Source organism: Spinacia oleracea, chromosome 2 (genome assembly GCF_020520425.1).
Source record: "Spinacia oleracea cultivar Varoflay chromosome 2, BTI_SOV_V1, whole genome shotgun sequence".
NCBI classification, from domain to species: Eukaryota; Viridiplantae; Streptophyta; class Magnoliopsida; order Caryophyllales; family Amaranthaceae; genus Spinacia; species Spinacia oleracea.
In genome coordinates this window covers 104,578,038-104,780,116 of record NC_079488.1, presented here as the reverse complement: position 1 = coordinate 104,780,116, position 202,079 = coordinate 104,578,038, and the positions used below count along the sequence as shown (strand labels likewise).

Sequence of the window (202,079 nt, the reverse complement as noted above, 5' to 3'; positions counted from 1 at the left end):
GAAGTAATAAAGCTTCCAAGAAATAGACCACTTGCCCTTGATTGCATTGATAACCAGAAGGTTATCTCCTTCTAATTAGAATTATGTATGACTTTTAAGCCACATATTTACTTATGTAGTGTTATGTCATGTTGTGAAACATACATCATATGATCATATGACGGTATGGTATGCATAAATTATACGGACTATATCAAATGCAAGTATCAAGCAATATTTTGGCCAAAAGAATATATAAAATGCATGTGCTTATCAAATACCAGTCTACTCCCTTAATCATTATAATGGCTACAATTTTCTAGTCCCAAATTGTAAACAATCAATAAACTTTAATTTGACTCTCTGAGTGCAAAATATATATATAAAACAAAAAGAGTAATCCCATATCCTGTATTTGTTTTTAATTTTTCTAATTAGGTAAGAAAAATGGACCCTAACAAACCAATATCGATTATATGTTAGTCAATCCAACTACGCAGGTCATCGTTTGAGTCACTCTCAAACATTTTGCAGTTGATGGGGTCAACCATATGACCTCCAAGTCACAATGTGAGTTCCCCGCCTAACTTGTACTCCCTCCATTCCTTTTTGATGTTCTTATTTGGAGTTTGGGGTGGAAAATAAGAAAATAGAATCTTGTATGATTGAGTGTAAGAGTAATGATTGGGGGTAAAAGAAATTAATAAAGAAATGACAGGAATTAATAAAGAAATGAAGGAGAGAAAAGATATTTTTATTAAAGTAATAAAAAATCATAAAAGTGGAGTTGGGTGAGTAAATGGGAAAATGTGAATGAATTAAATAAGGGATGGTGGAGAAATTTATAGTAAAAAGTTATGTCCAAAAATAGAAACAAGAAGATCAAATAGAAACGACATTTATAGAAACATAAAGATAAAAAAGAAATGGAGGGAGTAGTATTAATTTCCTCTATCTTATATTGACAACACATCCGAGTATTAAAATATTCCACGTGTACATTTGAGTAATTAAACCTCTCTTTTACTACTCCGTAGTATCGAGTATACAAATTTAAACACTAGAAAAAAAATCTTAAGATCGAGTAGGTATATGCATGGTTACGTTAGCCATTTAATGGCATACATTAAAACTCAGAAACTACATGCACCTTGTGGTCCTAAAAAATGCAAAATTGCTCTAGTTAATTTACAACTAATCCACACCCAAACATATTGAAGAAGAAGAAGAAGAAGAAGAACACATGTTCTGCATTTCACAATCGAGAGAAGAACCAATCTCAAACTTCAATTAATAAATAAATAAATAAATTAAGGACAATGAGGTATATATCTCAATCAAAGGATCCCAACCACTTGAAAAGGATTGGAGAAGATTTAACCAACATTGCAAAGTACTGCACAATACGGATTATTCAATTTAATTCCATTAAATTAGATTGGGTGCACATATAATAATATAGTGCATGCATAGTATAATAATTACATATGTATAAACCAAAACATACATACAATAACAAAAAAGAGACAAGATTTTTGAGAGGACCACCCCCAAGGTTATTAGCTGGAGCCTCATATCATTGTTCATTAATCTTTGTAGGGTTCTAAGGGACATACTCCAAGTATATTAAACGTCAATGCAAATTAGTACTTCGTATGAATCTTCTATCTCGCAATTTGTTATACTTATATGCAGTTTCTACTATTGATTGATATTTATAGTTAATTGACTACCTTTTATTTTCTAATTAAAACAATATATTTATCGGTCGATAAAAAAAAGTGAAACGCAGGTAATACATAAATAAATTAATATGGAGTAAGATTTCCAAAGAGAACCGTGAACAACAAATTATAAAAGCTCGATCTAGTTCGGTAATTAAAGTGTGATGCAACTTGGTAGTGGAGATCTGATTTGCTACCCCATTCTTAACAGTAACAAGACAATGTTTCCCCTTTTTGAGTTTTTATATAGTTTGACCAGAATTTCTGTTTGTTTTTTCCTAGGTATTACGGATTACTCCAGTAGATTTTGCACACAACGGGTAGTATACTGTACTCCCTCTGTCCCTTAATACTCGCACCGCTTTTCTTTTCGGACCGTCCCTTAATACTTGCACCGTTTCTATAAATGGAAATTTATACCAATATTATATTATTTCTCACACTTACTTACTAACCCCATCTACACCTCTATTCCCTACAAAAAAATCATTTAAAAATTTACACCCTCACTCACCACTCTCCACCTCTTACCCATTTCCCACTAACTATATTAAAAAAATACATCACTATCAACTAACACCCATTAAATTAATAAGTCAATTTAAATGTCTTAAACTCCGCACCGGTCAAACCGGTGCGAGTATTAAGGGACGGAGGAAGTATACAATAAAAATTACTCCGTATATGATTTTTTACATGATTTTTAGGCAAAATAAAAATCTTTATAAGTCGGTTTTTTTATAGGTGTAGAGTTGTGGACGCATGCATACTCTTATTGATGTGTTGTAAAGTACTGGTACTTGAATTGCTTCCATTTACAAAGAAGTTGCCGGGTTTGGTTGGTGTACACTGTATACTGTATAGTACAATTAGTTGGTTCAGGGCCCAACTTGGAAGTCACAAATTCAATTCCTTCTAAATTCTAACTACAATTGTACGTCCATGAGTATCCCCTTATCATGTCCTACCCTGCTCCTATGTAAATTGAGTTGGGTCACCATAGAATCATGGATAGTACGTACTATTACGGAGTCCTTTGTAATTTGTACTGCGTATGAAACTATCAAACATTGTATTGTCGAGTGGTTAAAGCTTGATAACCATGACCTCAAAGTCATGAGATAAACCCTTAATATTTTACTTTGAAATATTATTATCCACCCTAAACATGATTTAGTGGATCTGCACTACTTTCATGCGAAGTGCTAGAATCCAACATTTATTTACTTGGATTTTGTTTATCTGATGTTTTCTATGACTTTTCTTATAGGTTTTAGGTTTTAGATAAAATTATTATGTTACTGTCAATCCAGTGTTCATTGGTAGTTTGTAGCTAATTCAAAATAAACTTCTATGAGTGGTACGAATGAATAAAGTCATACTTCTCACCAATTGTTGTCATTGCTTTATTGCTTGTGTTTTTTGAAGGCCTTTATAAATATTGTAACACTAATCACCCTAAACCACTCCAAATAAATAGAAATACTCGAGACTGCGGTCGACGAGGATCATGCAAGAAAGATATGTGCTTCGTGAATAGCTTAGATTTGTTCAAGGGAAAACAAATGAAGCACTAAAAAAGTGTGCGACGCTGATGCGCATTGTGGGAAGAGACAACGGTGTAGGAGGTGCAATGAAGATCAAACTTCCAAAGCCTCGAGATTACAGTGGCGCGAGAGTGTAAAAGGAAGTCGATAACTTCCTCTTCGACATGGAGCATTATTTCAGAATTGGTGAGTTAAGTGACGATCTAAAGGTGGATATTGCGACTATGCACTTGTCGAGCGATGCCGAGCTATAATGGAATAGAAAGCACGCCGACATTGAAAATGGAATGCCAAGATAAACACTTGAGAAGAGTTCAAGAAGGAACTCAAAGATGAGCTTTACCCCGAGAACACCAAGTTAATTGCAAGAGTGAAGCTACAGGAGATCTGCCACAAGCTAGGGATCCATACGCGGCTATGTGAAAGAATATTCGGCTTACATGTTGGATATCTAAGACATGAATGGAAAATACTCCCTCCGTTCCTAAATACGTGTCTAGTTCCCATAAATAGCGTTCCCTTATGAGTGTCCAGTTTCCATTTTTGGACATACACCTTTCCCACTCTTCCATACACTTTTCCCACTTTTCCACACACTTTTCCCACTTTTCTATAAATCATTACTCCCTCCGTCCCTTAATACTCGCACCGTTTCTACTTGACACGCTTGCCGATGCACAACTTTGACCACCAATATCTTTAACTACATATTATAAAAACTTGTAAAAATATTAATATTTTGAAAATATATATTAAGACGAAGCCAACAATATATTATATACTAACATTTATTTTCATATACTAGAAATAAATTAGGGTCAAAGTGAATTATGTGAATAGTGCAAAAAGTCAAAACGGTGCGAGTATTAAGGGACATAGGGAATATTACTTTTTCTTACACATTCTACACTTTTACCACTTTTCAATCACCACATCCACTTTTATATATATACTTTATTAATAAACAATTATCTACTTTTTCCTTTCCCCAAAAAAAACATTCCCAATCATTACCTCTTACACACCATTCAATTTTATTAATTACCGTATAAATGTCCAAAGTGGACACGTATTTAGGAACGGAGGAAGTATCATTTTTTCAACTTTGTTCACGGACTGCAAGAATGAGCCCAACGTGAAGTTTTGAAGGAGAAAGTTGAAACATTTCTGGTGCAACGACTCGGAATAGCGGCTAATTGACTACTCCAATGGGAGGAACCATCGCTTAGAAGAAAAAACTAGGGGGACGCCCAAGGTTGAAGGGACCGACTCCAAGCTCACATAAGATCGCAACAAGTGGCTCGAAGGTGTCGTCCAACTATGTCGGGGGATTCAAGCCAAGAAGTGGAGAAACAATTTTCATAAGTCATGGTCGTCTCTATCCCAATCAACAAGAGAATCCAAGTTGGCACGATCGACCCTCGTCCCTCGCTCTTGTCGCCGGTCCCATTTGTGTCTGTTGTGTGCACACAAGCACCCGATCGACCCTCGTCCCTCGCTCTTGTCGCCAATAGGCAAGAGTCCCCGTTCTGAATCAAATGTTTGCTCGTGCCTCTACGAGGTACTTCCGCACAAGGTCTATACCCTTGTTGCCAAAAGGCAAGAGCAGTGTCGCATGAACCCGATGTCAAATATTCGGACCTTGACATGATCGAAGAGTCACACTATTCAGACAATCAGACTCTCTTGGGGGAACTGGGAGATGGGAACTCCAACCACAAGAATCACAACGTACTAGTAGAGAATGATCCAACCAACTATAACAATTACTACGAGTTCTTGTATTTGCTAATTTATTCTACATGTACAATTACAATAATTACCTAATTTATTCACACAAAAAAACAATAATGACCTAATTTGACGAGGTTGTTTTTTCGCATATCAGATATGTGTGGAAACACACATATCAGCTAAAAGACAAATAGCTAAAAGACAAAATAAGAAGTACCATTCTGTAAAAAAAAAAGTACCATTCTGTAAAAAATAGTATTATTCTGTAAAAAAAAGTATCATTTTTATTTTAAAAAGTACTATTTAATTTCTTTTTTGTCCTTTTCCCTATTTTGTCTTTTGCTATGATATGTATTTGCAAGCACATATCTGATATCCGAAAATACTTCCTCTAATTTGACTCCTTGATAATGGTACAAGAATTAGCGTGATGAAAAAGCATGGGATGAGAGTCTCGTAGCTTGAGAAGCAAGATGATTGGTAATCCGTAAATGCTAAATACAGTTGAGATGGAAATGAGTAAGTTGTGATACGGATTAAATAAGAACAGCGATCATGTCTTGGAATTTCTGGAAAAGAGAGACTTACTTAGGCTAGTCTACTTGGCTATATACCCCTGCTCTGATTTTACCTGGCCAGCACCAATTCCAAGGTTAAAATTTCCTGATTGTTGTATACTTTTCAATAGCTGTTATTCATAGGTTTGTGCCAGATAGTAGGGACTAGGCTCCGTCCACTACAGTACAAGATACGGAGTAAATACTCTCACCTTTCTATGTAACTACCCTTTAAATATTTCCTTTAAGTCCGAAAATATCGCACCATTTGATTTTTAATATTATGACTTTGATCGTTTTTATAATTCATACGTAAGAAAATTATAGGCATGACTCATGTGAGGTTATGTTAAATTCATACTGATATACTTCCTTCGTTCCACAATAGATGCATCATTTCTCATTTATGCACTATTCATCAATCAACTTTGACTACCTTTCTTTCACTGTTGTGTAAGAAAAAACATAGTCAAATGAGATCTTGTTAAATTCGTATTAATGCAAGGATTCCAAATATCAATTTTTTATAATTATTACTTATACGCATTTAGAGATATTAATGTTCAAATAAGAGTGTTGGCATACGTGCAATGAGAAATGATGCATCTATTGTGAAACGGAGGAAGTATATTTTTTATATATTATTTTTTATAATTTTTACTTACACACGGTTTGTGATATTAATTTTTTACACTATGATTTTGATCATTTTTATAATTCATACGTAAGAAAATTGTAACTCATGTGGGGTTATGTTTTTACTTACACACGATTTGAGATATTAAGAGTCAAAATAATGTATTAGAGGAGTAAAAGTCAACCACAGTGCGATATTTATGGAACGCAGGAAGTATGTGTTTTTTTTCTCTATTCACCTCTAGTTTACTCCATTTCTTATAATTATTTTTAACATCTTACTCTGTGTTTTTTTTAAGATCGGAGGAAGTACTGAGTAGAATTATAACAGTGAGGTACTGATAAGGTTTTGACGTACAAGTTAAAATTTAAAATTAAGGGCTTGCGTACGATATATCTCATGTTTAAATCTGTCTGCCTCCATTTGTAATTTATATTGATTCTTTATAGCTCATTCACATCGACGAAAAATAAATAAATAAAAAATTAACGGTCAAGTAAAATTCGAGAGATGATACACATACCCCAGGGGTATGTAGGACCCACATACCCTGGTCTTTTATTGGTCCAAATTAGATTAAAGAAAATTTATTTTGGAGCTTATTTATGGGTGGGACCAATAATAAACCAATCAAAGAATAAGGTATGTAAGGGCCCACATACCTCCGGAATATGTGTACCCTTTGCGGTAAAATTCTCCATTGCTCCGTATTTAACAGTGCTGTAAAAATTTGGTCAAAGACAGCGAGCTGAAAACAGTTACTCCTATGCTGCCTTGTTAGCTGAGTGGTGAAGTGAGCTCTACTCCCAAAGTGGCACCACAGAAAAGGCGGGAGGGAGGGAAATTGCCCATTTTACCCTTTCACAGTTTCACACCACTGTTTCAAACTCTTTTTTTTTTCAATTTTTAAATATCATCAGGACTTGTATTTTTCTTTTTCTTTTTAAATTTATTACGTATTCAAATGCTTGGCTGTCAAGTACGGAACTACGGACTATTTACTTCTAAGAAGTTGAAGGAATGAGAGAAATGTTAGGCTATGTTAATGGGATACTAACTTACTAAGTATTTCACATTAATCTTTTTTGAAAGTGTCAAACTTCATATATGAGATTGGTTTAGCGGTGATATCTGAAATCTAGAATCAAATCTTGTATATATCATTATCTGTCTTTGACATTTGTACCGTTCATGATCTTTAAATGTCGTTAAATTGCTATTAAAATTATACTCCGTGTTATAAAAGTGTCCGATATTTAATTAATTTAGCGTTAAAATAGTTGTTATTTTCGAAACCTTCGATTGTGATTTGACTTGATACAACGAAGATTTCGAAAGTTGTGATTTTGTTCTTTGTAAGTTTGGCCAGACAATCAAAATGTACGATTTTCTACCAAATAAGAAATGGTTTAAAACTTATTTCCATAAACACTATAATTTGTATTTTTTTCAAAAGATTTACTCATATGTGTATTTAACTCAATCACCAAATATAGAAAGAATTCCGCGAAACACATAATACTATATACTCGTATGACATTTTGCTTTTTCACTAAAATGAAAGTCACGATCTTCAATTGCATCACAACAATCTATACTAATACTTTAAAAGGATGTTATGCAAATTATAATGGCACGTGACACTCTTTATTATTATTATATATTTTTATTTTTTTTGGTATAACCAACATTTATTTCTCGTGCACATTTCACTGGTAGCGTACTAGTGTGTGTTATGCTTTAATGCATACAATTTTTAATATTTAAAGTGCGAGTAATATTTTTAGGTAGCACGGAGAATGAATATTGATATATCCATATAAACTATATTTTTTGTGGAAGTGAATTCTAAAGGAAATACAAATAAAACGATCTATACCCTAGGCAAGCATTCACATGAACTATTTCTGCATAATTATAATTTTCAGTAAACAATTAATGTAGTCAAAACCCTGTTTAGTATTGTTAATTGTGTTGTGTCCCATGTAAACATCAAGGACCCCCAACTCCAAAAGGAAAAGAGACTCCAACAAAGAAATAATCTGCTCTTGACCTTTTGTGCTAGTAGACTAAACGAGTGGGTCCAAAGAAGAATTTTTAGTCTAATTAACACACTTATTCCAACCAGTTTAATTAGAATAATACCAAGTATTTCTTATAGTTTTTCTGTAGTTTGCCCTTAAAAACTAGACTCACATTTGACTTGTCTACATGTTTTTTTGGGGGTTTTCAATAACCCGTTTACTTGTTCAGTTAAACGTAAAAACATCCTTCCTCAGTCTTTTAATACTCGCAACGTTTGTTAGTTTTACGCATGCTAATGCACAACTTTGATCATTTATATCTTCAATTCTCTTTATGCAAAAATTATAAAAAGTTATATTTTGAAAATACACATTGAGATGAATCTAACAAGATCCCACATAACCTATGTTTTATCAGTATTAAAAGACGGAGGAAGTATAATGGTAATGTTATTATTGTACGTGTTTTATACTCCACCCTTATGTGAAAAAACAACGAACCGACTTAGATATTTTCGCCATTTTGAATTGTTTGCTAGTTCTATTGCTTTTGAAATTTGAAGTAGATTGAATTGGGGATTGAATATTATTTCACGTGAACTGGCTTGTCGAGTTCATAAAGATGCAATGTAAAGGAAATGTAATTGTTGCAAATTGCTAAAGAAAATTAACACTAATAATATGAAAATACCATACTTAAATATATATATAGATATATACTTAATTAATACCAAAATGGACAGCAATGAAAGAATAGTTTCTTCCAAGCTACAAACCAAAAGTCCAATATTCATCACTAATCGCATAAAATGATCCTAATTAGTTATTAGTACTAGCTTAATCCTATGCACACTTAGAATTTAGAAAAGCTAGGGAGAGAACACTCTCCTATGTACTAGCAAACATAGTTTAGCTAATTTAACTTCCTTTCCTTAATTACCCACTAATATTAGTTTAGGGAAAATCTTTTGGCCAAAACCCCTCTAATTACTTTAAATAGTGATAATTAATAAATAGAGAAAAATCCGTCCTTCCTCAATCTCTGACTTTTTTTTACCAATTTCACAAAAGAAGATAATCATCTGCTTCGCATCCCGCCGAGAGAAGGAAATCATCACCGTTGAAATCTAAATCAAGGGCAGAGAAATCCTCGAGATCACCATGATCAAGCGGAGGGAAATCAGCGAGAAGACCCCATCCATCGTCAACCGAAAATATGGATTTAGGCGCGTCGTCGTCGTAACTAAATAACCCATTCAAAAAACATGGTATATCCAACTCCATCAAATCACCACCCGGTAAACTCATAACCTGATCTTCCGGTTTCCGGCTACCAACCAAATCGGAACTGCTACTGCTTGTTGTTAAGCTGCTACTACTACTACTGGGCCCACCTCTTTTTCCGGTTGTTTTCAACTTCTCAGTTTCTCTCTCCTCCACGTCATTCCCGTCCCCTCCCTGATGGTACTGTAGAACAGAGGTAGGCGAGCACAACCTCTGGCCCATTTCGTAGTCCTCCTCGGAAAGTGAAGGCACGGTGACTTCCACCGGTTGCGGCCGGGGGAAGTTGGTCAGAGCGAGGGGCCCACGATATTGGATGGCTGCTGCATCATAGACAACGGCAGCTTCTTCGGCGGTCTCAAAAGTTCCCAACCATTTCCTGGACTTAGTAGCCGGATCTCGAATCTCGGCAGCGTATTTTCCCCAAGGACGTTGACGGACCCCTCGGTATTTCCGGGGAGCGCCGGTTTGTCTCCGGTCATTTCCCGTTTTAGCGGTCTTCTCCGTTTTCTTAGGGAGTTCCGGGTCACCCAATTGGAAACGGATCTCGGAAACATGTTTCACAACTCGAGTACGGCACGTAGGTTCATCTTCGTCACCGGAAGAATCAGTTGCCTCGTCATCCCGAACAGAAATCCTGACGATTTTCGGATACGGAAAACTCAAATCGAAAATCTTATTGGTGACACTCCGGTGTTCGGAATACTTAACGGTCGGCAAAGATCTCATCTTTTTGTTTGATAGATTGTTCACATGAAAAAAATGGAGGATTATAGAGTGATTAAGAAAGGGGAAATGAGAGAAATGATGACGATAAACCCAAAGGCAAAGGGGTTTAAGAAAAGATTTAAAAGAATTAAAGAGAGAGGAGAGAGAGAGTGTGGGGAGTGAGGAGAGAGAAAGGAATTAGGTAGGGAGAAGGAGAAAAATGAGGAAGAATAAGGTGTTAAATAGGAATAGACGCCGTTTACAAATAAACAATCTACACGTGCCAACAGATTAATCTTTTGTTTTTGGGCACCAAGTAAATCTCTCTTGTTTTTTTTCGTTACTCTCTTCTCCTATAATTACTCGTTTCGTTTACCCCTTCTTTTTCATCTCTAGATATTTTCTAAAGCTCATGAGCTGGAATCGATTTTTACGATTATTGTTTTTATCTTTTACGTGGTACATTAACAAAAAAAAATTAATAAAAAAATCAAGTTAACGACTATACGAGTATAAAAATATAATATAACGCAGGAGATATTATTTTTATTCACAAAGATTTTTTCTTTTAAAAAAGAGTTACTTACTCTATATAACAACTTAGCAACTCAAAAAAAAAAAAAAAACTTAGCAACTTAGGAAATAATTTGAACAATTATACAACAAAAATATTGTTTCCTACTTTGCATAATATATTCCTAGTAATATTTTAATTTCCAAGTTTTTGTAAAGTATAATTTTCAAGAGCCTACTTTCCCTCGGAAAAAAAAATTAACAAATCAGAATGGTACTCGTATTTTAGTAAGAACATACAACATAGAGCGCTCAACAATATGATCATTCCTGATCTATTTTATTTAAATTAGTTGTAATTTAGAAAATGAATGTTCAATTGTTCTTTACCATTATCATATCAGCATGCTTTGTATTACCTTCTCTATATTTTTTTGCTATTATTTAATAGAGAAAGTGAACATTGAATTTTTTTTATGTTACAATTTTTCACCTTCTTAATTAATTACCATCAATCACTTAATAATTAATCAAACTAAACATTAAATTTGCAATTATAATTACCATCAATTACAAAAATAATTAATCAAACTAAACATTTAAATTTACAATCATTTTTAACTTCTAATCCCCTTTATTTAGCTAATGATCCGTCACAATTCTTCAAAATAATAATAATAGAAAAAAAACTAATGAGTCACCTTCCCGCGCGCAGAAGAAAAACAAAACAAAATCTTAGTCACCCCAAATCCACCATCTTCTTGAAAAACCTAAAGTCACATTTTAAAACAAAAATTAACCAATTAATTGCCAGCATGCAAAATATGGTTTATGCACGGGTGCACAATGTTTTTTGTGCACCCTATTTTTAAATAAACATCTAGCTCAAGTACAAAGAACATATTGTTCATACCCAAAGAATATATAGCGAATGAACATAGAGTTCAAATCCAAAGAACATATATTCCAAATATTTCACTAGTTACAAGTAGTAGTGATTTGGCGTGGTTTGATAATTTGTAGCAGGTTGTCTTCTGTTGGTTGTTTTTTCTTCTTTGTTTCTGGTTCTGATGTAAAAATGGTATTTAAAGAACTTGTCTATTTGGGCTAAGCCTCGTACACTAGTTCTTGTTTTGCGCTTCAAGTCAATAAAAGTTATTACCTTTAGCAAAAAATATTTCACTGGTACGTGTACATTGAAATCATTCTCCATGTTCAATAGATTCTGAATGAATGTTCATCAGGATGCACAATGAGCATTGTGCACCAGGGTATATAATCATGATAAAATCATATATCACTATTACTTTATCATGATAAGAAAACAATAAACGATTTCTACATAAGATACATATTAGATCTATAATTCATTGGTTATCTCATTCTTAATCTCTCTATATAGGTATGTTAAACCATGTATCCCACTCCCGATGTATATTCTCGAATGAATTGAATGACACTAGGATTTGAGTTTAGTGCTACAAGCCTACAAGAGTGATTTTGCATTTGTTTTTCCACATTCAACGTACTTTTTAAAATTTTATCTTTTATTGGTTATAATTTGTAAACTTGCACCAATTTATCATGTTCAAGAATGAGCATGCAGTAAGTTTTATATCAAACAAAACAACCTAACCTAAAGCACGAAAAACCGAGGAAAACTAAAATCAACCACACGAACTCCATGCCTAGCTCACATTATACCACATTAAAAGTAATGTTACGTGGTGCAATCATGCAGAGTTTCAAATTTTCAATACTTTTGACAAATGTGTTGATCATCTGATTATTAAAGTTGTTTAGCTTAGTTAGGATTAATATAATTAAGATCACGCAAAAAAATAAGAGTCGTTCCTACCTTTTTTATGATTTGCTCGATCTATTGGTATTTGGATACAAATATGAGACTGAATCTCTACTACTCATCATCAAAAGAGTTTAGCATAACAACAAGTATAGATATATGACAAAAAGTACTTTCGTGATACGATATACTTATCTTATTTAGTATAGAGTTGAAGTTTTAAACACAAGATGTTAACATAAAACCGTGCATCGCATCAGCTTAAAACTAGTCGATAATTTAAACTTGATGTTGAGTGTAAAATTAAACTAGTAATCACTTGATCTACGCACTGATGGTTGAATCACAATGTATATATGAAATCATAGGTAGGTTCGATCTAAACTTAATAAATATTCCTCAAAGAGTACAAATATTGATTTCAAAACCCTTGCTAAATCATGGTCATTGTATGACATATATATTGTTATGTGCTTGCCAAGTAGAGAGAGACACATGACACAACTTTGTCAATTGTTTTGATGGTTGAATCATAACATGTGCTATGGAGTTCAACATTTGTTTAAATTCTCTTGCACTAAGCTAGTTGAGTTTTACAAGTTTGGCATGTGTTTCAATTACGATTAGAATACGAGTGCATGCAATCTCTTGCCCATAAATGCATGCTTTAGAAATTTCACAAAATTGTAGGTGTACATTTCAAAAATGTCTTCACACTTGCACATGTATGTTGCTTGACTTTCAATAAATGGTATAATGCCTTTATTTTTGTAGTATATATACAAGTATTAGGTTTGTTTCAGACGACATTATATTTTCTTGTTGATTAAAAAGAAAAAGCTATAGGGACTCAAAATCTCTCAGGGTAAAATAACTATCTATTGAGGTCGATCAATTATATCCTTATGGGACGTTTGGTATGTGAGAATGAGAATGTGAGGAATAGAGTGTAATATTTACATGAGAATATGTGGCTGAGAATTCCTTGATATTTTTTCTATTGACTTATTTGGATAATGATGACAATAGATTGAGAATACATTTTAAAATTACTCAAATACCCTTATAATACAACTTATCTTTCTTATTCTTTGATGACATTTTGGACATTTTACTCCTTTTAAAATTCCCACCCGGAAGAAAATAAAGGAATTGAAGTTGAATCCACATTTCCCTTTCCCTTTCCCTTTCCCATTCCCATTCCCATTCCCATGTTTATTTCCCATTCTCCCACTTTAATAAACATCAAACATGGAAAATGGACTAAATTGAGAAATAAATTCTCATTCCCATCCACATTTCCCACTAAAAAACAAACACTCCCTTAGAATTTGTTGGAGTAGGGTAAAAAAAAAGCCACACCCATAAAAATCGCGATGCCCATCATTTTAAGGTTATAAGGTGAAAGTCGGTTCCTACAGACTACACCAACATAGACGGTTCTTGGGGTGTACGGGGTGAACGACGACACATGGCCCCAAATTTCAGAAAATATAATTAATATCCTAGCTATATAGGTAGTAAGTATTAAGAAAAACAAAATTGAAATAGTGATTAAGGTGCTATTACCTTATACCAAAGGTCATGGATTTGATTCTTAAGTCCATATATTAGCTTCATAGAATCAATTCATGATTCATGCACAAATTGTCAAATTGACCCACCATTGAATTAGTTTCATGGTGTCTTCTATGTAAAGCAACCACTTATTTTTTAATTATTTAACAGAACAGAATGATATCATCGTACTTTCTTAAGAAATTCTTTATTAATTACTCCGTAATCAACAAAAAAAATAAAGAATGTTGACGCATGTTTAATTTGATGAATGATATCTTCAGGATAATAGTGCTGCTGGGCCAATGTTTTACTATATGGATTATATTTTATCAATTTTAAATTTGATGCATGCAGAACATTAAGATCAGTCTGTTCCCAAAATGTCTCCACCACACTTTTTTTTAAAATATTATTTATGTATTTATAATTAGAGCAACTCTATTGATTAGAAAATAGATCTGTTCACAAAAAAAAATAAACATGTAAGCATGTAGCCTACCATTGGTACAACAATGACATAAATAACTGTTAAAATCTTGTACTTCGTAGCTATTTTAGGCAGATAGCTCAAAAAAAAGGGGCTAAAATAAATAAATTATTTAAATTAAATATTATAGGGAGCTACAAGTTACTGTAGCCCACCAATGTGAAAATGTGCCACTTAAATTAATTGTAGTTAAAAATTTAATATGGCAAAATTAGCAACAATACCTTGTAGCTTACCATTGGAGTTGCTTTTAGCACTAAATCACTAATTTCTCAGATTGACATTATTTTTTAAAACACTGAAGTACGAAGTAATAGTATTAGTCATAACTCACAACCGCCAATATCCTAAAGAACGGTTTTGCGCTATCAAATGCAGATTGAAACAAGAGCGAACTACAATTAGCTCGAAAATGAAAGAAAAAAAGTGATTAATTTTGAGTTTCATATTGATGCCTAAGAAGTAGAACAAACAACCACTTAGACATTATGTATTGCAAAAAGACCTAGGATAGAATTGCGACAATCGACCAATTAGTAACGAGCACAACATCATGTTGGTTTATTTCCACTAGAGAAAAATAATTACTCTCAATTTTTACAACAATAATTTAAAAAGTTTCAACAATATATATATATACCAATTAGAAAAATGTTTACTCATACTCTTCTATGGTCAAATAGGGTTTTGGATACTCTAGAGTTATAAAATAACTCTACAATGTAGAGTTTGAGCATATCAACCATTAAATGAAAAATCAATGGTTCAGATATTATCTTTCCAAAATTTCCCCTATTTTTTCTCATCAATATGAGCCATTAATTTTAAAATGTATGGTTTAGATACAACTCTACCTTGTAGAGTTTTATTAAAACTCTAGAGGATCTGGACTCGTCAAATAGGTAATCTATTCACTGTACATGTACTCGCTATAAAGAGGATTGGGAAATCCCAACAAACACTAGATTTGCCAAATGTCAATACTCCTCCATATTATTAGGCAGTAATTAACTCATGTCATTTAACACTCCCTTGCATGTTCTTATAATGTTTTTTTTGCAGACTAAGCATTAAAGTAAGCATAGTAATTAAAAACTTCCAAAAAGTGTTATTGATTATAAATGAAAACATGTGCATCTTGTGAACTTACCATCTACCACATCAAATAAAAAAATAAGTAGATGTAAACTTGCTCAAAATAGTAAAGACAAAGCACTTTGTATTGGATCCATTAAAGATAAGAAAAGTTGGAAGGCAAGTACAAACCATGTCTCAAGTGAAGATATTACCTCCCAATTTGCACATACCAATTTCATAGTGTACAATAAAAGTGTGGCCATTTAGCTATGAGTGGAGTAACAACAACTAGCTCCATGTCAACTCATCGATCTCAAACCTTAAGTAATGTCAAGGTCCCTATATGAAGCCAAGGACACCGCCTTTTTAAGAGTCTAGGTCACTACAATCTTACTTTCTTTTTTTAACACAACATTGATGGTGTGTGGCTCAACGATATGTTATAATTTCTTCTACTTTCTTGCAATACTTGCATTCAATTAGTTATCTCATAGTATTAGCTTGCGCGATAAAAAAAATACACTGAAAAATAAGTCGTATGTACTTAAAAAGAGAAGCATGGGCCTGTAAAATGATGTAGATTCATGGATATGAGACTCTACTTATGAAAGAGAGCACCTAGCTAGTACAATCAATTTAGGGTATTGTCTAGTGTCATTACGATTTACTCCCTCCGTCCCTTAATACTCGCACTATTTTGACTGGACACGCTTGCCAATAAATAACTTTGATCACCAATATCTTTAACTACATATTATAAAAATTTATAAAAATATTAATATTTTGATAATATATATTAAGATGAAGCCAACATTATATTATATACTAATATTTATTTATATATAATAGAAATAAAATAGTGTCAAAGTGAATTATGTGAATAGTATAAAAAGTCAAAACAGTGCGAGTATTAAGGGACAGAGGGAGTACTCCGTACCATGTTGGAAGATCACATAAGGCATTGATATTTATAGCTTGTTTGATGGGTAGTGTTACTTCCTATATTGGTTATAAAGAGGGATTAGCTTAATTAAGACTGGTCCATTGTCATATCATATACTATAACATTCATTAAAGCATCAATGAAATGTTGTTTAATTTGTCAATTAGTATGCATAAACTTGAAAATAGGGTGTATTTTATAGATAAATAATTAATTAATTAAAGACAAATTGAATTGATATAGAGTGTCTTATAAACTCGTGGTTCCCGGCTTTAGTAGTGTCTTTTATGAAACCTACTAATCTAACACAAGCAGCCCATAATGAGTGACACAACCGATGTTTCATTCCTTGTTCTTGTTCTTGTTGTTGTTGTTGTTAGTGACACAACATGAAAAACAATCAGACCATCTAACTTTTATGTCACATGCATCATATTATTCATACGTTGGTTGTTTCTTGTATGATGCCTTTCCCCCACTCACGGTAGGCTCCTCCTTTTCATTAGACAAAAGGGTAGAAATATTTTATCCATAACCCATAGAAGTTAGAACTATCAACTATGTACTTATAAGTTGTAATGTTGTACCTTGTACGTTGTTAAATTTCTAAGAAATATGAAATGGACCTGAGCAATCCAATAAGTAGTATATGAGGAGAGTTTAGTCCACTTATAAGCTCAAAAGACGCAAATTTTTGGCTATACCCGGGTACAGCCAAAGCTGGCTGTACCCCCATCCAAAGCAATGTCGTTTTGTCTTGTTTAAAATGAACATTAATATACAGGTACAAAAATGAACATTTACTATTTCGAAAATGAACATTTATTTATTTATTTGGAATGACCATTTACTATTTTGGAAATGAACATTTATTTATTTATTTGGAAATAAACTACAAAAATGAACATTTACTATTTCGAAAATGAACATTTATTTATTTATTTGGAATGAACATTTACTATTTTGGAAATGAACATTTATTTATTTATTTGGAAATAAACAATATAGGCGCTTATAAAAACATAAAAGACCAATGAAGTGAACAATTTCATTATGAACATTAACCATATATTTATTGTGAACAAACAAATAAACAAAAAAGAACAAATAATTCAACAAAAAAGAACAAACAATATAAAAAAGAACATAAAATTCCAGAAAAAAGAATAAACAATACAACAATTATGAACAATTTTATGATGAATTTTAAAGCCAACATGAAAGAACAAATAATACAACGAGAAAGAACAAACAATAAAGCAGATAATTATTATGAACAAACAAATAAACAAGAAATAACAAATAATTCAACAAAAAAGAACAAACAATATATAAAAGAACATAAAATTCCAGAATAAAGAACAAACAATACAACAATTATGAACAATTTTATGATGAATTTTAAAGCCAACATGAAAGAACAAACAATACAACAATAAGTTTGATGAATGAATTTTAAAAACAACAAGAAAGAACAAACAGTACAACAAGAAAGAACAAACAATACAAAAAGAAAGAATAAAAGATTAATGAAGAGTTTAATTATGAACATTAACCATATGATTATTATAAACAAACAAATAAAGAACAAAGAACAAACAATATAAAAAAGAACATAAAATTCCAAAAGAAATAACAAAAAATACAACAATTATGAAAATTTGATGATGAATTTTAAAAACAACATGAAAGAACAAACAGTACAACAAGAAAGAACAAACAGTACAACAAGAAAGAACAAAAAATACAATAAAAATGAACAAACAGTACAATAAAAAAAGAACAAACAGTCGACAAGAATGAACAAACAATATGAGCGCGTCATTTTTGGGGGGTATAGCCAGAACTGGCTGTACCCGGGTACATCAGTTAGCGATTGCTCAAAAGAGGTTCCACACTAAACAATTTACAATAGTGAGACTGACCCACAAGTTCATAAGGTGGTGTTTTCGCCCCTCTTTCTCTCATATGGGACAACTCACATGTGGCACCATAATGTTTCAACATACGTAGTACTTCCTCTGTTTTTTTTAATAATTTGTAACACTTTACTTTTCACGTTTGTCAATATAACTTGAACAATTAAGATCTTTGAAAAATATATATTAAGACGAATCTAACAAGATCCCACATGAATCATCCGTATATTTTTCCTTACGTATATATCATACAAAAAAGAGCAAAGTACAATATGTGAATAGTGCAAAAATTAAAATATTACCACTAAAAAGAAACAAAAAAAAATACAGAGTATAAGATTTTTTTTTTTATTTTTTTTTATTACCATTCATCATTTTTAGTCCGAATAAATGTTTTTTCAATTTGTTTTTAACAATCCCCCTTCTGTGTAACTTTTATCATCTGTTTTCTACCATAACACCGTCACTAAAATCTTGAAAAAATAGGATTGAAGAGTCAACTTTTGTTTGGATGGGCTAAAGACTAAAGAGGTTTGGAAAGCCATAATCCAATTATATTATGTAGTTAATAATTAATGTACAACAAATTGGGCAATTCCTTGTAGAAATTGTCTATGTTGGAGGCTTGGGGTCCAAGCAAGTAGGAGTGATGTACACATAGATACCTTGGCACTTATTGGTTCATGCATGTCACTTTCTTTCACTTGTCATTTGTTTAATTTTTTTACTTCATCTACTTTTTTTTTAACTTCTTCTTCTATAAATCTACCAAAATTAGTGAAATGTGGGAAGACTTTTGTGCAAAGAGATTTACTTTGTATAGGTTCTACCATTTACCCTGAGTTGAATCTTGACTTGACCATTTTCTTATGATTGATTTATGACTATATATTCAAGTCGATTGAGACATGGAGTTTTATTATACATTGTTACTTCAACTATATCTTGGGTCATACTATGTGATGTTTACATTTGTATCGATTAGTTTGACCACTAAATATGAATTATTTTGTACTTCGTCATAATAAATCATTGAAAGTGATTATTCATAATATCCTTGTCACTTCAAATATATCGGTCATACTAATGAGTGTGTTATGTTTCATTTACCTGTTTTATTTGACAGTTTTTTGTGAGAACTATTTCGATAAAATAGGACATATAAGTAAACTATAAGGAGGGTCCGAGGGAGTAATCGAGTAGAAGATTGGCGGCGGATAAGGAAAACCAATCCAATCATTCATAATATCAACTAGAGGTAAAACGCACAAAGGTGGAAGTGTACCAAACAAAGAACGACATAAAAAACTTGCCTAAGGTCATTCATTATTGGAGCTCATGGAGTCAAAAGCCTCTTTCACTTTGATTTAAATTTGGTCTCTTATTTTCTTTGTGCTTGTCCTTCTTATAAAGTTTAAAGTATACATCACTCCAAATACTTCCATTCTCCAAACTAGATTTCCACCTAGACGAAGTTAATAAAATATGTGAACAATCTTAAATACTTAAAAGAAAAATGTTTTTTTTAGTTGAAACAAACTTAGTTAGCGGTAGCGGATAGCGGGCAGCGGTTGAGTAGCGGGTAACGGTTGGAGTAGCGGGTAGCGGTCAATAGTAGCGGGTAACTGATATGGGTGTTCGGTAAAAGTAGCGGTTGATATTATAAAATAAAATAAAAGCTGAAATATTATTTAAAACTTTAATATAACTTTGTCAAACGCTACCCGCTACCTTAAACGCTACTAATTTTAACGTTTGATAAACATTACTCAACCGCTACCTCTACCGCTAAATATCCAAACCACTACCTCGCCAAACACTTACAAATTTTTACAAGTAGTGTCTTGACTCGGTCAAAATGCTACGCTACCGTAGTATCTAGAAAAACCATGATTCTTGGAACATGATAAAATCGAGATATTGGTAGTCTCGGTACCTTAATACGAGTTCCTAACTAACTATGAGATCCTGCTGCAATGGAAATCTTGTGTTAGATTATCGAAATTAATCAGTCTGATTAGTCAATAAGCAGAGCACAAATTCATATTTACAAGTGATGTATAATAAATATTATATACCGGAGTAAAAGTTAACTCAAAATGCTTAAAATTTACTTTTATATATGTAAAAAATATTATTTTTAGTGATAAATTTTTCATTTTTCATTTTAATATTTAAATAATGTATATTAATCATTTAACCCTTTAAAATGTTTATTTATCATTTTTTTTATAATATAAAAGTTAATCAAACATATTAAAAATTACAAAAAGCTCGATAAAAGTTTATCTTCGTGTACAATAAATTTATTGTATATGTGTGTGCGTGCAAGACCTTTAACAAGTAGAAATTATTGGGTTATGCCGTTATGGGTATAATTTCTGTTGATAGATACACATACACCCCACTGATAACTCAGTACGGAGTAGTAATGATGCCAAAATGTATTGAAGAAAGTGTCGTGCCTTGTGATTGAAACAAACACCAAACTTTGATCAACATTAAAAGCGACAATGTCGATTATTGACCATTTAAATTTAGTGTGTTTGTTTTTTGAGTGGTAGAGTTTTAGAGTGGAGATTTCTATGTACCCACATTACCCATTTTTTGAAATATTTGTCTTCTTAAATGTAGCAACCATTTCAAAATTTAAAGGGTTGGAAACTTCTTATAGGTTTCCTATTTGTATTATCCTAATAATATTAGAAAAAACAAGATGTTGATTGATTCAAATACAACCAAGTTGCTTCTGTTTCCACCCCTCAAGTCTCAACCAACACCATCGCCGAGGCCCCCACCTTCAGGAGCAATTAGAAAATTGATGATAACCACATTTGAGCAAAGATGGTACAATTGGACACTAGAAATATAGAAATGTCATCCTTTAGCATTAACACATTCGGCAACCAATATTGACGAGAATTTACTAGGCCTACACCGTCACATCACGAGGTTGGCGAGGCGGCAATACGTTATGTATTGCAAATACATAACACCCCACAGAACGTCAAAATAGGAAACAGGGTTAAGTATAAGTTCTGTAAAAAAAACAGTATCATTTCTGTTAAAAAAAAGTATTATTCAATTTTGTTTTTGTCTTTTTCCTATCTTGTTTTTTAGTGTGATATGCATGAGTAAGCACATATCAGATATGCATTTGGACTTCCTCGTCACATCATAAGCTCTTGTAGTTTCATACCGAGACTTGATCGAGAGCATTATAACATTTGAGCCTTTTATCAACTATTTTAACTTTCAACGTACCATCTCCGTCCCTAGATGTAAAACATATACGGAATACTCTGTATCTAACTAGTAGTTCGCATTTGAAAAGTCATTTACCAAAACCATAATTGTCCTTTCACTTGTTATAAGTTTTCACATTATAACAAAGTGGTCTACTGGTCTTTCTCCAAAATAATTGTGATAAGGTTCAATAACTTACCAAATGTGGAAAATGACCCATTGTTTTAAAAAACAAAACACTTAAACGTAGCAGTGTATGAACTATGAACCATTTATTAAAAGCACTTGTCATTTTGGTGAGGTGAGATTGTACTCCAAAACTTTGAAAGAGATACAGCAAAGAACCAACCTGGGCCTTAAGATGTGAAGGATATCCATTATCTGATAAATGATATTTGTTGCCTTTTTTTTGTTTGTTAAATATCCAATACATAAAAAACTCCGGCCCCTATTGCCGGGTAGAAATTTTCTGATCAATACGCGATAAGAAAAACAAATTATTAGCGGAATAATATGCAAATTAGAAAGGTGTATCGCTATTCGACGCCCGCCCACGCTAAAATCGCCCTACTATTCATAGCGAAAGTACAGAACTACCCTTATATTTTTTTACCCCTCCCTTTCATTTTTTTTACCCTTCTCACCTCACCTTTCCCTCACCTCTCTCTCATCCCCCCCTCCCCACCAATCTGGCTGCCGGAAAATCGCCGGAAAAATAAAATTCCGGCGAGAATTTTTTTTACCCCTTTTATAATTCGCCGGAAAACTGATATTCATACCTATTTCTTCATAATTCGCCGGAAAACTGAAATTCTGGAAAACGTTAGTATCTTCATAATTCGTGTGAGAGTTGCGGCGGTGTTTATAGTCGAGGAAGTTGTCCCGGAAAATCGCTCCCAGAAAGCTCGTAAGCTTCAATGGAGGAGGTAAAAATGGTGTTTTTTTTTTTATTCATTTCTGGCGCACAAGATTTGCACCGTTCACATGTACCTGCCGCACGGAATTTGCGCTAGTTCCATGGACCTGGCGCACAGATTTTGTGCCAGGTTCATGGAACTGGTGCAAATTCCGTGCGCCAGGTCCATGGAACATATGCAAATTTCGTGCGCCAGGTAAGGATCGGAGATAGGGCGGCGAAGATGGGGCGGCGTTGAGGGCGGCGGAGATGTTTATAGCCGGCAGGAGGAAGGGAGGGAGAGAGCAGAGAAGGCTCATGAAGGAGGGGGGGGTGAATTTGAATTTAAAGGGTAGAATCGTACTTTAACGTAATAAATTAGGGCGTTATTAACGGAACAGGGCGTCGAATAAAAATCCCCTTAGAAAGTGCCCCTGGTTATATGCAATTCTACGTACAACCAGATTAAAAACACACTTTTTACGATTTAAAAGCATATTTTCCAATTTAAAAACACATCTTTGCAGTTAAAAGCACACCTTTTAAATTTAAAAGCACATTTTTACAATTTAAGCACATACATTTTTTTCCATTTTTTTTTCCAGTGAATATGTTGTACTTAACAATATGTTCTTTTAAAGCGGATGTAATTTTGCTTGTAAAAATGTGTTTTTAATCGGTTATTACGTGCTTTTAACAATGAAAATGTGATGTTTGAAGGAATAAAAATACAAAACGACCCAATTACATGTAGAGCTACATACAACCAAGTGTACCAACTACAACACAAAAGAAAAAAAAAAAGGAAACAAAAGATATAGATAGGATTACAGGAAACAACACAAGAAATCATACTACCAAAAAAAACTAGTAAACCGTAAGTTCTTATTACTCCCTCATTAGAGAAGCACAAAAACTAAGATAAATTCAACAGATTCAAATTAACACAATACTCAGTTCCAACAGACAAATGTAAAGCGTTTGCTTTTGACCTCAAGTAGTAGTAGCAAGAATTCCAATTTTAAATGTCTGCTGCAACAGTTTTTTAACATTGAAGAATGAGTTGCCATTTTATACACAATGGAGGGAGGGTGGTCCTTATCTTATCCCCCACCTACAAGGCAGACTAACCCATAGCATACTTCTGCGTCCAGCTCCTTGCAGTTGCTTCGTACTTTGATCGGTCTGTCTTGTACATGTGAGCGATCTCTGGCACAAGTGGGTCATCTGGGTTTGGATCCGTCAACAACGAGCAAATTGACAGCAATACCTGATAACAGAAAGAAAATACGCTCAGCCTGATGGAACCAAAAACAACTGGTGTACTCAGCCTGACAAGTAAGCAAAGCAAATCTGATGGAACCAAAAGCAACTGGTGTACTCATTCTACAAACTCGACTGCTATCAAGTTATTATGAGGAGCTAAAAGATACGAAGAAAAAGATCTTAAAAACTGAGCTCAATCGAGGATTGGTGTTTGTCTACACTCAACAGACAAGGGGGGAAAAATAACTGATAACAGAACAAGCCCAACTTAGCTGCTCCAATCAAGCGTATGAACTCTACCACAACACAAGTTTTAGACCTTGTCATGTACCTATGTTGTCCACAAGGACCACGACCAAGTGAAAATTTCCATGATTGAAACAAGTATTTACTACTCGCTAAGTCTTGAAACCTCCAAACAGCCACATATTTACGCATAAAGTTTATTGTTTCTATCCAGGGAATGGAAAATTGGAAAGTCCAATGATTAGAAATGGAAATGGATCTACTACCATGTCTAGCTATTGGAGACATTTCAAGGTAATGCCAATCATCTTTTAAGCAAAATATCAGTCAGAGTGATCTAAACAGCTACTAAAAACACTAGAATTTGAGATATTCTAAATCAGAACCTTCGATATGGTCAATGCAGGACTCCACTGCTCCTTTAGGATGTCAAGACAAATACTACCATTGCTGTTGATATTTGGGTGGAAAACTTTTGTCCTGAAGGCAACCTGCGCAGGTAAAAGGGAACAAAACAGTTCAAGAACATATCAACAAAATTATAATCACAGATAAATGGCAAACAGGCAAGACTAAGTGTGTCGACAGAAATATAATTTAATCCTGACAAAATGATCACCAGCGTTTCTTCGTGTAACCAAACAACACGAGAACAGAACTGTTGCTGGCTAGGTAGGAACAACTTTTACAGCCTAATATCAAACAAGATAAAGTATCACTTAGTAAGCTCTACGACCAGACAAGCGCATGATTTAAACCTTAGGTTAAAGCATCATGAATCTCAGGTGAAAAGACTACATTGTAGCAAAAAGGTTGTCCAAGAATAAGCAAGGTCAAAAGTTCAAAATGGGTCCTATTGGCTGTTGCATAGCAGTTGCTAAAAAAAAAAGCCTAAACGCAATATGAACCAAAGTCACAGCCCGACAACACTACCTTGGGTGGTTTAAATGGATAGTCAGGAGGGAAATGGATTGTCACTAGAAACACTCCCCCAGCATATGGGCTATCTGCAGGACCCATTATTGTTGCTTGCCAATGGAACATATCTTCAGCAACAGGACCTGCGACATAACAAGAAAAATTACATGAGTTTCTGGAGGACATTTCTGAAAAATAAATGTAACCACTCTAACCAGCTCCTTCCACCTCATCCAATAAGTATCCCTTTAACACTGAATCATAAAAAATCACATCCCAACAAAATGCAACATAAAGAAGTGTAAAGTTCCCATAAATATAATGCTAAGCCTACACCAAATAACAAGGTGTCCAATTGTCGATCTAGAGGATAATCAAATAGCTTACACTGAGCAACAATAAAAATTTTAAACTATGATCACTCAAATGACTATCAAAAGCAGAAAAGGTATAGGATATGTACAAACACCTGTTAAGAATTAATTATTTCCCAGAGTGGCCACCTGAAAACCACAAATTAACTTCCAACGTAAATACATTTATCTATGACAAGTAGAGCCAGATATTCTAGCTTCTACCAGTAAAGTCGTAGCAAAAACAACCTTAAGGAAGACATTGAATCCCATCAACTAACCTTAATAATTAAAATGGTCTCACAAGTAACATACATACTTCCACTCTTTTCAATTTTCACCCTGTTCCAAAGTAAAATTATGGGATCCAAATTTGCATCTAAACCAGCCAAGGTGTTTCTTCTATAGCCTCCCTTTGAGGGAAGACACTGGAGAACATCTTATCAATAACTTGTTTGATTCAGTCAAAAAGTGAATAGTTATCAATATGTCATTATTTCCGGTTCGAAGAGAAAGCGAAAGAAAACCATGCCTCCTTAGACAGAGATCCTATCCTTCAATTCTTTATCTCACTTCCTTACCTCCTCCACGGCTCCAATCCCTCCACACACACACACACACACACACACACACCAGACACAAGCATCTGCAAACAAAGTCCCTATGCTTTGCCAAATCATTATCGGGATAAGGAAAAATATCACTACACTGAAATCTATCAATAAAATAAGCTCTATCTCTTGCGGCATAAGCCCTTATTTCATCCAATTATAAAAGAAAATAACCAAAATGTTCCAAATAGGATGATACTCTATGAATATCATAAACATGCCATAAACAAGAAACTGTAGCATTGTAGCATCTACAGATACTACTTGACAATAACGAGTCATTTTAAAAAGGTTCTTCAAAAAAATTAGCTACTTGTGTGCAAAAATTATGTGTTCTTCCTGCACCCAAGGTGCTAGCTCACCTCAATTAAGCCACCCATCCACTCAATATCAATCTTATAAAGTACTTCCCAAACTTGCCTAAACTTCCTCTATATCAAAATATTAATTAGGATAATACTTTGGGATATTATAATGCCATAAACAAGCAATTGTCGCCTCTAATGATAATACTTGAGAAAACACACAAGAACATGAGATCTGATAGGGGAAAAAGTAGATTCTAAGAAAGGTTCTTCCAAAGTTTTAGCAAAGCTTGAAATGCAGTGTTCTCTAAATTCCTGCTACCCAGGGCGTAGCCCTGGCACCGGCACACCATTCCCCTAACATTTTGTCCATTCAATTTGAATCTCGCAAACTAGTAAACTTCTTCAATTTCATAACTCCATTCAATTTCAATCTCGCAAACTAGTAAACTTCTTCTCTTACTTGATCCTACCATTTAACTTTCCCATGCCTTGGCTCAAAACTTTCTCTAATTTAATTACTAATTGCGATGTTCTTCGAAACAACTAACCTATGTTTATTAATCAATCTAAGTTTTACAAGAAATAGAAAGTATATACTATAAGATTCCCACCACATCTTAAAAATGGAGGTCTGAGGTTACTGAACCTCTGAATACTTTTTTTGTCATTTCTTTCCTCTTATGGAAAAAAACCAAACCAGAGTAATTCCTACATGCTCGTAAACAGATAAAACACGCTGAAAATAGATAAATCCAATTTCCGCCAAAAATGAATAAAAAATTCCAACAGATCTTGCGCAAAAACAAAAACTCTCTGCATCCAATCATCCAATGACTAATTTACATAAACAGAAAACAAATTACGTAAAAAAATTATACAATAACTATGATTAAGTCAGCAATAAATTACAGAAAGAGGAAAGGGAAAAAGTAAAAGTACCGGCGCTGCAAGAAGTAGGAGGATCTTTCTGGAGATCCTTGAGCTCCTTCAAGATCCGCTTGGAAGCCATGGCCAGAGAGAGAAACCCTAAATTTCAGTCCGACGGCGGAAATTGCAGGAGACGGAGGTTGAAGAAGGAGGAAGAGAGAGAAAATGAGGATGAGAGTTGAATGAAGGTTGAAAATTATGGGGGAGATTGGCTTAGGCTTTTTATCGTGAGGAGGCTGCTTCTTCTTCACGCGGACCTGATTTTGGGGCCCTACTTTTCTGATTCCATATTCTCCCTTTCCATTTGCGGTTCTATTTACTTTTATTTTAATTAATCCAATTTTATATTTCTACTTTGGAATCTTATTTCTTTCGTATCCTATTTGCTTATGGGGTGGTTTCGTTACAAGTTTTTAAGCAACTACCGACTATTATGCGGTCCAAATTAATCTCATTTTACGCGTTCGAAAAAAGTAGACCTGATCAAACGGGGGTCGGGTCGTACCTAGGCATAAAAAATCAGCCCGGTATGCTGGGCCAGGATTCGGGCCAAAAAATTGTGTCCAAACCCGCTATTTGGGCCATTCGGGTCGGAAAATTCTCCCCAAACTCGCAAAAAATTCGGGTGGGTCGGGCCGGGCTCGTCTTGACCGGGTCTAGAAAAAAGCATTATCGGTGCTTTGAGAATTGAGATAACATCAAATTTGGATCCAATTCGAGAACTCAAAATCAATTAAACAAGTCATAGAGCATGAACACCTTATAGAATACATTAACATTGCCGAATTGATTTTTCATTTTTCGTTTGAACAACGACTATGTAACCAGTTATAACTTTTAATTCACGCGCGCGGTTTTTACTATTGTATTATTACGTGTTTAATATACCTTCGCGATGATTAGTTGGATAAAAGTTGTTGATCGAGGAGACTAGATATTAGCTTATATAGTATGTAGACACGTAGTAGTAGAGAAATGAACGTGTTATCTCGTATTCATTATCAAATCGGAATTTATAAGATGGAATAATTTGATAATAGTAGTTGTTGTATCCATATCTTATTATGGTCAATAAAGAGAGATGTAGATGCCATTTCATTTGCGTGGTTAAGACTTTTTGATAAATGTTGACTGTAAAGTCAACATTGGTACTCTGGATCCAAATGTTTGAAACGGTTTTAAGGATTAGCTTTCTCTAATTAATGTTACATAATTGACCTAGCTTGTGAACTGTGATCCTATCTTACTCCGTACATAATGTTACTAAAGTCATTGTGGGCTGAATTGGGATGGCCGATGGAATAACATAATAGAAAGACATAAATCCACTTGGTGAACAAGTAGCTAGCCCATGCAATTCATCATGGTGTTCAATATAATTCACATTTTAAAAGACAAGTATCAGCTCTTAATTAAACAATACTATACGTATGTGATTATAAAGTTGATTAAAATTTACTCATTTTTTCCCGTCATGATGAATCATGGTATAAAATTGGCCAACATAGATGAATTAATAGAAACTAAACCTTGATTAATTATGGCAATTAACAAACAAAAAATAGCTTCTTGTCCAAACATAAAATTTTTGGTCATGACATCCCTTTCTGCTCCTTGTCCAAAGGTTTTCATTTTGATACTAAACATGCCTACAATATAATTTGGAATTCCAAGTTCCCTGACCTTAAACCTGATAAGAAATGGACCACTGTGTGGAAAGCCACATGCCCTCCTAAAATTAGCTTCTTTCTTTGGCTTGTCATGTGGCATAGACTACCCACTGTAGGCCATTTGGCCAGCAGACAGGTTATTCCTAACAGCCACTACCATATTTGCCCTAATGACCAAGAAAACAGTAATCACATCTTTCTGGCTTGCCCAAGAGCTCAGGAGTTTTGGAAGGAAATTCTATTTAAACCCAAAATTAATTATGTCTATGAGTTTGATAAATGGTTTTTGGATAACTTAGGTTATACTGATGCTGACCCTACCACTAGAATTCCCAATAATACACTGTTCTCCTTTTGTTTGTGGAGACTTTGGATTAGAAGGAACATCCGGATATTCCACTAGTAGAAAAAACCCCTGTTGCAACCCCCTTATTGCAGCGTACATGTATTCATACGCTTCAACAACCAGTCGGTCAACGCGGGTCAAACCCTTTAAAGGGTTATTGCAGCGTACAATTTAATTGTTCCCTGCAAAAAAGTTTGTTGCAGCGTACGTTTTAAAAGCCCCCTGCAATACACCATGTTAGTTGCAGCGTACATTTTAAAGCCCCCTGCAACAGCTCGGGTGAAAATTTATTCGCTGCATTTATTCGCTGCAATATTGGTTGAATAACTAATTCGAACAAATTAATCCCGGCGCTCAACTCCCTTCTTCTTCCCTAAGCTTTCCTACGTCGTCCCCTAAAAAAAAAAATCCCTGGGTCGTCAATCTAGCTTCCTCGTCGGTGGTTCTGGCCTCCTCGCCAGTCGCCGGTGGCTCTTTTCTCACCTCATCTCCAGTCGCCGGTAGCTCTTTTCTCGCCTCCTCTCCAGTCGCCGGTAGCTCTTTTCTGGCCTCCTCTTCAATTCGTTTTTAGGGTTTTTTTTAATTCGTTTCTTCAATTCGTTGTTAGGGTCAATTCATTTTTAGGGTCAGTTCGTTTGTTCAATTCGTTTTTAGGGTTTGTTCAATTCGTTTTTAGGGTTTGTTGATTGGCCCAAATTGTGTTATTTAATAAACATGTTTAATATTGTGTTATTTCTCTAATTTTTCGGACTTTTATTGTTTATTCTTAACCATCCTTTACAGTTTGAAGATGAACGAGATGCTGAAGATGCTTTGCACGGTCGATATTGTTCAAACTGCTCTTGTGGATTGTTATACCAGTTTTTGTTCGGATGTTGGGACTCCACGTCAACTGTTTGATGAAATGTCTGAGAGAAATGTTGTTTCTTGGACAGCTATGATATCTGGGTATGCAAGATTGGGGGAGATGGGGAATGCCATTCTTTTGTTTGATTAAATGCCTGAAAGGGATGTACCTTCCTGGAATTCTATAATTGCTGGATGCAATCAGAATGGGTTGTTTTCAGAAGCGATCTTGTACCTTAGAAGAATTTTGGGCTCATTCGGGTTGCAGCTTAGACCAAATGAAGTAACTTTAACAATGAGAATAAGTGAATTGTAAGTACTTATTCTGGTCCAACCTTCCTGGACATTTGTCTTGATAGGGTCAATTTATCATGCTAAATATTTTTGTGTGCTTTTTATGAGATTATCAGAATGTTGTCATAGCTTCCTTCGACATATATTCCTGCATTTCATGCTCCTTATAGTTAATATCATCTCTCAAAATCTATACCATGACAGAAAAAACAGTCAAGATTGAGTAGGCAGTTGACTTAGCTTTGTGTATGGTAATACTTATTTCACGAAAACCAACTCCTATCAATATTGAATATACTTGTTTTTTCCTCTCCTTTCGCTGTTCTAAGAATAAGAAAATTTGAAGCAAGGTGCTATTGTCTTTTTCGGTTACTTAGCGATAATATAAGATTCTTTCCACCTTGTAGTTTTCAGTTAGTGGTTCAATGACTCCCTTTCTATCACTGTCACTATTTGCATCTTCAGTTCATTCTGCTTGATGGCAGACAGAGATGGTTTCTTCTCAGATGTGATGATGACTTCTCGATCTTTTTCTTTACAGTCAACATTTCTTTGATGTTGAAGTGTATGGGAAAGCTTTATACAACCAAATTGCCTTCCCTATTAACTTGTGCAACTTAGGCTATGGGGTAGTTCTTCATAAACTAGCTAATTAACTCTTTAAGAAAGTACAACGATAATTTAGGCGAAATTCAAGGAATAGTTACACTAGTTCAATTGTTATTATGATCATTTTGTCAAATGTAGAATGGATGTTGTTTGTAGATTGTGATATTGGTGCTGATTGAGAATTTGATGGATGTACTATTTAGCCATGAGAAGATATGAAGCAGCTAGTTGGCTTAGGAAAAATGTGGGGTTGTCGCCGCTAGAGACCTGCCGGCGGAGCCCTCTGAAGAAGAGTTTAAGCTTGGTTTTAGAAGTGGATTGATCCTTTGCAATGTCCTTAACAAGGTCCAACCTGGAGCTGTGCCAAAGGTTGTTGCTAATTATTTTTAGCTTTTACTTTTCTGGGTATTTCTGAAATGTTGCTGATGTTAAATGGATGATACAATTTTAGGTGGTGGAGAGCCCTACAGATTCTACTCTTCTTCCTGATGGAGCATCTTTATTAGCTTATCAGTACTTTGAAAATGTGAGGAACTTTCTTGTAGCAGCAGAAAATATGGGGCTTCCTACATTTGAGGCATCTGATCTCGAGCAAGTAAGGATTTAGTATTTTACTGCTGCTAAGATGTCTTACAGTGTTTTAAACCGCGGTGTGGTGATCATAATAACTAATACTGTAGTGTGTAAAATGGATTTGTCCTGGTTCCGCTCATTGTTCAGTTATTTTTTTTACTCTTTGGAAGTGTTATGTATTGATGATGTCTCTTGAGGAAATCTTAAACTTTACCAGATTCATAAACTTTTCCATTCGAGGTGCACACGAGGAAAAAAAATTTGTGGAGAGGGTTACATTATTTTCATTTTGTATGATTATAGTATATGTAGTTAACCCAAGGTGGAAAATGTCCACATTGTGATACATATACTTCATAATAAATCAACTACACTGTCACAGGGTCACGAGCTCAACTAGTGAGTTTCCTTGAAGTTGGTCCTTTCTTCAATGCAGTTAGTGGAATCAGTTCTCAGTTCTTAATTCGAGCAACGCATGGGCTCCCAAAGTGATATGGTATGTGGTTATAGATTTTGAAAGTAGGGTTTTTGTTACAGAGTAAACTAATATTTCCCAGACTAATTAAGCTTAATGACTTTCCATCACTGTTTGTGTTACTCAGGCTAATCAACTAAGGCAAGCAACAGCAAAAGATTTTTCTGCATCACATGGGAAGAAGTCTTTTTCAAAGATGTCTTCTGATAACTCTAAGGCGAGTGATCATATCTCCTTTATGAGTATATAAATATAAATATAAATTCAGGCAAACTGTGACTTTAGGTGAGAAAGTCTTGGCATCTTTTAATATCGTACTGAAGGTAGGAGATAGAAGCTTTGCCTTAACCAAGAAGCAGGAGAGCACTAATGGCAATCATGTTAGTGCTGAACAACTGAGAAGTCAGATGATGAAACAACAAGAAATCTTTGATCGGCAAGGAAGAGATGTCCAGGTTAGCAGTTTATGTAATATCTATTGTAAAGAATCGATGATTATTTAGTTCATTACATCTATCTCTAGCTACCATAAACTCTGTTGTATCTTGAGGATACTTACTGGTGATCGCGCGACTTTGTAGGAAATGAATTGAGAGTTATGATTTATGAAACTTGTTGATGTTGTCCTTTTCAGGTACACATAAGTATGGCCTAGCTAAAGCAGCAAGTGGATATCACAAGGTTCTCGATGAGAATCGTAGGTTGTACAATGATTTGTTGGGTGACAACGATAACGATGACCCATCGCAGCTCATCGAGTCTGTTGTTCAGCTGCAAAAGGTTGATGCTGCTGCTGCGACTCAGAAAACACCAGCTCAGGCTGCTGCTCAAACCCAGCAAAAAGCTGCGAAATTGCCCTCAAAACCCCTGCCCCCATCTCAAGCTGGTGAAGTTTTGATTGATTTTATAACTATTTTTTTTATATTAGGCTTCACTAATTCCTTCGCTATTTTACTTAAGTTTATTATTTGACATAATGATTAACCTTTTATTTATTTGAATGTTTGTTTGCAGTCTGGACCGAAAGACCTCACGGAGCAGAGTCGAAGTGTAAACTACAGGTCTTTCGGTGACCTATTTTATCTCGTGGAGCAAAGGAAAGACACTTTTCTTAATGATGTTGCTGTCCAGATGATCGAGATTTACAATGAGCCGTGTCAACATTAAAAATAGGGTTTGGGACTTGCTCAATAAAATATTTTTCCTAATGCCTTCCTTACTTGAAATTTCAAATTGGTCACAGTAGAAAAAATACATATAAATAATTCTGATCATCTTTAATTACTTTAATCTTCGGTCCAGGAAATTCTATAAGCATCTGGCACTGATAAAGCAAGGAGGCACCGGTACGATAGAAATTTTTCCTAGAGGGAAAATCGAAACACACGATTCCACGGTAGTTTTCTCACTCTTATAAATATTGATGACAACTAAGTACTAATTGTTATATTAATTAGGAGAAGGTTGCAGACTTACAGTAGAATTGCGAATGGTGTATGGCTGTAATGAACTTTCGTGTAGGGATGGGTAAAGGGGTTAAAGGTGTGCAGACTTACAGTAGAATTGCGAAGAGACTATGTTAGCCTTAGTATTAAGAGTTTTCCTTGTTATGAAAGGTAAAGGACCTCTAATAATTAAGTTAAAACTGTTTCAGGGTAGAATTGGGGAATTAAAATTCAAGAGAGGGAAGGGAATGGAAAACCGAAGACGTCTTTCTTAACAGAATGCTAGAATGAGACTCCGAGAAGGACAAGTTTGGAGGATAAACCATTGGTAAATTGTTTAAAGAACAGTTAAGACAATGCTATCACGCAGAATATGAGGGAAAGAGGGGGGTTAAGGGAAAACTAAGAAACTAAGATATTCTAAATTTCTAATATGAGGATGGGGTATGATTTGTGCAAAAAGTAGCTTAGTGCCTTTATTTGTTTGCTTGTTGGATAGCTTTATGTAACTGTGATAGGTAAAATTTTGTCAGTCCTGCAGATCTAATGTTAAATTGTAAAAGGAAATAGCAAAAATGATTTAGTACCTAATGAACAAGCTCAATGCTTTCCAGTCTAATACAATCAAACTGTGAGCATAATAGGATGTTGTAGCTAGACGTCAGAGGTCTGATGAGGAACCTAACTTTGTTTCAACAGTTCTGAAATGGATTCTACACAACATAACGCTTACAGTTTTGGTGAAGAAACTACAGCTGTCTTTGGTGCTACAGAGTTGACGGATGATCCTACATGGATTGTTGACCCACTTGATGGGACAACTAACTTTGTGCACGGGTAAATAGTTATAACCTTTCTCCTTGTTAAATTTTCCCTTCTGATTTTAAGTTGTATCCCTAACAAAAATACAACTCTCAGGTTCCCGTTTGTTTGTGTTTCTATTGGTCTCACCATTGGAAAAGTCCCAACTGTCGGTGTCGTGTATAATCCAATTATGAATGAGGTAAGAACCGCCAATGCTTGAACTTTATGGTGGGAATATTGTTGTGAGTCGATTGACCTTTTTAAAAAATCACAACTGACCTCTCTACGCTCAAGAAGTTTTTTTTGTGATATATTAGGCTAAAATGATATTTTCGTTCCCAACTTTGAACTAAAGAACCTAATGACTCATTTCAAACTTATTACATGATTAATATGCTTAATTTTAAGTTTCCAAGACTCATTCCAATCTATTTATGCACATTTAAGGCTTATTGGGGCAACATTTTCGCTCCCAACTTTGAACTAAAGAACCTAGGGACTCCATTTAAACCTTTTACATGATTAATATGCTTAGTTTTAAGTTTCAAAGACTTATTCAAATATATGTATGCACATTTAAGGCTCATTGGGTCGTTATAGGTCATATTTAGACTAAAATGACATTTTCTCTCCCAACTTTGAACTAAAGAACCTAAGGACTCATTTTATACTTATTACATGTTTAATATGCATAGTTTTAACTTTCTAAGACTCATTCCAATCTATTTATGCACATTTAAGGCTTATTGGGGCTTTATAGGTCTTATTTATGCTAAAATTACATTTTCGCTCCCAACTTTGAACTAAAGAACCTAGGGACTCCCTTTAAACCTTTTACATGATTAATATGCTTAGTTTTAAGTTTCCAAGACTCATTCCAATATATGTATGCACATTTAAGGCTCATTGGGTCGTTATAGCTAGGTCATATTTAGGCTAAAATGACATTTTCTCTCCCAACTTTGAACTAAAGAACCTAAGGAATCATTTTATACTTATTACATGTTTAATATGCATAGTTTTAACTTTCTAAGACTCATTCCAATCTATTATGCACATTTAAGGCTTATTGGGGCTTTATAGGTCTTATTTATGCTAAAATTACATTTTCGCTCCCAACTTTGAACTAAAGAACCTAGGGACTCCTTTTAAACCTTTTACATGACTAATATGCTTAGTTTTAAGTTTCCAAGACTCATTCCAATATATGTATGCACATTTAATGCTCATTGGGTCGTTATAGGTCATATTTAGACTAAAATGACATTTTCGCTCCCAACTTTGGACTAACGAACTTAAGAACTCATTTCAAACTTATTCTATGATTCATATGATTAGTTTTAACTTTTCAAGACTCAATCCAATCTATTTATGCACATTTGAGACTTGTTTGGTCGTTATAGGTCATATTTAGGCTAAAATGATATTTAATCTAATGCTCCCATCAAATTTTTGTTTTTGAAGGTATATACTCCGAGGAATGTGCCTTATGCTAGTGAGGAATTGATGTGGTTCGTGAGCAGTTGGCTAAGATTTTTATTAGCAAGTATTTATTACTGGCCTGAGCGCGCTTGGTCGAGTTTTTTGATATTAAAATGTATGCGTACATTGAAATTGGAACGAACAAATATTTTAATGTAGTACCTGCACTTTGGTTTTGGGATATATTAATATACAAAACGACAATTATTGTTTTTATATTTTCTATACAGGTTGCGATATTCCATTATTGTTGTGACAGGTTTCTATTTGGTGCAAAGCACTCTAGGTATCACTAACAAAACTAAAATTTTCCCGCCAAAAGTGCTTTGTTGCAGCGTACATATATATGTGTACGCTGCAACAAGGGTGTAAAATTTGGCAAAATTCTAGACTTGTTGCAGCGTACAAATAGGTGTACCCTGCAATAGGTGGGGTCTTTTGCAGCGTACACAAATTTGTACGCTGCAACAAGTCAAGATTTTAGCCAAATTTTTGACACTTGTTGCAGCGTACATGCATATGTACGCTGCAAAAAAATACTTTTCGCAGCGAACATTGTACGCTGCAACAAGTCTGGACTTGTTGCAGGCCCCCCAGTTGCAGCATACGATGTACGCTGCAACAGGGGTCTAAAAGCCCGCTGCAATAAGGGTTTTTTCTACTAGTGTTCCAAAAAGAGTCAAAACCCACCACCTACTGGTCTATTCAAACTGTAAAACTAGCCTCTAAATTCAACTCCAATCAACCAATCACTTTGAATGAGAAACAATCCTTGCATATTGAACCTAAAATTTATGCTGCCCACATTATTAACGTAGATGCTACTTTCTGTAACAACTCCCTTCTTGCTAGTTTAGTTATGCTGATGTCTGCAGGGATAAAAACAACATATTTGTAGCAGGAATTGCGGGTTCCTTCACCACCATCACTGCCACTGTTGCTGAAACACAAGGAATCTTGTTTTCTACTGCTTGGATAATTGAGAAGGGCTGGACAGATGCAATCATTGTGTTCTGATTGCAAATCTGTTGTGGACAATATCCTTGATGCAAGTGCTACTACAACTTGGTTCTCTAACATGTATGAAAAATGCAGGGATCTACTGGGAAGGCTAAGAAGAGGATGCTAGAAGTCGAGGTTATTATGCCAAAGAAGAACAGAGCTAGTGGAAGTAGAATATGTGGCAAGGAAAGCGAGGGGCCGGGCCGGCTGATTCTGTTGCATCCAAGGCTTGACATCACCCCCCCTCTTTTGGATAGTGTTATTTCTAATGATAATGACATTAGTTTCGTGGAAGTTAATTTTTTGGGCTCTTTTGGTGCCATGAATGGCTATGTTTTGCCAAGTGATATGGGAGCAAATGTGCTCGTCTCTAACTCTCTAAACTATCTAGACAATGGTTTAACGTAGTAATGTGAAATACTCATTTTTAGCACCCAAAAAAAAACAAGATTTTTTAATTTTATAGAAAAACTAAACAAATTATTCAATCAAGAACCCATATCGTTAACTACTCTGAAATTCTATCTGTTATGCAACAAATTACAAATACAATGTATTGTCCAAGCAAATAAATAATAAAAAAGAATAGTTCAAAAATGTAATAAACTTTTCCTGAATTCTGATACATGCAATTAGTTTATGTTGATCCAACAATGTGAAATATCTCAATAATCTGTATTATGACTTCATCTCGAGATAAACCGTTACTTTATGTTGATCCTGCAATAACCACAATAAATCAATTACAATTCCTCTTAATCAATCATCAAAAAATAGTACTCCGTAACAAACATTTACAAAATTGGTTATTTAGCTAGTGCATCCAAATGAGCAAATCAGGAAAAAAAATTAAAAAAAAATCTTTGTTGTAACCGGATATATGGTAAACCAATAACGTTGAAACCCAAGAAGAGAGAAAATAATAACTTATAAGCTTGAGGAGTTACTTCAACTCCCAGTATTGCCAATGATTTTAGTGTGAAACTTTCGTTGGGCTTATATAAGTGGACCGAACTTTCGATCTCATTCTTGTGGGGTTGCTTAGACCAATTTTCACAAGCGAGGAAAGTGTTGGAACCCAATGTTACAATGTTGGAAACCATGTACTCCATCAGAGTAACTTTTAAAAGGGTTATGTATTTACTTTTATACACTGTGAATGGATAATTTTATTTAAAATTGAAAATTGGTTTGTCACTAAAACATAAACAACTTTTACATTATATCGAGCCAATGTAACTTTTAAACATTTAGGGTTAATTTACATCCCTTTTACAATATTTATGGTACATTGATTGGATGTAATTGAGAATTTGTGTATAAACCTCCTAAAAGTCACAACCAAATTAAAAATGTTCAAATTTTGTGAAAGAATTTGTGTATAAACCTCCTAAGAATCACAACCAAATTAAAAATGTTAGAAATTTTGTGCTTTCACATCTTCATTTTCCCATTACAATTAAGTCCCGAATTCTAGCTTATGACACAAAGTTTTATTATAGACTTCTTTCAAGAAAACATACCCGAATTATAAACTTTATGAAAATTCATTTTTGCAAATAAATCAAAACATACAAGTTACAATATCTTTTTCAAAAACATTGTTGAACTCGGTAAGTTAAAGTTTTTCATTGCCTATAAAAAGACTCGCCTAAAAAATAATCTTAACTTTTCCTACTAACTTGTACTCTCTCCGTCCCTTAATACTCGATCTATTTTAACTTTTTAAACCATTTACATAATTTACTTTGATTCTATTTTATTTTTAATATATGAAAACAAATGTTAGTATATACTTCGTAGTATATGGTTGGCTTCATCATAATATATAATTCCTCTATTCTTTTTTAAATGACACAATTATTTAGGCACGTTTGCCAATGCACGATTTCAAACGTTAATATATTTTATTATGGATAAGTAAAAATTAATAAAAATTGATATTTAAAAAATATTTATTGAGACGAATCTAATAAGATCCCACACGACTATGTTTTTTCTTATGTATAAATCACAAAAGTAAGTCAAAGGAACATGTGTGAATAGTGTCGAAAGTACAATTGTGTCATGTAAATAAGAATGGAAGAATTATATTTTAAAAATATTACATAGTAATATTTTTATAAGTTTTTATAATATGTAGTGAAAGAAATTGGTGGTCAAAGTTGTACACTGACAAGCATGTCCGGTCAAAACAAGTTGAGTATTAAGAATGGAGGGAGTACATTGAATTCATCTACTAGTGAGTACAATTAAACCTGTATAATTATGAAATTAAGAAAGAGTAGCAATAATGTAATATTGATAAAACCACAAAATGTGAAATTGTAAAATTATGATGCAGCCAAATTGTAAAAACCACAATAACCCAAACTATTACGGAGTACTCCCTCATCCGTCCCTTAATACTCGACCTGTTTTGACTTTTTGCACTGTTCATATAATTAACTTTGACCCTATTTTATTTCTAGTATATGAAAACAAATGCTAGTATATAATATATTGTTGGCTCCATCTTAATATATATTTTCAAAATATTAATTTTTTTAAAAGATTTATAATATGTAGTTAAAGAAATTGGTGGTCAAAGTTGTGCATCGGCAAGCGTGTCCGGTCAAAACAGGTCGAGTACTAAGGGACAGATGGAGTATAAGTTTGCATTTTTACATATCTATACTACTCCCTCCGTCCCGGAATACTTGACCTGTTTTCCTTATCGTGCCGTCCCTTAATACTTGACCTGTTTCTAAAAATGGAAATATTCTAACAATATTATATTATTTCTCACTTCACCCCTATTAACCCACCTACCCCTTACTCTATACAAAAAATAATTAAAAATTCAACCCCTACTCTCCACCAACCCCACCTCTTAACCCACCTCTCACTAACTACATTAAAATAATACTCCACTATCAACTACTACCTATTAAATTAAATAAGTAAATTCAAGTTCCTTAAACTATGTGCCGGTCAAACCGGGTCGAGTATTCCGGGACGGAGGGAGTAATATAGATTCACATGTTATTTTTACTCAGGGATTTTAGTAACATTTTACCGTAAATAGACCGTCAATTAATTAGTTTAATTTCATCACCGATACATAAAAGAATAACATTTGTAAATTTTTTTTAAAAAAAAAAAGTAATGATGAGTTATCTTACCATCTCAAGGTATTGAAGGAGCACTTAGGATAAGTTTTGCCATCATTAAGTTGCTTCAACGTAATACCACCACAATTTACATTAACCGGAAGCATCCCAAATCTGGTCTTAAACACCCCAACACCAACCTTAGTTTTTACAGCCGCCGTTACCACCACCTCCGCATTTTTCACCCTATCTTTTAACCTCTTCCCCGTCGTCGAATCCATCGCCCCTTTCTGCACCGCCGCCGTAAATTTCAACAGCGTTACATTATTCGTACCCTGAACAAACGCCGGTACGGTGGAGGATCCCAACCCAGTCTCTTGATCCCCCGTCAAACTCACCTTAGTTTCACCGTAATAAACTTTCATTTTACTGTTAGGGTTTCTCGCTTCCACCCGGATAATCATGAGGGAGTCTAACAACGCCGTGCCGTCCGGGTTAACGGTGACGTTAAACCGTTCTAAGTCGATCGGTCTGAACCGAAAAATGGGGAGTTTTGGTTGGTACCATATGTAGAAAATGCCGAAGAATGCGAGGAGGAAGAGGAGGAGGAGAAGGAGGAGGCAAAGGAAACAGCAGAAGCAACGACAACAGCAACCACGTCGTTTTCTTTTGGGTTGGTAATAGGATGGTACCGACGGCTTTCTTGGTGGAGGAGGTCGAGAAGGCGGCTTCGACGACGGCGCTGTTGATGATGAATCTCTGAATCCTGGTGGTTTCTTTAATGCACCACCATCTGCCATTTTATTGCTGGAATTGAGTTTCTATTCTTTTTTTATTTTCTGTAATAATTAAGGGATCACAACAAAATACTGATGAAATTGGAAATTGGGAGAAGAGGATATTCCGGGGAAGGTAGGAGGGAGGAGAGAGATTTGTGGGATTGTAGAGAGAGAAACAGAGGGAGAAAATAGTGGGGGGACTATAAATTGATCGAGAGAATGGAAATCTGTAGCTGGATGGACGAGTTGGCGGGCATGCATCAGCAAATGTATTTCATTCAATATTTCATTCATGGAAAATATTTTTGTAATCTTTTTTAAATGACAATATATTTATTGATTGTAATCTTGTTTCTATTTTTGTTGATCTCGTTTATTTTTCCTTTTGAGGATATTACAAAAGGTATCGTACATATTTAGTGTACATTAAATTTATTGTACTTTTACTTAATTTTTCGAACATTTAACATATTTTGATTAACCTTTATTATTTGTAGAGTAGTATGAAAAAATACATTGATAAATAAACATTATAAATGATTACCTTAATCACTAAAAACATACTCCCTAAACATAATAACTTTTACATTATACGTAGTATCAAATACTCCGTAATTTTCAAGCATTTTGAATTTACTTTTTCTTTGTTGTATACCAGTTTTGAATAAGAATTTGTGTAATTCTATATTTAACACAGGGGAAATATTTTGTGTATAAATGGACAACTTGTTGTACGTGATTTTCAAAATTCATTTCTATTTAGGTGTGATTCTTCCCATATTAATTAAGTAGCTTATCTCTATTTTTGAAATGTGAATGTATTTCTTCTTAATAAATATAAGTAGTACTAGTATAGTAAGTTCTTTTAGACCGTATGACAGTTGACAAACTTCATATCGCACTACAAGAAATTATATTATTAACGACGGGAAATCCCGTCGCGAAAGGCCAATAATCGTTGATTAACGACGGGATTTCCTGTCGCGAACTCGTCATAAAAGGGGGTCGTCGTTAATAGAAAATCCCGTCGTAAATCCGTCCTAAATCCGTCGTAAAAGACATTTGCAACGGTTATTCCCGTCATTGTTTGGTTGTTAGCTTTTAACCCGTCGTAATTAGGTTGTCGTTAAAGATACAAATTCTTGTAGTGTCGCATAACACGTCAATACGTCACTCATCTCCTACGTAGCTACCTGACCAAGGTAACACTAATTCTTAAATGGACTTAGTCCACACTAAATTTATTATGGACCTATGTCTTAAAATAAAGTCAACAACTTGTTCCTAATTTATTTTAGCATTTTACTAGGATTATTATGAAAAAACATCAAATTAGTGTCGTTGATGCATGTTGTGCTTGAATAATGTGATTTTAAATCACAATTCGCTTTTAAAAACATATGGTTACTATGCTTCAAAAAATGGTTACTATGTCTAAGAATTTTAGTGTTTAATTTATTATAGTTAATATATGAATAATAAAGGTCACTATTGATTTTGGGTCCACACTAATATTATTGTGGATCAGGACTACGCAAAAAAAATCCACATAGTAATCGATGTATAGAATTGCAATACGAAAAAAAAAATAGAGCTATGTGGCCATCCTTGACTCGACATGAGATCACACAACAACACAATATGAAGTTAGTAATTTAAGCAAAATTTATGAATTTATCATTACTCCGTAGTTGAGTAAAAATTAAGTGAAGAATGCAAGACCTAAAAAACCTGGATATCGTGATTGAGAAAAAGTAGTAATTGAAAGGTGACACTTCAACGTCGATATGCCGTCCTCCTCATCATACACTATTAGGCTCCGTTTGGTAGGGCGTAAAACGTTTTCATTGTAAAATGATTTTTCATGGAAAACATTTTTCAAGTGAAAACACAATTTCAAACTAGTTTTCCTTTGTTTGGTAACTTAAAAGAAAATGGTAGACGATGGTGAAGATTGAGGGGAAGAAAGGAGAGGGAGGTAAGGAGGAAAGAAGGAAAAGTGGTTTCCCTACATTTCAAATGGAAAATGGTTTTCCACCTTTGAGGGAGTCATGGAAAATTGTTTTCCATCCCTTATACAACCAAACAACGTAAAATGATTGAAAAGGAGAAAATCGTTTTCCATAAAAACGTTTTACGCCCTACCAAACGGAGCCTTACAGTACTGATCAAATAATCCATTAATTAAAATCCCATATTTACAAGAATAATAATCTATTTTAGCAAGACTGCAATTAAGCCTTTCAATTACAGTTGTCTAAATTATCAAAATAAATAAAAATATAGGAACAAAGAAAGAAAATCAATTTAATACGTGGTTGGCATATATTCTTGCAGGCCACATTATAACTTATTTATAGATATTACAGTTTCTCTAAGTTAATGGGAGACCACATTTTAGATCATCACAATCAAGAGTGTGATTATTTTATACAACAACCGTTTTAAATTGATCCAAATATTAAGATAAGAGTAAGAGTGTGTAAAAAGACGGATGAATGTAATAAACTATAGATAAAGTAAGAGAAATTTATCAAAAATGTTAGTGGTAAGAAAAAAAAGAAATAAAGTAAGAGAAATTGAGTGAAATGTTATAATGTTATGGGGTAAGAATGGAAAGATAGTAAATTTTTATGTGCATACAAAGAAAATGACTAAAACAAAAGTGTAAAGATCATTTTGAAACAGAACGAGGTAGTATATGATTTTTTATCCATTACTAACTATGTTAGAATTAGCACCCCTCTCCCTTTTCTCTCTTTTCTCTCTCTTCCTCCTTCAAAACCATAATTTTTTTTTTATCTTTTCTTATTTCTTTCTAGCTTTAGATTTCATATTCAGAATAAAAACTCCATCAATTCTCTCTCTATTGGAGAGTTTTTTTTACCATTTATTGGGTTATTTCTACCCATTTATTGGGTTCTATCTCTCTCCTTGTGAGAGTTTGAAGCTATGTTTTTAATTTCACAGGAGAAGTTGATTTATTGATGAAAATTTGTGCGGTGTTACAATGGATGTCAGTTCTACGTCTACAATCAATTAAATCGAATTCACTAAGATAGCACGGAGATATAGAATTGTGATTTTCACTAAGTACAAACCATTGTTAGTTTAGTCTTTGTTAGAACAACCAAGTCGGTAATTTTTAACATTGATTTTTCTTACCAGTTTACATACAAATTCACTTAATTAATTAACAACATTATTACCGGCTTGTTAGTTATTCCCAGCTACCAAACAGACTGATAAAGTTATTCTTTCTCTAGAAGGTTATCCTTTCTTGATCATTGGTAATTATCCTGATATACAATGACAGTGATTTTGCAACTTTAATTACGAATTATAAATCGTTGTCGATAGGGTGGAATGGTGGATCAATGCTTGTAATTTGGTTTGGATGAAAGCTTCTTCCCAACTTTTGGTGTGGTGTTAGTGTATTATCCTGCACATGTGAATTGTGGAGTGTTTGCCCAAAAGAGCATTACTATTCGACGCTCATTTTTATGCAAAACTTCCATCTTTGTTTAGGGAAATGTCCCTCTTGTCCCTCTCACCCCACTCCACTCTCACTCACCCCCACTTCCTCACTCACTTACCCCACTTATCCCACTTTCTCTCACTAGACCCACCACCAAATTTCGCAACCACTATTTTTGTCGGCCCCACCTTAGTCACCGCCATCATTGTCCCGTCCACCACCACCTCAATTCATATCATTGTCACTCCCTCCACTCCTTAAACTCAACCACCAGCACCTCCACCGTCGCCGCCACCACCACCTTTTATCGTCATCATCGTGATTGAAGTGGAATTTTGGCCGAGAACATAAATGAATTTTATTAAAATACATACACGAAATCTAAAATACACGTGTTCCTTTTGTTCCATATTATGCATAAACAATATTAAAATACTTACATGAAATCTAAACATAAACTCATATGTTGTAGCTTTCATGTTGGCATCTCTTCGCTTGACGCTTCTGCATTGTTCCTTCTCCGGAACATCGAGGATCCTCATAATATATGAAGAACTTGCTTAGGATCTCGCTTAGGATCTTCACCGAGGATCTCCGTTGAGGATCTTCGCTAAGGATCTCCAGTTCCAACTTTTGCAAATTGATTGATTCTTCACGGTAGTTCCTTATATTGCTTGTTATTTGTTCCACACGCTTAGTTTGTCCAACTCAGACACTCCCTAACCTAGCATTGTCCATCAAAGGATCTTGGGTCCTTACAACAACACACTTAAATAATAATCAGGAAGTTTGCGTTGTCATCATCAAAAATAAGGATCAACAAATTTTAATCCTGAACATTCGTATACAGTTACTTATATGTTGCACATTGACTGGGCAGAGGAGTGCATGTGGTCAAGCAAGTATATTACGAGCAAAAGAAGAAAGTGAAACCTACTATTTTATAGTTTTAATAACTTTACTTAAGTACTATTTTTTTTTTAATTTTTCAATGAGATATGTTAGTTATAACAAAGTAATGTTAAGTTTTTAATAGCTTTAATTGGTCTTAAGATTCGATTTTTCGTCATGTTCAACTACGAGTATTTTATCAGTGATGGTCGCAAAATATGAACTTTACGAATGATTTTAGGTGTCTAATATTGGTAAATGCCGCACTCATCGCGTGCATATAATACCCGTAATATAAAAGTTAACCAAAATGGAGGGAGAATAGTCATTGGGCTTTTTAAAAGCCGGGCCAGTGTAGTTATGACTTATGAATGCAGTGATGTTAGACCAAATAAAACCCCCAAACTTCCAAAATCGCTCTCTAATCCAGTCGTCTGCAAACCTCTGCAAGTAAGAGCAGTGTGTTAGAGAGAGAAAGAGTAGAGAGGAGCAGCAATGGAGTTTGTCAGCCCAGAAGGCCTCCGCCTAGACGGTCGTCGTCCCTTGGAGATGAGACAGCTTCGCGCTGAAATTGGCGCCGTCTCTAAAGCTGACGGGTAATTTCCTCTTCGTCTTTTTCCAATTTTATTTTAATTGTGTATGCGAATGGTAGAAATTATAAGGTTGAATTTGGTAATTGGGTGTAGTTCAGCTGTTTTCGAGATGGGTAACACCAAAGTCATTGCCGCCGTTTATGGTCCTAGAGAGGTACTGCAATCTTCCCCACCCTTTTTTAATTAATTATCTGTCGACATAAAGTTGATGTTCAGTTTTTAATTTCTTATTGATTGTAGCTGTAACTGTGTAAGTTGTGATGAATCTGCTGCTTAATTTTACGAGAAAAAATCAAATTAGGAAAAATAGGTTCAGATTAGGTCTGCCAAGTTCATTTTTCAACTGAAATAAGTTCATACATATGCTATGTGATTATTTTGTTTATGGAGAGGTTGTAATTAATACTATGAGTGATCATATTATCGATCATTGAAGGTCGGAAGTTATTCGGTTTCTGGTCTAATTCATTTATGCCTTTGTTTAGGTTGAAAATAGAGCACAACAGATGAATGACCAGGCATTGGTAATAATCTTTCTACATTTCGGCTTTGTGTTTTTTCTAATTTTGTTGGATTAGAGATTTTTATTTATTTTAATGTCTGTTATGTTATTAGGTGCGATGTGAGTACACCATGGCTAATTTTAGTACCGGGGATCGTGTGAGGAAACCAAAGGGAGACAGGTTAGTGCATATTTAGGAGCACCTAATACATTTTTGTAACCTGTTAATCCTAGATGTATCATGAGCTTTATATCCATGATCATTTGTGATTCGTGTTGTTGGTCTGCTGTTGCTAGTCTCATAGTTAAGGTTGTTGGTCTGCTGTTGCTAGTCTCATAGTTAAGGTCGTTGCTCCCTCCTTCCCCCAAATTGATTCTCCGCAATCCGCACTGAGGCATGACCCATCAGGCAAAGTTTCCTTAGAAGTCTTATCTGTTAGATTGTGAAATTAGCTAATTATCAATGGGTGGCAATTGGCAAATTTATCCACAAATGGAGCTATGTTTAAGTGATTGGCGCTGAATGAGAGCTAAATAAAGTGGTCACTTAATAGGTGACCCTATAATCTAGGGAAGTTCACTCTGCTATTTTTTTCGAGCTCTATTGTTACATGGCTCAACATATTCCTGTTCACTAGTTCCTAGAAACTTTATATTGCCAAATTCTAGGGTATCCTTGCTCCTTGTCTGAATCTCACCATAATTTGGTTTCAAAAAAAATCCCCCTGCTGTTTTCTGTTGTTACACCAGTTACTCTACTGCAGGTCAATAAACTATATCTTTCCTAAGTGAAACATCATACCCTTTTGTCTTCTTCCCCTTCTCTAACATTTTCCATGGCTGTACTTAAGTGTTTGAAGGAGTGGGGACGCAGGTCAATAAACTGACCGGACTGTTTCTTTTGCATTCTTAACTCATCCCTTGTACTACGTAGTAAACATTGTCCATTCACTCTTTCAGTGCAGCTTCTTCATGGATCCTATGAAAGTTGTATTTCTTTCTTATTAGCTCAGTTATAGCTACTCAAGTTTACCTGTGAGTTTGTTATTGTTCTTGGCCTCTTGGGCTCCTATCACATTAGCAAGAAGTAGGAATGTGAGCTATTGAATTGAACAAAACTAGTTTTCACTGCAATGAATCTGACCACTGACCACAACACTAGTCAGGTGAACATTTTGGAGTTGGGATCAAGTTGGATCAACTATCAATTTTCAGCATTACAAGAAGTGCTAGATTTCTGATATGATTATTCAAATCTATTTCTCATGTGACCTTCAGGAGTGCTAGATAATTCTCTAGTAGACATCCATATATTCTTGTAACGCTGTATGTTATTGGTAAATTGCTTATTTCCTACTTGTCAGGCGGTCCACAGAAATATCAATGGTTATTCGGCAAACTATGGAGGCCTGCATAATGACACACCTAATGCCTCGGTCACAGGTCGTATTTTGCAATGGCTAATAAGCTTGTATGAGCTTGCTTCTTATTACTTATTAGTAAGATTTTTTTTATTTTTTTTGAGCTTGCTACTGCTTTTGTTACTGATGATTAAGTTGAACTGTTTTGCAGATTGATATTTTTGTCCAAGTTCTCCAAGCTGATGGAGGTAACTATAATTCTAGCTTCTTGTGTTTTGTTTTGTTCTTTTTGTTTTTAGGATTTCTATTACATACTCAGTATTATTTTGCCATTTCATAATCTTGACGTAGGAGATATAATAAAGGCATTTCTATACGTTGCTTCTCACTTCCCCGGCTCCCCCTCTTTCTCTCAGATGCTTTTCCTCTTTCTACCTTCCTTTATCAATAGCAAAGGGGACTTTCTATAGTCTGTAGCTGAAAAGCCCTTAAAGTTGAAATGTTAATAGCAGATATGAATATGATTATCTGTGTGCCTTCACAATTTGACATATGCTTATATGATGTATTAGAAATTTTAATTTAATGTACTTGTGTTGGGTTTTGTTCTTCAGGAACTAGATCTGCATGCATAAATGCAGCTACTTTGGCTCTAGCAGATGCTGGCATTCCAATGCGTGATTTAGTTACATCATGCAGTGCTGGATATCTTAATACCACACCACTCCTTGGTACTCCCCATCACTAGTTTAATTCCCAAGATGAATCTGCTTTCACATTCATTTGATATTATGCTAACTTAATGAGTTTCTGTTGGCAGATCTTAACTATGTAGAAGATAGTGCTGGAGGTCCAGATGTTACCGTAGGGTATCTTCCTAAATTGGACAAAGTTACTCTTCTTCAGGTTCTACCCATACTCTATGTTTTCTATCAAGATTACTCACCAGGAGCTTGTACTTAATTGATGTGTCCTTGTTTTTTGAAAGTTATCCTCCAAAATCTCAAACATCCTGTACTGGTTCTTGCTATTGCTGCAGATGGACTCAAAGTTGCCATTGGATACATTTGAAAGTGTAATGCAGCTTGCGATAGAAGGTTGCAAGGCAGTTGCCAACTACCTCCGAGAAGTAAGACCGTTTATAGTTGTAGGCTTATTATTGCCTTGTTCTGATCTAAATTTGGTCATTACAATTTATAGTTTGTGCTGGGAAATTGTTAACATGTTATGTGCCAAACTAAGTATCTTTCCACTGTTTATCGACAGGTATTGCTTGAGAACACTAAGCAACTGGAGTATCGAAGGGGTTCATAGCCGCTGGAGGTAGTTGGGGCTTCAAGATTTGGTCTGGGCTGTTAGTGTAGTTCATAGGCAATTAGAGTGATGTGAATTCAAAGCACAATATTGATTCACGAGCGTGATTCATAGGCACAGCACAATATTGTTTCAATGGTTTTAGTGATTCACGAGCGTGTTTAGTTGTCTACTAGCTCTGAGATTGTTCATGATATTTTGTTCAAGAAGCTCTTATTGTTCCAAAATGTTGGTAGAAAAAATATACTTATAATCTCTATCTTAAAACTTGCCTAAGGTGACCTGATAATTCATGGTATAACGGTTGCATTGTGTATTATTATTTTCTCTGGTTCTTCAATAACGAAGACTTGATAAAACCTATGAACTTTTCCCTCAAAAAAAACAAAACCTATGAATTTTTGGGTGGGCCCAAAACCTATGAACTTGGGTGGGCTGGGTATTAGGGAAATGAAATAATGAAATTTGGCTTTTATGGCAAAATTGGTTTAACCATGCTTACTAAACTTGATAAACTGTGGATTCGTCTTTTTATTGAGGTTATAAATTCTGCTTTTTTTTAATTTTTTTTTATTATTGTAATCCAAACTCGACTCACTCTCCATTATGGAGAGATGTTTTGAAAGGAAGACAACTTTTACACAAGCGTTTAATTGTGGGTATCAGGAATGAAAAATTAAGCTCTTTTTGGCATCATCATTGGGTGGGAGATGGACCTCTTTATACTCTTATAGATATGGATGTGCCAAAATTGAAAACTCGTTGGTTTGTGTCTCATATTTTACGCAATGGGAAGTGGCATATTAACGATATAGATCATCTCATCACGTACAAATTAAAACTCAAATTTTTGTCACTCCTCTTTCTCGGGATTTGGATAAATAACATTTATTCGTTAGAATATCATTAAGGATGGAAATTTTAATGTTAAATTTGCTTATCATTCTCTCACCCAATTACCTCAAATCCTAATCCTAATCTTATCCCACGAAAATCTCTTTGGAATAACGATATAGATCATCTTATCACGTACCAAATTAAAACTTAAACTAAGGATGAAAATTAATATTAAATCTGCTTATCATTTTTCTTAGACAGAATAATATGTATATTATTTGTCCACAGTTAGGTTTGTAATTATAGTAATGTGTAAACCTAGTTGACTATATAAACTATATATATGTGAATATCAATGCATAGCCTCCTCAAGGGAGAATTCATCTAAATCTTACATTGTATCAGGCCTAAACCCTAGGCTCTACCATGGGCCACTTTCTTCCGCAACACCGCTAAAGTCTACACGATGTTGGATCACATTGATCCAACTGTCACGAGACCAAAGGACGTGGATGATGATTTATGGGATCGTGTTTGACGATTTCGTCTATGGATACAAACAGAATTTACCAACTCGGCTCTGATACTAGTTGTTAGGAAAGTATGCAACTTTCCTAATGAATCAGATTAGTAGGAATAACAATAATATTTAAAATAACACACACAGATAAATTGATTATCCGACAAGTGTTATAATATCTAAATACGCTACAAAACTTTTACTGAAAAGATAAATAATACACGAGTGTTCACAACACTTATTGTAACTCACATCCCATAGGCACCCCAATTACACCTAAGAATTTTTCTCTAAAAAAATTCTCTTAAAGCTTCTCTCTCTCTGCTTTTGTGTTTTTCTTTTTGTTTTGGGATGATTATTACAAACAATAACATACGTTTATATAGTTTTTAGTTTGCTAAATATGGGTTGTTTAAATTAGCAAACTATTTTGTTTCCTATCAAATTTAAGACAATGCATGCATGTATTCTAAAAAATTTCTAAGGATTACATTGCTTCCTATTTTTTATTTTAACAAAAATTATAGTGGTCGTTAATTATCCAACAAATTGATAATAACACATATGGTTTTGTCACCAATGAATTGAAGTTCAGGGAAGTGCAAATGGGGATTCTCAAGGCCGAACTTAGATGGTGGATGTTGATGTTGCTCCCTTTCGGCTAGATGTATAACGGTTCAAGGTTGAACCATGATTGAAGTTTTTGCTCATTTTGGTTTATAGGAGTTTGTTTGAGCTTAAAGTTAGCAGCAAACGGTTTGCACTGCAAACCAACTACTTTTCTTTTTTCTTTTGTACTTGTAAAGCGATTTGGGATGTACCAAATTTTATTGGCGAAGGCCTTGAAGCATTTTTAGCAAACACCCAAAATTGGTGTTCAAGAGAAAGAATGAAATAATAAAACTACTCTAAAATAGGTAGAGAGATGAAAGCGAAAGAAAACAAGGGAGTGAAACCATGCGACATTTGGTGTTCATGAACACAATGAAAAACCAATTTGATACATATAATATTTTTGTACATATACGGAGTATATAATTAATTGCAAAAGAGATGATGGAAAAGTTATGCATACCTATAAATTTCGGTATGTGCTAAACATATTACTTCATACAAATTTTAATGGATCGTTGACTCGTTTCCTTTGTGTTAAAAGAAAGAAGCAAATCCATTGTTAAAGGTACAAAATCAAGAATTTTGGTAAGATTCTGATTAGTTTGTCTCGAAATTATGAGATTCTAGTCTTACTATGTCCAGATCTGAAATTAAATCGTTAAATAATGAAGTATTTTTCTAACTTTTGAGATTTGAGCTTTATTTATGTAGTTGAAAGTTTTTGACAATAATCATCAGAGATTCGGTGTAGCATGTTGTCTGAAGGGTAAATTTAAAAATAAAATAACGGATATATATAAAATTATTCGTCAAATCAAGCACAAGAATCAGAGTGGCGCAGCGGAAGCGTGGTGGGCCCATAACCCACAGGTCCCAGGATCGAAACTTGGCTCTGATATTCCTAGAGAAAGCTTCCTGCCCAATTCTTTTTTTTATACAACAAAGACTGAAACCTTAAATTCATCATATATTTTTCCAAACATACATTTTCTGCTGAAAATTAAAAATGATTTCAGCATACATACTTTCTCTATTATCTTATCTATTTCGTTGTTGACATCAAAATTCCATACAATATAAACCGAAACATTAAACTACTGAACTACAATTGTTGAGTCGGAATCACCATATCGAACTGCATCCATTTGCACTTCCAAAGTGTTTTATTTATGTGTATATAGGTATTAATTCAGCTTTCTTAGAAACGTACTTTTTGCAGATCAAGATGGTCACTACAAAAGCTTGAAGCCACAACCAAAATCTCAAGCCGCCCCATCCATTCTTCCCCCGGCTTGAGCGTGATGGGATTCTCGACAACTGCTCCGTCAACGCATAGCATGTGCTTGTACTCCTCGTCCCCAAGGTCAACTATTGCCTTTGACTTCTTATCCCAAGGATTCCATACAACTGTTGCAGTAATCGTATATCACAAAAACAATAATAAAAAATATACAGTACTAATCATTGAAAATAAGCTCTTCTTACCAACATCTGGTAAGCCATCCTTTCGGATCACAAACGTCCTCTTCTTTCCATGATCAATGACAGCAACAGGGTTTGGACAACTCAGGTATACCCGATCCACCTGAAAAGTCACAAGAACCATACACACTCATTTACTTGTACAGCATCTTTTCTGCTCAAACACCAGTAAAATCAAGGAAACACACATATCACTCACAGATAGTCTCGCAACTACCATGAAAAACACACCATAATTCGCTTATTGCTGAATAAAATTTATGAATTTATCAATAGAAATCCCAGTAAATAAGCCATCATATGATTCAAGAAAAAAGCATGTGGATAGCTCGTAGCAGGGCCTATAGATTCAAGAAGGCCACCGTGTATTATGGGCTTTGTGCTGCTGTGTATCAAGTGTGGATGGCTAGAAATGAAGCATTTTGGGAGAAGAGATTGCCTACTGTTAGCAGTTCTTGTTTGAAGATTAAAGCTGTTGTAAAGGGGCGAATTCGTGCTGTTTTGCCAAAGAATATGAGAAATTCTGATGTAAACTGGTTTGAAGCCTTGTAATTTTTTACAGCTTTGTTTTTGGCAGTTTTCTGCTGTTTGGTTTTGGTTGTAAAACGTTGTTAAGATCGTGTTTATTTGGGTTGGCCTCGTAGACATGATCTTGTTTTGCGCTTATTTGTTTAATTCAACTATTACCTTTAGCAACAAAAAAAAAGCGTGCACAATACCTCCGATTCAAATGTCAAAGCATCTCCTTGTTCAGTATAGCGTTCTCTTTGAAAAAGGTTGTCAAGATAGTCAAGCGTTTCCAATCCTTCTACCCTGACTTCACTGCAGAGAAAGGTAAGATATTACAAGAAATCAATATGACATACAAAGAAACCAGCAGGACAAATGAGAGTAATGAGGAGAAGTTATCAAAGATATCACAGTTAATTAGAGAACACGTGTCAGTTCATTCCATGTTAGAATTTCAATAAAAGAAATAAAGAATGAAGAGATTTCGTTACCTGATATCAGAAACTGACATATAAGTGTGGTAGGCGAATGAGAAAGTAAATGGCTTTCCGTTCACGTTCCTTATGCGAGATATTAATGACAATTGCCCGTTGGACCCAAGAGAAGCCCTCAGACGATACTCGAAGCTGGAATAAGCCGTTTAATTCAATTATTAATATGAAAACTGTCCTGAGACGCGTAACGGCTAATGACAAAACTAAGATACAGAAATCAGATCAGTAACATAAGGTAAAAACTGATTAGTAACCATCGAATGCTCATTAATTGTTAGCTTTCATGTAAATAAAAAAGCACAAATTCATACACATGTCAAATTACCTGTGAGGCCAGAATTTGAGTTCTTCTGAAGATGGTTTAAGAATCAAATCAACAAAGGATTTCCCATTAGAATCATTTGGTGGCAGAGGAGGGGGAATTTCATCAATTGTCCAGACTTTGTTCCTGGCAAACCCATGTTGTTCAAGCAATCCACAGTTTCCGAACTTCAATGACATTCAAAAATCAAAACGAAATCAGAAACCGAGTGAGAACCACACTGAAAACTTGTAAAATATCATGGATGAAAAATCAATATACCTGAGGGAAACAGATTGGAATTCCTCCTCTCATAGCTTTTGGTGGCTTAAAGATGGCCTATTATTAATCACCAAGAAAGTGAAATAAGACGACTATTGACTAGAGAGGACTCATAGCAGAAACTTTCGCATATGGTATGGTTCAGATTTTCCTTGAGACTTTTATTTGAAGTTCATAGGATCATTTTTAGAGCCATTTTCAGACAGTAAGACGCACTTATAATCAAAAAATAACAAGGGGGTTAATTTAGGCCCGGACAAGTTCCGATTGTTGTGAATCAATGCTGGACAAGCTAGTGGGTAAAATAAATTTCACCTCAATTCACGAAAAAAGACGGAAATGATCAAGCAGATAATCACAGATTATGTGCAAAAATTAATACTCCGTAATCCGTATCATAGGTTATATACCCATATAACTATATCCAATTGTTTGCAACAGGAAAATCCTATGCATAGATTTAACCATGTGGAAAGATCAAAACACAAAATGAATCAAATTCTGTAGTATACCTTGCTGCTGGTAAACAAGAGTTCTTCCCCATGTTGATTTTTCCATGACATAACTTGTCCACCATGCAAACTTATCTGGAAAATTGGTAAGCAAATCAATCAACAACCCCATTTTCTTGCACTAGAAAAGAACGGGGGGAAAAGAAAAGGATGAAACAGAAACGTTAAGATTGGACAAAACCAAAGATTTCCTTACAAAAATCTAACAACTTCTGATTTTTTTAATCGATACTTCAAAAAAAAAAAAAAACAGTATATGACAAGATTTCGTAAACATCAACATCAACCAAGATTGCACAAATTAAATTCAAGATTAGCAATTATTAAAACCAAATAAATTTAAAAAAAAAAGGGGGGGGGGGATGAAATTATTACCCTGGCAGAAGCTCCTTGAGGATTCCTAAGAACAACAAGAGGATTACCATTCCAGTCAGTAGTAAGTTCATGAGCAGCTCTGTAATCCCAAACTGCTGCAGAGTGTCCCATTTTCAGACAGACAACAATGGTGTTCTTTTGCCTTTCTCTCTCTAAGGCTTAATTCCTCTCACTATTTTCTCTCTCTGCTTTTTCCCCCTTTTATAGACCCAAAAACTGGATAAAATTAGTGGATTAAGCAAACAACCCAGTTGGTGACTCAGGACTCTAAGCACCTTTCTTGTGATTAAAACTTATGAATTTTGTGACTTCTTATCAAATAATCCCAACTACCAATCCCCACTTTCCTAAAATAAAAACAACCCAGATCCAGGTATTAATTATAACCCACCTCAAAAATTGCTGCAAAATTATAACCCTAAAATTTAAAAGGTCCTCAAAAATATGAACCCAGAAAATTTAAAACCCATAAAAAGGACAACATTTGGCACCCATAAAACTAATTTCCAGCACTTATCTTCAAATTTCTGCTATTAATTTGCCAGATGTTGGCAAACATGCATGAATATATGTAACTCACAACAAGACAATCGAGATTTAATTTAGTATTAATAATGATAATTCAATAAAACTGTACTCCGTACTATTTATCTATTAATGGGCTCTTAACTTTTACTACTACTGTATGAAACTTCCACGCCACAATACCCAGTTCCAATTTGGGATCTAAATCTCCCAATTTTGGAAGATTAATATCAACAGAATTCCCAACAACCCACTTTAATTTTTGATTTTTAAAAAAAAATACCTTTTGAATTTCCACAACAATAATGACAATCCACCCAGGAAAGAAACTGAAGTCTTCAACAAAAATTATGTGTCAAAGTTGAAAAAAAAAATACAATGTGTATGAAATTATTATTTATTATGTATAAAAAAAAAAAAAAAATGAAGCTAAAATCTAGAAAATTAGACCCAGAAGAAATGCCAATCTCAAGTAAGAAAAAACAAGTACAACGCACCGAAAGATAACAGAAGTGTAAATCCAGCAACTATCGCAATATTTGAAGGTGCTGAAACTTAAAGCTGCATTTAAGATTAGTAAGAGATTAATGTAATTAACTCCTTAACTATTCACTAATGCAGCTGGATTAAGCGTACTGAAGGAGAGAGAGAAAGAGTATGTCATTAATTAAATAATAAATTAATTAAATAAAAGGGGGTTCATTATTTGCTTGAAAGATTGAGGAAGAAGAAGTTGTAGTGACTAAATTTTGCAGAAAATGGTCAAAATTATTAAACATAAATCTTGATTAGGACGTATGGTGGGTCAATCTTGTCTTCTTTGGCCTAGATTCACTTCAAACGGTGTCGTTTGTTACAAATTTAAAGAATATTCATTTTTTTTTAATGTATGGCGAGATCTATTTGTAGTACTATTGCTTTTTTTTAATTCATACGTTAGCTTCATCAATTTAATTTATTTAATGAGGATTTTGATTATTAGTTCAAGAGTTTACCTCTTGTCTTCAACTTAATTACCTAGTTCTGGGTTTAAATTTTAAACAAAGTTAGGATAATCATAAAATAGGACTTTGTTAAAAGGTGTTGTTCCTTGTAACAACAATTAAATGAATAAAAGATGTCATGCTTTGTTGTATTTTTTATAACGTAGTTTTTGAATATGTGACAAATTCTAGTAGGTATGGAGTAGCATTATGCTAATAGTTAAATTTATATTTATACATTATTGAAGATCGAAATTAGTAAGAAGAGTTAATAATATTTGTTCTTGTAAATGGTTTTCTAGCGGATTGAAACATATTTTAGAACAACGGAGTTAACGAATAAGAAAGTATTACATTGTGAGATTATGTTGTCAATCTTAATAAGGCAACCATAATTATAATGTCATTAGAGTTATTACAAATAATGGCATGTAAGTAAGAGATACGACTATACGAGGCATCTCAAATTCCTAAATCGATGATATAATAAGAGGCATGTGTGGAGCAATAATATGTGTTGCATTATGCAAATTGCTTCTTCCACGGGGCTACCCTTCGTAGCCCTCACAAACTACTTTGCTTGTAATCATATGCTTAGGAGTTAGGTCATGTGAGTCAATCAGTGGTGATTGGGGCTGAACTTGGTAGGGAGAACCCGTGTTCGATCCCCCGCAACAACAATTGGGAGGGGAATGGAACCTAACCACTCAGAACTTGCCCCGAATCCGGATTAGCCCTAAGGGTGAACCGGATGCTAACACCAAAAAAAAAAATCAAGCAATATTTCATTTGGAAGGGTGAGTTTGTGTGTAGGTGTGTGGGCTTGGCGGTAAACATAATTCAGTTTATTTTAGCAATTACTATCTTGTCCATATTAGTTTTTACACTTTGTATTTTCATCCGTCTCAATTTAGTTTTTACTCTTCTATTTTGGGAAATACCCCACAATTATTTTTATACCTTCCTCTTTCCATTACCAAGAAATGAAGGCTCATGTTCTATCACATTCAATTAAAAAACACTTTATTATCTTCTATCACGTATACTTTTTCAATAAAATAATATTTGATAACCAAACAACAATTTCTCTCCTAAAATTTTGTGTATACTTTGAAAATAGCATTGGTTGTACCTTGTGTATACTTTGCACAATGTACAAGGTACAACTTGCACGGTTAAGATTTCCGATAGAATATATTATGACATACGTAACCAACATAAGTTGGTGGAGTTGGTGGGGAACTCACCTTGTGACTTGGAGGTCACAAGTTCGAGCCCCATCAACTGCGAAATGCTTGGGAGTGACTCAAGCGATGACCTGCGGAGCTGGGCTGGTTAACCTGTGCTAGGTGCTGGTTCAGTTAGGGTCCCTTCTTCTTACCTATTTTTAAAAAGTAAAAAAAATATTATGACATACGTAGATGTAGCCATGTACGAAGTAGGAAAGAAGCGTAGGTTTAATTTTTTTTTTTTTAATAGGTAAGAAGAAGGGACCCTAACTGAACCAGCATCTAGCACAGGTTAACCAGCCCAGCTCCGCAGGTCATCGCTTGAGCCACTCCCAAGCATTTTTGCAGTTGATGGGGCTCGAAATTGTGACCTCCAAGTCACAAGGTGAGTTCCCCACCAACTCTACCAACTTATGTTGGTTAACAGAAGCGTAGTTTTGATAACAAAAGCATTACATATGGGAGATTTGAATACGTAATTATCGTATATACTCCCTACGTCTCGAAATACTTGCACCGCTTTCCTTATAAAGTCGTCCCAGGTTACTTGTACCGTTTCTATAAATGGTACTCCGTAAAATTTTATTAATATTTCATAAACTACCTTTTCACATGTCACTTTGTGGTCCCATGCACCCTCCCCCCTACCCCTTACCCCCTTTAAAAAGTTGACACATATCCATATCTATATTAAAAAATACTCCACTATCAACTATCATCTAATTAAATAATAAGTCAATTACTTTGTATTAAACTCTGTATCGGTCAAATCGGTTCAAGTATTCCGGGATGGAGAGAGTAGTTGAGCATTTTACCACTTGATGAAAACTTCAATAGTATGGAAGGAAGCATGGTGGGCCGGTGGCTCGTTTTGTTCTATACTTTAGAGTTTTGTAGGAGCTTTTTTCCTCCTTGGTTGATTTGAATCGTTAGAAGAATGGGCTTTTGTCTTTATAAAGTAAGATGAGGTGACACAGGTGGTGGGCCCATTATTCAGAAGGATTTTGTCACTTTTTTTTAAAGGCCGAACTGATTAGTTTTTTTGGTTCTACTACGAGGAGTTCCCACCGCCTTAGGCGAGTGGAATAATCTCCCGCGGGAGTTTGCATGGGTATCTCGATGGGCAGCATCCCTCCCAGTTGAGATTTTTTTCCATTCCCAAGGCTCGAACCCGAGACCTTGGTTAAGGAGCAAGAGGCCCTTAACCACTCATGCCAACCTCAATTGGTAGGCCGAACTGATTAGTGGGCCTGGTGCATATTTGGTCCTTTCCAATATGCCACAACGTTTATATATTTATAATTAAATTTTTTGTAGAAGTGAGAAAAGTTACTACAAGTGCTATTACGGTATTACCATAAGAAAAGATAATGAATTGCAAATTTCTCGTTTGACTCTAGCATATGAAATGTGGATCTGAGTATTTCGAATGAACTAGAGTTGCACTCAAAAGACGAAATAAGATTCAACAGACATTTATATAGTGACAAGCCGATAAAGGAAGAAGCCGACTTATAATGTGAAACGTCCTCCTCCCTTTTTTTTACTGGACGCTCACATGTGATGCTTTTTTACAGCCCTAGGTCTTACTCCGTACCAACGAATATGTATCCATCTTAGTTCATCTTTTTTCCCTTACAATTTCTAACGTGATGACAATGATTGACATCTTAATGTTATTAGGTAAAGTGTCATAAGAATAAGAAGAAATTAAAACGTTCAAACAACTTGTCATAAATAATGTGTATAGGTGGTCATGATGAAGACTTTCAAATTTCAAAGTTTTGAACTTCAAATGAATAAAAACGACATGCAATTTTTAATGCAAAACAAATTCAATTTCTTTATATGTGAAGTTTATCATCATTTTAAGGCAAAATTTTCAAAATTATCTTATAAAATTGAGTCTTTGTAAAAAACTACCTCATAAAAAAATGTTGATTAACTACCTTGTAAAAGTTTTATGTTGTAACAAACTTCCTATTGTCAAATTTTGAATATTGATTCTAGATTACGAAATTGACTTTACTATGTGTATTGCACGTGGTATCTAACGGGCAAAGGCCGGGGTAAATAAATCACATGTAAGACACACATGGTAAAACCAATCCCATAATTTTGAGTCAACGTTCATAATTCGTAAAAGGTAGTATCTTACAACATAAATTTTTATAAAGTAGTTAATTACAACAATTTTTTTATTTATAAGGTAGTTTTTGACAAAAACTCAATTCTTATAAGGTAATTTAACAAATTTGCCTCATTTTAACACACTTATAAAATACAAACACGACTATACAAGATGTATGGCAAATTGAGGTATTAATTTAATTCTAAGTTGAAACATTACACTCAAAATCTTTACATTACGATTTGATAGAGAATATTAATATTTGTTGGTACAACTAAAACTAAAACTAAAACTAAAACTCCTACGTGTCTTTATTGTATTGGTCTTAAACATAAAACAACGTACGTAATTAATTATTCCCCTAAAAAATATCGTATCATAAAAAAAGACGTTTATAACGTCACGATAAATTACACTCAACAGTCAACAGGCAAACCTTTAGGAAACCTATTGTTATCAGTACAATAATTATAAACCATGTACTTTCTTTGCATCATTTTCATCCTCTTTATATCAGAAGATTTAAGTATTTGTTTTTTCCATTGATCTTTTTCTCCATTTGAATTAGAATTAAGACAATTAGTTGACCTCGTTGAGTGGGCCCACTTACAAGCTGTAATCCTGAAACCACCATAAGAAGCAATAAAAGGAGCTTGTTTCCAATTAGTCTTGACTCTCCCACCCATGGTTGCCCAATCATCTGCATTCCATAAACTTGCATATATCTTCATGGGCTTGCTTACAGGGTATGGTACTCCTATTGAACCTCTGTTCTTGAACTCTCTAATGGCCTGTCCATCTATTGAAAATCTGGCCCCACATAATTTTTTGATATAGTTAGTCATTCCGTTTTAAAATAATCGCAACATTGAAAATGTAACACTTTTAAAAGTTAAAATTATTTAAATAAACAAAAACTGAATAGTATACGTGAGGTTTTGTTCTTTTCACCTTATCTTTATTGCTTATTAGATTAAATCATTTAAAATTATTATTTAACTATTTATTTTATAAAATGTCTAATTGAAATATTTTTCCCTTAAAATTAATGCGTAATTAAAAAAAATCTTGGACTTGCTCATTTTTAGATGATGAATATGATAATTTGACCAAAATATTTTATAATCTTATACTAAATACATAGTACTACGTAGTTCATACAAAAGGAGAGAAAATAAAATAATAAAGAAAGTATATTATTTTTTAGGAAAGAGTTTTTTGACGGGAAAATTTTGCACTAGGAAATGACATGTGTGTCTGTTTCAATATATTGTAAATAGATCAGATTAGATCAGATCAGAAAAATCAAACTAAATCATAACAGATCAGACCGGACAAGAAAAAATAAAAAACACTCACATAAATCAATCAGACCAGAGAAAATAGATAAACCAAATCAAACCAGACCAGACCTGGATAATGATTGGGAGGGAGGATAACTGGATAACACAAAGAATGTTCGGAGTCTATAATATACTTACATAATGTTATGAGGATTCCATGTGATGGAATAAGTATGGAAATCAGTGGTTGGATCAAACCATAGTTTGAATTGTTGCTCTCTATTCCCTTTTCCTTGACTATATACGTTGGTGTGAATTGTATAGGGCTCACCCGTTACATTTCCTAAGAACTCGAAATCTATCTCGTCGTGAATAGGTCCATTTGATGCTAACTGCATGTACGAACCACGATCAATAATAATCTACAATTAGCTTGTACGTAGTAATAATCAAATTAGAAAAGGGAAATGTCGAGGTTAGAAATAAAAGCTTACAAAGAAAGTAGTGACGGTGCCAGCAGAGTTACGAGGAACAAGTTTGATCTTCATATCGAACCTCCCAAATAGATACCGGCTCTTGGACTCGAACCCAGAACCCGTATATTTGTCAAGTGAAAGGGTGAGTTGCTTCCCATCGTCAAGTATTTTGACACGGTCATGACCCCATGTTGCATGGAAGTTCTTCTTGAAGTTATCAGCGTGGGTAACTAAGGGAATGAGCCATAGCATTATTAGCGTAACCGTAATTAGCGGGGTAGAATTACAATTAGTAGAAAGAAATGCCATGGGATTAATGAAATGTTAATTAGTGGATAACAATTAAGTTGTTCAAGATGTTTAAAAGTAATGCTTGAAGGGTATTTATACCCTAAAAAGCCAATTTGTGGGGAAATTAAGGGCTTGATTAAGGAAGGTGGAAAGAAAGGTTCAGTTCTTGAGATGTACGTTTACAGTTGGTGCCTAAAAAAATGGTGTATTAATCAAGCTTTGGTTCCATTTTGAGTGTATTTGTAGTTTTTATTTTGGGTTTATGGTTGACTTTTCTGGCTTATAATGATACCTTAAAATGCAATAATTAATTACAACAAAAATCAGATTACACATTTAATATATTTTCAGGTGGAACTTCCCTTGAATGCTAGATTGCCCGATTCTGGAAGTTAGGTGATGTTTGGTTGCAAGTAAATAGAGGGCGAAGTGTGAGTTTCTAAGAATTATATATACATCAAGTTATTTGGTTGACATGAAATGTGTATGATAGGAGGAATTAGAACTTCATTGGGAAGTTGTAATTTCCATGGAACATGGAAAATAACTTACCTACCCTCCCCTACAGGAAGTTATAATTTAGGGCTTGTTTGGTTGACATGGGAATTTAATTCCTATAGTAAGTTGTAATTCAAGGGAAATTACTTCCGTTGTTAAATTCATGGGAATTTCTTTAATTTGTTTGGTCGACAACATGGGAATTAGAAATTCCCATGAATTTTGATTGACCAAAGGGAGCTAGGTAATTAACTTCCCATGTTTTATAGGAATTCCAACTTCCCATGTATTCCAACTTCCTCCATTTTTACTTTTTTATGTCAACTAAACAACTATACTATCTATAAATTCCCATAAATTTCCACTTCCCCCATTTTTAATCGTCAACCAAACAACCTATGGTAAGTATATGATTAAAACTTAGGATAATGTCAATACACACCACTCTAGTTATTACATGGAACAAACAAAGGTAGTGTGATAGTGTCCAGTCCACTTGACTGGAAACCCAAAGACTTTCCTCTTCTAAATATCTAAAACTCATCAATATACAATTTCTTAAGTGGTCAAATCTGGGCACCCTGAATTCTATTTTAAAACACATCAGTTCTGCCATTGATTAAACCTTTAGCTAACAATTACATTTTTCTTTATGGATATTTGATATTATATCTATCTGCCTAATTTCCCAATTTGTGACAGTTAGCAGTAATTTTGGACGTTTAATTAATGCCAAAATTACATGATCATCCTGTTTCTTTATGACTTCCCAGGTTTGTACGTCCGCACCTCACTCAGCGAGCTGCCACAGCATCACCCCTTCGGTTGTCCAGTAACTGATGGAACTTGGCACCCGACTTTGCGCTTTTCCCAAACATTTCAGCACCTTCATCTGAGTTTCTACCAACAGAACTCGAATTGTTGACCCTTGATAATAAGTTTTCGGTGCTGTCACTCGGATTACGTTTGGTATCAACATTAGCCAAGCCATTCTCATCTCCTTGTCCAGACTGCAAATTTTTCAATTTCCCCTGCATATGCGGTCACTTTATAAACCAACCAACCCAATGACTTAAATATAGGGGTGATAATTGATAAGTAGTAGTTAATAAATACCGTTAATGCAGCATTTTCAAGACGGAGTTTTTGCGAGTTCTCCACCAACAGATTGACTTCTGACTTTAGCGCCATGTTTTCAGCACTTAGGGATTCAACTCTTCTGGCGAGTTCCTCAGTCTCAGCCTGCGTTTTAATATGCAGAGAACAAAGTTAATGTTTAAGTCAAGCTCATGGTTGGTTTCATCTACAACAGGCAACTAAAAGTATCATATTACCTGTTTCCTCAACCTCGACCTTCTCGCAGATTCACGATTAGATTGTTTTCTCCTCTCCCGCTTCAACTCCCTCTCATTTTGTGTCTTGGTTATTAGAAGAAAGAAATCATTAGAAAAACAAATCACAAAACTCTGCTGATGCCCAAAAATAACTTGAAAACCCAAGAAAAAAAAAGCAACACAGATAACAGGTCCAATACCTGAACAGGCTGTGTCTGTAACCAGGCTTCAGAAGATACAACTCCATTAGGAGAAGATACAGGAGATGAATTCCCTTTCACAGTGACACCTGGGTTCCTCAGCTCCAATGTGGTGGCCACACCAGGTGAAACAACAGTTCCCATTACTTGACCTGCCACTGCATTTGCAGATGTGACGGGAATTCCCAACACCTTATCAGCAGGAGGAGGAAGAACAGCCTTGATCTCGGTTTTTTCAGCTTCAACTGTTGGTAAAATATTCAGAGATTGGTGTTAGATTTAAAGAAAAAAAGAAGATAATACTCACTCTTGCATTTCTTAACATGCCAACTGATACACTCTTTAATTGATTTATAAAGAAACTTGTGTGTCAAGGGAATGGAATACTTGAGTATATCATACCACTAATCGGGGTTCCTTCACGACTTCTCTTCCTTTTATTATCATCGGCCTGGCATAAGTGTATGAAATCAGAATTCAAGCAAATACAGAAATTCATGCATGTAAAGGGCATGAATAACCACAAGCAAGAACATGGCTAGGCTCCTTACATCTTCAGTGTAATTTCCATCACTTCCATTACTGGAACCCTCACTTTCAGCACTGTTAATCATGTACTCAAATATTAGTCCAATACCCCCATTTGCTCTCAAAAAAAGCAAAAAAAAAAACAAAAAAAACTCCAAAATCAACATCATTGCAAAAAAGAAAATTAGGCATAGCAAAATACCTTTGTGACAGCCTATTCTCAACATCACCCTCAGTCTTCTCGGTATTGCCATTCCCAATTGACATTGCAAGGCCATTAAACCCCTTCAACTTTTTTATGAAACCTTTGTCGGCATTTTTAGGTGATTTAGCAGGTGTGTCCATGCTCAAAGGAGTAGCGACCTGCGACATGTTGCTGTCAGAGCCATTTCATTTCATCATATCATTCATATGAAACACTGAAATCAGATATTTGAAACTTTAATTTCCATACCAATGGTTCACTCACAGCAGGGGGTGCGACCTCTTGACCATGTGCCTGAGAAGCCTACACACAGGAAAAGACAAACATGCCAACGTTAAGCCTCTATTTTCTTCTATGCTAGGGATGAACATGAAATTTATAAAACTAGAGGGGACCCTTACAAGAGGGATTGCAGGGTGCGCATAAACTCCTCCTGGTGCGTAAATTGCAGCATAAGGTGCCCCATATGGCGGTACCATAGGCTGGAAAATAGAAACATTTTTGTCAAAACATAAGAGAGGGGAAAAAAAGGACGAAGAAACAATTACAGACTACTGAATTACGGAGTAATACAAGGTGAATACACTGCATTACATATTTACATATGCTTATGATAGTTACCTGAGGAGGTCCCCACATATAAGGGGGAGGTGGGTGTCCAGGTGCAACAGCTGAGTTGAAATATGGTGGCAAAGCAACTCTGGGGCCATAATATGCCTAAAGAAATCAACAAACATTGTTAATAATTGTTTTAACTGTAAAAACAACATACAGTTTAATTTGAGAACAAGAAGTGGATTCAGGATATAGTTTTACAATGGAATCCAGCATTCATCCATGCAACAACTAACCTGCATGGCCGCCCAATCAGGATACATATGAACGCCATTGTGCTCCTGCGAAAACACAATATAGCCCAATAATCAAACATGAATGTCAAGTTTTGGTGAATTAAAGACGGACAAACTGATTGCAATTTTTGTCAAGTTCTTTTCATATTCCTGAAAATTTCCATGAAAAGAAAATATGAAACAAGATAGGGAAAAGATCATTCATCAGAAATTGTATGATCCCTGAATTCTCATCTTAGTATCTTACAGTTGCAGGTGGAGATGTTTTTTCTGACTTAGGAGACTTCACATCGTCACTGCTTCCCATAATTACTCACCAAAGCTAAATTCCCGCCTAATATCCGTTACAGAAGCTGATTATCTGAACCAAGTAAATTAATCAGTACCAAAGTTTGATCCATGAGTCCACAAACACTACAAGAAACCGCCGATTGTCTAAGACAGTCGGTAAAGTACTAATTACGAGACGGTCGGTAAAATTAGTCGGTAAAAGCATAAATTCTTGTAGTGAAAGTTCGCAACAATAAACATCAATGATCTCCTCCTCTCCTCTCCCAGAAAAATTTACAGCTTGAAAACAGAAGATGGCATATTAAGAAAGAGGTAGGTGCTAAACAATAAGCATGACTTCCTAAACAATTTAACATCTCCAACTCTCCAAGTGTAAATAGTTTGACTTTGGTTATGCTTTCTTCACAGCTCTACAGTAGGATCATATACCTCGAATTAAGGTGAAATGAGCACACCCAAAATTGGGGGATTTTGAGGATTTATGAAACTTGATCCAACACAATTCATAATTTCAAAGTGATTAACTAATATCCTTTTATCTGAGCTATGATCAAACCACGAACCGTTTTGCGAGTCGATCATCAGAGTTCATTTTAACACTAATAACTCTACAGATGATCCAATCAATTGGATAATTAAACTCCGATTATGAACTCGGATTATTCTAATCACTCTTGATTAAAAATTAACAATCCGTACGTTTCCATAGCTTGAATTACTAAGAGATTTGACAAAACCATGTTGAATTCTAACCCATAAGTCAGATGTTAAACTGAAAAGGTACAACCTTAATCTTTCGGATTAAATCCCCAGAAACAAAAACTAATTTCCATTAACGGTAACTGAAACATTGGAACTTTTATTGAAATTCAATTATTTTATTTTCAGATCATGTCATCATAAATGGGTTAGATCTACATGCAAATTTGTCTTAATTCTTGATTTATTTAGCTTAATTAATTTGGATCATATCACAGATTATTGTTTTACTCTCTTTTTTAAGGAAAAATAGAAAAGGAAATATAAAATAAAATCAAAGTAGAGGGTTATAATTGTCTTTACACAAGGTAAATGACCACACAAAAGTAATGAACCTTTGAAAAGCAGGAATGACACGGCAGTTACACCTCCACATTATAATGACTAACTTACCCTTTTCTTTTCTCCCCTTCCACACTTCATCACTACTTTGCTTTCGTATTTTTATATAGGTTTAAAAAAATAAAACAAATAAATAAATAAATAAAATAAAAATATGAACTTTGCTAATACGATAATTCAATTCATAAATACGACGTCGTCGTAAAATTAAGATCACTAAACAACGAATTTTGTAAGATAAACAGCAAAATTAGAAGTTTTTGTTAATTTAATTAGAAATTTAATAGAAAAAAAGAAAGCGTACCTTGAAATTAATGGTGATAAATAAGGAAATAATGAAGGTCTAAAAGCTCAGCATTGTGTAGAGGATTGGAAAGAGTATGGAGGAGAGAGAAAAGGGAGAGAGAAAAGGAAAAAGAGAGAGGTGAAGAGGACGGGAGAATGGGGGGAGTTGAGGGGGGAAGGAGAGAGAGAAAGAGAGATTATGGGGGGCGCCAAGCAAACATTCCACGTCATAATACACGTGTTACTACTAGTAGGTGTGCCAACAGTGAGGGCTACTTCCGTATTTTGTTACGGCGTCGTACTATACTACTCCCTCCGTCCCGGAATACTCGACCCGGTTTGACCGGCACAGAGTTTAAAGGACTTGAATTGACTTATTTAATTTAATAGGTAGTAGTTGATAGTGGGGTATTATTTTAATGTAGTTAGTGGAAAATGTGTGAAGGGGTGGAGTTGGGAGAGAGTAGGGGTTGAATTTTTAATTATTTTTTGTATGGAGTAGGGGGTAGGTGGGTTAATAGGGGTGGAGTGAGAAATAATATAATATTGTTAGAATATTTCCATTTTTAGAAACAGGTCAAGTATTAAGGGACGACCCGATAAGGAAAACAGGTCAAGTATTCCGGGATGGAGGGAGTATGATTCTATGAATAATCACCTTTTTTTTTCTTTTCTTTTTTTCATTTTTTGGGACCAGACAAGGATGTTTAATTCCAATATTGGGAGAACCTGGAATTAAGTTGTTAAGAGGTACACTAATCTCAAATAGGCAGGTTGATAATTTTCACCCAATTCGTATTTGGGTTTGTTGACTAGAATTACTTTATTGACCTTAAGAATAAAGATTAAGGGAGTTCGGATCCTCTAGAGTTTTAATATATGAACCATTAATTTTTCATTCAATGGTTGATATGGTGAAACTCTACCTTGTAGAGTTATTTTAGAACTTTAGAGGATCTAAAATCGGATGATTAAGGATAGGGTTTCAATTAGCTCGAGTTTTTGGGTTAACAAGTTACGAGCCTTGTTCTGTATTTTTGTCAATTTTAGTTTTGGTTTCTTTATTTTGAAAGTCGTGTAATTTACATTGATCAAGTCTAAAAAATAGTAATATCTATAATAAGCGTGTTGATTTTGAAAACTGACAACGAAAAATAGGAATATAATGGCTCGTTTGTTGTCATTGTCAGTTTTTTGATTTGTTAGTTCACAAATTCTTATTTACAATGGGTGTACAATAAATATTGTACACCGGAGTAAAAGTTAACTCAAAATGCTTAAAAGTTAAGCATATATATGTTAAAGTTATCTATTTTTCAGGGATAAATTTTTTCATTTTAGTAAAACTTATTTCTTCAAAATCACTAATAATGTATAAAATTAATTATTTAACCCTTTAAAGTATTTATCTATCAATTTTTTTTTTACTAATATAAAAGTTAATGAAAACTAGGTTAAAGTTACAAAAAAAAAGGGTTAAAGTTATATTGGTGTACAATAAATTTATTGTACACCTTGTGCGCACAAGACCTTTTGTTTTTAGTTTTGTAAGTCATATGATTTAGAATGAATCATTATCTAAAAGTTGGTCAAACTATACTAAACATGTTGATTTTGAAAACTAACAACAAGAAACGGGCTCGTTCAGTATCACTGCCAGTTTCCAGTCTTTAGTTTTTTTTGTTTTATGAGTCATATGATTTATGTTGGATCATGAATTAAAATATAATCACACTAATAGTAATCATGTTAATTTTGAAAACTGACAACAAAAAGCTAGAAACTATTATTTGTGGTTTTCATATTTTGGTTTAAAGTTTTATAAAAAAAAACATAAAACTAGAAACAAAAGACGATATCGAACGGCCCCTGATATTTTGGTTTTTAGTTTTATAAAAACAAATTGAAAAACTGAAAACGAAAAACAATAAGGAGTGCCAAACATGCCCTACTTTTTGTGGTTTCATATTCTTGTTTTTTGTTGTTTTAAAAACTGAAAACAAAAAAAAAATGGACCCCTAATTATAGAAACGCTAGTACGGGCGAATAAGTATCAATATAAGAATTTAAAACACATACTACCTCCGTTCCTAAAAGTTCTTTACGCTTTCCGTTTTAGTCCGTTCCTGAATGTTCTATACACTCCTACTTTATTCCATTTTTACTCTTATTTGGCCCACCATAACTTACCCACTCACAATACTTTAATATTAGTTTCCACCCACTCACATTGTTGGACAATTTATAGCCACTCATTTTCCATTTGTTACCCCAACATCACATGTTCACCAAAATTCCTTAATTACCGTGCAAATAGTAACCGTAAAGATCATTTAGGAACGGAGGTAGTAACAAACAAACAAACTCCAAATTATATCCACGACTCCTAATAAAATATAAAATACATCTTTTTTTGTGTGCATGTAAACTCCAAGAATTTTACTTTATGACCTTTAGAATAAGGATATGGTTTCAATTAAACTCGGGTTTTTGGGTTAACAAGTTATGAGCTTTGTTCGGTATCTCTATCATTTTATTTTATTTGTTTTTTTATTTATTTTGAAAGTCGTGTAATTTACATTGATCAAGTCTAAAAAATAGTCATATCTATAATAAGCGTGTTGATTTTGAAAACTGACAACGAAAAAAAAGAGTCTAATGGTTCGTTTGGTGTCATTGTCAGTTTTTAGTTTTGTAAGTCATACTCCCTCCGTATTTAATTAAGAGATACACTTGTACGGGCACGGGTATTAAGAAGAAGAATTGAATGAAATAAAATAATAAAACAAGTGGGGTTGGGTAAATATTTTAATAAATAAAACAATTGAATGATATTTTGGTTTTTAGTTTTGTAAAAAAACTGAAAACAAAAAACGATAAGGAGTACCAAACATGCCCTACTTTTGTGGTTTCATATTCTTGTGTTTAGTTTTTTGTTTCTTAAACTGAAAACTAAAAACAAAAAACAGGACTCCTAATTATAGAAACCCTAGTACGGGCGAATAAGTATCAATATAAGAATTTTAAATCACATAGCATGATAGCAAACAAACCCCAAATTATATCCAGGAATCCTAATAATAAATAAAATACATCCTTTTTTGTGTGCACCTAAACTCCAATCCTCAAGGGACTAGTCAAATCGTGTAGGACTCCTACAAAAGCATTAAAAATTACATAGTATGACTTTTCCTAACAGAGCTATGAATATGATTCTTTTTCCTCGTACAAGTTTTTAAGCTCGAACCATGATGTCGACTTTAAATTATGACCATATTCAAATCCACGTCAACGATTGTGTATCCATAATTGAGAGATATCTTAAGGTTTTCGGGGTTTTTGTATAGATTTTTATTTTATAGAAATATAGAATACATGTACTCATATCATCCCTAAATGGTTGCCTCGGTGCATTTTTAAGCGCTCATAAGTCGAAGACTAGATCCGCTTTTTTGTCAAATATATAGGAATAATATATTTTGTGGTGTTTTGTTAGATTCGTTACAATATACTTCCTCTGTTCTTGTTTAAATGACACAACTATTTAGTCACGTTTATCAATGCATGATTTCAAACATTAATATATTCAATTGGGAAAAATATAAAAAGTTGATATTTAAAAGATATTTATTGAGGCGAATCTAGCAAGACCCCATGTGACTATATTTTTTATTAAGTATAAATCACATAAGGAAGTCAAATGGTGTTGTGTGAATAGTGTCCAAAATCCATTTGTGTCATGTAAATAAGAACAAAGGAAATATATTTGTAGAATATCAACCTTTTAGATTTTTTTAACGCGTGTAAAATTGTGGATATTTACGTTTTAAGTCGCGTTATGAAGGTCGCGAAAAGTCCAATATAACAAATAAAAAGGGACAGGGACAGTCGGAGGTAGAGTTGGCAATTTCAACCGAATCCGGAGGCTATCCATAATCCATCCACCCGATCCTGATTATGTGGATGAAAATCCGATAATAAGCAGATGCTTGACGGACGATGGATGGATCGGGTGATGGGTGGGTCAGATACGGATGAAGGTGCATCCAACCCACCACCCCATCCATCAACCTATTACATTAGTTGTAAAATTTAATTTATCATCGTTTTAAAGAATTTTTTTTGTTCCCTTACTAGGATAACATACTAAAAATTATAAAGCTTTGTACGTAAAAGTAATGCTATGGTTTCCTCAAAAAGAAAATTAGTCATGTGTACTATATGTGAACTAATGATTCCTAATTGCAAAAATGGGTAAATTTGAGATGTTTTTATACGTTTTCAAATACTGCATATATTTCACCTGATTCACACGCTATCCACCCGAATCACCCACATATGATGGATGGATTGCATGTGGATAAAGCATTTAACGGGTGATGGTGGGTTGGATGACGAATGAAATGTCATGGATGGATGCGGGTTGAGTCTCACCCGATCCAAACCGATCCCTTGCCACCCCTAGTCGGGGGGATCAGTTTTGTACGGAGTACTCATTTTGTATTTGATTTGTGTTTAAAGTAGGGGGTTTGACGCCTGGATTAGCTAAAAACGCACACATCTATTACGTAAAAGTATGTGTTTACCCTTTCACCCCTCCCCTCGACATCCCCCATTAATGTGTTCATCCCCTCCCAAAATCCCGCCCACCACACAAAAGTTCCGACCACCCCACAAAAATTTTGGCGGGTAGAAAAATCCTGGCGCCGGTAGACCACTATGGTTGCTCTGTTTTCGCGACCTCCCCCTCACGGCTCGATTTTGTTGCTCTGACCCAACCTCATCTCCTCCACCGCACCCTGTTGTGTTATCCCCTACTGTGGCCTGCTCTATTCTCTCTTCTCCTCCATTGTTCCCCGTTGTGGCCTTCTTGGTTCTCTCACCGCATGTAGAAGTAATTAACGAGTTTTTTGAATTAAGGTCACCCACAGACAATCCCGGCGCCGGTAGACCACTATGGTTGCTCTGTTTTCGTGACCTCCCCCTCACGGCTCGATTTTGTTGCTCTGACCCAACCTCATCTCCTCCATCGCGCCCTGTTGTGTTATCCCCTACTGTGGCCTGCTCTATTCTCTCTTCTCCCCCATTGTTCCCCGTTGTGGCCTTCTTGGTTCTCTCACCGCAGGTAGAAGCAATTAACGAGTTTTTTGAATTAAGGTCACCCACAGACTTTGCGCCGGAGTCAGGGAAACTGCGCATGGGTTGTGTGCCGGTGACACGACGACCGCGCAGATGTTATGCGTTACCACCGTGTCCGCCGGCGCACAACCCATGCGCGACTGCCCAGACTCCCCTCGCAAATGATGTGCTCGGGAATGCAGCAACAGCAGCAGATAGTTTGATTTTATTTATTTATTTCTTTTAATTCCTGTTATTATTTTTTATTTTTGTGTTATAATTCTTTTAGTTTCTATTTTATTTTCTGTTATTATTATTGCTTCAGTTCCTGTTTAATTTTCTTTTATTATTGTTTGATTATTGGTTTTATTTGAAAAATATTTTGTTTAATTATTTTTTAATTATTGTTTAATATAATAATTTTGTTTTATTGTTAATAAATTTTAATAAATTTTCGGGCAGGTATATTTTTTTAAAAAAAAATTATCGCCAAAAGTTATGGTTGTCGAAGGGGAGGGGGAGGGGTTAAGCATGGGTGAAGAAAGGAAAGGAGGGGGTATCATTTTATAAGGTTAAAAATGTAGTTTCATGTTAAAAACGTTGGCGATTTTAATGTATGTAGGCGTCGAATAACGAACACTTAAAGTACTTCGTATAAAAACAAAACGAAAAACTTTTTCCTTCACTTTTTGTGTTACCCAATGAGCTGTACCAAAACAAAGCAACAAATTTCTCTCCTTTCTCTTCCTCATTCACCAACCCTAATTTTCTAAGCCCCCTTTTTTCTTGCTTTTTCTTAGTTTTTATTTCATGTTCGTAATAAAAACTTCATTTCTCTTTTTTTTGAGAGCCTTTTTATCTGTACCTATTTATTGGGTTTATCTCTCTACTTGTGAGAGTTTTGGGTCATGTTTTTAATTTCACAGGAAAAGTTGATTTATTGATGAAGATTCGTGCGGTGTTACAACAAATGTCATTCCTACGACTACAATAATTTGAATCGAATTTAATTCAATACCAAAGCTACAACAGATCGAAAGACCCCTCTTTGAAGGTTGTATCAAACAACGATGTAAAACAGGGTATTCATCATTGTTAAATCTAATCTACAACGATCGTGGTTTTGCCGGATTAGAATTTCGTTTGATCCAAATTATTTTGTATTTGTTTGTTCTGATTTCCATTGTAAATGTCGTATGACTATTTTATTAATGAACTAATTTTGACCTTTAAAAATAAAAAAAAAATAAAAAAAAAAAGAACCCGAAGCCCTAGTGTATGGGTTGGATGAGTTGGCCTTATGGTGGGGCCAAGTGTTGGCTTGAAATTCGGGAAGGAGTATTTGTTTATTCGTGAGCACGTTAACCGTACACGTGTTGGCTTATAAGTTGACATACGCGTCCATCATCTTGGTATTTGTGGGAAGTTAGTGATGGTGAGGGGCCAACGCAACAAAGTCCACCCATGCACCCATGTCATGTGGCTTACTTGGAATTTTGTCTCTTATTTTCCTTTTTGCAATTATTATTTTTATTTCTAAAATAATAAGGAGAAAAAGGAGAGATTTAACTATATTGGATTGGGTCCTTTGACATCCGGGATTGGCCACTTTACCAAACGGCTTCCCTTGGCTTTATATGCGTTTCCTTGGTTTGATAATGAATACTACTTGCGTCTTGTAAAAATATTCGGTTTTTTCATGAAATGCCCCCGAGGTTTGCAAAAATGCATCAAATACACCCGCGCGTTTCAAATTACATAATATACCCTTATTTAAACTTATTTGCACCAAATGCCCCTAGAATTAACGGAAGTCTAACTCCGTTAACATTAACTCTTAATTAATCTAACTAATCCTAATTTAACCCTAAATAACTACTGATTAGCCTAATTAATCCTAATTAACACTTAATGAATCCTAATTAACTCTAACTCTCCTCTCACCCTCCTGTTAATCTCACCTCTCCTTTTTTTTGGGTATCAAAATGGTGATTCCAACCACAATTTTTTCTTTCTTAAACTTCCCATTTTCATCAAACATCAATTGTAACTCAAACCCCCAAATATTCAAACCCAGATTTTCGAGTGAATTAAAATCAAACCCCCAAATATTCAAACCCAGATTTTCGATTGAATTGAAATCGTGAATTGAAGTTTGATGAAGAAGGGGAAGTTTAAGACGATGACGAATGGTGATGATGATACTGCAGCAGCGGAGAAGCAGCAGACGAGGGAAAGGGTCAGGCTGCGGCCTGCGACAACGGCTCCTTCTCTCACTTTTCTTCCTTTCTCTCTCGTTATCTTTCACTGCTTTCTTTGCAGCCTTAATTGAATCAATTTCTGGGTTTTAAGCCTCCAATTCTTCGATTTCAGCCATACCTAAGTAAACAAACAAGAATGCAAAATTGAATTGAAAAATCAAACAAGAATGCAAAAATAATCCCGGGTTATAATTGAATTAGCGGTTTCTTCATCTGAATAAATCAGATTAAGTCGACCCTCTATCCACAATTCTAATTTGCATACCCAATTCGAATCCTCTTCTCCTTCCACAACAAGCATCTTCATCAACAAACGAAAGGTCAGACATTTGGTTTATACCAGATTCAATCATCTTCAATAACACACAAAATGTCAGATTATCAATCTTTCAACAATGAAATTTCTCCTCGCAAGTTGTCAATTGCAATATTCAATGATACCAATAACTTAATTTCTAAAAATGGAAATAATAATAAAGTGGATGCAGATTAAAGAGATCGAGAGAGCTTGACACTTACTATTTTTCTGTAAAAAATAAATGATAATCTACAACTTCAAATATGGCAGAAGAAGAGAGGAGAGAGAAAAAGAAGAAGAGAGAAAGGATGGCAAAGAGGGCAAAGACATGTCGAATAACAGGGGAGGAGAGGAGAGAAATGATTTTTTTTAAAATAGTTAAATGTAGAATATTGGATGAGTAAGGGTAAAAAGGTAAAATAACAGTAACGGAGCATTAACGGCCGTTAAGTCTAAGGGTATTTTGTGCACTTTAAGTTTAAATAGGGGTATATTATGTAATTTGAAACGCGCGGGTGTATTTGGTGCATTTTCGCAAACCTCGGGGGCATTTCATGAAAAAACCGAAAAATATTTAGATAGATTAAAATAAATATATAAAAAGATGTGATGATGTAAAAAATTAAATAAAGGAAGATAAAGTTAGTGAAAAATTATAAATATTGTAGGGTAAGAAAAGCAAAATATTAAATTTTCATGTCCTAAAGTAGAATAGAGTAAAGTATAAAAAACATTATGAAACCGACTAAAATAAAAAGTGTAAATATATCATTTTAAAACAGAGGCGATACCACTAGTCTTTCTATAACTAATTACCATTTGCCACTAGTTCTTACAGTTTACTAGCACTAGGTTTTCTTTACCGGTTGCAAATGAGTAACATAACAACCATTTAAAAACTTGTAGTTTTGATTTACACGTCCACATACCACGTACTCACAATATCAGCTACCATTCACACCCATCTTAAAATAGGCACTTCTTATAAATTACGGAGTAAATTGCCATATTGTTTAGTTTACAATGAACTGGATAAATAGCAATCAGGAATAAATCACTGTCTTTGTGTATATCAGTTCAAGTCGTCTCAAACAAACACCCAAAACAAAATCATTGTTGTTATACTTTTTTCGTTCATTTTTACTCGCAACATTTGTCACTTTTACGCATGTAAATATACAACTTTGATCATTAATGTCTTTGATTCTCTTTAAGCAAAATTTACAAAAAGTTAATATTTTAAAAATACACATTAATGAATCTAACAAGATTATTATGGATCTTAATTATATTGTTTGTGGCTTTTCCACCTGGTAAATATTTCCGAGCAGCAGTCGATGCCAGATCGGACGGCAGCCACGTCTCCGTGAATCGTACGACCACACAACTCGGCAAAATCCAGAGCGGTGGATGAATTACCGTGAAAATGCCGCGTCATGCGGTCAGTTGCCCCACGTGGAAGGTAAGTGGTGTGGTGACCACCGCAATAACGTATGTACGGAATATTAAATTTGTATCATCTGTACCAATTGGGAATATGTGGGACCCACATCTGACGCATGTTTCACACACCCACCAATCACCACTTACATCGGACGGGAATGCTCCAGACCACGTCTGCTCACTCTACTTATTTCTATTTCAGGCATTTTTGCGTTGCCTTTTTATTTCACAAAACCAACTGTTTGTTCTCGACAAGAAAATTACTCCGTAATATCAGATTAGTACTCCGTATTAAAAACTTGTGTAAAATTAAAGCTGGTAACGGTTGGGTTGGAACGAAATCAGATCGATTTATTTATAAATGGATTGTGTTCGCAATATATTGCATAATCACGTGCCCCTTTTCGCTCAATTGACTTGCAGCATATAGCTACTACTTCCGTATTTATTTAAGAGATACACCTGACTGGGTACGGGTATTAAGAAGAAGAATTGAATGAAATAAAGTACTTTCTCCATCCCAAAATTATAGTTATGTTTTCCAAATCGGGCGTCCCAAAATTATAGTCATGTTTCTAATTTTGGTTATTAAGGTTCCCACTTTCTTATGTACTACTCCGTATATTAATTAAACATTGAAAACCCCACCCATGTAATATACTCCACTTTCCTATGTACTATATTCTCTTTTCAATGTACTTTATTCCATCTTTCCATCCAACCCAATCATCATTTGTACTCCCTACGAACGTAAATGTTTTTCCCGTTTGTCACTTTACGCGGTTATTGAGGAAAAAGAAACATTGTAAATTAACTTTTATTAATATAGTTTTATGGGGAATTGTTGCTTTTTTATTCCATTTTCACAAAAAAAAACAAAGTTGTTGAGCCAATAGAATTTAAAGAATAAAAATGTCAACTCATTAATCCATTCAAACTTAAACCAACCAATGAGATTACAAGGTTTTTTATTGATAAACCCATAGAATTACAAAGTTAAAATTACAAGGAAGAGATTAAAAATGAAAGAAAATAAATGGGAAGATCATTTTGAGACACCTTAAAAAGGAAATGGGGAAAACATTTAGTTTCGGAGGGAGTACTTTATTCTACTTTTCCATATACTATATTCTATTTTTCTTAAAACCCGTATTTTTTGTTAAACAGTACTATAAATATGGGACGTATGGAGTAATAAAACAAGTGAGATTGAGTAGATATTTTAATAAGTAAAACAAGTGGGGACCATGTCACTTTAAGGGGTGGGGGTGGGGTGTAGTTATGAAATTATTTGTTTAATAGGGTTGTGAGACATATAATATATTAGACTAGTCTTATATGCACGCGATGCGTGCGAGATTATACACAAACTAAAATTATAGATCTTATATGCACGCGATGCATGCGAAATTATACACAAACTAAAATTATAGATGGATATATTGTCACAAACCAGACCAAATTACATATTTCATGGCGATTTTCCTTAAAATAAGAAATGAACAAAATTTACTCAAATTCAGTACTAAAAAGTAAAAAACAACTAAAACAGTTCAAAATTTGCATATATTACTTCATTTCTTCTTTAGTAGATATTTTTTCCCAAATTGTTCTTTTTTTTGACGGGAAAGAGTTTTTGGGTTTATCATTCATTTAGAGAGTTGTCCAAAATTACAAAAGGAAGAGCATCTGTTGGGCATTCTTCTAGCCACACTTTCACCTCTGCAGTGGAGAGTGAGAGTTTTGCTATTGAATGGGCCACGCAATTACATTTCCTACGAACAAAATGAAAAGAAATGGAGTTAAATTGTGTTGCTATTGCTACTATAACATCAGCCAGAACCTGGGTGTAGGTTCTTTCTCTCATTTGACCCTGCAACATCTTAGCCAGCGTTTGGCAGTCTGTTTCCACCATCACGTTCCTGTAGCCTGCTTCATAGGCATAACTGATGCCAAACCTTACTGCTTCTGCTTCCGCCATAGGAGCTGGCACTGCATTTCTCAATTCTTTTTGTCCCTGCCATTACCACATCGCCTGTATGGTCCCGTACAACCATCCCAAACCCCGTTGTTTCACTTGCTGTTGCTGCATCCGTGTTGATCTTGAAGGTCCCCTGTGGAGGGGCATCCCATCGTTGTGTATCAGCAGCTTGGGTAGTGATTTCCCCGTCCCTTAATTTCGCTGCTTCAAACCCCCCCTAAGAGGTTTGTGGTTCTGTTGCAAATTAGCACAGGGTCCATCCTTTTTCCTTCGAACAGCCACAGATTCTTCTCCTTTGATGCATATCCACTTTTGATCGAACTTGGAAAAAATCAAATAATCAGAAATAATCCCAAAAAATTCAGAAAAATTAAATCAACATCTAAATGAACCTCATAATACAGAACACCAAACTGCTTGATCAAATCAAACCCGGAATATGTATTCGCCAATTTCAATCAACCAACTCAAGTATAAATTCAAATCTCTATTAAATAAGTGAAGAGATTGTTTCGTTTCTCCAATGGATCAAATTACAAAAAATAAAGCTAACAATATTAAGCACAAAATTCGTAGAACTCAGGCTTATAAACCTTAAATGCCAGAATGAAAGGAAAACAGTAAAAGAAACCACACATAGTTTTTCATAAATGCAAAGTACATATAGTAATACTCCATAATTTTTGTACACGTCCTACTTTCTTGAACACACTCTCTCTCTCCTCTCCCTCCCCATCCCACATAAGAGCAGAAACACACTGCAAACACGAAGAAGGTGCCTGAAACAACCACACTCCAAGAGTAATAGAACCAGCCTGTAAGTAGAGGAGCCATAGCGGCAGCCTGTAGAGAAAGCAGCAGCAATAACAATCAGAAGCATAGCTCTCCAAACCCCCTGCATACATATTAGTTCATATTTAGATAAATTGTTTTATCCAGATCCAATTTCATTTTCCAAACCCTCAGAGATAATCAGATGTTATTAACATGAGTAAAATATAAAATAAATCCAATCCAATGAAACCACCCACAAACTATGTTTGATTAATAAGAAGTCAGAGGGGTGATTACCCAAAAACAAAATAAATGCACGGGCTATAGTATTGGCTTTAGTAGCAAGATTGAAATTAAGAAAGATAGTAAAGCCTAAACTTCAGGTATCATTTGTAAAATCTGAGCTTCCAAGGCACCAAATTAATAACCTTTTGACCCTAGCACATTATCTAAGAGCGCTAGTAGCCAAAAAATCACCATGACAGTTCACCACTATTAAAGAATCAATGGCACGTAAGAGTGCTTTGTATCAAAACTATAATTTAGACACACCAAATCAAATTTAGATACTGGCTTGGTTCGAAATAACTAATCATTTGTATCAAAACTGTAATTTAGACACACCAAATCAAATTTTACTGAAATACAAAGAAAATACAACAGAGGTTCGTGTCACACTCCAAGTCTCCAAACTTATCCAAATAGGGATTATAAAAAACCAAATTGAAGCAAGAAGTGACCCAAACTGACCCGACAATAATAAAAAAAACTCATTTACAACAAATTTGAATGTGAAAAGATCCAAATAAGGCCAATGTGACTCCAAAATATACTCAAATAATTTTTCAGAACCCCTCTCTGCAAACAATCTTTTCCTTCAAAACCCCATAACATAAACATCAAACACTAACCGATAACTAACATATAAAGAAAAATACAGAATTGTACAAAATCAAAAAAATTAAGAAATTAAATAAAAAATGAATGCAGTACCTTGAGAAAGCCATTGTTCACGGCGAGCATCAAGCTTACACTGCTTCAAATTCACCGACCTATTCGCCTGTTAAATCAAAAAACTCAATTGACTGACCAAGATCAAACAAATTACATGCAACTGAAAACAAAAATCGAAAAATAAAAATTCAAATTGGAGAGTTTCTTGCCGAAATCCTAAAAATTACCCAAATCTTAAAAAATTTAGCTAAGCAACCTAAATATTGAGAAAGAGAGTGATTCTGGAACTCGATTTCTTCCCCAAATCTTAAAAAATTGAAATCGAAAGAACTGAGAATTGAAAGAAATTGAGTGAGTTACCTGGGAGAGAGAAAGAGAGCGCGCGCGAGTGAATTTGCAATTCGATTTTCTGGGAAAAAGTTTGATGCTGAAATTCGAAGGATGCCCATTTCAGATCTTTAGATTGGGAATTGGAGAACACGGAAGAAGACGATGTACATGGAATTGGACGCCCTTTTCATCGTTGACGGGGGCGACACCACCTCGGTTTCGATTTCTCATTCCCCATTTTGTGAGAGAGGGTTTATGAGGAGAGAGAAAGAGACTGGAATTAATTTCTGAGAGAGGTATGAGGAGCGTTTCTTTTCCTTTTTTAATGAAAGGATTGAGGAAGGAGAGGATTTGAGGAAGATGAAGAAGATCGAAGGAGAGAGAAAACGGGAGGAATACGGGGAGGAAGGCCTGAATCAATGTAACGCTCCTCAGTTTTCTCTCTCAATGTAACGCATCGCGTGAATAACTGGTTAACGGGGGAGGGTGTAATTGTATTTTGGCAAGTGGACACGAAAAGTTAATTTACTACAATACCCTCAGCTCTTGGCTGATAGAATAGAGATAGATTATTTAATTAGATGGTGGGATTGATAAGTTACTAAAAAAGCAAGTGTATCTCTTAAATAAATATGGCCGGAAAATACAAGTGTATCCCTTAAATAAATGCAGAGGGAGTAACACTATAATCATGCTCTAGATTAAAATATTCAATTAGTGTAGGTAGCACCTATGAAAAAGTTTTGTTTCAAAGGATGAGAACTCATTTTTTCATGAGCGATTACGTTTATAAGGCTATATATGAAGGAAATAATGCCCTTGGTCCAAGTATGCATTCTATGTTAAGTCTAATAAATGCGGTTCAGTATTAATTAACAAGTTAATAATTCAGTGAGATCAAGTGAGCTGAATGCCTAGCTAGAGGCCGCTTCAGTTCAAGTGGAATTAATGATATTAATCCACAGCTTACTCTTGACTGAACCCGTAGGGTCACACAAATAGTACGTAAACGGATCAAGTATTTAATGGCATTAAATACTCCATCTATGAATATTCGGAACCGACGGATCTTGGTTTCAGTGGGAGCTAAGATCGTCACAGGCAAGAAATGAATACTCCGGAAACGATGATATTGCCGGAAACGGAAATATGGATCGTATCGGAAAAATAAATATTATCCAAGTCGTAGATGTTGCCGGAAACGGAAACATGGTACGTATCGGAAAATATTATCGGAAATGGAAATATTGCCAGAATCGGAAATATTGCCGGAAACGGAAATATTGTCGGAATCGGAAATATTACCGGAATCGGAAAATAATTCCGGAAACGGAAATATTAAATATTTGTTCGAAACGGAAATTAATTCCGGAATCGGAAATATTAAATATTCACTACTACAAAAGTTAGAATAAGTGACACTGGATAGAGAACGCTTAAGTGTGGTAGGCGTTTCTCAGGAGAATATAGAACGCCTTTCCCTGATAACTGTTCCGTGGAAAAAGAATATAGAGCGCTTGCCTTACTTAACAGTTTCGTATTTTTTACCACGATAAAAAAAAATTAAAATAAATAAATACATATATACGACTCATAACATATAAAGCGGTAATGATATATGCGTACTATCAACCTTGACGGCAGAATGAAATTAAAACCAAATCTAATTAACTGAACAAAAATTTAAATTTTAGGGTTAACCCAAAACCAAATACAAATGAAACTCTAATCAGTAAAACTCAACTACTCGTATTACTAGTGTTTCACAGAATATAAACCCCAAAATCCATCTCCCGCAAAACCAAATCCCAAAACCGCGCACCACTACCCGTTCTCCCTCGCTGTGCCGTTGTACTGTCGTACTGCAATACCGCCGCCGCTCCTTTTCAACATCCGGTGAACGCCGATCGACTCCCCACCACTCTAAATTTCAAGGTTGGTATCCTTAATTTTGTTCTGCATATTTATCCTTCAACTAATAACCCTAGGGATTATGAATATTGTTAATTATCAAATTACAATGTCAAAGTATGGAATTTTATATGTGGAAGAAACTTTCATTCAAGTTTTAGATCGAATCATTGATGCTTGATTAATAATTAAGCCGAACAATTCATGATTTTTTACCGAATGAATCTGATAAACTAAGTCCTTTAAACTGATTTAGTTTTAAGTTTATATGATTTAAGTCGAGTTATATTGAAATTCCCAGTTAAAGAAAGAAAGAGGAGGAGGGGGAAATACTTTTTAAGAATAAATTTTATATTAGATCAGATGATTTGTTTATCTGAAGTTTTAGGCATTAACGAAGAAATTTGTGTAATTCTAGCAACATATTACGAAAATTAGTTTGTGTAGATGATGATGATGATGAAAGCTTGTCATTTTCCCATAACTATGCTTATAGATGAAACTGTAGCCTTGAGGTTCACAAGGGATTTTGAATCTGCATTTTTCATTTTACAAACTCCTGTCAAATTAGTTCTGTAAACCTAAAGGTGGGATTTCTTTGTCTTTTGTTTTCATCTGTTTCAATTAAGGCACCTAGTTGTTTTCATCTGTTTCAATTAAGACACCTGGTTATTATACAAAATGTGTTAGGGGGGAAAGTAACCAGTTTGGTTGATGAAAGGGAATGCACGTATCCAATCCTCATAACCCTTTTTCTGCCCTTGCCTTGAGTTGAGGTGGTCTGTTATAAAGGTGGTTGTCTTGTTGAGGTTAATATGATGTTTACAAATTACAATGTTGGTTGCTCCCAGGTTCTAATACTGCAATGTGCTAGGATCATTGTAATTTGCATTCTTGCTATTTACAGTGATGAGAATAATGTGCTCGGAGAGAACATTGCTGGTCCAGAGAAGAAAAACGCAGATGTTTCCGAGGAGACGAAGCATTTAGTAGCATATCATGGTGGGTTAAGATAAAATGATCAAGCCTAGTAAACTTCTCGCCTGATAGTGCTAACCTATAGGTTGTAACTGTTTTAAGCTTTCCTTTTTGTGTAGAGGCCGGCCATGCCTTAGTGGGCGCTCTCATGCCTGAATATGATCGTGTGCCCAAAATTTCAATCTGATTTTTCTTTCTTAAATTTACAGCAAGTGATATTTTCTGCTGATAAAACAAAACTCGCATTGGTAAATCACGACCTCCTTTGTTTTTTGCGCTTCTCCAATGGTTAGTTGCCTTAAATTTTCTATTATTGTGAATTATTTGGGTTCAGGTTAACATTTACAAATAACAGATAAGTTATGGTAAATTCATGTTATGATTATTGTACTTATTCAAGTTGTGCTTTGAGATGTCTTTGGAGGCATGGTTGCCTGTAGTGGACTAATACGAGTACTTGCTATGTTCTTTCTGGTGATTAGATTATATCCTAGCAATCAATCATTGTAGTCTTGTTCTTTTTGTAAAGAGTTCTTTGCTTGAACAAAATTGTGATGGTCCTTTCTCTTTTAGTTTTTACTTTCTCCTCTATAAGTAGATGTTTTTAACTTACAGTATATTTGATATCTTTTTACCTTCTATAATGGTTCAGGTCAACGATACAGTTGGAACCCTAGCTAGAGGTAGGTACCATAAAGATGTAATTGCTGCTGTTATATTGGGTACTGGAATAAACGCAGCTTATGTCGAACGTGCTAGTGAAATTCACAAGTGGCATATTGGCATGGTCCTTTTCCCAAATCAGGGGAGATGGTGAGTCTTTTCTGCTATCCTTGATTCTTTGTTTCCCCCTCAACGTTCCAAATTTATCCTCTTCTTTTTCTGTCCTCTTTATTTCTCTCGTGACCCTCAAATCTGCGTATTCCTTTTATCTTACAAACTCTAAACAATATCCACATATTGTGACAGATATTTGAGAAAATGATATCAGGAATGTACTTGGGTGAGATTGTGCGAAGAGTCTTGTATAGGATGGCAGATGAGGCCAGCCTTTTTGGTGATACAGTCCCATCAAAATTGAAAACTCCATTCATCTTAAGGTGCATTTTCTATCTTATGTTAGGTTTAGTAATTACTAATTAGTATATTTGATATCCTTTTTGACGATGATCTAGTGTGACTTAAGCTAGCTCAAGGAGATGGTTAATTACCTCAGTTCAGTCCTGCAGACGAACTGCCAAGCTAGTCTACCACCAGTAGACAATTGCACCGATATTGTCCCTACTGTTGCTGTAGAAGTTGATGTTGCTGCAGAAGTTGTTCTTGCTTCAGAAGCTGCTATTGTTGCTGCTACACCATCCCCAGTTGCTGCTGCTATACAATCCCCAATACGTTGTTGCTGCTACCATTCTACCAAAGCTCTTCCGCTACAATTTTTTTATTTTTTTTTTATTGATATTGGATTTTGTTTTTGCCGTACTTGTGTAGATCATTTATATTTTGTCAATGAATAATAGGATCTTGTTATTGAATGAACAATATTATTTTATTATTGAATGAAATTATTTTCAGAAAGATCTCGTGGATATCATTTCTATTTTATCTATTAAGATTTGGTTTACATATAGGACCTAGAATCGTAATATCCTATTTTAGGGACGCGTGTGCAACTATAATATATAAAAAAGGGTAGAATATAGAACGGTTGTGTAAGGAAACTGCTTTCTATTTTTATATTAAACAGGAAGTATATAATACGCACGCAAGGTGTTATGTATCTCAATATTTAACAGGAAGAATAGAGGACGGTTATGTACGGAAGGCGCGCATTATTATAGAGTATAAGAGACGGCTATGTACGTTAACCGTTCTATATTTCTTCTTTATTTTCTGATTTTAGGAAGGGAATAGAGGACGCTTATCTCTTATCACTGTACTTTATGACTAGCTATATAAAACGCTTCTTTTACCCGTTTTATAAACTTTATAGCGCGTTAAGTTGGAGAACGCCTCTAAGGCGTCCTATAAAGTGTATTTCAACAGTACTCTATGCCCTTTTTTGTATTAGTGATTGTTCGTATCGGAAATGAATTCCGGAATCGGAAAATTTAATCGGAAGCGCATCGTACGAATAAGCATCGGACGAGGCCTGCCGGACGAGGCCCAGCACGAAGCCAGGCCATCGCCCAGCAAGCCAAGCGCGCCGCACAAACAGCCACGCCAGGCCCAGCGCAAGGCCAGGCCCAGCAGGCTGCGCAGCGCGCACAACGCGCACATCACGCGCAGCGCGCGCGGGCGCTGCGTGGGCTGCTGCTCGCGCGCACGCATGGGGGCCCATCGTGGCTGTCGTGCGTGTGTGTGCAAGTGTTTGTGTTCGTGCACGTTTCCTAAAACATGCAGAGTTCGGTTAATGATTAAATTCCTAATTCTATTTGATAAATTAATTAAATTAGAGTTCTTGTAGGATTCTAGGTTTAATTAATTTGTATCTGAATAGGATTTCGATTCCCTTTCCATACCCCTATAAATATGAGGCTAGGGCTCACAATTTATAACAAGTTTCAAAGTATTCAAAAGTGAGTTTTTTGAGAGAAAATTAAAACACACATCTTGCTCATAAAGTGCCGAAATTTTCTAGTACCTTAAGGGCGATTCTAGTTGGTCAATCTTAAGGCGGATCCGGACGTGCTGTGGACTATCTACGGAGGGACGACACTTGGAGTCCTAAAGACTTGTTCTTGTTCGGTTCGGGCGCAGCTAGGGAGGGCACGCAACAAAGAGTATGCATCTAAATTATGCTATATGATTATGTGTAAATAATATGTTGTCCTGGGTTAATGGTTGTTTCCGCATGATATATGTAATATCATATGTATCATAACCTAACAATATAGACGTAAACAATTTTCCTTTTAATTAAAATTCGATATGAGCTAATTAAAATCAGAACATTATGTAGTTATAGTATATTAAAACCTGTTGAGTTACTTATTTTATTTTAGTAGCTAAGCAACCTAAAATGTGTTGTACGAGGTCGAAGAAACAACCTATAAAATCGAATCAGATATTACTTTTGACCTTCGATTTTGTGTCTTGATATTCGTTTTCGTCCAATATATATAAAACTCTAGAACTACAAATTATTTCACCAATATTATTAATCAACCTTATTACTTTATATTTTTTTCTGGTCCTACATCTTTATTATATAATTATACGGAGCATGATTACTGCTTTTTAGTACTTTTAATTGAAATTAATATTTTGCCGAGTAAAACGTAGTTTTTTTCCCTACATCTGTTGTGCATAATTAATACTCATATTGTCTGCTACGAATCTTGAAAAGTGAGTACCCCGTCACATTTTAGTGTATAATTTGATGTTTTTTTAGGTTTTTTTTTAGGGAACGTATTTTAGTACTTTATATTTAGTCATAATTTTGAAAAGTGAATACTACATGTATTATTTGCATCATTTACCGAATAATTGTTGTTATTAAATGATCTTATTTTGACTTTTTTTTTCTTCCAATTATATTGTTTCCCATAGGAAAATTATAATTTGCATTAAACGTTTTTTTAAATCTTGGCATTAATTATGTATTTAAAATTTGATTAATTCTATGATGAGGGTACTATAGACTATTCTATAGGGGGACACCGAAAGTTCATTTACTTAAATGACCTCAAAAGTTCCTTTACTGATTAGATATATATAGTTGAATTTGATATAATAATGATGTAAGTGGGCAATTGGCAATGAAGAAATGAAAAAAACAAATATGATGTGAAGTTACCAAAAATAGAATTATTTATGATTTAGGTGGACTCATGTGAAAGTAAAAAATAATAAAACAATTGAGCAGTGATTGTAAAAGTAACCAAAAAAAAAAAATTATGATTTCTAAAAAAAATACGACCAAGAGTAATAATTGTGACTTCTAAAAAACACAGAGATAACTCAATCATGTGACCTGTGAATGTGTGAACTTTAACGGAAGCTGCTACATGTACCCTCAGGGTACCAAATAGTAACATATCGTTGGCTCCCATTAATTGTTTTCACATAAACAACCCCACATGTGATTAAAATTTAAATCTAAAATATCAAATGGTTTTTAAATGTAAAATTATAGACCAATCACAATCAAGGATTTCATACCCTAAGAGTACATGTAACATTTTCGTTTTTTACCACCTCCACCAACTTTCGGAAGCTGCTACATATATCCTTAGGGTATTAAATAGTAACATACCCTGGGCTCTCACTGGTTGCTTTCACATAAGCAATCCCACATGAGATTAAAATATAAATCTAAAGTAGTAACCCTACATAAAATTTAAAATTTAGACCAATGACAGCCAAGGGTATCATCCTTAGGATATACTCATATACTCCCTCTGTATTTATTTAGGGATACACTTGTCTTTTCCGGCCGTATTTATTTAAAAGAACACTTGTCATTTTTAGTAAGTTATCAACCCCACCATCTAATTAAATAATACATCTAATTTACCCTATGACCCACCATCATTAAACAAATAATTTCATAAACCTACCACACCTCCCAACCCCCAAAATATCTACCCAAACCCATTTATTTTAATATTTTATTTTATTATATTTGTCTTATTAATACCCACATCCGACAAATGTATCCCTTAAATAAATACAGAATGAGTAATTTTAAATTTTTTAAAATCTGAAGAAACCAGTAATTGCGAAAATGGTAAGCTGACTGAGCTCTTTTAGATTTTTTTTTTAAAAAAAAGTAGACGCGGCGGTTCAAACAGACAGAGTGACGTGTGGTGCAGATGCAGGGTCGAATACGCAACTAATTACGGGACCCAGTGTGACGTGGACCCCAAAGCAAATGAAAATCAGGGTGCCATCTTTCCTCATCAGATCTCACAGATCTTCATATTGGGAATCTATTTTATTTTTTATTTTCTTAAATTTCCAAGCGGTTGACTGGATGATAATCTCAACTCAATTTCCACATTTGTCCTTTAGTGCTTGGCATATTTTTACATCTATCTAAATTAAATCCCGTATACGCACGGGTATTAAAAAAAAAATTACAATATTTTTGTAATATATTGTACGGAGTAATAATAAAAGAATTATTAAAAAATAAAATAGTACGAAATACTCCCACTGCCTCTTAATACTCGCACCGGTCAAATCGGTGCGGAGTTTATGATATTTAAATTGACTTATTAATTTAATGGGTGTTAGTTAATAGTGGGGTATTTTTTTTTAATATAGTGAGTGGGAAATGTGTAAGGGGTGAGGAGTGGTGAGTGGTGAGTGAGGGGTGTGGATTTTTAAATGTTTTTTTTGTAGGGAGTAGAGGTGTAGGTGGGGTAGTAGGTAAGTGTGAGAAATAATATAATATTGGTAAAGATTTCATTTATAGAAGCGGTGCAAGTATTAAGGGACGACCCGAAAGGAAAGCGGTGCGAGTATTAAGGGACGGAGGGAGTATAAATAAGTTTGCGGGGGTGTTTGGTTAGGAGAGGTTTGAGAGAAAAAGAGATTTAGAATTAGAGGTTTGACATTTAGAAAAAGCTAATTGGGAGTGTTTGGTTAGGAGAGGATTGAAAGAGAGTTTTGGGGTGAAAAAGCTAATTTTGAAAAAGCTCAATATATGAGCTTTTTGCAATTAGAGGTTTGAGAAAGTGGATGAAATTAAATGACTCTTTTGTCCTATTATTTTCTATTATTACAACCACTATCAACCTTGGTACCCTACATATTTTTCTCCTAAAAACATTACTCACACTTTCTTTTTCATTTCACCATATTTACTAGATTCGTTTTTTGTTGTAATAAATTTTATATTAGTACTTTGACGCAATTGAAGTATATTGCAATTATGCTTAAAATTTCATTAGTAATATTTATCTATTTGAAAAATATATTATTATTAAAAAAAATTAAATAAATAATTTTTTTTATTTAGTAAATGTTTTATTAGAATATAGAGAGAAAAAAATTAACACAATAAAATATTTGTCTAATATTAATAAGACAAAAAGTATGTCAATGCTATTAATGGTCATTTTCATATTAACGGCTAACCGCTATCAGCTAATTTACCAAACACCTTTACACAAACAACTACTGCAACCAGCTAGTCAAATCAGTTAATATTAACAGCTAGTCAAACCAACTATTAGCTAACAGCTAACCGCTCCTAACCAAACATGGCCTGCAAATTTTAAAAAGATTAATATATAATCATTTCAACTGCTGGTCGAATCGATTTCCAAGTTGTATTGAGTTAAAATTATCGGTCGCATGTAAATTTGGCTCGGTTTAAATTTATCGGATCCAAATTGGATGTCGGGTTTCTTCAGGTCAGTTGCAAATTGTATTCGGATCTTGAATCCGTGGGTTCAAGACCCAAAAAATACCCTCTCCACCCCTTCTCCCTCTCCCCGTAACAGACTACCAGTTCACGTTTCAGTTACTCTCTTCGATTTTCTTCCATTTCCTTATCAAAATCAAAACGCAGGTTCGTGAACTGAAGCCAAATTTCAGGTTCACAAATTAGAGAGCTAAAAACCAGTTTCTTTCAATCGAATTCCCAGGTTTGCGAATATGTTTGTTTCTCATTCAATTGTTTCACATATAAATGTTGTTTCTCTTCTATAATACATTTTTATTCATTTCCTTTAATTTCGTAGTCATTTCATAGAGTTACACTGTAAACGAGTTACATGTTCTACAAAATGATAAGCTAATAAGTTGATTTGTGAGCTTAATTGGTGAAGAATTATCGGCTATTATGGCAAGCGTCGAGTTAATTTGCGGGTTGGGGGCTTTTGAATCTTTCGTACTTTTTTTCATTTAAATTAGGGTTTATGTATATTATCATCTACATTACGAATCAATTAGCATCAAGGCTTTAAATTTAGTTTTCTAATACTTCGTATGATTTTGTCAGTATTAAGTGACAATGTTGTCAATTATCTGATTAAACTGAATAATTTTCACTAAGGTTAAGAGCTTGCTGTTTTATGATTGTCGACTTGACTCCCCCGTTTAGGATAGGTCATAGGTTAATATGTCTTACGAGGGCTGTTGAATGATATTGGCTTACAAAGTTACAATTTGATTTTCTTCAGTCAATTATTTTGGGTTTGGACCATAATGAGGAAGCATGCTGATTTAAACCAATTGCCTTCTTCAACCAAGATTAAATTCGAGGAGAGCGATTCCTCAAGTGAAGATAGCGAGTCGTTTTCTGAAGATGTTAGTGGTTTTGATGATATGTGATTTCCAGTGAAGTAGTTGAGTTGTTGTGTCAATTTGTGATGGATTTTTTGTATGTCTACATAGGAGGAAGTCAATATACAGAATGAACTTGCTGATGTACCATTTGGAGAGTTACAGAAGGCGCGTGCAGATGGCAGCACCCTTGCCTTGCACCGGAAACGCGAATCTGAGAATAAGTCTAAGCGAGCAAATAAAAACAGGTATGGAGGTCGTGAATCATTGTTACTACTGTGCTAGTTGGTGATATTTTTAACAATTATTTGGAATTGAGTATTGGTATCACTTTTTTTTAATGAAGGCCAATGGAGGTGAGTAGCAAAAAGCCTGTTAGTAGATTCAGAGAAGTGATTCAAGTGCCTAAGAAGGTGAAACTGACAGCAACTATGTAGTTCATTAATTTTTTTATATAGCAACTACTACCTCCATTTCACAATACATGCAACATTTCTTTTTTCACACGTATTCCAACATGCTTTTTTGGACATTAGTATCTCTAATTGCATATAAGTAAAAATTATAAAAAGTTGACATTTGGAATCCTCACATTGATGCGAACTTGACTGTGTTTTTTCTTACATAATCGTAAGAAAGATTATCAAAGTTGGTTGATATATAGTGCCCAGATGAGAAATGTTACATGCATTGTGAAGCGGAGGTAGTATGTACTACGTAGTAACAAACTAACAAAAATATTACGGTGGATCACTTTCCTTACTCATTGGTTAGGATGATAATATCAGCAACTATGTAGTTCATTAATTATTTTTGGGGTAAGGTTGTGTACGTCCGACCCCCCTTACCCCGCTTCTTGCGGGAGCCTCTTCGATGCAATGGGGTAATGATGATAATGAATGGTGTTTGGAATATTATGATAGCCCTGTTCCTTTAATGAAATTCACTACCTAGGCTAGCAACTATTTAGTCTCGCATTCAAACAATTGGGATTTCTACAATTACGATTGCCCTGGTCTTTGAATGAAATTTCACCACCTAGTCTAGCACTCTAGCAACTATGGGATCTCTGGCGACGGAGGTGGTTCTGGATTGGTATATGCCTCCCGGTTAAGACACCCATCAATTATCATAACTTATGGAATTATTTTCTCCCATTGGAAGTTCAAGCGGATATTTGTAAGCTCTGTTTTGTGTTCTCGCGAGGCTAATCACTTTTGTAATGTGATTGTAATAGGTAGTACGTGATCCACGTTTTGAGTCTCTTTGCGGCACGCTTGATGAAGAGGGGTAAGGCTCCTGTTTGAATTTGGATACTCATTTTGTGCTTGTATTCTAGCTTTATATCTCATATTCTATTCCAGCAGTTTTCTGTCACTTTTTGTTTTTGTTAAATCTGTGAATGCTGATCTTTGAAGATAGTTTATTCTGCTACTGATTTGATTTGGTACCAGACTTTCAATCTTTTGTTATATATATTCGTATTAGGAAACTAGGAAAGGATATATCTTAGAGATATGCGGTGAAATCGGTGTACAGTTTGTAGACTCACAATATTATATGATGTGATGGAGTAATATGATGACCTAAACATGGAATTTAAGCAGGGGCATATTTGATAGAAGTTGCATTGTTGCATATGACTTGCATCATTCAACATTAAACATAAGCTTTGTGTACAAAACAGGTTCAAGAAGAGATACAAATTTATCTACGAAGAGAACCTTCCCGTCGAAAAAGAAGTATGTTTATTTTGCTTTTTGTTGTCTGCCTTGTTTTAAAATCTGTTTTGCCTTCTCAGCCATCATCATAATACTTTCGTCTTCTCACAGGAATTGAAGAAGTTGTTGGGGTCATCAAAAGACCCTGAAGTCATTGAAAAATTGAGAAATCAGATTTCCGTGATTGTAAGTATTTCCGCCTACTGTTTTAGTTTTAAAGAGTGTTTTGAGGACTCACTTTCATTAAAGTTCATGCTTGAAGCTTATTACACTTTTCATACCTATAAAGTTATGATTTGATTTTCACAAGTTCGCTTTTTTATGTTTTTTCTTAGGACAAACAAATGAAGTCTGATTCAATACAGCTCAGAAGAGATCAAATTCTTTCTGAGCAGAAGAAGAGGGTGAGAGAAGCAGTAAAGCAAGGAAAACGTCCCTTTTATATCAAGAAATGTAACCCTTTCCATATCTTTTTCTTTCCTTCTTGTTTCAATTCCTCCCTCTCCTATAAGGAAACATGCATATCAAATGAAGCGGGATATGGCCATCCACACACACACACACACACACACACACACACACTTTGATCCACAATGCAGATGCATTAAGGATCCGTTTGGTAGGGCGTAAAACGTTTTCTTTGTAAATGATTTTCCATGGAAAACATTTTTCAAGGGAAAACACAATTCCAAATAGTTTTCCTTTGTTTGGTACCTTAAAGGAAAATGGGAGAAGATGGTGAAAATTAAGGGGAAGAAAGGAGAGGGAGGTAAGGAGTAACGAAGGAAAAGTGGTTTCCCTCCCTTTCAAATGTAAAAGGGTTTTCCACCTTTGAGGAGTCATGGAAAATTGTTTTCCATCCCTTACCCAACCAAACAACGTAAAATGGTTGACAAGGGGAAAATCGTTTTCCATGAAAACGTTTTACGCTCTACCAAACGGAGCCTAAGTGATTACTGTGACTTTTTATTCCCCTATCTTTCAGACCTACTTTGTAAAAAATCTGTTTCCAGCTTCCGTAACTTTTTGAGTGAATCACACCACACTTACTCTAGAGCCTCATATGCTCCTTTTGTGGAGGGGGTCAGGGGGCAAAGGCACACCTGCTTACACTTGCAATTGCAGAAAATCGGTGCCTGTCGGACCTATTTTTGTACGAAAGGAATTTGACTGATTTGCTACTTCATAATAAAGGAGAGGAAGGATGTTGATATGTTGATCTAGTATGTTAAAAGTCAAATGATAACCACCCACCATGAAACAAAACATTCTTAAGGGGTCTAAATGTACGCAACCATACTCCTAATTAGTGAGTGGTAGAGAGACTATTCATGTAATTGTGAAAGTCAATGAAAAAAGAAGCAAAAACTTCAAAAGAATCCTCTAAAACGAAGAATAATCAGATATGTCTCTAAAGTAATACGAAGTACACAGCTAAACAGTCTACATGGCTACATAGAAAACAAAATATCAGGAAATTTGTATAAAAGCAAGAACTTAACCTGATGGTTAGACTTCTAACTTCGTACTTCGTATCTTTGTGTGTATGACCAGTTCACCACCATCCTGTGGTCACTCTTTTCTTTTCCTTTAAACTGCATACTCAATCTTGATATTTCTCATTCTCAGATTTGAATATCGAAAGATACTTTTGCAATTTCTTTTTACTGTGTCATCTTTACAAAACTCTCTGATTCTAGAATTACTTCAGGCCTTCCCCTTAGATCTGTGCTTCAATGCTTCATAGAAGCAAGCCATTTTAGATGGGAGTGAGTTAATTTAATTTTCTCATGTTAATATGGATTGAAGGGAAAAGTGTGGAGGTTAAGCTAATGGTATGAATATACTTTATAATTGAAAGCATTTTGAAAATATTGGATGATTAATATTCTTAGATTTGTTGATGTAACATTAGCAGTAGATGATTCTGAGGGTTTGCAATTTGCATTTGGAGAGTGGACTTAGCGTAGCTGGTTTCTTTGACATTGTTGATAAAGTTAAAATGTCTTGTTGATGGCTTCGTATGATAGACGGTGACCCGCTAGTAGTGGGTTGAAGGGCTGAGCGTCAGAGCGGCATAGCCATACTTGTAAAGAAAGACCTTTATAGAGATTGGAATATTCTTCTGTTGGATGATAGGAATACTGGCTAAAGGTTTATTCTCGATGTACTTAAACAACTTCTATTGCCGGAGTTGGGATGGCAGTCTTCTTGTGAATTTTCACTTCAGTACCGCACAACCTTAATTGAGCCTAACTCAGAAGAACATATGAGATGCACGTTACGCAACTTGAGCTGTTTGAAGCAGTGTTTCTTGCAAATGCTCATTTAATTTTCTTGTTGCAGCTGAAGTCCGAGAACAGATGCACATCGAGAAGTACAATAAACTCAAGGTATATGCTTACCTTTTGCATGTATTATGCGTATGATTAAGTGCCTTACTCTTGAACTGGTATATTATTGTCTTTAATCAGGATTCTGGTAAGCTGGATTCTTTCATGGAAAAGAAGAGGAGGAGGAACGCTGCAAAGGACCATAGGTTCATGCCTTACAGGAAGGCTAACAATAATGAGTAACAACACAACTCTATTAGGATACTTGAGATCTTTACTGACTTGCCGATGAGCAAGTTCTCCTTCCAATTTTCACTGCATTCAGAAATGGGACTTATACACCGAGTACAAAGTATTTTTCTCGTACTATTTTTCGTATCGTAGCGGCAACTTCCTTTTGTACTTGTAGAGATATGGATTATACCTATTGTTTCAATTTCCAAACTACGGAGTACTCCGTATATAGCAGTGTTTTTCAATTGTATTTGTGAATACTCTGTATGCAGCGAATACAAGCAGAATATACCTGATCAACCATAGTCCGGCCTGTTGCCCCCACCTGACCCTGTCCAAAAAAGTGCGGGTTTGGGTAGCATAAAATATGCATTTTTAGACCAAAATTCAAGCCCACCCGTAAAAGCCCATTGTGGCTCGCAAAGCCCGTACCAGCTTTATAGTTCGGGTATGATTTTTTGTGTTAAAGCCCAGCCCGAACTTTGATCACCTCTAGAGCAGAATAATAAGCTCATGAGAATTTGGTGTTCCAATTAAAACATTATCAGTATAAATGTGAAATGATTGACAATGCAACTTGAATGATGCATAAAATCCAGGATCCATAAAGTCGGAGAAAAAACTCAGAAACATGTCCAAGATTACCATTCACCTGCCAATTATCATACCCACGACACCAAAATACATGGCACCAGACTACCAGTATTTACTCGTGGCGGTCCACAAAAGGTAGGATCTAAATAATTGCTGGCATGCTTACTAGAAGTAGTACCAAAATATCAATTGATCACGAGTCACAACGCATGCACATTCACATATCATCTCAACATCCTTCTTTAATGCTAAGTTTAAAAGTAAAACTATTGTGCAGTGCTTCTCTGGTCCTTACCATTATTTTCATAAGCCTAACATAAATTGTTAAAGCCCCCCGACTTGTTTGTGGCGCGATAATGGGTCGTGTGTTGGTGGCTGTAGTGGTGGTAGTGACGGTGGTGGTGTTTTTTAGCACCAGTTTAGGTGAATGCAAATGTGAAATAAAGGGTATATTCAACTTTGGAGACTCTAATACTGATACAGGAGGTTTCTTTGCTGCATTTCCATCTGAAAGAGGACCGTTTGGGATGACTTTTTTCAAGAAACCTGTTGGTAGAGCTTCTGATGGAAGGGTCATTGTTGATTTCTTAGGTAACTTCACTATCTTTCTAAAACTTAACTGTTTATTTGGCAATGATGTTCTGTATGTTTTTCAGCTGAAGCCATCGGAATACCATTTGTAAGCCCGTACTTGAAGGCGATTGGAGCTGATTTCAGACATGGAGCAAACTTTGCAACAGCAGCATCTACTGTAAGGCTGCCCAACACTTCCTTGTTTGTCACTGGTGTCAGCCCCTTCTCTTTGGCCATTCAACTTAACCAATTGAAGGAGTTACAATCCAAAGTTCATGACAATGGTACCAATTTCATTATTGTTGCGGTTACTATCTAATGTTGTACGAGAAAGTCTTAGGCTATAATTGGTATTGTCATAGTTTGGTTAAAGCAGAGTGGTTGCATTTTCTCATTTAGTACTCACAAGTCAACGTAATTGCATTTTTATTTGGTATCAAACAACATAGTTTGGAACTCACGAGTTAAAGGTAAATGTTTTTTTTGATGGGTCAAACTCAATTTATTACCTGAAGTTACCATTTAGCCATTAGTATTTTAAGGACTATACCAATTATAGTCTCAGAAAACCTCAATGTTGTACTGATTGAATTCCTTCTGTTAGTATCAACCCCTCTTCCTTCTGTGAGCACATTTGGTAAAGCACTATACACATTCTACATTGGCCAAAATGACTTTACTGGAAATTTAGCATACATTGGTATCAGTGGAGTGAAGCAGTACTTACCTCAAGTGATTTCCCAGATTGCTTCTGCCATCAAGGTCTACCCTTTTACACATTTTTTTTCCTTTTAACAATTCTGAAGTTCATTTACTAACAATTCAGAAGTTGATGAAATAAAAATAACAGGAAGTATATGGTATAGGAGGAAGAACATTTTGGGTGCTTAACCTTGCACCAATTGGTTGCTACCCTGCATTTTTGGTGGAGCTCCCACACGAAAGCTCGGATATCGACGAATTTGGTTGCATGATCTCCTACAACAATGCAGTGAGAGATTACAATGAGATGCTAAAAAAGGCAATCCAACAAACCAGGGCAGTTTTACCTGATGCTTCCATTATTTATGTGGATACTCATTCTGTGTTGCTTGACCTCTTCCAGCACCCTACATCTTATGGTATTACTACTTTACGAGTTATATATAAATTATTCATATGCTTTTTTTTTGAGTAATCATGAATGGGTTTCTGCTATTTAAAATGATTAGTTGTTATACTTTGATGTCTAATTAGATATTGAGTTAATTAGCTTATGATGGTTAAGGCAGCATTGATCAACTATACAATTTTATTAAATAAAGTAAGCTTGCATCAGCTAAAATGGCCTTAATCTGGTCTTAATCATGAGCAATATTAATAGTTATTAGCAACAATTCTTACCCTGTGGAATAAATCAAACGTAGTACTACTTTTTAGACCTCTGTTCAGAAAGGAGCCTCTTTTATGCTTTTTACTTTTAGGTTTTGATCTTGTTTGTGATAAAAACAGGACTGAAGTATGGAACTAGAGCATGTTGTGGACAAGGGGGTGGAAATTACAATTTCAACCCCCAGGTATTCTGTGGAAACACCAAGCTCATCAACGGAAGTACATTAACCGCGACAGCTTGTGAAGATCCAAGCAAATATGTAAGTTGGGATGGCATACATGCTACTGAAGCCGCCAACAAGATTGTCACTTTAGCCATTCTTAATGGCTCTAAATTCGATCCTCCTTTCCTTCTTCACCGCGTCTGTGATCTCCAGCGTATCTGATAAACTGCAGTCTGCAGTACCTAAACTGGCCTTTTCTTAGATCAGTACTAGTTGACATTATTAGTAGTAATAGTAGTTATGTTTTAATGAATGATACAAGGAAGATTCGTCCTTGGAAGTTGTTGATGGAGTTAAATTAAAGGATTTAAACATGATTATTGTTTATATTAGTTTCACACCTTAATTCAAAGTTGATAATGGACTAAGTGGACAATAATATGCTTGTCTTTTGTTTTTATTTTTCCAGTTAAGTTCTTTGGTGTATTTGCTGGAAATGATGGGTCTATTCCACCAAACTCTTTGTTTTTCTTTTCACATTTCCTGTCATCTTGTAGAAACCAGCAGGAGTATTATGAACATAATAGTGTTAATAAATCAATTTTGTTTTGAATAGTGCAAGTATATTAAGGGAAATTTCACCAGCTAAAGCAAATATATAAAAGCAAAATGAAGCTCAAAATTAATTTACAGTTTCCCATGAACAATTGCAATGCTAAGTATAGTGTACATTCACGAAACTAATTAAACTATCTTAAAGAACATGGAACACAAACTAAAAAAAGGAAAACTGAAAATAATTCTCAAGGAGCAAAGTCATTCTCAAGAACTGCCTGAGTTCTAGTGACAGGAGCCAAAGGCAACTTACTATTACCAATCCATGTTGTATCAAGAGACTCACTCTTCTCTGACATTCTTTCCATTCTTTTGAATTTCCTCGAACTTATTATTTTATAACCAAGAACAATACACACAACCAACAACATCAAACCAACAAATCCAGCCGCGAATCCAACCACCCACCACACCCACAACGCGATGATTTTCTTCTTCCTTTTATCTCTTCTTCCTAGAGAAGATGGCAACAACGGCGAAGGTGGTGAAGGCAGAGGTGAAGGTGGTGGTGGTGGTGGTGTAGAGTCATTAACTTTAGGCATTGCTATAGCAAAATGCCCTACACCTTGTGACAAGCAAACATTAGGCCTTAACATATCACCCAATTCAACCAAACCATTCAATGGATCAAATCTAACACATTTTTTAACCTTATTATTTTTCACATTACTATTATTTCTTCCTTGAGATAATAACAATTCCCCTTTAGAAAACTTCACCTTAATTGGCTCCCCTATTAAGGTGATATTAAGCCTTTTCGACCTCTTTTCTCCACTTGAGCCCGAGGCATCATACACCGCGAAACCAATGACTTTGGTGAGAAATGTATACCCAGGTAACTCATAGTAATGAGATGATAAATTCCCCAAGTTTTCATACATGATTTCCAATCTTTTCACATAAGGGATTGTGTATATTTTTGGTGGTATTTCGAAATATGTCGAATTTACTCCTTTACCCCATAATGTACTGCTCCTTAACCTCATAACTGAAACCTTCACACCAGAAAAATTACCAGGGAGAGATATATTGTACAGAACACCTGTGTGAGGCTTTTTGGGTAATGATTTTGAGGAGTAATTATAGAGATAATCATCTAAATTAGTAGAATTATTGTCAGTAATATGTGTAATGTTGTTTAATTGTAAGGCAAATGAAGATAAAAATGACAAATTTAAGAACATGATCATCACCCATATACCAGTAGTAGAAATTGATGCATACCAGTTTATATTAGAATCTGCCCACATTGCTTCTGATCTTAATTACATTCTGGGATTATGATTAATTAACTCCTTAATTAATCTGCAAAAAAGATTAAGAAAGTTGCAATCTTTATTCTTCTGCCCAGAAAACCTCTGATTTTTGTGAAAAAAGGATGAAAAAGATTGGATTTTTAATGGGTTATGAATCAGAGAAAAAGAAAAAAGATGAGAACTTTGGGAAGTGGAGAAGTAATGGTTAGAGTTTGAGAGTTTTGTTGGTAAAAGTAAGATGAAAATGGAAATTTTTAAGCTAGAAAAAAGGAAATAGAGAATGGTTGATGATAAATAAGGAAATAAATAATGTAATTAGTAGTACTAATTAAGTGATTAGTGGTATAATTACGTAGAAGAAGGGGGTATGGTATGCTAGACTGTCAGCACCAGAGAAGAAAAAGGGAGGAGTGCTTTTTGAGTTGTTCAAAATAATGGTTTTGGTTTTTATTTCTTGACACTTAGTTAGCGAAGAATACGGGCTTAATTTACAAACCAAACACACAAATACTATATTTTTTTGAAAATTAAAATTAAAATATTATGGTTTGGTTTTGGCTGATTATAATTTAATATGGGTTTATATAAGTAGTTTGGTACAATTACATTTTATAAACTTGTTTGGTAGAGCCATAGAGGGTGTGGATTGAGGAATAAGAGAATATTGATAATGCAAGAATTGTGCCTTCAATCATTGGTAGAGGATGTACTCCTACAAGAGGCGAGTAGCAAATTCATCTTAAATCATGATTGGTAAAACTCATGGAGTCATGATTTGAATGAAAAATGTTCTACTAATTAAAAAAGCAAATGCTTGTAAAAGACCGTCCGATAAATTAATACGGAGTAATTTGTTAAACCATGAGTCATGTAATCATGTTAGTATATCACATTGTCACCCACTTGTTATCCAAGCACTCAATTGACATACCATTGACCATGGTCTGACATTTAACTAAGTGACACACAAGTTTATAGGATACGAGCTAATTGCAATATTGATAATTTACTGATAATTAAGTAGTACATCTAATGAAAGCCTTGTATTTATGCGATCAAGTTTCACTAGGGATACTTTATAGGTTAAAATTCTCTTTACCTTTCGCCCTTACTTCTGAAGACTTAGCTTGGTTGCCTGCTTAACTAAGTTGGTTTGACTCGTGTACGATTTCGGCCTATGCTCCTCACCTACATAATAACTAGTTTTCTATGCACGCGATGTGTACTTGTAATTTAAAAACGCATACTTAATAATACTTATTTGGTTAATTACTTTTTACCCCTTTTAATGATATTTTTTTCTTACTTTCAATATTTGGTGATTTTAGTAAGTATCTTTTAATTTAATTCTCTTTTACATTGTAATCTAAAATATTTTTTGTGTTCAAATTGTTTTATTTTACTCCCTCCGTCCCATAATTATAATCCCGTTTGATCAAAAACACGGATTTAAAGAAAAATGGAATAAAGTACATGAAAAAGTGGAATAAAGTACAAATGATGATTGAGTTGTATGGAAAAGTGGAATAAAGTACATGTGAAAGAGAATTTAGTACATAGGAAAGTGGAATATAGTACATGGGTGGGGTTTCAATACATTTTTAATTAATATAATACATGAGAAAGTGGGGACCTTAGCAGACAAAATTAGAAACAGGACTATAATTTTGAGACGCCCGATTTAAAAAACAGGACAATAATTTTGGGACGGAGGGAGTAGTAAAGGATAAAATAATCAATCATTATTTACGCCGCTCAGACGATCCATTTGTTAAGGGAACACCGAGGTATTCCATTTGCTCACAATTTATAGTTGCACATACTATATTACAGTAGCAAAAATTTATCAATTTCAAATAGTTCATAATAATGTTTTTTTTAATACTACACAAAGAATATAAAGGACAAAATTATTATCCTAGTATTTTTTAAAAAATGAGTTAATCTAACATAACCTAAACAACCACAAACTCCACACAACCATTCCATTGCATCAAACCCTACACAACAACCATTCCATTACCTCAAAATTCTCAAAATTTAAATTTTGGAATGTTGTTTTTATTAATTATAATTAAGTGAAGGAGAAGTCAAACGTGGATTTTGAGATAGGGAGTCACCCAATCAGGGCTCCTCGTGACTCCACGTGTCACTCAACAAAATCACCTTCTTTTTTTAAAGAGAAAAAATCTCAAGGATATGCTACGAATGGTGGATAACCAACTGAAAAAATCCCCAATTTCAAACAATCAAATTTCACCAAATTCAACCATTTTCAAGCACCCCAAAGTTCTAACTTTTCTAGAAAGAGAAAGTGAGCCTGCAAAAGGGCGCAATTTTTTGTGAAGGAGGGTAAAATATGGCAGCAACTTATGCAGGAACATCGTCTTCAATGGCGGCTGCAACAAGTGGGTTGCTTCCACGTGTCCACGCCAACCACTCCTCCCGCTTTATAGCGTTGCCTTATCTCCCTCCTCGTACCTCTACTTCTTCTTTGAAGATCTTCTCCAACAATTTGTCTGGTATTTTTCTTTGCGGCATTCTGTCGAACACTTGGCTATCATCCTTGTTCTTTACGTACCTTGTTTGCTGTTTTTAGCTTTGATGTTTATTGGGGTTTGCTTATTGGTTTAGTTAATATCAGTGCTCTAATTGATTGACTGATTGTGTTGAATTTTAAAGTTTTGTCTTTGAACAACAAGCGTTGACCACTGTTGATATCTCAGAGTACATTGTAATTTCATGGTTTTGTCTTATTTGTTTCTAATATGTTTCCCAATTAGATGTGGAATTATGTTATTTGTTGGGAATTGAATAAAACCCAGATTATATCATTGCAATTAATCATAGTAGACTTGAACATTTTGAGACACTTGTATAGTTGTATATGTAAGAAGACCATATAGTTAGATGATCATATATTAATGTGTGGGAATTGGTTAAAGATCACCAAATGGGTTGTTTAATTCTCTAGCAATCATCATCAATCCAAAGGTAAAGATGACCATGAGACGACATCAATACATTGAGGGGTATTTTAGTAGAGGCTACCTATTGAGTTCACTGTCTTGCTAAACTGAAAGTGATCTACATATCCAGTTTTGATGGGAATTTGGGAACGAATGCAAATATTTTCTAACAACATAAAAAATGTCATAGTTTTGATATTGCCATCTATTAGCTGGGCGTAGGATGTTCAAACATGTGGGGTCATCCTCTAGCCAGTACGGTTACATAGTTTTGTAATATATTAACTGATTACAAATTTACAATGTGGCTAAGAAAGAGGAACTGGAATGGTAAAGATATACGACGTATGTGTTTTACTACGTATAATAAGTGTATTATGCGTCAAATGTGATCTTCATTTGGATTCTTTTGCTTATTCTCTTGCTGCCGTGCACTTCTTATTGTGTGGTTTGTGTCTGAGTGACCGAGTTCCTTAGTTTTTGTGAACTATATGTTACCGGAATTGGAATGTCTAGCGATTGATTATGGAATTATGATATGGAGTGTTTACATAACCCTTTTTGTGCCTGAGAAATCTCCTTTTGCTTGCATTCCTAATCTATCCAATTTTGGGGCATCTCTAAGCTAAACTGGTTTCCTGATTGAACTCATTGAAGGAATATCGCTCATGCTATTGTTTTGGTAACTTCTCCAAGAACATCCTTTTGCTTCTTTTAAAAAAAAAAAAATATTTTAAAAAAGTTCGCTTGGATATTGTCTTGGGGATGAAGTGAGTATTCTAAAGTTGAATAGAATGAATGCCTTTATTTTGGACATATGACTAAACAATTTGGAGTTTTAAAAGATTCTACGCTACTTGATTGTAAAGATTTGGTCACAAATGAAGAGCCATGTGATTTTTGACTTTGTAGCTGAAGATGTATACATAAGTACATAACAGCCCCCGGTAATCACCAGCTTACTTAAACACGCGGAGTTCATTAATAGCATTCAAGAACTTTCAGCTGTTGTGAAATTTTGTTGATACGTGGTTTTAGAATGTCTAACTCTTGTCTGTTTTGGCTACTTCTTTGCATAGCTGGTGCTTACCCTGTTCTATTTTTCTCTCTGCAGAGTCAAGGAGATTTTCTTCACTTCAGGTCAAAGCTTCCTCAACAGACGAAACCTCTGTTGATAGCAGTGAATTACTTAGTGACCTGAAAGAGAAGGTAGGTGTGAATTATGACCTTAAATGAACCCCTACTGCATTTGTTTCGTCATGGCTTAATTGTTGAAAACAATAATCTTTTCTTTTTGTTTAAACTTTTGCAGTGGGATAATGTTGAGAATAAGTCCACTGTACTTATATACGGTGGTGGTGCAGTAGTTGCAGTTTGGCTATCTTCCATTCTTGTTGGTGCTATCAACTCTGTTCCTCTGGTATGTGATTTTTCTTTTCCACTATACCCCTTCTTGGATCTGTTTTCTTGATAACTGGACAACTGGTTGTGTTTTAGAGTCCTTGGACTGTCACACATCAAAGTATATCTCCTTTCTGAATGCCTAGCTTGAACAGTATTTTACCCTCCCTAGTATTTGAAATTTGAATTACATCATTTTACTTCCCTTCGAACACCCCTTCCTAGCCGACAAACTAAAAAGAAAATTATTGTAGATAACTTGAAGGGTGATCAATTTAAGGAATATTGGGCCTCAGATTCCTTCATGTTTCCTTATTGTTGCTTTCTCTTGAGCTGGCTGAACCTAGTTAGTGAATCAGCTGAACTTACTTACCGTGAAGGAATCCGGACTTGTTATTTTGCCACAATTGAAGTCTCCGTGAAATTGTGAATACACTGTTGTTAAGTTTGTTATTGGGGTTTTAAAGATGAATTGAACCACAAGGTTGAATTACAGAACAAATTTGGAACATTTCCCCTGATAATTAGCATTTTTTGAAATTATGTTTGAGCCATAATTTACGTTGTTGTTATTATCAGCTTCCAAAGCTCATGGAATTGGTTGGGCTCGGATACACGGGATGGTTTGTTTACCGATACCTTCTTTTCAAGGTAAAGTTCCTGTTTGTTCTTTTCCGTGCACTGAATTTAAGCTGCTTACTTTTGTAATCTTTCTGAACCAATTAAAACAATTATCCTTTACTTGTAAGTCCAATTTCAGCTTCAACCCCAGTACCCTTCCTGCCCTGTTCAGCTAAGAAGAATTAAAGAAAGCCTTTTTGTTTTAAGTTAACATTGTCTTGTTTTTCCATCCTTATTACTTGCTTTTGCCTTTCTCACTTTACTAGTTAGTGCACGGAGGCCCTACTGATATTTGAGTCAATTTGACTCCTCATGCTGCTAAAATACGTTGTTTGTATATTCAATTACCTGTGTCACAATTTGGTGCGTCTCTTGCAATTAGTAACTTGTTTTTAAAATAAATTTCTCTTCGATTTAGCACTGAAACATTGCAAAGCTTAAAAGTAAGTATCATGATTATTGTCTTGCTTAATACTTTGTATAAAGCTCTTATCTTTGTATATTTTGAAATTCATGGGAATTAGATTTGCCGGTGGACAGTGGACAATCTTGATTAATCAAAAAAATTCATGAGCCAAAGAAAAAAGTGATTTCTTATTTAGCACCCAAATAATGCAAGTATCTTTTACTAGATGATCATTATAAGGCATTGCTTTCAACTGCTTTTTAAGAAGAAAAGCTCTACACTGTGATCAAAATTTTGCTCATCAAAACTGAATTTTTAATGTTAAACTACTGATGAAAGTGGGTTTTAGTGGAAGAAAATAGAAAGCAAAAGAAGGGGAAACAAGTGCCATGCTACTTTCACCATGAGTCCTTTTTTCTGTGATCATTATTTACGCATTGCTTAATTTTAGTTCCAAAAGGTAAAGGACGCTGACCTCCCTTTTCTTTCTTGTTTATGTGTCTTGTTCAGACTAGTAGAAAGGAACTCGCAGAAGACATTGAATCATTGAAGAAGAAAATTGCTGGAACTGAGTAAAATATCACCTAGACTAGCAATACTCAAAGTGAAGAGGAACTCGGTTCCCAATCATGTTGTATAATAGGCCATAGAGCTACTCCTATTATGTATCGCAATTGATTCTGTCTCCAGTTTTAGAATTGGAATGTTGATATGGATTGGATAAATGTACAAGTTTTTATGTAATTCAAGTGGCTTTTTGTTGCTCTGTTTTTCCTGCTGTAATTTACAGCAACGTTAGGCCGAATTGCATTTCATCATTTTTATGGTTATACACTGCAAATCTCTGATGTTATTATTCGAACATTTAGCAGTTGGATTTGTCAGGTACAATTGATCTTGGTATAATAGGTTGACACCTTGTTAACTGAAAGCTTTTGAGCTTCATACTTCCTTTACCTCTTTCATACTGCTGGATTCATAGCAGTTTTCTTGTTTACTGGTAGATCTGTTACAAATAAAGTAAACAAATTTGCTGAAATGATGTTAATGGGAGAAGACATACAGGATTGTGTTTTTTTCGAACTCCACAGTTATGTATATGTACAGGTGACAAAGGCATTCGATTTATATACGACACATTAAACCAAACAAGTTGACCTAGTAGTAAAGAGTTGGCTTGAGGTCAAACCCCACTAGGGGCTATTCGGAGTGAGGATTTCCATCATAATCCCCTTATTTCAAATGAGTCTGGCCTACAAAACTGACTGGAAATACATGTGCGAGGTGTTAGTTCAATTAGGGTCCTTTATGTTACCTACTGGAAAAAAAAAAATGCCACACATAAGGTAAGAAGAATTGACCTTACTCGCAGTAGAGGTGAGCTCTCCACCAGCTTATGTTGGTAGATGTGCGATAGTGATCATATACCATTATTAGTACTCCGTATGCCATATACGAAGTACGTAGTATGGATTGTGATCTAAACATGCACACACTAGGATATTTCTATGTCTAATTTATAACTCTTTCTACTAAAACAAATACAAGGAATGAAACATGTTACTTCATAACTATCTCTATTCTCCTCTATTTATTTTTTAATTATATCATATTTTATTATCTGATTATGTATGAAAAAAATATTCGTTTATAGAATATGGGAATAATATATGCCGCATTATACTAATTTGCTAAATATGATTTTTGGTAATATATTTATCAAATTGGTATATAAATAATGGAAAATATATTTACTTAATATTTTAGTCGAAATAGCTATTCAACATACTGAATATTTTAGTCAAATTATCATATTAAGCGTATAAAAAAAATGTATTATGTAGTAGGATAAAAATGAGTATTTTAAAAATTTATTAATTAAGCAATAGGTTAAGGGGAAAAATATTTCAGCCAATATTATACAAAAAATTGTCAAATAATAATTTTAAACGAAGTAATATTCATGCAGGTACACTACGGGAAGTGATAAATTCAAGGAAGAATTTCACTTCTTCCAAGGAAATCAACTATGAAAAAATGTGGATTTCCTTGGCAGAAGTAAAATTTTCCTTGGATTTATCATTTCCCAATCTAGTGCCATTATATTTCCGAGTGTATAAATCTTGTATTTTATGAGAAATTTAATGTTTTCTAACGGAAGGAGAAAAAAAACCCAAAGAATATAAAAGTAGTAACCAAATCTTCATTGCCTTGTTTGGCCCGGAATATTGTCAATCGGGCAATTCCTACCCGAAAACACACTCTCAAACTCAACTTTTACTTCATTTTCTAGAGAGAGAAGAGAAGGCATTGGGTGCGACTGTGTTCTATGAAGAGGTTTTTGCTGGGGTTTAACCATTGAAGCTCAACTACGGACGGGGTAAGCTTCTCTATCACTCTTTCTCTCTTCTTTTTCCAGTTCTTAACTCAAACTATTGCTATATAATTTCTTCAATCTTGTGAATATTCGATGAAATGGAAGAACTTGCATTTTCTTTCACTTAAGGATGGGGTTGAATATAGAAATCGGTTTTATTGTATCAGAATCTGATCTGAGATTTTTAATCCTTTGTTGATTGATGAGTTTTTCGTTGTGGGGTATTTGGGATTATGATGGAAAACTTATTAGAATTCACATCACATTTTTTTGATGTAGTTTGAATTGTTGTTGTAAATTCAGGTCTTTTACAATACTCGCCTTTGAAAATCAAAAGGAGCTACCGTATCTTGTTTGCATTTGCATTTGTAATAGTTGGGAAGGATGTTTAGGGTTTGTGTTAGTAGAAGATTAACCGGTTCTGATACTACTATTGGAAACCTAAGCCACCAACTTTTACAACGATGTTCTGTGAGTGGTACTGCTAAAGGTAAAGGAAAGGTGAAGCCTGCGCAGGAATTGAAGAAAAAATCCAAGAAGGCGCCTAAGAAAGGAGGAGCAGGAGGAGGAACAGACACTGGAGGGGCCCGTAGGACCGGGCTAGCTGCTGAGCTTGAAGAAATGGCTAAAAAATGTCTGAATTCTCCAACCCCCAAAAGGTTTTTGAGGCCTAAGGAAAGAGAACGAGAGGCGGCGCGTGAGAAATTAGGGCTTATTAGCAAAGAACGCCAAAGAGAGATGGATTTATTGAAGAAACAAGCGAAAGAGGGAACTGGTTTTGAGAAGCCGTCAATGATGGGTACTCCGGGTTTGGATTTGATTGCTTTGGGTATAGTTGATGCTGATGCTATTCCAAAGTATGAGCTGACAGTTGAAGATGGTCGCCGACTTGCCAAAGAGTATAGTAGGGTTTTGATGAGAAGGCATCGTGCAAGGCAGAAGGCAGAGACTACACTTCTGAGATTTAAGAAAGAGGCGATTGAAGCTTTGCCTGAACCTCTTAAAACTGCTGCTTTGGTCCCTGATTGGGCTCCATTCCCTGCTAACCGGTTCATGGCAACACTGACTCCACCAATTGAAGGGTATATTGACAAAATCAGGGAGGCAGCTGAAAGAACATCTGGGAAGGCAAAGCTCAGATGATTTTAGTTCAGGTATGGTTTTAACACTCTTATTCTGTTTTGCATTTCTTTGATGGCCAACTGATCATGGACATCCTAGCTCATGCATGTGTTTTACTTGGTAGTTTGATTTACTTGATTTCAGTTGTTAGTGAAAGTGTGTTCTTAACTGATTTTCTTCAGTGCTGGAATAGGTGGTTAGAACTTAGAACTGAATCTCTCTAGTTATTTCTTTCTTGTTATTGAAGGGGCAAATGAGCTTTTTGCGCGGAACTATGTTGTGGACCCTTTTTTTAGTGTTTCACCTTGTGATAGAACCTTAAACATGCTTATATCTAGTGGATATCTTTTGTGTGCATATATCTGAATACATTTATGTCTGGCTTTCTGGGTACTTCACTTCTTCCAGAAACCAAAGAGGGTAGGGCTGTTCCTTCCAGAGATCATTATACTGAGTTGTATATGGTCAGGGAAATAGAGCTTTGCTGTTTTTTTTTTTTGGCTATTTAGGACGAGCCTGTATTGAGTTGTATGTGTATCATTCACGACGAGCCTATATTCACAGATTGACATGGTCAGTGGACCACTTACTCACTTAGCATACTTTATAATTCATGTTAAAGTAAATTTAGTTTGAAACTGGCAGCATTTTTCACAAGAACTAATTTTTGTAGTAGAAATAATTAGAATTTTTGGGCATATGGCTTAAGATGAACCATGAATATGAGGTGGGAAAAACATAAATTCGTTAAACTGTGTAGGAGGTATCATTTAGCTTTTTAGGCTAGCAAATGAAGAAAGCAACTCAAACCTCATCATAGAGAAAGTAACTAAGTAAGGAATCAAACTGAAGGTCCATTTTTTCTGTCTTTAACTCCCATGGCATCCTTGGATTAAGAGGGGGAAATGAAGATAAAATAAAGAAGATGAATTTTGATGGTGGTAGAAGGAAGGGTGTAGTGATAATGCAAAGAGGGAGGAAGGGAGGTTACTACCCTCATTTTGGGGGTAATGTGTTGCCCTATAAGGACGGGGGGTTAATTATTACCCCAAATCATGGTGAATCTTCGTTTGTCCCACCTCTTTAAACGAACACTACCTCATTCCATGAACCATTATGGTATTACTCCATCCACCTTCATTCTTTTTTTTCTTTTTATTTTTTTTTATTTTTCATAATCTTCTATTTCCCCCTTTATACGTTACAAACAAATTAGATAGGTGATCCTTTTTAATGCAGGCATACCCTCAAAGTAGATGAATGGTCTTTTTTCTTGGTGAGAGCCATACTTCTGTGCATTACAAACAAATTAACAGGAAACTATTTAAACCTGGATGCATCTCCGGAGTGATGCTGCGTAATCTTATTTACTGGAAAGTGGAAACTTAAATAGTTAGCAAAATTATCTTTGGATCCTCTACCTTTAACCTTATTGATTAAAATATATAGATCCTGATGCAAATTTCCCCGTCTTTTTCCCGCTCTCTGCTATGAGCTTGTAGAGTTTGAGAAAGGTTCCCGAGATGAATTGTTTTATTTTATTCTTGCATTGTAGTGTTGACTCTTGACTCCATAAATGGATTGTACTTATTTTTGGCATTTGCACTTGACATGTGCTTCCTAGCTAGGAACTACTATGTCTCGACTCTCAACCTACTTAAGTGAATCTTGTTATATATTTCCCACGGTGAGCCTATCTTGAAGGCTACATTGTCCTATCACATTACACTGTAGTTTAAAAGGACATAGATGACAGAAGAGGCAACACTACTTGAGCACTAGTAAAGTCATAAGCCATAGTACGGAATTTACTTGGGAGTAACCCCTTGGAGAAAGTCTGCGAGAAACTAGAGGGAAGATTCTTGATCCTCTGAACCCTGGTATCATTCCGAGATCCATATTGGTCATCTAATTCATAATGACATCAATCCAGAAAGTGCACCAGGAATCCCATATATGACATTGAACTTGCAGTCAAGACTCAAGAAACTCTTCTAGGTCAATTCTAGCTTGAAATGGGAAGGATATTTAAACAAATTGACCCAATGGCCTTTGAGAATGAAGATGACACAAAATCCAAGACCAGGCTTTCAAACAACATCAAAAACAGGACTATCTTGCAATTTCCTTATTAGTTACCCAAACATGTAGCTTAAGTGCTTAACCAATGTAATAGGATTGAGGTTGTAGCTCTGTAAAGCATGATGACTTTGTGGAGCTACTAGCTTGGTAAGATACAAGCGGGCCAAATAATCTCATTGAGTCATTGTGAGAATAATACTAGAAATGGTTGACGTAGGGAACCTATCCGTCCTACAAGAGTTTGAGGTTGTAGCTTGGAAATGTTGTAGCATGGAAATCTGACATGGCAAGCAAAGCTACACGAGTTCTAGCTTGACCATAGCTGATGCTATATCACTGTAAGAACCTTTCAGGACACTGTTGATATCATTGGAAGAAAAGTGAGGAGGCAGGCCCTAGTTTCAGGCAGGTTCATGATTGGCTAGTCAAACCAAATATTAAATTTTGACCAAGTTGCTTTTTGAAATCTGATTCATAAGTAAGAACATTTAGAGGGCTTATACTGAATCTCACTGGGAATGGGAGGAATATGACCAATTACCTTTGCGAGGACACCCTTGAGAAGACACCCTTGTGATACTGTGTAAAGTAAGATTTTGTAGCGAGATTTTTTTTCTTCTCCAGTAGTTTGTATTACCCTAAACCCTTACGTCATTAACTCCAGAGTCCAGACCCTTTAATTTGGATAGTAAACTCTTTATAACTACTATCTCCATTCCTTTACAAGTTTTCCATATATTTCTTTGGGATGTCCACAGATTTAGAAAGCGTTTCCTTTTTACATTCTCTCTAAAGCTGCGCCCCACAAAAAGCATAACCACCCTACCACTTTTTTAGTTTGTACTTTTCAATCTCCTAATCTTTGGTCATTTCTCTATGTGACGATTTATTATGGGAAGGATGGGCGGTGGAAGTTAATGCTGCAATTCATGCCCAAAAGACCTTCTAGCAACCCGACAAATCTGATGTTACCAATATCTGACCTTCTTGAGCTGTTGAATGATGTCTAATAGCATAAACTACACCTAAATCAACTAATGCTGATCTAAACAATTGTACAAACTCATGTTTAAGACAATGGTGGATAATGTGTATAAAGTCAGATGGGAAATTGGGCTCCCAGCAGACATTCCAAGGCCGCCTGTGGACATATTGCTAGTCCTGACTTCTTATTGGCGTTATGGCGTATAGGACTCTATATTAGCCTAGGGAAGTTCCATATCCTAGAGTAGAGATTCTATGTGGGGCCACTAGCCTACCACCATAGGGGGGAATTTGAGGGAAGCTGTATCTCAAAACCATGATGTATTCCGTTGTGATATCATTACTTGCCTCTTTGCCTAACAGATTAAATGTCATCTTCCTTTTCATGCCGATAGCTGAAGGGAAAACCGTTCTTTTACTATTTTGTCATTTGAGTAATGTTGCTTTATAGTTCTTGGGTTGTAAGGTGATGTAACCTGAGTAAGAAAGATATACAATACTTTCAAGTTTCAATACTAAGCTTTCTGTGTAACTATGCCACTGAAAGTTGAGCTTATTGTTCCGACTGCCATTTTTGCAGATTTTCATATTTCAAATTCCAACTTGAGCCCCAGACTATTATTCAAGGCAAGCATTACGATTTGTGTTCCTGGCTTACAATGATGGATTTGTGAATCGAATAACTTGTGCTTACCAAGGATAGACTGTTTGTCCTTCCATATAGATAATCTTGTTCTATCACAGTTTTTGTAGCACACAGTATGAGGTCATTTTTTCCACAAAACATTGTCTCTTGCCTTGTATGTTAAGAACATTTTTCGTAAGAGGTAAGAAAAATAATTTATGGCAACTTCGCCAAGATTGTGCTTTATTCGATATGAATTTTAATTTTGCAGTCAACTGCCTACCTGCTGCTGCCCTCTCTACATATAAGAGATCAGCCTTGAACTTTTCAGTTGAGCAATTAGGTTTTGAAATTGCAGTTTCGCATAAAGTTGAAGTAAGCTAGCAAATGTCGACTATGAAATACACTAATCCATTAATTGACGCAAACTTTATGTTAACCGGATTTTCACCAAATTAATCCTTAAAACATAAGATCCAAAAACCAAAGAAAATAATTGGTTACCCTTGCCCTAATTGAACTTTTAGCCTCTGCAGATGGACCGAACTTTTAGAACCAAAAAACAATTTGCACAAGACACTTCACTCACAATCTTAATCATCATCCCAAAAGAAGGCAAATTAAGTGCTTGAAACGATTGAAGATAAGCACAATATATTATCGATACACACAAAATCGGATAATCAAAAGATGGACTGTATTTATTGAGCCATCTCATGCGTAAATATCAAATACAATTCCCACTCGAAACAGTAATCCATGCATGTAAAGAGACTAGTGCATCAATTTATAATCAAACTCAAGAGAACCTTATACTTGATAGTTGACAATAAAGGTTCGACATTAGTAAAAAGTGCATTTAAATAAAACTTGAATTGCTTATATTTTGTCAATATCTTCATCCTCGAACTCGATGTACTCTTCGCCGTCACCCTCTTCATCCGCATCCATGGCAGTAATGATACCTTCATTAAGCCTGATATTTTCTGGCAACTCACCATAAGCCTTGAGCAACCTAGCTTCATCTGGCATGTACTTAAGGATTACATCCGCCTTGTCATCCTAAACACATCATCAAAAAAAGGAGTTTAGTCTCAACTGCACAAACAAGTAATCCAATCTCATGTACTCAATCACTGATTGATTGATTACAGCAAAGCGAGACTTAATACCCAAGAACAAACATGAAACATCATACTCCAACATTTAACAGCAGGAATTGGGTTAAATACTCATTAGTCAATATTGAATTTGTGATTGATTTGATACCAACAATAACGTCGTCAATAAAAAGCACTTAATCAATCCAATTGACTATGAATTATCACCAAAAACAGCTAATTTCGTGTTTAAATAGCAAAAGCTTTCGTCTTTGGTTTAGATTAATGTCAAAACTTATTTTTTACTCCTAATATTCAAACAAATATTATTAATTAGAAGCATAAAAAAGGCGAAATATTCTGGCTAAATAACCGATTAATTAAATCAATAATTGATTATCTGTTTCAAACACAAATTTTGTTTTTCTTAGATCCTATCGAATTTCAAATCCACAGGCTAGCTAACTATCAATCAATTCAACAACGACAAACCCTAGCCAAACAAATCAATTGAAAAAGTAACGAAAATTGAAAATCGAGGAAGAAGAGAAGAGAAGTATCAAACCTGATAATCACGGAGACCGACGAGGATGATATCACCGGCGGCGATCCAGACCTTCTTGTGCATCTTACCACGGATATGGCAAAGTCGCTTGACGTTATCAATACACATGGCTTCGCAACGGCCATTACCGAGCATACGAAGAACCTGAGCGTACTCCTGTCCATCTTCTTTGAAAACAAGCTCTCTCTTCTCATCATCAGCTTCGTTCTTACCTCTCTTCCTGTTCTTTCCTCCCTTTCCCTTGTTCTTCGGCATCTTCGCTTTCTCTTTCTTCTGTTTCTCTCTCTAACTGTAAACCCTAGAACGGACGGTTCTGATTACAAAGGATTTTGTGTTTTTGTTTTTCTTCTGATTTGAATTCAGATGAGACCGGATTTTCTCTCTCTTCTCCTGCTTGAGTTTTCTTTTATAGGAGTAATTACTTGGAATTTACTCCGTAACAAGTTCGGAAATTTGGGGGTTTATGTAGGTTGCGTGGAGGCCACGGTGTGAATTAATTCCTTGTGAGGTCGGTTGTGCCCTTAGAGCACTCCCAATGGTGAGGAAAACCAAAAATCTCACGAGAATTTACTCATTAATGGGAGTGCTCTAAGAAAATGGTAGAGAAAGAGTGGTGAGATTTATTTTTGACTAGTACTCCTATTTGAACTTGTGTATGGCGGTTTTCTTTGTGGGTTTTTGGGTCGAATCAGATTCCGGATCTGTGCTTGTTCTCAACTTTGCTAGCAATTCCAATATTTATACAAAACGGAGGTAATTCCAATAGAAAAGCTACAATATTCTACTCCCTCCATTCCTTTTTGTTGTACCCATAAGGAATGTTGGGGGTATTTTAAGAAAACTGAATCTTGGGTTGTATTGGGATATGGGTAATGATTGGGTGTAAGAATAATGATTGTGTGTAAGAAAAAGAATAAAGTAAAGAGAGAGAAAGTATTAAATTAATTGGGGAAAAAGTAGATATTTATTAAAGAAAACAATAAAAGGAGTTACAATTTCTGTCACATGGGCTGGGGGACCCAATTGAAAAAATATGGACCAATCACATTACAATGAGTCACGTATTTTTGGGTGGAAATTTTGCCCAAAATTCTGACTCCCATTTTTCCCTCCAAAAATCCCACCAAATTTTCAGAAAAAATTACACATTGACTTTGTTTTTCCCTCCAAAATTTTGAGGGGTAGAAAAAGTGATATGCCTTTATAAATAGGCTGACTTTCCCCACAAAACACCAAAATTCTGATCCAACTCAAGTTCAATAAATACAAACACACACCAAAATTTATTCCTCAACTCAGCATTAAATAGCTAAAAAACAGGGGACTTAATGGCTTCAGATCAAGAGTAAGACGATTTCCTCGGTTTTTCTGATGATGAAGGCGACGGCATTAACTCCGATTCTGACTCGGAGGAAGGTGATGATGCTGCTGACTTGGTACAAGCTTCTCAAAATACTGCTGCTGAATTTGGGGACATTGGGTTTAATGAAGATGTACCAAACAGCACTGAATATGTACAGCAAGTACCAGAAGTAGAAGGGGAAGGGCAGCAGCAAACTACCAACTTTCAAGAGGTACCATTTCTTTTTGATTTGAACTTTCCACCACCATCAGAAAATGCATCACCTCATCATCATCAAACAGTAACACACACAACAGATCATCACAAGCCAAGGACTCCAAGAATAAATAATGAATTGAGGCTAGAAATATTGGTGTTCCTGCTCAATAGAAAGATTCCAGATTCAGAAACTTTGTTGTATGGGGCAATAAGGGATGCAGTCATAGAATATGATTACACCAGAAAAACCATAGGCAAAATATGGGACAAAGCAAAGAAACAGAAGGCAGCAATGAATTCATATATTGTGCAAAGCCAATATCACAGATGTGGAAGGAAAAAGGTTCAAGTCTCCTATGACTCAATTGCAAAAATAGGCATGGGGGACAGAACATGCATCGTAGATCTTGCAAGAATGCTGAATTTGGGACCAACAACAGTATGGAGGCTCATCAAGAGGAAAATTATAAAGCCACACTCAAGTCCCTTGCATCCAGGCATTTCAGAAGCATGCAAAATGGCAAGGATAAGGTGGGCAATCAGACTGATAATGGACTACACTATACCACAAGAACCAACATATTACATCATGTATGACTTCATTCATATTGATGAGAAGTGGTTTTATTTGACTCAAAAAAACCAGAGAGTTTATCTTGCAAACAATGAACCCTATCCACACAGAAGTGCAAGTTCAAGAACCAAGATACCAAAATTCATGTTCATGGCAGCAGTAGCCAGACCAAGGTGGGGTGAAAATGGGGAATGTGAATTTGATGGTAAAATAGGCATATTTCCATTCACAAATGCAATTGCAGCCAAGAGGACATCAAAAAACAGACTCAAGGGGACCATTGAAACAAAGCCAGTGAAGTCTGTAAATCAAATAGAGACAAGGGCAATGATGATCAACAACCTACTTCCAGCAATCAAGGCCAAGTGGCCACCACATGAAGGGGAAAAGGTCATCTATATCATTCAAGATAATGCAAAGGCACATATATTGCAAAGTGATCCTGAATGGCAACTACACTACAAACAAGATGGGTTCACTTTTGTGTTGACTCAACAGCCAGCAAACAGTCCAGATTGCAACATCTTGGACTTGGGATTTTTCAGGTCAATACAATCACTTATGCACAAGAAAATGCCTAAAACTGTGGAGGACTTAAGTGGAGCAGTGTATGATTCTTTTAATGAGTTGCATCCTAAGACATTGTCTAATGTGTGGATGACATTACAGTTTGTTTCTAATGAGATTCTAAAACACAAAGGCAACAATGATTACCAACTTCCACACAACAAGAAGAAGATTTTAGAAGATGAAGGCAGACTGCCAGAGCAAGTCAAAGCACCTATATGGGCAGTTAATGAATGCATGCAACTCTATGATGAATGGAAAGCAAACCAGTGAAGCAAAGTGAAAACAATTAGATAACTTTTTGTGTTTTGGGGACATGTTTTTAAATTGACAAGTAAAACCAATGTGTCACTTTTGTAAGCTTAAATGCAAGCATAACATGTAGGCAAAACATTTTGTAAGCATATCTTTTGGAAGCATCAATGAATGAATCTCATGTTTAAGTTTAGTAAAGTTTTTTTTCTTCATTCTTATTCACATCAATATAGAGTAATCAAGGCAAGGCAATAAACAAGGCAGCATTGGCAGAAAAAGTACAAGGCACAAGAGGTAAGGCAGCATTGGCAACACTATAAACAAGGCAGCATTGGGTTCTTAAGAACAAGGCAGCATTTGCAATATCACAACTCTAAACACATCGGCTTCAAAATGGAAATAAATAATAATATCACATCATTTTCAGATGGAAATTATTCCCATTTTGAAACCGATGCGTCAAAAGATGTAATTTTGACAAAAACAATCAATTCATCATTGATAACACATGGAATATGCCTCACATAAACAAAGATTCATAAATATCTCAGAATGTCCCCAAAAATCATTGAATCAAACCCTTTCCAATTAAACTTAGCTCCTGAAAAACATCATGGATGCTAATGGTGCATGAGTTTGATTGAAAAACAAAGGGTTTGACACTCATAAAATGAAGACTCATCACAGATCACAAGGCATAAGTACAAAAACTTTATCACATCACATCTCTAAACACATCGGCATCCAAATGGAAAGAATGCATATCACATCATTTTCAGATGGAAATTCTTCCCAATTGGATGCCGATGTGCCAAAAGATGTAATGGACAAGGAAACAAGAACAAAGCAGCAAAAACAAGGAAGCAATGAACAAGGCAACATCATTGAATCTCAGTTAAGTTGTTTTACATCATTGACAGATTTGTTTCTAAATGATTTACAACCTCACCACCAATTCACCAAAGGGGATACTAGATCAATCAATGATGTGACATGATCTGTATTCCCTTTGGTGATTGGTGGTGAGGGACATGTTTAGAATCAAATATCTCAGGTTATCAACACATACATCACAGAATATCAACACTAACATCATTGAATATCAGAAACACATTATACATGTTTTGCAATACATGAATTGCCTCTCCTGTCTAACCTGACATAAGATCTCAGAATGTCCCCAAGCATCATTGACACAAACCCTATCCCCTAACACTTAGCTCCGGAAGAGCATCAATGATGCTAATGGTGCACAAGTGTTATTGGAACATTGGGTTTGAGTCTCAGCAAATGAAAGACTCATCACAGATCAAGCATAACAATAACAATCAACAATGCATCAGATCACCATGAACTGATCAAAACATAGGGTTTGAACCTCATCAAATGAAAGACTCATCACAGACCTCCACTGATTCATGGGACATGAAGCATTAAACAGATCATTAACATGTAGGGTTTCATTTCTCAGACATATTGACACACATCATTGATCAAGTAGTTCCAATACTATCATATCTTTAACATTCTTCTGCCGAACGGAATGATTGATATTCACATTCCATTGTGTGAAATGACATTCACTCCGTTCGACAAAAGAAGTTAAAGGACAATTATCAAAACAAAGATCTCAGAATATCAACAATCACATCATTGAAGATCACAAACCTCCTAATATTGATCTCAGAATGTCCCCAAGCATCATTAAAACAACTCCAAACCACAAACACTTAGCGCCCGAGAAATATCATTACTGATACTAATGGCAGCACGAGCATTTGTGGTTAGTTGGACTTGTTCCTCAGCAAAAAAAAGACTCATCATCGATCACAACAAATAAAGGGACATTATTGTATCCTAAAGGGACATGCTTGGACATTAAGCATTCAACACCAGGCCACACTGAGAGGACTGAAATAACCCAAACCCTATCCCCAAATCATGTTCATTTCATGCCTTTACTAATCCAAAACATAGTTATACTGATCAAATCTCATACTCACCAAAGCATCATATTTATCATACACAAAACATGCCATAAAACAGGGGACATTAAGCCATCAAATCATGTTCATCACACAGACAACATTCCACAAAATTTCATAACCATATGGAAACACCATCATCCAATCATCATTATCAATATCAATTTCATAACATCATTATCTAACATCAACATCCATACAACTAATCACAACATCATCATCCAAACAACAACACCCCTGGCCAACAACAGATCACAGTTGTTGGCATCCACCTTATGACTCCACAGCTAGCCAGCATTCAATAAAATGAAAAAAGGGAGAAAGGAGACAAACTTATCTAAGCATCATCAGACGCTGAAGCCGATTTTTTTCCCTTTTCTCCTTTCTTTGAGAAGGGATAACCAGATGAAAGTTGTCCTTGAGACCCAACAGCATCACCATTCTCATTTTCACACTCTCCAACATACACCAGATCAAATGAATCAGACCCACTTGGTTCCTTGCAATCAACAGGGGACAAACAACATGATTAGTGCCCTCATAAAATAACAGGGGACCATGAATTAAAATCAGATTTAATCAAACAACTCAAAATAAAGTTCCAAATAATTTCAGATCACCATGGTTACCACATGCAATGAGATAAATGAGAGCAAATCACACAATAATTCCATTAAAATCCAACTAATTATCCGAATACATCCAGATCCCATTTTTACCCAAAAAATGTGAAATAATATCCCAAATACATCCAGATCCCATTTTTAACCACATGCAATGGGAAATCAGATCAACAAAACACATGAATATTCCGATTTTCTTCAAATAATTTCCAAATAGCTCCAAATAAAATCAGAACTCAATTTTAACAACATGCAATGAAAAAACAGAGCACAAAATACCCATAGAACTCAATTTTAACAACATGCAATTAGAAAACAGAGCAAAGAATAACATAAAAAGCCCGAATGAATCCAACAGATCTCCAAAAAATTCCCAATAATTTCGAAATAATACCAGATCTGCATTTTTAACACATGCAATGGGAAATCAGACCAACTTATCCAAAAAATAATCCGAGTTTAATGAACAATACTCCAAATAAATCCAACATTTATCAAATCCCACTTTTTTAGACATGCAAACAATCATCAAACCATTTTATTAAAACCGACATCAATAACCCTTAAAAAATCGCAAAAAATCAAAAGTAATACCTCATCGGAATCTCCTTCACCGAAAAAACGCAGATCTGAGGGAGTGGGTTTCCGATCGTCATATTTTGACTCAACCTCCTCTCCTGGCTCCACTTCCCTCTTCCGAAACCATTCTTCCAAATAGTTTCGAGTACTCGTATTTTCTTTTTGGGCCAAATACAGATTGTTTTTATATTCGGCGGAGTAGGAATGCTCGTTATTGGGACAGTTGCACTTGGATCCCCAATCACAGTTGGAATCGGGGATTCTTTGACCAGTAGTTCCCACCCCAGAATCACCTCGAGTTCTAGAAAAAGAAGAACCCATAACGTACCAGAAAAACAAAGATCAACGACGATTAGGGACCAAAAAGGGGACAAAAATAGAGGGGATCTGATCGGAAAATCAATCCGAGTAATTTGTATGAAAGTTTTTCGGCGAAAACGTTTCAGATTTGTGAGATTTGGAGAGGAAAACCCAGATCAGAGGCGGAAAACCTAGGGTTTTCTCAAGAACAGGGGAGGGATTTTAAGAGAGAGAGAGAGTGAAATAAGAGAGAGCGAGAGATCCGAAGAGGTGAGAGAGAGAAATCAGAATGAGAGAGAGAGAAATCAGAGGTGAGAGAGTGAAATCAGAATGAGAAAGGGATGGGTAATAAAGGGAGGGGGGGGGTAGGGTTAGGTTAAATAATTAAATAAGGTGGGTGGGGTAAAAGTGGGTGGGAAAGGGTAGAATCTTAGGGTATTTTTGGTAAATAGTGGGGAATCTTAGGGTAAATTGGTAAAAAAACCATGGCAAAAAATAGTAAAGATTCAGTAGGGGAACAACAAAAAGAAACGCCAAAAAAGGAAATGGGAACAACAAAAAGGAATGGAGGGAGTAATAGTGATTATGTAATTTTTGTATCAATGGTTGGGTATCTGTTTCTATATTTTAACTTTTTACAAGCAGATCTTTTTTAGACCACTGGAATTGCTCTAAGGACTCATTTTATATAACTGTTAGTTTTTAGGTTTTGATTTGGTCATTTTAAGTTATTAATAAGATTTTTAAGTTAATGATTTTAAAAACTAACAAAAAAATGTAATGTAATGAATATTTTGTACTCCCTATAAAACCGAGAACAAAAGTTGATGGCGAAGAAGCCCTAAAGTGAAGTATGTTTAAGTACTCCGTATACCGTAAGTGACTAATTATACCATATACACGATTGGTACATAAACTAGGCACGGGTCGTACCACGACCCAACACAAATAAACCCCGGCACAGTACTATGTGTGATGGGCTTGGGCCATTTTTTCTACAAAATCATGACAAATCATACATATATATATATACTCCAAAAGATCTTGCATGTACAAGGTGTACAATAAATTTATTGTACATCAACATAACTTTTACCCAATTTGCTCTAATTTTTACCTAGTTTTCTCCAACTTTTATAATTATTAAAAAAAATTGATAGATAAACATTTTAAATGGTTAAATGATTAATTTTAAACACTATTAGTAATTTTGAAGAAATATTTTTTATTAAATTGAATATTTTTTACAAAATATAGATAAGTTTTACATATATAATATTAACTTTTAAGCATTTTATGTTAACTTTAACTTTGGTGTACAATATTTTATTGTACACCCCATGCCTCCATATAGCATTATTATAGCATTAGAGTATGAGACAACAACATAGTCCATACCAAAGCACTTGTGTGAAATTTGGCTTATTAATACACGCCGCACGACATGGGGCCATGGGAGTATGCGTTGTAGCTAGTGGCTAGGTCTAACCAAGTAACCAGCCACAAGGACCACGGTTCAGTGTGAGATACGGCTCAAAACCGTCTTTAGCCTCTCCTATTCGTGAAATCGTGAACCTGTAATTTGTTCGGACGACACATTCAACAAGTTGGTGTGCCCACTGCCCAGGCTTACGTTGCTAGCAACTAAAGTTAAATTATGTACAAACAAGACAATTACACATGCAATGACAATATGACATGACACATGTTATGTTTTAAACTTTTAGACCATTAACAAGGTTCAAACCAAGTGCGGAAGATTGATAAAGAATCAATTCCAAACGACAATTATACATTTGAGAATTTGAGCACAAATCCTCTTCCAAATACCAAGACAAGTCAGAAAACTACTTCATAGAATCAGTCATTTCAGATAGAAAGAGAAACATTGGAGTATATTACTGTAGTCTGTAGAACAGCATAATAAACTTGCCATACAATGAGTGATAAAAGTACAAGCTGGTTGTTAATAATAATAATAATAATAATAATTCTCAAACACATTTACATATCGATTCTCCTCCGCTTTTCAGGTATGGCAAGGACAACATCGAGAGATCCCTCATTAATCTTGACCCCTCAAAAACTAAACAAAATATAAAAATTACATGTTAGCTCATCTATATTGCCCTAAAGTAAGTTTCCTGTCAAGCCCTAATGAAATTAAGGGAAAATTAACAATAAAACAAAAGAGTTTACAAGGATACCAATGATTACCAGACGTTTTCGGAACAAGACACAGATTATTAAGTCAATGCCTAATAGTGAGCTCAGCTCTAAGATGCAGAATTCCATTGATGAAATAAAGGCTATCCTCTGCCATAAACGAGGTCCACGGTATCCCAAATAGATTTCTATAACCTACTGCCTTACCCCCCATAAACGTGTAGTTCCCTTTGTATTTGCTCTGAAACTCTTCCGTTGGCTTCGACCTAGCAGCAAACTCGTAGTCAACTGCAAACGTTACAGACCCTTTCTCCTGCATTCCCAGAAACAACCCAAAGCAATGAAAAGAGCTTTGCTGATCCATGTTGCAATGAGCTGATAGAAAAAATCCCTGCCCACCTAAGTGGAATGCTTGAGAATACACTCGCCCAGATGGGAACAGATTTGCGCACTCCTCCCTCTTCAAATCCAAGTACACAACACACTGCTGTCGAGGAAGTTCAAACTCAACCACCTTAACAGGACGATACTTGTAAGCCCGTTCTAAAAAGCGGCGGTTTGTGGAAGCTGATTCTTCTGCAGCAAGTATCCGTTGCCGATGTGGGGCCTCTGCCTTAAAGAAGAGTGCCTCAAGGACAAGCTTGGATGACACCTCGTGATCAAAGTCTGGACAGCTTAGAACCTTCCTCAACTTCCGGCATGTCATGTATGGAAACCGTATGTATCGAGCAAGATGGGAGGCTAGGATTTCGCGCCGTTCTTCCAGTTTTGGGTACTGAGATCTGGACCACTTTAAGACAAAGTCATAAACTGCATCCTCCGATGCCACCTGAAGATCATCGCTGGCAAGAATAGCCTCGATTCCAGCAATGGGTAAACCCATGACCTCTTCTTGGAACCTTCAGAAAAAAACCTCACATGAGAGACATTTCATCAAACATAAATATTAGCTAGATGATCATTCATGCAAGAAAGTAGCAATCATAACGGATCTCATAGTTGAAGCAGATTTGCCTAAATTCTACATTCTTCAGAAGTGATCAGAAGCATACTTGGTAATATCCTTGTAACGTTCGGCAAGGTACTGCTTAGCTGCATCTGTCAATGGCTGAACTGCTTCAGCCATTAAAACACTGGATGGAAGATCAAGATAGAGTAGAGCAGACTCGGGGTTCATGGGCAAATTACGCAGCTGACGACTACAATATCTCATACATGAAGCAACCTCAAACTTATCAGCAGCCATTAATACATCCAGCAAAGCTGGAGCCGTATTTGCAGATAAGGTGTTGTTGTACATGAAGTTCAGAAGCTCATTAAGAGCATCTTCCTCTGTTACAAAAAAAAGCAGCAGCAAACTGTGAGATAATAATCCTAACAATTACCAAGTACATGGCAAGTAGATTCAATATGCTTCCCTCAATTTCTTTTCTTTATATATATTTCTAAATAATTAAAATGGGAAGTTAATCTTTCACTTCAAAGACAGATGGTTGGTCAACAAACAATACAGAATGAGGACGGGTAGAAACATTTCACTGACATGCACATATACCAAACATCAAAAGAAGCTGGATAATAAACCGACAAGTAAAGTTTGACAGCGTACCAGATGCATTAATACGCAAAGTCACATGCCTCTGTTCAGACTCCCTCATGCCGTTTGAGAATAGCTGCACCAGAATAAAGAGTAAAAGACATAAGAAATCACCAATTAGAATAACCATAAGTAGGCTGTAGCCAAGACCATTTGACTTTTGAAGGAGACAATTCAAGCTACCTTGTAGAAAAATGGACTTTTGGCAGCTAAGATAGGAGAGCTGATATGCAAGGTTTTGACGCTCACGATTGTCGAACATTCCATGCTCCATAATGAATCATTGCTATTTGTTCCTTCGTCTCCTATACAGTCACAAAACAAACTTTAATTATAACAACCTACACTGCAGAGTACGACTAGAACAAACAAAGTAATTCATAAAAAGAAAAGAGGGAAGAATTTTCTTGACAATATAGGTTTTATAGAAAGATAAATATTCCAGGAGCGGGGTTACTGCTTCAGCTCCACCCTCCAGAGGCAGGCCTGCGGACCTTCGATGAAAAGAGTTGTACAAGAGAGATCATCTTGTTAAAGTTCCTAAAGTACAGCTATAACAGTAAAATAAAAAATAAACAGAAAATCCTTCCACCATATTAGAAAGGGTTCTCAGAAGGAAAGCTGTGCATTGATGCAATAGGGATTAAGGCAGTTATTATTGGAATAACAGAGTTTTTATGTAATGGAAAAACACCATCTGTTGCATGTTACGTAGTACAATTTTAGCAGCTCGAGTGCTCAGCCAAAGGGTGATACCAAATTACCAACCCCATCAATTGTTGTATCTGAATTAAGCATTCATATATATCAGGTGCCTACATTTAGATTTTAATGGAGACTTCAGAGCAGCAATCTCAGCAAAGACCACGGAGATGTATAGAAAATCATGAATATAAGCTCAAAAGTCAACGATTTTTTTATAAACTAGACTCTGTGTCAGATTGTTGGGTTTAACCTTATAACTGAAAAAGGCCAACTACACTTTGTTCAATCCTTACGCAAACAAATATCTGCAGTCTCAAATTTGACAATTATTTATTTCCAAATAAATGAACTTCAATGCAGAACAGAAATTGTACAGAGAAGATTCAGAAAATTCAAGCACCTGAAGGTAATTCTTCAATCATCGCAACGGCTTCCTCATCATCATTTTCACAGGCTAAAACATCGTCGCCGTCAGATTGATGCAAAACCTGCTCCTCGGGACCCACAGTAACATCTTCACCTGATGAGAAACATAAGAACATGTTTATCAAACACCAACCTTTGGTATTCAAGAGAGATAATTGAATCAAAAACAATAAAATAGGTAAAGGGATGAGAGAGAAAGGAATAAAGAGAGTGAAACCATTTAAGAATTGATGTTCAATTTTTCATAAACACCAAATGGAAAACCAATTTCATGCATGGAGAGCTTGACAAGTGGGCATATTGGGGGACCAAACAATATTATTTATTTGTTTTCAATTGCAAAGTGACATTTTAGAGATGGTGTTTGATAAATGCCGTTAATTTGTTAAATGTTGTTGGTGTTGGGAAGAGAGAAAAGAAAAAATATTATATTTTATTAGGTTGAAGTTCAAACTCTTGTGTTTAATAAACATGCTCTAACATACGTTAACAATGACCACATGGATATCCCTGAAACGGATAATACTATTCACAGATCTAAAACACCATCCAGTTAATGATATTCATTGTCAAGGTACATACTTGACAAATTCTTTTAGAAAAAATGGTTCTGCAGAATATACTAAAGAAAACGACCGTAAGTATTCCCAAATCCCAACCTAAGATCCTTATCGTTTTCTCTTTACGTTCTATGTTCACTGAAGTACTATTAACCTAAAGCGTAGCATCGTAAATGCAAGAACCCCTTTGCTTTAACAATGTCATACATACATGAAAAAAGACACTCAAACAAGTTCAGACCTTCAAACCCACACTTATACATTAACCAAGATAAACAGTACTCTGCTGGTCCCATTCCGAATACTATTTAATTCTTGCAAGACATCACACAAAATACAATGTCATGAATATAGCAACGAAGGAGGTAGCTAAAATCAGAATGGTTGCTTAAGACTACTATGTGGTACCTGGAGTCCTCACCCCTTCAATCACCTAAGTTTTCACGCGAGGCTGATCAACTCATCAACGGAACCAATGTCTGAGGCGAGACCCTTATATGTCCCCAAAGAAAAAGCAATTTCTAGCTACCCACACCAAGAAGTATCAAAATATTACATATATCATCACATCAAAAACTGAGCAGCAGCTTATAGGAAGCTAACATGAACTCCACGTTTCTTGGTTCAAACAACACCCCCAGGATCAATGAGATACAAATTTATTTCTTCCAAATCACTCAGAATCCACCCCTCTTTACGTTATGTTTTCTTTCGTTATTCATTTAATCGATGCATATAAGACACGGCAATATCCTCATATGAACATTAACTCCATTAAGTTGGAATATGGAAAAACCTGAAATGTTCCCCTAATTCACAAAACAACTCTAAATTCGAACAATTTCACACAACTTTAGCTACAACTTAATCCCTAATCACGCCAATCAAAATGGCCCCAAGAAGCAACATTCTATATTACATTATATCATATACTGTATTTTACATATATCTATCACATAACAGACTAACCAGCAGCTTATGGCTAGCTAACATAAACTCTCCCATTTCTTGGTTCGAACAACGTCCCTCCATCCATGAGAAACAAACTAGTTCCTCCCAAATCACTCAAAATCCACAGATTGTATGTATATGGTAAATTTCGCATTTATAAAGAGTAAATTTTGCATAAGCTAGAAAAACCTGAATTGAACAGAAATAAAATGTTCCCTAAATTCACAAAACCACTCTAATTCAATCAATATTAGCAGCAATTAATCCCAAATCGCACCAATCAAAATGGTCCCCACATATTATTTTACACCAAACGTTCACAATATGGAAATGAACAACCAATTTAAGACCTAGAAACCTCCCAATTCAAATTCAAAAAGTAAAAGCAGAAATGAAGAACGAACATAAAAAATGGAAAGAGGAACAAACCCTCAATAGTGTCATTATCAATTTGAACATCCTTCTTCAAATCCTCACGCCTACGCTTGCGATTACGAGCCCAATCAAAGAGGCTACAACAACCATCAGCATCGGATTTAGAATAAGACGGCCCAGCCATAATCTCGATCCGAAGAACCCGGTCCGAGAAATTGCTGTCATTGAAGGCGAACGCGAAATTTCCCTCTTTCGCAGACCTATCATATTCCGAATCCATCACAGTTCTTGGATCGAACAAATCTCTGCTCATATTCTTCATTTATGTAAATAATTAATTAAATTGAACTTTTTTAGGATAATTTTAATATAAATTAATTTGAAATTTCCTATAGTAAACCCTAAAAGGAGCTGGGTTTTTTATGGGTTTGTTGAAGAAGGAAGGAGAAGGAGAAGAAGAAGAATCCTGTTTATCTTCTTCTCTCTCCTCTCTTCTAAACTCTGTCCAAAATCTAAGAAATGTAAAATGACAGAAAATTTTCAAATTTTATTTATTTTTAAATTTATATTTATATTTTAAGGATAGGAGGAAGATAAGAAGGAAATGAAATGTTCAAGTGTTCAAGTGTTCAACGCCTAAAATAAATAAATGGGGGGTATTTGTGTAAATTATCAAATGTGTACCTAAGATTAACAACGTTTTAATCGTAACTCGTACTGTAGGGAAGGGTTAAAGTTACTGGTGGGTTGGATTTTAATAGGTGACAGCAGGGGAGAGATTAGGAGGTTGAGCACGTGGAGGGGATTGATTGGTCTGTGGGTTTCGGTGGGTGTGAGTTGGTTTTAGTAGAAACTGGAACGGATGTGTGCGTGTGGGCCAGGTTCAATGGTTTGACTGAGGTTAATCGACATGTCAAATTTGGGCATCCAGTTAATTAACGAGTTATTATGGGATTATTAGTGCGTCCTATTATTGACCACCCAAATACCCACAATAAAGAGTTTGGAAGCAATTCGATTATTGGTATCCTATTCTATGGGAAATTGGGATTGGATTAAAAATGGTAATGGGTCGGGTTGGATAAAGCACGACTTAACTGCTCGGGTACTTAGTTCGGTATGGGAAACAAACTAGTGTTGCCAAATACAAAAATTGTGTTTTTGGATTTTGTATTTGTGAGGTGGTCGGAAAATATGTGTTTTCAGATACACAACCTTTTATTTTTCAAGAATAAGTTGTGTATTGTACTTTACTATTCCTTCGATATGTTATGGCATTTGCGATTAACTAGTTGTTGGACCACGCGCTAGCGCGCGCGGTCCCCCAAGATATGAAAATCAAATATCATAACAAAATTAGCAAACAAGCAGAGCGATTAGGGGAGAAAACCCCGAGAAAAGGAGTTGAGCGGAAAAAAAAATCAATTACACAAAAATTCCCCAAAACCACCACCCTTATGTAGATCACAAGAGCTACTACAATGGTTGCATATCTCACACCGCCTCTCGCCCACCTCTTTATATCCTCTTTAAACCTCACTGCATAAGTCGAGTTAAAAGGCGATAATCTCTCGTCTTTATGGCTGTTGGTTGAGATCTCCATGAAAGAAGACTCGCCATTGATCTTCGTCCTAGTGCTGGTTAACCTAACATATGGACTACAAAGACATGAGCAGTGTTAGACAAGCCAGAAGAAAACTAAACAAATGAATGCAAAGAGTAAAAGTCACAAACTTACGAAATTGTTTAAAACAATAAAGAATGCAGAACAGATCCAACAATACCTGATGTACAATTCCCAATATACTTTATGGTTGACAACAAACAAGCAGTGACAACCACTACCCCCATGCAGCAACACCACACCTGAAACACTGCCAACAACAGCCAAACAGAGCAGAACAGCTGCGCAACAGTCAATCACTGGAAGCATACCACCTTTGACTGACTGCAACAATCCTTCCAGCTGCAAAACAAACATCCTCATGCAGAAACTGTGCAGCCACCAGAAACCAACAACAATCTGTAAAATACCTATATCACCCATAATGTCGCACCTGAAAACATAGTAGAGCTAGCCTGACAAGAACCATAATAAAAACAGGCCAATCAGACTCAAAAAAATTCAGGAACCTAGCTCAGCAGAACAGGCAACCCACCACCGCAACCAAACGACACAACGAGCCAAATCTTAAGTAACCTATCCTATCCTGAACCACATAAGTTTCCCCTAAGATGACACAAATCTAGTAATCTACTTGCGCTATTTTTATTTTCAACCATTAGGGAACTTATATTCTCATGCAATAACACATTTGAAATCAGGGCAAAAACTATAAAAAAGTACCAGACACTATGACCCAAGTATAGATGTATTTGTATCTAGGGCGTAAGACACCAGAGCCCCTGATTAAGACATAAATAGGCAGAAACTGTCAAACAAAATAAACATTGATCCATTTATATATGTATTTGTAAACTAAACATATCTGGATATAAGTGAACCAAGATCTCGCTTATAAACTTACCCCCCCAGCCACCAGGTTAATTGACAAACGGTGAATTAATTGAAGATAAAGAAACTTAAAAGCTTTTTCCAGCAAGACCATAGACGTATATGAATATAAACCTCATCAAATTCCTTTGCAAGTTATCAAACATGTGTTTCATTCTATCTGAATATTCAACTAACACTGACTTTCTTCTTTCATCTAATGAAGTGACCAACGTAGGTCTCAAATAGTTTTCCAAGGGTATAAGAGTGGTCCCACGATCATCCACATGACAGCATCTGATGCAAAATAAAACTATGTATCAAATCAAGATTACGGTGGATAACCGCAAAGACAAATATTTTTTTACTAACAAAACAAAGGTCATGCACCACAGATAGCAAGAGTTAAAAAGAGATAGATGTTAGGTTATGATACATATGACATTACATAGATCATGCGGAAACAACCATTAACCCAGGAAACATATTATTTACACATAATCATTTAGCATAGTTTAGATGCATACTCTTTGTTGCGTGCCTTCCCTAGCTGCGCCCGAACCGAACAAGAACAAGTCTTTTAGGACTCCAAGTGTCGTCCCTCCGTAGAAAGTCCACAGCACGTCCGGATCCGCCTTAAGATTGACCAACTAGAATCGCCCTTAAGGTACTCAGAAAATTCGGCACTTTTGGGGCAAGATGGGTGTTTGAATTTTCTCTCAAAAAAAACTCACTTTTGAATACTTTGAAACTTGTGTATAAATTATGACCCCTAGGCCTTTATTTATAGAGTTATGGAAAAGGAATCGTAATCCTAGTAGGATGCGAATTAATTGGAATTAGAATTCTACATGAATTCTACTTAATCAATTTATCCAATAGGAATAGACATTTAATCATACACTGACTCTTGCAGATTCAGGAATCTCGCATGAGCTCAAACTCACACACACACGGCAGCCACAAGGGCTGCCCATGCGTGCGAGCTGCAGCCCACGCAGCAAGGCCCACGCATCCGTGGCCTTGGCGCGCGCTGGGCTTGTGGCGTGCGTGCTTGCTGGGCGACGGCCTGGCTTCGTGCTGGGCCTTCGTCCGGCAGGCCTCGTCCGATGCTAATTCGTACGATACGCTTCCGATTAAATTTCCATTTCCGGAATCTATTTCCGATACGAACAATATTTAATATTTCCGATTCCGGAATTAATTTCCGTTTCGAACAAATATTTAATATTTCCGTTTTCGGAATTATTTTCCGATTCCGGCAATATTTCCGATTCTGACAATATTTCCGTTTCCGGCAATATTTCCGATTCTGGTAATATTTCCATTTCCAATAATATTTTCCGATACGTACCATGTTTCCGTTTCCGGTAACATCTACGACTTGGATAATATTCATATTTCCGATACGATCCATATTTCCGTTTCCGGCAATATCATCGTTTCCGGAGTATTCATTTCTTGCCTGTGACGATCTTAGCTCCCACTGAAACCAAGATCCGTCGGTTCCGAATATTCATAGATGGAGTATTTAATGCCATTAAATACTTGATCCGTTTACGTACTATTTGTGTGACCCTACGGGTTCAGTCAAGAGTAAGCTGTGGATTAATATCATTAATTCCACTTGAACTGAAGCGGCCTCTAGCTAGGCATTCAGCTCACTTGATCTCACTGAATTATTAACTTGTTAATTAATACTGAACCGCATTTATTAGACTTAACATAGAATGCATACTTGGACCAAGGGCATTATTTCCTTCAGTCTCCCACTTGTCCTTAGGGACAAGTGTGCATTTCCTAATTCCTTTGTCGCTCGATGCTTGCTCTTGAACATAAGGTAAGAGTTGTCATCCTTATTATGTCCAGAGGTGTTCCTCGGTTTCAGAGTTCAACTGATCAAATAAACAGATAATCATAGCCTATGATTCATCCGAGCACGGCCATGCATTTCACAGTTTCTAGCTCTCCGAGTGGCCTTGTACAACTTTTAAGCATCTCATCCCGATTTATGGGAGGACAATCCCAATCTTGCGATCTTGAGATTAGACTTCGTTTGATAGGTGATTACCTGAGCGTTGCCTTTATAGCCTCCTTTTACGGTGCGACGGTTGGTCAACGTCAAAGCAATCAGTTCTCAAACAAGTAATCTCAAATCACTCAGGTATTGAGGATTTAGTGTCTAATAATTTAATGAAATTTACTTATGACAGATTTTCATCTCTTACAGTAAAGTTTCATAGGTCTTGTCCGATACTAGTCTTCCCAAAGTAAGTATCTATGCAAATGATTATGACATTGCCATGTCCACATAGTTCAAGAAACAGAACTACTAGTCATCTTGCATTCTAATCGTCTAACGTTTTCTATGCGTCCAATTTTATAGAAAACTCCGATTAGGGACCATTTTCAACCTTTGACATTCAAGTTCACTTGATAGACATCTCTTAGTCACAGGACTGGTCCTGACAGTCTATCTTGAATATATCGTCAAATTTGAAGGGACTCATCATTTAATAAACCACAAATTAAATGGAAAAATGAATTCCTTTCATTTATTGTGAATGATTAACCAATAATGTTTTACAAAGATTTAAACTCTAAAACTTTAAAACATTAAACAGAGACATCAAAGCCATTCTCCAATATGCTTGATTCCCATAGCTGCAGTGTGCGAGTTGTGCTTCGCTTGCGGCAGAGGTTTAGTTAATGGATCTGATATGTTGTCATCAGTTCCAATTTTGCTTATCTCGACTTCTTTTCTTTCAACGAACTCTCGTAGAAGGTGAAATCTACGAAGTACATGCTTGACTCTCTGGTGGTGTCTAGGCTCTTTTGCCTGTGCAATAGCTCCGTTATTATCACAATACAGGGCTATTGGTCCTTTAATGGAGGGGACTACACCAAGTTCTCCTATGAACTTCCTTAGCCATATAGCTTCCTTTGCTGCTTCATGTGCAGCAATGTACTCCGCTTCAGTTGTAGAATCCGCAATGGTGCTTTGCTTAGCACTTTTCCAGCTTACTGCTCCTCCGTTGAGGCAGAAGACAAACCCAGACTGTGATCTGAAATCATCTTTGTCGGTTTGGAAACTTGCGTCCGTATAGCCTTTAACAATTAATTCATCATCTCCACCATAGACCAGGAAGTCATCTTTGTGCCTTTTCAGGTACTTCAGAATGTTCTTGGCAGCAGTCCAATGCGCCTCTCCTGGGTCTGACTGGTATCTGCTCGTAGCACTGAGTGCGTACGCAACATCCGGGCGTGTACATATCATAGCATACATTATTGAACCAATCAATGATGCATATGGAATCCCATTCATTCGTCTACGCTCATCAAGTGTTTTTGGGCACTGAGTCTTGCTTAGAGTCATTCCATGAGACATGGGTAGGTAGCCTCGCTTGGAGTCCGCCATCTTGAACCTATCAAGCACCTTATTGATATAAGTGCTTTGACTAAGTCCAATCATCTTTTTAGATCTATCTCTGTAAATCTTGATGCCCAATATGTACTGTGCTTCTCCTAGATCCTTCATCGAAAAACATTTCCCAAGCCAAATCTTGACAGAGTTCAACATAGGAATGTCATTTCCGATAAGCAATATGTCGTCGACATATAATACTAGGAAAGCAATTTTGCTCCCACTGACCTTCTTGTATACACAAGATTCGTCCGCGTTCTTGATGAAACCAAAGTCACTGACTGCTTCATCAAAACGTATATTCCAGCTCCTGGATGCCTGCTTCAATCCGTAGATTGACTTCTTTAGCTTGCATACCTTTTTAGCATTCTTTGGATCCTCAAAACCTTCAGGCTGTGTCATAAACACAGTTTCTGTTAAAACGCCGTTTAAGAAAGCAGTTTTGACATCCATCTGCCATATTTCGTAATCGTAATATGCAGCGATTGCTAACATTATTCGAATAGACTTTAGCATTGCAACTGGTGAAAAGGTTTCATCGTAATCCACACCGTGGACTTGCCTGTAACCTTTCGCAACCAATCTAGCTTTGAAAACTTCAAGTTTCCCATCCTTGTCCTTTTTCAGTTTGAAAACCCATTTGCTTCCAATGGCTTGGTAGCCATCTGGCAAATCGACCAAATCCCATACTTGGTTTTCAGACATGGAGTCTAATTCAGATTGCATGGCTTCTTGCCATTGCTTGGAGCTAGGGCTCGTCATAGCTTGCTTGTAAGTCGCAGGTTCATCACTTTCAAGTAATAGAACGTCATAGCTCTCGTTCGTCAAAATACCTAAGTACCTTTCCGGTTGAGATCTATATCTTTGCGATCTACGCGGGGTAACATTTCTAGATTGACCATGATTCTCACCAGATTCTTCTAAAGATCTCTGAGTTTCATCCTGAATGTCATCTTGAGCATTCTCTAGAGTTTGTTGTTCGACTCGAATTTCTTCGAGGTCTACTTTTCTCCCACTTGTCATTTTGGAAATGTGATCTTTCTCCAAAAAGACACCATCTCGAGCAACAAACACTTTGTTCTCAGATGTATTGTAGAAGTAATACCCCTTTGTTTCCTTTGGATAGCCCACAAGGATACATTTGTCAGATTTTGGATGAAGTTTGTCTGAAATTAATCGTTTGACGTAAACTTCACATCCCCAAATCTTAAGAAAAGACACATTTGGAGGCTTTCCAAACCATAATTCGTATGGAGTCTTTTCGACAGCTTTAGACGGAGCTCTATTTATAGTGAGTGCAGCTGTATTTAGTGCATGTCCCCAAAATTCTAATGGAAGTTCGGCCTGACCCATCATTGACCTGACCATGTCTAGCAAGGTTCTGTTCCTCCGTTCTGACACACCGTTCCATTGTGGTGTTCCAGGAGGAGTCAATTCTGATAGAATTCCACATTCTTTCAGATGGTCATCAAATTCATAGCTCAGATATTCACCGCCTCTATCAGACCGCAGTGCCTTGATCTTCTTGCCTAATTGATTCTCTACTTCACTCTGAAATTCCTTGAATTTGTCAAAGGATTCAGACTTATGCTTCATTAGGTAGACATAACCATACCTACTGAAGTCATCAGTGAAAGTGATAAAGTAGCTGAAACCACCTCTAGCATTTGTACTCATTGGTCCACATACATCTGTATGGATTAAACCCAATAGTTCATTTTCTCTTTCTCCAACTTTAGAGAAAGGTTGCTTTGTCATTTTGCCAAGTAAACATGATTCGCATTTACCATAATCCTCTAAGTCAAATGGTTCTAGAATTCCTTCTCTTTGAAGTCTTTCTAAGCGTTTCAAGTTTATATGGCCTAATCGACAATGCCACAGATAGGTGAGATCTGAATCATCCTTTTTGGCCTTTTTGGTATTTATGTTATATACTTGTTTGTCGTGATCTAATAAATAAAGTCCATTGACTAATCTAGCAGATCCATAAAACATCTCTTTAAAATAAAACGAACAACTATTGTCTTTTATTATAAAGGAAAATCCCTTAGCATCTAAGCAAGAAACTGAAATGATGTTTTTAGTAAGACTTGGAACATGGAAACATTCTTCCAGTTCCAAAACTAGCCCGGAGGGCAATGACAAATAGTAAGTTCCTACAGCTAATGCAGCAATCCGTGCTCCATTTCCCACTCGTAGGTCGACTTCACCCTTGCTTAACTTTCTACTTCTTCTTAGTCCCTGTGGATTGGAACATAAGTGTGAGCCACAACCTGTATCTAATACCCAAGAAGTTGAATTAGCAAGTATACAGTCTATAACGAAAATACCTGAAGATGGAACGACTGTTCCGTTCTTCTGATCTTCCTTTAGCTTCAAGCAATCTCTCTTCCAATGCCCCTTCTTCTTGCAGTAGAAGCATTCGGATTCAGAAGTGGGTTGACTGACCTTCCTCTTTGCAGATTTGGCGCCAGTTTGCTTAGTTGGGCTGGCCTTGTTGCCACCTTTCTTAGCATTCCTCTTCTTTCCAGATTTCTTGAACTTGCCCCCACGCACCATAAGCACATCCTGCTTATCACTTTTGAGCGTCTTTTCAGCGGTCTTCAGCATACCGTGAAGCTCAGTGAGCGTTTTGTCCAGACTATTCATACTGTAGTTCAGTTTGAACTGATCATACCCGCTATGAAGAGAATGGAGGATGGTGTCTATAGCCATTTCCTGAGAAAATTGCTGATCCAGCCGACTCATATTCTCAATGAGTCCAATCATTTTGAGAACATGTGGACTTACGGGCTCGCCTTTCTTAAGCTTGGTCTCAAGAATTTGCCTATGAGTCTCGAATCTTTCGACTCGAGCCAGATCTTGGAACATGTTCTTCAACTCACTGATGATTGTGAAAGCATCTGAGTTGATGAACGTTTTCTGCAGATCCGCACTCATGGTGGCGAGCATTAGACATTTCACATCCTTGTTGGCATCAATCCAACAATTGAGGGCTGCCTGAGTGATCCCGTCGCCTGGAGCTTCGGGCATCGCCTCATCTAGGACATACTCCTTTTCTTCCTGCATAAGAACTATTTGCAAGTTCCTTTGCCAGTCAAGGAAGTTTTTCCCGTTCAACTTCTCCTGTTCGAGAATTGATCGAATGTTGAATGAATTGTTGTTTGCCATATTAAAAACTACAATTGAAAAGAATAAACAAATAAATAACCATTCACAGTTTCTCTTAATAAACTTAAATTCTAGCATACATGCATAATTCAATGTTTATTAAGCATTTTATTCAAGTTATGTGTTCCGGCAGGTGTGAATAAAATGATTCCAAGATCCTAAAATCATTGAAGAACTAAGCACAGTTTGTCGACTTAATCCTAGAACATCTTAGGTAAGCAAAAGCCTTTTGCTAATAGTCTAGAAACTATTCTTGGTTGATAGGTACGTCTAAGAACTTATTAGGTAAACCTATCGAATTTGCCACGACATAAAAGGACTCCTTACTTATATCGTTGAGTTTCACCAAAACTAACATGTACTCACAATTATTTGTGTACCTTGCCCCTTTAGGACCAATAAGTAACACCTCGCTGAGCGAAAACTATTACTAGATTGATGTAAAGGATATCCAAGCAAGTGTATATTTTGGCATGGCACCTTTTAACTCAATTTTTAAGTTTGGAACTTAAGGCTCTTACTATGTTGGTTAGATTTTAAGTGAACTAAAATCCTTAATCATGCAACATAATCAAGCTTTTGATCTCATGCATTTTAAGACATATTTAAAGCAATAAATAACTTAAAACATGCATAAGACATTTGTGATCTAGTATGGCCCGACTTCATCTTGAAGCTTTGACTTCAAAGTCCGTCTTGAAAATCTCCGTGGGAGGCACCATTTTCTTCAAATAGGATAAGTTATAACTAATTACAACTATTTGATGGTACGCAGACCATATTTGAATTAAAAAACAACTTTGGTACTTTAGACCAATTACATTCAAATTAATGGTACGCAGACCATATTTTCTATCCTATTTGGGCCATACTAGTCACTTCATAACCTGCAAAACAGTACATATACAATATATACCATTCACCCATTCATTATCATGAATGGCCCACATAGCTGGTTAGTTAAACACATTATGCATCACGTAAACATTTGCAGCAATTAATCAAGGGCACCAATAATCTACCAATTATTCAGTCCTTATTAATTCTAATCGAGTTGTTTTAACCTTAAGGATTTGTAGACCTAATCAAGAGTTTATGACTAAAAGCACTCCCACTCAAACCAATAAATTCATATGCTTTACTAATTTTAAACATAAAATTGTATTTCTAGTCTAACCGGAAACATACAAATTTAATTAAAATTTAAAGCTCATATAAATTTATAATTGAATCCAAAAATTTAATTTAATTTCAGTCGCATTTAAATTAATTCATGATTTTAATTTTAGTAAAATAATTAGAATAAATTCCATTTATTATAATTATAATATTCAAAATTAAAATCCAAGAAATTAATTCAAATTATTAATTTTAAAATTAATTAAAATTACGTGAACTGAAATTTTCAAATTAAACATTCAAAACGATCTAATCGAAACGCAAACACCCTACGCGTTGCACGCCCATGGGCCGTACGCACACAGCCATTGCTGGCCATGTGCGCGCAGCCCATGCGCTCGTAGCATAGCTGCTGCTGTCCCAACGCAAGCCCCCGCACAGCGCCCCATCGCACGCGAGCTATCGCTCGCAGTGCGCGCGCGAGATCGCTCGCTGGGCGCGCTGGCTCGCTCGCTGGCGCGCGAGATCGCTCGCTGGCGCGCGAGATCGCTCGCTGGTGCGCGCGAGCCATCGCTCGCTGGCGCGCGAGATCGCTCGCTGGTGCGCGCGAGCCATCGCTCGCTGGCGCGCGAGATCGCTCGCTGCGCGCGCGCGAGCCATCGCTCGCTGGTGCGCGACATCGCTCGCTGGGCGGGCGACGTCGCGCGCTGTGCGCGCGAGTGATGCTGTGCGCAGCGCTCGTGGCACGCGAGCTTGCGCTCGCTGCGCGCGAGGCTGCGCGCACTTGTGCGAGGCAGCGCGCGTTGTGGCGCAGCTCGCTTGCTGCCCACACGCGACTGCCTTGGCTCGCCCCTCGCCCATGCCCATACGTTCATTGCTCGTGGCACACGACACAAGGCAGGGCTGCTGCCTTGCGCTCGTGCACTACGCCCTTGCTCATTGCATTCGTGCCGCACGGGCGACGAGCTCCCTTGCTCGTCGTCGCATGCCCGCATTATACAACACCCCTTAAGGGTAACACGAAGCGTCCATTGCTTCGTGCGTGCAAGTTATTTGAACGAATCGCATAAAAATTTAAAATTTATATTTAAAATTAATGACAAATTAATAAATATTATTAATTTCATAATTTTAGGGCGAAAAAATCGAAAATTTATTATCCAATTGATTTCCGATTGATATGGATTCAAGTCTAGGTCATAAAAATTTAAAATTTATCGTAAATTTACAATTTTTATGGTGGTTTTTAATCATAGGTTTCTAATTAAATTACAATTAATTATGAAAATCAAATTAATTCTAAATTATTCTAATTTTCAACAAATTAATCATAATTACAAATTAGATTGCATAATTAACAAGACTAGGCATTCAAACTTGTTAAACATATGCAATAGGTCAATCAAAAATTCAAGATTTATCAACAAGAATCGCAAATATTTAATTTAACATCTTAAATTTACGAAATTTTGCATTCGAAAAACTAAAACCTTCGAAAAGTCATAGTTAGGCTTCGAATTTGAGAATTCTGGGTTCGGCAGAAAAATACTATTTTTGTCAAAATTTTAGAATGCCTTTTACATGCGGAATTGACACAAAAATCACTCAATTCGGATGAGTAATGAAGAAACTGCCGAAAAACTGCGTACGTATAATTAAATAAACGCAATTTGCAACTAATTAACAATTACGAAAATTAATCACCCCTTTTAATTCTTGCAAATTTGTAATATTTAACCATGTTCATGCAATTTAGATTATGAAAATAATAAGGGGCTCTTGATACCACTGTTAGGTTATGATACATATGACATTACATAGATCATGCGGAAACAACCATTAACCCAGGAAACATATTATTTACACATAATCATTTAGCATAGTTTAGATGCATACTCTTTGTTGCGTGCCTTCCCTAGCTGCGCCCGAACCGAACAAGAACAAGTCTTTTAGGACTCCAAGTGTCGTCCCTCCGTAGAAAGTCCACAGCACGTCCGGATCCGCCTTAAGATTGACCAACTAGAATCGCCCTTAAGGTACTCAGAAAATTCGGCACTTTTGGGGCAAGATGGGTGTTTGAATTTTCTCTCAAAAAAAACTCACTTTTGAATACTTTGAAACTTGTGTATAAATTATGACCCCTAGGCCTTTATTTATAGAGTTATGGAAAAGGAATCGTAATCCTAGTAGGATGCGAATTAATTGGAATTAGAATTCTACATGAATTCTACTTAATCAATTTATCCAATAGGAATAGACATTTAATCATACACTGACTCTTGCAGATTCAGGAATCTCGCATGAGCTCAAACTCACACACACACGGCAGCCACAAGGGCTGCCCATGCGTGCGAGCTGCAGCCCACGCAGCAAGGCCCACGCATCCGTGGCCTTGGCGCGCGCTGGGCTTGTGGCGTGCGTGCTTGCTGGGCGACGGCCTGGCTTCGTGCTGGGCCTTCGTCCGGCAGGCCTCGTCCGATGCTAATTCGTACGATACGCTTCCGATTAAATTTCCATTTCCGGAATCTATTTCCGATACGAACAATATTTAATATTTCCGATTCCGGAATTAATTTCCGTTTCGAACAAATATTTAATATTTCCGTTTTCGGAATTATTTTCCGATTCCGGCAATATTTCCGATTCTGACAATATTTCCGTTTCCGGCAATATTTCCGATTCTGGTAATATTTCCATTTCCAATAATATTTTCCGATACGTACCATGTTTCCGTTTCCGGTAACATCTACGACTTGGATAATATTCATATTTCCGATACGATCCATATTTCCGTTTCCGGCAATATCATCGTTTCCGGAGTATTCATTTCTTGCCTGTGACGATCTTAGCTCCCACTGAAACCAAGATCCGTCGGTTCCGAATATTCATAGATGGAGTATTTAATGCCATTAAATACTTGATCCGTTTACGTACTATTTGTGTGACCCTACGGGTTCAGTCAAGAGTAAGCTGTGGATTAATATCATTAATTCCACTTGAACTGAAGCGGCCTCTAGCTAGGCATTCAGCTCACTTGATCTCACTGAATTATTAACTTGTTAATTAATACTGAACCGCATTTATTAGACTTAACATAGAATGCATACTTGGACCAAGGGCATTATTTCCTTCAATAGACATTAGGGCTTAGAGATTAGACCTTTAGCCGGTAAGCAATACTCTTACTCTTTACCCCTCAGTCTGACATTCCCCCCCGTCTTTACTTTCTTTTTCCTTCCTTCTCTCACCCTTATTTCTCTCTCTTTGCTTTCTCTTGCTCCTTCACTCACGTTTCTATGGTTTCACATTTTAGAGGACGAATATGCTTACTTGCTTGTGTTATTGCTCTTTTTAAAAGAATAACGATTTTAAAAGTGCTATTTGTGTCTCTGCATTTCCCTCCCTCTCTCTCTCTCTCTCTCTCTCTCTCTCTCTCTCTCTCTCTCTCTCTCTCTCTCTCCCCCCACATCCTTTCCTTTTTCAATTTTTTGCGTTTTATAATTACTGCAGTCATATTTAGTATAGAAGGTTGAACATTAGTAAATGGGGGGTAATGAATAAGAGTAAATGAATCCAAAGACTTGGAGATAGTAGAGAGAGTGTGAGATACGGGGCTGATGATATGAAATTGAAGCAATTACATTGGTTTTAAGTGATAAAGGAATAAAGGCACATAGCATAATGGCATGCACAAAAGCGCCGAACCATGATTTTGTAATTTACGCATAATATTGTTGCATTGTTTCAACTTTAAATGGAGATATAATGACAACCAAGGATGATTTTATGCCCATTAAAAATAGATATTTATAGTTGATATATGGAGTATAACAAACATATGTAGAACATACAAAAAAGGCAGAAAGCTATCAAATTTATAATATACAGAAAATATCTAGAACGCTAACCTTGTTAGGCACATGGAGAATTTTGAAGCGTCTAGCCTCTTGAACTTAATCTAAGAAGTTGAGTAAAAAGGTACGCCATCAGAGGACGACAATGATAACCTAAGAAAATAAAACAGTAACTACACAATCATTATTGCACCGTGAAACGGTAAACCATACAGGAATCTGTGCACCAGAAAAATCCACGCAGAACAAAAACTAAGATGCAATGAAGCTAACAAAAGTACGGGAATGATCAAATGACGTACAGAGTTACAGGTACTGTTGTCCTAGTAATGTGTGTCAGCAAAAGTGAACTTTAGCCACATTCAACAAGTGCCTGCATTGTCAAAATATAAATCAGATTAACAAGCTTAAATCAAAACTCCAGAAAAGCAATTGTACACTTCAAAGTATCCTCTTTGAAAACCTACAGTCTCAAACATCCGTTCAAAGCATGTGAAGTTGTCCCAAGAGTTGCGTTGTTTGTTCTTAAAAACAGTATATCTAGAAATTGTTAGAAACACTACTATGCTTTTTTAAGCTCCGAAATAAGTATTGTAGACCATTTCCCCTAAATTTTCACCCTTGTCTTTCTTACTAATCCTAGCTCTCCTATCCCCTCCCCTCCACCAGAACCACCACATATTTTCTCCTTTTCACATCTTCATCTCTCCTGTCATCAAATCCTCAACATCCCTTCTGTAACCTCCCATTTTGTTCCTAATCCTTATCTGCCACCCTCTCACAAGTCAAATTGTCAATTATCTAGTTCATAGAATCATAGATTCCCTTAAACTTCACAAAATCCTATCAAATTTCGCTCTTTTCTACCACAATGGTGTGCTATTCGACATTAACGTTGAGTCAGCCATAACCTGGTCGTAATTTGTTACTCACAGATCAAACATAAGCACACATTAATTTCTTAAAGCTAATTCGACCCTAATTTTCTTATTATTCAAATTTTACTTCTTTGTCAGAAAGTTAAACACAACAATAATTTTTCGAAGGAAAACATTGGAAAATCTAAAAGAAACCCAAATCTGAATCAGACCCAAATATATCCAAAGTGAAGTCTATAATCAGGGGAACATAATGTGGTTAATTCTAGTAATCCTAAGCTAAAAATTCAAAGAAATTTGAAGAATATTCAAATATTCACAAATACCCATATAAAAATAATAATCAAAATCAACAAAATTAGACAATTTCAAACAAACAAATAGAGGTGTTTCATTAAAATAAACAATCAAAAAATGCCGACAATGCATAGAAAACCCAGATCACAAAAATAATCCCCAAAATCGGTAAAAATAAGAGAGATAAAGTAATTACTGGCACCAACAATATTTGAACAATCTACCGTTTTTTGGGAGCAATAATGGCCACCCTGTTCGGCCATCGACAACTCTCCGTTAAATCCTCCACAGTACCCATTTAAGCAAATAATTGATGGTGTTAGTGCGTAGTATTGGGAAAAGTATCAACAAAAAACGAAAATCCAATAAAATCAAAAAAGAAGAACGGTAAACATATTAACAATTGAAAAAAAAATTAAACATTTAATAAATCAACAAATCTGCGAAAAATTAAATCAAATACAATCAGATGATTATAAAAGATGAACAAGAACAAATTACCCAAAGAAATCGATCAGATGACCAGATGTTTCGCATGTCCCAGCAATGAGAGATACATAAAGAGATTTCGCGATTGAGAAACTGAAGTTCTGATGGAGAGTGATGAGAAGAAAAGATATGGTGGTCCTAGTGGAGAAAGGGGCGGACGACGGAGGATGGAGGAGAGAGGAGAAGGGGCAGATCCGCATATGAGGGATAGGTTGAAAGAGAAAGTGAAAATTGGAGGAAATGGAAAGAATAAGGTAAATAAGGGGGGTCACGTGGAGGAGAAGGAAGCACATGGGGCAATGAATCAGGAAATAAAGAAGGGAATTTTTTTTTTTGAAATATGCAAGAACCAAGGTTTGAACCTTGGTTGATTGAGCAAGTAGGATAGAGCCATCAAAGGGAAGCAATTTGGAAATTTTTTCTTATAAATAGTGAAAATCACCTATATGTGACTCAAAACACTATGCTTAAGCATAGTGTTTCAAGTTCATACATTTTAAAGGTTTGGGATGCAAGAAGTGTATCCTACCTTAACTAGTTTAAGGAGCCGTCAGATAGTTTTAGTCTTGCCAGAAAAACTAGCAAAACATTGTTTTGTGATATAAGAGTACTGCAGATGCTAGATTCGTAGATACTTTAATATTTCATCGACATAGCAATTGGTACCCTTGTGATCTTGAATGGAGATCGCCCCAACATAATACGTAGAGTAGATTTTGGGTTCGAGTGTAAAGTACTAATACGAGTAGGGATGGCAGTGGGTAATGGATCCGACCTGGATCCGTGGATTCGTTTTCAGCGGATCTGGATCCTCAATTTTTGGACCCGGCGGATCCGGGAAGGATCTGGATCCTTGGTTTTAAAAACGGGTTTGGATCGGGTCCTAAGTCATTACCCGGATCCGGATTCGTTTACCCGCTTTTATAAAAAAAAAATTAAAATATAAAAATAAAGACTTAAGTAGCATTATTGATGTTTGTTGAACTTTTAATATTATTTATGTTGGATTTGTAAAATTTAATTTTAGTGAATGTTTGTATGGACAAATAGCGTTGTTATTGAAGTTTTAAACTTTGTTTTAAGGTTAAAATGAAAATTAGGGTCGTTTGATGAAAAAATACGTTAGGATCCTTTTGGATCCGTAGGATCTGGATCTGGATCCCCAATTTCACTACCCAGCGAATCCGGGTAGAATCTGGATCCTTGCCTAAAAACGGATCTGGATCCGGTCCGGATCCTACCCGCTGCCATCCCTAAATACGAGGAGTTCTAGTTATTAGCCATTGATTGTCTTTACTAGCTTGAAACTTTGTGCACAGATCGATTTAGGGACATGTGTTTGACCATCGGAGGACTTTACTATTTGAATTGATTTTAATGCACATATGACTTAGACTAAACAATAAGTCGAAAAAGTGATTTAGATCGATTTAAGGAGCCTAGCAGAATAATCAGAATTGTCTAAAATTATCTTATTAGGCGTGATGATATAGTTGATTAGGTGTGCAAATTTGTAAAAAGTGATAAAAGCGATAAAGAATACTCTCTCCGTCCCTTACTACTCGCGCCCCTTTCCTTATAAATCCGTCCTTTAATTCTCGCTCCATTTTTATAAATAACATACTTTTACTAATATTATATAATTTTTCTCACTTAATCTAGGACTTACTTAATTATATTCCTTCTTTCTAAAACAAACATTAAAATTTTCAACCTCCACCTCCCCCTCAAAAAAGTTTGACACATTTTTCACTAACTATATTAAAAAAAATCACTATCAACTACTCCCTCCATTTCTAAATATGTGTCATATTTAGGCTCCGTTCTATTGGACTTATTTTGACTGAACTTATCTGAACTTATTTTATCTGAAAAAAAAACTTATTTTGTCTGAAATAAACTTATTTGTGTGTGAAAATGTATGAATTTTTTTTTTTTTTTTTAACTTATATTATTTGAACTTATCTGAACTTAACTTATCTGAACTTGTCTGAACTTATTTGAACTTATTTTGTCTGAAATAAGTCAAACTAAGTCGAACAGAACATAGCCTTAGATGAATACGCAGATATTAAAAAAAATGAGAAGTGTGTAAGAAAAACTATGATTGAGATTTATTTATTTTTGAGGAAAAGATAAAGTAGAATTTTTTTTTTTGATAAAGTACAAATAAAAGTGGATGTGGGGATTGAAAAGTGGGAAAAGTGTAGAATAAAGAAAAAATAAACATGATTTATGAAAATGTAAAAGAAGTGTATGTTCAAAAATAGAAACAGGAAACTTATAAGGGAACGCTATTTTTAGAAATAGGACACGTATTTAGTAACGGAGGGAGTACTACCTAATATTTTAATAAGTCAATTAAATTGCCTAAAAATCTGTGCCGGTCAAACCGGGACAAGTATTAAGGGACGGAGGGAGTACTCCGTCTTAATTTCACATTGCAACACACTTTAAGGATTGTGTTGTGGTTCTCGTAATCTTATCACTTGCTTTTGCTATATCTCCTTTTAGAATTCGAATCCCCTTGTTGTTGACTGATAGATTACGATTCTTAGTTCAATTCCTCCAGAGTATCCTTGCTATTATCCTAAGCACCCCAACTCAGAGTTTTCCGGAGTAACTTTATGCAGATTATTATTCTAAGGATTTGGCAAAGAAATAGATAAGAAGTACACATGAGACGGGTTCTAACAGAATTACATATTCAGAGCGGAGAGAATTTTAGAATATGTCAATATCGTTACTGATTGATAATGAATATTGTGAGTGCTTTTCGTAGGTTCAGAAAGGTTGTATTTACAACGTAAACTGGATCGTGAAATAGAATTGAAAAACAAAAAAAAACTGCATTTTATGCGGTTCTAACGCAGGAAAAGTTGTGCTGGAATATTCTGGCGCACAAAGGTGTGCATTGGAAAGCTTCTACGTGCGCTACAATGGTCAAAATTTGTGTTTTAGAGCAGCATGGTTGCACAGAAATGTGCGCTAGAAAACTTCTAGTGCGCGCATCGATTCATGCGCTAGAAAGATTCTAGGGTACAAATATTGCGCTGGAAAATTCTAGCGCAACCAGTTTTGTTTTCCGTGGTTTCTGACTTTTACGTTTTATTTTCGATTTCTTTCTTGTTTCACAATTTTACTTCGTATAGAATACGTGTTGGAGTGAAGTTGCGTCTTTATACAAACTCTAGTTTAATCCCAAATGTTAGGCGTCTACAATATAGTTTTTGGACTGAATTTTTGTTGTTGTTAGATATGATCTTCCCTACAACAAAAAAATGTGTGGTCATGTATGCAGATTGTCGTGGTTGGGTCTAAGTTATACATATACGAGTAAGCATGTCATGCACTCATGTTTTCACAACTCTTTTACTCTTTAGAACAAGCATGGCCAGCCCCAGTCCAGTGTTGTTTTCACATTGGTCATTTACCGGTAAGGCCATTTCCTGGTCTATTTAAAGAAAATTAATGCAAAAAATCCAAATTATAAGTCTTACGTGAAAAATAATTCAAACTAAGAATTTCGCTCTGAATAGAGCATCAATTTTGAAAATACTAGATTAGGTCTTGTAGACGCATGAAATTTCTAAAATATTATTTGACTATCTTTTATAAAATATTTAACCAAATAATTCTCCCCCTAAAGCTACGCATAATCAATAAATCTTGAACATACTCATTCAATCATCTAATTTGGAAGTTTTGTCCTACTACGTATTACATATTGTATATGGTTTAATATGTTAATTTTACCAAAAAAATTAAACATGTATTGTACTAGACTTAATATGATAACTAGTTATTGTCCCGGGCGATTCCCCGGGTCGTACATTGTATGTTGATATTAATTTTTATTTGAAATGAATTTAGCACAATTGTTATTATGTATACATAAATATTGATTAACAAATTTATAATTAGTTAACTAAACTTTGTTAGATTAAAGTTTCTTTTGTAGATGTTGTGTGACTTTTTATTAAGATTAATTTAGTTTTACTTGATTTGTAGTCGGTATAAAACTTTATTTTTTTTTAGTAGTTTACTTGATTGGTACTCCTTATAGAACTTTATTTTTTCTAATTCACTTTTAAACATAAGAAATTTCTTAATGTATCAATTATTACAAGTTGAATAATAAAAAATAATAAAAAGTTGGAAAAACACACAACTGGTTAACTAAAGAAGTAGTACAAACAATTAACTTTTTTTTACATATGATCTGAGTAATTAAGAATGATTAAATAAAAGAATTTGTACTCCGTAATATCTTATATTCAAATATATATTGAGCATCAAAGTTTTAATATTTATAAGAATGACTTTTGTCTTTTTTCATTACTTTAGAATCATATGTTATATCATTGTAGAGATGGTTAAAACTTTACATTATGAATGAAAGGTCATGTGTTCGAACATTGATACTAACATTTTTTGTGATAATAAAATTGAGTACTAACATGTGTGCGCATGACATGGCACATCGTAATTTCACTTGCCAAATCACAGTGACACATGGCAACGTGGCACTTCTTGCCTTGGAGATTTAATAATAGTATAGATTTGACCAAAATAGTGATTAAATTTATAATTTATTATTAATATAAATATTTGACTAAAATATTATCAAAGATAATTTTTGAAAATTTGTTATTACGTGGTATTTATTATTGACATAATCCACAAACCATTTGTTTCCCATACAAGTTGTTTATGAAAAATGATAGGGGAAAAAAGTTATACTTTTTAAGGTAAAAGATATTTGGCGGGAAAACTTAACATTTAAAAGTGAAAGACTACGAACTCAAATCTCATTTCCGTCCTCTTTTGTCATTCCTATTGTTTGTTCCAGTAGAAAGTTTTAGATAAATTGTGAAAAACAATTGTGTTCAAAATTATATAATATCAATTTGAAGCATAGCTTTTTAGAGTAATTTCGACGAGCTTTTATTATTTGTGATCAAATCTTATAAACATGTCATTCAGAATGATTACTTAATCAAATCAAAACTCACCCTGAGTGTTATATGTGCCTCAAATCCTCCTTGAAGGATGTTAGGTTGTTATAATGGAAGAAACGATTTCAAATGGACATATTTCATGATCTACTCGTTATATTGAGTTGATTCAAGTTGGAGGTGAAAACTTGGTTCAATAGCATTCCAACACATGGTCATAAGCTCATTTTGGATGAGAAATTAGGGAGTTATGACTATTTTACGAGAAGTTGTCATGAAGCAAGGGAGGTTCAGCAGAACCTGCTGGAAGTTCAGCCGAACCTGCTGGAAGTTCAGCCGAACCCTTTAATGGTTCAACCGAACATGAAAAGAGTCAGTCGCTTGGAGATCTTGGAGGTTCGCCTGAACATGTTTGAGGTTCGGCCAAACCTGCTGGAAGTTCGCCCGAACCTTTTGATGGTTCGACCGAACAAGAAAAGAATTAGTAGCTTGAAGATTTTGGAGGTTCGACCGAACTTTGGGTTGGTTCGGCCAAATTTGACCTTGGTTCGGACGAACCCTTTGAATGCTGGTGAACTGTTTTCTTCTCCGCAAGCTTTAATCGACGTGGCCTTTTCTTGTCCCTTAGATTGTTTTGATGTCTAACACTATAAGTACCGAATATAATGAGATATTCAGAATCAAGAGAGAGAAACACAAGTGAGGTTGAAACCCTAGATCTAAGCACACATAGAATTCTCTCTTCTTGACCTTTGAGAATTCCTCTTTGTAATCCTTTCTCCATATAAGAGTAATACAAGCTCAACCCCCCCCCCCCCCATGGTGGATGTAGCTCATTGAAGAGTAAACCACCTTAAATCTTTGTGTGTGTTTTAATTTCTTCAATTATTTATTCTCATTATTCTAATATCAAATTGTCATACAAATCAACATTCAAGCACAAAAGGGTCCTTCATTCATAACACTGACAAAAGTTTTTCATTCTAGCTCGCAGTGTCTTGCTAATTAGACGACGTCAATTCCAATTAAAGTCTCGATACTAAATGCTTGTAAATTATGGTTATTAGGTCATAAACTTATACTCCCTCCGTTTCTATTTGTTTGTTACGTTTTCCTTTCAGGGTGTTTTACAATGTTATTTATGGGGGAGAATCTTTCATTTTTTAAATTTATTATACCGTCATTTTTTGTGCCAGATTTTAATTTTAATTAGTACAATTTTTTCAACTCATTAAATTACTTTACAATTTCCCAAGTAAAATTGTCTTTGGTTGGCAAAGGTTTTGCTTGGTTTTTATTTTTATTTTTAAATAAGAAATGAAAGTTGATTTGAATATTATAAGAGACAATAAATGTCAGATTTTGAAAAAATGAAATTAGGATTAATGATGGAATCTAAAACATTTAAAATAAAAAAATTATTATACGTTAAATAACGTGCAAAAGTCTAAACGTAACAAATAAAAAGAAACGGAGGGAGTAACTGTGACCTTCTCATACAGAATGAGTTTATTAATTGGTCTGCAACTCTGCATATGCCATAATCCCCTCAAACATGAGGGATTTTTAGTTCTACTAATATTATTTTTGTCTTAAATGTTTTTGTTATTGTTCATGGTAAACAAAAAGGTATCAAATGACTCCCCTTCACGACTAAGTTTGAATTCACCTCTTGTGAGTCTGATCTCATACACGTTATTACAAAATATACAACGTTAGTGTAAAGTAGGTAATTTTAGCGTGGAGGTTAATGCGATAATTAGTTAGAACATTAACGCAAATTACTCATTTAGCCACCTCCACTAATTTAATTTATTTTATAAACACCGTGACTTAGCGCGCCTTTACTAAGTTACGCCGTACCATTATTCAAACAAAAGCATATCATAAGCATCCTGATCCAATTCCATTGTCTTCATTAGGATATGAAATCTGGAGTTTATATTTGTGTCCTCCCCAAATATTCCAACTTTCTATTAAAACATTAAAATATTAAAATATTCACCCCTCACTTGTCATTAAAAAAAGCTAATTAATTTTTTTAAAACTCACTAAGTATATTAAAAAAATAACTCATTATTAACTACCACCTAATAATAACTTGTCGTCTAACTTTCATAGTTTTTTTTTGGTGTACCACCCGATTCACCCTAGGCTAATTCGAATTCAGGGCGAGTTCTTGATGGATAAGTTCCAACCTCTACCAAATTCAGCCACATTCACCACTGAATCGACAAACAATTGATGTCTAATTTTCATAATTATAGTACCACCCGGGTGTATAATAAAATTTGTGAGAAGAATTAACCTACAATACCGACAACTATTAAAATAAAATATTCAATTGTTGCAAATTAAATACTCCGTATTTCAATAATTGACCGTTTGTTTCATTCATTACGATGGGGATTACAAATTAACTACTATTCCATGTACCATATTTTGTAAAATAAAAATAATTAACATAAAAAATAATGCTACTCCGTACAATGTACAATATATATAGATCCTTCGTTCTTGAATTCACGAGCTACGAAAATTCCCACCACCTGAAATAGTAAAATCAAATAACCAATAACAATAAACAATAAACAATTTTCCCTCAAAAAAAATAAAAAAAAATAAACAATTAAACATGCAAATTATATCCATGACTCACAAATTAATAATCACATTACAAGATCTAGTAAGAATCAAGACAAAGAAATTCTAATACTCCCATTTTTTCAATATTTTTATAAAAATCAACAATTTGACCCAAAAAAGAGAGGAGAAGAAAAGGAGCTCCTTTCACTCCAAATAAGAAAAGGAGAAGGCAAAAGAACATCTCCAAGTTCATGCAAAGCCAATGGAGTTGAGCTTGTAATAATCCAGTGTAATCAACTCCATAGGTTAACCATGAACCCGCAGATGTTTCTACCTTTCTCTTTCTTTCCTGTTTTTGGACCAAAAGGAGCTCCCCCTAACTACCATTCTACTTATCTTACATTCTTACTTACCCTCTTCTTTTTTTTAAACTACCATCCTTAATCATAATTAAGAAGAAATAAAAAAAAACTAATTGTGTTTTAGAAGGAGAGATGAAATGAGCAAGCTAAGAATTAAGAAATGATGGGTTTATATAGAGAGGATCGATGAGATTAGTGAGAGAGGAAAACCCTAGATGGAATTTGGTAGGACCATATGAGAAGACAAAGGGTCCGATTAATTAGGTGGCTTTATTTGTTTTAATGTTACTTTCTTTGTCCCTTCCTAACTAGGATTAGGTAATAACAATAATTATACCCGTATATTTGACTAATTTCAGAAATTAGGAATATATTGATATTCTTATCATGGAGATTCCACAGTTATTTGGAATAATATTACTCTAATTATTTACTTATTGTATTTATCAATCACAAAGATTCTTAATTTATTTGATAGGATCACGATGAATCTCTGAAGCGTTTAAGTAATTTAATTTATTGATTTTTCAATACAACTTACAAGTATCATGTTACATTTGATTGTCACCGCTTTAAATTACCCTATCGTTTTTTGTTAATCGTAATATTTTGATTTTATATTTCGATGTATAATTTAGATCATAAATACATTTAAGAAAAAAAATTGTATAACAATTTACAATGCGGAGTATTTCAAAATTATAAGGGCTTGTTTGGTTGACATGAGAATTTAATTCCAATAGGAAGTTGTAATTCAAGGGAAATTACTTCCCTTGTTAAATTCATTGGAATTTCCTTAATTTGTTTGGTTGACAACATGGGAATTAGAAATTCCCATGAATTTTGATTGACCAGGGGGAGCTAGGTAATTAACTTCCCATGTTTTGTAGGAATTCCAACTTCCTATGAATTCCAACTTCCCCCATTTTTACTTTTTTATGTCAACCAAACAACTACAATATCTATAAAATCCCATGAATTTTCACTTCCCTCATTTTTAATTGTCAACTAAACAACTCCTAAATCATTGAAATTAATCCAACATTAAGAAAAGTAAAAGTAAAATGGCTGCGATTAATTTGAAGGGGAGGAAGTCAAATGGCTGGAAGTCGGAGTAAACAAAGTGGGGAAGAGGGAAAGTGATGGGTGATCGATTGTCGTCAGAAAATCTACCATGTAGATCTTCTCTTTAATTGTGATTCACATACTTATTTGTTTTACATTTCTACACTTATTTAATTCTTACTTTCATAGTTTCATCTCACCTTACCTTATAGTATTTATACATTTTGAGCTCTTGTCATGGTATGAGTTTTACGGTGAAAGTCCATATCACGGTATAAGCTTAAAAATTCACAATTCTCTACTTTTTTTCCCGATTAATAATTATTTCAAATTCGACAACAAATGAACCCCCCTACTACATAAACTCTTGTATACTAAGCTCCTACCATGACATGCACTTATGCATTTTGAGCTCCTTCCATATTACAAGCTCAAAATGCACAAATTTATACCATAGTACAAGCTCAAAATGCACAAATTTATACCATAGTACAGGCTCAAAATGCACAAATTTATACCATGGTACCATCTCAAAATGTAGAGGTTTTTACCTTTTTCCGGATTAATTAATTCAAATTTAAAAACAAATCAAACACTGAATTGAGATGGACTTTTGCATATGAAAGTCACACCATGGCGTACACTTATACATTTGAGCTCATGTCTTGGTATGAGCTTACTCCCTCCGTCCCGGAATACTCGATCCGGTTTGACCGGCACAGAGTTTAAGGGACTTAAATTGACTTATTTAATTTAATAGATAGTAGTTGATAGTGGGGTATTATTTTAATGTAGTTAGTGGAAAATGTGTAAAGGGGTGGGGTTGGGGGAGAGTAGAGGTTGAATTTTTAATTATTTTTTGTATGGAGTAGGGGTAGGTGGGTTAATAGGGGTGGAGTGAGAAATAATATAATATTGTTAGAATATTTCCATTTTTAGAAACAGGTCAAGTATTAAGGGACGGCCCAATAAGGAAAACAGGTCAAGTATTCCGGGACGGAGGGAGTAATATGCATAAAATTCTATACCATGGTACAAGTTCAAATTTCAATTCATAAGTATATATTTTTTTCGGATTAATAATTTTTAAATTCGGCAACTAATAAAACTACTCAATTTCATAAACTATTGCATATTAGGCTCCTACCAGGATATAAACTTATTCATTTTGAGCTTCAATGCCATGGTACAAACTTAAAATGAATAGGTCTCTATTTTAATGCAATATTTTCTTTTTATAAAAGTTGCATATTAGTTGCACAATTTCCTTTTATGGTATATTCTCTCATTTTTTTGGGTGTATACACTCACTAAATACCCACTTTACCCTTATTCAAATTTCACATTTACAATTGTTGCCTAACATTTTCCATCTCTTTTGTTTGTTATCCTATGAGCAATTTTGATACTTAACAAGTGGGAGAGGCAGGATTCGAACCTGCGTAGTGATTTTTTTAATCATACCCAAAACAAATGGTGCAAGGAAGAAAAATGAAGTATAACAATATTGTACAATGCTGCAAAAAAAATATAAAAAATATTGTATAATAGTACAATTACTTCGCAAGAAAAAAAATATGAATATAACTTTAGTATCCTCTATTAAATCATACAAGTACGCGTAATATCCGGTTGTTTAACCAAAACCACGGGCTGGTTTTTCTAAGGAGTTTCAGTATAATTTATTGCAAAATATATGTTATCACCACTAAGATCTGTAATAACCCGAATTTTTAGAACTAGATTAATTATGCTTAATTATTTTTATTAGCTTAAAATCATTTTAAGTCATAATTTCGAACTTTATTTTGATTAACAAAGATTTATTTTACTTGAATTTTAGTATTGTCACACAATTTTTTTTAATTTTCTTTCTTCAGATTTTATAATATTTACGATTTTAGTTACATTTTAAATCTTATTTCGTCATTTATAAAATAACTTAACGTTTTCATTAAACGACAATTTTATTCGAAAACTAAATTTATTTTATTAGCACCTAAAAGAATTATTTTGGAAATGAATTTTACTCAAGGACACTATTTTATTTTCAGATTAATACCCCAAAACAAGTAATTAAATTCTGAAAGTTTATTAAATTCCTAAATTGCCCTTATATTACCAAAGAATACAAAAATCAGTTTTCTCTTCTCTTCTTCTTCCTCACGCCACTTTTGGCCATGGAGTTAAAGCTCCATTTTCTACTTGCCACCACCACAATACAACTCAAGCTTACTCATCACTTCCATGGACGTGCGACACTAGTCAACATTTTCAAAACCTTAGTCACCATGTTCTTGATTTGCTCGATCTTGACATTTGTCATCGAAATTTGAACAAATAAGCTTTTCCCAACTAGTATAAATAACCTCCCAATTGATCAGAAATTCAAGCTCAAACCATCAACAAACAATCTTCATCCTCCTCCTTTAATTCCTCCTTTTGTCATTCTCCAGCAACCGTCCAGTCTCTATCATCGCCACTTCCGCCCCTTTCTCCGTCGCAATTGTAAACTCCTTCTCTTATTCAATTTCTCCTAACCCGAACCCTAGTTCAAAAGAATGCGAACTCGGGAGAATCTTCGTGTACGATCTTCCACCTCAGTTCAACTCCGACATTCACAAAAACTGCGACAAGCTAAGCCCCTGGGGTTCACGCTGCGCCGCCCTCTCAAACGACGGTTTCGGTACTAAATCAACCGTATCATGTCGGAAAAACTCGCTGACGTTTGGTACAACACTGATCAATTCGCTTCCGAGATAATCTTCCATAACCGATTGTTCTCCCACAAATGTCGAACCCTAAACCCTCAATCTGTTACAGCGTACTACATCCCGTTTTACGCTGGACTTTGTAGTAGGTAAATATCTATGGTCCGATTACACCCCCAAACAAAGAGATCACCATTGCGACACCATGCTTAAATGGGTCGAATCAGAGTATCCATATTTCAACAGATCCAACGGTTGGGATAATTTCCTTACCATGGGGAGAATCACATGGGATTTCCGCCGTTCAAAAGATCAAGATTGGGGGTCGAAATGTATCCACTTACCGTTGATGAGGAACATCACACGGTTGTTGATTGAGAAGAATCCATGGGACTATTTCGATATCAGTGTACCTTACCCCACAGGATTCCACCCTAACAACCCAACCGACGTCGTTTTATGGCAGGATTTCGTAAAATCACGTGAGCGGCACTCGTTATTCTGTTTCGCCGGTGCTAGACGTGGCACTATTGTAAACGATTTCCGAGGAGTTTTACTGAGACAGTGTAAGAACTCGTCCGAGTCATGCCGAGTTGTCGACTGCGGCGGTAATAAGTGCTCAAAAGGAACGTCGGAAATTCTCAAAACATTTCTCGACTCGGAGTTTTGCTTACAGCCTATGGGTGATAGTTACACGGGCCGGTCTATGTTTGACTGTATGTTGGCCGGTTCGATTCCGGTTTTTTTCTGGAGACGGCCGACTTATTTTCAATATCAGTGGTTTTTACCGGGTGAACCAGAGAGTTACTCGATTTTTATTCACCGTGATGAGGTTAAAAATGGGACGTTGGTAAAAAGCGTGCTTGAAAAGTTTAGTAAAGAGAAGGTAAAAAAGACGAGGGGAAAAGTTGTGAAATTTATTCCTAAATTTATTTATGCGAAACCCGATGAAGGGTTGGGGACCGTAAAAGGTGCCGTCGACTGGGTTTTAAAGAGAATCAAGGACCAAAACGAGTCCAATTATAAGTGGTAATTATAGCTTAGAATATATGATTATTTTTTACTTGTGTATAATTATTTGCTATTGTTAGTTTGTTACACATACTATATTTTTGTCAAATTTGTAAAGTGTGACCGAGTCATATTTTATGGCCATGGTCTATACTAGACGGAAGTACGGAACTATATACTCCGTAATCTGTATGATCAATCTTACTAAAATGGCGTATTATGCTATTTATGACAAGGACAACTATTTCGAAATATGGAGTAGTTTGTACGAAGTATATTCTTATGAACGATGATTGAAAACTTTGTACGTTATTATTGTATGATCAATCTTACTAAAATGGCGTATTATGCTATTTATGACAAGGATAACTATTTCGAAATATGGAGTAGTCTGTACGGAGTATATGGTTATGAACGATGATTGTAAACTTTGTACGTTATTATTGGTCTTCGGCGAGGGGTTAAGGTGTATATGCAATGTAAATCGGAAATGATAGTTTGGTTAGCTATTTTTTTTTTGGCAAAGGTGGTTAATTAGTGAAATTGTGAAATGAAAGTGTTACTTTGCACAACAATTAATTTTACGTGATGATGACAATTGAATTGGAGAGAGGAGAATAGTATTTCTTTGCAATGAACCTAAGAAGGCAATTGCACCACAAAAGATCCTAGAGAAAGATGGAAGTATAACAACTACTTCCTCTGTTTCTTAATAGATGTATTGTCGGTTCAATCTATACTATTATTAAATCTCCAAGGTAAGAAATGTCACGTTGCCATGTGTCACTATGTTAGTATCAATGTTTGAACCCATGACCTCTAATTCATAATGTAAAGTTCTAACCATCTCTACAATGATATAACGTGTGTCTCTAAAGTATTGAAAAACACAAAAGTTACTCTTATAAGTATTAAACCTTTGATGCCCAATATATTTGAATAATAACCTATTATAAAAAATTTACGTAATCTTTCTTAATTAATCACATCATACGTATAAAAAAATTAATTGTTATACTATTTCTTTAGCTAATCAATGTTGTATTTTTCTAAAGATATACTATATTTTTTGTTATGTTTATAATTGAATCAGAAAAAACAATGTTTTATACGGAGTACCAATCAAGTAAGACTTGCAAAAATAAAGTATTTGATCTTAGGAACTATTCTGGAAACCTTTCATATATTTGGAGGATATTCTGTAATATTGGCAACAATTTAAATAGAAAAATACATAAAGGTTTGCAAAGAAAACAATCATCAACCGTACAAAACCCAAATAACAAAAACAATAAAATTCGGGGCATCGCCCGGGCCATTAACTAGTTTATCATGTAAACTTGTTTTATTGCCTATTAGAATCAATTCCCCTCTATTTATAACTTATAATTTATTGACCGACTCGACAACTTATAATTTAAAAGATGCCATAATATCGCCTTGCTTTCGAAGAAACAAAATAATGAAATTTATGGTTATATAGAGTATAAAAGATTCAGTGACTGTCATCTTATACAAGAGATAAGTTACTAAGAAGGGATAATCTATGAATACATTTCTGGAGTATGACAAAGAAAAACAAAGACCTACCCAAAATTGTGCATGGAGCTCCTTACAAAATTACCCACATTCCTTCATTGGTTGACGATCAAATGCCACCTCGAATGACTGTCATCTTCTTCTGTGACAGCTTGTAATTTCAAATCTGATAAAAACATGCCCAAATCTTAATGGACTGTCTTAAAATTAAGGAATACTACTGCTCCTTGCCTGCACAAATTGGGAGAAAATGTCGGTGAAATACTTCAAATTTCTTTTCCAAGTTGATCAAACTGCTCAATATATACAACTTAATATGTTACCTTCATTCAGAGTTTGAGATGGTTTCTTGGGCGTTGTGCTTGCTGCTTTTTTTGCACTTACAGCTAAAATCATGCAAAATCCCAAGAGAAAACATATAGCGCGCATGTTAGTATGTTATTCAAGTACGGGAAGATACAACATTGAATAAATCCAGAAAACGGAACTGCATATATATTCAACTTTTACCTTTGAATTTTCTCTTCTTTTTGGCTCTCCTCTTCTTTCTGTCCTCCTTTGTTAACTCATTATCCTCTTTGATATTTTTCTTGCCAGAAAACACTTCCTCAGGAGCAAGCATAGCTGCATCCGACACAGCTACTGGGGCAACCTGCTCAAGAAAAAGCGAGATAAACCAGATAACAGTAAGTAAGCACAAAGAGAAAACATGACAAGTTGTGTAAGTTTAATACAAAATCTAAAAAGATTTCCTACCTCTTCCATGGTTAAAGCAGGAACATTGGTCTGAATAGACATGTCCTCCACAACCTGTTCCGGCAAATATAGTGATTAAGCACAGGAAACTGGACTTGAGCCCCGAAAACTATAATTTTATGAACATAAGAATTTACTAATGCCAGTTATAGGGTGGATAGAAACAAAGAAAACATACCGGCTTTGGAGCAAAATGGAAGTGGGAAAGTGCATCCAGCTTCAGGCACAATCTTTTGAACAAATCGCTTGCCTGGCAAAAAAAAAATCATGGTTACCAACTATAAAAGAAGCCAAAATTCACAAGCCAGGTCCAGAACGGTGAATTGGTGAATACACTAAGCTGCGTTTGGTTTGTTGTAAAGCGTTTTCAGTGTGAAATGATTTTCCATGGAAACATTTTTCAAGGGAAAACGCAATTCCAAACTAGTTTTCCTTTGTTTGGTTTCTTAAAAGAAAATGGGAGAAGATGGTGAAGATTGAGAGCTAGAAGGGAGAGGGAGGTGATCAGGACTAAGGAGGGAAGGTGGAAAAGTGATTTCCCTCCCTTTTAAATGGAAAAGGCTTTTCCACCTTGGAAGGAGTTATAGAAAACTGTTTTTCATCCCTTGCCAAACCAAACAACGTAAAATGATTGAAAAGAGGAAAATCGTTTTCAATGAAAACGTTTTACACCCTACCAAACGGAGCCTAAACGGAGAAAGAAAGGCACAAACCTAACATCAAACACTCAATATAAGTCACATAGAAGGTTGAACTCTATGTATTAAGACTTGGGTAAGAGTGTCAAATACAGTATATGCCCAACTCCAAGTGCCTGACTCAGGCCCATAATTCGGACACAGGTACAGGAACAAGGCTTTCTAAATTATGAATACAGATGTTATCAAGAATAATCCAAATACCAGAACATGAAACTATTAAATGGATAGGCCCAAGGTACTATACATAAAACTTGGTTATATGTCTGCTCATGCTAACACTGTTTAGATCCACGCTTTTAATCATATAAAATTATAAATACTAACCTAACAAGGCCTTAGTCCAGTAAACCAGAGCTTACAAGAAGGAATGGAGAGAGAGAAAGAGATTGGCTCTCATTATTGCTTCTAGACCTCTTTATCTGCCCTCTCATCTTTTTTTAGTCCTCATGATTGTTGCAGCATAAGTATCCAATTTGCAAGGTCAAATTTTGGTTAAGGAATACCCATACCCTTGCTGTGCCGTGTGACAAGGGTGCAACAGAAAAATGTCCAAGCCAGACTAATATTGGTTGAAAACATAAAAACTAAGATATTTCAAACCAGCTTAAAGAAACTTGGACTACGTTGAGAATATTTCTAGAGCACTGCATTAAGATAGCCGCTGGGAATTTAAAGAGTCGATTTGTTGCGCACAATATTTTGATGAAAGATTTCCACTCCAAAGCTTCAATATTTACTAAATATTCCACATTCCAAGCAAACATCTTTATAATGTCTGATAACTCAAAAGAGTGAAATACTATAAACTTAATAGTGTTATGCAAGATCGGGGGAATAGATGCTTTTTGTACACCCACACAGCCACAATTATCATAATACAGGCACACAGGTCACAGGTGGATATGAGTAAACTGACAACTAGTCATACTAATGAATAAAAGTACCTTACTGAGTTAGACTGAGCTTTAGAACAGAAAAAATGCAACTAAATAAACAGAAAAAATGCAACTGAACAGAAAAATAAACCTTCAAGCATAATATTACCAAAATCAGGGCAGAAGCCTAAAGATGATTATCTACAGAACATTTATTCTTGTTTCTCTTAATAAAGAGACCAATCTTTTTCTTTTGTAGACAACTTACGGAGTAGAACTTTTTCCTCATACAATTACCTAATGAATCAAGCCAGACCTGCACTTGTGGTTTGACAGTTACCAAAGTTAAGATACGTTACGGTTAGCTACCTATCATTGTTGAACTTCTTTAAAAGTGTACCGTTGTACCAGTTCGGGGGGTGCAGTGGGGGTACAGAATTAGGTGACACTGTATCAAACAGCTAGAACACCCCCCCCCCCCCCCTCCCCCCCTTAAAAACAGAGACATCACAGCACTAATAAGTCTTGTGCAGGCAGAAAGGAAAAAATGAAGAAGAAATTGAAGGGGAGAAGGAAATTGTAATGCCTAACATACTAAGCCAAAAATAGTTGACCCAACCAACAAGAAATATCCGAAGTATATAATTATGTACATACCTCCTTTTTCAATTCATCATTCATTGACAAGGGCGCAGACACAAACCCAGCCTGCTGAGCATATTCTTCCTGCAAGGATTTCATTCAAAAGTATGTAATAACTTTAGAATTCTTTATGGTGGTTCAGAAAGAGAAAAGAAAAACCACAAAAGTTACATTGGTCAAACACGCAAACATCATATAAAATCAGATAGATCGGAAAACAATGCATTCCTGAAAGTGATCTGACCTCATAAATTTCACCAAGGCCTTTCTTGCTCTTATGATCATCCTGCACAGAAGGTAAAATAAAAAGCAGGCAGGTCAGTTACATGGCCTTCGGTAATAAATAAAAGATTGAAGACAATACAGGACATGAGTAAGGAAGAGAACAAACCAGCTCTTTAGTTTCCTTAGGTGCTGCAGATACCAATTTAGGAGCCCGTTGAACATCATCAAATTGTCCCTGAAAACATGAAATTTCTACGCTTAGGACATTTCCCTTGAGTATGGCGTGCATGCCCGTCAAATAATATGAGAATTATGGACTATTGAGGAGGTGAAGAACAAAGCATGGGATTTGAGCAAACTAGCAAACTTCATACAAACAAATCAAGTAAAAAGTACTTCCTCCGTTCTCTTAAAATTGCAACACTTGTTCGCGATGTTTCTAAAAAATCGCAATACTTCCTTGTACTAATAGTAACTTTTACATTATAGCAAATCTGCAAGTGGGGCTTAGTGGTTTATTTTTAACTTCTACACTTGCCTTTTGGGTAAAAACATGGAGTTAACTACCCACTTTCCTTCTCCGGCCTCTTCTCTTAATAAACGTTTACGTACCAGTGATGCAATTATAAGAGAACAGAGGAAGTATTCATAGACAAAAGTGGAAGGACAATAGAAACACTAAAAAATTAAAATTGCAGGGTGTAGTGTCCAGTCTGAAATATATTTTGACGCAAATAGATAAATGGGTGTTTGACCATCCAATTAGTTATGTTGGAGCCAAATAGTAGGATTTTGGGTAGTTTTTTATAGTCTTTGAGGAACACTATGGTTAGCAAGCAACTCCAATTCAATCTATTGTACTGAGACTCCAATCCTGATGTTGAGCTTTGGGTAGTCATGGACGGTGTCATACTCGGCAAATTTATTTATTTTTTTGGGAAAAGTTCGCATTTTGTTGGTTTTGAAGTGTCAAGTATCCTTATCAATGTGAGTGTCAACTTTCAAGTATCCACGGGAGCTTCAGGCAAAATGAAGAATCTGAATATCAAAGGTTTTCACGATATCGATTCTGGTAAATGCCCTGACAGTATTACTAATTAATCAACGGAAGTTTAAACAAAAAAATCTTGATTTTATGAACACCTAAAATGTCTTACCAGTACAATTACAGTGAATAAGGTAATCTAGCATTAATTGTAAAACATAAAGATTGAACCACAAGACATCAAGTTTTACCTCAAGTATTCTTTTCTTTATAATTTCTTCAAGAGATGCTGTCACCTCTTCTGTTATAACAGGAGGCGGCCTCATGTTGTGCTCAAAATCCAGGTCCACTTCCAATGCACTATCTACTGGCCTCTTGGATGCAGATATCTATTCGGAGTAACCATAACCGGGAGATTCTTAGCAAAATGCTGCAGGTTCATATACAAGACACTCATACATAAAAATAATAATTTACCTCTCCCTGCATGGTCCAATCTTTTGGAGCCAAGTTTTCAGCTTCCATCTGCTTTATTTTGGCTTGGATCTTTTCACGTGCCTTCTCATAAGTAGACAGATTTCCATTCTGGAAGTGGACAGCAACCCAAGCTCAATATTAAACAATAAAAGAAAAAATGTCACATTTCAGTAACAACAGATCATTTCAACTACCTGCTCGTCATTATCATCTTCCATCTTTGAATCATCAGCATCATCAACATCTTCATCTTCCATCTCTGCGTCATCAGAATCATCCACATTTTTATCCTCCATATCCGAGTCATCTGACTTGTCAACTCGTTTCCGTTTTGTTACTGGAGTTTTCTTTTTAGAAACATAGAAATCTTCATATCTAGAAGTTGTAAAATGCAGAATGAGTAATTAGCCCGGACTAGATGGTTAAAACAAGTGCAACGGTCATAGATCTTATAGTGGAAGCAAATAAGTAAAATATTGTCCTTCTGCCAAGCAACAAACCTATGCTCAAGAATATCAGATGAGAATGATTGTGGCAATAAAAATAAGATTCCGTGTATAAACATTTTCCAGAACTTAGAACTTTTTATTTTTTGTTATCCCCCCCCAAAAGCCCCCCTGTAAAAATACTCTTTTACGTTTTTACCTATGCCAAAAATAAGTACTGTATTCATTTACAGCAAACCAACAATCAATAAAAACATAATCACCACAAGTCGCCAAATTCTTATTACTATGTCACATTGATGAGTTCATGACTACGCATAAACTGAAAAAGATTATCCACACCATGCTTATCTAAACTAGTTATTGCAGACTCATTGTCTTTGGTGCTTAAGCAATAAGCATGTTCATGAACATCTATCTTTCAAACAGGAAACTGATGTCACCATATTTTCAGCGAGCAGCAAAAACAATTTTCACCATGCGAGATGGTTGACACGGGATTTCAAGATAGTCATGATATCACACCCTTTCACAAAAAGCTAGTAGGTAACTACTTCGATTAAAACCTTAAAACTCAACTCTGCAATAAAACCGATTACATAATACTCAAGCACATTGGTCTAGTTACCAGTAATCAAGTTCATACTTTTCAAACAATAGGTGCCAATATTTCAAACCTTTTTCTACATATAGTTATCAAATAGACAAAAAAAAATTAAAGGAAGCACCTGATTGAATCGTCAGACCCATCTTCGCCATCTCCACCATACATGAGAAGCTACATGATCAAACAGCAAGTCAGATAACCACCAAGTAGTAAAGCAACTCAAACATACCAAATTTCCATAGGCAAAACAATTAATTGATAGATAAATTAGCCTTTTTCTTTTTGTTGTTATAATTACATATACAAAAAATCATAAATTAATTATTAAAAAAAACATGTAAATCCCCTCCTCACCTCATCACCATCTTCTTCTTCCTCACTCTCCTCGTTTTTATCCTCTTCATCACCATCAACATTTTTACCTCCTTTCTTCTTCTTTTTACTCTTCTTCTCTTCTGACCCATATTCTTTCTCCTCCTCTCTCACTAGATACTTCTCCAAATCCTTAATCTTCAAAAAATCATCTTCAACCTCTGGCACTCCATCACCATCATCCTCCAACTCCTCTTCTTCCTCCCCACTTTCATCATCATCCTCTTCTTCCTCAGACTCAGACTCCCCATCTTCTCCCTCCTCATCCTCATCTTCATCACTCAATTCCTCACTATCTTCAAAACCCACATCTCCGTTTTCCTTAATTCCTCTCTCCAACACCTCATTGGCCCCGGATACCCCAAATTGATCCAAAATTTGATCTGGATTTTTCTCATATCGTTTGATTTCTCGTTTAAGAGAGGTAATTAAAGGCTGAGATTGGAGGTCAATTTGCTGCCAAATTTGCTCAGCGTCAAACCCATTTAAATGAAGCTGGTCAAAAGGCGATTTGGGAGAGAATGGTTTGAGCGAAGTAAAGATATATTGGGAGGCTAAGCGGGAAAAGCAAGAAAGATCGGAACTTGGAGAGAGAAATAATGGTGGGTCTGTCGATTTAAGCTTGTTAATGGCTTCTATGCCTGGTTTTTCTTCGACTGGTTTAGCCATTGTTGATTGAATTTGACCAGTAGAGTCCTTGCCAACACCAACAGTTTCTTTCTTGAATGCGGTCTCTAAAATCTGCAACATTTATCAGGCAGTGGATTAGGTAGGTATTTACACAGAAAAATATTATTTCACTTCAGCAAGTTAAGATATTTAATTTTTTATTTCTTTGAGAGTACAGCAGGGCAAGATTCTTAGATCACCTTATCTATCTTATGAAAAGAGGTCAACGATGAACATATAATTTGTATACTGATTTTTCAAATTCAATTTCACAAATTAGCAGATCATACAGACAAGTAGACGACACAAAGCAATGGAAATGGAATAGTAATTTCATATAAACAATTATCTTCAAGAAATAAAATAGACAACTCAAAAGCTGGTTTGACCAGCCGGTATGGGAGACGGTCAAATACGAGTTTGCCAATGATAATGATGACAAAGGAAGTTTCCAATAGCAAGTTCAAACCAGGGATTAAACAAGATGACAGTCAGACTTGTTGAAGAAAAGGCACAAAAAATTGTCAATATCGTGGAATCCGGCTCCACTCTTGAAAATCGCTTTCTTAAAGAGCTCAAAACAATGAACTGCACAGTTCACAGTAAAATATGATTCCGTTTCCATCATTTTATTATTAATGCTCATCGGTCAACAAAATTTTACTGCATAAAGAAACTACCAATTGTTGTTAGCTATTGGTAAAACACAGCTGCAATTGTACCGATCACCATCAGGCCAGGTGCCCCAATAATAGGAAGATATCGTAATAAAGAGCTTACATGGACGAGAAAGGTACATCCTCAGCCTACCCCCAACAAAACCCTTGCAAAGGCAACACAGGAAAACATCTTTGCCTTAAGATTAAGGAATCTACTTTCTTCCTGGCAGGACAACTGGTAGATACCAGTAGGCCAAAGGTTACTAAAACTTACATTTCTCCCAGTGCATTACCCAGACTCGACACGTCACCCCTCGAAAAGACTGGGGAGATTTAAAGAGATCATGCTAAGAAAGGTGAAATGTAGCACCAGGCAGTCCACAAGTTGAAGACTCGGACTGGTGTACCGTTTTTCTTTCTCTTATTTTATTTCACTGTAACTGTTGACTTTTTCCCTGTTTTTGGTTGTTAAAGAAAGGAAATCACAGATGTAATGTCTTGTATGCTGATATCATACAAACAAACCTAATTCTCCAAAGTGCTAGTAAATTTGAATTTCAAGTAAAGATCTTGAAGTGAAATGATCCTTCACATCCAAGTGGTTTAAACCAAATCATTTTTGGCAGAAAATCCCCGATATTAAGTTAAATTGCTATAGGGAAATAGAATGATTGATACAAAAAAGTGAGCATACAGCTGCTGACAGCCCACATGACAAAAACACTAGCTTGTGCAAATTTGCAGGTTTTTTTTCTTTTCTTTTCTTTTCTCTGATTCTGTTTCTATTTCTTTACTTGTTTTTCGCTCTTTTCTTTGGTTGTTGGGAGAGTAATGTAGAATAGAAAACCAAGCACAGAAAAAACATCATAGATGCTGAACTAAGCAATTCTCAAAACTAGGACTTAATTGCTATGGAAATAGAATGATGTTTTAAGACTTTAAAAGATATTTTTCTTCTTGGTGCAGGAAAGGAGGATCAAAGCAACTTGCACCAATTCATTCTCGTTTCATTTCATTGCATTACAGTTGATACCTTTGATGGCAACAAAGACCATAACCATGAAAGCTTGGAAGATTTCACAAACCATCTTAGGGAAAATAGTTGAATTTTGAGAATTTGAATTACTCCCTCTCTTTGATAACAACAGGCATACTTACCAGTAGTTACCATTTCAGGATGTTAATGACACTTTGCTAAAAAAGGACTCAATAACAGCATTTTCCAAAATGCTCCTGGTTAAATTTACTGCAAAAAGTGTAGTCTAACAACTATTTCTTAATACTCCGTAAGCGATAAAAGAAGCTATGGTGTGAGTGGCAGTTGAGCGCGACAGATCTATAGCTGTCAGTATACTTTTACTTTTACTGTTAAAGATTCCATCATTTGTGTTGATGAGAATCCCTACAACCAAATTGCATGTAAACAAGACCCTAATTTTATCATCACTTATTGTCTCATTGAGAATCAGTTAGAGTTTAGACCTAATGAGTTGCACAATCATCCAACTATATTCAAGGTAAAATGAAAAAAAATCAACCAACGATATCAAATCCTTAAGTTTGAGATGTCCGGAAAATGAGACTGTTATCTGCAACTGGAGAGAATGCAATCTGGAAAATTCCACCGAAACCTATTCGTCTAATTCTAACGAGCTATTCAACTTCAACAAAATCTCCCTGATGCGCTATTATTCTAGGTAAAATGTTGCATATAACTAACCCACCTCAAACTGTCACAGACTAAAGCCTCTTTATAAAGTATAAAGATCATATAAAATTATAAATATTGATATTGATGAAATGATGACCATAATTTCTAGTGGCATAGACATGCATGCAGCATGGATACCTAACAAAACTATCCTAAGAACCTCTTTACCCCACATGCCATTTGGCTTACTGATCTATGGGAATCACCTTTGCTTTCTTTCCCTCTAACAATAGAGGAGGATAGATCAACCAAACAGGCAAAAATGGACATAATCCAGACTAGGAGCTGCACCAAGGGCATTTATAGGTCAAATATCTTCTGATCCTCCGAACATTATCTTGGACTTCACACGGAACTTCAGTACCAAGAAAGTCACTAAACTGAAGGGCTAAGGCCAATTAGTGAACTTAACAACTGCAAATTTAACAAAGAGAACGAACCAAATCCCAAGTATAAAGAACTTCAAGATGTCCACCCTCTGATTTAGGACATAAATCAAAACCGAGAGATATTAATCTATGATCAGAAACATGTTATGGTAATCTTGGCTATATAATTGACACCTGAGTTTCTCAAGGTACTAGCTCTATGCGCCGACACTTAGTTTATTTGACGACATCAGACAACGTTAGAAGCAAACTGAGTACAGCCCGACCAATACATTGTTTTGCCATTTGCAATAGCAATATAACACCCAAATTCATTAATGGCCTGTTTGGAAACACGGATTTCATTTCAAAATCGGGAATTGGCCCAAATGACATGTTTGGGAAATATAAGAATTTGAATTTGGAATTCATCCAATTCCAAGTCATTAAAGAAATAAGCCCAATGGGTTGAATTTCAAATTACACCTACAAGGGGCTGGAATTTGAAATCCAAAATCACTGTCTCCTCTCTCACTCGGCTGAATGTGATTGGTTCTTTGTAATGAATCCCTACATTCTTCCAAAATTCATTTTCTCAATTACGGCAGTTCTACTTAAAAAGTTGGTTCCCAAAGCTAAGCTCGGTAGGAGTATCCTAACTACACTAGTTCATAAGTGCAGCAACCTTTCTAGTTTCCACATTGCATCACTCAAAATATACAATCATATTTATTTTTGAAGGAATATACATCATATAAAATAGAAACAAATAGTGTGTTTGTGTGTCACCAATACGAATGAAAAAATGAAATATTAGGTTCAATATCACTCAAAATAAAATTCGAAAAGCAGAATAATTTCCGATTGATAGAAAAAACCTTAAACCCTAATACCAAAGATTCTAAATATCGCAACCATCAGTAAAACCCTAAAACTGAAATTTTCATCAAATTGAATACAAAGAACACTTCAATTCGCGATAATCAAATTGAATACAAAACCTAAGAAGTGGAGAGAGAAATGTATGACCTCGGAAGTGCCGGAACCGAATTGAAGAAGACCAGCTTGGCCTTGAGTGGAAGCAGTTTGCTCTTGAGTTCTTCACTTTTGCCTCGGAACAGAGAAGATGTACTTGGTAGAGTTCAATTATCGCGTCTTGTTAATGTTGCACTTGCCGCCGTAGTAGACCTAATTAAAAGGTGGGCCGGGTTCGAGCCGCGCCATGACCTTGAAATTGTACCCATTAAATTGGGCCGGGCCAAGCTCCGGGTCGATTTTGTGTATCAAATATAGCGGGATTTTCTGAGTCGGGCCAAATTTATAACTAAAAGTGTAGTTTTACGTTGCTCCAAACCCGCCAAAATATATACGGAGTACTAAGTTAACTAATACTTTGAATCTGTAACAGTTATGTATTGTAATGATTAACATTACGGTCGTATGATTTTAACAGTTATGTATTTTCTTTAAATTTGTGGTATGCAGCTCTCTTTTATCATTATAGATGTCATATGGATGATTATTAATAATGTTGTTTCTCCCCGTCAAAAAAGTTAACAAATAATTTATACTCTGGACTAACTACAGAGTACTTAAGTTAACAACTACTAACTACAAGTATTAAACTCCTAGTGATTTACATTTGTGAACAATGTAAATATAAGGAGTGTTATGTAGGAATTTCCTCCAACAACATACTCATAATCCAAACTTCTTTATATACTTGCACTTTTATGTGTTTACGTTCAAAGCGATCAGAAGTTCTCGAAACACCCATTACACAACTCCACTCTAGTATGATCACATGTAAAGATGGTCGTGAGTTGTGTCGGGCCATGTTTCGTATCGAGTCCGTGTGTCATAGACTTGAATTAGCCTTCCCCATGTAATGCCCTTTTATTTCCTATCACACCATTAGTTCTTAAAGGTGAAACAGACACAACCCAAACCTACTTACCTCGTTTCGGACCTTCACACTTAGGCATAATTCAAGTTAACATGATTTGGTGTATCGTGTTTTTTTCAAAAAATACAGCCTAAGCCCAACCCATAACCTCTTGTCTGGACCGTACCTTTATCGTGTTGGGCTGGGTTGGGCTGGGTTGGGTTTCTTACATCTTTAATCACATGTCCAAACGAAGTTCTATTTTGTGACCAACCCACAATAGACCACTAAGCTTATGTATACTAGCTTGCTTGTTGAGTTGGTGATCTCTCCAAATAAGATAATGGGTTCTCCACTTTTGGGCCTTGATCTTTGGATAACAAATATCGTTTTAAAAAACATAAGCCCAATCTAATAATCTCTTTCGATCCAGTCAACTATTCTCTTTTGTATCCATATTTGTCTAAACTCCAGACCAATCAACTAACAGTAACTTGTGTGTCAGACCGCCTGACGGCTAGGGATGGGCATGGGTCCAGGACCCGGTCCAAACCCGGTTGGACCCGGCCCATATTTAAGGGTCTGGGTCTAATTATTTGAGACCCAATGGATCTGGGGCGGATCTGGATCCATGTGTTTAAAAACGGGTCTGGGTCTGGGTCTGGGTCCAATATTCTCAAACCCAGACCCGGTCCAGATCCGGCCCATGGACCCGGTCAATTATTAGAAATTAGAAATAGTCTAATTAGATACATGCATGCATTAGTATTTTGGCACTAATTTGCGAATTGTGATATTTTATATATCAAATGTGAATATATGATGGTAAATCGGTTAAATTAATGGCGCGGAAAAATTTTCTAAGACAAAAATGTTAAAAATAAACGAATAACACTAGACCCATTTTTGACCCGAGACCCATTAGACCCATTGGATCTGGGTATATATGGATCTGAATTTTTCAGATCCAATGGATCTGGGGCGGGTCTGGATCCGCCTAAAAAATATGGGTCTGGGTCTGGGTCTCACCGGACCCGGTCCAGATCCGGCCCATGCCCATCCCTACTGACGGCCACGCTCCTGTCAGACGGCCCCTTTGCCCACGCGCGCATGAGCTCACACGCATAATAAAAGCCTTCTAATTTCTCTCTCCTGCTCGCTCTCCTCTCCTCTTCTCGTCTCTCCCCTCTCTCCTGCTGGTGCCTGTTAGGTTATGATACATATGACAATTCATAAATCATGCGGAAAAACCATAAAGCCAGGAAAACATATTATTTACACATAATCATTTAGCATAGTTTAGATGCATACTCTTTGTTGCGTGCCTTCCCTAGCTGCGCCCGAACCGAACAAGAACAAGTCTTTAGGACTCCAAGTGTCGTCCCTCCGTAGATAGTCCACAGCACGTCCGGATCCGCCTTAAGATTGACCAACTAGAATCGCCCTTAAGGTACTATTATTTTTCGGCACTTTATAGGCAAATGTGTGACTGAATTTTCTCTCAAAAACTCACTTTGAAAACTTGTTATAAATTGTGAGCCCTAGCCTCATATTTATAGGGGTATGGAAAGGGAATCGAAATCCTATTCAGATACAAATTAATTAAACCTAGAATCCTACAAGAACTCTAATTTAATTAATTTATCAAATAGAATTAGGAATTTAATCATTAACCGAACTCTGCATGTTTTAGGAAACGTGCACGAACACAAACACTTGCACACACACGCACGGCAGCCACGATGGGCCCCCATGCGTGCGCGCGAGCAGCAGCCCACGCAGCGCCCGCGCGCGCTGCGCGTGCTGTGCGCGCTGTGCGCGCTGCGCAGCCTGCTGGGCCTGGCCTTGCGCTGGGCCTGGCGTGGCTGTTTGTGCGGCGCGCTTGGCTTGCTGGGCGATGGCCTGGCTTCGTGCTGGGCCTCGTCCGGCAGGCCTCGTCCGATGCTTATTCGTACGATGCGCTTCCGATTAAATTTTCCGATTCCGGAATTCATTTCCGATACGAACAATATTTAATATTTCCGATTCCGGAATTAATTTCCGTTTCGAACAAATATTTAATATTTCCGTTTCCGGAATTATTTTCCGATTCCGGTAATATTTCCGATTCTGACAATATTTCCGTTTCCGGCAATATTTCCGATTCTGGCGATATTTCCATTTCCGATAATATTTTCCGATACGTACCATGTTTCCGTTTCCGGCAACATCTACGACTTGGATAATATTTATATTTCCGATACGATCCATATTTCCGTTTCCGGCAATATCATCGTTTCCGGAGTATTCATTTCTTGCCTGTGACGATCTTAGCTCCCACTGAAACCAAGATCCGTCGGTTCCGAATATTCATAGATGGAGTATTTAATGCCATTAAATACTTGATCCGTTTACGTACTATTTGTGTGACCCTACGGGTTCAGTCAAGAGTAAGCTGTGGATTAATATCATTAATTCCACTTGAACTGAAGCGGCCTCTAGCTAGGCATTCAGCTCACTTGATCTCACTGAATTATTAACTTGTTAATTAATACTGAACCGCATTTATTAGACTTAACATAGAATGCATACTTGGACCAAGGGCATTATTTCCTTCAGTCTCCCACTTGTCCTTAGGGACAAGTGTGCATTTCCTAATTCCTTTGTCGCTCGATGCTTGCTCTTGAACATAAGGTAAGAGTTGTCATCCTTATTATGTCCAGAGGTGTTCCTCGGTTTCAGAGTTCAACTGATCAAATAAACAGATAATCATAGCCTATGATTCATCCGAGCACGGCCATGCATTTCACAGTTTCTAGCTCTCCGAGTGGCCTTGTACAACTTTTAAGCATCTCATCCCGATTTATGGGAGGACAATCCCAATCTTGCGATCTTGAGATTAGACTTCGTTTGATAGGTGATTACCTGAGCGTTGCCTTTATAGCCTCCTTTTACGGTGCGACGGTTGGTCAACGTCAAAGCAACCAGTTCTCAAACAAGTAATCTCAAATCACTCAGGTATTGAGGATTTAGTGTCTAATAATTTAATGAAATTTACTTATGACAGACTTTCATCTCTTACAGTAAAGTTTCATAGGTCTCGTCCGATACTAGTCTTCCCAAAGTAAGTATCTATGAAAATGATTATGACATTGCCATGTCCACATAGTTCAAGAAACAGAACTACTAGTCATCTTGCATTCTAATCGTCTAACGTTTTCTATGCGTCCAATTTTATAGAAAACTCCGATTAGGGACCATTTTCAACCTTTGACATTCAAGTTCACTTGATAGACATTTCTTAGTCACAGGACTGGTCCTGACAGTCTATCTTGAATATATCGTCAAATTGAAGGGACTCATCATTTAATAAACCACAAATTAAATGGAAAAATGAATTCTTTTCATTTATTGTGAATGATTAACCAATAATGTTTTACAAAGATTTAAACTCTAAAACTTTAAAACATTAAACAGAGACATCAAAGCCATTCTCCAATATGCTTGATTCCCATAGCTGCAGTGTGCGAGTTGTGCTTCGCCTGCGGCAGAGGTTTAGTTAATGGATCTGATATGTTGTCATCAGTTCCAATTTTGCTTATCTCGACTTCTTTTCTTTCAACGAACTCTCGTAGAAGGTGAAATCTACGAAGTACATGCTTGACTCTCTGGTGGTGTCTAGGCTCTTTTGCCTGTGCAATAGCTCCGTTATTATCACAATACAGGGCTATTGGTCCTTTAATGGAGGGGACTACACCAAGTTCTCCTATGAACTTCCTTAGCCATATAGCTTCCTTTGCTGCTTCATGTGCAGCAATGTACTCCGCTTCAGTTGTAGAATCCGCAATGGTGCTTTGCTTAGCACTTTTCCAGCTTACTGCTCCTCCGTTGAGGCAGAAGACAAACCCAGACTGTGATCTAAAATCATCTTTGTCGGTTTGGAAACTTGCGTCCGTATAGCCTTTAACAATTAATTCATCATCTCCACCATAGACCAGGAAGTCATCTTTGTGCCTTTTCAGGTACTTCAGAATGTTCTTGGCAGCAGTCCAATGCGCCTCTCCTGGGTCTGACTGGTATCTGCTCGTAGCACTGAGTGCGTACGCAACATCCGGGCGTGTACATATCATAGCATACATTATTGAACCAATCAATGATGCATATGGAATCCCATTCATTCGTCTACGCTCATCAAGTGTTTTTGGGCACTGAGTCTTGCTTAGAGTCATTCCATGAGACATGGGTAGGTAGCCTCGCTTGGAGTCCGCCATCTTGAACCTATCAAGCACCTTATTGATATAAGTGCTTTGACTAAGTCCAATCATCTTTTTAGATCTATCTCTGTAAATCTTGATGCCCAATATGTACTGTGCTTCTCCTAGATCCTTCATCGAAAAAAATTTCCCAAGCCAAATCTTGACAGAGTTCAACACAGGAATGTCATTTCCGATAAGCAATATGTCGTCGACATATAATACTAGGAAAGCAATTTTGCTCCCACTGACCTTCTTGTATACACAAGATTCGTCCGCGTTCTTGATGAAACCAAAGTCACTGACTGCTTCATCAAAACGTATATTCCAGCTCCTGGATGCCTGCTTCAATCCGTAGATTGACTTCTTTAGCTTGCATACCTTTTTAGCATTCTTTGGATCCTCAAAACCTTTAGGCTGTGTCATAAACACAGTTTCTGTTAAAACGCCGTTTAAGAAAGCAGTTTTGACATCCATCTGCCATATTTCGTAACCGTAATATGCAGCGATTGCTAACATTATTCGAATAGACTTTAGCATTGCAACTGGTGAAAAGGTTTCATCGTAATCCACACCGTGGACTTGCCTGTAACCTTTTGCGACCAATCTAGCTTTGAAAACTTCAAGTTTCCCATCCTTGTCCTTTTTCAGTTTGAAAACCCATTTGCTTCCAATGGCTTGGTAGCCATCTGGCAAATCGACCAAATCCCATACTTGGTTTTCAGACATGGAGTCTAATTCAGATTGCATGGCTTCTTGCCACTGCTTGGAGCTAGGGCTCGTCATAGCTTGTTTGTAAGTCGCAGGTTCATCACTTTCAAGTAATAGAACGTCATAGCTCTCGTTCGTCAAAATACCTAAGTACCTTTCCGGTTGAGATCTATATCTTTGCGATCTACGCGGGGTAACATTTCTAGATTGACCATGATTCTCACCAGATTCTTCTAAAGATCTCTGAGTTTCATCCTGAATGTCATCTTGAGCATTCTCTAGAGTTTGTTGTTCGACTCGAATTTCTTCGAGGTCTACTTTTCTCCCACTTGTCATTTTGGAAATGTGATCCTTCTCCAAAAAGACACCATCTCGAGCAACAAACACCTTGTTCTCAGATGTATTGTAGAAGTAATACCCCTTTGTTTCCTTTGGATAGCCCACAAGGATACATTTGTCAGATTTTGGATGAAGTTTGTCTGAAATTAATCGTTTGACGTATACTTCACATCCCCAAATCTTAAGAAAAGACACATTTGGAGGCTTTCCAAACCATAATTCGTATGGAGTCTTTTCGACAGCTTTAGACGGAGCTCTATTTATAGTGAGTGCAGCTGTATTTAGTGCATGTCCCCAAAATTCTAATGGAAGTTCGGCCTGACCCATCATTGACCTGACCATGTCTAGCAAGGTTCTGTTCCTCCGTTCCGACACACCGTTCCATTGTGGTGTTCCAGGAGGAGTCAATTCTGATAGAATTCCACATTCTTTCAGATGGTCATCAAATTCATAGCTCAGATATTCACCGCCTCTATCAGACCGCAGTGCCTTAATCTTCTTGCCTAATTGATTCTCTACTTCACTCTGAAATTCCTTGAATTTGTCAAAGGATTCAGACTTATGCTTCATTAGGTAGACATAACCATACCTACTGAAGTCATCAGTGAAAGTGATAAAGTAGCTGAAACCACCTCTAGCATTTGTACTCATTGGTCCACATACATCTGTATGGATTAAACCCAATAGTTCATTTGCTCTTTCTCCAACTTTAGAGAAAGGTTGCTTTGTCATTTTGCCAAGTAAACATGATTCGCATTTACCATAATCCTCTAAGTCAAATGGTTCTAGAATTCCTTCCCTTTGAAGTCTTTCTAAGCGTTTCAAGTTTATATGGCCTAATCGACAATGCCACAGATAGGTGAGATCTGAATCATCCTTTTTGGCCTTTTTGGTATTTATGTTATATACTTGTTTATCGTGATCTAATAAATAAAGTCCATTGACTAATCTAGCAGATCCATAAAACATGTCTTTAAAATAAAACGAACAACTATTGTCTTTTATTAAAAAGGAAAATCCCTTAGCATCTAAGCAAGAAACTGAAATGATGTTTTTAGTAAGACTTGGAACATGGAAACATTCTTCCAGTTCCAAAACTAGCCCGGAGGGCAACGACAAATAGTAAGTTCCTACGGCTAATGCAGCAATCCGTGCTCCATTTCCCACTCGTAGGTCGACTTCACCCTTGCTTAACTTTCTACTTCTTCTTAGTCCCTGTGGATTGGAACATAAGTGTGAGCCACAACCTGTATCTAATACCCAAGAAGTTGAATTAGCAAGTATACAGTCTATAACGAAAATACCTGAAGATGGAACGACTGTTCCGTTCTTCTGATCTTCCTTTAGCTTCAAGCAATCTCTTTTCCAATGCCCCTTCTTCTTGCAGTAGAAGCATTCGGATTCAGAAGTGGGTTGACTGACCTTCCTCTTTGCAGATTTGGCGCCAGTTTGCTTAGTTGGGCTGGCCTTGTTGCCACCTTTCTTAGCATTCCTCTTCTTTCCAGATTTCTTGAACTTGCCCCCACGCACCATAAGCACATCCTGCTTATCACTTTTGAGCGTCTTTTCAGCGGTCTTTAGCATACCGTGAAGCTCAGTGAGCGTTTTGTCCAGACTATTCATACTGTAGTTCAGTTTGAACTGATCATACCCGCTATGAAGAGAATGGAGGATGGTGTCTATAGCCATTTCCTAAGAAAATTGCTGATCCAGCCGACTCATATTCTCAATGAGTCCAATCATTTTGAGAACATGTGGACTTACGGGCTCGCCTTTCTTAAGCTTGGTCTCAAGAATTTGCCTATGAGTCTCGAATCTTTCGACTCGAGCCAGATCTTGGAACATGTTCTTCAACTCACTGATGATTGTGAAAGCATCTGAGTTGATGAACGTTTTCTGCAGATCCGCACTCATGGTGGCGAGCATTAGACATTTCACATCCTTGTTGGCATCAATCCAACGATTGAGGGCTGCCTGAGTGACCCCGTCGCCTGCAGCTTCGGGCATCGCCTCATCTAGGACATACTCCTTTTCTTCCTGCATAAGAACTATTTGCAAGTTCCTTTGCCAGTCAAGGAAGTTTTTCCCGTTCAACTTCTCCTTTTCGAGAATTGATCGAATGTTGAATGAATTGTTGTTTGCCATATTAAAAACTACAATTGAAAAGAATAAACAAATAAATAACCATTCACAGTTTCTCTTAATAAACTTAAATTCTAGCATACATGCATAATTCAATGTTTATTAAGCATTTTATTCAAATTATGTGTTCCGGCAGGTGTGAATAAAATGATTCCAAGATCCTAAAATCATTGAAGAACTAAGCACAGTTTGTCGACTTAATCCTAGAACATCTTAGGTAAGCAAAAGCCTTTTGCTAATAGTCTAGAAACTATTCTTGGTTGATAGGTACGTCTAAGAACTTATTAGGTAAACCTATCGATTTTGCCACGACATAAAAGGACTCCTTACTTATATCGTTGAGTTTCACCAAAACTAACATGTACTCACAATTATTTGTGTACCTTGCCCCTTTAGGACCAATAAGTAACACCTCGCTGAGCGAAAACTATTACTAGATTGATGTAAAGGATATCCAAGCAAGTGTATATTTTGGCATGGCACCTTTTAACTCAATTTTTAAGTTTGGAACTTAAGGCTCTTACTATGTTGGTTAGATTTTAAGTGAACTAAAATCCTTAATCATGCAACATAATCAAGCTTTTGATCTCATGCATTTTAAGACATATTTAAAAGCAATAAATAACTTAAAACATGCATAAGATATTTGTGATCTAGTATGGCCCGACTTCATCTTGAAGCTTTGACTTCAAAGTCCGTCTTGAAAATCTCCGTGGGAGGCACCATTTTCTTCAAATAGGATAAGCTATAACTAATTACAACTATTTGATGGTTCGCAGACCATATTTGAATTGAAAAATAACTTTGGTACTTTAGACCAATTACATTCAAATTAATGGTACGCAGACCATATTTTCTATCCTATTTGGGCCATACTAGTCACTTCATAACCTGCAAAACAGTACATATACAATATATACCATTCACCCATTCATTATCATGAATGGCCCACATAGCTGGTTAGTAAAACACATTATGCATCACGTAAACATTTGCAGCAATTAATCAAGGGCACCAATAATCTACCAATTATTCAGTCCTTATTAATTCTAATCAAGTTGTTTTAACCTTAAGGATTTGTAGACCTAATCAAGAGTTTATGACTAAAAAACGCTCTCACTTAAACCAATAAATTTATATGCTTTACTAATTTTAAACATAAAAATGTATTTCTAGTCTAACCGGAAACATACAAATTTAATTAAAATCTAAAGCTCATATAAATTTATAATTGAATCCAAAAATTTAATTTAATTTCAGTCGTATTTAAATTAATTCATGATTTTAATTTTAGTAAAATAATTAGAATAAATAAAATTTATTATAATTACAATATTCAAAATTAAAATCCAAGAAAATAATTTAAATTATTAATTTTAAAATTAATTAAAATTACGTGAACTGAAATTTTCAAATTAAACATTCAAAACGATCTTTAATCGTAACGCAAACACCCTACGCGTTGCACGCCCATGGGCCGCACGCACACAGCCATTGCTGGCCATGTGCGCGCAGCCCATGCGCTAGTCGCATAGCTGCTGCATCCCCATCGCAAGCCTCCGCACGCATTGGTGCTCGCTGCGCGCGCCAGCGCTCATCGCACGCGAGCTATCGCTCGCAGTGCGCGCGCGACATCGCTCGCTGGGCTCGCGAGCCATCGCTCGCTGGGCGCGCGACATCGCTCGCTGGGCTCGCGAGCCATCGCTCGCTGGGCGCGCGACATCGCTCGCTGGGCGCGCGAGCCATCGCTCGCTGGGCGCGCGACATCGCTCGCTGGGCGGGCGACATCGCTCGCTGTGCGCGCGAGCAATGCTGGGCGCAGCGCTCGTGGCACGCGAGCTTGCGCTCGCTGCGCGCGAGGCTGCGCGCGTTGTGGCGCAGCTCGCTTGCTGCCCACACGCGACTGCCTTGGCTCGCCCTTCGCCCATGCCCATTCGTCCATTGCTCGTGGCACACGACACAAGGCAGGGCTGCTGCCTTGTGCTCGTGCACTACGCCCTTGCTCATTGCATTCGTGCCGCACGGGCGACGAGCTCCCTTGCTCGTCGTCGCATGCCCGCATTATACAACACCCCTTAAGGATAACACGAAGCGTACATTGCTTCGTGCGTGCAAGTTTTATGAACGAATCGCATAAAAATTTAAAATTTATATTTAAAATTAATGACAAATTAATAAATAATATTAATTTCATAATTTTAGGGCGAAAAATCGAAAATTTATTATCCAATTGATTTCCGATTGTTATGGATTCAAGTCTAGGTCATAAAAATTTAAAATTTATCATAAATTTACAATTTTTATGGTGGTTTTTAATCATAGGTTTCTAATTAAATTACAATTAATTATGAAAATCAAATTAATTCTAAATTATTCTAATTTTCAACAAATTAATCATAATTACAAATTAGATTGCATAATTAACAAGACTAGGCATTCAAACTTGTTAAACATATGCAGTAGGTCAATCAAAAATTCAAGATTTATCAACAAGAATCGCAAATATTTAATTTAACATCTTAAATTTACGAAATTTTGCATTCGAAAAACTAAAACCTTCGAAAAGTCATAGTTAGGCTTCGAATTTGAGAATTCTGGGTTCGGCAGAAAAATACTCTTTTTGTCAAAATTTTAGAATGCCTTTTACATGCGGAATTGACACAAAAATCACTCGATTTGGATGAGTAACGAAGAAACTGCCGAAAAACTGCGTACGTATAATTAAATAAACGCAATTTGCAATTAATTAACAATTACGAAAATTAATCACCCCTTTTAATTCTTGCAAATTTGTAATATTTAACCATGTTTATGCAATTTAGATTATGAAAATAATAAGGGGCTCGTGATACCACTGTTAGGTTATGATACATATGACAATTCATAAATCATGCGGAAAAACCATAAAGCCAGGAAAACATATTATTTACACATAATCATTTAGCATAGTTTAGATGCATACTCTTTGTTGCGTGCCTTCCCTAGCTGCGCCCGAACCGAACAAGAACAAGTCTTTAGGACTCCAAGTGTCGTCCCTCCGTAGATAGTCCACAGCACGTCCGGATCCGCCTTAAGATTGACCAACTAGAATCGCCCTTAAGGTACTATTATTTTTCGGCACTTTATAGGCAAATGTGTGACTGAATTTTCTCTCAAAAACTCACTTTGAAAACTTGTTATAAATTGTGAGCCCTAGCCTCATATTTATAGGGGTATGGAAAGGGAATCGAAATCCTATTCAGATACAAATTAATTAAACCTAGAATCCTACAAGAACTCTAATTTAATTAATTTATCAAATAGAATTAGGAATTTAATCATTAACCGAACTCTGCATGTTTTAGGAAACGTGCACGAACACAAACACTTGCACACACACGCACGGCAGCCACGATGGGCCCCCATGCGTGCGCGCGAGCAGCAGCCCACGCAGCGCCCGCGCGCGCTGCGCGTGCTGTGCGCGCTGTGCGCGCTGCGCAGCCTGCTGGGCCTGGCCTTGCGCTGGGCCTGGCGTGGCTGTTTGTGCGGCGCGCTTGGCTTGCTGGGCGATGGCCTGGCTTCGTGCTGGGCCTCGTCCGGCAGGCCTCGTCCGATGCTTATTCGTACGATGCGCTTCCGATTAAATTTTCCGATTCCGGAATTCATTTCCGATACGAACAATATTTAATATTTCCGATTCCGGAATTAATTTCCGTTTCGAACAAATATTTAATATTTCCGTTTCCGGAATTATTTTCCGATTCCGGTAATATTTCCGATTCTGACAATATTTCCGTTTCCGGCAATATTTCCGATTCTGGCGATATTTCCATTTCCGATAATATTTTCCGATACGTACCATGTTTCCGTTTCCGGCAACATCTACGACTTGGATAATATTTATATTTCCGATACGATCCATATTTCCGTTTCCGGCAATATCATCGTTTCCGGAGTATTCATTTCTTGCCTGTGACGATCTTAGCTCCCACTGAAACCAAGATCCGTCGGTTCCGAATATTCATAGATGGAGTATTTAATGCCATTAAATACTTGATCCGTTTACGTACTATTTGTGTGACCCTACGGGTTCAGTCAAGAGTAAGCTGTGGATTAATATCATTAATTCCACTTGAACTGAAGCGGCCTCTAGCTAGGCATTCAGCTCACTTGATCTCACTGAATTATTAACTTGTTAATTAATACTGAACCGCATTTATTAGACTTAACATAGAATGCATACTTGGACCAAGGGCATTATTTCCTTCAGTGTCATCCTCTCTCTCCTCTTCTCGCTCTTCTCTCTCGCTGGAGACAACCATCAACATCTCCTTGCAGTTCCTCGTTGTCCCTCCTAGTTGCCTTGAGGTTTTTAGGTTTTCGATTTTGTTTTCAGATTTCAGTTGATGTGGATTTTAGGTTTTTGATTTAGGTTTTTGATTTTGATTTTAGGTTTTTGATTTAGGATTTTGATTTTGATTATTGACCTGTTGTTGTTGCCGCTGTCGCTGCCTGACCTCCTCCCTTTTCGACAGAAGATTTTGCGGTGCGGTGGCCATCGAACAACAAGAGAGGAAAGAGAAGGGCGATGAAGGAAGGAGAGGGAGGAGAGTCCTGGCGATGGGGGAAGCGGGGAACAGAGGCGGCGATTCGCCTCCTCGCAACAACTACGGCAGGTGGTTGATTAGTCGGTGTTGTTGGCTGATGTTGTTTCTGTTGTGGTTGGATTCGTACTTCTGAAACCAACCGTGTAGGAAATTTATCAGAAAATCATAACTAAATTTTATAACTCCATTGCTTAACTATTTGGTAGAGCTGATCACGGGCGGGGTAACCCGCTAAGCCCGAACCGCTCAGCCCGCTAAAATAGCGGGCTTGGACAACATTTTAAAAAAACAATCGATAGTTGGGAGGGCTAGGCTCGGCCCGTTAATTAAAATGGGCGGATTACGGCACACAAAATTTATTAACGGGCAAGCCCGCCCAGCCCGCTAAATTTATATAAACATACTTAAATTTCTGATTGTTTTCTTTAAGTCTTACAAGTAATACAGATTTACATAGGAATTAAGAAATTAAAAATTAAAAAAGAACATTCTAAAGTATCTAGTTATCTAATCTATTGCCTAAAAGAAACCCTAAAGGCCTTCATCTAACATTTTCATTTCTCAAAAGAGCCGCCACCCTCTACTCTCTTACTCTCTTACCTTCTTCTTTTTCTTGCTCACTGCATCTTTTTCATTGCTTCTCCATCTACGAAGGCACGAAGCTATTCGCGCGGACCTCGACGAGACGATGAGCCCTCTTTCATCTTATAATTTTATGTTTTAATTTTAATTAGTTTGTATTGTTGATTTAAGATAAATTTTTTTAACACATAGTGAAATTTCTGGAATTTTTATTAGAGATTTAGAGGCAAGATATTGTTTAGTTTTAGATTGTGAATTCCTATTAAAATTTTTGGATCGGTATAAATGAAAATTAAGAATATATAATATGTTCATCGGTTGGTGTTCAATGGTTTTATGGATCAGTTGGTGATAAAGGTTTTTATGGATGGATGTTAATTAGTTTGTATTGTTTGTTTTATCTTCATCGGTTGGTGAAAATTAATAGGCTTGGTGCCTGTTTGTTAGACCTTTAATTGGTTAAAAACTCTATTCCAAATTGCTAGTAGATACATCAGGGTATAATAAATTAATTACCAGTGATTTAAGTGTAAATTTTACGTTTTATTCTATAACAACTTTTGCTTGGAAAAATTTATGTATTACAATTTTATAAGCCCGTTAGCCCGCGGGCAACCCGTATTTTATGTACAGGGCGGGTAAGGGAAATAAATATGTTATTTAGCGGACGGGTAAGGACAACATTTTTAAGCCCGTTGGACAGATTATTGGGAAGGTTGCCCGTCCATTACCCGTCCAAACCTGCAAATGATCAGCTCTACTATTTGGTTTCATTACTTAATTAATTAATTTCACTAATTGGTTACATTGGTTAACTAAATGAATATCATGTTTAACTAATTGAATTAATTGGTTCCGTTGCTTTAACTAATTGGTTCCATTGTTTTAACTAGTTGAATTTCAGGCTTAACTAATAGAATTTCAGGTTTAACTAATTGAATTAAATGGTTCCATTGCCTTTAACTAATTCATTCCATTGGTTGACTAATTGGTTCCATTGTTTAACTAATTGAATTTCAGGCTTAACAAATACTTTCAATTGAATAAGAAACTGTAAACCACGATCAGTATAAACAGGTTATTAATGGAGATCAACCACTTATGTTGTAATTTTATATTCTGTAGGTAAAAAGAGCATAAAACAGATACAGTTTGATCCAAAAAATTAGGGTATAACTCATTTCTTTATCTCATATACTTGGGTTGGTTCTAAGCCTACAACATAATGACCTCAAATACAAATTATATACTAAAAGTATTGTGCAATTGCCTTATTTTTGTCAATACAAAAAGGTGACTATTCTTTGAACTGAAAGGGCTTGGAAGTACGAAGAGCTTCACCAATGCCTTGGATAGAAGCAACAGCTGCCGCCAACGAAACCAGAAAACAAAGGACGTTGAGAAGTTGCAGCAAGAACCACTTGAATGATCGTGGTTTAATCTTGGAGCTACCTAATGACACTTATGTTGTAATCTGCATTTACTGAATCTCCAACAAGAAAAGTTCTAATGACAACATATGATAGATTAACATCCATAAACTATATGATTCGGGATATAATCCAAGAATTAAATCAACAGACGCCATAAGACCACAAACAATAGAACTTTTCCAAGCCCAGGTAAATGTGAGAGACGGAATTAAATTCGCTTTGCTCCCGCCACTACTCCCTTCTTTCTTCCCATCAACACCAAACCACCCACCACAACTACACCTTGATTCATCTCTTCAGACCTAGAGAAAACAGAGAGCAAGGAATCAAGAATTTGACACACATATTAAAATTGTATCGGTTTTAATTCAATAGCAAACAAAGTCACATCATTTTTTTTATTCAAAATACAGATTAAAAGCTAAAAAAAAATATGGAACCTGGAAATACAAAATTCAAGATTGAGAGTCAGGAAATACTTAGAACTACTCCCCTTAAACTGATGAGCATGATTTGCCACTTGATTGAAACCTACAACTGGTTGCTCACTGTAAAACATAGAAAATATCCATTTTAAATTACAGAAATCAAGCAAAATAAATTTAAAAACCCTAACAAATATTGAAAAAAAAATAAAAATAACTCACAGAGCTTTGCTCAAATTGTCAAGGAGCTTTTGATACGCCTGTAATCCCTAAGCCTGTTAAGGAAGTCAAATGAAATCGGAAAAAAACACACCAAATCAAAAAAAAATCTCCATAATCAATTGGAAAAAAAATGAAAATTTAAACAAAATTATTGAAATCTCACCCATATTGAATTACGCATTCTCAAGTCCAATAGCGCGTATAGGAGGCTCTTTATGAAGAAACTGAGAAAAAAATCAACAAATTACAATCAATTGTAACCTGCAACAAAACTGAAATAAAAAAGTAAAAAATTGCAATTGTAATTAAAACCCTAAAACTGAAATAAAACCCAGAAAATTAAAAATAAGAGATAATTACTTTGAATTTCGAGGGTGAATTGGAACGGCAGGATACTCCATTGCGTCGGCGGCATTGTATATCGTTGAATCGTTGCTCCGATGTGGAGGTCGTCTTTTCAACGAACTTGAACAATGGTGGCGACTACGATTTCCTCCGCCGCGGTTTCCGATGGAGGCGACGGCGTGAGACGGAGGAGAGAACGAAGAGGGAAGAAGGTTTTGAAAAGTAGAAGAAATCGGAAGAAAGAGATAGGGAGATGGAGTAGAGAGAGAAAGAGTGAGGGTGCGGTTGAAGACCATCTCTGCGGGAATGGCGTGGAAGAACCCTAGAAAAGTGAGGAGAGAGAAAAGTGAGAGGTGGGGGAGGCTCAGCAAATTAGCGCATAAACAACGAAACAGGAGGGGAGAAACAGAAATATGAGGGTATTTTTGTATTTTTGCTTGTGGACACGAAAAGTGTTGTTACTGTATTACCCCTCCCCTCTTGGCTTATATAATAGAGATTATTTATTAAATCAAGCCAAAAAAATCAGACAATCAGTCAATAAACTAAAAAAATCAAACCAAAAACTAGAAAAATCAGACAAGACCATGTGAAGAGAATAGAGGCTAAGGCAGAGAAATATTATACGTAATAAATACATTTGTAGCAATAATGATTGAAGAACAGAAGAGCTCCCTTCACTCCAAGAAACCAAAAAGATGGAGGTAAACTTGAGCTCTTAGTTCATGTTCACCCTCTAATGGTACATTGTGCACGGTGTAACCTTAGTGCACCTTCAATGGGTATTCATGAACTAGCAGCTGCAGCCATTCATTTCTTTTCAGAAATGGGGCAAGAGAGCTCTCATACATCCACCGCATTCCACTCCAACCATGCAATCAGACACAGAAAGATGATACTCAAATTTCAATACTTAATTTTCGGTTTTTGCTTCATGGGATAAAGAATCGCCGTCCCCTCAGACCTTAATCCTCCTTATATAGTACGGAGTACTCTGTAATCGTACTCGTCATTAATCTTTACATGTTTCAGGATCAGACATAATTAATCTTTACATTGACATTCAACCGTCAACGGAGACATACTCATCCTTCATAACAAGTAATCAAGAGTAAAATGGAGTGAGGATCGACCAAGGTACCAAGTTCTGCTTCTTGAGTTCTTTCAACATGATGCACATGTTGTATTCAGTTGCAACGTCCCATGAATGCATAGTGCTTATCATCTGACACCCAAATGGATACACATAAAGGCTCCATGAAGCCTCTTGGAAATAATGTGTAAATGAAATTAACGGAGTTTTGACTGATCTCATGCAGGTTCATGAAGTCCCACCACGTGGCCATCGAGGCAACGCAAGGCTGCGATCTGCATAGGGCAACAAATTAAGAAACACGCATGTTGAAAGTAAACGAGGACGGAAAATGGCAATGACAAGCACAAAGTGTATCTATACATATGATACTATTGGAGGAAAGTGGGGGTTTTGTTTGTATGACGGTAAACTGATGATATTCTGCTGGTAGAGAAGAGTATTAAGAATAAATTTTAACCACTTTTCACCAGCCCAAGTTCCGGCTATGTATTCTATGTCACTCTTGGACTAAGGTTTTGGTGCTAGACAGTACGTCACAGGTACAATCTCCAAGTATCAGACTCAGGTCTAAGTTGAAGTGTAAAGTGACCATATCATGTCAAAGTATCGGGAATCTGACACGAGGAATAGGCGAGTAAGTTCTCAGCCAGTTAATATCACAATCAGCTGACATCTAAAACAAATCATCACAGATCAAACCAGGGTTGACAGGAGATACTATATAGTGTGATGTTTGGTTGATTAGCATTTTGCACACATAAAACATTATTGAATTTTGGAAACGTCCAATCAATAACCAACAAGGTTGAAAGAGAAATAGTTCAATGGAGCTCAGAGTTAACCTTTCCATGGATTTCATGTTTAATGGGGCCATCTAGCTCCGCTCCCAGTTCAATTAGCTTCATGACTGTGATGTTAATGTCTGTCACTGTAAAGGAAAGGAGTGAAGAGTATTGCTTCTGCACGACATGATCACTGCAACCCAGCATTAGCAGTTATTGTATTGAGCAGATGCAGAGTAGTTAAATTTAGGTAGAATACAGTCGTTCACCATTATATCGGATGAATTATTCATCAGAATGTTTCTCTTCTTTGAGAAATGTTCTCCACGACACAGCGTGCTAAAGAATAACGTAAACAAAATTACCATTATTGTTCAGATGTTTAGCGCTATTCACATCTACACAGCCGTTCAACCACACTTGTTTTCAAGATAATACATTGACTAGGTTAGTTTCCGTGCTACAGCTAATTAGTGTTTACATTCTGAAGGAACTGCTACCTAATTTGTGGTACCAGCAGAATGGATACGGGTTCACAATTCACCCCTTTGATAAGCTATTCCTAAAGCATGTCATTCATACATACCACCATTTCACATTCTGGATTGTAGTCAAGATAGGTTTACAACATGAACAGCCAGTCTTAATACAATTCCAACAGCAAAAATTGGTGTCAATCTAATTAGATACTTGTTGCAAGCATCTCAAACAAATCGAATTCTTCGATGCAGGCTTAGCAAAGTCGAAAAAGGTACTCCGTATTCAATGTAAGTGACACACAGCCTACGCCAATCAGAAGAAGATAACTCCTAGAATAGATTTTGCTACATTAATTTTGACATTTAGGACTTTCTTGCAAGTAGTATTTCGGGTTCTTCCCATCTAATTTGATTAAAATCGTAATAAGTATAAATATCAAGTTGAACACGATTAAGGCATTTGCATTAATTATCATCCCAAATGATGCGAATTAGAAACCCAATTAAAGATAATCTGAATGTTGATGCAATTTCACAGCAGGATTGATGGCAAATAAATTGAAGTTTTCAATTTCTGGGTCAAAATTGAACCCCACAATGAAATTCGATCAAAACACTGGATAAAAAATAGGAAGCAAAAGAAGGGGGAAAACCTAGAAGAGTGGAAGAGAGCAAGCTTGAAGGAGTCGGAATGGAGTTCGGCCCAACGAGGAGTGCAGACATTGACGGTGAAACCCAAGCCATCGGAGTAGAATTTAGCAGCTCTGGGAACATCTTTGTGCATCTGCATCACCCACTTGAACACCGCTCCTCCCATCTCTATCTCTCTATATATAATCGCGCCAACTATAATGAAGGGTTTTGCACTTTTTTTAGGAGAAGTGTGGAGGGAGTAAATCTTATTCAAATCCCTATTCTTCTTCTAAGTTCATCTATGAATATCCTCCCTTTGAACTTAGATAATAGAAACGGTTTTTTTTTTTTTTTATGGGCACTGGTAGAATTATTATTCATTAAATTAGGTATAGTTTATAATCATGTTTAAACTTTTAAACCGTGTATCGGACATGCACAAATTATTAGGTACACCCGGTTGTACGTAGTTTTACGTGCAATCGGATTATTTTGTATTTTTTAATCCCTCCAAAAAAGCACCTTTTCAGTTTAAAAGCACATTTTCAGTTTAAAAGCACATTTTTCAGTTTAAAAGCACATTTTTACAATTTTAATGCACATATGTTTTTCAAATATTATGATATTGAATATCTTCTTCCAATTGGGAAAAAACCTAAACTTAAAAGGTGAGCAACCAACATCAGTTTACATATTCTCTCAAATTCTTCGCGCTCGTATGTTCTTTTGTACTAACAATGTGTTCTTTTGAAATGTATCTGCTTTTAAGCTATAAAAATGTACTTTAACATGTAAAAATGTGCTTTAAACAATAAAATTGTGCTTTTTGAGGGGTTAAAAATCAATACTACCCGGTTGCATGTAGAGCTACGTACAACCGGGTGTACCTTTTACCAATTGTCGCACATGTATTAAGTGAAATATTTTAGATAATAATAATAATAATAAAAAGGTGAAATATTTTATGATGTTTAAAAATGACTATTTATCAGGTCAAGCTTCCTCCAACACAAGATGTCATGCAGAATACTTGTTTTTTTTTTTATTTTGGTGTTAGCACCCGGTTCACCATTAGGACTAATCCGGATTCGAGCCGAGTTCTGGGTGGATAGGTTCCAGTCCCCTCCCAATTGTTGTTGCAGGGGATCGAACACGAGTTCTCCCTACCAAGTTCAGCCCCAATCACCACTAAACCAACAGACAATATGCATGCAGAGTCCTTGTTAAGTTGTTAGTAAATTCATGTCAATGTCTAATCTAATCTCTAATCCGAGTGAAGATCTGAGTCATAACCTTCTCCGCGAATAGCTTAAGCGTGTTGATAGTCTATCTACATGAAAGGTGCCAACCTATTAGACCATTAAAGTTGATATCTAATTCGTCAGACGTTTTGGGATTTATGAAAAGCACAAAAGTCAGTACAATTGCTTGTATATTGAAGAAGAAGAAGAGAATGTAAAATGAGAACCCAAAAGGCAGAAGGAAATGTAAAATGAGAGCCTAACAAGTACTAACAACGTACATACACAGAACTTCAGTCTTATAATAACCAAAACTTCATTGGCATTACATGGCATTGTTCAAAGATCCCTACTAAGTGATGCAAAGAAGATGCTGCTTCTTAGATTAAATGCAGGATTGAATTCATCTAAAAATCCCTCCTCACCCCCATCAATCAATATTGTTAATAATTTACATAAACTGTTCTAACTCGAATCTTTGCTCGAATCTTTTACCCTTTGCAATTTGCTCGAATCTTTTACCCTTTGCAATTTGTTCACAGAATGAAGGTTTGTGGAGTAATGCAAAAGCTTTCTTTGCCAAAGAGTTGTACACATTTTCTTCCATGCAGATTTCCTCCACTGGAATTTAACCATTTGCAGTTGATCTGCATTTTGATCACCAGTCATCATTTTGCAGTCAGGTAGGAGGATAACAGAAGTTTGCTTCTTATAGTGCACCTTTAGAACCCTTTGATTGAATGTTTCGCCCTTCCAACCTTGCTTCTAGAAGTCTAGCCTTCAACGTGTTCTCCTTGCAACTCCTAGGCCATACTGATGAAATTTCGGGGTCTTCTGAAAAGATATTCGGCTCCCAATTCTTCACCGGACTAGCAAGACCTGCTAACAAGAAATGACCGTCTTCTAATTCAGGCTCGGGATGAACTCTCTCCCCCTCTATTGATGACGAATTATTCCTTAATAGATTGTCGTGAATACGCTTCGAATTTCCTCCCCGATTTCCAAATCGTTTGCTTGTTATAGCCTCTTGGTTATTGTTGTAGGTGTGTCCAGTACTAAAGGTCATCCGAGCCATACGTTTCTCAAATCGTGCTTGCAAACTAGATAAACTGCGGCCGTTACTGCTTAAATCTTGGCATTCAACATTTTTCTTTGCACTATCTTTCTTCTCTGTTTCTTCAAAAGAATTAGAAACATTTTTTGTGTAAATCTCATTCGAATACTCTCCACCAACGTTTTTTGTCAACTCGAAACAGTTTGACTCGCTGTCAATAGAGTCATCATCATCATCATCCTCATCATCAATATTCTGAGGAGCGCTCGTAGCCTCATTCAAGGGGAATGACTCCAATGACTGACGGCGAAAACCACTACTCTTGGAACTTTTGTTATGCAAGTCAACATCTTCTTCTCTTGAATCTAAAGTTTGCCTGGCTTTTAAAAAGGTTTCAATTTCAGGCCTAAGCTTATCCACAATCATGCACTTTTCTCCCATATCCCTCCGCATTTCTTCTGCTAGCTTCATCTGCACCCGTTCATCCAACCAAGCCTCTGAAATATGAAGAACAAGGCTATCAACTTGTCCTCTGTGAACCTGTTCCTTCTCACTCCTGTATTTCTGAGACCTAAGTTCCTGCTCATAGTCTCTTATTCCCATAGCAAACTCATCGCATAAGTCCTCCAGAAGTGTCCGTGCTCTTCTCTCTCTTTCAAGTTCATTCAAAGCAATAGGGAACGAAGATTTCATGTCAGAAACCTCTCTGGCCATCTTGCGATGCAAACTCTCAGACCGTTTTCTAAGTTTTCTCTCATCTTCAAGTTCTTGTCTCACTGATTGTAATGCGGACTGTAATCGATCTTGCTCCATGTTTCTTTTCGCATGTTTATGCTCAGAAACTTGCTTCATCAGTTCATCCATTACTTGCCTGTCCTTTTGTTTCTCACGCAGCAAGTCTTTAATTCTTGTTCGAGCATTTTCCAACTCTGCTTTCAGAGCCTTTGACCGTGACATGTTTGACGTGTGCTGCTCTTCAAGGCACCAGATGCGGTTAAGAACTTTGAGCAACTCTGTAGATGTTTTAAGGCTGTAACTTGGATCACCCATTCTCCCCTTGAAATCTTGAGAACTACTAGGAGTATCAGCAGGATTGTATGGAGTTACCTGTTCAGTAACCAAGGCAACCGTGCATAAGCAGATTTAACTAACCTAAGAAACTAGAACTACAAAAGAAACTACTGAGAAATCAGGTGTAAAAATGCAAATCTTATGAAACAGATCATTCTTGCAGAAACAGTACTTCAGCAGAAGATGCTACTTGGGATGATTTATTTTCATCTTACTTTTTACAATTTTCAAAGTTCAGTTCAGAGTAGTTTCATTTCAGGTAGTTCAATTAAATTGCAGTTCAATCCAGTTCTGAAAATATCAGTTGAAAAGAAGACCTCCCAAGCTATATGTTAGAGAGAAGGAGATGATGACATAAAAAGTTGGAAGACTGATATCAAAAACCTGAACAGAATATTAGCTCAAACTTATCACAAAAACCAAAACACGGTTTCTCCCATGCTTCCTTATGTATGGCTCACAAAATAACTCCTTTCACTAAGTGAGGCGGGAGAGCCGGGGAGAGGGGTGGGGGAGATAGCTCTGTGTTTCTATACTTATGTATACATTTAAGAAAAATGTACCACTGGTTCTATTTTAGGCAGTTCCAACATAAATATCACTATTTCCAAAATATTTACAAATTCATTACCAACTTCCCCATAACATGCTTCTTTTAAAGCACTTCCTTGTAAGTCTCAAATATTAAAAGGCTTACAAATATGTGACTCGGCACATTTCTATATAATGGTTTTGATAATTGTTGTTCGTTTAGTGGAGAGAATAAGGAACTGAAGGGAAGGGAGAGCGGGATTAGATTATTCCTTAGTTTGGTCACTTTGATGTTAGGTTGGGAAAGGGGAGGGGAACCTTAGTTTGATGTTAGGTTGGGAAGGGGACAGAACGGAATGTAAGGGATCCATTTTTCTCCCCCTTTTAAAGACAGATCCTTCCAAAGTTGAAACATTTGAAAGAAAAATCTCCATTTCCCCTCATCTCTCCAAAACTGTTATCCAAACATTTTGTAAGCATTTATTTACATGTTTTCTGTTCGTGTATCTGTATGAACAGCAATCAGATGCCACATAATGTATGAGTTTTGAAATCCTTTCTTGCTTACAATTCACAAACTAACAGTGTCAATTCACAAACACCAAGCCATATACCATAGAATCAAGAAACGGCAGGGCAAAGGTAGACAGGGACGAGTATTTACCTCCATAGAACTGCTATAACTTGCTGGTGAAACTGGTTGGATTTCACGGCCATTCTTGTTCACAGATCGATGGTGTCGCAAAAGCGATGCAGCTATATTCCTGTGGAAGCTTCCCTCACTTACAGGCTGAAACATAGAAAGAAATCCATAAGCTAGTCAATCAAAAAGATTGACAGAAAACATCAAAATTAATAGAGGGAATCAATCTATCACCTAATATGCCATGACATATTTGGATACTTGCAAGTAGGGATTTTTATTTTGGAGTTGATAATGGAAAACTTCAAAAGCAATATGCTTTGTCCTAAAGATCAATTTGCAATCTAGCTACCATGAATGAAGAAACCGGAGCTTTGCACTACCAAGGATAAGGCATTAAAGCAACCAAGAAGAAGATAAAAACTCCAAGGATAGATAGACAGATATATAAAAGGTCTCTTCATCCTACCAGAAAATGGATATATCTGATCACTATTTCTACATGACATGTACCTCTCATGTTTCTTCATGTTCTATCTCTCTCTAACATGCTTAGTTTACAGTCCCTACAATGGTTTTTTCTTGTCCTGGATATACAGGAAATTGTTCCCTTCTTTGTACCTAGCATTTTTCCAGCATTTAACTCTCTAACTCCACCATTTTGTACACAAATGCAGTTGCAAATTCTTTAGCTAAACCCATATTACATTATTACTAACAGAAATTGAGTTAAGACAGCAAATATGCAAATGGGTTTAACAAGAAATTCTCACAAAAACAAAATCAGAATCAAAATCAGCATTAACCAACAAAATCCCAGAAAAGGAAAAAAAAAATTGAAAATTACCTGTTCATCAGAAGCATTATCAAGCGAGTCCTCCACAACAGTATGAATCTGTAAACCCTTATTCTTCAGACAACTACCACCTCTACTATGATGGCGGCTCATTTTAGCAATAGAATTAAGATGGGGTAAAACTTCCCACAAATTGGCACCCAATTGTCTAGCTGTAACTGATGAACTACCACCAGTCCCACAATTATAGTTATTATTTTTACCAATAATGTTAGAAAGATTTGATTTTTGTTCTTCTTCTTCTTCTTCTTGGTGTTGTTGTTGTTTGTGTTGAAATTGGGGTTCGAAATTCCAGGTGGGTTTAGGAGTACAAACCCCTCCTCCTGCACTGCTACTTTTCCCCACCAATCTTCCGCGCTGTTTCAACTTTAATCCCAGGAATTCCTCCTTTTCTTTTTCTCTCTCCTCCATAATCCAGTAGTCCGTACTCGTATTTCTTTAACAAAAATTCAAGCCGTTATGTTTTTGCCTTTGTTCTTCCATTCTTCTTTCACTGTCAAAAAAAGAGGGATTGTTGATTTTTATTGATTGATTGTGCTCCTTGTCTTACTGCAATAGTGTCTAGCTGTCTACTTGGCTACAAACTAGAATAGGGGTGGTACTGGTAGTAGGGTGACCCTAAAAAGTCCTGCTTTAATGTTGTTTTCTTCCCCTCTTACCTTTTATTATTCCCATGGGTGAAAAACTTGAATTTGTTTCAAATTTGAGCTATGAATATGATGATGAATTACTAATGGTCTATGGCAATTAATTAGGATAAGGAATAGGATTAGGATCTCTCCTCGTTCAATGGGTAGGAGTGATTTCACAATTCAATGACATTAATCATGGTTTTTTGTCTCTTCTGCACTCTAATTTTTTTATTAAACTTTGTATGGATATTTAGTTAATTTTGTTACTCTTTCCCTCACTTTTTGTTCTTTTACCTATTTTATTTCGAGTCTCTCATTTTGTTCTTTATAATGATAATCTTTCTTTTTATATTACACTATAAATGTCTTACATTCTATCAAAATTTGTGACTAAAGATTATTTCAACCTATTAAATACGATGGAGCATTTAATCTCTCCGCGTTTTCATTGGGACATTAAATCTTTATGCACATTAATTAATCGTTAAATCGCGTGCATAATACTAAACGTAAAGAATAAAGAGGAACGGAGGTAATAGTTTTATCACAAATTTCTTTAAAAGTTAAGGGTATCAATAGTTTCTTGATCTAGTGGTTAAGACTGACCGCATGTGTATGATAAGATTTAGGTTCAAATTCACCATCCATTTGTAATTTATAAAGCCCTTGTGGCTCTTTCTCACCAAAAATTAAAAGCACTTCTCTTCATAACTAAATATGAACATTAACCAGTTTTCGTATTATATTTAGTCATGAAGACTTGTAATTAACTATGGACATTGGAGGTGATTAAAAGTCGATTAGAATTGGCTTTAATACAAAAACTTATCCCCAAATCTGCAAAATTGAAGCAGGATTTTCGAGTCGGAACTACTCTCTTCGTCCCAGTTGTATAGTCATGTTTGATTAAAAATACGGATTTTAAGAAAAGTGGAATATAGTACATTGGTAATTGAATTATACTCCGCACTTCGTATGAGAATATAGATGTAAAAGGAAATACAATACGTACATGGGGAAGTGTAATGCTTCGTATAACATATGGGGAGGTTTCCAATGCATTTTTAATTATTATTGTACATGAGAAAAGTGAGAAACTTAATGGCCAAGAATATAAATATGAGTATTATTTTGGGACGTCCGATTTGAAAAACAAGAATATAAATTTGGGACGAGGGAGTAAAAATGGTTGTAGCACGTAAAAAACCTGACCGGGCACGCGCGGGCACGAAAAACGCATGACCCAACACGAGTACGAAGTCGTGGGCCGCATTTTTTTTGGAAAAAGCATGGCATTACATGACACAACTTGACACAACAAAGCATGCTAAATTTAGTAAAAGTAGGCTTAGGCACGACAACCCGTGGGCCTGAGCCCTGTTTTGAACTTTTTGGCCCGATACGATGTATAGTGGACTTGGCATGGGTCCATCCATATCGCTAACTGCTGTACCCGGGTACAGCCAGCTCTGGCTGTACCCCCCAAAAACGACGCGCTCATATTGTTTGTTCATACTTGTCGACTGTTTGTTCTTTTTTATTGTACTGTTTGTTCATTCTTATTGTACTGTTTGTTCTTTCTTGTTGTATTGTTTGTTCATTCTTGTTGTACTGTTTGTTCTTTCATGTTGTTTTTTAAATTCATCATCAAATTTTCATAATTGTTGTATTTTTTGTTCTTTCTTCTGGAATTTTATGTTCTTTTTTATATTGTTTGTTCTTTCTTGTTTATTTGTTTGTTTATAATAATCATATGGTTAATGTGTAAGGTTATGATACATATGACACTACATAGATCATGCGGAAACAACCATTAACCCAGGACAACATATTATTTACACATAATCATATAGCATAATTTAGATGCATACTCTTTGTTGCGTGCCCTCCCTAGCTGCGCCCGAACCGAACAAGAACAAGTCTTTTAGGACTCCAAGTGTCGTCCCTCCGTAGATAGTCCACAGCACGTCCGGATCCGCCTTAAGATTGACCAACTAGAATCGCCCTTAAGGTACTAGAAAATTTCGGCACTTTTGAGCAAGATGTGTGTTTTAATTTTCTCTCAAAAAACTCACTTTTGAATACTTTGAAACTTGTGTATAAATTATGACCCCTAGGCCTTTATTTATAGAGTTATGGAAAAGGAATCGTAATCCTAGTAGGATGCGAATTAATTGGAATTAGAATCCTACATGAATTCTATTTAATTAATTTATCCAATTAGGAATAGAAACTTAATCATACACTGACTCTTGCATATTCAGGAATCACGCATGAGCACAAACTCACCCACACACGGCAGCCACAAGGGCTGCCCATGCGCGTGCGAGCAGCAGCCCACGCAGCACGGCCCACGCATCCTTGGCGCGCGCTGGGCTTGTGGCGTGCGTGCTTGCTGGGCGATGGCCCGGCTTCGTGCTGGGCCTTCGTCCGGCAGGCCTCGTCCGATGCTAATTCGTACGATACGCTTCCGATTAAATTTCCATTTCCGGAATCTATTTCCGACACGAACAATATTTAACATTTCCGATTCCGGAATTAATTTCCGTTTCGAACAAATATTTAATATTTCCGTTTCCGGAATTATTTTCCGATTCCGGTAATATTTCCGATTCTGACAATATTTCCGTTTCCGGCAATATTTCCGATTCTGGTAATATTTCCATTTCCAATAATATTTTCCGATACGTACCATGTTTCCGTTTCCGGCAACATCTACGACTTGGATAATATTCATATTTCCGATACGATCCATATTTCCGTTTCCGGCAATATCATCGTTTCCGGAGTATTCATTTCTTGCCTGTGACGATCTTAGCTCCCACTGAAACCAAGATCCGTCGGTTCCGAATATTCATAGATGGAGTATTTAATGCCATTAAATACTTGATCCGTTTACGTACTATTTGTGTGACCCTACGGGTTCAGTCAAGAGTAAGCTGTGGATTAATATCATTAATTCCACTTGAACTGAAGCGGCCTCTAGCTAGGCATTCAGCTCACTTGATCTCACTGAATTATTAACTTGTTAATTAATACTGAACCGCATTTATTAGACTTAACATAGAATGCATACTTGGACCAAGGGCATTATTTCCTTCAGTCTCCCACTTGTCCTTAGGGACAAGTGTGCATTTCCTAATTCCTTTGTCGCTCGATGCTTGCTCTTGAACATAAGGTAAGAGTTGTCATCCTTATTATGTCCAGAGGTGTTCCTCGGTTTCAGAGTTCAACTGATCAAATAAACAGATAATCATAGCCTATGATTCATCCGAGCACGGCCATGCATTTCACAGTTTCTAGCTCTCCGAGTGGCCTTGTACAACTTTTAAGCATCTCATCCCGATTTATGGGAGGACAATCCCAATCTTGCGATCTTGATATTAGACTTCGTTTGATAGGTGATTACCTGAGCGTTGCCTTTATAGCCTCCTTTTACGGTGCGACGGTTGGTCAACGTCAAAGCAACCAGTTCTCAAATAAGTAATCTCAAATCACTCAGGTATTGAGGATTTAGTGTCTAATAATTTAATGAAATTTACTCATGACAGATTTTCATCTCTTACAGTAAAGTTTCATAGGTCTTGTCCGATACTAGTCTTCCCAAAGTAAGTATCTATGCAAATGATTATGACATTGCCATGTCCACATAGTTCAAGAAACAGAACTACTAGTCATCTTGCACTCTAATCGTCTAACGTTTTCTATGCGTCCAATTTTATAGAAAACTCCGATTAGGGACCATTTTCAACCTTTGACATTCAAGTTCACTTGATAGACATTTCTTAGTCACAGGACTGGTCCTGACAGTCTATCTTGAATATATCGTCAAATTGAAGGGACTCATCATTTAATACTAAACCAAGATTAAATGGAATATGAAAATACATTTCATATATGATAAATGTTCAACCCAAATGTTTTATAACCATGGGCCTCAAACCCATCTTCTAAAACAATTCATGGAATTCAAAGCTATGCTTGATTTCCAGTGCTACAACGTGAGTGTTGCTTCTCACTTGTTGCATAGGTTTAGTTATCATGCTTTGCCAATCTTAATATCCTTTTCATCGAATGTTCTTCGAGATATGATGATAAGATCTTTTCGAGTTTGTTTATTATGTGATCTAGTCTTTCTTACTTCGATGGTGGTTTTACTCATTTTGCAATGAAGAACCATCAAGTTAGCAGACGTTTTTCTTGCTTCAAGAGTGGTTCTACGCATTTTTCAATGAAGAATCATCAAGCCAGCAGATAGGTGATCTACCCAAGTTCAGTGAAGAACTTTAAACAACCCTGTTTTATTGCTTCTTAGGCAATAATTACTTTTACTTCAACTTTATAGGTTGCTAGTGATGCTTTGTTTGGAATTACTTATCCAAGCAGTTCACAGATATGTGGAATACTCTCAACTATATCTTAGAACATAGAAATCATTACTTTAATTTCCCACGCAACAACTCATGGTCTCCAACCCATGTTGCCATTTCAAAACACGATGCTCTATAGCTCGTCCTTGTCAATGGTTAACTCCAAAGGGGTCTTGCTTGATCCTTTGCCAGTGTTTCTGCGTGTAGCATCAATATTTAGCATATCTTTATTTCCTTGAATCAAGAACTATTCCTATGTACCTTTTCAAGTACCATAAGTATTCTTGATCTCAATCTAGTTGATCTTCACTTAGATCAATAGAGATTGGTATATGTTCGTCATGGCTAAAGTCATACGATACGTTTTTGGCGATCCTCATATTATATCATACATGATAAATTCTTTTGCAGAATAATTCCCAATTGAATTCTATTCATGTAACTTTAGCTTATTCAATTTCAGCAGATACTGAATCCAGCTAAATTCTTTGACATATAATATAGGTTAAGAATCTCATTTAGACTCTTTGATGTTTAACTTAGTAAATGCTTATACATAGTTCAAACATCCTTTACTTAGATTTATTCACATGGGTCGAATATCTCCAATGGAGACTTTCGTGTTTGATTTAGTAAATGCCATTACTTAACCCAAAACAATATCATAAGATTTTTGTAAATAGATCTTAATACCCAGTATGTACTAAGTTTCGCCATGGTCCATCATTGATGAATTATTTCAAATCTAAGTCATTAGCATTTGAATGTTATTTCATAATAGAGAGATATGTGTGTAATACACATAGGACCAATTAAGTTTTAAGTACTCCCACTAAACTTCTTATATATCTATAAGAATCATGTACATTTTATGAAACTAAAATACTTATTAGCTTCACTAAAATACATTTCTAATTCCCAATTGCTTGCTTAAATCTGTACTTAGATTTTATAAGCTAGCTTTCCTTTTCAAGCATTTATTTGGATCCACAAACTCTATGACATACCATGTACATATTGTATTCCATCATTTGATTGAGGAATACGTTTTGTCATCCAATTGCCATATGTACCAATATGCAATCATTGCTTGAATTATAGACTTAAGCATTACGATTTTGCATGAGGTTTCAACACAATCCATGCCATGAATTTGCTTGTAACCTTTAGCAACTAATCTAGCTTTGTGTGTGAACACAATTCCATGTTTGATGGTTTTTATCCTTAAAACAAACTTGCAACCAATAGGTGTGAAACTATTCTTGCAAATCAACAAAATTTCAATTTTGTCATCAAAACATTGAGTATGTTTTATGGCTTTTAACCATTTAAAACATATAGTCTATATATGGCCTCTAACCATTTTAGGGAATCTATATTTCGTCATAGCTTTCTTACAAGTCACAAACTCATTAATCTACATGATAATAGTTTGACTGCAAGTTGTAGGTTTCTTCACTATCTAATAGAAGAATTGCATAGTTTCAGGGACCTGAACTCCATGTTTCTTCACTATAGAAGAATCTCATAGTTTCAGTGACTTGAATTCTATGCCTACTTGGGTATAGAACATCAAACAATAGAATATCAATAGCCACTTGAAAGTCCTTTGAATATTCTGTTCTCTTTGAAGCACTTGTAAAGTCTTCTAAGAGAAGTCTATTCTTTAAATCCACTTCTAAAGTCCTTAAAGAATTAGTTCGGATTTTCTGAAGCACTTCGAAAAGCCTCCGGAATGTCCGTTTATGTTTGTTGTTCGCCTCGAAAACTTTCGAGGTCTATTTTCTCCCACTTGTTATTTTGGAAACGAATCTCCAAAAGGACATTATTTCGAGCAAACAAACATTATGTTCTCAAAAATTCGTGGTAGAAACAATACCCTTGTGTCTCATTTGAATAAATCACAATGAAACATATATCTAGACTTGGGCCTTAGTTTGTTGAATAACAAACACTAAGCTCCCACTGAGTTTAGCAACTCTTTAGATATATATAATTGAAAAGATATCCTGAAATTACTTTTCAATAGCTTTGACGAATTTGGTTTAGTTTGGTGGTAGTTGAGCATTTTGTTTTAGAAATTATAGGAAAAGTCTTTATGATTCATCATTGATCGAATCAAGTACTAATTGACTTCGATCATTCCAACGTAGATATGCCATATCTTATGGAGCTAGATTGTGAAATTACAACACACAATCATTGATGATCATATTTGGTCTCAAGTAATCATCAACATGATCTAACCTAGATCTTTATGATTTCTTGCCGAGTGGATTTTATACTTCTGAATCTTTGAACTAGCCAAACAGATTCAACTTATATCACATTTGAGTAAATAAACCTATATTCACTCAAATCCATGTGAAATAATAAAGTCATAAAACCTTTCTTTAGCTTTGAACTCTATCGTCTAGGCGTTCTAACAATAGTTCATATTCTTTGTTACTTTCAACAAGTAAGACTAGCTTGTCTTAAGTTGATCTAGAAATCAACCAACTTTCAAAAGTCCATCAAAATAGAGCTTATGAATGTTAACTTGTTGATATGGTCTAAGCGACAATGCCAAAGATTTAATGGAACTCAAATCAAGGGTTTGATTTGAACCTAGTAAAGTTCTTTAAAGAGTTGTTTGTTTTAATCAAGCATATTGACTCAACCAGTAATTGACCATTTCATTCAAATAAACAAACAAACATTGTTTTTGTTTTTCTTGAATGTGAGTCTTTCTGTGTTTGAAGCAGAAATTTAGGTATGCTGATTATGGAACAAAATAGCCATTAAGTTCCAGCCTTGAAAGGACTTAAAACAAACTAGATGACCCTACAACTAATGTAGCATTGCCATGCTTCATTTCCCACTTGTAGGTCATTAGTGTATCCTAGCTTCCATTGTTTGAGTTATTACCGAAGTAAGAACCTCAAGCGGTATATGATACCAAGGAAGTTTGATTGCTAGGTCACTTCTCCTTAAACTTATAGGTAGAACCGGAATCGTAAATTCCTTTCATTTGTTCCTTTGTTTTCCTATTTCTTGTACCCTTTCTTATAGTCTTAAGAATTGAATTCTTTAGTGTTGACTTTTATACTTTGTTAGACATGTCCAATGTCACCCCAACAAGGTTCTTTACCATTTATGTTGAATATTTTGTTTCAACTAGATGATCTTACCAGAAGCTTCTAAAGTTCTCTAAGCATCGATCTATTCGAATGTCTAGGGACTAGACTCATTCGAGAATTAAATGGAAAAAGATATTAGGTTGTTAACCATTGGTAAAGCTGAGCGTATTAAACTCAATGCTTTATGATCTCAAAACTACATTGTATTTTGAATTCACAAGCACCAATTGGTTTGCCATTCGATTTTGATATTCGAAAACAACCATAAAAGTCGCTATAAGAAACGTACATTTTAAATTGCTCACTTTCTCTCATTTCCGTGAATCGTTCTTGGATTCACTACCAATCGAGGAAATTTACTGTTACCTTTCTAAAAGGATTTATTGCAGTGCAAGATATTTAATTATAAACAATAATTAAAACATACATTGAAGCATGCAAAGTCTAAACATTTATCATGAATAATAACTTGAAATTAAAGCAACCATGCAATTCAAACAAGTTATTAGCATTTTATTCGATTTTATTGTTCCGGCAGGTGTGAATAAAATGATTCCAAGATCCTAAAATCATTGAAGAACTAAGCACATTTTGTCGACTTAATCCTAGAACATCTTAGGTAAGCAAAAGCCTTTTGCTAATAGTCTAGAAACTATTCTTGGTTGATAGGTACGTCTAAGAACTTATTAGGTAAACCTATCGAATTTGCCACGACATAAAAGGACTCCTTACTTATATCGTTGAGTTTCACCAAAACTAACATGTACTCACAATTATTTGTGTACCTTGCCCCTTTAGGACCAATAAGTAACACCTCGCTGAGCGAAAACTATTACTAGATTGATGTAAAGGATATCCAAGCAAGTGTATATTTTGGCATGGCACCTTATAACTCAATTTTTAAGTTTGGAACTTAAGGCTCTTACTATGTTGGTTAGATTTTAAGTGAACTAAAATCCTTAATCATGCAACATAATCAAGCTTTTGATCTCATGCATTTTAAGACATATTTAAAGCAATAAATAACTTAAAACATGCATAAGATATTTGTGATCTAGTATGGCCCGACTTCATCTTGAAGCTTTGACTTCAAAGTCCGTCTTGAAAATCTCCGTGGGAGGCACCATTTTCTTCAAATAGGATAAGCTATAACTAATTACAACTATTTGATGGTACGCAGACCATATTTGAATTGAAAAATAACTTTGGTGCTTTAGACCAATTACATTCAAATTAATGGTACGCAGACCATATTTTCTATCCTATTTGGGCCATACTAGTCACTTCATAACCTGCAAAACAGTACATATACAATATATACCATTCACCCATTCATTATCATGAATGGCCCACATAGCTGGTTAGTAAAACACATTATGCATCACGTAAACATTTGCAGCAATTAATCAAGGGCACCAATAATCTACCAATTATTCAGTCCTTATTAATTCTAATCGAGTTGTTTTAACCTTAAGGATTTGTAGACCTAATCAAGAGTTTATGACTAAAAAGCGCTCCCACTCAAACCAATAAATTCATATGCTTTACTAATTTTAAACATAAAATTGTATTTCTAGTCCAACCGGAAACATACAAATTTAATTAAAATTTAAAGCTCATATCAATTTATAATTGAATCCAAAAATTTAATTTAATTTCAGTCGCATTTAAATTAATTCATGATTTTAATTTTAGTAAAATAATTAGAATAAATTCCATTTATTATAATTATAATATTCAAAATTAAAATCCAAGAAATTAATTCAAATTATTAATTTTAAAATTAATTAAAATTACGTGAACTGAAATTTTCAAATTAAACATTCAAAACGATCTAATCGTAACGCAAACACCCTATGCGTTGCACGCCCATGGGCCGTACGCACACAGCCATTGCTGGCCATGTGCGCGCAGCCCATGCGCTCGTCGCATAGCTGCTGCTGTCTCATCGCAAGCCTCCGCACAGCGCCCCATCGCACGCGAGCTATCGCTCGCAGTGCGCGCGCGAGATCGCTCGCTGGGCGCGCTGGCTCGCTCGCTGTGCGCGCGAGCCATTGCTCGCTGGGGCGCGACATCGCTCGCTGGGCGAGCGACATCGCGCGCTGCGCGCGCGAGCCATCGCTCGCTGGCGCGAGCCATCGCTCGCTGGTGCGCGACATCGCTCGCTGGGCGAGCGACATCGCGCGCTGCGCGCGCGAGCAGTGCTGGGCGCAGCGCTCGTGGCACGCGAGCTTGCGCTCGCTGCGCGCGAGGCTGCGCGCACTTGTGCGAGGCAGCGCGCGTTGTGGCGCAGCTCGCTTGCTGCCCACACGCGACTGCCTTGGCTCGCCCTTCGCCCATGCCCATTCGTTCATTGCTCGTGGCACACGACACAAGGCAGGGCTGCTGCCTTGTGCTCGTGCACTACGCCCTTGCTCATTGCATTCGTGCCGCACGGGCGACGAGCTCCCTTGCTCGTCGTCGCATGCCCGCATTATACAACACCCCTTAAGGGTAACACGAAGCGTCCATTGCTTCGTGCGTGCAAGTTATTTGAACGAATCGCAAGAAAATTTAAAATTTATATTTAAAATTAATGACAAATTAATAAATATTATTAATTTCATAATTTTAGGGCGAAAAATCGAAAATTTATTATC

General features: G+C 35.8%; 18 protein-coding genes, 4 long non-coding RNA genes and 1 pseudogene across 40 annotated transcripts; 8 read left to right on the top strand and 15 right to left on the bottom strand.

Annotated features, from left to right (window-relative positions):
• Positions 1 to 8,884: 8,884 nt before the first annotated feature.
• On the bottom strand, positions 8,885 to 10,389 carry LOC110788776 (pathogenesis-related genes transcriptional activator PTI6). The gene has a single exon (XM_021993418.2). The coding sequence runs from the start codon at positions 10,210 to 10,212 to the stop codon at positions 9,265 to 9,267; it is 948 nt and encodes a 315-aa protein (XP_021849110.2). The 5' UTR covers positions 10,213 to 10,389; the 3' UTR covers positions 8,885 to 9,264.
• A 13,114-nt stretch (positions 10,390 to 23,503) lies between these two features.
• On the bottom strand, positions 23,504 to 27,498 carry LOC110790362 (ubiquitin-conjugating enzyme E2 28). The gene is made up of 4 exons (XM_021995148.2): positions 27,277 to 27,498; positions 25,081 to 25,208; positions 24,534 to 24,638; positions 23,504 to 23,905 (listed from the first exon to the last, which is right to left on the bottom strand). The coding sequence occupies exons 1-4, from the start codon at positions 27,344 to 27,346 to the stop codon at positions 23,762 to 23,764; spliced, it is 447 nt and encodes a 148-aa protein (XP_021850840.1). The 5' UTR covers positions 27,347 to 27,498; the 3' UTR covers positions 23,504 to 23,761.
• A 2,111-nt stretch (positions 27,499 to 29,609) lies between these two features.
• On the top strand, positions 29,610 to 35,982 carry LOC110788769 (uncharacterized). Of its 2 annotated transcripts, XR_008927311.1 has the most exons (12): positions 29,610 to 29,813; positions 30,064 to 30,438; positions 31,233 to 31,398; positions 31,481 to 31,624; positions 31,985 to 32,098; positions 32,205 to 32,532; positions 32,712 to 32,963; positions 33,092 to 33,251; positions 33,380 to 33,473; positions 34,222 to 34,359; positions 34,441 to 34,525; positions 35,791 to 35,982. It is a non-coding gene; the product is annotated as an uncharacterized lncRNA (long non-coding RNA). The 2 variants fall into 2 exon arrangements; XR_008927312.1 differs by lacking the exon at positions 34,441 to 34,525.
• A 1,267-nt stretch (positions 35,983 to 37,249) lies between these two features.
• LOC110789004 (NDR1/HIN1-like protein 6) lies at positions 37,250 to 40,921 on the bottom strand. The gene is made up of 2 exons (XM_021993655.2): positions 39,975 to 40,921; positions 37,250 to 37,530 (listed from the first exon to the last, which is right to left on the bottom strand). Exons 1-2 carry the CDS (start codon positions 40,700 to 40,702, stop codon positions 37,515 to 37,517), a joined length of 744 nt encoding a protein of 247 aa, XP_021849347.2. The 5' UTR covers positions 40,703 to 40,921; the 3' UTR covers positions 37,250 to 37,514.
• A 4,523-nt stretch (positions 40,922 to 45,444) lies between these two features.
• LOC110790353 (exosome complex component RRP41 homolog) lies at positions 45,445 to 49,087 on the top strand. Its single transcript, XM_021995138.2, has 10 exons — positions 45,445 to 45,646; positions 45,737 to 45,797; positions 46,129 to 46,167; positions 46,259 to 46,326; positions 47,510 to 47,588; positions 47,718 to 47,754; positions 48,121 to 48,237; positions 48,327 to 48,412; positions 48,546 to 48,635; positions 48,773 to 49,087. Exons 1-10 carry the CDS (start codon positions 45,546 to 45,548, stop codon positions 48,818 to 48,820), a joined length of 726 nt encoding a protein of 241 aa, XP_021850830.1. The 5' UTR covers positions 45,445 to 45,545; the 3' UTR covers positions 48,821 to 49,087.
• Positions 49,088 to 51,739: 2,652 nt separating this feature from the next.
• On the bottom strand, positions 51,740 to 56,007 carry LOC110790338 (putative glucose-6-phosphate 1-epimerase). 2 transcript variants are annotated; one of them, XM_021995124.2, is made up of 8 exons: positions 54,749 to 56,007; positions 54,374 to 54,448; positions 53,862 to 53,918; positions 53,604 to 53,767; positions 53,276 to 53,410; positions 52,994 to 53,096; positions 52,278 to 52,377; positions 51,740 to 52,199 (listed from the first exon to the last, which is right to left on the bottom strand). In XM_021995124.2, exons 1-8 carry the CDS (start codon positions 54,857 to 54,859, stop codon positions 51,991 to 51,993), a joined length of 954 nt encoding a protein of 317 aa, XP_021850816.2. In that variant the 5' UTR covers positions 54,860 to 56,007; the 3' UTR covers positions 51,740 to 51,990. The 2 variants fall into 2 exon arrangements, with proteins under 2 accessions (XP_021850816.2, XP_021850821.2); XM_021995129.2 differs by having other exon boundaries at positions 55,771 to 56,007.
• Positions 56,008 to 59,886: 3,879 nt separating this feature from the next.
• Positions 59,887 to 62,411, bottom strand: LOC110788757 (xyloglucan endotransglucosylase protein 7-like). Its single transcript, XM_021993403.2, has 3 exons — positions 61,394 to 62,411; positions 61,098 to 61,291; positions 59,887 to 60,426 (listed from the first exon to the last, which is right to left on the bottom strand). The coding sequence occupies exons 1-3, from the start codon at positions 61,682 to 61,684 to the stop codon at positions 60,033 to 60,035; spliced, it is 879 nt and encodes a 292-aa protein (XP_021849095.2). The 5' UTR covers positions 61,685 to 62,411; the 3' UTR covers positions 59,887 to 60,032.
• A 136-nt stretch (positions 62,412 to 62,547) lies between these two features.
• On the bottom strand, positions 62,548 to 67,137 carry LOC110790332 (common plant regulatory factor 1). Its single transcript, XM_021995116.2, has 13 exons — positions 66,979 to 67,137; positions 65,530 to 65,643; positions 65,283 to 65,327; positions 65,053 to 65,148; positions 64,833 to 64,913; positions 64,681 to 64,734; positions 64,429 to 64,589; positions 64,250 to 64,301; positions 64,101 to 64,149; positions 63,699 to 63,943; positions 63,499 to 63,582; positions 63,281 to 63,406; positions 62,548 to 63,195 (listed from the first exon to the last, which is right to left on the bottom strand). The coding sequence occupies exons 2-13, from the start codon at positions 65,587 to 65,589 to the stop codon at positions 62,959 to 62,961; spliced, it is 1,290 nt and encodes a 429-aa protein (XP_021850808.1). The 5' UTR covers positions 65,590 to 65,643; positions 66,979 to 67,137; the 3' UTR covers positions 62,548 to 62,958.
• A 14,415-nt stretch (positions 67,138 to 81,552) lies between these two features.
• On the top strand, positions 81,553 to 84,448 carry LOC130467150 (uncharacterized). 2 transcript variants are annotated; one of them, XR_008927310.1, is made up of 3 exons: positions 81,553 to 83,820; positions 83,977 to 84,107; positions 84,194 to 84,448. It is a non-coding gene; the product is annotated as an uncharacterized lncRNA (long non-coding RNA). The 2 variants fall into 2 exon arrangements; XR_008927309.1 differs by having other exon boundaries at positions 84,183 to 84,448.
• Positions 84,449 to 89,434: 4,986 nt separating this feature from the next.
• On the top strand, positions 89,435 to 94,831 carry LOC110790325 (uncharacterized). The gene is made up of 10 exons (XM_021995108.2): positions 89,435 to 89,603; positions 90,141 to 90,267; positions 90,355 to 90,491; positions 90,590 to 90,656; positions 91,481 to 91,533; positions 91,931 to 91,985; positions 92,076 to 92,150; positions 92,300 to 92,417; positions 94,311 to 94,357; positions 94,439 to 94,831. Exons 2-10 carry the CDS (start codon positions 90,166 to 90,168, stop codon positions 94,538 to 94,540), a joined length of 756 nt encoding a protein of 251 aa, XP_021850800.1. The 5' UTR covers positions 89,435 to 89,603; positions 90,141 to 90,165; the 3' UTR covers positions 94,541 to 94,831.
• Positions 94,832 to 95,184: 353 nt separating this feature from the next.
• LOC110790307 (GDSL esterase/lipase At4g01130) lies at positions 95,185 to 97,701 on the top strand. Of its 3 annotated transcripts, none has more exons than XM_021995097.2 (5): positions 95,185 to 95,716; positions 95,788 to 95,982; positions 96,303 to 96,460; positions 96,549 to 96,819; positions 97,190 to 97,701. In XM_021995097.2, the coding sequence occupies exons 1-5, from the start codon at positions 95,482 to 95,484 to the stop codon at positions 97,453 to 97,455; spliced, it is 1,125 nt and encodes a 374-aa protein (XP_021850789.1). In that variant the 5' UTR covers positions 95,185 to 95,481; the 3' UTR covers positions 97,456 to 97,701. The 3 variants fall into 3 exon arrangements, with proteins under 3 accessions (XP_021850789.1, XP_021850793.1, XP_021850781.1); XM_021995101.2 differs by having other exon boundaries at positions 95,186 to 95,677; positions 95,782 to 95,982; XM_021995089.2 differs by having other exon boundaries at positions 95,194 to 95,716; positions 95,782 to 95,982.
• LOC130468069 (uncharacterized) lies at positions 96,353 to 99,833 on the bottom strand. The gene is made up of 2 exons (XR_008928428.1): positions 99,073 to 99,833; positions 96,353 to 96,676 (listed from the first exon to the last, which is right to left on the bottom strand). It is a non-coding gene; the product is annotated as an uncharacterized lncRNA (long non-coding RNA).
• On the bottom strand, positions 97,835 to 99,066 carry LOC110790274 (uncharacterized). The gene has a single exon (XM_021995065.2). The coding sequence runs from the start codon at positions 99,036 to 99,038 to the stop codon at positions 98,037 to 98,039; it is 1,002 nt and encodes a 333-aa protein (XP_021850757.2). The 5' UTR covers positions 99,039 to 99,066; the 3' UTR covers positions 97,835 to 98,036.
• Positions 99,834 to 101,296: 1,463 nt separating the features above from the next.
• Positions 101,297 to 105,264, top strand: LOC110790288 (protein CURVATURE THYLAKOID 1A, chloroplastic). Its single transcript, XM_021995075.2, has 5 exons — positions 101,297 to 101,626; positions 103,188 to 103,282; positions 103,386 to 103,493; positions 104,054 to 104,125; positions 105,012 to 105,264. The coding sequence occupies exons 1-5, from the start codon at positions 101,464 to 101,466 to the stop codon at positions 105,075 to 105,077; spliced, it is 504 nt and encodes a 167-aa protein (XP_021850767.1). The 5' UTR covers positions 101,297 to 101,463; the 3' UTR covers positions 105,078 to 105,264.
• A 1,395-nt stretch (positions 105,265 to 106,659) lies between these two features.
• On the top strand, positions 106,660 to 111,937 carry LOC110790280 (uncharacterized). Its single transcript, XM_021995071.2, has 3 exons — positions 106,660 to 106,881; positions 107,182 to 108,032; positions 111,647 to 111,937. The coding sequence occupies exon 2, from the start codon at positions 107,263 to 107,265 to the stop codon at positions 108,019 to 108,021; it is 759 nt and encodes a 252-aa protein (XP_021850763.1). The 5' UTR covers positions 106,660 to 106,881; positions 107,182 to 107,262; the 3' UTR covers positions 108,022 to 108,032; positions 111,647 to 111,937.
• A 434-nt stretch (positions 111,938 to 112,371) lies between these two features.
• On the bottom strand, positions 112,372 to 113,782 carry LOC110790297 (eukaryotic translation initiation factor 1A). Its single transcript, XM_021995081.2, has 2 exons — positions 113,357 to 113,782; positions 112,372 to 112,753 (listed from the first exon to the last, which is right to left on the bottom strand). The coding sequence occupies exons 1-2, from the start codon at positions 113,609 to 113,611 to the stop codon at positions 112,571 to 112,573; spliced, it is 438 nt and encodes a 145-aa protein (XP_021850773.1). The 5' UTR covers positions 113,612 to 113,782; the 3' UTR covers positions 112,372 to 112,570.
• Positions 113,783 to 121,744: 7,962 nt separating this feature from the next.
• LOC110790262 (BTB/POZ domain-containing protein POB1) lies at positions 121,745 to 127,161 on the bottom strand. Its single transcript, XM_021995055.2, has 6 exons — positions 126,635 to 127,161; positions 124,669 to 124,788; positions 123,747 to 123,868; positions 123,576 to 123,639; positions 123,019 to 123,298; positions 121,745 to 122,865 (listed from the first exon to the last, which is right to left on the bottom strand). Exons 1-6 carry the CDS (start codon positions 126,900 to 126,902, stop codon positions 122,052 to 122,054), a joined length of 1,668 nt encoding a protein of 555 aa, XP_021850747.1. The 5' UTR covers positions 126,903 to 127,161; the 3' UTR covers positions 121,745 to 122,051.
• A 712-nt stretch (positions 127,162 to 127,873) lies between these two features.
• On the bottom strand, positions 127,874 to 142,779 carry LOC110788750 (uncharacterized). Of its 14 annotated transcripts, none has more exons than XM_056837614.1 (7): positions 142,319 to 142,778; positions 142,014 to 142,068; positions 140,945 to 141,015; positions 140,697 to 140,795; positions 129,279 to 129,371; positions 128,365 to 128,574; positions 127,874 to 128,238 (listed from the first exon to the last, which is right to left on the bottom strand). In XM_056837614.1, the coding sequence occupies exons 4-7, from the start codon at positions 140,708 to 140,710 to the stop codon at positions 127,926 to 127,928; spliced, it is 630 nt and encodes a 209-aa protein (XP_056693592.1). In that variant the 5' UTR covers positions 140,711 to 140,795; positions 140,945 to 141,015; positions 142,014 to 142,068; positions 142,319 to 142,778; the 3' UTR covers positions 127,874 to 127,925. The 14 variants fall into 14 exon arrangements, with proteins under 14 accessions (XP_056693592.1, XP_056693593.1, XP_056693594.1 ...); XM_056837615.1 differs by having other exon boundaries at positions 142,042 to 142,068; XM_056837616.1 differs by having other exon boundaries at positions 140,697 to 140,746; positions 142,014 to 142,779.
• A 6,813-nt stretch (positions 142,780 to 149,592) lies between these two features.
• LOC110788745 (uncharacterized) lies at positions 149,593 to 150,365 on the bottom strand. Its single transcript, XR_002533437.2, has 2 exons — positions 150,264 to 150,365; positions 149,593 to 149,813 (listed from the first exon to the last, which is right to left on the bottom strand). It is a non-coding gene; the product is annotated as an uncharacterized lncRNA (long non-coding RNA).
• A 3,092-nt stretch (positions 150,366 to 153,457) lies between these two features.
• Positions 153,458 to 155,021, top strand: LOC110788986 (xyloglucan galactosyltransferase XLT2-like; annotated as a pseudogene).
• Positions 155,022 to 156,459: 1,438 nt separating this feature from the next.
• On the bottom strand, positions 156,460 to 167,219 carry LOC110790253 (M phase phosphoprotein 10). Its single transcript, XM_021995045.2, has 14 exons — positions 167,061 to 167,219; positions 162,607 to 163,365; positions 162,374 to 162,423; positions 161,394 to 161,574; positions 161,200 to 161,307; positions 160,974 to 161,111; positions 159,904 to 159,972; positions 159,757 to 159,798; positions 159,528 to 159,596; positions 157,473 to 157,544; positions 157,295 to 157,348; positions 157,049 to 157,190; positions 156,862 to 156,924; positions 156,460 to 156,769 (listed from the first exon to the last, which is right to left on the bottom strand). The coding sequence occupies exons 2-14, from the start codon at positions 163,291 to 163,293 to the stop codon at positions 156,756 to 156,758; spliced, it is 1,689 nt and encodes a 562-aa protein (XP_021850737.1). The 5' UTR covers positions 163,294 to 163,365; positions 167,061 to 167,219; the 3' UTR covers positions 156,460 to 156,755.
• Positions 167,220 to 183,826: 16,607 nt separating this feature from the next.
• On the bottom strand, positions 183,827 to 186,254 carry LOC110790244 (uncharacterized). The gene is made up of 3 exons (XM_021995034.2): positions 185,944 to 186,254; positions 184,872 to 185,004; positions 183,827 to 184,301 (listed from the first exon to the last, which is right to left on the bottom strand). Exons 1-3 carry the CDS (start codon positions 186,105 to 186,107, stop codon positions 184,245 to 184,247), a joined length of 354 nt encoding a protein of 117 aa, XP_021850726.1. The 5' UTR covers positions 186,108 to 186,254; the 3' UTR covers positions 183,827 to 184,244.
• Positions 186,255 to 187,446: 1,192 nt separating this feature from the next.
• On the bottom strand, positions 187,447 to 192,105 carry LOC110790234 (uncharacterized protein At5g41620). Its single transcript, XM_021995023.2, has 3 exons — positions 191,311 to 192,105; positions 190,485 to 190,610; positions 187,447 to 189,325 (listed from the first exon to the last, which is right to left on the bottom strand). The coding sequence occupies exons 1-3, from the start codon at positions 191,728 to 191,730 to the stop codon at positions 187,874 to 187,876; spliced, it is 1,998 nt and encodes a 665-aa protein (XP_021850715.1). The 5' UTR covers positions 191,731 to 192,105; the 3' UTR covers positions 187,447 to 187,873.
• Between the last annotated feature and the right edge of the window lie 9,974 nt (positions 192,106 to 202,079).

Bases quoted from the DNA above. Each gene is read 5' to 3' on its own strand.
- LOC110790262 (XM_021995055.2), bottom strand. From the start codon at position 126,902: ATGAAGAATATGAGCAGAGATTTGTTCGATCCAAGAACTGTGATGGAT. The intron at 123,640-123,746 runs GTAGCTTGAATT...ATTCTGGTGCAG, and splicing joins AAAGTCCATTTTTCTACAAG to CTATTCTCAAACGGCATGAG. The intron at 123,299-123,575 runs GTACGCTGTCAA...TTTTTGTAACAG, and splicing joins TTTGCGTATTAATGCATCTG to AGGAAGATGCTCTTAATGAG.
- LOC110790325 (XM_021995108.2), top strand. From the start codon at position 90,166: ATGAGGAAGCATGCTGATTTAAACCAATTGCCTTCTTCAACCAAGATT. The intron at 91,986-92,075 runs GTATGTTTATTT...GTCTTCTCACAG, and splicing joins ACCTTCCCGTCGAAAAAGAA to GAATTGAAGAAGTTGTTGGG. The intron at 92,151-92,299 runs GTAAGTATTTCC...GTTTTTTCTTAG, and splicing joins GAAATCAGATTTCCGTGATT to GACAAACAAATGAAGTCTGA.
- LOC110788757 (XM_021993403.2), bottom strand. From the start codon at position 61,684: ATGGCATTTCTTTCTACTAATTGTAATTCTACCCCGCTAATTACGGTT. The intron at 61,292-61,393 runs GTAAGCTTTTAT...TCGTACATGCAG, and splicing joins GCACCGTCACTACTTTCTTT to TTAGCATCAAATGGACCTAT. The intron at 60,427-61,097 runs GTAAGTATATTA...ATGTGGGGCCAG, and splicing joins TGGAATCCTCATAACATTAT to ATTTTCAATAGATGGACAGG.
- LOC110790362 (XM_021995148.2), bottom strand. From the start codon at position 27,346: ATGGCTTCCAAGCGGATCTTGAAGGAGCTCAAGGATCTCCAGAAAGAT. The intron at 25,209-27,276 runs GTACTTTTACTT...GTTATGTCGCAG, and splicing joins TCCTACTTCTTGCAGCGCCG to GTCCTGTTGCTGAAGATATG. The intron at 24,639-25,080 runs GTAGTGTTGTCG...TTACCTGCGCAG, and splicing joins ATCCATTTAAACCACCCAAG to GTTGCCTTCAGGACAAAAGT.
- LOC110790297 (XM_021995081.2), bottom strand. From the start codon at position 113,611: ATGCCGAAGAACAAGGGAAAGGGAGGAAAGAACAGGAAGAGAGGTAAG. The intron at 112,754-113,356 runs GTTTGATACTTC...TGATGTGTTTAG, and splicing joins TCGGTCTCCGTGATTATCAG to GATGACAAGGCGGATGTAAT.
- LOC110790288 (XM_021995075.2), top strand. From the start codon at position 101,464: ATGGCAGCAACTTATGCAGGAACATCGTCTTCAATGGCGGCTGCAACA. The intron at 103,494-104,053 runs GTATGTGATTTT...TGTTATTATCAG, and splicing joins CTATCAACTCTGTTCCTCTG to CTTCCAAAGCTCATGGAATT. The intron at 104,126-105,011 runs GTAAAGTTCCTG...TGTCTTGTTCAG, and splicing joins ACCGATACCTTCTTTTCAAG to ACTAGTAGAAAGGAACTCGC.
- LOC110788776 (XM_021993418.2), bottom strand. From the start codon at position 10,212: ATGAGATCTTTGCCGACCGTTAAGTATTCCGAACACCGGAGTGTCACC.
- LOC110790307 (XM_021995089.2), top strand. From the start codon at position 95,482: ATGGGTCGTGTGTTGGTGGCTGTAGTGGTGGTAGTGACGGTGGTGGTG. The intron at 95,717-95,781 runs GTAACTTCACTA...TATGTTTTTCAG, and splicing joins GGTCATTGTTGATTTCTTAG to CTGAAGCCATCGGAATACCA. The intron at 96,461-96,548 runs GTCTACCCTTTT...TAAAAATAACAG, and splicing joins AGATTGCTTCTGCCATCAAG to GAAGTATATGGTATAGGAGG.
- LOC110789004 (XM_021993655.2), bottom strand. From the start codon at position 40,702: ATGGCAGATGGTGGTGCATTAAAGAAACCACCAGGATTCAGAGATTCA.
- LOC110790332 (XM_021995116.2), bottom strand. From the start codon at position 65,589: ATGGGAAGCAGTGACGATGTGAAGTCTCCTAAGTCAGAAAAAACATCT. The intron at 64,914-65,052 runs GTAACTATCATA...TCTATTTTCCAG, and splicing joins ATATGTGGGGACCTCCTCAG to CCTATGGTACCGCCATATGG. The intron at 63,196-63,280 runs GTATTTATTAAC...CCGCATATGCAG, and splicing joins TTGAAAATGCTGCATTAACG to GGGAAATTGAAAAATTTGCA.
- LOC110790234 (XM_021995023.2), bottom strand. From the start codon at position 191,730: ATGGAGGAGAGAGAAAAAGAAAAGGAGGAATTCCTGGGATTAAAGTTG. The intron at 190,611-191,310 runs GTAATTTTCAAT...TCTATGTTTCAG, and splicing joins ATAATGCTTCTGATGAACAG to CCTGTAAGTGAGGGAAGCTT. The intron at 189,326-190,484 runs GTAAATACTCGT...GTTACTGAACAG, and splicing joins GTTATAGCAGTTCTATGGAG to GTAACTCCATACAATCCTGC.
- LOC110790253 (XM_021995045.2), bottom strand. From the start codon at position 163,293: ATGGCTAAACCAGTCGAAGAAAAACCAGGCATAGAAGCCATTAACAAG. The intron at 162,424-162,606 runs GTGAGGAGGGGA...TTGATCATGTAG, and splicing joins AAGAAGAAGATGGTGATGAG to CTTCTCATGTATGGTGGAGA. The intron at 159,973-160,973 runs GTAAAACTTGAT...TCATGTTTTCAG, and splicing joins TAAAGAAAAGAATACTTGAG to GGACAATTTGATGATGTTCA.
- LOC110790280 (XM_021995071.2), top strand. From the start codon at position 107,263: ATGTTTAGGGTTTGTGTTAGTAGAAGATTAACCGGTTCTGATACTACT.
- LOC110790353 (XM_021995138.2), top strand. From the start codon at position 45,546: ATGGAGTTTGTCAGCCCAGAAGGCCTCCGCCTAGACGGTCGTCGTCCC. The intron at 45,798-46,128 runs GTACTGCAATCT...GCCTTTGTTTAG, and splicing joins CCGTTTATGGTCCTAGAGAG to GTTGAAAATAGAGCACAACA. The intron at 47,589-47,717 runs GTCGTATTTTGC...ACTGTTTTGCAG, and splicing joins ACCTAATGCCTCGGTCACAG to ATTGATATTTTTGTCCAAGT.
- LOC110790244 (XM_021995034.2), bottom strand. From the start codon at position 186,107: ATGGGAGGAGCGGTGTTCAAGTGGGTGATGCAGATGCACAAAGATGTT. The intron at 185,005-185,943 runs GTTTTCCCCCTT...GCTGGGTTGCAG, and splicing joins GCTCTCTTCCACTCTTCTAG to TGATCATGTCGTGCAGAAGC. The intron at 184,302-184,871 runs GTTAACTCTGAG...TGCCCTATGCAG, and splicing joins AACATGAAATCCATGGAAAG to ATCGCAGCCTTGCGTTGCCT.
- LOC110790338 (XM_021995124.2), bottom strand. From the start codon at position 54,859: ATGGGACACTCTGCAGCAGTTTGGGATTACAGAGCTGCTCATGAACTT. The intron at 54,449-54,748 runs GTAATAATTTCA...CCAATTTTCCAG, and splicing joins CTCAAGGAGCTTCTGCCAGG to ATAAGTTTGCATGGTGGACA. The intron at 53,919-54,373 runs GTATACTACAGA...GATTAATAATAG, and splicing joins TCTTGTTTACCAGCAGCAAG to GCCATCTTTAAGCCACCAAA.
- LOC110790274 (XM_021995065.2), bottom strand. From the start codon at position 99,038: ATGATCATGTTCTTAAATTTGTCATTTTTATCTTCATTTGCCTTACAA.
- LOC110788750 (XM_056837616.1), bottom strand. The intron at 128,575-129,278 runs GTCAGTGTTAGT...GTGGCTGCACAG, and splicing joins TCATTAGATGAAAGAAGAAA to TTTCTGCATGAGGATGTTTG. The intron at 128,239-128,364 runs GTATTGTTGGAT...ATGTCTTTGTAG, and splicing joins TATTGGGAATTGTACATCAG to TCCATATGTTAGGTTAACCA.